Source organism: Eschrichtius robustus, chromosome 7, assembly GCF_028021215.1.
Source record: "Eschrichtius robustus isolate mEscRob2 chromosome 7, mEscRob2.pri, whole genome shotgun sequence".
NCBI classification, from domain to species: domain Eukaryota; kingdom Metazoa; phylum Chordata; class Mammalia; order Artiodactyla; family Eschrichtiidae; genus Eschrichtius; species Eschrichtius robustus.
The window spans coordinates 128514923-128803280 of record NC_090830.1 but is presented as its reverse complement, the minus strand read 5'-3'; the positions used below and the strand labels follow the sequence as shown (position 1 = coordinate 128803280).

The 288358-nt window shown below is 44.1% G+C and overlaps 1 protein-coding gene across 1 annotated transcript; it reads right to left on the bottom strand.

The window, feature by feature from the left end:
- Positions 1–69318: 69318 nt before the first annotated feature.
- Positions 69319–257618, bottom strand: PLPP4 (phospholipid phosphatase 4). The gene is made up of 7 exons (XM_068549071.1): positions 257607–257618; positions 143495–143603; positions 134548–134638; positions 129693–129756; positions 127252–127376; positions 81572–81742; positions 69319–69518 (listed from the first exon to the last, which is right to left on the bottom strand). Exons 2-7 carry the CDS (start codon positions 143498–143500, stop codon positions 69319–69321), a joined length of 657 nt encoding a protein of 218 aa, XP_068405172.1. The 5' UTR covers positions 143501–143603; positions 257607–257618.
- Between the last annotated feature and the right edge of the window lie 30740 nt (positions 257619–288358).

The following is a 288358-nucleotide window of genomic DNA, read 5'->3' as shown; positions in this document are numbered from 1 at the left end:
CAGTCACAATTTACTGCTTCAATTTGTCTCTCATTAGCAAGGAAAACTCATCAATTTTATGATGTGTGTTAGGAGGCCTATAAAGTGGATTGACCATGGTCTCCTGCATTCACTTTCATTTTAACAGAAATGTGAACTCCCAGCCTTGTTCATTGCTCTCTGATACTAAATGGTCACTTCCCTTTTTACTGTCTTTGGCTTTCAGGCTTGGGTGAAGTTGGAAGAGTACCCAGACTTAACTCTTAAACCTTGACAGGTGAGTGCAACTGTGGACCCCACCACCTGATCCCATGTGGTAATTGCACAGACCTTCTGGTAACTTATGGGAACATTTCACTGATGGGCTCCTGGGCCCCAGGGCCTTGAATGTCTGAGCTGCTGGCAATGGGACCGGTCTGCAGACCCCATGCACATCACTCATGCAACAAGATCAGCCTGTTCTTTGCTTTCTGCTGGTGGACATTTGTCATTTCACCCTCGGCTACTGTTGGGTTTTGATGCCATTTCTTTCCCCCTTTTGCAAGTCCCAGGTTTCCAATTTCCTAAGGATAAAAATCTGACCTAACGAATGCTAAATTGCCTAGAGTGTTTCTACCATGGAATCATAAACAAAGTTCTACTTCTTCAAGGACTTTCAAGAGCTGGAAGCTTCCAGATCATGTGGACTTGAGCCGCTTAAGGGTAGGGACAGGGTCTTGCTCAATTATGCATCCTTCACAACCTCCTTGCTTAAGGTTGAGGCTCACAACAAGTTTTCTGAATCAGATTTAGTACCATAATCCCAGCTGATAAAGGAGGATATTGGGGCTCAAAAAATCAACAGACTTTTCAGCAGATCAGTGATGGGAAAGTGCATTCAGGGTCCTCCCTGCTAGGGACGACTTTCATTCCAAGATTCAGCTGAAGTTCCACAGCCTCTGAGAAGTGTCTACAGCTTCTCCCATGAAAGGAACTTTGCAGCTTCTCCTCGGAGGAATGTTTTCAGCTGTAAAACACAGCATTTGCTAAGCTGATGCTTACCAACTCTTTTTTTGCCTTTTGCAATAGTCTTTTCTCCTTCCTGCTAATTCAGCAAGTTCTCATCAAAAGGGAACACTCTCTGCCCCCGTTTCAGATTTCTGACCTCTCACCACCTTCCTTTTCGTGCCACATGCTAAGGATTATGCGCCCAGGCCAAGGAATCCTGTCTCTTCTGGAACAGAGGGTGGGCTGCCTTCTTGCCCACCACAAGCCTCTAGTTCAGATTCGATACTCTGGAGTCGGCATCTCTTTTAAGCAATCTCTGTGTCTCTCATTCCCTGCGGGCTGGCTTATCACACCAGTCAGCTCAAGGCTCTCATTGACCTTCATGTTTGTTTTCCCACAACACAGTTCTTTGCTCTTAACTCTGTCCCAGCACAGCAAGCCAGCTGCTCTCGGGGGAGGTTTGATTCTCCCCTGCTCTGCTTCCTGTGAGGCCAGGGACTGTCTGGGCAGAAAGCTTCCTGTCTTAAAGCAGGAGTTTTCCACCTCAGCACAGGTGGCACATTGAGCAGATCATCCTTTGCTGTGTGGAGGTGTCCTGCGCATCTGCGCATCGTCGGATGTTTAGCTACATCCATGGTCTCTACACACCAGAGGCCAGGAGCACCCGCCCACCAGGAAGGTCTCCAGACATTGCCAACTGTCCCTGGGGGCAAATTTGCCCCTGGTTGAAAACCACTGCTTGAATGGAACGTGTCAGCTGCTCATTAAACGCAAATAAATACAGAAGACAGTGCTCTGTGATTTCCTACCTGTGTGGGAAGGACTGGGAACCAACCACCAGCGTCATGTCAGAAGAATAAGGCTCTGTGTTCAGGAAATCCACACTCACGTGTAACCTCTTTGTGTGGAAACACCAGTGTATTTTCTTGAAAACCAAAAAAAGATCTTTTGTTAGTGTCTTAGCACACACAGAAGCATGCTGAAGAAGAGGGCCTGACTCTTTGGCATAATAATAATAAGCTTTTGCGTGTAAATGGTATTTTAGAGCTTAATACAGCCTTCCACATGTATTAGCTCATTTTGGCATGGATCTTTGAGGTACTAAAGGGAAAATTATGATGACGATGGTGATGATGATGGCGATTACACGGCTTTGTTAAAACCATCCTCTGGAAATTGAACTCAGCCAGTTTTAAAAACTTCTGGGACTTCCCTGGCGATCCAGTGGTTGGGACTCCGTGCTTCCACTGCAGGGGGCACAGGTTTGATCCCTGGCTGGGGAACTAAGATCCCGCCAGCCGTGGGGGTGCAGCCAAAAAAAAACCAAACCAGAAAAAAAAAAAAAAAAACAAAAAACAACTTCTCCACTGGATTTATTTCCTTGCTAGACAAATTAAGAGCACATACATATTTTCTTTAATCATAAACTATGCAAAATAGAAATAACTTCATGAAATATTTGCAGACTCTATGAGGTTAGATCCTAATTGTTTCCCACTCTCTCTCCTCTTCCTATCCCAAATGGAAAGAATAATTTAATTACCTTTTGTTGGTGGAAAAAAATCCCCTTAGCAGAGTTATGAGCAGGAAGTGTGTTTTGCAATTCCAGAAGTTGCTTGGTAAGCATTTTGCATCCTTAAGGCCTCTTGATAATCAGTCTACAAAACAGCAAATGTCCCAACAGCCTGGCACTTCCAGAGCTCTCTTATTATATTCCTAGGCTTCTTGATCTTACAAGCTCATCACTGATGTCCAGTTGTATTTTAATGTGTTCTCTTCCCCACTGCTTTCTACTCCCTTAATTAGACTAAGCGATGGGCTTGATTTGACGCTTCTCACCCAGGAGGGGATGTTGATCACAACCATGGTATTCTGAAATGGCCTTACCTTTGGCCCAGCGGGCCCATCTGCTACCTATAGCCTAGAGCATTGGTGAGATGATGGGTTAGGCCTCCCCAGAGAGCTGTGTGTCATCAAATTCCCTCTGATTTTAGGAGGTGCGCCTTTGGGGAAAATGGCTTGCTCTGTACTCTGAGTTGGTTGAAGTCACAAGCAGAATCATAATGGTGCTCTAATGGACTCAAAGCTATGCTTGGAAGAAAAAATTGTTTTAATTGGCTATGTAATTGTGATGGGTGTAGGCTGAGCATCTGTAATTTGGAACTTGGAAGATCAAATTGGGCTGGCTGGTACAGATACGAGGGCACTCAAGAGAAGATGCTAAATGTGTGTCGGGAGGTTATGTGAAGGATGTGAGAACCTGGAATTTGACACAAATCTGCCCATGATGGGGCCTATCTTCTTGACACTGTGGGCACTGAATGCTTTACCTATAACCAGAGGCAGTGGGACTGTAACGAAAATGTCCACCCTCAATTTATTCCCACATATTCTAGCTGCCCCAGAGGGTCCGGTCAACAACGAGTAGGGCAGAAGGACACATCCCGACCATCTGATGGAACTACAGACACCATGATAATCTAGCATGTACTCTGGGTGGCAGGTAAGGTGGAGTTCACTGTCAGAACCTGCTTTTGGAATCTGCAAAAACTTTCAGCCTTAGACATTCCAGAGATAATTTTTAAATTCCTTGGATGGCTGAGGAATCAGTCATGAATCTACTTCTTTCTTTTCAACAAACTGAATTCCCAGAAACCAGCTGTCCTAACATGGGGTTAATTTTCATTTCCTTTACTGTATTTTCAACCAAGTGGTTGTGAGGAGACTTGGAACAACCATCAATCCAGGAAGCTCCTCCAGATGGTCTTAAAGCTTCAGTGACCCCCAGGCTCCAAGCCATTGCTGATATGCAGTGGACAGTCATATCACATGATGAACAGACAGATATCTACTTGAAATTGACTGTCAGGGAAGCAACAGTGTTTAGGGTGAAAGGAAATCAATTTTGAGAGCTCACAAAAATGCCAAACTACAAAAAAAAAAAACCCCCAAAACAAGAAAACTATAAGTGAGCTGCTGCTTTCTTTGCGCTTTAGTCCAAGCTGGAGGAAGGAGGGGTCCTAGTACTTCTCGAAGAAATTACTTCTCATCAGAGCTTTCCATCAGTCACGCTGCCTGCAGTCAGAAGTCCGGCTGCAGTGGAGGAGCACAAAGTCCGCCTGAAACACAGAGAATCTTACAACTTGGGAATGTGCCCTCGGAGCTATGGATGCCAGTAACAATCATCCTTCACATTTACAAAGCCTGGTTTGGTTTGCAGAGAGCATCCTGGAACACTCCATCATTTAAAATGTAATCTGGGGAGCTGGGTTTGATGGAATCGCTGGTAAATGAATGGACCTCCAAAGAGGGGGACTGTGTGCCTCTGCCTTTCTGAGGGAGAGATGCAGACAGCTGAGGCGTCTGAAATGTGGATGGATTAGACTCATTAGCGGCTTCTGCTCCAAGGCGCAGCGTAAGTGTGAGTTGCCTGTTATTTCCATCACTGTCTGCTGGAGGCCACTTAGCTTTTAGCTGCAAGAGGATTTTCACCAGGTGGGAGCTGGTGCTTCACTGCAGGGCTTTCTGAGGTCACCAGGTAAAGCTGGGAGCAGCTGCATGGCAGGCTTCCTGCTCTGAGTCCCAAGCAATCCCACTGCCCTAAAAGTAAAGCGTGCCCACAGGTGGATACTAAACACACTTGGAGCCAAATGCTGGCTGCCATGTCTGTATTTTTACACTGATTCAGTAGTGGATTCGGCGTGGGTCCTCACCACTGAGGGAGGTTGGCTTCCCATCCCCACCCCACCCAGCCTGCAGAGTGTGTAGTGGGGCGTGAGTTCTTCCTAAAGCAGGCGGGAAGCACAGAACGGCATATTAGACCTGGGTAGTAAGAGAGGCCTGATGTGGCTGCCAGAGACTCAGTGGGTCCTTTCCTTCACCAGCAGAAATGCAGAGTTCCCAAAGCAAAGGACATTAATCCACCGGAAGCAGTCACCCTGCAGGACATTAGCCTAGCTTCCTGAATCCTCTCCTGAAAAGATGTGTGGGAGACACAGAAAAAAAAGAGTAGGTATTATAAGGCTATCTTCTCTTCTTATGGCTAATATATATGTTTATCTGGTCTTATTTCTTCTGTTTTATCTTAGAACTAAAGGAAGCTCACCATGGAAAAGTTTAAAAAAATACAGAAAAGTCAAAAAGGAAGAAGAATCTGCTAGGCTGCTCCCTATAGAAAACACAGCTGGATTTCATTTCTGTCTTTTCTCTGTATATTTATATTTTATATAAACATTATATTTATATCCTGTCTTTTCTCTATGTGCACATGTTTATATATTTCAGAAATGCTCTCATAGGACACATGCTCATTTAACCTTGTTCTTTACAGTTTATAAATCTTGAGTATCTCTCCATGTCATTAACTTTAACGTAATGTACAAAGCTGGATGATATCTTAAGAGATTAATTTCTGTTTCTCCTCCCTACACTTCCCCATCCTTTCCTCCCTACCCTGGTCCCATCCCACCTTAAAGCAGAGAGAAAGCTCTGTGTTTCATCCCAGTAAGAGTCTACAGCCAGAGAGAAAGAAGTTGCCATCAAACATCTCCTGTCCTGGAATTTGTTTCTGAAAATCTCAGCCCACTGAAGGTGATAAGTGAGATGAGTCAGAGGGACACATCAGGTGAAAGGAGAGTCAGGGAGAGAACAACAGAGAGAAGAAGGGGTGGATATTAAGAGGCTTTTGGGACGTGTGGGAGCAGAGCCTGAGGAGGTGGCCAGAGCCGAGAGGGAATGGTCTTATGATGTGTTCAAAAAGACAGAATCTGGAGACAGGCTCCCAGCATCAGCAAAGAGACCTCCTCCCTGGGTGGACCCAGGTCAGTCAGGAGCCTCTCACCTGAGGGGGCCGGTGTTCAGGGTAGAGGATGGTCAGTGGTCACCGGTGTGAAAAGACGATTGTAATTACAGCCGTCACCCTCCCGTCACCTCGCCAGCCATGGCACTGAAGACGAGCCAGAGCTTCACCATGACCAGGGGGCAGAGTGGGTGGAGTCTTCAAAACAACTGAGGGACTTGAATCCAAAATTTAGGTTGAGTTAGAGTCAATAAAGGCAATGAGAATTCCTGTAGAGCTGGACTTTGAAAGCAGAGTCAGGCTCATTCTATGTACTTAACCCACCCATCCCATAATGTTCAGCACAAAGCGTAATTTTAATTTTCCCACCATTTGATCTCCTTAGTCTTAACTTTTATTTTGTTATCTAATTAATTTCTTTATAAAATTTCTGGGATGAAGTGAGAGAGTAGCATTGACATATATACACTACCAAATGTAAAATAGCTAGAGGGAAGCAGCTGCAAAGCGCAGGGAGATCAGCTCGGGGCTTTGTGACCACCTAGAGGGGTGGGATAGGGAGGGTGGGAGGGAGACGCAAGAGGGAGGGGATATGGGGATATATGTATATGTATAGCTGATTCACTTTGTTATACGGCAGAAACTAACACAACATCATAAAGCAATTATACTCCAATAAAGATGTTAAAAAAAATTTCACTTATCATTTTTTTCTTTCTGATTTTTCGGTCTTATTTTATGTGTTTACTCTTAACATTTCGTATCTGTATCCAGCCTGTATATACGGCAAGTGGGAAGTGTCCGCACCGGGCGGCCACCGTGAGGCTGGTCTGTGACCTGAGCAAGCCAGCCAGGGCCTCGTCCTCCCTCCCGCTGACCCTGCAGTGACCATCCCAGCCTCCGGCAGCAGGTCATGCTCTCTGCAGAGAGGAACGGAGAGGAGAGGCTGCCTGAATCACTGGCGAATCAGGCCAGTCCAGGCAAAGCCCAGATCAGAGTTCTCCCTGACAATTAACCCCAGGTCCTTCTTCCATTTCACCAGAAACCTCAGCCAGGAGACAGCGACTCCTCCTGCACCAGTAGCTTGGGACGACCGCAGGCTTGCTGCACAGGCTGTAGAATGACTCTGATGGTGGCGCCTGGGTGAGCGAGGGCCCCAGCAGCTCCCTGGTGGCGGAAGCGTCCTGTAGCAGCTGCCATGTCGCTGAGCGGGACTCCCACTACATCATGCTGGTTGGGTCAAAGGAGCAAAAACAAAACAACAGCAAACAAAGGTCCAGTCGAGTGGCGTTTTTTCACATTTCCAGCTATTTAGACCAGTGGGGAGAATATATATGATCCCCGGTACCCTTGGTATTTTCCCTGTCCGTCCACTGTACCTGGACTTGTGCTGGTCCCTAGCAGTGGATGTTTGGAAATCTCAGTCAGGGACAAGCTCTCCCCTGGGTGGGGGCGGGAGGGGTCACAGGAGCCAACTTTTATTGAGAACCATGTTATGGGAGTAGCAGTCAGACCACCGTGGAGGCTGAAGAAGCAGAGACTTCTCTTTGGGGAAGTTGAGAGAGAGATTGGGCGGTAATTGCAGCAGACGCGCTTCAAGAGAGGATTTACTTGGAATAAGAGTTTCAAAGCATTTCTAGGCTGAGAGGAAGCAACATAGGCAGAGAGAAATGTTGAAGCTACAAGGTCAGGGGAGGTCTGAGCAGCGAGGTGCTGGGGAGAATGTGAGAAAACCGGATCAAGAAACCCATTTTTCAGAGTCACCCTTGAGTCTTTCTTACCTGGTGGCTGCTGGCTACTTGGGTCACTTTCTAATATCTGTCACTTGTTCAGAACATCATAATGAAGAGGGCAAAATAAAATTTAAAAGTCAAGACAGAATAAAAACCTACCTCTCCTCTTGTTTTGGATTGTGGTTATACGGATATATATGATTGTCAAAGCTCATTGAACTGAATACTTATAGTTGGTTCATTTTATGTATCCCAATGTAAAAATAAAAACAAACCTACCAGGCTTCCCTGGTGGCGCAGTCGTTGAGAATCTGCCTGCCAATGCAGGGGACACGGGTTCGAGCCCTGGTCTGGGAAGATCCCAAATAGCGCGGAGCGACTAGGCCCGTGAGCCACAGTTGCTGAGCCTGCGCGTCTGGAGCCTGTGCTCCGCCACAAGAGAGGCCGCGATGGTGAGAGGCCGGCGCACCGCGATGAAGAGTGGCCCCCACTTGCCGCAACTAGAGAAAGCCCTCGCACAGAAACGAAGACCCAACACAGCCATAAATAAATAAATAAATAAATAAATTTTTAAAAAAACCCTACCTCTCCTAGGAGCTATAGAAATATTAATTAGGAGTTCTATTGACAAACACGATTACAATAGTTTAGGGACAGTCAGAATTATAAGGTGTGAAAGCAAGAGTGATACAATGTTTTTATTTCCCAAGTATGATTCTAAAAATGCATATAGAAGCTGGAAAATCACCATTAATTCTGCCCTTATTGGTGTAGATTAGACAGGAATCTCTCAGTGCATGCATTGGGCTGAATCAATGTGTAATTTGCATTTTGTGATCAATAATACTGACAGCTAACATTATAATGCTAGCTAACATTATTTACCATTTCTATAAGCCAGGAGTTTCAGGAGTATTATCTCATTTCATCCTCATTATGAGCCTCTGAAGTAATGGCATTTTTGTAATGGCATTTTCCCAGTGAGGAGCCTGCAGCTCAGAATGGCTATATTATTTGCTTGAGGAAATAACAGATCTAGGGTTCAAGCCCATCTCCGCCTGTGTTCAGAGCTCAAGATTTGAACCACTATGTGGCACTGAAATAAAAACTTCTGAAATTGTATTTTAAATGTAACTGAGGGAGGGAGGGAGACATGATATTCAAAGAAACCAAATGAGTAGTATTTTGGGTAAAATGAAAGACTTTGTAATGTGATGAATCAGATCATCTGTTGCATAAGTTAATATCTTTGCATCTGTCCATTTTCTCATGATGGGGCATATGCTCATGTGGCCAGGGCTAAGGGGAGGAATGGCATCTGTCCTCGCCCCGGGGCCTTTCCTTAATGAGGCAGAGATATGAATACTCAAGAGAGTATTTATTCTTTCAATAAACTTTAGTAATAAATCTACCTACAACTTCTGCTCACATCTCATTGGTTAGAACTGTGGCACATGGCAAGGGAAGTAGGGAAATATCACTTTTTGGAGCATATACTGTCACACCCAATTAAATCAGTTGTTCTTTAAGCAGAAGGATACTGAGAACCTAGCTAGAAGTCCACGCCAGAGAGAAAGAGAAGGCAGGATTACGGGAAACCAGAGCACAGACTTGGGAGAAGGCACAGTGACAAGATGGCAGGCAGAGGGTCTGGGGTGTTAGGGCAGGAAGAACTCCTCGACCATCTGCCCTGGATGCCAGCGCTGAAATGGAAGCTCTTGGCTGGCTCTGCCTGTCCTGGCATCACTTAGCTCAAGATGTGGAGGCTGGGAAAGGAGTCCAAGAAGCCAAGTGTAGATAAGGAGGCTGTTCCACGCTTAGACAGACAGCACCTGATGGGCCCACCAAAGTAGGTCTACATGAGTGTGGAGGGGAAAGCCTTCCTCCTCCAAAACAAATCCATGGCACCATTAGGAAGGAGGAAGATGCCAAGAGGCCAGAAACCACAAATATTCACACCCATTGTACACCTGTTTTGCTGGTGCATCGGGGTTGGAGGGTGTGTGTTCGTGCTCTGACTGTTGCATGGGTGAGTCTATCGGGGGAGCCAAGACCCTTCTTCTTAGGAGGTCAACAGGGTTGTAGCTCCTGCCCTGCGATGCTGCTCTCAGGTGGGTTGAATTGAATGGACTCAAACTGAATTTAATTGAGGACTACTGATTTCAAAAAGAGGCAAAGCAAATACACTGTAGCATCTATCAAAGTGTGGTCAGTGGACAATTGCATCAGAATCACCTGGAAGTCTTGTTTTAAAACATTCATTTATTTATCCATTCATTGAACAAACAGATATTGATTTCATGTATGTGACAGGCATAGTGTGAGGAGCTGAGAACAAAACAGTAAACAAGGCAGACATCATCCCTGACCTACTGGAATATTCAGTTTAGTGAGGAAAACAGTGAAAGTAAAAGCTGTCATAATCAAAAAGTAAATAAAGCAATTACACATTGTGATGTTGCTGTGAAAGAAGCAAATCCTGGTGGTGACCACAAGGGACAGAAATCTACAGGCTGTCTTCTATTTTCCAGGCGCCAAGTCCCCGAGACTCTGTTAAGCCCCGGGGAAGGGAATGATCTTAACACAAACCGAGATCACTTAGCTCACCACCAGGATACCTTAGAGTCAATGTTAATTTGATCTAGAAAACTAAAGGGACTTTTTTTTTTTAAACACGATACATAAACTTCCTGTGTTTATCTCCTCTCACTAAATCCCACTAAACTCACTAAATTGCTGGCAGTAAACCACAAGTTCTGAGAGACTGGGAAAGAGGAAATAGCTTTTGAAAGATTTCAGTGTGTTTTTGGAAGACAGAATGCAGATGAAATAATGATAGCAGAGGGCAGGAAGTTACCACCTGTGTGTGTATGTTTCAGGGAAGACGTACAGAGAGGGAAGGATGCTCATGACAAGAGAGTCAGATCGTCCTACAGAACCTCAAGAAGCTCAAGCTTGGCACCACAGACTATGGGAAGCAGAGGGAGGACGTGGATCCAAAAGAGGGTGGTTGCTTGTCTTTGCACAGTGCAGTTGTCCCCACACCTCCCACCACAAACTCCTCTCTGTCATCCCACACAGCCACAAACTAGCTCCACCTGTCTTCCTTCTATAGAAAATGGACTGCTTAGTATTTGGAGAAATGTATCCAGAAATCTCTAAGCTCAGGCACATCAGGAGGGAAGGAAGGAAGCATAGGGATAAAAATAGGATGGAGTAAGTTAAGTCAAGGTCTGCATTCTGAACATTGGAATTCCCAGCCTGCCTGCCAAATTCTGCTCCCCTGACCCTAAATCAAAATATATACTTTCCTAAGCTGGAGATTGGCATATTAATTTAAGAAAACACTTACTGGTCCCAGAGAAAACACTTTAACATACCACCATTCTGAGTTCCCCCAGGGATAGCGGACTGATCACCCACATTGGAACCTACAAATTAATCAGCCCTCTGCCTCCAATCTAAGGCAAACAGAGATCTAAGTGAGTGTTTTTAGAGCTTATCCCTTAAGAAAAGGTGGGAAAATAGCAATTTGAGAAAGATGAAAGAAAACAATCTGAGAAAAATAAAGGTGGAAGGAAACAGAGACGAAACAGAAACAAGAGAAAAAAAATTTAGTTGAAGTATACTTGATTTAGGAAAGTTGTTTTTTTTTTAAATACAGTTATTACTTTACTGTCCTCAGGGAGATGAAGAAGCTATCCTACCGATAAAACAAGAATAAATTGCTTTTAGAAAATAAGAAATAGAAAATGAGATAAAACTCTTAAAAATACAAATACATTAACCTAAATTTTTTAAAAATCTGAGAAGGGTTTGAAGACAGTTTTAAAGAATAACCCAGAAGTCACCTAGGAAAATAAAACCAAAATATGAATAAAGGAAGAGAGGGGAAATGCAACGAGAGGATATATCTGTGAGGGTCTATGCAATAGGAGTTCTATTAAGAGTGAGGTCAGAGAAAACAGGCAGGAAGAAATCATTAAGGAAATAACACAAGAAAATTTCTCAGAACTAAATTTGGGTCTCCTGACTGCAAAGGTTTGTTGAGTGTCCAGGCCTATGGACAGCACAACCCCCATAACAAGGCTCATCATGATGATATTTCTGAATACTAGAATAAAAAGAAAACCCTAAAAACATCCAGGGAGGAAAAATAACAGTCTGTATGCAAAGAAGCAGGAGTCAGAATGCTATCAGACTTTCCAGTAGCAATACTGGGTGCTAGACAATGGTGAGAAATTCCTTTAAAAGATGATGAGGGAAGATTATTTTCAGCCTATAATTCTACACTGACTCAAGGTTGAATGTAGAATAAAAACTTTTTTTGATGTGTAAGGATTCAAAGATTTACCTAAAGTGCACATTTCTTTAGAAAGCTGCTAGAGAATGTGCTTTCACAAAATGAGAGAGCAAACCAAAGAAAACATTGGAAGCAGAAATTCCAGTCCAGGGGAAGGTGAAGGGCAGTCTAGGAACAACCGGACAGAGTCCTAGAGAACAATCCATGGACACTGGGACAAGAACATAGAGACTTGTGGAAAAAGGTCCCCAGCAAAAACTGGGACTGACAGATTTTTGTTAGGGACTGAATGTTTTTGTCCCCTCCCCCAAATGTCATATGTTGAAGTCCTAGTCTCCAATGCGATGGCGTTAGGAGGTGGGGGCCTTCGGGAGCTGTTTGGGTCATGAGGATGGAGCCCTCATGAATGGGATTAGTGCCCTTATAAAAGGGACCCTAAAGGAGCTCTTTTACCCTCTCTCTGCCATGTGAGGACACCATGAGAAGCCGGCAGTTTGTAACTTGAAAGAAGACCTTCACCAGAACTGGATCATCCTGACACCTGTCCCAGACTTCCAGCCTCCAGAACTATGAGAAATAAATTTCTGTTGTTTATAAGCCACCAGTCTCTGATACTTCGTTATAGCAGCTCAAACTGACTAAGACAATTATCCAATGTGTATGTGTATTTTTTTTTTTAATATGACACACCGTTAGGTGAGTTTAGGAGTGAATTGGCAATAGAATAATAGAAAATTATGCAAATTATCAACTCCAAGGAAGACAGAACTCTATATAAGAGAGTAAACAGTCATCATGTCATTACTTGGTGCAGTAGTAAGCAATGCAGATGATCACAATTTAGGCATTTTAAATTTATGATATTTACCAGGAAGTGTGAAACAATTCTATTGGGACAACTGGAGGTGGTGAATTGCTAGTGATGGTAAAAGAGCTAATAGTCAATTACTACAGTAGAAAGTCAGTAAGTATTGCCTAACACGGATAACTGAGGAAATAGTACTGTAAATAAATTCCTGAATGTCATATCATCTCAATGCATTGCAGGCTTAACTCTCTGGTAAGTGTCATCACCTGAAGAAGATAGCTGATGTTAAATTTGTATTCAATATCTTTAAGCAGTAATTGCAAAATGTCAAATTGTGCTTTATTACTATCCCAACCTTCAAGAGCCAGAGAATATTGACTACCACTACTTTCCTGAGTTGAAGTGGTGAAATCTAATTTTGCTAGTATTATGGAACAATTTGCCAAGTGCGTGATAACTATGAAATGGAGATTTTATATTGTCCCCCAAACCAATTTTGCTTTGCCCTATTTGTGTTTCTGGGTATAATTTAAAAGGTTTTACGTACTGAATCACCCCGTACTATTTTCAGTTCCTATAATATTAAGAAACAGGAGTATATACTTGACTCCCATTTTCCATTTGTTAATTTTTTTTATCGTGAGAAAGTCACACAATCAGAATGAGGATAGACTGAACATTAAGATTCAGTAGACTCATTTTCAAGAGAAAGGTTGTAATAGAAAGAGGAAATAGAATAAAATTCCCCCTGAGATAGCAAATGATCCAGTGCTAACTCTTTCCTCTGGCTGGTTTACTTCTGCAGTCATCATTCTAGATGCTTTGGCCTAAAGGATCTTGTATGTAATTTAAACACATCCTCTGTTCTTGGAACTGAGATAACTAATTTTGTATTTTCCATTTTGCAAGCAAAGTAGAAGAAGCTCCGGATGGAAATGAGGTGAATGTTTAGGCAAATATATAATTGCTCAGTTAGAAACACCTTCATCCAGAAAGATAAATCAACGTAACTCATTTTGGTGGCATCTTCTTGAGCCAAACACATTTCAAAGTAGGGACAGGATAGGATGCAAGCTCTGAAATTGAAATGCAGAGATGTATTTGTATCAAAATCATTTTCTCTCCAGCCCTCTAAAACAGGAAGCTGCTGCCCAGAACAGACCAGAGAGCCCTTTCCCACAGAGCTGATGCAAATAGAAAAATTCAACACTTCACCTTGGTATTCTGCTGCCAACTCTGACAAGAGGAGAAAAATCCACAGTATATCCTAGACCTACCTGTACAGGACTGCTCCAGGTTATCATTTCCTTGTTACATTTTTGGAGATTTAATTATCATTTTAACTTTTTTCTCCCACTGGGGAAAGGACTTTGTTAATTAAATGTTCTAATAAACTAAGTTAAAAGTTTTAATGAAACTAAAATAAGACTCTCTTTATTTAGGACTACTTTATTTAATGAAAATAAAATAAAACTAAAGTTAGGCTAAAAGTTTTAATGAAAATAACAACTGAAAAACATTTGGGGTTGGGGAGGGATATTTGTCAAAGGCAGGGAAGACCTATGGACAAAGAAAATACTTTTGGCAAAGTCTGAATGCCCTCATATGAACTCAGTGAAAAGGAAAATGGTAATTATTTTACTGCCATTATTGTATTTTTTGGTTGAGAAAAAGAGAATTGCTGGATTTTTGTTCCTGTAATTCAGGAGATGGTTGCCAGCTGACAGGTATTAAGTCTGTAGGTAGCAATCTCAGTCTGGCTAAATTTTGTTGGATATTTGCTGCCGAAAATATTGTAGTATAAAAATATACTACATCAAAGTTGAATAAAAACATCCATCAGTGTTTCAGACAGGCATGTTATTGATAGCTTTCCTTCTGGAAAGACCTTGGCCCGAACCCTAGGAGAAACACTGCCTCCCGTGATAAAACAAGGAAGGATTTGACCACATTGCCTCTCAGTGTCCCAAAGAGCCAGGTGCCCAAGCACAAAATACCATGCAGTTGTCTGCCCCGACTTAAGATGGGGAAAGGCGTGGACACGCCCGGGACACCCAGGCACTGAAGTGCTAGGATGAGGAGACAAGTTCCAGAGGGGCCCCAGATACCGGCGGAGAACGACGATTCCAGCATATGCCTGGTGATGGGAACTCCCCTCCTGCCCATTGCGTTCCCAATGGTTACCTCCAACTTGGCTTAAGGAAGAGACTTCCCCTCCCCACCCAACCCTATGGCATTTCCTCCCCACCTGCTCTCTCCACAGCCTGTGGTCAAGAGGACTGGCTTTGTACTCAGGGACCTGGGCTCCACTCTGGTTCTGCCAACTGTAGATGTTGTGCCCCAGCAGGTGACTTCAGCTCTCTTATCCCCTCTTTCCTCATCTGTATAACAGGGAAGATGATTCTAATACCTACTGCCTGGGGTTAACGTGAGAATCAAGGTGGTGATGTGTTTAGCACTGAGCCTGGCACACGGAGTGTGAGGAGTGGCAGTTATTAATTGGTGTTTATCTATTGATGCTTTTAATATTTGTTGGCCTCCTACTAAGTGGTCATGCCAGGGGACACGGAAATGAATCAGACACTAGTTACCATAGTTACCACGTGGCTCCATGCCTAATACAAGCCCTCTGACTGTTCGGTATGGAGACTTCAGGCACCATTTCAGGGCACGCATACGACTCCCCCCCTCAGGCCTCCACCCACCCTGTGTGTCCCACCCCGATGTCACAGCTGCACATCCCTCTCTATAATTGCTATTTGCTCTCCCAGCTTCAGAAAATCTTTTATCCGAGGGCTTTCTCCCCTCTCAGAGTCCTATGGGAATTATGGTAAGTAGCTTCTGGAATTCATATGGTGGGAGAGGGACAGGTTCACAAAGGGAAGGGATGAGAGAGAGACAGAATAGCAGGGATCCACTTCAATAAGCTCTTGGCCAGTGCTCGTTGATTGGATTTAACAAATAGCTCTCAGAGAGGAAGTTTTGTTTCTGACTAATGGCATTCATCCCATGCCAAAAATAATCAGGACCACAGACACAGTCAGCAATCAAATAGCAAGTAAGTACCCAGCCGCCATCTACCCCCCTGTGCTAAAGGCATAAAAGGCCGACACCCGAGCGTGCCTCTGGCCGAATGGAAGTGGACCTCAAGCACACCACTCAGGAATTTTGCTGCCTGGTGACAGACCTTCTGAATCCATCCCAGCTTTCAGAGCTAAAGGTCCTCAGGGTCCTCATTATTTTATGCTGCAAAAGTATAAGTGCCCACAGAATAAGAAATGAGCAAAGGAGGCAGGATGGGAGTGAGGAAGATGTGTGCTTGGAGGTGAATGGGGCTAAATGGTTAACATCATTTAACTCTTGGGAGCCAAATGCATCTGGAAGATGGAGCATTTACGTGTCCTGATCTCTCTTCAGGACGCAGGGGGCAGATGGGCGTGCTGAATCCACAGAAGCATCCTTTAGCCTTTGAGAGGCACTTGGGTCCAGAAGGCAAGAGTGTTTTCCCTACTGATCTCCATCCTCAATGAACCCACCAAGAGCCATCTCACTGAAGGGGGTCATTGAGGGCTTTCAACAAGCCTGCAGGAAGTCAGCTGCACCCTCCCTATTCTGCATGCTGAGATTTGCCTGATTACAATTTCCTTCCTTTCTTTTTTAAGGAACTATAGCCCATACATTAACATCCTAGAGAGAAAATGAGCATATTAAAGGCTAAAAAAGTTATAAAGAAGTCTTCTAACTTTATTTAGTATAGTGTTTTTCAAACTTATTTGAACATTTGAACATAGACACGTGTGTGTGTGTGTGTGTGTGTGTGTGTGTAAAGCACCCATGAACACCCCACCTCTAGAGCACTATGATGTCCTGCCTAGGAGTGACAGCCAGAAAAGAGGGCTGTCCATGGTCCCACCACAACTGGGTTTGAGCTCACTGTTGGTCACTGTTACGTCCACCTCTCTGACCACCACACTGTCTGCTCCCTAAGTACCATCCTGAGCATCACTGAAAATAGTTTGCCGGGCATGGAATCCCACACAACGTACAGTTCTGGCCACGACGTGATACTTACAGTACATCTGATACAACCCAGTAATTGTATAGATGAGGAAACCCCTAGAGAGGGGAAGCTAAGGTATTGGATTCTGCAACCCTTTTTCAGGTATTACTTTGATTGTTCTATTCTTTCTCCCACCTATTACCCGCCTCTTGTCCTCCTTGTCTGGGAGACTGGCAGGCCTGGTCACACAGCTCAGATCATCTGACATCACCAGACTCAATCGAATGCATCGTATATGTGTACCTTGCCATTTCTCCTCCAAACCAGCTCCACTCTCCATTCCAATCCTGGACTCCACTTCCCATTGAACACGACCACCATTCTTTTAATTACTTGTATTTGGAACACAAGAGCCATCTGGGACCCCTCTTATTCCTAAATGCCACATAATCAAAGATACAAAGATGCATCAAAGTAGAAACATGAGGAGGTTTGCACATTAGGAAGACCACTCAGGCTACGGTAAGAAAATGGCTGGGGCTGGGGCTGACCTCTCGACAAGAAAGCCTTTCCCCCAGGTACCCGCATGGTTGAATCTCTCACTTTCTTTGAGTCTCTGCTTAAATGTCAACTTGTCATCTTCTCAGTGAGGCCTTTTCTGACTAGATAAAATAGCCATCTCTCCCCATTCCTCTTACCTGGCTTTATTTTTCTAAATGTCACTTATCAGCACCTCCCGTCACATACATTTCTTTGTTCATTTGTCTTTTCTCTACCTGCCTGCATGACCTTGTAAGTACAGGGCTTTTTCTGTTTTTTATACATTGCCATGTATCTAATGCCTAGAACATACTAGCTGCTCACTAAATTTGTTGAACAATGATCTAAAAAACATTCTTGTACTTAACCTCTTTTTTAGGGACATCAGGGTTTTTCTAAAGAGTTTGTGAAAATTCAACTTCACTCATGATTTCCAAATTGTTTTCCAATGTGGTTGTATTAAGTCACACGCCTACAGACTGTGTTGCCAATTTCCTGCATCTTTACCAACCATTGATATTCTGTCTTTCTAACTTTCAGCAGTAAGGGTAATGATTTTTAGTTATATAGGAAGAATGATTACCAAGTATAGAAAATATATACTATGTAACAATGGAAGGAAATGTATCAAAATGTTAACAAAATAGTAATCTCTGGGAAGTAGTATTATGGGTGATGGCTAGTGGGGCAGAGTTATAGCTCACTGTATAAATTTCCCTGTTTCTATGTGTTTTCCCCATCTCTCTTATCTCCCTGGACCACAAAGGCCATTTTTCCTCACCTCAGGCCATACTGAAGAGGAACAAAGCCTCAAAGGGGCCTCTTAATAAGATATGGAAATAACCCAATGTCCATCAACAAATGAATGGATAAAGAATGTGTGATGTGTACAAAAAAAAAAGATTTGCAGTTCTTTTGAGTTAATATTCACAGTTACTCATTAATGGTAAACACAGTGAGGAATCAAACAGGGCTTAATTTTATTCTGCCTCATGTTTGTTCAGGCTTATTTAGCATCAGACAGATCAAAGCTAATGGCTACAGCTACGCTAACATCCACGCACACGAGTGTACTTAAAATGAACACCACTTCCCTGGTTTGGAAACAGCACAAACCCCAAAGTGTATAACTCCTATGCCTATACAGTTAGCCTTTCAGGGGACTTTACCAAAGCATATATATCATGTTTTCCAGAAGAACTAGTGGTTCTTCATGTTATTTATTCAAATAACATGGCTTGTCTCATAGATAGAGAGAGGAAAGGGCTTGGCACTATGGGAAAACAGAGACTCATAAGACACAGTCCTTCCCCAGGAAACTTACCGTCTAGGTGGAGGGAAAAAAGCCACTCAGAAATAAGGAGTTAAATAATAACTCAGTGGTTAAAAACTGTACATGAGGGCTTCCCTGGTGGCGCAGTGGTTGAGAATCTGCCTGCCAATGCAGGGGACACGGGTTCGAGCCCTGGTCTGGGAAGATCCCACATGCCGCGGAGCAACTAAGCCCGTGAGCCACAACTACTGAGCCTGCGCGCCTGGAGCCTGTGCTCCGCAACAAGAGAGGCCACGATAGTGAGAGGCCCGCGCGCCGCGATGAAGAGTGGCACCCGCTTGCCGCAACTAGAGAAAGCCCTCGCACAGAAACGAAGACCCAACACAGCCATAAATAAATAAAATAAATTTAAAAAAAAATAAAATAAAATAACAAGGTCCCACCCAAGATCTACTGGATCAGAATCTGCATTTAAAAAAAAAAAAAACTGTACATGATGATGGGCATCATAGGCTCCTTTATAATCGTCTCCTCACATACAGACAAGTGTAAGGACAGTCAGCAAAGAGTGCGGTCATGCATGCTGGGTCATCTGGGGAAGTTTCCAGAAGAAATATGGACCCAACCTGCCCCTTGTTCTTTAATCAAGGCGTAAATTTCTTTTGAAGGTGGAAGTCAAAGACACCTGTAGGATAAGAAAGGGGTGCTGGGCTGTGCTGGAGGGACAGACGTCGGGATGCTAATGATCGGTGTGATCTTGGGCAAACCCTCCAACTCCTTCTTCATCTTTGGAAGAGAGACAAGAATCGCGCCTCTCTCTTGAATTTCGATAGAGGTTAAATGAGATAGCGAACACATGGAAACTCAGGAGCTCAATGCCAGCTACACTAACCACTCAATAAACAGTAGTGATGCTGATTAATATTACTTTTCCACACTTAAGCAGAGAGACAGAAGAAAGGAAGATTGTTTTTGTACTCTCAAATTCTTCAATTAAGAATGTTTAATTTTTGAGAAAAATGAATGGGAAAATTCCCTGTAGGTTCCACTTTCTTGCTGAAAAGGAATTATGTTAATTAAGCTTAGAGAACAGATATAAAAGTTAGAATTTCAAATGCTGACTTCAACTCTTTCCAAGGCCAAGAGTACATTTTAAGTACCTTTTTACATATATCATTTAAATATCATTTGTTATAGAAAATAAATGGGTAACTTTTAAAAATCAAAGCTTTGTTCTTGATATGATCATTCTTCTTAGCATTTTTCCTTAGCCACTGAAACGGTTTATTAAAATAAAATACAGAAAGAAACAATTATGTAACAAAAAAGTAGCAAATTTTAAGAGGACTTGTTAGAGACAAATTAGAACATACTCAGTGGAGGGATCTAGAACCCATGGTATGAGAAATAGTTTCTAAGTTCAAGCATCTAGTGTAAAAAGAGGTGGCTTTAGGGCACCATAATCATCTTCCATTACTGACAAGCTGTTCCTTGGAAGAGGAAGGTTTGTTCTGCCTTATCTCGAGAAGCAGAAATTAGACCATTTTTTTTAAGCTTTAAGGAGACAGATTGGACTTAACATTTCTTTCAAAAAAAGGAGAAAAAGAAGAAAGAGAAGGACAAGAACCACCCCCACCCCACCCGCCAAGTTTCTAACAATTACAGACAAATTCCTAGCTGCCCTGATAGAAAGTGAAATGCCCTCAAAGAATCCGCTTAAACAGCTGCCAAGGATACTGCTCTGGCCTCCTCACTGGGGTCCCCTCCTCATCTACCCTGCCCTGCCCATCATCCTCTACACGACAGCCAGACTGATCTTTCAAAATGGAAATCAGATGGTTATATGCACTTAAAACATTTTAATCCAGTGGCGCACAAGATTATCTTCACATGAGAATCACGTGACCACCTTTAAAAATTCTGATTTTCAGGCAGTACCCCAGACCAATTAAAATCAGAAGCTCTGGAAGCAGGGTCTTGGACTCAGCATTCTTAAAGCTTGCCAGGTGACACCAATGTGCACCAAAGTTGAGGCCCAGTGGTTTAATCCAGATGCCCAGATCCTTACATGGTTACAAGACCCTCACGGAATAGCCCCCATTTGCCTTCCAGCTTCCTCTCCCATCCCACTCCCCGACTCTCTCTCCACTGGCTTTCCAGCAACACTAGCTTGCTTTCTGTTTCTCAATTACCAACACCCCTCCCATTACAGGACACTGGTACACGGGGTTTTGTCTGTGGAGATCATCCTTCCCTCCCCATTTGACCAGGCCACATTTCAGCTACAGCCCACTCTTCAGAGTTGATCTTAGGGAGGTCTTTCTATGTCCTCCCACTCTAGACTGGACTACCCTCTTCCCCACCTGTTACATGGCCTCAAAGCTCAGAAAGACGTGACCTCAGAGAACAAGTCGTGGTTATTAATATAAATACTTACCTTATGTGTGTAAGTATTTGATCAGTGATTGAATCTCATATTAAAATATAAGCTCCCAGGAGGGGCAGGAGCAGCTATGCATGTTTTGTTTACCCTCAGTCTCCAGCACCTTGTACAGTGCCTGGCATATGGTAGATTAGATGAATGAAGGAATGAGTCCTGTTATGTAATTTCTGCACAGTTTAGCATAACATAATTTTTATTGAAAAATTCTACATTTACATGTCTTTAGTTCTAACTCATGTGGCAATTCCCCCAGCTCTGTCGTCTCAACACCCCATATACAGTCATCCTTCGGTCTTCACGGGGGATTGGTTCCAGGACACCTGCCAATACCAAACTCTTCAAATGCTCAAGTCCCTTATATTAAATGGCAAAGTATTTTCATATAACCTATGCATACCCTCCTGTATACTTTAAATCATCCTTAGGTTACTTATAATAACTTATACAGTGTAAACGCTATGTAAATAACTGGCTGGTGTGAGGCAAATTCAAATTTTGCTTTATGGAACTTTCTGGAAATTTTTTCCCCAGTATTTTAGATCCATGGTTGGTTGAATCTGTGGATGCAGAACCGGCAGATATGGAGTGCCGACTGTTCTTCAAACTGCCAAAAGGTTTACTCCAAAGGATTCAGCCTTTGGAGTCAGACCCACATGGGTACTAGTCAGGACTAAGCTACTTATTAGTAATTAGTGATTATTAGTAATTTTATAGTGATTATAGTGATTATAGGCCTTCTCTGAATTTATTTCCTCAAATGTAGAAGAAGGAAATTAATATTCATTTCATAGAGTCATTTATTTCACTGAATTCCTTAGTACAGCGCTTAGCGCATGATGGGTGCAGCGTAGATAGTAATAATAACGCTGAGAATAACTATCATTTTCATGTTCTTCCCTTGCTCAGGATTCTTCAAAGCCTCTTCCCTTGAACGCCAGATTGAAACTTACCTCTGACTCAGCTACAGAGCCTTTTCATACGTGATCTTTGCTGCCCCTCACCTTGTAGTTTACAAGGGTTAGATGCTAACCTAACTAACTAACCAGCACTAATCGTTCTATCCCTCCCACTGCTTTCTGACTCCCACCCAAACATCCCTCATTCTTCACACTCAGCTCAAAGTCTAGTTTCTTTGTGAAACCTCCCTGGATCCACCCCTCCCCCCAGGAGGGACATTTCTCCTACATGCTTTCTGAACTAAGGCACATGCCACCACTAAGCAATGATCACGCCGTGTTGTTCTTGTTTCAGTGACTGTCTACTCCCTGGATTGCAAGATCCCTGAGACTAGGGATCATCTCTGTCCACCATGGTACCCATAGATCCTTGTGCAAGCTTACACTCTAGGCTCTTGATAAATATGTGTTGACGTAATTACTGCCCCTGATCTCAGGAACCAGAAAACTGTGATGCAGATGGTTCTGGAGAAAGTCATTTTTCTCCCTGACTTCTTTTATGATCTTTTCTGGAAGGGGCATCCCAGGGTCTGTATGTGCTATGAAGAAGTCACCGGCACCAACCGGAGGGTGTGCTGTGGCTCAGGCTTGGGTTGGAGTTGGGGATCTGTGACTCAGCAGACTCTGGAAAGATCAATGCAAATCTCTCCTTGTCCTGGAGAAATAGCACAAAGCCTGTGCCTTCCTAGAGCGTGGTCAATGGAGAGCATCCACCCCTCACGAGTGAATCACTCCAGAGAACCAAGGCAAGCCGAGGGGGGGATAATGAGATTTTTTTCCCTGACATCACTTTTAAATATAAGTCCCTTTGCAAATAACCAAATGGAACGAAGCTGCCCCATTTTAAAGCCAGATCTTCTAAAAAGTACTTCGAGCGAAAAACAGCAATTTGCAGACTTCTTCACGTACACACTGCTCAGATGAAGACTGTATAAAACCTGCCCCAGCTTTTGCAGGTAAGTAAGCAATGGCTTTCTTGGCCCAGACCTAAGCCCGTGAGGCCTAAGCCTCCGCTGTGCCTACCTCCTAATGGGCTCAGAGCTGGCCACGTTCTAAGAACTCAAAAGAGCACAGATTCACGGTTTGCTGTTGCTGTCGTTTAGTTGTTCTAAGAAGATAATTTCTCCATGTTAAATCTGCATATAGATTTGGGCGATGTTGCCATTAAGATTTATTTAGGTCCAGTAATGGAACCAGCTTAGAGCGGAACATATGCCTGCTCTAAAGCAACAATCTACCATCTCCATATATCACATTATCAGAGCAGAGAGGACCTACCAGATTGCCGTCATTTGAAAAATGGCCAAAACATGCATTTGCATTCCGTCTAGTATTTGTTGTCTTGGGAAGGCAAGCCAGAGCGCCTCTCCACGGATGAATTAGCTCCATCATGGCCACTCCAAGCATTTGCTAGAGCCTTTGGCCTTTTCATCCCAGCAAAGGTGTGGGTCTTTTTGACATGTCGCAGGAAGCTCTGATTGCAATAGCCCAGTGGTTTTCAAACTAGAGCTCGCCTCAGAATCACCAAAGACTTGTTAAAACAACATTGTTGCGACCACCACCAGGGTTTCTGATTTTGTGGGTACAGTAAGGCCTGAGAATTGGCAGTTCTAGTAAGTTCTCAGGTGAGGACAATGTATTTCTTGCAATCTTCCCAGGTGATTCTGAAGCTGCTGGTCCAATACTTGGAGAACCACCGTATGCCTGGTACTGCTCAACCCTGACTATGCTTTAGAATCCCCTGGGGAATCTTTAAGATCTGGCAACCCGGAGCTCCTCCCCCTGCGTCTGATTTAATTAGGGCTAAAGGAGACACAGTAACCTGTCCTGACACAGTACCTAAACTGACCTGCTGAAATAGATGCTCGCACCACCTTTAAAAAATAAAAATAGGGGCTTCCCTGGCGGCGCAGTGGTTGAGAATCTGCCTGCCAAGGCAGAGGACACGGGTTCGAGCCCTGGTCTGGGAGGATCCCACATGCCGCAGAGCAAATGGGCCCGTGAGCCACAATTACTGAGCCTGCGCGTCTGGAGCCTGTGCTCTGCAACAAGAGAGGCCGCGATAGTGAGAGGCCCGCACACCACGATGAAGAGTGGCCCCCGCTTGCCGCAACTAGAGAAAGCCCTCGCACAGAAACGAAGACCCAACACAGCCATAAATAAATGAATAAATGAATAAATGAATAAATAAAATAAAATAAAAAAATAAAAATAGATACAGAGAAGCACACAAAACAAATGTGTAGCTCAGTGAATCATTGAATGGTGAGTATCCTGGTAACCACCAGACAGGTCAAGAAATTGAACTTGGTCAGCCACCCCGCGCCGACCCCTTCCCAGTCACAGCCCCCTCCATCCTGACTTTTACAGTAATCACTTCTTTGGTTTCTTTTTGTTTTGTTTTGTTTTCATACTTATGTATCCCTAGACACTAGTTTCGTCTTGCCATTTCAAAAATTATTTGATACAGTTTCTAAATCTCTTTTAATCTTCAGAATTACCTCCATCCCCTTCTTTTCCCTATGTTTATGTGTTGAAAAACCCAGGCCATTTAACCTGTGGTTGCCAACAGTCTGGATTTTGTTGGTTGTGTGCTTATCTTGCTGTTAGTATGTCCCTCTTTCCTATATGTTTCTTGAAAATTGCAGCCGGATCCAAAGGCTTGAATGGACTCCAGGTTGATCGCATCAGTAAGACTATAGGCGGGCTATGTTCTTTCATCAGGAGGCCATATCTAGTGTCTCTCTTTTTGTGATGTTAGCAGTTATTAACCCATAATGCCTAGGTCTGTTCATTCCCTGGGGATTTCAAAGTAGAGGTATTCTAATTCTATCATTTCTGTTTTGCTTTTAATTGGGATGTTTTTACAACAGAGATGTTTTCCCTCATCAATTATTTGGTTAGCCTGTATGACAGTTCATGCAGGAAAAGAAGAATACATGCATCCTTCTTTCTCTTTATTGACCAGTTTTTAAGATAATGAAAGCCCATGAAGTTAGCCAGTTAGTTTTTGTTAAAACTATTACTGTTAACTCATGGACCTAAAACATATTTGATGGGTTTTAATTCATTTCAATTGTTATCCTTATTAGAGCAAAAATAGTACCATATATGTCAATTGGGAGGCTATTCATGTTGGCTGATGAATGCTTCTGATGCGACATTAGTGGTCTTTGATAACTTTCTTGCCAAGTGGCGTGACAATATATTCCAGGCTTACTGGCCTTTTTTTCTGCCCCAGACTTGGGATCAGTCAAGATCTCTTTTAATAGGGAATGAAGTCTCAAGACTACTTGTGGGTAGGTCATGCTTCTAGGCTTTAGGTGGAAAGAGCTTAAATATATATATATATATATAAATTTATATATATATTTATATAAATACATAAATATATATATATATAGGGTTGGCAAAAATGTTCGTTCAGGTTTTTCCGTAATATGTTATGGAAAACCTGAACGAACGTCTTGGCTAACCCTATATGTATTTAAAAGGTAAAATACTTCAGGAGATGATACAGATATGTCTAATTTAAATGAAGGACTATAGGGTCCTTTTACACGTAGATCTATATCTCTTTTTTTCCACCCTAAGAATCCTGATGAAATCCTCAGAACCAGAGGCTTATTTATTTGCTTCATTTCACAATATACACCCACCAACTTCAGAATACCAATACCAGTACTACAACTCCCAGTATGATTATGAAAAATAATTAAAGAATTTCTTACATATGCTCTTCTCACTCTCTCCCTTTTTAGAATAGTCGTACCATATCTACATTGTCACAGCAGATATATACCTGTAAATACTCTCTCCTTTTTAACCCTCATTTAGTATTCTTTCTACAAATAACTGTATACTCAATGCTCACCACCAGGCTTTATGTAAATGTATCTCTAGTTCCTTTGATGATCTGAAGCTCATTCTCTGGTATATTTTTCAGGAAGGAGCATGTAAACAATATTCCCTGAGTTCTTGCATGTTGATAGTACATTGCTAGCTTTCTATTTATTTTACTCCTAAATCTTTCCTGAGTTTGGTGTTTCCTTTTGATTTTTTCCAATTTTACTGTATATTGTTATTTCATGTCATATATCATTTTCCAAATGTCATTTTGCTCACTTTGAAATAGTGGGGCTTGCCTTTCTGGCATGCATTCATCGTCTTTAAGGATCTTATTCTGCTCCTTACTCTCAGTGTTTCTTCTATTAACTCTGAGTGGACTTGACCTTGAATTGTACTTGTTGCTCATTTTTATATGAATTTATTTTCTCCTGAACCTTTAGCAGGAGGCAAGGTTCAGAACAGCTTTTCTCATTTCTCAGAGTTCCTGCTTCTGTTTGTTTGTTTGCTTGTTTTTAAAAAGTGTGCAAACATCTGATGGCTGGTTTCCTGAATTTTCTTGGTGTTTTCCCCTCTTCTACCTCTATCTGGACTTTCTTTTTCCTTTTTCTCTGTTGTCCATATTCTGCTCAATTTTGATTCCACTCCCAGGTGTTTCTCTTCCTTGTGGGTTTCTGTCCTGGAAGGTAGCCCTGATAAATCAATTTCAAATTCATTCAAACTGCCTCATCTCCTTTCAGAATTTGCCAAGGAACTCCTCCATTTACTCACTAACAGTTTTATCCACTGTTCACAAATTGAAAGAATTTCATTTTCCAGCAAATACCCGCCGGGTATTTGGGGTTCTCCTCGTTCAAGACCTTCAGATGCCCCATTGTCTCCTTTCACTTCCTTCGATCATCACAGAAAGTTCTCTTAGAACATAGGAATACTTTCCTTTCCTCTGCTGCTGCACTCAAGAAAATTCATCATGACAGTGCAAATTCTATAATCTATCCTTCCCTTGGAAAATATTTTAAAATAAGATTAGGAAGATGGTTACACTATAGGATGACAGCTACATTGTGGGATAGTCATTGAATCTACCTGAATGCTCACCAAGAAATACATAAAAGAAACTAGACACTAAACCAAAAACTCATGGACAATATTTACAAAAACATTAAGTGATAAGGCATCCCCACACACCCCATAATACAAGTAGACGGGGACAAACCTGAATTAGTCAATACATGCCCATTATTTTTCCAGGAGAAACTTGTTTGTGCTTCACATTTTAGAAGAACTGAAACATTTTAAGAAGCTTCCTTTTCTCAGGGTATATGCCCAGTAATGGGATTGCTGGGTCGTATGGTAGTTCTATTTTTAGTTTTTTAAGGGACCTCCATACTGTTCTCCATAGTGGCTGTATCAACTTACAGTCCCACCAACAGAGCAAGAGGGTTCCCTTTTCTCCACACCCTCTCCAGCATTTATTGTTTGTAGATTTTTTGATGATGGCCATTCTGGGCATATACCCTGAGAAAACCATAATTCAAAAACAGTTATGTACCAAAATTTTCATTGCAGCTCTATTTACAATAGCCAGGACATGGAAGCAACCTAAATGTCCATCAACAGATGAATGGATAAAGAAGATGTGGCACATATATACAATGGAATATTACTCTGCCATAAAAAGGAACGAAACTGAGTTATTTGTAGTGAGGTGGATGGACCTAGAGACTGTCATACAGAGTGAAGTAAGTCAGAAAGAGAAAAACAATTACCGTATGCTAACACATATATATGGAATCTAAAAAAAAAAAAAAAAAATGGTCAGAAGAACGTAGGGGCAAGACGGGAATAAAGACGCAGACCTACTAGAGAATGGACTTGAGGATACGGGGAGGGGGAAGGGTAAGCTGGGACAAAGTGAGAGAGTGGCATGGACATATATACACTACCAAACGTAAAATAGATAGCTAGTGGGAAGCAGCCACATAGCACAGGGAGATCAGCCCGGTGCTTTGTGACCACCTAGAGGGGTGGGATAGGGAGGGTGGGAGGGAGGGAGATGCAAGAGGGAGGGGATATGGGGATATATGTATATGTATAGCTGATTCACTTTGTTATAAAGCAGAAACTAACACACCATTGTAAAGCAATTATACTCCAATAAAGATGTTAAAAAAAAAAAAAAAGAAGCTTCCTTTTAGCTGTGGCCAGAGAAAATTACATTCCACACCCAAATACACACAGCTGGGTATTGGGGTGTAGGGGGGGTAAGAGCTTTAATGGAGTAATTAAAGCTGCAGCATAAAAAATAAAATTCTCAATAGAAATTCTTTTAAGCTCACGAAATTTGAAGGAAACCAAGAATTTAAGACCCGTTTTATTGTTTGATTTCATTAAAATGCCTGGCGTGAAAGCAATTACCCATTCTTAATGCTTCAGAAAAGAAAATATTCACTTACTCATCTCGGATTTGGTGGGAGGAAGGCAGACAGTAGCCAGTAGCATCGTAAGTCTTTGAGGGATCTGAACAAGCATCTTCTGAACATTTTAAGAGTTTAACGAGTGCTAAACTTCAGCCCTGAAGAAACGAATCAGAGAACAGTTTCATCTTTTGTAAATCTCGGTTTCCATCTGGAGTTTTTTTGCAGGGGGGAAGTAAACATCATCCTTTTTAAGAGCAGACAAAATCTTAATTGCCCGTTTGACCCTTGCACAGTTTTTCCCCAGGAGCAAAATTTAAAGTAGCCTGTTTGGATATTGATAGCTTACTCATGAATATTCTTTGTGATATAAAATCAAGAGAGATCTGTGAACACTTCCGAAAAATTGCAGTGTGTCTTTGGAGAAAGGGAGCAAGCAGTACTACACCAAATACTAGCTGTGTCCCCAAAGTGACACTAAAACTTTTTTTTTTTTTAATTTTATTTATTTATTTATTTATGGCTGTGTTGGGTCTTCGTTTCTGTGCGAGGGCCTTCTCTAGCTGTGGCAAGCGGGGGCCACTCTTCATCGCGGTGCGCGGGCCCCCCACTATCGCGGCCTCTCTTGTTGCGGAGCACAGGCTCCAGACGCGCAGGCTCAGTAGCTGTGGCTCACGGGCTCTAGTTGCTCCGCGGCATGTGGGATCTTCCCAGACCAGGGCTCGAACCCATGTCCCCTGCATTAGCAGGCAGATTCTCAACCACTGCGCCACGAGGGACGCCCGACACTAAAACTTTTAAAGCTATGTTAATAAGGATGATGGCAAATAATCATATAAGGCCATTTACAACAGAAATCAAGATAGCAAAGGAATCTCTGGCATTTGATATATTTTTTTAAAAGATTACAGCTTAGGGAGGACAATATAATCTAGTTTTCTGAGTTGGCTGCACCAGAGAATTGCTTGAAATGGGATCCACTTAGAATCCACATTTCCTGCCACAGATTATTGTCAGGGTGTTGGAGAGCAGTTTCCAGTATGTTCATTCATTTCTGTTTCCTTAGGACCTTGGACAAGGACTATCACATGATTTACAAAATCTTTCTAGAAGCAGAATGATGGTCCAGGGAAAAACAATGCTTAAGGCAGAGGAGCAAGAACTAGAGAAGTCAGTTAAAGCCACTTGTGATAAATTTGTAAATGATCGTCACGGCCAGATGGAGAAAGACAGTTGGCTTATTAGGATTCAACAGCTACATAGAGGAATCATCAGAAAACTGTGAGAGGTGCCACAGCCTGGTGCTTCAAAGCCTGTGCTTTAGAACTAGATGATTGGGGTAGAATTTTTGATCTACCAGTTGTGTGATCCTAGGGAAGTAACTTAACCTCATCCATCGTATTGGGATAATGATAGTATCTATCTCTTAGTGTGTGTGAGAATTAAAAGAGATGCTGTCATAGATGCTTAGCACTGGGCTAATTTCATATAATTTTTACACGTCACTCAATAAACATCAAGGACAACGAGGATAATGCCGACGGCACAAGTTGCCATCACAGGCTAGCACTGGATGCAATTCGGTAGGTGAGCTACGCTTATTTGGAAAGTAGAGAACACCCCAAACCCCTAAAACATTGCAATTGAAGAATTGTGAAAGAAATTAGGAAAATAAATTGTCTTATGTATAACAAAACTGATTTTCAGACAAGGACAAGAGAGTGAGTGGAGAACTTGTCTACTTAGTTTCCTAAGAATCAGGGGTCCATTTGACTTTCCCTACATGAAGCAGACTTGTTTGGGGTGTCCACTAGTTTTTCCTCCTCTTTCTTCGAGGACACACAAAGGTGGTCATCTTTGTGCCACATCTCCCTGCTCCTGCCTGGCACAGTCACTGAGACCAGTGATGGACCCAACCAAGCACGGACTGGGCCAACCTGATCCTCTTTCCAGGACAAACTTGTCTCATGCCTGGATGCCATTTATCTCAAGCCGTTTTGCAAAACTCATCAGCAATTTCCAAATAAAATTAATTTAGATTTATAACTTTAAAAATACATACTTGGGCTTCCCTGGTGGTGCAGGGGTTAAGAACCCACCTGCCAATGCAGGGGACATGGGTTTTAGCCCTGGACTGGGAAGATCCCACATGCCGCGGAGCAACTAAGCCCGTGAGCCGCAACTACTGAGCCTGCACTCTAGACCCTGCGAGGCACAACTACTGAAACCCGCGCGCCTAGAGCCCGAGCTCCGCAACAAGAGAAGCCACCGCGCTGAGAAGGCCGAGCACCGCAACGAAGAGCAGCCCCTGCTCGCCGCAACTAGAGAAAGCCTGCTCGCAGCAACGAAGACCAGACGCAGCCAAAAGTAAATAAAAAAATAAAAAATAAAAATACATACTTGTAGTAGAATATTCCTAGGAATGAGAAAGAGTTTGCAACATTAGATCAGGGATAAAGAGTTCTAAAGCTAGAAAGCCAATAAACTCAGTGCTGTCATAGGCATCCTGGGGGTACAAGAGGTAAGAGAATCTGGCTGGGGAGAGCAGAGGAGGCACGAAGTGATGCGTTGCCAAGAGTTAAACTGACTGGTACAAAGAAGAGGTGAGAAATGGAAGCTTTACAGAGAAGTGTTCTAATTTCCCTGTGCTGAGGTCCTTTGCTTATTGTGATGAGTAGCTGAGAATGGCTCTTGGGAACACCCAATGTCTTCTACTCTTCCTGCAATAAACCCCAAAGGAGATTTGCTTATTTTTGTTCTTGGTTCTCCCTTTTCTAAACCTCCATTGGCTACAGTAGGGAAATATTTTTAACATTTGAAGAAATGAGACATGGAACTTTCACTTTGAGGAATAACAAGCTGTAGAGATTAAATGAAAACTGTAAACACCATTGAAGAGCCAGTCTTCTCCTTTATTGCCTTTTATATTTTTCCTTTCTTCTTGTTAGGCAGCTACAGGACACTCACTTCAGGAGCCAGGGAAGACTGTGGATGCTAAGCAATCTGGCTCCTTTTCTCTCAGACTCACAGAACTGACCCATTGCATCCTGCTCCCTTTATGAAGCAGGCGAGGGCCTTCACCATGGGGGAACAGCACCACTCTGCAATGCAGCAGCAAGCCTGAAGGCTCCTGGCGAGATAAGCCATCCCTGTCTCCTTTCTTTCCTTTTGCTGAGTTATGACTCACATTTCATATTCCTTGCTCACCTTTAGCTATTGCTTGGGGCCGGTGATCTTATTACGTTATTAACATTATGACACAATGTCAAGATTTCGCCCTGGTCCTTGTGTTAGCTTAAGAAAAAAGCTCTGAGCATCCCTTCCTTGGGGAGGTTTGACACACGTAGAATATGAGGGGCAGGAATGAGGACAGGAAAGCGTAGTTATTTACTAAGCTTTATATTACTATGATAATTAGTATTGCATAGAAAGAGCACTCAAAGAGCTAAGGTTGGTTCCTACTTACACAACCTCATAGCATCTGCAGTTTTTCCCTCAATTAAATCATGATTGTGCTCACAATGAGAAACCATGACACACATATTAGAATGGCTAAAATTTTTTAAACTGACCATACCAAGTGTTGACAAGAACATGGAGGAACTGGAACTCTCATATACTCCTGGTGGGACTGTAAAAAGAATACAACTACTTTGAAAAGCAGACAATTTCTTAAAAAGTTAACCATACACCTGCCACGTGATTCAGCCATTCTACTTCTAGGTATTTACCGAAGAGAAATGAAAGCATATTTCTATGTAAAGATTTGTGCATGAATGTTCACAGCAGCTTTAGTTGTAACAGCCAAAACCTGGAAACAATCCAAATGCCTATCAAAGGTGAAAGAATAAACAAATTGTTGTTTGCCCATACAATGGAATTCTACTCAGCAATAAAAGGAATGAATTATTGATACATTCATCAACATTGACGAAGCTCAAAATAATTATCCTGAGTGAAAGAAGCCAGACAAAATAGTGTGCATACCATCCGATTCCATTTATGTAAAGTCCTAGAAAATGCAAACTAATCTACAGTGACAAAAAGCGGATCAGTGGTTGCTTAGGTATGTGGAGGAGAAGAGGGACCGGCAGGAGAGATTACAAAGGGGCAAGGAGAAGCCTTTAGAGGTGATAGATTACCTTGATTACCTTGATTGTGGTGGTGGTGTCACAGGTATACACATGTATAAAATTCTTATCAAACTGAACACTTTAAATGTGTGCAATTTATTGCATGTCAGTTATATCTCAATTATTCTATTTTCTTTTCATTAAAAAATCATGTGATTATGTTCAACATCTGTCTCTCCTAGAGACATAAGCTCTTTGTGGGTCAGGCCTGGGGTGATCTTATTCACTGCTATATCTGCAGCAACTAGTATAGTGCCTGGCGCACAGTAGGCATACGATAATTATTTGTTAAATGAATTAATGGATGAACTAACTCCTACTTTGTCAAGGATTTGATGTTATTATGTCTTCTATTGTCAAGTCAGAGTTAATGGTCCTAATGATTTTTAAAGAACCGAATTGGTTATTCTCAGTTGGGCATTGAAAGATGGGCAACCTTACAGCTCATAACAAATATACGTTTGAAATCAGGGATCCTGATTTTAAAATAATTTTTGCTTCTGTTTCTGATTATAACTTGATTATCATAGAAAGTTTGGGAATATAGAATAATAGAGAAACATTTTAAACTGATGTTGACTTGAAAACAGGATGTAGGACTTTCATTCATACTAGAAAATAAAGTCAAACAAATCACAAAGAATATGACACAGAGGACAGGACCAAGGTAATAGCAAGGGTACCAAACAGAACCTCTCCACATCCAAAAAATCCCCCAAAGAATAGAGAAAAAGATGAAGAATTAAGACCAAACATACAGAAATTACTTAAGTAATTAATTGTAAGTGGTTTAGCTTTACTTTTTAAAAAATAAAAATGCGGAATCTAAATTAAACAAATAAACAAACCAAGCTCATAGGTACAGAGAACAGATCGGTGGTTGCTCAGAGATGGGGGTTGAGGGGTGGGAGAAATGGGTGAATTGGTTTTGGTTTTGAATTTTTAGTTTAAATAAATTGATTTATTTTTAGAAAACTAATTAATTAGTTAAAAATAATTGGATACTAGACTCATACAGAGCTGGGCCATAAGGACAGAGGAGGGACACACACACACACACACACACACACACACACACACACATCTCCACCCTCAATTTATTTTTCTTCTGTATTTTAAAATTTGACTCCCTTCTATGTGAGCCACATTCCAGAAAACTTCCACAGATGCAAGTTAGGGTCCAGGAGCCTAAATTAGAGCTTTTCAGTCAAAGCTGTGTGACCTACATCTGCAAGAAGAGGACTCCAAGTTCCTTTGGACTGAGGTGGGCTTCCTCTACCCCTTGAGCTGCAGGCAAACTTTCGATTCAATAGGTGGTGGTTGAAACCACTTTTTTCTTTCTTTTTTTCTTCCTGCTGAAACTATACAAGGAGAAAAAAAAATAGTGGAAAAGGGATACCCACTTAAAACCTGGCTCTGAAATCAGCTTGTTATACAAACTCACTGTATGTGTGAGAATAGTCTCATGGCCACAGCTGCACAGAAGGAAGGCTGGTCAAAGCAGTCCAGGGCTGGGCATTTGCCTCCCAGGAGTTACTTCATCCTGGGTGGTGTTTGGGGGGAGGGGTGCTTTCTTAATGTTGTCCTGGCCACAGCGCTTAGCTGCTTAGCCCAGGGCAGGGGTCGGGGGCGGTGGGGGGCGGGGACGGTGGCTGGCACACTTTAGGAGCGCAGCAACTGAGCAAGAAGCCTCCCCATTAGCAGGCTTGATCGTCGTAAACAAATTATTTATTTAAAGTGAGGTTTCAAACTGTGTCCTGGTAGGAGCTGCATATTCAAGTATAAGGGGTTTGATTACAAGTGCTTCTTGAATGATTTAAGTATTTAAGCATTTGTATTGGTTGTAAAAATTTATATTTTTGTAAAAAGGAAAAGTAACTGGCTTCTTCTGTAAGCCTGGGCTCCTCTACGGCCCCCAAGGGGAAAAAAGCCCCCCTACAAAGAAGCCACATTGCAGTGGCCAGATGGCCAGTCACCATAAGCATCTCTTGAAGGATGACTTCCAGTGCCTGACCCAGCGAGAACTTCTCTGCTGCCCCCAACCAGCAGGGAGCGATCGGAGTTCTCGTATCTCCAACACCTTCACAGCCTAAAGAAGCCCACCACCCAAGGAGGGACCTTGTTTCCCTGCCTTCCCCTGCCTCCTACCTTCCACGGTGAGTCTAGAGACCCAGGATGACTGGAGTGAGCGTGGGGCTGGGCAGCGTCCCATCACCAGGCATCCCTTTGCTGCAATCGCATCTATTTTTATGGGGAGTCACTTTGGGGAAAGGTAAACCATTGGCTGGGGGCAGGTAGGCTCCAAATCCTCTTGCTACAGAATGGTTCTGGAGCCCACCCCAAACCGTCTGTCTGCCTCAGGGGCTCAAAGACAACTATCCGGAGGGGCCTTCTCTGGGGCATGGTAAGGGGAAGTTTCATATTTATGAGCTGGCGGGGGCGGGGGATGTTTGGGTCACCATCTGGGGGTGGGCTCCAACTGGAAAACACCCCTGTGGTCAAAATGAACCCAGCTGGTCTGGTGGTCAGTGGTGTGTTCTTTACAGACTCAAAACATTTGGCGTTTCACCATGTGTTACTTTTCTATGCTGTGTAACAAAGCAGAGGTAGAGAGTAAAATAGAGGTAGTCCCTGTAAAAGAATGCATAGTAACCGAGGGTCCAAGTTTGATTTCAGGTGCCCAGGATCCCTAAGTTATCCCCAGGGGCTTTGGCCAATAGGGCGAGGATGGGAATGAAACTTTGCTTGGGAGGTAAATTCCTCCGGTAGTGAAAGTATTGAGCCCCATCAGGACCCTTGCAAAGTGCAAAGCCCCACAGTTCTTGAGCACAGGGAGGACTTGGCTTTGTTTTCTTCCTCTCTTCTCCCTCCCAAAAGGAGCTGCCATAGAGCTGGGGCCTTCAAGCAGGGCTGGGTGGAGACGGGCCAGCCCGATCCCCTCTTTTCCCCTTCCTTAAAGGACCAGAACAGAGATTGGCTGGGGCCGTTCTTCCACGCTGCCTGATGAACCCACGTACCAGCCCAGGAGAGAAAGAATACATCCCTGCTAGGATGGCCAGGGACACAGCATACACCAAGTAACTCTCAGCCCCGTGCCTTGCTAGATAGCTTTAAACACAGGTGCCTAAAAACGTCTTGCTGGGATTCAAAAGCAGGTAGAAAATGCAGTGTGGAAAGTTAAGCAAGCTGTGGCTGAAATCATCTTCATCCCACACTGCTGTTTGGGGGAGGGATTTACAATGTGAGACTTTATAATATAGGGTTGTCGGCTGCCCTGCTGTAATTTATAACCCGCGTTTAATTTTATAACACTGCCCTCCGTCCCACGCCTTCCCTCCGCTGTTCCACTCTTTCTCGTCTCTGGCTCTTTGTCACTATTTGTTCATGAAATGACACCTGAGATAATAAAAGAGGATTCCTGCAATCTTCCGGGCAGACCGGTGAAGTGTAAAGGGCTCTGGATGGGTGTCAGGAAACCTGAACTCTGGGCCCTGTGACCTTCAGCAATTCACTTAACCTCTTGGGAATTCAATTAACTCTAATAAGGGAGTGGATTATCTCTAAGATCCCTTGTAGCCCCCAAATCCATAACCCTATGTAGGGGAACAGGAAATGTTTGCAAAGAATAATGGTGGGGAAAACCAAAACTCCATTATTGTGGAAGAATTAAATGAAGGGTTTGGGTATCCAGGATCACTGAGGAGGAAGTATTTCCCCACCGAGGCACTCCTTGAGCTGCATGAATTATATTCTGAGAGTCTCCAAGGGCAAGTTCACACTACCATTCACCACCAGTACAATTAAGTCAAATTAGGAATATGCAAAGGTCCAGGGGTAAACTTAATTTTGATAGAGAACAGGAAGTTAATGCTATATGCCCTCCCCGCCCACCTGGAAAAAGAAACAGATCCTGTTGTGAATGAACCTCTTGTTACTTTTTATGAGCGGGAATGTGAAGAGTCTTGCTTCTGAGATATTACAAGAGCGCCTCATTTTCCTGATGAGGGTGTGTGTGGAAGGCTGATTAGCTCAGATGAATTTCCCCAGGACTGTGTCACGCTCGGCTTCTTCCTGCCTCGGTTACTTTTCTAAGAGACTGAGATAGGCTGTCCTGTCTACAGGTTTATCAGGAAGGATGGCAGTAACCCACGTGCTTACGGACCGTTAGAACAGCAAGACACCGGCTCTTCTCATTGATAAGTGATCAGTTGTAGAGGTTTAAACCAAGTTCATGCAGTGACTGAGTGTTATACTTGGAGAATCAAATGTCCTGATAGATGTCAAAGAACTTTCCACCCTGAAAAGTGGCATTGAGATGTTAGTCATTATTTGGGGCCATTCAGTTCAACCCCCTTCTTACAGATGAAGAAAAGGAAGCCCAGAGAGGGGACTGTCATCCTGAAGTCAGCAGCAGGAAGACGGCAGAGCCACGCCTGGAAGCTGGGGCTCCAGGGAGAGGCCAGAACCCCAGACCAAGCTCTTTCTCTGTGTAACCACATAACGATATTGAGGACATTTTATCTTTTCATCAGCTTAAACATTTTGACTTCAAAGAATCTTAAATGCTTTCTTTGTGGTCCTGTGTGTTTTTGGGGAGGTGCAATTAAATTCTAGGAATTAAAACAAGTTAGAAAAGTAAAGCCTTGATTTGCCAGAAATCCTATGGAATGGGGAGTTTGGTCTAATTGAAGTTTATGGCATTTTTAATTTTACAACTAAAAGCTACCATTTTGGAGTACTTCTTTCATGCTAGGAGCGGTAATAGACATTTCACAGGCACTATCTTCACATAATCTTCACACAAACCCTCTGACGGTTAGCGTTCCCATCGTACAGCGATGTTCATTCCAAAAATCGATGATCTGGGTTTCGTACCTAGGCCTCTAAGATGGTAGTTCTCCACTGGGAGGACAGCCCCTGCCTTGGGCTGGGGCACTGCCAACCACACTGGCCTCTTCCCTGGATGGTATCAGTGACCAAGGGAGGGCCACCTGATCTGAGCTAAACTACTAGCTCTCTGCCCCAACTCTGGGGCAAAATTACACAAGCAGGAAGCCAGCTGGAGTAAGTCATTCTCAGGGCTAGACCCTCAAAAACAGTCCCTGAGTTCCTACCTCTAGACCCCGGGGCTGGGCCATGGGCTTTGTCCTTCTCAGGACTGTTTGTCCCATTGTCCTTCAATTCCTTCTTTCCAATGATATGAACTCCTACCCCCATCCCTACTTTCGTCTTAAATTTTTTAAATTGGCTTCTTTCACTTGTAAGCAAAGAATCCAAAGTATCTATCACTATTACACAGGAATCCTTTGTTTTGCTTTAAAATATCAATCTTTGTAATAACCTTCTAAAATCTATAGCACCCACATCTCTGCCTTATTACATACAATAGTGAATACGTCAACATAGTATACTACTTAGTGGAAAAATTTGGGTCTCCTAAAAATGAACGTAAAAGGCACAGTAAGTGGGGCTGATTCTTCGCTGAGCCCAAGACACAGAGTGGAAGGTATTCTTGGGGAGGGGACATTTGTTTCTGTTTTTCTTTTCTGCGAAATCCCTAACATGAAACTTAGTGCTTTGCCCCAGTCCCCTGGGTCTCCTGGGTAGCCCTGGAGCCCCTGCTATAAAGCCCTGGGCAGACCTTCCCCCAGCCCCGGCCCTGTCCCCTGGTGCCCTCTTTGTGTTCTCCAGCTACTGCCAAGAATGACCCGCTTCCTTCCGTTCACACGGCCTCCGTAGCTATTGCTTCTCACCAGGGTCTTCAGCCTCATTGATCCCGGCCTGGAGTGGGGGTGAAGCACGCAGCTTATACAAGGCTGTTTCAGTGCTCTGGAAGCCAGTAGGGAGTTGGACTAACAAATGAGAGGAAAGCTACAGAGGGTCCTGGAGTCTCCTGCACAACCCCTGGTGCCACCGACCGGCCTGTGCATGATGCGTGGTCCTGATTTACCCAGCAGCCTTCACGCACGGCTGAGCCCATTCCCTTCCCAGATTTTACACCCCTTTCCCAGCAGGAATTTAGAAGCTGAGTTATCCCAGGGCTGCATGGTGTTTGAGATTTTCCTGCACGTGTGCACACTCTCTCACCTATTCCTCTAGGTGGGCTGGAAGGTAACTCTTGAATCTGAAAAGATGAACCTTTTGCTCCAAGCTTCCTTTGGTGGGGTTGGCTACTCGACAGTACCTGTAGCTGCTCCACACGCCTTGCCTCCACCAGGAGAGGCGTCCGGCGGGGCTCACACGTGTTCCAGACATATCCTGAGCACCTGTGCTGAGTGCCAGGTACTGAAGTAAGTACTGAGGATGCCGGGGTTGGTAAAACACAGTCCCTGACCTCAAGAACTCCAAGACCAGGAGGCAAGAGAGGGAAATAAGGATTCATTGCATGACTGTGGACCACGTGTCATGTGAGAGAGGTGTTCGGGGGTTCTGACACACAGGCTGCAGAGAGGTAGAGGGGTCTCCTGGAATTCTGGAGAATTCTTCCTCTGCTGCTGTCCAGTGTGCCCCATGCACCTGCTCAGGGCCAGCTGTGCTAAGGGGAGAGCTGCCATCCATCACTGATTCCTGTCACTGTTACGGATTCATGCAAAATGCAGACGAGGATCTCAGCTCTCTGCCATTATGATTAATCAGTTGATGCCTATGTACCAGTCACATGAACATCACTCGCCCTCCCTCTGAGGGGAACCATGGGACGCGAGGCCTCATTTAGCTGATGGGAACGTGAGCCCAGCTCTCATCAGGAAGCACCCCCGGCTGCCCTGAAGGAATCACTGGACCTCGTGAGGAGTTGACGTGCGGAACACCATTAATTGATTCATTTTCCAGCTGCTTCATCGGTTCCTTTTAAATGCATGAGGCTAATAAAGAGCGCTTGCCATTCGGTGATTTTCCTCGTGGCCCCTTTTCGGCAGCCCACTTGGAGACATCAGTTACACAGCTTCCTCACTTACATCACAATCTAAGGTGGGAACAGATTCTGGAGCGAGGCGGTCTGGAGCTGCCTCTGTGACTGCAGGGCCTCTGCCTGAAAACACATGCGTGTGAGACAATCAGGCAGGGCCCCAGAGAGGCCCCGGGCAGAGGACAGTGAGTTTCCACTTTCTCTGAGTCCTCTGTGGGAAAGTTCAGAATAATCCTGGTTTCCACAATAGTCCTGCTTTGTTTTCCCGCCTCCTAAAAATGGAATGCCCTCTTCCTCCTCTCTCTCTCAGCTTCCTTCCTCCAGATCTTTGTAAAATTGCTGGTTTAAGGTCAGCTTCCTGCAATAAAATACGAGTTCCAAAAGGGAAGTGTCTCCTTTGCCCTCTGCTGTATCCCCAGCACATCTGGAAGTGCCTGGCACCTAATAGATACAGACCAAATAGTTGTTGAATGAATGAGTGACTCTTCTTCACTTTTCAACTTCAGCTCTCACCTCTGTGGGGACGACTCCAGCCTCAAACTTTCTCCTAAACAAAATCCCGCATCTCCAGCTGTTTGTCTGCATTTCTTTCTGCTGCCTGCTCAAAGGCAACATGTTTGCAACAGAGATCGTCTTCTTTCTCTCCAAGCCAGCATCCCCCAATGACCTTCCTCTTTCTGCCAGCAACACCATCATTCACCCAACAACTCCCGTACCAAACTTCAGGGTGGGGCTGCCCCCCTCTCCTTCTGCGGACCCCAGCTTGTCCTAAGCCTGCTTCCTTGTTCACGGCAAGGTCTCCAGCCGCCTTCCCTTTCTTATCAATCCCAGTCGCATGGTCTAACTCAGAACCTCATTCCCTTAGATTTACCCTCTTACAACTGCCTCCTAACTGGTCTCATTGCTTTCCTCATCCATGGGACAATTTTCTCCAGATCGGTATCCCCCAAATTCTTTGTTCATCTGCCACTTCTCTAACCTAATCAAAAGTCATCAGCCACTCTCCGCTGCCTACCGTTTTGAACCTTGTCATTCAGAGTTCTCCATGGTCACCCTTTAAATCAGCTGTCCCCAACCTTTTGGGCACCAGGGACCGGTTTCATGGAAAACAATTTTTCCAAGGACCAGGGTGGCGGGGGGGTGGGGGGTGGTTCAGGCGGTAATGCGAGTGATGGGGAGCGATGGGGAGCGGCAGATGAAGCTTCACTTGCTCGCTCGCTGGCTGCTCACTTCCTGCTGTGCGGCCTGGTTCCTAATGGGCAGTGGACTGGTACCGGGGGTTGGGGACCCCTGCTTTAAATATTTTGTCCAGTCACGTCTCCAGTGATTCCCAAGTTAGGGTCTTCCTTTGATCTAGCTTTATTTCCCAAACATGTTTTACATCTTCCCCCATCTGTACTCATGTCCTCTCCTACCCCTCCCCCAGGAGTCTCTCTCCTCAACTCTGTCCAGGGAAACCTCACCCAGCTTTCAAGGCCAGCTCAGATCACACCTCCTCCAGGAAGCCTTCCCTCACCAGTTGAGCCCATAGCTGTTTCCCCTTCATCTGAATTCCTATAGCTCATGTACTCTGTACCCTCACTTGATCTTAGCACCCAGAGCTATGTGGACATAGTGAATCAGTAGTAATTTTGTCATGTGTTTTAGTCGTATCTCCCCAGCCAGCTTGTAAACTCCTTTTGAACAGGGCTCACGGCTCATGTTCTCTTATATTCCCTACAGCAGTTATCTCCTTGTTTCCCAAATCAGGACCTTGCACAGAGTAGGAACTCAGTGGGTACTGGTTGATTTTAAAGTAAGCTAAGACTGAAATAAATGAACATCAGGATAGGAATCAAACTATGCATATTTAGGAAATGGCTTTCCGGATGGTATTTTTAAAGCATTTTCCCCTCAATAAAATTGGATAGTTTAAACAGTATCAACAACACGTATTAGATGTGAAATACACGAGCTTACCTTGGAATTTATTTCACTGTTACTAATTTACAGACGAAAGAAAATGAGAGAATGTTTTAAATTCCAGTAACAAAGGTAGGTCATCAGGAAATCTATCTTAATTTTCCATACTTAAATCACCTCGTTTCAGCAATCACATGGTACACTTAGTAACGATGAAGGGATCACATGGTAACTCTTTCGTAGTGTTTGTGTTTTAAGTCAACACAAAAGTGTTGCTCATCTTGTTCTGATTCAAATAGGTTAAACTACATCAACTTTGGATTCCAGGAAAAATCTCCAATGTGGTTCTTGACTCTAAAGCCCAGATTTGGCTCTCCCCCTCTTCCTCCCTCCTCTGGGATGAATGTGTGTGTCCCTCCCACATATTCATATGATGAAGCCTAATCCCCAAAGCGATGGAATTAGGAAGTGAGGCATTTGGTTGGTGGTTAGGTCATGAGGGTGGAACCCCTGTAAATGGGATTAGTGCCCTTATAAGAAGAGAGCTCACCCCTCCTCTGCTCTCCACCATGTGTGGATACAAGAAGACAGCTGTCTGCAAGCCAGGAAGCAGGTCCTCACCAGACACAGGATCTGCTAGCACCTCCCTACTTTCATCTTAGACTTCCCAGTCTCCAAAACTGTGAGAAATAAGTGGGTTTTGCTTCAACTACCCAGTCTGTGGTATATTTGTTATAGCAGCCTGAACTAAGACAGTCCCCCTGTCCCCAAGCCTGTCCCCAACCTCTGCCATCTGGGCATCTTCTGACAAATAGTTTCCTGGCTCCGATCCCAGAGCTATAGCTAATAATCTCTTAGATGGGGCCCAGGAACATGCGTGTCAAAATACTCCACTGGTGATTCTGATGAGAAATCAGCTTTGGGAATCCCTGATCTTCAGGCATGAAAAGGCTAAGTGGCCTCTAAGAGTCATGAAGTGGCCTATGAGGCTGTGCTGACCTCTGCTCACCAGGGCAGCCTCATTTTGAACCACTACACTTTCTCTAAGAGTGTGCATGCACATACACATGCCTACCTGTCTACTCACACCCCCATGCCTCTGCTCAGCTCTCCACCTGTCTGGGTTACCCCTCCCACCTTGCCCATCTACCCAGTCCCTTCAGAGGAAACATCACTCCCTTTGTAAAGTTCTGGAACGCCCTCTAGTGGCTCAGAGCCCTTGCTCCTCTGTGTCACCGCTGCCCTTTTGCATCTCTGAGTGGACATCCTTTATTCGTGTATATGTTCAAAAAGCATCAGTGGAGCTCCAGTTGTGTACCAGGCCCTGTATGGGGGCTGGGAATACGGAGTTAAATAGGACGCTGCCTCTGGGATCAAGGAGATTAACCAGAAAACCCAGGATGAGATTTGCAGGCCTTAATTCCCTCACACAGAGAGAACAGGAGAGAGCAACATTTGGTCAGATTTTGGGGTCAGACTTTCCTTTTTGAAAAGTTGGCTCTTCAGCTGAGGTTTTCTATTGTATTGTATTTTTTTGTTTATTTTCATCAAGGGAAACACATAAAGAGTCAAATAGTTTCCAAGATGTGTTATGGAAGGCTTTAGATTCCTGTCCCCCCGCCATTTCTTGTTCATCTGAAGAAGCCACATCCACTCCCTTCAGCTGAGTCTTTTCATTTTTAACCTCCATGTCTTTAGATAACATACTTGAATTGCTATCTTTTGATTTTTCAGCTTTTGGCATTTTTTAGTGACTTCACGCTAGAGAAGATAAGACTTTAGTCCTAATGCCCATGTGTGCCCCTTGTATCTTCCATCCTCCAGGTAGAGTATTATTGTGGATTTGATTTGATCAATATCCATTGCTTACAATATTATGATTTTATAGCATAGTAACTCATGACCTTTTTTCCCCCAGAGTTGGTATTATCCTTTTTCTTCTTTAAAAAGTTGCATAGTACAAAATTGCGTAATAAGTTATCATCACTAATTTAAGATCAAACTCATAAGCAATTGTCTAAATATCTTCCCAAGAAGTCCAGAGGCATTCAGCACTTTTTCAAGTCCATCTTCCTAAGGAAGCTCTCTCCCAGGGCCTTCAGCCAGGCTTGAGGCTGGCCTGGTGGTCCTATGTGCCCAGCACCCAACTGTCGTCTTGGATCTCCTTGTATCAGCAACCTCAGGACTCCCTTCCCCTCTGTCGTGGGTACCAGTACGGTAAGCATACTGCTTTCTGTATCCCATGTCTTCCTCTGCTTTGATTTATGGCCCCATTTTGGAAGAGCACATTCTCTGGGATCTTCCTAAAAAGGGTGCCTAGAAGGTAAACTTTTTGTGGCTTTGCATGTCTGAAAAAGTCTTTCTTCTAACATGACACTTAGTTGATTGCTTAGCAGTTGGGTCTCCAGCTCTACTTTAAATGGCTCCACTCACACCATCTTTCACAATCCAAATGCTCCAGTTCTTGGGAAAATATATGTAGGAACTAATTCATAGTAGAGTGATAACTGCAAAATCTTGGCATAACCCAAATGTCCTTTTAAAAGGCAATTGTTAAAAAATAGTGAAAGACTATTAATCCAGTTAGTCATTTCCCCAGCTAATGCTTACTGAGCATCTACCATATGTCAGGCAAGGTTCTATGTGCTAAAGACATAACATTGAACAAGACAGAAGTTCCTATCAGCAGGTAGCTTACACTATCTGTCTTTTTCTCACTGTTAGGTGTATCTTTCTACATCCTAAGTGGAGTCTGATTCTTGAATCTTTTTCAAGTCAAGGCCAACTGGGAAAAAACAAGAGTCAACCTGATTTCCATCTTACAATTGAAAGTTCTACTTAAGCCACATTTCATTTCCATTTATGTAAACATGTAATTTCAAGAATAAAATACCAAATACTGACATTCTTCACTATCTTTTGGAGGTCAATAACCTTTCAATTACTGTTAAAGCTAAAGACTTAAAGATTTAATACATTTTACCTAGTGCTTTTGTGTAGAGTGAATATTCAAATTGTAGACTCAAATTGGAGGTTAATTTATAGTTGAGTTCACAGCATAAAATCTAAGCATCAATTTCAAAATTTTCTTTGTAATTTTAACCTGCAATTTAGCAAGGGGTTACTATAAGTTTGGAAAGATATAAGAAAGAAAGAACTGAAGGCGTATCCTTAGAGGCCACAGGTGTCAGGCTTTTCTTTGGCTTCCCAAATGAAAATGTAGTCTTCTTGCTAAAGGTGAAAGTCCTGCAGTAGCAGACATACAGCTCAAAGAGGCACAGAGAGAGACAGGGGTTCAAACACACTGTTCAAAAATATCTGCTAAAATTACTCCTGATTTAAACTTATGCTACCACTTCCTGAATAAATACTTATTTTTGTTTATGCAATGCCTAATTATTATTGTGGCTAATATTGTGAACCAGGGTTTCTCAGCGTCAGCACTATTGACATTTGGGGCTGGATAATTCTTTGTTGTGAGGCTGTCCCGTGCATTGCAGGATGTTTAGCAGCCCTGCCTCTACCCAGTAGATACCAGAAGCACCCCTACCACTCTCACCGTGACAACCAAAAATGTCTCCAGGCATTGCCAAATGTCCTCTGGGGGAGGAGGACAAAGATAGTTGAGAAACATTGTTCTAAACGAAGACTTTGACTATCGTCTGCTTGTTCTTTGCAATTGCATGTCCTGCTGGTAGTTAGAAAATAAGACTGCCATGTATGGTTAGACAGGTTACTCACTGCGTAAGGGCAACTGGCCAAAGATGTAAGGAAAAGCCAAAATCCAGCCCTTGCTCTGCTTGCCAAGTCATGAGCCCTAAAATGGGTCTCTGTCCTGGAGGAAGAGACCTCTTTAGAACTCATATATAGGTGCCTGTGGGCTATCTTTTATCAGCAAAATTAAAAAGTAATAGGAAGACTAGAATGTCAGATGCTAAATTCATCTAGCCCAACTCCTTTGGTCTTACAAATTGGAAAACTGAGGCCCAGGGTAATTCTGGAAGGATAACTTTGTGGAATGTATGCAGCCTCTAATTTAGACAGGACCCTTGGGAAGAGAAGGGAGACGCTAATTATACTTTAGGGAGCTTGAATCAAACAGGGAAAAATCTAACGTACATTTTGGAAAAGGGCCCTTGCACGGGTGGGGGAGGAGGCACAATCCAGTTTACATGTAGGTACAAGACAAAGAAAAGCTAACCCTTTGTATGAAAGATGGTGTAGGCAGGAGGAGTGGGATGTAACGGACCACACAGAAAATGTCCCTGGAGAAGAACGTGCTGATGGTCACTGCTGCACTGAGATCAGTTCAAAACCAAGGCCAGGGTCTGATTCATTTTTGTGGCCTTTGGGTTTTCTCCTGGCCCATATTGGCACAGAGCGGAAGCACAGCAAAGCACAATTGTTGACTGTGGAGACTCCTGAGGCAGAAACAGGAAGCCCTCCTGGGGTAAAGGGCAGGCTGTCCAGGAGGAGAGAGAGAGTTCCAAGAAGCCACTGCCTCAGTCTCCCTGACCCTCGGAGAGTTCTCCTGTCTCTATGAGAAAGCACGGCTAAATACAACACCCTCTCTCCTCCAGATGATCCACCCACTGAAGGTGATATTGCAAGTTGTATTCTGCCACCATCTGTCCTGGTGAGCCTGGCTGCACCCACCTGCCCCTGGGCTCACTAGCTGGAACCAGCCCTCCCCAGGACAAGGAGGGCTCTGGGCCTCTGAGCCCACTGATCTCCTGGAACCTCAGCATGTGGGCATCTGGCCCAAGCACATGCCATTCCCCTTGCTCTTGCAGGTAGGTCGACTTTTAACCTTGGCCATGGGCTCATCCCCTCTCACAGTCCCAGCGAGAATCCTGACCAAATGCACGATAGGGGTAATGGAAGCTGTAGTGAACGGCACACACTCTCAGAAGCCGCCATTGACACGTTTCTCCTCTCTGGGCTTCTGGCTGCAACCCCGTGGCGGGTCCCCTCCTTCCCTCCAGTCAGGGAACTCACAACTTCATTGGTTCCTGTCTTTCCTGTTCCTCAGGCGCAATATTCAATATTTAGGAAACAACTATAATGCACCAACTAATCAGGAGCGGTGCCCATGGGACCCTTGCTCAGTCAGGTGTTAATTCACTAGTGGCTGGATTACATGGAGGTGCTGGGTGCTGGGGACCATCCCCATTAGCACAGGAGTATTTCAGGGTTTTACCCCTGGTAGAGTCTTACCAGTAGCTGTCAGTCTCAGATCTCTCCCCCTTTCTTGAAAGTGCAATTTGGCTCTGCTGGGCTCTTGCAAACTCACAGAGGTATCTGTAGCTTTCAACCGGTCCTCTAAAAGCACTTCAAGCTCTAGAGATTCACACTCCTTCGGAGGTGATGGAGTCTACAGATGACCCCACCACAATTTCCCCGTGTAGGAAGTTTCCTTCCTACAGAGCACCTGCTATGGCACTTTTTCAGGAAGAGCCCTATAATACAGCCCAGGCCATTAACTCCTCTTTTCTGCCAAACTTTACAGACGTTTCTGCAGGATCTGACTCTGTAACAATCCATAAGGCACTAACTACAGCTATAATTAAATTGGAAAAATCAATCCAGCCACAGCACACAGCTGGGGAGGGATTCATCTCTTGCAGCGCCCCCAGTGGGCTCTAACCCTCCTCTGGCTGCCATGGCAGGTGGCAGAGGGCACTATGTCGGCAGCACAGAAGCCCAGAGTGCACCTCTGGCTGTTATCTCCACGGTAGAGGTTTGGGAATCCGTCATCTGAGCTGCAGTGACAATGACATGGAAAAGTCGTCCATAGGGTAAGTGCTGCCAAGATGAGAGACGCTAAGGCTGGAGCTCGGAGAACTCGGCAGTGAGGGTGTAAGATCTGGTGCCCGAAAGGGACCAGCCAGGGTTGGGTGTGCGACTGGGCAGAGAGGGTGGGAGACCCGGAACCAGGAGAACGAGGGAAGAAAGTGATCCAGGCCAAAGTGGGGGCAGAACCCCCAGCACTTCAGACTGGGGTTGTCATTGGTAGAGACTGCCAACCAGACTAATTAATTAAATCTGCTTGACATTTAAAGTTTGCTCCATATCTGCTTAAGTTGTGTATGTGTGGATTATTCTACAATGTAAATTTTATTTTCAGTGACTCCATCTGTTATCTTTATAAAATTCTGGAATTAAAAGAAATCTCCTTGGATATTGTCAAGATGAAGTAATAAACTGAATCTGCGTTTGGCACAAGTGCTTGGCAGCCTGGACTGGAAACAGCTGGTGACCACTTGCCTCACGTCCACTTTCTCCGTCACCTGGGTTGAACGGTTCATCATCCCCCAATCCCCCCCAGGATATGTCCATCTGGAACCTATGGTGGGTCCCTATTTGGGAAAAGAGTCTTTCAAAAGTAATTAAGTTAAGGATCTCAAAATGAGGTCATCCTGGATTAGGATGGCTCCTAAATCTGACGACAAATATCTTTAGAAGAGATAAGAAAGGGAGAAGCTACGAGTCTACAAGCCATCAGTTGCCAGCAGCCACCAGAAGCTAGAGGAGAAGCATGGGACAAATTCTCCCTCAGAACCAACCCTGCCAATACCTTGACTTCAGACATCTGGCTTGCAGACTGTGAGAGAATGAATGTGTTGTTTTAAGCCACCCAGTTTATGGAAATTTGTTATGGCAACCACAGGAAACCAATACACATGGTAGCTAGTGACACGGTGACATGGGGAGTGGCATCTAACGCTAGTTTTGGAGTCACAATTACCTGAATTTGGATTTTTATTTGTGTCTCTGCCATTTTCTACGTATATGATTTTAGACAGATGATTTCTCAATGTTCCCTTCTGTGCAGTGGGATAGGAAATAGTATTTATGTTACAAGGTTGTAAAAATGAAATGAGATGCAGCCACATAGCACCTGGCACATAGTAAGTACTGGATAAATATTAGGTTATTATCACAACCTTATTATTAGAAGTTGATTAAACACCCAAGTTAATGACTAGTTAAGGGGAAGACAGGAAAAGATACAAGTTACTTCTCAAGTAGGCATTCCAGAAAGAGGTGATGGCTCCTCTTCTGGGAAGAAGTAGGGAGAGAGGACATTTGGGAGAAAAACTAAAGAAGAGAGTCCATTGGCTGTGCTTGAAAAGAGGAGAGAAAAGAGAAGACAGAGGAGTAGCTGGGAAAGACATGGGGGAAGACTGGTTTTAGAGTAAAACAACTATTGCTATTTTGGAAGATGAATGGAGGGTGTCGCTTTGTGTTTAGGAGGAGGATGGAAATGGAGAAACTATTCTTTTAGAGGACAGAGGGAGAAAGGCTATAATTATGAAGGGGGTACACATATCCTGCATGCTGGGTGATAAAATAAAACATGCTTTATGGAGGGAATGAGTAGGAGAAGACCAAGGAAGGGTGAACTTCCTAATCAGGATGCCACCTGGCAACAGCCCATCTCCTGGGCTAGGGGTGATGACAGGTCACAGACAGATCTCCAGGCAACTGCCCAGCGTGAGGGAAAGAGCACTGCTTAGGAATTTGTGTTGGGCAGAAATTTAGAACACCCCCCCCCCCCATAAAAGGATACAAAGGTGTTCATCAGGTCTCATCAAGATTGAGCTAGTCCTAGAGGTATATTTTTGACAGCAGAGAGGGTGTAGTGTGTTCTGGAAGAAGAGAACAGGCTGGACAAAGATAGTGAATGAATCAAAAATGAAGGGGGTACAGGAGGAGAGTGCAGGCATGCAGGATGTGTACAGGGGAGTAGCAGGAGAGAAAGAGGAGAGAAACTGGGGCACCCATCACTTCTGAGCAAGGAGGTACCATGAACAGTGCTCAGGAAGGTCAACTAGGCAGCTCTGTGTAGAAAGAATGGGAGGGGAAGGAACCCTCATAGTGTTTTCTTAAAAAGTTTATGTTAGTGTCAATTTTTAAGAATCAAAAAGTTTTCCTTAAATAGCCAGATTACTGGCATCAAGAGAAATCAGAAGGTCTGGCAGTTCTGGGTCCATATTGTGGTCTGGTCTAAGGGAGTTTGAGGCAAGGGGCTGTTGATGCTTTGGAAGGCTCATGCTCTCTTTGCCATGGCCCCATCTTACCCACCACTTCACTCATTTACATGACCTGCTTGGGCCCCACTGGCCAGACACAGAAAATGCAGATGGCATAGCACTAGGGGCAAAGCAGATGTTCTCACCCTCTCTCTCTGTAGGCCCTAGTGCTGAAATGCATCTCTGATTGTGGCAGCTGATTGATAGTGTTATGCAAGCCTTCTTTATCCTTAACTATTTTTGGTTTTGTCTACTGGTTCTATGAATTCTTGAGAAAGGAGTGCTAAAATCTCCAATTATGGTTGTGGACCTATTTCTTTAATTAGTTCTGTGAATTTTTGCTTAGTGGATTTTTTTGAAATTTTGTTACTAGGGGCATAGACATTTAAGACTGATGTGTCTTCCTGACAAATCAACCCTCTCATCGTTAGTCTGTTTAATATGGACACTCTAGCTTTCTTATAACTATTATTTGCATTATATATATATATATAGATATATCTATATATATATATATCTTTTATCCTTTACGTTTAGCCTGCCTTTATATTTAAAGAGAATTTCCTGTAGACTGCACATAACTGAGTCTTACTTTTTTTTTTTTGTAAAGTATTTGTTTATTTACTTATTATTATGGCTGCGTTGGGTCTTCGTTTCTGTGCGAGGGCTCTCTCCAGTTGTGGCAAGCGGGGGCCACTCCTCATCGCAGTGCGTGGGCCTCTCACTATCGCGGCCTCTCGTTGCGGAGCACAGGCTCCAGACGCCCAGGCTCAGTAATTGCGGCTCACGGGCCCAGTCGCTCCGCGGCATAAGGGATCCTCCCAGACCAGGGCCCGAACCCGTGTCCCCTGCATTGGCAGGCAGACTCCCAACCACTGCGCCACCAGGGAAGCCCGAGTCTTACTTTTTAAATCCACTCTGACCATCTCTGCTTTTTAGTTGGAGTGTTTAAAACATCCATAATAATGTAAGTATAGATAAGGTTGGGCTTAAATCTCCATCTTCCTTCTGTTTTCTACTTGTCCAATATGGTCTTTGTTCCTTGTTTCTAGTTTTCCTGCCTACTTTTCTATTAATAGAGTATTTTTAGCATTCAATTTTATCTCCTCTATTGGTTTATCAGCTATATCTCTTTTTTCAGTGGTTGCTCTAGGATTTAAAATATGTATCTTTAACTCGTCATAGGCTGCCCAAACAGCATTATACCACTTCATGTATAACCTAAGAACTATGTACTTCTATCCCTCTAACCCCTTTGTGTTGTTTGTGCTATTGTGTCACATGTTTCTCCTACATATGTTATAAAACCCACAATGTATAATAGTTTGCTTTAAACAAAATGTAACTCAAAATGGGTCACAAATTGCAATGTCAAAACTAAACCCAAAACTTCTAGGAGAAAACATGAGAGAAAATTTTTGCCACCTTGGAGAAGGTAAAGATTTCTTAGAATACAAAAGTATGGTAGAGTACCTACCATAAAGGACAAAAATTGATAAATTCACTTTATTAAAATTAAAAACATTTATTCTTTGATAGACACTGTTAAGAAAATGAAAAGGCAAGCCTCAGACTGGAAGAGATTATTTGTAGTATGTGTACATGAAAAAGGACACATAACCAAAATATATAAAGAACTTCAACAACTCAAGCAGACAAATAAAATTAAAACTCAGCAAAATATTGAGAACACAAACACATTTCACACATACAAATACACACACACACACAAACATACAAGAATGGCCAATAAGTAAACAGAAAAATGCTCAGTATCAGTCATGATACTGAAGTACAAATTAACACAATGATATACAAATATGCCCACTAGAATGGCTAAAATTTTAAAGATTGGCAGTACCAAGTGTTGCTGAGGATTCAAAGCAACTGGAATTCTCATACATCAGCAGTAGGGATGCAAAATAGTACAATTTAGAAACCAATTCCAAAGTTTTTTTTAAAATAAAGTCAAACATATACACCTGTGACCCAAAAATTCTACTCAATTTGCTCAAGAGAAATAAAAATGTATGTCAACAAAAAACTTAAACACAAATGTTCAGAGAAGGTTTATTTATAATAGCCTAAAACTGGAAACAACCCAAAAGTCAGGAAACAGGTGAGTGGATAAATGCATTGTGGTACAGTCCTACAATGGAATACAATCAACCATAAAAAGTAGCAGCAATAAAAGAACTGATGACAATCACAACAACATAGATGGCCCTCATAAAAGAATGCATGTTATATGATTCCATTTATATGAATTTCTAAAACTGGCAGCACTTAACTATGGCGATAGAAATTGGATCAGTGGTTGCCTGCAGGATAGGGATTGATTTTGAAGAGACACAAGCGACTTTCTGAATGATGAAAATGTTCTATATCTTTATTGGAGCAGTTAGATCTATGCATTTGTCTAAGCTTACAGAACTATATACTTAAAAACTGTTCATTTTATAAGTGTATATTATACCTTAGAAAAGTTGATTTAATAAATGTCCCTTCCATCAGAAGAGCCTACAGCAAAAGTATAGTTGCCAAAGGAAAGACAGATGCAAATGTGTCATGTTCAAACAGCAGACAGCAGGAAAGGGACTTATCCATCCCCTTCCAGCAAGTAACTAGCATCCTGCAGGGCATGTTACAACAGGCAACAACTTCCAAAGAAATGACGTGATAAAAGCATGGTCATTTAGAGGATGTGCTTCGAGCAACTGCACAGGCAACATCCTGTGGCCCTAAGGAAAGAAGCGAATATTTCTACAGGGGGTGTGTGGATGGGTCGTGATGGTCTGGGGCATAAGGGAGGCTCCATTTCTGGGGAAAAGAAGAGTCCAGGAGATCCAAACTAATTGTTGGTGGTGGTGGTGGTGGTCGTGTGTGTGTGTTAACCAACTTCTTAGGAAGAAAAAACTGCAGTCAGAAATTAGAGCTCAGAGACACAGAAGACCCCGAATAGCCAAAGCAGTCTTGAGGGAAAAAAACGGAGCTGGAGGAATCAGACTCCCTGACTTCAGACTATACTACAAACCTACAGTAATCAAGACAATATGGTACTGGCACAAAAACAGAAACACAGATCAATGGAACAACATAGAAAGCCCAGAGATAAACCCATGCACCTATGGTCAATTAATCTATGACAAAGGAGGCAAGGATATACAATGGAGAAAAGACAGTCTCTTCAACAAGTGGTGCTGGGAAAACTGGACAGCTACATGTAAAAGAATGAAATTAGAACACTCCCCAACACCATAAACAAAAATAAACTCAAAATGGATTAGAGACCTAAACGTAAGACTGGACACTATAAACCTCTTAGAGGAAAACATAGGCAGAACACTCTATGACATAAATCACAGCAAGATCCTTTTTGACCCACCTCCTAGAGAAAGGGAAATAAAAACAAAAATAAACAAATGGGACCTAATGAAACTTCAAAGCTTTTGCACAGCAAAGGAAACCATAGACAAGACGAAAAGACAACCCTCAGAATGGGAGAAAATATTTGCAAATGAGTCAACAGACAAAGGATTAATTTCCAAAATATATAAATAGCTCATGCAGCTCAATATTAAAAGAACAAACAACCCAATCCAAAAATGGGCAGAAGACCTAAATAGACATTTCTCCAAAGAAGACATACAGATGGCCAAGAAGCACATGAAAAGCTGCTCAACATCACTAATTATTAGAGAAATGCAAATCAAAACTACAATGAGGTATCACCTCACACCAGTTAGAATGGGCATCATCAGAAAATCTACAAACAACAAATGCTGGAGAGGGTGTGGAGAAAAGGGAACCCTCTTGCACTGTTGGTGGGAATGTAAATTGATACAGCCACTATGGAGAACAGTATGCAGGTTCCTTAAAAAGCTGAAAATAGAATTACCATATGATCCAGCAATCCCACTACTGGGCATATACCCAGAGAAAACCATAATTCAAAAAGACACATGCACCCCAATGTTCATTGCAGCACTATTTACAATAGCCAGGTCATGGAAGCAACCTAAAGGCCCATCAACAGACGAATGGATAAAGAAGTTGTGGTACGTATATACAATGGAATATTACTCAGCCATAAAAAGGAACGAAATTGAGTCATTTGTTGAGACGTGGATGGATCTAGAGACTGTCATACAGAGTGAAGTAAGTCAGAAAGAGAAAAACAAATATCGTATATTAACGCATGTATGTGGAACCTAGAAAAATGGTACAGATGAGCCAGTTTGCAGGGCAGAGGTTGAGACACAGATGTAGAGAACAAACGTATGGACACCAAGGGGGGAAAGCGGCGGGGGGGTGGGGGTGGTGGTGTGATGAATTGGGCGATTGGGACTGACATGTATACACTGACGTGTATAAAATTGATGACTAATAAGGACCTGCTGTATAAAAAAATAAATAAAATAAAATTCAAAAATTAAAAAAAAAAAAAAAGAAATTAGAGCTCAGACACATAGCCTGGCACATAAGTAGGCTCAATAGAACCTGCACCTAGTTCTCCTTCCAGAGTGCAGGTTCAGATGTTCTCCTGGTACCTCCATGATGTCTTTAGCAAGGACCCAAGTATGTAGATACAGCATCTGGGGGGACCCTATTAGTCTTATTAAATCAAGATTCTGAAAGTCATAGCTGCTTAAACCAGGTAAACTGCTACAAATTCTGTCTTAATAAGGCTTCTTTTTTTCTGAGTGGAATACAGGATATAAAGAAAAAATATGGATCTTTTCTGTTTTTTCCGTGGTTTCAAACTCAGGGCAGACATATCTATAGACCACATTAACTGGGTACAAGACTTTGTTCAATACAGGCATCACCCCCAGGGTGATTTTCCCCAGGGAAAGGCTTTGGAAAGCTTTCTTAATGTGAAGATGCTGTAACACTCTTCAGCCAGCCTTGGGAATTGCAAATGCAGCCCAGAGATGGAATTGGAATTTACCTTCTTTAAAAAGATGGAATCCCAACACTTGTAGCTGAAACTGCAAAGAACTAACAGTCATCACGCAAGTCCATTTGATGGTAATTAATATTTATTATTTTTATTGCTTTGTGGAATTTCCTCAGACTTGTTTTCATCAGTCAAACAGTGACACTCCAGTGGTCTATCCTCTGACTTGACTAGGAATCAGTTCCAGGAGCAAAATACACGCTGGAAAGAAACACTATATCCCAGCAAGGATCCTGGAACATATGTTATAACGAGATTACAGTGGGGATGGGCTGGAGCTGAGCTTGAAGGCTAGAATATAGGTAGGCAGTGAGGACAGATGTGGTCTTCCTGATTGGGGGTGGGGGAAGGAGTATAGCCTAAGAAAAGCCACCTCTAATGACAATCTCTCCCACTGACCGTCCCTGCGGCATAAAGGCACCATCTTTCATGTGCATCTTATTTAGGCTAAGGGCCCAGGACAAAGACAATGCATAGTCCAAATTAGCACCTGTTATCACCCCGTAGAAAACAATGACTAGGAAAAGGGTGGGCCAGTATTAACAATGGGAAAGAGGAAGAATTTTTTAAGCCAGGCTTAGATGGGTATCAGTGTGGGAGTCCTGGACAGAGAAGATCAGGGCACCGTCAGCCTGTGCGTCTCTACTGTTCTCCCCGATGGTGGAGTTATTTATGACTGTCTTCCCACTGAGTTATAATCTCCTCCCACTACAGGGTCCTATTTTCCATTCAGCTGCTTATTTTCTGTTGAACTGTTGGGGCAGAAACAGTGCAAAAATGCACCCAGAGACCAGGAAACTGAGAACATCTATTTCAGGTCATGACAAAGTAACTGGTAGCAGACTTATCTTCCCACCATGAACTACGAGAAAACCAAACAGAATATGTGAAACAACTGTTTTCAGACACTGGATAACAGGCAGCATAAGAATGTGATCCCTAGAGAAGGGAGATAAACAAGGTGAACAAGGTAAGCTCTACAATCACCTTGGTTTTCTGCCTGGAGGCACTTTCCAGATCTCAGTGCAGGGAGACAGATCCCAAGCAGAACACAGCAATCTTGCTGAACTGAAGAGACAGAAATCATAGTTCGGAGAGACTGAGGCAGCTTTTCAGGGTAGAGTACTGGAGAGGAAGGAACTATGGAAAGCAAGAGCTCCAGAAGTCTGTCTAGGTATCCCTTTGAGTCTGACTGGATATTAAGCTGTGTGTTTTTAGAGTGAAACTCCATGGGACTGGGTAAGGAACAGCAACCTGTGAACTGAGGCGAACAATTCCCAGAGCTTACATAGGGCTGGGAGACACTTTAGTTCCACCAGCCAGAGTGGAAAGACCACAGTGAATACCCAGGGTATTTCACAGAGATTTTACAAGGGCCACAACATTCAGTAGGTCTAACTAGCCTTTGAATAAAGGCTACTTTAGGATCATTCTAATAAAACTTAAACACAAAGGATCTTCCAAAGGAACAGTTTGCTCTTCAAATAAGTTGACTGCCTGCCAGAGCAAAGGCCAACTCTCTTTAAAGGAAGGCGACAAAATGTATATATGCTCAACACGGTAAAATTTACAGTGTCCAGCATACAATTAAAAATTACTAAACAAGTCATGAGGCAAGAATGGTGGCCTATAACCAGGAGAAAAAAATTAGTTCATAGAAATAGACAGTAAGAGCCTAAATCCTTTAGGTGTATTTTTGTCTCTTATCCAAATTCTCCTTTTCATAATTAGCAACTGACTTTACTCCTGTCAGACTCTTCAAATACAAAGCCACTCCTGTTTACCTACCATCTGATGTGCTTGACATGTAATTAACTGAAAATTTACAACAAGTCCTCAGAGGCCACCTGATAGCTTCTGCCTTGGAAGAAACAAAGGCTGGGCTTGCATGCGTGAGATAAAGAAAAGTTGCTCACCCCCAGCTCGTGACAATAATAAATACTAGATAAATGCTTTCCAGGGAGGTGATGCGCCAATTTACTTTTCAGCTTCTCTGGGCTTTGTAAAATTGTCTCCCATTCCTACTTCCCCATCTCCATGCCTACAGTGATTTCAAAGCCAGTGAATGAGAACACACATAGCAAATATTGGCAAGATCCCAAAAGATGAAAGTAGGGAAAAGCAAAATGAGACTCTATTTGGATTGTACCTCAGTTTTCTCTATTATTCTTGGGGAACTGTGCCAAATTATTTCTTTTCTTTAAAAAGTACATTGAAAAGCAACCCAACATTCAATCACTATGATTTTACAAATAGCTACCTAGCACAGCCTGCAGAAAGTGGCAGTCACCAAGTACACAGAACATAGAGTGCGAAGAACAGGAGGGAGAAGGACATTTTTTCCATCTCAGCTTCTATGCGGTAGTTTAGGAACTTAGCTTTTGCTTAGCTTCATTTAACCAAGTAATCAGTTCAAATCTAAGCATTTATTTTAAATGTCATCCACCCCTGACCACCACCACTGGCACACACACAAGGCTCTTGATGTGTAGATTTTGAGTGTGAAAGCAAATCTCTAACCCTAAGAAGGATGTTTGTCCACTCTTTGAGTACGCTGGGCACACTGAATTGCAGGGCCATTCAGCAGTTCCAAATGTTATTATACTATACATCCTGGAGTTGAAGTGGGTTCTGCTGTGCCTCTTAGTCATGTCACTGTGTGGGTAGCGGGGTTCTGGCCAACAATGACCACACAGAGTTTGGGACTGAGTGACTTTTACAGCCGTCTCACTGGGTTCTGAGAGCTCTCCAGAGCTGACAGCACAGGGCTAATTAGAAAGGCAACTCAAGTAATTGACTAGATAATGAGGGGAAATGCCTGTGATTTAACTTTTACCTACTATTGTTCCCTGTGGGGGTTTTGAAGGGAAGTAATCACCTCCTCATTATTGCAAAGTGTTAATTGATGTGTGTTTTGTGGTTGCTGCCATTTTGTTTCTTCCTCTGAACTCTCCAGGAGCCTGAGTTACAGGCGTACCTCCTTTTATTGCACCTCACAGCTACTGCGTTTTTCACAGATTGAAGGTTTGTGGCAACCCTGCATCCAACAAGTCTATTGGCACCATTTTTCCAATAGCATTTGCTCACTTCATGTCTCTGTGTCACATGTCAGTAATTCTCATACTATTTCAAACATTTTCATTATTATTTTTGCTATGATGATCTTTGACCTGTGATCTTTGATGTTATTGAAAAAGGTTACAACTCACTGAAGGCTCAGATGATGGTTAGCAGTTTTCAGCAATGATGTACTTTTAAATTAAGGTATGTACCTTGTTTTTTACAGTACACAGTATAGTGTAAACATAATATTTATATGTACTGGGAAACCAAAAAATTTGTGTATTGCAATATTCACTTTATTGCGGGGGTCTGAAACTGAACCCACAGCATATCTGAGGTCTGCCCGTATTTGTTCCCAAAAGGCTTGAGCTTCTCTTAGGTATCCCATTAAGATCACCTCAATTTCCAAGAGTCGAACATGAAACACAGACTCTAAGCAGTAAGCTAGTCTTACATTTTCCCCAGTGAATGAATTCCTTCATAGACACACCCTGCATGTGTCTGGTCTCGGCTTGCATATCTCCAGATAAGGAATGCAGTACCTCACTTGGAAGCCCATTTCTCTACTAAGAAAGTTCTTAAAATGGAACTGAAGTATCTCTCCTACTTACTGGTTCTAATTCTTCCTTCTCATGCAAGAAACAGTCTACTCAGGTTTCCAAATGATGGCTCTTGTGTTATACTCTGCTCCAACCCCTTCAACCACTCCCCAAACCCGGTCACAGCCCAAGTGTCCTCCCCTCGAGACAGTGACACTGCAATAGAATTCTGACCCTCAGTTTCTTTTTCTTTTCCCCTCTTTCTCTGCTTTTTTTGTTTTTCCTCTATTCTTCCTTCCTCTCGTCCTTTTTCCTTCCTTCCATCCCTCCCTCTTTCCTTGCTTTCTTACTAAAAAACATCAGATAGAGAAAGACAAATACTGTTTGATATTACTGAAAAATACAACAAACTAGTGAATATAACAAAAAAGGAGCAGACTCACAGATATAGAGAACAAACTAAGGGTTACCAGTGAAGAGAGGGAAGGGTGGAGGGGCAACATAGGAGTAGGAGATTAAGAGGTGCAAACTATTAGGTATAAAATAAGCTACAAGGATATATTGTACAACACAGGGAATATAGCCAATATTTTATAATAACTACAAGCAGAGTATAACTTTTCAAAATTATGATTCACTATATTGTACACCTGTAACTTCTATAATATTGTACAACTATACTTAAATAAAAATACACACACACATATATATATAAACTTGAAACATTGTTCAGAAACACCAATCACATGCCTCTAGTATTCCCCAAGTCTCTTTGGAAGTACTAGACTCAAATCTGCTAATGTGGTAGCTCTCTTGCTCCATAAAAATAGACTCTTGGATCCTGCTTACTCAAAGAAGCACGGTGGAAATGTTGCTTTGGGATCTTATTTTTTCTAGAATGTCAGCCTCAGGCCCCCACTTTTCATTTCACTACACATCTCCTGAGCACGAAATAGAGCTGAGAGTCAAGAAATCACTTGGTTCAATTCAGATGCCAAATTTTTGGTCCCATATAGCAGCTGATAGAAAAAAAAGAGTTTTATAAACATGAGGCCTTCTGATGAGTGTCCTAAGCCTGCACACCATAGCACAATGTGAAGACACGGCCTCTGAGTGCACACCAAGCTCGGTGACTCCTTCACCCACTAAATGTGGTGCTTCTCTTTTCATAAGCATAAACTGAGACCCTAGAAACTCCCCACCTGCCTGCAGGGGGACATGTCATTCACAAATCAAGGCAACTGTCACAACTCTTCATGGAAAACTAACATCATACTTGTAAAAATAATTCTCAAATAGTATTTAATGTGTTTCATCATTGCTTGTGATATTGATGGTGTATTAACTTACTTTCTTCTTGCTTCTTTGGAAAACAAACTACGAGGACTGCCTTTTCTCTTCATATCACATCAAAGTAAGGGTGGATTTAAATGTGTAGTTATGGATTTATATACACATGTTTGGAGAAATTGGACAGCCGTATCCCTACATTTTCTAAAAGGACATAGCAGGTATCAATAGCAGGGTAAAATTGTGGCTCTGAGCCATCAGACAGAAATGGAAGTCGTAGCCCAGCTGCATGTACACACTCAGGCTGATGAAGGAAGGCCGCGGAATTCTAGCCAGCATGCTGAGGTGCTCTGCATTCAGCCTGCATCACCCAAGACAGAAAACAGCGTGCTGATGAGGGAGAAAGTTGAATGACACAAAGTTCCACTGGACAGGCTCCAGGCATCAGCCAGGAGAATGGAGTGCCATGGCTGGCTTGAGGGCTGAAGCTGAGCCAGAAAAGGGACTAGGAGCAAATGAAACTCATAAAAGAAATGCAAGGCTCAGACAGACTCACACTCAAGAAAAAGGAGACCAGTGGGCAGGTAGGAAGCGGGCACTGTGTTTCAGGGCTTCGCGGTTACTGGCCCTTGCTGAAAGCAGCGTCCATTTTGTTTGGTCACCTGGGATGCAGAATGAAACTAAACCTGGCTAAATAGGAAAAGGGAATTCACTGGTTCAAGTCACTAAAAAGCCGGGGGCAGGTCTGGTTTCTGGAACAGATGGGTCGAGAGGCCCAGACAATGTCATCCGTTTCACTTTCTCTGTCTTTTGGCTCTGATTTCCTCTGTATGGGCTTCACCTACAAGCAGATGCCCTCTTCTGCTGCTAAGATGGCCGTAGCTGTTTGAGGTTCCCATTGCATCCTCACAGCAATCTCAAGCAGAAGAGAACTTCTCTTTTTCAGTGGTTCCCACAGAAATCCTGAAATTGAGTCTCGGCAGCTCTGATTGGTCTGCTTCAGGCCACATGTCCATCCCTTAAAGAGCTGCCCGCTAGCAAATTATTTTCTGGGACTAAGATGAGCCAACTTCTTTGTTTCGATGCCTTCTCTGCTCTTCTTTTTCATTTATTTGTCAAATTAGTTACTCACTCTTTGGGGCAATTTTCATTACCTACTGGAAGGCGCAACGTTCCAAAGAAGGGAAGATGTGTTTATGAACTGCGCTGAGAATGCTACAGTGTACACAACCCAAACCTTGCCTTATCTTCTCCCTGCCCTGACTCAGATTGTTGGCTGGTCTCCTGCAAACCCCAGATCCTCCTCATTAAAGCATGAAGCCCCTGTATTCTTAGTCTAATTTGCAATCATGGCTTTAACCCAGTGTAAGTTGAAGGAAGAGAAGAGACTAAGCCCTATGAGAGACCCATAGTCCTTGGGATTTAGAGAAGGACAGAACTTTAGAAGTTGTCTAGTTCAAAACTTCATGGTGGGTGATCGCTAATGGTCCCTTTCTCCAAGATTAGTCAGTAAGAAGAAGTAAAAATTAGAGTCAGCATTTCTCAGGTGCTTGTCAGCTGCCAAGCACTTTTACCTACATGCTTTACATGCATCGATTTGCTTAATTCTCATGTAATCTCTCAGATGAATACTATCATTATCACCATGTTACGGATGAAGAAACTGAAGGTAAGAGAATCTAGGTAACTTGCCCAAGGCCACATGGTACAGGTGGGATATAAATCTATGGGTATGAATCTGTGTTTGAGCTAAGATCTGAATAATTCTAGAGGTGTCACTCTTACCCACTCAGCTATAGTTTTTCAACCAAAACTGAGTAGGACTGAGTTAACAAATATATAGGGAGTAACGGACAATATTCTGAAAGACAAAAAGTCACATACCTGTACAACGCCACTGAGCACACACCTTCCATTGAAGTCTGGGTAAGACTTGGAAATTATGAACTTAAGTGGGCAATACATGTCAAGTTACTTTATTTTCTTTAACTCAAATTAATTTTGATTCTGAGTCCCCAGCACAATCCTTCTGGCCTGGCAAGGAATCCAGGCTCACTGAATTGGGGGCTGCCCCTACCCAGCTCTGGGTAGGGCTCTGGGGGTCTTACACAGAGGAGAATGCTTAGGGGGGCCCATGGTTTCCAGTCCTTGCCAACCCACTCACTGCTCAAACCCATGTGGTTCCACAGGTATAGAGATTCTGCTGCCTTCTTACAGCCCTGGTATCTGTCAATCTTGGTTGAGGTTGAGGGCTCCAGGATGTGCGGGTCCCCCCTCTCCAGGCAGATCACACAGCCAAGCCTCCACTTCTCTCCCACATTACCCAGGAGGCTCTCTTCTCATCATTGAGACCATCATTCTCAGTCTCCACTGGATGTGAGCTCCACACGTACAGGAACGTTTGTCTGTTTTGTGTACTGATGTCTCCTCAATGCCTAAGTCAGAGCTCAACACGCAGACTTGTGCTGCTTCTGCCCCCCACCCCGCCCGCCCCAGAAAGCCCTTCCTGTCTCCCTGTCCCCCCCAGAACACCCAACACTGTCCCCACAGTAACCTAAGGCCATCAAGAGAAACAGGTTCTCGGGACCTGGGGGAGAAAGATACCCAGAGTACAGAATGATAAAGGCTCTCATTCTTTTTGATTTCCCCTGCAGCAAAGACAGGACCCAAACTAATATCTGAATAAATCACCCTACCCTTCATGGACCAGCCAATGAGATTTCAGCACTGTTTACCTATGCTTTAGCTGTTGGGAAAAAGAAGAAAGACATGAGTGTGCAGACAATTATAAAGATTTCAAAGGTCTTTCTTACTGAAATGACAAAGTTTGAGAAGTTCCTCTCTCCAGCCCCAGGATAATGAGATAGCATTCGTACACTTAAAGGGATTTCTCTCTCTTTGGTGGAACAAAAGAGATCAGCTTTCACTGTGGGGGAGACTGATGAAGTTCTATACAAACTGCCAGGCTCAGCACCGTCAGTGCAGGTGGAGAGAGAGAGAGAGGGAGGCAGAGGTACCTGGCAGAAGGAAAGATAAGTGTAGAAGTCACAGACGTACACCAGTGTACAGAAATGCAGAAAAGATACTCTGAAGTACATAGAGACAGAGGAGGAGGAACCACTAAAAAGAAAATAGCAAGAGTCAGAACACACCAGTGCTGAAGTGCAAATTAAATGCTCTATCATTCCCCAGACTTAACTAATTTCACATTAAAGCAGTAGCTATACCACTTAGGCACCTTGAGAAAAAATGATTTCATTGAATGAGCTGTCTCACTGCAAACCTGCTTCAAGGTTCAGCCACTTAAAGAAATAATATATTTGTTATCCTTTGCCTGCCCTCATTTCCCAGGCACTTCTCCACGTGTACAGGCAGACTTCGGAGATACTGTGGGTTTGGCTCCAGACCACCACAATAAAGCAAATATTGAATAATAAAGCAAATATTGAATACAGTGAGTCACTTGAATTTTTTTGGTTTCCCAGTACGTATAAAAGTTATGTTTACACTGTTCTGTAGTCTAAGTGTGCAATAGCATTATGTCTAAACAAATGTACATATCTTAATTTGAAAATGCTTTATTGCTAAAAAATTGCTAACCATCAATCACAGATCACCATAAAAATATAATAAAATAATAATAATTTGAAATATTGCAAGAATTACTAAATGTGACATAGAGATACAAAGTGAGCAAATGCTGTTGGAAGAATGGTGCCGACAGACGTGCTCGATGCAGGGTTGCCACAGACCTTCAATGGTGGGAAAAAAAAGCAGAGCTCAATAAAACAAGGCATGCCTGTACTTGGTGTTTTGAATTCGCTCTCTCATAGCCCTTCGGGTATCAAATTAAAAACGACTCTGTCCTCTCCTTTTCTTGTCTTTCTGGCAAATGCCCCTTGGTTTTGTACAAAGTTAATGAACAGAAGCCTCAATTAAATAGATTTGGGGGACCAGAAGGGGGAGCTATCACACCCTGTGAGGAGAGCAGAGCCCAACAAGAAGAAGAAAGACTCTTCTTTCCTGGCAAGGACTCAGCCAGTGGAAAGCCACGACCCTTTGTTTACTGTGGCCCTCCCAATTTCCTTTCCCCCTCTATAAAAGTGTTCTCCTTCCTTTGCCATGGGGGGACTTGCCCATGGCCTGCTGTGGTTGCAGACCCTGAATTGCAATTCTCTGCTGATCCTAAATAAACCCATCTTTGCTGGAGAAATACCTGGTGGTCTATTTCTTTCAGGTCAACAGTTTACAGGTACGTTTTAATCCATAGGCTTGCAGCTCTAAGTGTGCAATGGACAGCTTCTCGAAAGATCTTTGTTAATCAAATTGTAATATAGCAGCACTATTTACAATAGCCAAGACATGGAAGCAACCTAAGTGTCCATCGACAGATGAATGGATAAAGAAGATGTGGTATATATACATACAATAGAATATTACTCAGCCATAAAAAAAGAATGAAATACTTCCATTTGCAGCAACATAGATAGACCTAAAGATTATCATACTAAGTAAAGTAAGCCAGACAGAGAAAGACAAATATCATATGATATTGCTTAATACGGAATCTTAAAAAAAGGGACACAAATGAACTTATTTAAAAAACAGAAATAGACTCACAGACATAGAAAACAAACTCATGGCTACCAAAGGGGTGGGGGGGAAGAGGGATAAATTAGGAGGTTGGGATTAAAATATACACAATACTAAACATAAAATAGATAACCAACAAGGACCTACTGTATAGCACATGGAACTATACTCAATATCTTGTAATAACCTATAATGCAAGAGAATGTAAAAAAAGAATATATATATTTATATATATGTATAAGTGAATCACTTTATTGTTCACCTGAAACTAACACATTGTAAATCAACTATATTTCAAAAAATTTTTTTTAAAATCAAATTTTAATAAATTATAAGGATGGGTTGGGGTATTAGTGTGATGATCAATACTTAGGTTAAGAAGGCTTTTGTTAAGTTGATTGGTTTGCTTTGTTTAATGTAAATAACCTCCTTCAAGGTATCTGGGTTTGGTTGCTATGTTGTTTTGTTGTTATATTTACTTCTCTCTCCACAGCTCAAATGTGATAGCTTTGAACCTTCTGAAACACTTTCAGGAGAACAAGCATTCTGTATTCTACAAGAAGGGAAGGCTGGTGGATTTTCTTTTATTCAAGCTGGCTCTCAGGGAACTATGGAGTAATTGGAATGACACGGGACTAGGAATCAAGAATTCTCTCGCTTTTAGCTGTGTCACCTCAAATAGGTAACCTAAATTTGATAAGCCAACCTTAGAGGGATAATGGTGAGAAAAAGTAAGAGGATGTGCCCATTCTTTAATTCAGCAACGTACCAAGGGTCTCCTCTGTGCTGGGCCCTGGGGACAGAACTGTGAATGAGACAGAGGGGTCCCTGCTCCCACCAGAGGTCTCTACACTCTGGTGAGGGCAGAAAGGAAAAAAAAAAATGTATGTTTGCCAGGGCTGCAGTAACAGAGTACCACAAACTGGGTGCCTTAAACAACAGAAATGTATTGTCTCACAGTTCTGGAGCTGGAAGTCCAAGATCAAAGTGTCAGCAGGGTGGGTTCCTCTGAGGGCTGTGAGGGAAAGGGTCTGTCCCAGGCTTCTCTCCCTGGCTTGTGGATGGCCATCTTCACACAGTCTTCCCTCTGTGTAGGTCTATCTCCAAACTTCCCCTTTTTAAAAGGACACAGGTCATACTGGATTCGTACCCACCTTAATGACCTCATTTTAACTTGATTACCTCTGTAAAGAGCCCCTCTCTTTATAAGGTCACATCATAAGGTACTGGGGGTTAGGACTTCAACAGATGAATTTTGAGGGATGCAATTCAACCTACAAGAGTATATGGATAATATAATTGTGACATGAAGGAACTTAACAGGAGAATCTGAGAGAAAAATAATTATGTGTGTGTGTGTGTGTGTGTGTGTGTGTCAAGAGGAGTAGAGGACTGGCGTGGTGAGGGATGCTTGGAGGAGGAGGCATCTGAGACCAGAAGAAAGAGAAAGAGCCAGGCAAGGAGGAGCCCAGGCAGAGCTGCTGGGTGCAGAGGGCACAGGGATGCAGAGGGAATAAACTGCTCAGCTGGTTTATGAACAGAGGCGGGGGAGCCCAGAGCAGACACGCAATGAGGCGGATGGATGTCAGAAACAGACAGAAGTCAGTAACAAAAACCTTGGTTGTATTTATATGACATTCTAGAAAAGGTACAACCTTAACAACAGAGAGCAGATCCATGGTCGCCTGGGGCTAGGGACAGAGGAGGGCGTGGCGAGCAGAGGAGAAAAGGAAACTCCCAGGAGGAGGGAGCAGCTCTGTATCTTGCGGTGGTGGTTACACAACCGTGTACAACGATCAAAACTCAAAAAGCTGGATGTTCAAAATAGGTGAGGTGTATTCTACGTAAGTAATACCCAAATAAAAAAAGAACACACGGTTATGATGTGATTCTTCTGTGTGACACTTACAGGATTTAAGCCATGTTAAGACATGTTAAGTAGCTCAAAATGGAGTCACAGTGGCCAATGTAAACGTCCATGTAGTTGTTTTGAAACGTCTGCCGTAGGACTGTGAGTGTCTTAGAGGGATAAACTAAGAGTGGTACTGAGGTAAGAAGTCTGATGCACCACGGACATCACTGGAACACAAGGAACAACTGGTAGAGCCAAGACCCCTCCCCTGTTGCTCCTTAAAAAGAGACCCCACGCCAAGCGGCTGGAAGGCCCTTCTGCTGGAAGGCCCTGACTCCAGGATGCTGGGAGCTGTTCCAGATGGAGCTGCCCAAGGCCCTGTGACCTGTGCCTGACCCGGGACCTTCGCTTGTGCTGAGACGCCTCCTTCCCGGACTTCTCCTAGGAGGGCTCGTTACCCCCTTTTTCTATTTCCCCTACTCCGTCTGACCTGTGTTGTGTGCTGATTGGGTGCAATAAACCGTGTGAGTTGTGAATTAAATACTGACTGTATTTTGTACATTTCCAGTCCCATGATTCTTACCTGGCCTCAATGCTGGGCCCTCCGACACACACACACATGCAGACACGCACGTGAACACAAACATGCACGTGCACACACATGGATACCTTGGCTCCCGAGTGGATCATGGATTGGGGGGCAGAGGTGGACGTGGTGATGCAGGTAGGAGGCATCACAGCAGTTCGGGTGAGAGAGGGTGACCCCTTGGACTAGGGCGGCAACAGCAAAGGAGGGGAGGAGTGGGCAAGTGAGGAGTGGCAGGTGTGAGGTGTATTTTGAAGGTAAAACCAAGAGGAGTTGCTTATGCATCGGACGAAGGGAATCGGGGAAAAGACACCATCAAGGGAGATGCGTGGGACTGGGGCTTCAGCGAATGAGTTGATAGTGGCCCTACAGGCCACAGTACGCAGCACTGACTGAAATATCAACCAAAAATAAAACGTGATCGTTTCCGAGATCTTTCCCTCCCAGAGTAGAGGACATCCTAAGAACAGCCCCGTAGCACAGTCCCCTTCTCCCCTATCCTGTCCTCAGGGAAAAAGGGAGGCAGGAGCAGGGCTCCCAGCCACAGCGCCTGAGAATTGCTTGTGAGTCTTCACTATGGATTCCGGGTCCCTCCTTCCCCTCTAACTCAGGAGCTACAGGGTGGCACCAGGAAATCAGTAATTAAGAGGACAGGGAGGGCTTCCCTGGTGGCTCAGTGGTTGGGAATCCGCCTGCCAATGCAGGGGACGTGGGCTCAAGCCCTGGTCTGGGAGGATCCCACGTGCTGCGGAGCACCTAAGCCCGAGCGCCACAACTACTGAGCCTGCGCTCTAGAGGCCGCGAGCCACGACTACTGAAGCCCACGCGCCTATAGCCCGTGCTCCGCAACAAGAGAAGCCACCGCAATGGGAAGCCTGCGCACTGCAACGAAGAGTAGCCCCCGCTCACCGCAACTACAGAAGAGCCCGCACGCAGCAACAAAGACACAACACAGCCGGAAATGAAATAATAAAATAAAATAAAATAAAATAGAATGAACAAGGAAACCACCCCGCCCCCGTGTACAGGTAACCTGAGGACCTGGAGAAAGGGGACAGGGGAAAATGCTGCAGACTCTCCCTTCCAAGCCCCCTTACTTCTGGGCTGGCCACAGGACAGAGGACACAGCGCTGGCCAGTGTAGAGGGACTCGGAGCACGTTCTCTCCGGGAGGGAAGAAGAGTCTCGCGGACCACAGCTTTCAAGCTGGGCTCCGTTTGCAACGTCTGCAACTTGCTTTGCCAGAGCCTGAATTAGTAACGCCTCACATCCAAAACAGACCAGGGACTGGGGAACAAATGCCTTCATCCTTGGCCGTTTTATTAGTGCCTTGCGATGCTGCATTTCCTTCACCTTAATGGAGCATGAAAGTAAAATACATGGATCCACAAAAACACCTGCCTTTTGTGAACTGGCTCATACTGTTAATTATGTCTCCTAAGGATCCTGCCATACACTTCAGGTTATTACGTCCTTTGTGATTTTAATTACAATTTAATGAACGCATTTACATGGCCTGTCTTAGGACTTTCAACTGAATAATCATCAGCATTAACAACGCTCTGTTCTTTGTTACTTTTCAGAGTCCTTCATTTATCTTTAAATGTGTTTATATTAAATTTACATCTCATGGTCCAGAATTTTGTCATCATTAACTGAAGTGTAACTCTCTCACTTTCATTCTGCTTGCTATGCAGAGTATGGGGAAAACTGGCATCAAAGAGGTATACGGGCTGCATTGTGTGTTCTTTTTTTAAACAGTAGGTAGCAAAGGCTCCTTTTCCTGCATTTTTATTTTTGACTTTATTTTGAAAATTATGAAATTTTTAGTTAGAATATTGTTTAAAATTTTACATGAATTTTGGCTCTGGATTTAAAATGATGTCTCATGAATTGCTATGACTTAGCTTTTAAAGTATCTCACATGTGTTTTCAAAGTTGCTTGTGAGTGTAACTGCTGCAATTTAAAAACATCTGACTTTGGAAGGATGTCACTTCAAGACTTCCCCTCCCCCAACCCCACAACAGGATGGTGGCTCCCTGGCTCAGTGTAGACACAGGTTTGGAAGGACCACAGCTGGAGGGCTGCACTGGGGCTCATTTGATAAGATCTTCACACGCTCCCAGGCTGAGCCCGCAGCGGACGTGGCTGATCAAAGACATCCTGATGGTTCCAAGTGGCACACCCAGGGCAGAGCTATGCAGGTGACCACTTCTACAGCCACTCGAGTCTTTCCAAATGCAGTCTGTTCCATGGACTGCTGGAAAGTGACAGTCTTCAGACACCAGAAACGCTTCCCATCGCAGCAGGCCCAGGAATCTGGAGAACCACGTGGTGCGCCTGGTCAGAACTGAACGGCGGGACGCCCGCTGCTTTGAAGAGAACCAGCTGGCCGAGGAGCGGCAGGCTCTGTACTCAGACTAAAGACGGTTCTCGACTGGCCGCTTTTAAACAGTTCGAAGAGCTGAGCAAGAGACAGCATGTTGCCGACTGTGCTCTGGCGCCTTCCGCCCGCGTCCCGTCCTGCTGTAACGCCACCTGCCACAGAGGATGGGGACGCGCCGCCACCGCCTGAAGAACCTTTCAAGCACTGGGATCCTACAGGGGAGAAACTCCTACCTGGAGGCTGCTTCTTACTCCATCGTCACCCAGCCGTTCCCTTGGAAGGATACGGTAGCCAGGGCCCTCAGAAAACTGCAGTGACCCCCTCCCCATACTTGGAATCTTTATTTTCATCGTGTTTGGTGGAAGCCTATGCGTGAGCTTATTCATCTCATTTCCTCCTAGAGTCAACGATTCAAAAAGCCCTGGAGATACTAAGGCTGTATCTCCAAGTTGCAACTCCATTTCAGAGACATAAGCTGTGGTTGACTGTTCTGAAAGTTCTCAGCCTTTGCCCCCAGGCTCAGCATCTAGAATGACCACAGCCAGAGCTGGCGTTGGGCTGCCTCCTCACCCTGGCGGCGGATGTGAGACTCACTGCGGCCCCGAGTGACTTGTGCACTGAACGGGCAACGCCACGTCTTCCAGGTGGGACATTTTATTATGCTTTACAACCATGAAATCATAGGACGGTGGCTGTGATAGAAAACATTTCAGATGCAGGAATCGACCAAGCTGCGCCCACCCACCCTTGCAGCCTCCTTCCAAACCCACAGGTCTCTCAGAGAATGTTCCTGGGTCCTTCCCTTGCAAACTCAGGAGAGCTGAAAGTAGACATGTAAAGTAGCAGGAACACCGTCGGCAAAATGGAAGCAGAAGGATAACCTGGAGAAACAACTGATGAGGAACACACTACAGAAAACCTCTTCTACTGTGTTATGATAGGTGGTGGAGCGTGGCCTGGGCTCAGCGTCCCTCCTCCGAGGTCCCAGTCATACGGGGCCCTCGGTGATCCCCTCAGGGGGCAGGCCGGGTGCGCTGTCGGCCGTGGGCCTCTCATCTTGCTTCAGCGACGGCGGGACTCGTAGACTGACGTAGGGTTTGTGACAAGCTGTGTTGGCCAGAGGCGGGTAGTGCTGTCTGTAGCAAATGTAGGCAAAAATGAGGCCAATGACTCCACCAACAAAAGAATCTAGGACAGAAGAGCAAAACCGGGAGGAACGCGTTATGATTCATTCAAATGTGGCCAGTTATGTTTTCCAGAAAGCACTTTTCCTACCGGCTGCAATGACTGGTTTGCTGATTGGACCCCCTGAAAGACTGAAGGAAAGAGAAACCTCACTGGATCTATAGATCTTGCGGCCTCCGCAAACTCTTATCATTTTTAGAACTTAAACATCCCTTTTAAGTGTGTACTTGAGTCTTCTCTTTATATAATATGCAGCTGAACACAGCATGAACTCAGATTTGCATTCTTGATTTTGAAAATCAATTCTAAATTCTGGAAGAATTCCGGCCATCTCCATGGGATCTGGATACCCTCGGGGGCTGTCATTTCTTTTCCTTTAGCAAGTTCCCACTGGACTCCTGCAATGCTGCCGGTGCACCACAGAAACCCAGAGGGCACGCTGGCCTCTGCCTCACAGTCAGCGATTTCCCAGGGATGAAATGAAACTTCTGAGTCACAAAGTGAATGAAACATTTTATGATACACCAGTATTGGCAAACTCGACAGTCCCGGCGGGAGGGGCCCAATGCCTCCAAAAAGCTGCAGATTTTATCAAGTTGGAGGGCGCTGGGGGGGCAGACAAGGCAGGAGAGGGTATCTGCAGGTGAAACAGGCCCCTTCACCACCTCTATGGCGGCCCCTTGCCAAAAAGGGCATTCAGCTGGTTCCCAGTAGAGACCCCATGAAAGTAGCCCGTCCCAACAATCTTCACTGTGTGTGTTTGTGTGTGTGTGTGCATGTGTGTGTCGTGTGCATGCATGCCCTTTAAACTGACTATGGGTTATTCTTGCCAAAAAGATCCTAAAATAATGGAAGACCTCCCCTGACAAGAGAAACTTCGCACTCTCATGAAGGTCGCTGCCAGGCTGAACTGTCATTCTCCATTTGGGGGTTTCCACTTTCACCTTCATTACCTTGTTGAATCGCCCACACCTGCTATGGGCAGGGAGCATCAGCCCCATTTTACAGAAGAAATTCAGGCTCAGAGAGGCCAACAGAACCTTCCGCGGCCCCACCCCTTGTTAATGATGGAACTGGCCTTGAACTCTGGTGTCCCGACTCTGACCTGCACTGCTTCTCGGGGCTGTGCTCGAACCCCGGCAGGTTCATCCCAAGCTTTCTGTTGTCCCAGCTTTCAGAACACAGCAGGCCATGACTGAAGGGCAGTGCACCTGGGTTCAGATGGGGGACAACAGCTTTCCTTTACCAGTGCTGGGGATGTTAAGTCTCCAGACCCTTCCCAGTAAGCAACACACTGTGTACTGACCTCAGTTTAAGTCTCAAGCTGACTCTCCTGTGTCTCCTGCAGGGGAATTTGGGGTGGCTGTCAAAGAAATATGTCTTCCAAGAAAACAAACTGTTCAACGCTTAGATAACTGCACCCCACTTATCAGCCCTTTTGTGATAGGTATTCCGGCTCCATCTAGAATAACTGGGATCATCTTTGAGGAAAAGGACAATATTTTGGTATTTTATTTTGAAGAATTGCTTCCACCTTCAGCATTTTTACTAGACTAAGAGTAAAACGTTTAAAATCACTATAATAAATAGCTTTAAGCTCTTTTAAATAAATATAGTAATTTACTGCATGTAATTTTATTTATAAACAGCATCAAAACAGGTAAGGAACACAGGCATTTCTATGATGGCAGAATGAAGGTCCACTGTGTGCAGAACACGTGCCCAGACCCTGCTCTGGCATCTGAGGGTGGACACAGCTGCTAGTGATGGCTTCCCAAGTGCAAATATTGGGTTGGCCAAAAAGTTTGTTTGGGTTTTTCCAAAACATCTTATTCCGTAACAATAGATGAGGTTATCTGCTTGATTAGACGCCTTCCCACTGCTCTTAGGGACTTGATTAAGCCCCTATGGCCTTCAAAGTCACATACCTGGTCCTGGCTGACCTCCCAGCCATCCCTGTCCCCTCACTCTGCTGCAGTCACCGTCTTCCTTCTGTTTCTCCAATATGTCTGCTTTCTCCCCCTTCTCCCCTTCAATCCTGGGAATCCCTTCCCTTCATCTCACCTATTCACTTTCTACTCATCCTTCCAAGCTCAACTCAACATCCTTGTGCAAGGATTCATCACCTGACCTCCAGACTAGACCCTGTCTCCCAGGGATACACTTTCATTAGCCCCCGGGGGATAAGAATGGCAAATAGTACCGAGCTGTGCAATGATGTAATGCTTAACACTGGACTCTACACTCCACCAGGGCAGGGGCTCTGTCTGGGTCACTGGCTGTTGATTCCTCAGTGCCTGGAACAGCACTTTGCTCACCTTACGCAGAATTAAGTTGGCGGAAGGAAGTGGATGAATGAATACGTGCACAGCAACTGGGGGCTAGATTCTGGTTACTGCCCTGTGGTGTCCTGTGTGGGTCCCGTTCCCCTCTCTGGGCCTCAGTTCCCTCATTAGGAGCAAGTGCGTGGCCGCTGAGAGGCCTTCTCATGTGAGTGTCCCAGGAATTTGGTCCCCAGGGTCAGCCTACTGAGACTGCCTTCAGATCATTTGGAAACTGCCAAGGCATATTCAGAAAGTAGGTCCTATCCTTGATTGGGATAACACATCTCTTACAACACAAACAAAGGTCATTCTAACAGGTCAGAGAATGAATAACTGTAGCTACTTCCTCTCCATAGGAGTGCAAACGCGGTGCGACTGTGGCCACCACCTGGCAGAAAAGCGAGGAAAACAGATTAGCGGCCACTCAGCCCTGGTGAGTAGCCTCCAAGGTAGGAGGGGAGGAGAGGACCATCGGAGAGACATCAGTGAGACCCAGGGGCCCATCCTTGCTCCCAGAGCAGGCATCTGGGGCCATGGTAAGGTATCCAGCATCTACTCTCACCCCCAGCCTAAGAATCCTCCCAGCTGAGGAATCCTCGACAAAGACACTGCAGCCCTGACCAGGGCAAGTCTCTGCACCTCGGAGCCTCAGTCTCCCTAGCTCTCAAACGCAAATCTCAATATCCACATCATTGAGTTGTGACAATGATTTAATGAGAACTGCTTCTGAGCAGTGTATCCCAGAGCACAACACAAAACAAGACCTTAAAATACATTGTCTAAAAAAATAGCGTCTATCGCTGTTACTCTGTTCCTCTCCGGCACTACTGGGGGCTTTCTAGTCCTTCCCCATCCTTCTTCTCACACACCAACTCAGCTGTCTACAGTTGTCATCTCTTTAGCATGGCCAAACTTTCATAGCATTTTAAATAAACACGTGAACTTAAAAAACATTTGTCACCCAAGAAACTGGAAAGTGATATGTACTATGAATTCCTCAGTGGAGTCACGAGGCGTAATTAATGCGATTAAATCAAATTCCTTAAATTGAGAAACTCTTCACACAGCCTGTGGCCAGCAGCCTGTGAAATGTGCCAGGGCTTTTTCCAGTTCAAGGTCTTAGAGTCACACTATTGTTTCGTTTTTCCAATAGCCCCAGAGAACAGCCCCACAGGGTGTTATTTTTATTAGTATCTGAAATGATCCAGGACAACTGCATTTAAGCCATTGACTACTGAACAGACCACACAGCAAAACCTACAAATAATGCCATTTGACTTACTATTTTCTGTGACAAAGCATTTTATTAGGTGCATCACTGACCAAAAGACATCGTATCATTCTGAGTATATGTTCCCCAGGCTGACTGGTGCGGCAGCAAGCCAGAGAATGGTGATTGCTGCCAATGTTGTTTTCCCATTTAATCGGAGTAAAAAGTGGTATCATAGGTGCCACCACAGTTATCAGAAGTAACCAGGGCAATGGAAGGTCTAGTGAAGGCGCCTTCTCAGCAAAGTCATCCGGGGCTTTGTTTATCACAAAGTTGGTGAACAAGATTTACAAAATGACTTACTTTATGAGAGAGAATGTCACCAAGTGCCACTTGATGAAATCACATTCACATTCTGTAGAGCGTGTGCTGACAGAAAAGCAGGCAGGGGACAAGTGGGCCTTTATTAGGGAAAGAAACTACCTGGGATTAACTTCACCCCAAATATGGTAGCATGGGACAGGGTGGGGCTGGGATTCAATGGGGGAACATGTGGAGCTCCGTGTCCCCGGAGTACACATGCTGCAGTCTCCTCACTCAGCCTTCATGTCATTCATCCATCACGTATGTTGCATGGGGATCAGGTGTCAGGCGTGATACCCGGTCCTAGGACACGAGGCTGAACAAAACAGACATGTTCCCAGTCCTACGGGAAGTGACAGTCTTACCAGTGAGCTGCAGCTATAGTGTGCGCCATGAGGGAGAAGGCGGGTCTGTGAGATCAGCCAGCAGAGTGGCCTGGTTTTTCTGGACCAGTGGAGTTTCACTGAGGACAAGACCCACCGGCCAGCCCTGCAGGATAACCAGGTGTGAACCCGGGGGAGGGGGAAGTGGAGGCAGGGAGGACAACACAGTCTTCTAGGCAGAGGAAGGAAGGGGCGTGGCAAGTTTGAGAAACTGAAGAAAGGTCCATCTTCTCTCAGGGGGTGGTGTCATTATAAGTCTATAGGACGTAAGTTGACTAGGCTTCTGGTGTGGGCTGGAAAAGAAGGGTATTCCACGTCCCCTCAGCCTGGACCAGGGTCCCCACTGGCTCTCTGGGCTGCTGTCTGTGCACCTCTCAGCCCACCTCTACCTCTCGGTGTTGACTCTCCCCTTGACTGCTTCACCTTCGTTTCCCCAGAGCCCAGCAAACATTCAGCAAATGTTCGGTGAACTGAGATGCACTGAACAACATTTACAAGATGCACTAAAGAACAGACACCACCAGCCACAAAAGGCCACATACTGTGTGATGCCCGGAATATGCAATGTCCAGAAGAGGGAGATCCAGAGAAAGAAAGTAGATTCATGGCTGCCAGGGGCTGCAGTGGATGGAAGATATGAACATTTTCTGGAATTAGATGGTGGTGATTGTTGCACGACTCTGAAGATACTAAAAACCTTTGAATTGTGCACTTTAAAAGGGAGAATTTATGAATTATGAGTTATGAATTATACCTCAACAAAGCTATTTAAAAGGGGAGGTTAGAATCAACACCTAGTATGCTCCAATGGTAGTAGAAAGAGGGCTAGACTTTGAATCAGGCAACCTGGATTTGAATCCTTACCCATCAAATGGGCATGACCCCAACCCCTTCTCATGAGGTCAAAGGACAGGAAAGGGTCTCATGGAGTCTGGCCTACTGAGGTGCCAGCCCTGCTCACCTGCTCTGACACAAACAAGCAGAAAGGCTTCTGAAGATGTGCTGTCAAGTCCTGGGGAGGAACACATCCCTCTCTGTTGCCACAGCAACATCCAACATCACTCAGCTGGTGTGACTTGGGACCCTGGGTGCCTTGGGCTCTATGACCCAAGACCGACCCTAGGGTAAATACCAGCTCTGGATAACTCAACAACCTCACATGATTGTTTCTGTTCTTTTTATTCTACTCCTAATGAAGCGTCCTGTTTTTGTGACTTTGAGTTTCTATAAAAGAACTTACATAGCACAGAGAATGCACAATCCACCTGGTACACTGTAAGCTGGCAGGGCAGCGCCAAGTCTGTCTACCTCAATACTGTGCCTCCATCAGAGAATGCCTGGCACACAGGCAACATATTGAATGAATAAATGGATGAACTGTAAAGTTCACTTCTTTTGTTCCTTTTTGAAGAGAAAGAACTTGCAAAGAATAATTTTAGTAAAACCAGTGTATAGAAAAAATGATACTAGTAAGAAAGGAATATGATTTAGTCAAAACCATTCATTCATTCATTCCACACATATTTATTGAGCATTGTTATGCATCAAGAATTGTTCCTCCAAAAGATACGCTGAAGTCCTAACCCCCAGTACCTCAGAATATAGCCTTATTTGGATACAGAGTCCGTACAAAGATGAGCAAGTTAAAATCAGATCAGTAGAATGGGCTCTAATCTAATATGACTGATGTCCTTATAAAAAGGAGAAATTTGGACACAGGGACAGACACGCACGGAGGGAAGATGACGTGAAGAAACACAAGGAAAATACCATGTAAAGATGGAGGCAGAGACTGGAATTATGCTTCCATAAGCCAAGAAATATCTGGGGCTAATAAGCTGGAAGAGGCAAGGAAGGCTCTTTCCTGTACAGGTGTCAGAGGGAGTGTGGCCGGCCAACACCTCGATTTTCCGCTTCTAGCCTCCAGGACCATGAGACGATTTCTATTCTTCCAAGCCACTCAGTTTGTGGAACTTTATTACAGCAGCCCTAGGAAACTAACACAAGTACCTACTAAGTGTCATGCCAACAAAAGAGACACAAATCCCTGCACACAGAGAGAGTATATTCTAGTACAGAGCTCAGCAAACTATGTGCACCATTCATTTACATGCTGTCTATAGCTGCTTTCATGACACCATTGCCAACTTGAGTAGCTACAACAGACACTGTATGACCCACATAAAGCCTAAGATATTTACTATCTGACCCTTTACAGGAAAAGTTTGCAGACTCCTACTCAAGTAGATAAGAACGGACAATAATCAATACTAAGAAATGACTTAGTTTATCAGACGGTGGTAATAAATGAGCAAAGGTGATTGTCAGACGGTGGTAATAAATGAGCAAAGGTGATTGTCAGACGGTGGTAATAAATGAGCAAAGGTGATTGTCAGACGGTGGTAATAAATGAGCAAAGGTGACTGTCAGATGGTGGTAATAAATGAGCAAAGGTGAGAGCCACAGGGAGTGTGGTGGACGGGCTGCGATTTCAGCAGAATGGTCACCTAAGACGGCCTCACTCGAGCTAAGATTAGGAGGCGGAAGGGAAGGAGCCACACACACATCTGAGAGAAGAGCATTCCAGGCACGGGAGAGAGCCAGTGCAAAGGTCCTGAGGTGGGAAAGCACCGGCATGAACAAGGAGGGGCAGTGCAGAACACTAACAGGGAGGCAGGAACTGAGGGACCAGATCTTAATGCCACTGCAGGACCTGGGCTTTGACGCTGACAGCAATGGGGGGTCACCAGGGGCTTTGCGCGGAGGTGAGGCACTACATGTGACAGGGCTTTAAAGGCTCGTTCTGGCTGCAGTGTGAGGGGCAAAGGAGGAAGGAGGGAGAAGGGTAGCAGGGCTTCAGCAATAACCCAGGCAACAGGTGAGGGTGGACTACAGTGGGAAGAGGAAGTTGGATTCTGGAGCTATCCTGAACACAGAGCCACCGGAAGAAACCAGAGAAACTCACAGGAAACAGAGGGGAGCATTCCCTGGAATAAATGAAGCCAGGTTGTCAATGAGACTTGGGAGCAGCCAAAACCTATCTTCCCTGGGAACTGAGAAATGAGGGACGCCAGGGCGGAGGGCAGAGGGCAGAGGGCCTGGCTGAGAAAGCCTCTCTTGAGGCCCAAAGCTCCCTGTCCAGTGTGTTCTGATTAAAAGGGAGGGGGCGGCCTGGGGCTGCAGACCGCTCGAGCCCTCCCTCGGGGATGCCCTGGGTATGAAGGCAGAGATGGGCAGACTCATGGGCAGTCAAGGCTCAGAGGTCCCCAGACCCCAGCAGCATTTGGCAGCTGAAGACAAATGTGAATGCAGACCCCACCCCCCGGGACAGCTGACTGCAGAGGGAAGACGAGGGGAGATCAGTTCACTCAGGACGGAGGATCTCGGAGGGAGAATCTCAGCGCTCTTGTTCTATGTAAGGCTGGTGGGTTTTGGTGGGAACAAGGGTTTCGTTCCAAAGTCTCCTTTTCAAGTCACTTCATTTAGAAAATTTAGAGATTGCTTCTGACAGCCCAAGGGAGGGAGGCCTGGTGGACAGTGTGTGCGCGTGTGCGTGCGTGCGTGCGTGTGTGTGTGTGTGTGTGTGTAGGGTGAACGTGGGGCGAGAGGAGGGAGCAGCCTCTACCTGGCTTTTTAGTGTGGCTCATGTACAGTCGGGCGCAGTGTCCCTGTCCCCAAACACCCCATCTGCAGAGACTGGAAACTACACATAAATTCATCTCACATCACAGACCCTTCACAGCCCAGTCAGAGAAACCTGGCAAAGGCAATGGCACCATCCTGAAATTTTCAGCCCAGTCAAGCACGGCATCTGTGACTGACATGGATGCGTTCCAGCCTCAGGCTGGGTGGAAACAAATGACTGCTTCCTCCCTTGAGACATGGTTTTCTGGATTATATTCAGAGGGAGGTGCTCTTTCTTATGACGAAACACTACACAGGCACTCAGGGCTGCTTAAAATGACCTATGATTAGAGAATCAGTGTTGGTTGGAAGGCTACCCGAAAGCTGGAGTCACACAAGGAAAGCCTGGACCCAGATACAGGGATTTGAGGGCAGAGGCAGCTCCTTATTATGTCCATTAATGGAGAAAAACAACACACTCCTGCCACTTCCAGCTATAACTGCCCACTGACTGGAAACCACACACACACAAGACTATGATGAGTTGGGGCAGAAGAGGGTTCAATGAGGTGCTCTGTTCTTTCTGTGCGTTTTCCTCTACAGATGTACTTCCCAGCATGGAAACTCCACAGGTTTTAACTCTGAAAACACACAGTTAATCACAAAGGTAAGCTTCCTTGTGAAGCACCGGCCCTGTGGTCGGCATCACCCATGGACTCTCTAGCTTCTGGCTGACCCGAAAGCCAGCATGTCACAAAGACGTGGAGAATCTTAGCCGGATAAAGATTTATTATCCAGCCAGTGGTTTTATTTCTGAAGAGGTCCTGCTAAGTGTTTCGGTGCCCCTCCAGACCATGGCCTGTGCCCTCCACTTTCCTCACTTAATAAAACAACAGACTTGTGTGTTTGGAGTGGAGCTGGAAAGGCAGAAAAGACCAGCAGGGTGTCGATAACAGAAAACCACTATGAAAATGAACAGAGCAAAGCGTTTGAGATTATGGGCTACTTACTGTATATATGAATATGTAATCGAGTAATTGCATATCCTTCCACATCAGGCGCAGTTGCTTAAATCAAAATTGGAATGGAGTCATAAAAATCTCATAATATTAATGTTGTTAACTAAAGTCTATAATGAGGGGTTCTCAGGTTGTGCTGCTGCCTATGGGTCTCCCCGTGAATTCTCATCATGACAGATGACCCCCGCCCATGGTCACTGGACACCTCAGTCCACCAAAGAACAACAACTTATTAATCTCGGTTGGGCATCCTGCCTCAAACACCCACCTGCACAGCAGTCGAAGGCCTCACTATCCATCCCTTCTCCAAGCTGGAAACCTTGGAAGCCTCTTTGATTACTCCCTTAATTAAGTGAGTGCTGAATGAATAAAATTTTCCACTCACTGAACACTGTGTCTTCTTAACACGTAATAAGGGAAAGAAAGATGGAGCTGAGATGTGGCTACAGGTCAGGCTTTCTCAACCTCAGCAACAGACATTCGGGGCTGTGGGGAAGGTGCTATCTTGTACACTGTAGGATGTTTAATAGCATCCCTGGCCTCTACCTACTAGATGCCAGTAGCAACCACCACAAACACCACCTCTACTTGTGAAGATGTCTCCAGTCATTGCTAAATGTCCCCTGGGAGGTTCAGTTGCCCCCATTGAGACCACTGGTAGGTATAGACAGTGACGGATGGCCTCATAAAGGGGAATTCAGGTGAAATGAGCCTGACTCAGAGCCCATTAGAGGATCCAAGGAAAGGCACACTCCACTCCTGGCTGACTCCAGGGTACAAACTGAACAGACGATGGCACAGCTGAATGGATAGTTGGGCCACATCCATGACCTGTACCAACTGAGGCACATTCAGTTTTGGCTGCAGGAGTCTACCATGATGCAATTTTGGTTTGCCCCCCCCCATCCCAAGTATGGCCCTAAACATCACTGATCACAGATTCCCTTGCTTTGCTTTCCCATCAGCCCACAGAGCATTAATATTCTCCCTCTACTGCTCCAAGTTCCTTTCGGTGCCAGTTGGATAGAATGGGTGTGAAGCCCTGTTGCCAGCAGGCCTCGAGCGCACCAGCTGCATCAGAACTCCAGCGTCTCCCCAAAGCCAAGAGCTGTGATCCTTCATCCTTTCATGACACGCCAGCCGCAGCTCGGTAGTGAGGAACAAAAGAGCATTTAATAGAGACCAACCTCACGTCTTAGGTTTTCAAGACAAGATCACTACACAAAAGCTCTTACTACCTTCCAAGATGAAGCCAAAATCTCTTCAACTCTAAAACCCTTAATCATTTCTCAGATCCTAAGTGGCTGAATAAAAGTGGAAACCAGGGATTCACAGCTTACAAACAGACCATGTTCCAAAAGCATGTCCACCTCGAAATCAGTGGTTTGGGAAACACACACACCCTTCTTTAGAGACGATGCGCTAAGCAACGACAGTACCGATTCACATTTGTGCAATACATTTTCGTTTACAAAGTACACTCAGATCCATTATTTCATTCAGTCTGTGAAACGGCTCTGGGAAATATTGGGGGATTATTGTTCCCATGTTCAGAAGAAGAAACTACAGTTTACAAGGATAAATGAGAAGCAGTCCATGAAATGCCATCTAGCCCATAACAGTTCTCATGGGGAAATGCCCTAATCATATGCGCCACAATGATTCTGTTGGAAAATATTCCTAGTTCCAAGGATGCAACGGTTATGCCCTTGTGCTGCTGGCTCAGCGATCCTCTCCCTGGCCCCCTCTCATTATGTGGCCTCATATATCCAGAACTTCATCCAAGTCACTGATAAAAGCAGAGAACAAGGGAGGGCTCGGGGTCCAGCCTGATGGGCCTCGAGTGACTGCCCCCATCAGCATGGCCTCAAGACCCCGATCAGCGCTTGTTGCCTCCACCTGTCCAGACCGCACATCAGCCTCCCTCTCCCCCTTCACCCCCCAGGCTGCAGCTGGAGGCTCAGGACACCCAGAGCGTGAGTTCCAGGAGGGTGGAGGGTGGAGCTGAGGCCAGAGAAGGAGGAGAAGGCCGCCGGAGAAGGTGGGGCAAAGCACCTCCAACTAGGAGCTCCCCTCACCTCTAGCCTCAACTGCCGCCCACTACTACTGGAACACCTGGGAAGAGGTGAGAAGAGGGCGGTCAGAAAAGGGGGAGGCGGGGAATGGCGCCGGCTGACAGCAGGAAGACAGGAAAGGAAGAGGAGGTGGAGGCCACAGACCAGTCGTGGAGGCCATTCGTCCAGGGAAGCTGGATTAGGCACACTTAATTCAGTGCGTTTGCTGAAAGCTGACACAGCGGAGCTCTCCATGGTAATTCTCAGACTTCATCAGAATTAACAAACTGGCTTGTTAACAATGCAGATTCCTGGCCGCCACTCCAGACCCACCCCCAAAAATCCAGTTCCTAGCTCAGAGTGGCCTGATCCAGGTGATCTGAGGATCGGCCTTTGGGAAACACAGCCCTAGACCCTGCGCTCCTGGAGGCCACACGTCCTGTGGGCACCGCCTCTGCCTCTGCTCCCTTTCTTGCTGTGGCAGATGCTCCTGTGGTCCAGGCAAGCTGAGCGCTGCAGCTGATCTGCAGAGGGGCATGGCACGGTTTAGTTTTATTCCAGGAACAAGCCCCTCACTTGTTCTGTGTTATTTTGACTTCGCACAGATACCCCAGGACTGACACATACAGGAAAGCCTCACTCAGCCCTGCAGTGGCTGCTGGCATCCATCCCTGGGCTGGACACGGTGACAAATACGTCCTTGTGGGATGGATCTGAGATGTGAAAGGAGCCAACAACCACTTGGCATCGAGTCTGGGATGGAGGCAAGGGATCCAGCAGGGAAGTCCACCTGAGTCTGTGACTGAGGGCCTGCCATCCTAGCAGGACTTGAGGGGTCTACTTGAGCATGAAGGAGGGGGAGGAGCTCCGATTCTGTCCCCAGCAAGGACAGTATGAAGGCCAGAACTCACCTGAACAGGTGCATTTTCTTTAAAGCTGTGTCTGCTCTGTCATTTCAGCCTACTCTGGCTTCTCACAGTGGGCACTTACCTCTCCCTAGTAGGTGCACGTCTCCCCGCTTCCCCGCGGGAGAGAGGCAGACGGCACGAGGGCTGCGCGGGCCCCAGGCAGGAACTCACCTTGCCAGTGATGCTTGTAGTCGCACATGCGGGACAGGGCGATCATCATGGCGCAGTACAGGGGCAGGATGGCAGCACAGAGCCGCCAGCTCTTCCCCCGCCCACTCTCGGTGAAGCAGTGCAGCTTGCCAGCCAAGTAAAACGTCGTGAAGCCAAGTCCTGAAAAGGCAACTGCCGAAGAGAAACAGCAGGTGTTACTCTAGTAGTTGGGAAGCAGCAGGGACACAGGGCACCCTGAGCATTCTGTCTGCCATCTTGCACACTCCCAGGGCCAAGGCCATGTTGGCACCAGGCACCATCGAGGCAATCTGTGCTCTTGCTAGAACCACGCTGGTATGAGAATGAGAATAGGTCAACAATGAGAATGACTTTCCAGGCTTGCATGTGATCAAAATCTATTCTATTTCATTCATTCATTCATTCATTCATTCAACAATGACTTAATGGGTGTCTACTGTGTGCTAGACAGGCACTGATCAAGGTGGGGGGAATAAAAAGATGCCTCAGAGTCTATATCTGGTCTCAAGGGGCTCACGGTCTGATTGAAGGTCACGGCCACGCTAATAGAGAGTTTTAATACAATGTGTTGAGTTCTACAAGAAAAAAGAGTGCATGCGAAACAAATGACCGTGATGACAGCATAGCTTTGAAGGGAGAGGGAAAGTAAGGAATTTTTGGCTTGGTGGCACTCGGTAAAGCTGGAACAGCAGGTGCTGTGGAGAAGTGAGTTTGACAGAGAAGCCAATGATGACAAATTCCTTATTTTCTCTTACAAATCATGGTTATTAATTTTTAGAATTGCAAAGACAACTCATAGCTGTGCTGAATCCATTGTCAAAAGTGTAGAGTCCGGGGTAGTATGTGAAGCCCAAGCTTTCCATCCAGTCAGGTTTAAACCACAGTTGAACTCAGTGAGTAAGGTGGGTCTTCTGTGGGCTTAGAACAACGGTCCTCAACCCCGGCTACACACGGAGTCACCTTTAAAACCTGGGAAGCTTTCAAAACTACTGGTAGCCAGGTCTCATTGTCAGACATTCTGTTTGCACTGGTCTGGAGTGGACCTTAGTGGTGTGCGTGCGTGCGTGCCTGTGTGTGGACTCCCCAGGTGATGCTATTTTTTTAAAATATTTATTTATTTATTTATTTATTCTTTTTTTTTTTTTTTTTGGCTGCGTTGGGTCTTTGTTGCTGCATGCAGGCTTTCTCTAGTTGCGGCGAGCGGCGGTTACTCTTCACTGCAGTGCGCGGGCTTCTCATTGCAGTGGCTTTTCTTGTTGCGGAGCATGGGCTCTAGGCGCGCGGGCTTCAGTAGTTGTGGCTTGCGGGCTCTAGAGTGCAGGCTCAGTAGTTGTGGCGCATGGGCTTAGTTGCTCCGCAGCATGTGGGATCTTCCCGGACCAGGGCTCGAAGCCGTGTCCCCTGCGTTAGCAGGCAGATTCTGAACCACTGCACCACCAGGGAAGCCCTCCCCAGGTGAGTCTAATGGCAGCCAGGAGTGAGTTTAGATGCTTTTGTTGAAGGCAGGGGCTACAGCTCCCACCTTCTCTGGACACCAGCCTATTCAAAACTTTCCTCTTGATGAGAAAATACTCCTGAGGCCTGAGGGGCAGAGCTCCTAGGTAACCAGCCCGCACAGTGATTTGGTAGATTTGGTAGAATGGGTCTAATGCCATAACACCAAGGACTTTAAGAGACTGTCTGAAACCTGAGCAGCGGCCTCGGCATCAGTGAGTTTGTCACAAATACAGAATGTCAGACCCACCCCAGACCTACTGAGTTAGAATCTGTATTTCACCAGATCCACAAGCAAGCTGTGTGTGCCCCGAAGTCTGAGAAGGTCTGGCCTACAGCACATTCATCCTCTTTATACAACATCTCTGAGAGTCCATCTTCAGGAAATAATACAAAACTATGGAGAAATCTAGAAGATATTCTGCTCAAAGTTATTTATAATTATGGGAAAATGTAAAGATAAAGAACTGGGATATTTCCATTCAGTGGATTATGATGCAACCATGGAAATTATTTTGATTATGTAGCACTACAGACAATCCTTAGGACACAATGTTAAGAGAAAAAAACAAGAGTCTAAATTGTAGGTTCAAGATAATCATGGTTATGTACATAAAAATGAATAACCTGCAACTTTAACAAATTATCTCTGATAATGATGTGTCTTCTTAAACGGGGTTCCCCAAGTATGAACACAAGCTTATACCAAAGCAGAACTTTTTCAGCAATCAAATTAAACAAGGTAACAGAGTATTTTTTTTTAAAACAGGATATTAAGCCAGGTTTATCTCAGGAATAAAAATGAAGCACTTAAACATTTTTGAATAATGATTTGTACTCAAGCAGGAAAGCAGTGCCAACATATATTGAATATTCTGTTTAAAGTAAAACTTTGCGCAAAACTGCATTGCCCAGGCCTGTTCTAGATTGTTTGCTCTGATGAAGGGTATCAGATGATTTACAGGGTGCCCAAAGCAGCCCCATTTGGCCACCACCCTCCTAGCAAGTGCAACGGGTTCTTAATTGCCCATCCTCACCCACTTTGCTCTGTTTCTCCTCTCCGTTCACACTCTGCCCTGAGGTAACAGAGTCGGGGAGGGCTGGACACTTGGCTCTGGTGGGTACCGGCCTCATTCTGAGCTCTTACAGGAGGAGTAACGGACTTCGTTCAAAGCTGACAGTTTAGCAGTCTACCCACCTAATTACTGCTACTCCATTTATATAAGCGTCTTGAGCATCCATGGATTCTGGTATCTGTGGGGCTCCTGGTACCATTCCCCGAAGGATGCTGAGGGATGACTGTACATTGAATGTGGCGAGCCTAAAAGATGTGCCCTGGGGCATTGTAGGGTTATGGATGAAAGTTTCCAAGATACGAATCAGAGGAGAGGCAGCCCTGGGTGTTGCCAAGTTGTCATCTCTTGGGAAAACATTAAAAAGAAGGTCAATGAGCGTAGGGTGGATGTTAAGCAGGAATTTGTAGGTGTCCCCATGAAAAATGGTTTGGAGACTTTTAAGACATACGAGTCTCGGCTCAGCAGCCAACAGCCCTGAGCCTCTGGGCATATTCACAAGATGGACAAGAGAAGGGGCCGCTGAAAACCCTCCAAGGTCAAGTCCTGGGGCAGGTGGTTTGAGGCCAGACCCTCAGCCTCCACCCGGTCACCTCCTTGCCCCCAGGAACTCAAATTTGGCCAGTTGTGACAGTGGAGGCTGTGGCTCATTCTTTGGAGAGCAGGTAAAGCATATTCTCTCCCGCACAGTGGGACCCGCACTGCAGGTCCTCCAAAATGGAGAAGCATCTACTTCTTTGAAAAGGAGGAGGGATTCAAAGGCATTTTAAAGGCTGAGCTCAACAGCCTAGATCATGTGGGCATCCAGCAGCAGCCGCCAGTCTCACGTCCTATTGGGCCTCCGGGCAGCATGTTTAAAGCAGCACTGTGCACCCTTGTCTAGCTGACGTGATAGACTCTGATTCCAGGCTAAACCTTATGCTTGTCACTTTCTCACTGATATTCCCACAGTTATTGAACCAGCATGATGTCCTTTGGCAAAGGGCTTCTGAGGCACTTCCTTCTGGCCCAGGAGGCACGTCCCAGCTGTGGGCAGCTCAGGTGCTTTGTCAAAATTCCTGCTTTCCCAAATACCAACTGAATAAGAATTAGGCTCTACCAAACCATCCTGAATTCATAGGATCCCACAGTTTTTCTGCCACCTCCTCCTGTGAGGGCGGGGGTTTGGGACCAGGAAGTAACCTCCCATGAGCCTTCCAGCTCTGAGATCCTGGGACTTACCAAGGCTCAGATTCAAGTTCAACTGGGAGAAAAAGAAAACAGAAAGGTTTTTAAAGAAATTCTTTCCAACTCTAGCCAAACAACACCCTCTTCTCTTCTCAAAGAAACGTACATTTGAGACCCTGAGGGGCCGTGGAAGTTTTTATGCTAGTGAGGGGCAGGTGAGATGACATTCGTTCCAAGTGACTGTCTTCCCCCTGAAACATGGTCCTTGCTTCCAGCATGATTAGGAAATAAAACTGAGAATTGAGCAAAGATGCGGGCAGAGCACTGGACATTTTGGAAGATCGGGATTATAAAATAGGATAAATGCATTCATATTTTGCTTAACATTATTAACAACAGAAATATGATTAGAATAGTCCCAAGCCAGTGGTGTGAGAGAAAACTGACAGTCTACCTCTCCAGGGGTAGAACAGAGCTTAGAACACACACACACGCATATAAGCACTCACAGTGATGGTGGGAAGAGCATGTGTCCCTTCCTTTCAGAGCTTGTAGCAGGTTTTCTTGGCTGGAAGCAGCTGATTGTAAATAGTTCTATGTTGATCTGGCTGTGAAAAGTAAAGATGCTCTTGGAGCCTCTAAACTAGGAAGCAGATGAAAGAGGGTGGCTTCCCCACCCTGTTTCTGGCATTTTCAGTGCTCACTTGGCTGTCATCAATGAGAGTCAATAAGCAAAGCATCACAATACAGGTTGCTGGTCCAGGTGGTGATGCCAGGCATGTCGCATTAACAGGTCTATCTGCCTGCCCAGTGATTCTGAAAGGAAATCACTGCTTCTTCTCTCCAGCTGCATAGATGAATTGTCACAGGTTTACAACATTCCCTTTGCAAAGAAAGGTCGATTTACTGAGACAGCTTAGGTGAAAGAATGTTGTTTTGCTTTTTCCTCCCCAGTTGACTTTTCAACCAAGTGGAAGAGATTTGAACCCCAAGGATTGCAAGAAATAAGAAGACCAGCACCAAAGAAAAAAGTTTTAAAAGCAAACGAGATAAGAATCAGGGGGACAGACCCAGCTTTTTGTGTTGTATTTTTCACTTCTGCTAATTATAATGAATTTCCCCAGACAAACTGATTATTCCTGGCACCACAAATGGAATTGTGTTCTAATGACTTTGTACAAATTTTTCATTATATGATGCTCAAAGAGTTAGTATTTTCTTTTCCAAGAGGGAGAAAGGCAATACCAGGTGGTTGAATAACTTTTCATGTTGAAGGGTGTTTTGAGTTTGCCAGTGCATCTCCACAAGACCACCCAAAACCAAGGACGTGGGAACAAGCATGCCTAGTCAGCACCTTGCTGACCCCTGACAAGCAGCAGAGGGCTGTTGCGAGTCAGGGATCCAGGTTCCCACCTTGGCTCTGCCATTAACTGAACGCACGATGTTGGGCAAGTTGCTTTCCCTCTCTGGACTTCAGGTTGCTCTGCAAAGTAAGAGGCTGAACCACAAGCGGCCACCACATCACGCCCGGGGGAGCCAGGCAGATGGGGAGCATGAGTAAAGCAGCTGGATGTTGAGTCAATTTTTTTTGCAACAGAAAACCCTCCTGGGTTCTATTGCTAGACGCTCAGATCCAGGAAATACTTCACTTCCAGAAAAAATTAATGGTTCATTTGTGATTATAAATGGCAACTAATACCTAGCCTCGCTGTTGGGAGACATCTGGGAGTAGTGAGGACTGGGGCAAACTGGGGAACATCCACCTGTTTAAAGGTGCAGCCCCACCTCTGCTCAAGCTGGTGTCTGCCACATGGGCTCAGTGTTCCCAGAAGTTTTGATCTTGTAACAGAAGAAGGAAACCCTGATATTTATGGGAAATGTCTCCATTTTAAATATTAACAACTCATCAAAAATGAATACAGTACAGACCAAATGAACTCATCCATGGGCCAGCAGGGCTGGGGGCTGGGTCTGCAGGCTGCCAATTCGAGAGCTCACCTGCCTTCCGGTGCTAACGGTCCACTGTTTAAATGACCTCCTAAGCTTGCCCTGAACATGATGCACATCAATTCATCCCTTCTCTTCACACTAGAGCAAAGAAGCACTCGATAAGTTTGGGGTGGTTTTGTTTAAACCAGTAACAACAACAAATTAAGTTACACAGGAGATTTGAGGATTGAATAATCCATTCAACAGGAGGGAGTATTGTGCGTTGTTGAAGAAAGCGGGCTTTTCAGGCAAACCGAGCATATGTGGATTCAACTCTGCCACTTTCTCCCATGTGAGCTCATCTCTGGGGGCCTCAGTTTCCTCATTTGTACAACGGGGTCAGTAGCACTCAACCCACAAAGCCATCTTGAGGATGCGTTCACGAGGAGCTGAGACACGCTTAGCGTCCTTACTCGGCGTCGGGTGATCGCTCTCCTAACGCTGCCGGCTGCCGCAGCTGCTGTGCTCCTGCGGTACCCAGCCGGGTCCTGTAAAGTTCCGTCCTCACAGAAAAGCCTTCACAAGCTCCACTCTTGCGATCTGCAGCTCTTCAGTTACATAATTCATGCTTGCTTACAGAGACTTCTGGAACCGGGTTCTCAGCCTCTTACAATTCTGCAGCCCCTGTGGCTCCCAGCAGATGTAAAATGATCTTAGCTGGTCAAATGAACAAACTTAAAGACTCAGTGAGAGGAGCCAGCGGAGATACTGTTCCCACCCCACTCTGCAGACGCCTGAAGCTCTCAGATGAGAGGGTCGGACAACCAGCAGGCCATTCTTATGCTACATGACCCATCACAGAGCTTGTTTCTACGATTCCAAGTTTCACTGTGTTGAAACCTATTTTTATGTCCCTGTGGCCCCAAATCCCTTAAGAGGACTAGTTTCTCATTCATAGTTTCAGTTTCATAGTTTCTCAATGCATAGTTCATTCTAGCTAAGATGCCCGTTCTGTTTTCTTTTTTATGACAAGCTATAATCATTAACATTCTAAGTTATTGATTAAGAGATTTCACTTTCAAAAAAGGATGAAAGAAGATTGCTACAAATCTTAGAATGTGGGTCCACAGTGCATCTGTAGCCTAACTCATTCAACCGAACAGGAAAGCCAGTTATTATTCCTCATGAAATGACTCACAGAAGATCATTAGCATCTGATGTAGCAACTGAACCAGAGTCATAAATTCGAGGGGAAATTCTGATAAAATTACAGAATAGACTCAGTACCCACAGTGATTTTTTTAAAGTCTCTCCTTCTCTCTAATCCAGCAGTAATGAGATTGTTTTGCTCTGATGTAGGAGACAAAAAGTCTATCTTTGCTGGAATGAAGAGAATTCTCAAAATCCAGGAAATCTTCTGAATTTCACGCCAACGATTCCTCTAAAATTTCTTTTAAAAACAAGAGTTCATTGCAATTGATATAATCCAGGGGTGGGGGCTTAAATTTATTCATCCCTGCAGTAGAGCTGCCTGTGATTCCAGGCAGGTCAGAGTGGCCAACAGCCTCAGGTAGAATGACTTACTCTGGTACCATCAGCCTTAAGATTTAACAAGAGTTAAATCTTTCAGCTGGTGAGGAGCTGGGACAAAGGAGAATGGGTGGGTCCTAAGCTCCTTGGAGAAGGCAGGCAGAGTTTGAGGCTGTTGAAGCCAACACCACTTGACCGCCCGATCCAGAGGGATGGAGAGAACCATCTTGGCCCACTGAAGGTAGCCAAGAAGACCTAGTGGATACAACCCCAGAGATGTAAAATGAACTGAGAACCTACAGTGAGGCAGAGGTGGAGTAGGGACTGAGAACAGGTAAGAAGTGCTCTTGTAGCCCAGCTAGATGGACCCAGGTAGGCGACCTGACCCCATCACCTCCTACCTGTGTGACCTAAGAGGAGGAGCTTAACTTCTGAAGCTCAGGCTTGTCATCTATAAGTCAATAGCTGCCCACAGAGCAATTGAGAGAACCAATGATAGAGTGTCCATGGCACACTGGACAAAGCGCCTGGCACGCCTTAGGCCCTAAGTTAAAATCTGATCTCTTTTCCCTTTCATCTGTTTTTTCTACTTATGCTCTTTCTCAAAACCATGCTACCTCCCAACAGTGAATCTGAGAACATGGAAGAGGAAACAAAACTAATGCACATGCAAAGATAACAAGGATGTGAGTTCCACGGACCAGAATGGCTCCATGACCAAGACGCCAAGATGGTGTCTGTTGCCATTATATCCCTCACATCAAGAACCGTGCCAGGCACATCACTGGTGCTCAATAAAGACAAGTGAATGAACAAATGAATGACGTGAAGGGTAATATGAAAACTGGACCAGATGATGTGGACTCTTGGGGGCTCCAAGGAAACACAGTGATGAGCATCCCTTTTCTGCCTAACAAACTCCTACTCACCCTGCAAGTCTCTTTAAATGTCACTTCCTCAGAGGCCTTCCCTGGCCCCACCAGCAGGTGTAACAGGCTCTGACTGCCCTCTGCACCTGTCCTTCATAACACTTAGCACCACTCTTTTCATTTATGTGATTGTCTAGCATCTATCTCCCTTCCACTAGATTCTCAGCTCTGTGAGGGCAGAGGCTGTGCACCCTGTGCCTGCACTCACTAGGTGCTCAATAAATGTACATACTGAATGAATGGCTGAAGACCTGGTACTCAGGGGAGGTTCCACAAAGGAAGAAGACAGGGCTGCATCCAATGGAGGAGAAGGGTTAGAGTCAGGCTTGGAACTGCACTGGCTCAGGATAACGCGCGAGAGGGAGGTGAGCTGGGCCTTCATTGAATTCTTCCTTATCACAGCCCACCCTCCAGACATATGGGGTGTGTGTGTGTGTGTGTTACACACACACACACACACACACACACACTTCCTTGGGCTCATCCTACAAGGATGACCCCAGAATCTTCCTGGAGCCTTCAGAGCAGGAGTCCCTCTGTTCTCCAGAGACTGACAGCCACCTCCCAGATATCTGGGCTAAATACTGGGGAAAAATTTAAGAAGCTATAGAAAGGGAAGCAACACGAGATTCTAAGGGTCTGAAGGAAGGGCAGGTGGAGTGCTGTTTCAATGAACGAGAAAAGAAGGAAAGTGGAAACTGTTTACCAGGTACCAGGAGTGTTCCATCAGAAGAAGGACAACAAAACCATCAGTCATTGAGAGCCTCCATCTGCCAGACTGTGTGCTAGGAAGCTTTCATTACCTGGCTTCACTGCATCCCTAGAACAACACAATGACGTAGATGTTGGGCCTGTTATATGGGTGAGAAATGGAGGCTCAGGTCAAATTACCTACTGAAGGTTAATGCAGTCCTTAAGAAATTGTGAATTATTTCTAAATAGAGAAAAAAATCACAGATTTTCCTAGCATAGTTGTAGTTATAGCAATGCTAACTGCCTATTTGTTTTATAGCCCCTGTAGGCATGTGTCGATCAGGGTCACTGTTGAAGCCTTAGGACCCAGCACACTGCCTGGGAGGAGAAGTCAGCAAAACACGGTGACTGAATGAATATATAAATGGTAGAGACTATTTATTCTTTCACAAACATAACTTCACTCAATTAAGTACTCTGGCAAAAGGCCAAGGTCCTTGGGGACAGAAAGACATTATATGGCCATGAAAGGTCATGTCCTCCATTCCCTGTTTCTAGGCAGGGTGATTCTTCAGCCACCTGAGCCAGACGAGATTTCCATCTCATGATGGAAAGGATCGCTCAGCCTTGTTTAAGGAAGGAGCAATGGGGAAAAGGAGACGGTACCAAAAAGCTCATAATTAGTCTGAAAGCAAATGTCAGAGGCAGGAAATACAAACAGAGTAAAGCAGACTGTAAATTCCTTGCACAACCCCAGTTTGCATCTCCAAAGAGGATTTTGTTCTGAAAAAAAACAAAAAAAAGAACCAACTCAGGCACAATGTGCAAAAAGTGCAGAGGAAGCACGAGTGGTAGGGGAAGAAACTGACTTCGGGAGAAGAAGATGGTGGTCCTTTTGTCAAGCCCCGGAAGCACCAATCCTGGGAAGGAGCAAAGCATCAGCAGAGGAGGATTAAGGGTTTTTAAATGACAGAAGCCACTTTGGCTCCCCCCATCTACCTACACTGATTGATGAAAAATTCTTATTAGGAATCATAAATACTACTCCTTGCCCTAGAGAGAGCTAAGAACAGTCACCAAGATGGGATGTGATTTTGCATATCACAACATCCTAATCTACTGAAGGTCTAAATCCCCAGGACAACTTTTGCTTTTTTCAGTCTTGATTATATGCCACAATGACCTGAAACCTAAGAGTAAGCCTTCAAAAGGGAGAAATTACCTTTTCCCATAACACTGTTAGGGGAGCTGATAAAAGCATGGGCAGGATTCAGATAAAGATAACATTTTAATGGAAAATAATTTTATTTTACCTCCGACCAACGGCCTTAGCAGAACATAAATTTGATGGCGAGATCTGAATAGTAAGGTACACATTTGAGAAACAACTAAAAAGGCAGTAGCCATTAATTTGCCCAATTTGCTCATCTGATGAGCCTCTCCACGGGGTGTACAGTCTTCAGGAGAAACCCTGAAAGTCTTAATGACTGCTACTGCCTAGCTGTCTTCTAAGGAAGTGGCCTCAATGACATCTGCCTTTTGTGAAATATTATATCACCTGCAGCATGATTTGTCAGGGAAAACAACCCTTCTAACTTGCCCCTAGCAGCCTTGATTGGGGATCTCAGCCTGAACAGGAAGGGAATGTGTAAAATAATAGAAAAAAAAAAAAATATATATATATATAATATATATTTTGCTCTCTGCCCCTGGTTCCTGGCACAGAGCTCCTAAAATCCTTGTAAATTCCTAAGTGGTAAGAGCACAGGAGCATCTTTTGTTCTATTGAGGTGACTCTGGGTGGGCTCCTGGAGAGGTGCTTGGACCAGAAAGACCAAGCCATAATTAGAAGCTTGGAATTTTCATCTCCCATTCTCCAGAGAGGGAAGAGAGACTAGAAACAGTTCATGATTGATCAGACCTACATGATGAAGCCACCACAAAAATCCCAAAAGTATGGGATTCAGAGAGCTTTCAGGTTGGTGAACATATCCATATACTGGGAAGGTGAACCCAACTCCATGGGGACACAATGTCCTGTGCTCAGGACCCTCCCAGACCTCACTGTATGTATATTTTTATCTGGATGCTCATCTGCATCCTTTATCAAATCCTTTAATAAAATGGTAAATGTCAGTAAGTGTTTCCCTGAGTTCTGTGAGCTGCTCTAGCAAATTAATCAAACCGGAGGAGGGGGTCATGGGAGCCTCAGATTTGTAGCTGATTGATCAGAAACACAAGTGACAACCTGGACTTGTGACTGGAGCCTGAAATGGGGGCAGTCCGGTGGGACTGAGCCCTTCACCTGTGGGATCTGAGGCTCTCTCCAGATAGAGAGTGTTGGAAATGAGTTAAATTGTAGGACGCCCAGCAGAGAATTGCTTGGTGGGGAAACCCCTGCACATCTGGTGTCAGAAGCACTGTGAGTGTGATGGTAGTGTGATGGAAGAGAGAAGAAACACGGGAGGAAGACTGGGTTTTTGACACAGACTGTAAATGGGCTGAGCATTAAGAAGATCTACCAAAAAGTACATCATCTACTTGAAAAAAAAAAAAAAAAGATCTACCACCTCCAAGGTAGTTGGCTCAAATGCTGACCACCAGGGCAGCCTGTGATGGGTGCTGACCACACAGCCCAATCAAACCTTCCCAATACTGTGTAAATGGAAAAGGGGAAGACAAATGGACTTCACATTTCTGCCCTACGTTAGGCTAGGCCAGTGTTTTGGTTACTAAAGAAAACTGCACCCCCAGGGACTGAAGCCCCAGGTGACATGGTGGCCGATCAGGTGGCTTCCCAACCTTCCCCCACATCCTTGTTTCTCTGACACCAAACTCCCATCACCAAAGACCAACCAGGCTCATCTCTCACTTACACCCCTAAGGAAACTGATCATAAATAGAACAAGAGCTTCGTTTAGTTGATGTACACAAAGGCTGTCTCCCCCTGTTATTACTTCAAAAAAGATTTGTTTTATGTTCATATGAGAATTGTGGATTTTTTTTAAGTTAGAAAGGCCATTTAAATTTTGGAAAGCAAATATATGGCATTTCATCTCCTGTGATCTTGGCAGCAAGGGACTTCATCCAGAAGCCAGCTTTGGACTCAGAAACTCCGTCAAGGCAGTGTCCAAGTAGCAACTTGCCCCACACAACAAGGTGAAATCCACCTTGGTGGCTTTTAAATCATTTCATCCAGGACAGCACAAAATAGAACAAAAAGAGAACTCTTCTAGGTGTTAGAAGATCTGGGTTCCAGGTCAGGCTGGTGTCCCCCACCAAGTGGTCTCATCTGTTCACCAAATGGGGACAACAACATCACCGAACTCTCAAAACACGTGGTATTGGTGAAAGTACTTTGTAGACAGAAATTCAAGATACAAATGGAAGGTGTTAGTAAAGCTGAGGAAACAGGTAACTAGAAATATTGAAGCTGGTCTCAAGCCCAGATCTGACCGTTTCTAAGCCCAAGTTTAATCCTCTTTTCCCATACAGAAATATCCAGAAATTTCCAAACCCAAGACTTTATTCCCAGCGATGTGGCAGACTATATATCCTGATGGAAATAATTAAATGTTGGATGAAATATAAAACAAACAAACAAGCTTTTAAACCCATCACTGAGTTGACATTAAGAGAAGAATTACTGAAAGCAAGGTTTCCCAAAATGAAAGGAAAACAAGGGTCTTAAGACACAAGGAAACAGCAAAGCCAGATTGTGCCCTGAGTGTGTCTGTGGAAACCTGCAGACCTTGAGCTTCACTTTGATGTCTCCCTGAGGCACAGGAGTGAAGAAACAAAGTCTCAGGCCTATCCAAGTGGGAAAATATAACAGAAGACCCCTGAATAAACCTTAGATCCTAAAGGCCTTAGATTAAGTAAGAAAGGAAGCTTGATTTTCAGAAAGAAACAGCAAGGAAATTTGGCTGTCTCCATTTTTCTGCTGTGTGGAGAGATTTCATAAATACGACTCTTGTAGGTTTTTGCTGTCCCGTTCATGCTTCTCATATGGTCCCCAAAAAACCTAAAGTGGAGAATTAATTTTGGATGGCCCTGGAGTAGGTAGTGCTCTCTGGAGGAATTCATCTTCAACCCAGACATCAAAATACTCCCCAAAATAAAGTTCTAGGAAAAATTAAAAGCCCAGCATAAGAAAACTCAAAACACAAAAGATTCCAGGGCATATATAGGAAAAACATATTCACAACAACCTTTATAAGGCACAGAATATAAAGTAATTACTTGAAATATGTTTAAGGAAATTATAGGGAAGCATGAAAATAAGGATGAAGAAGAAGCATTATAAAAAATAATGAAGCAGATTTTTAAAAAGACCAAATAGAATTTCTGTAAATAAAAAAAGAATTTCTGTAAATAAAAAATGAGTATTGAACTTAAAATAGGATTAAATTATAAATAGATTAAATAGTAGGTGAGACAAAGCTGAATAGAGAATTAGTAAATTGGAAGGTAGGTTCAAAATTTTTCCAGAATGCAGTTGAAGAGGAAGAAGAAGAAGGAGGAGAAGGAGGAGAAGGAGAAGAAGGAGAAGACGAGGAGGAGGGGAAGGAGGGGGAGTGGAGAGGGGGGAGGGGGAGGGGGGAGGGAGAGGAGGATTGAGAGAGAGCGAGGTGAAGAATATGAAGAGAGGCTGAGTGACAAGGATAATATGGTGAAAAAGTTGAGAGACAAACTGTCAAATAAGAATTCCATATTTAGTAAAGTTATCTTTTGAGAATGAGGTCAAAGAAAATTTAGAAAAATCAAAAACAGAGCATTTACCACAAAAGATATATCAAAAGAAGGAAATTTAAAGGATATACTTTTGGCAGAAAGTGGAAAGGCTGAGATGGAAAAGAGAATGGTATGTATATGGTTAAACTATGCACAGGTTGGTGGTTTTGTTGGGGGAGAGAGAGGAAGAATCAGGCTAGAATTAAACACCAAAGAAAACTACCAGATATATTAGAATGCATTTATCAGCGCTAAAGCATTTAAAGTCTTTATGTTGCTCAGAAGAAGAAAAACAAAAATATTAATTAATTTGAGACTTTGTTAACTACATGTGTTAACCAAGAGGCCTGGTAGAACTTGCAAACAAAAGGAGGAAAATAATGGAATCAGAAGATGAAAATGGTACAAGGAGGAAGGGGAAACAGTACATAATGAATGATATAAATAAATCCTAATATATGAGTAATAACAGCAACTATAATTGAAAACAGCTCCCCAGGTAAAAGTTAAAAAAATACATAGATTAAAAAAATAGAGTACAAACAGTTACAGGACAGAAAAAGATACAAGAAGCAAACTTTAACCAATAGAAAGTTGGCCTCAATATATATATATATATATATATATATATATATATTTTTTTTTTTTTTTTTCCTGCATTGGGTCTTCGTTGCTGCACGCGGGCTTTTCTCTAGTTGTGGCGAGCAGGGGCTACTCTTCATTGCGGTGCATGGGCTTCTCATTGTGGTGGCTTCTCTTGTTGTGGAGTACGGGCTCTAGGCATGCAGGCTTCAGCAGTTGTAGCACGTGGGCTCAGTAGTTGTGGCACGTGGGCCCTAGAGTGTCGGGACTTCAGTAGTTGCAGTGTGTGGGCTCAGCAGTTGTGGCATGCAGGCTCTAGGGCACGCGGGCTTCAGTAACTGTGGAGTGCAGGCTCAGTAGTTGTGGTTCGCAGGCTGTAGAGCACAGGCTCAGTAGTTGTGGCGTACGGGCTTAGTTGCTCCGTGGCATGTGGGATCTTCCTGGACCAGGGATTGAACCCTTGTCCCCTGCACTGGCAGGCAGATTCTTAACCACTGTGCCATCATGGAAGTCTCTGGCCTCAATATTAAAGTCAAATGTTCTTTATTGTAAAAAACAGCACTAGAAATAAAGATGGTCATGGACTTAATTATGAAAGTAGTAGAAAGTATAATAGGAAGTATGACAATTCTAAACTATGTTTACACATCACTTCAAAATATAGGAATCAAAAATGGGCAAAATTACAAAGACCACAGAACTACAACATCTACTCTAACAGTGGAAAATTTTAATGTGCATTTAAATAAATTAAGCATAAATTAATATTAATACTTTAATTGTATAAACTAAGCATTAATTAATCATAAACAGAAAATTTAGAGAGGATATGTAAAATTTGAACAGCACAATTTACAAGCTTAGTCCAATGGACATATATACAACTTTATTTCCAGCAGTTTAAAAATTTATATTCTTTTTAACCATATGGAATACTTATGAAAACTGACCATATGCTAAAGCCACAAAGCTAGCCTCAAGATCAAAAGAATTTTTGCAGATCACATTATCTGACCACAATGTAATTAAACTATAAATCATTTTAAAAATATAAGAATAGGGGCTTCCCTGGTGGCACAGTGGTTGAGAATCTGCCTGCCAATGCAGGGGACACGGGTTTGAGCCCTGGTCTGGGAAGATCCCACATGCCGCGGAGCAACTGGGCTCCGTGAGCCACAACTACTGAGCCTGCGCGTCTGGAGCCTGTGCTCCACAACAAGAGAGGCCGCGATAGTGAGGCCCGCGCACCACGATGAAGAGTGGCCCCCGCTTGCCACAACTAGAGAAAGCCCTCGCACAGAAACGAAGACCCAACACAGCCATAAATAAATAAATTAATTAAAAAAAAATATATATATATAAGAAGAAAAAATCATGTTTAGGGTTTTTTTTTTTTTTAAAAAAAAAAGCTCTTCTAAACAACTTATGAGTCACAGAAGAAAAATCAAAACTAGAAAGTTTTCAAAAGTAAATTTAATGAAACCAATATTCATTAAAACTTACAGAACATAGCTAAAGAAACATTTATAGGAAAACTTATAGCACAAATTGCTTAAGTTAGAAAAAGAAGAAAGACTAGCATTATTAAGCAATGCATTTAAGTTAACTTAATAAATTCACAAAAGAACAGAATACATTTAAAGTTGATGGAGGGAAATAATAAAGATAACAGCAGAAATAACGAAAAATAAAACTAACACGTGGTAGAGAGGCTCATAGCAAAAGTTGGCTCATTGAAAAGACTAATAGATTAACCTCTGGCAAGATTAGCACGAAAAAAATTTAGGGGAGAGAGAGAGAGACAGTACATATAAGTAATACAGAGATGAATAATGCAGATATAAATTGAAAACAAATGATATTATGAAATACTTTGTGAATACATTTGGAAGTTTATGTGAAAGAACTAAGTTCTAAAAATAAATAGAAATTACCAAAAATTTCTCAAGAAAAAAATTTTAAAACACAAGAATTTTATAACCTTAAGTAAACTGATTCAGTATTTTAAATTCTACGACCAAATATTTTATGGGCGTATCTGCCAGACATCCCAAAAGAAAATAAATCATCTTACACAGACTCTTTACAGAGAATTAAAAATGAGGGAACGTTCATTTTAATGAAGCCTGTTAACGGTGCTGTTCAAGTCTTATATATTTTCCCATTTATGTTTGATTTGTTAGTCACTGAAGTGAATATTTCAAGTTTCCAACCATTTTGGGGAATTCTGTAAGTCTTGTACTTTTTTTTTGTACTTCTGTCTGGTTTGATAACAGTGACTGGCACTAAGTAAAAAGGGGACTACATCTTCATCAAAGTGGGTTAATTACAGAAATTAACACTGGTTTAATATTTTTAAAGTTAATCACCACATTAACACATTAAAGGGAAAAATACCAACTTGTCAGATGCACAAAACTCAAAATTCATTCTTAGCAAACTAGAAATAAAAGGACCTTGATAAAGAATGTCTACCAAAAAAAAGTCATACTTAATGGTAAAATGTTTAACGCATTCCCTTTGTATCAGTAATAAGACATGGACGCTTGCTACCCCCACTTCCAGAACCTTTTACGGGGAGGTCCTAGCTAATGAAGTGATAAGAAAACTAAATAAAAAGCTTAAGAATTGGAAAGGAAAAAATAAATATTTGTAGGTAATATGATTTTCTTTGTAGAAAACCCAAAATCATCTATGAATAAGTAATGAGAATTACTAGGAAAGTTTAGTAAAATTCTGCACCAAAAAATCAATATACCAAAGTCAATTGTATTTCTGGACACTATTAAAAAATCGGATAGAAAAAGTAATTTAAAAAATAATTTAAAAAATAAAATTAACAATACCAATAAGAATATAAAGTACCTAAGAATTAATGTAATAAATAATGGGCAAGTTCTTTAAAGGGAGAAGTATAAAATGACTAAAAGATATTATGATCTAAATAGACAAATATACCATGCACTTAGATAGGAAGATATCATTTCTCCCCAAAGTAAATCTTAGACTCAGTAAAGCAGCAATCAAAATCTCTATAAGGATTTTCATGGAACTTGACCAGCTGATTCTAAAATACCTACAGAAGAGCAAAGGGCTGAGAAGAGTCAAAATACTACTGAAAAAGAACAAAGTTGGAGAGGGCAGACAATCCTCTAGTTCTAGTTCTAGAACAACTATATTCCCGTACACCCTTGAAATTAAGTGTGGTCATGTGACTAGCTCTGCCAATGAAACATGAGGAGAACAGACCTTCTGGGAGGAAGCGTCAAGGGCTGACTCTTCACTCTCTCTTCTCCCCTCTGGAAGCACAGGGCGATATGGCAATGGAGCTTCTGTCTGTCTGGGCCCCGAGTGACTACAATTATACACGTAACATAAGCAAGAAACAACCCTTTTTGGTTTAAGCCACTGAGATTTATATTCAAAGATAGCCCACCTATCCTCGCTAACAGGGAGATTTGCCCTACTAAATTCCAAGTCTTTATAAAGCTATAAGGATAAAAACACTGCAGCATTGGTACAGAAATAAGCAAACTGACCCATGGATCAGAAGAGAGAGAGCCAAGTAAAAGACCCATCCTTGTGTGGACACAAGATGCGGTAGATGTTGTGTTATAGATCAATAAATAGTGCTGGGAAAGATGGGTATCCACAGGGAAAATAAAATTGGACCAGTACTGGGCACTATTCACCATCAACAATTCCAGATGGATTACAGACCTAAAAGAGACAACAAGACTGAAAAGCAATTAGAAGATAACACAGTCTTAGGCTTGGGAAACATGTCCCAAAAGCCACAAAAAGTACTAACCATAAAGGAAAGAACTGATGAAATTGACTACACTTAATACAGAAAACTTGTTTCTTCCAAATACACAATAAATCCTGGATTGGATGTTGGCTTGACCACAGCTGTAAAGGATATTGGTGGTCAATGGGGGAAATCTGATGGTTTGCATATGCCATCAGATGAAAATTTACTCAAATGCAAAGATGGAAATTGTTAACTGCACTTGCATTTTGATCACACACACATGCACACACACACACACACACACACACACACACACAAATGCAACTCAGTAGAACATGAACTAAGATGTTAAGGTTGGTGACCTTTGGGCAGTAGGAATATAAAGTTCTGTTTAAAAAAAAATGTTTGCTTCTTTGTATATCCTAACTTTCTATAGTACGCATGTTGCTTCTGTAATAATAAAAAGTATTAAAATAAATGAATGAATAAATAAACAAAAGAAAGAATGAATATACAAACTGTGGGAGGCAAAAACCAACAAATAAAGATAATGAAAAAGACAAGCACAGAGAGGGAGAAGATGTTTGCCGCTCACATAACCAACAAATAACTACTATCCAGAATTTTTTTACCCCTGTAAGTCAATGATATAAAGGCAGGCAACCTAACTGAAAAATCGGCAAAAACATGAATAGTAATGTCATATAAAGAGGGAAACTAAATTGCATTAAATTTATGAGAAGATGGTCCAGCTCATTAGTCATCAGGAAGATAGATATCACAACCCCCTGGAGCTACTATCAGACCCTCCAGATGGGCAAAAACTAAATTCTGACCATGCCAAGTGCTGACAAGGCTATGGGTGATGAACACTCTCATAACTTGCTGGCGAGAATATAAAAAAAGTATGGCGTTATTTCTTCAAGCTGAAGATGATAAAATGCCCCAGAAATCTCACTGCCAGGAATACATCTGAGAATTATTTTTGCAAAAAGGAGTTCATAGCAACAATGTTCATAATTTTTCCAAACTGGAGATGACCCAAATTTTCATTAACATAGAATGATTTTTAAAAAACTGTGGTACAGTTATGTCTTAGAACGCCACCATACAGCAATGAACATGAATAAACTCCTGTTATGTACATCAATAAATAGAAGAACCTCAAAAACAACAGTGAGCAGAAGTAGCAAATCACAAAAATATATTCCATATGACTCCATTTAAGTTCAAAACCAGGCAAAACTAAGCAATATATTACTTGGGAATGTGTGTGTGTGTGTAAAACCATCTAGAAAAGCAAATAAAATATTTTTAAAATTTCAAGACAATGGCTATCCTGGGAGTAAGAACAGTAAGTAAGCCATGGGGGGGGGTGGTGTGGTTATACAGGATTTCTAAGGGTATAGTTAAATTCTGTATTTTAATCCAAGTGGTGGGTACATGAGGGTCTGTTTTCTATTATTATTTAACATTTATTAATATCATTTAACAGTAATAATAATATTATTGTATAATATTATTACAGATATTAATTATTACAGATTATGTTTTATGTGTGATTTTGTATATATCTTTCACCGTTAACTAATTATCCCTGTAAAACAACAGCAGGATACCAAGAAATGTATATGGTCCAGGAGCAAATGCAGAATTAGAACCAGTCACCAAACTGTAATAGTCTCTGTAACAGAGACTATTCAGCCATTCATTTGGTCATCAAGCAAGTCAGGCCATTAAAAAAGGAACAAGTTCAAGTCCCCCAACCCTGGTCTCCTTTCATTGTCAAACTCAATTGTAAAAGCTCCAGGATCCCAGGCAGGCGCTCTGCATGCCAAGGCTACGTGCGCTGGCTCAAGCAGCTCACTAGTGAACATGAACTACTGGATTTGGTTTTAGGAGATGCTAAGTGTCATGATTATGCAGGCTTTAAATTGCACTTTTATGATGACAGTGATTGTTTAGCCAGAAAACAGAAGCAATGTTCTTCAAGAAAAAACAACAAAGGAAGCCTACCCAAACATCACCTCATTATTCAAGTGCAATGAACTCCACCTAATACTTAATTATAAGAGATGTGTGGAGGCTCTGAGCAGAATAAGACATGGCACTCTCCCGAGGCACTTGATTGATTTCTCAGATTACAAAATTCCAGCCACTGAGAATTCTGAAAAATTGATTTAGCAAGAGTGAGCCCAGGGAGCACTCAAGGCTTGTAATGGGAATAAATACAGAATAAATGAAACTGGCCAGGCTGCCTGTTACAGCTATTACACCATGACGTATTTCAAACTTTGCTGATGTTTTACTTTTCCAATGTAGCTATTTCTTAAAGGTGAAAAGGCAGACCTCAACCCTTTCAGTCCTGTTCAGTGCAACACAGGCCTGCAGCTCTGTGCCATTTGTTATGATGTTTTGCATGATTTGCATGGGCTCAGAAATATGCTAAGCCAGGACTTGGGTTATTTATTTTCTTTGAAAATTATTACCAAGGAAGCATGCCCCACAAACATGAACATAACATAAAATACTTTTGTTACAAAGTTTTCGAGGAAGGAAACAGCTCCTTCCTGCATGAATCATCAGTTGGAGATTTCTTCACTGATGTCTTGAATTAAACATCAGACAGGCAGATAGGCAAAGTAGCATCTAAGTGCCTGGGTTTGAATCCTAGCTTCACTACCTACTAGCTGTGACCTGGGGCAAGACACTTAACCCTCTGGGTCTCGCCTGCAAAATGGGATTAATAAGAATATCTACCTCATGGGTTTTTCCTGAGGATTGAATAGGTTAATGCATGTAGAACATTTGATGCATGCCCAGAATATAGTAAAGGCGCAATAAACATCTGTATAAAGTCAGTAGAAAGACTCTGTGCTTAGTTTAATATGCTCTAAAGGAGACTGAATTTTCTGTGTCCCCACTATTGCAAATGGCAAGCTTAAACTTTATCATGTCCACACCATTTGACATTCTGCCCATGAAATCTGAACACACCTGCATCCACAGATGCTTGGACGAGAAATAGTTTAACTCTTCCCCTCCCACTGTGATTTCCAACATGAGAAAGAGAACAGTTTCTCCCCAGGACAAGAGGACCCTTTCCCATTTGATGAAAAATTATTTCCAGGAATCTTTGCAAAAGCACAGATAACAGGAAAGGTGCCAGAAGCCTGATGACAGGGAAATATCCTGATCTGTCTTTTAAAAAATGCTTAAAGAAGAAATTAGATTCTGGAAGTTAAAGACTGAAATATCTGATATCAGTCTCTGGAAATATTCACAGAAGGGAGTGTTATTTCCTAACAGTGCTCACCACTTTCCTAAGGCAAAGATGGGTGAAAGTGTTAGTCATGCAAGCCACTAGCTTGCAGAAACAACAGATCCGGGGGTTAACTACATCTATAACTTGGTCTCCCAGTACACAGAGCCAGTTACTCTCCTGGAAGAATCCCTCCTTTATTGTCTTTATCACCTTACAAGACCATGAGGACAAATGCTGTCTTATTCACCTTTGTAGCCTCAACACTTAATTTAGTGCCTGGAACCCAGGAGGCAATCAATAAATATCTGCTGCGTGAATAAATGAGAAGTCAATAACCTGCGCAAGGTCACCGCTGGAAACGATAGATATAAGACTCAAAAGTACATCCATCCATCCGTCCATTCATTCATTCATTCATTCATTCAGGCAAACAGGTACTAGGCTAGTCAGACCCCCCAAGTCCCATGCTCTTTCCGCCTGGCACAATGACACTCGCTGGGTCTTAATTTTAGTGAGGCATTTGCCAAAGTCACACGTGAGAGAGAACTTTACTAGGCTGAGCAACAGAGGGCTGTTTTGGAGTTTCAGTAGCTGACCTAAAAACAAAACTAAAAGAGTACTTATGCCAACCTGACCAGGAGCCCTTGGTCTTATTTCTGTCCAAAGTCTTCCTGGATGATTTGGATAAAAGAGATTGAAAAGGGAGGTGCCAAATAAAGTCCCTGTGATGCTGACGAGAAGTCAAAGTTCTTTATACCTAAGCAGTTTCACAAGGCCTGGGTACAATGCAAGGACAAAAGAAAATCTGACTCAGACACTAAGGAAAAAAGCCAATTGGGGCCAGCTCACCATTTGTAAGCTTCTACACTTTTCAGGTCAACCATAGTACAAAGTCAGTTTTTTTCAATCTAACTATGGGAGTAAAAGTTCTTCCATGGAGCTGGGTTTTCCCTTTTCTTCTCTAGCGGCAAAAATAAGTGCTTTGCTATTTGGGTTCTGCTTGGTTTTGGTGTCTCAGGTTTGTTTCTGCCTTACTAGAACTATTCTCCATTCCCTTCCACTCCCACCCCTCAAATTTCACACTCAGTTTAACTACCAGCCTCTGGGAGTTTATCAGCATCCCCAGAACTTCCTGAAGGTAGGGTAGGTTTGAGGGCAGGCAAGGAAGTCATATATGCTGCCCAGAGTGGGCAGGCAGAGTTGTCTGCTACGGATCTAGGGGTGAGTAGGTGCTGGGGACACCGAGGGGAATGGCCAAGTCTGGGTCACAGCTCAGGCCACTGCACTGGTCCTCTCAGACCTCTCTCTCCACCTCTGCGATTCTCCAGGAATCTCAGACACCAACAGGCATCAGGAGGCCCCAGGTACACGGAATCCAGGTTGCTGTCAGGGACGGGTAATCTCCTTGACAGCAAAAAGTTACTTAATGTGAGTTCACTCAAAACAAAGAGCAACCTTTTATATTAAATAGTGTAAAAAAGCTTTTGTTGAGATTCAACTAAAAAAATTCAACTAAAACTTATAAAACTAATTTTATCTTATATTTAATAAAATGTGGGTCATAGTTGCAACTAAGCTAATTTTTAGAACAGAACAAGTCAAGTTTTGGGAGGTTTGACATAATTTAAAAAATAAAAGTGTGCAACCACAAAATACAACGTTTTTCCCTCAAAATCACCAGGAAGATCTTTTTAACAAAAATATTAGTAGTATTCATTATTTTTTTCTCAATTACATCTTGCAATCCTTTGACATTCAAATCAGTCTCTTCGGAAGCAACTCTACTGGCCTCATTCTACTGGATCTGCCCCCTTCCAATTGTTAACTAGTCTGTCTGACCAAGGAGCTCTGCAGCATCACTTTCACTGACTTCATGAAAGCCTGCATCTTTCTCAAGATGTGCAGTTTGACTTTGTCATCAACTTGCAATGTGTCTGCGTTGTACTGTCATATTAAAACACCCAATAATCAGTGAGAACTGAGCAAGGAGGAAGAAGGAGGAGGAACAGGTGTTTGGGAGCAGGTTAATTGGAGAGATGGTTGGTTCATTACTGTGTATTTCCTTTCACGGCATAATGACTTTACCTTCCCCATGCAACCAAGTAATTGCAAAGAATCAGATAATAATTTGAATGTTGAGAATCCCAATGTCCGCACCCTTCTCAAATGCGGTAGAGCTCTGTCTACACTGTATCAGTCATCAGAAGAAGAAAATTTTAGAGGTGGGGTCCCAGCTCCCTTCACTGCAGCATTCAAAGGCTTTTTCCTGCACCAATTCCATCAGCTCCAGCCTTTGTCACTCAGCTCCTTGAAGAGATCTGGAAATCAATGTAGCCGATATGCCTTTCTAATCACTGATACAAGCCCACAGCTTTGGGGAAATGAGGCTCAGAGGTGAAAGCTGGTTGGTGTTTTGCACTGCTGAAGTAGGTCATGGATTCTGTCAGTTGAGTTAAAAAAAAAAAAAAGAAGAAGAAGAAAAAAAAAAGAAGCTGCAGCAGTCACTTGTCAAGACAGTCAAAATGGTCCATCTGGTCCACCAGCCAGACTGCTTTCCTGGGAATGAACACTACAGTATGTGCATTTGAAATGCAGGAAATGATGAAGTTCCTGAGACTTAGCAAGATACTTTTTGATGGCCAATGGTGACAGAATGAAGATAGAAAATATCAAAAACCTACAATCAAACCAGATTCCAACTTTCTACTCAGAGGAGGGATGACGCTGTATTGCCCTGATTTTGGCTTCAGTGTTTCATCCATTAGATAAAGAAGTGAAAGGTCACTTAACTGTAGGTAGCCAGATATCCTAGTTTAGAGAAAGATGACTTTATTCCCTATGATAATGCAAGTCTTTGTCAACGAATAAGAATTTGGACCGCCAGGATTTTGAAAAAATGTGTGGACTTCATGAGACACACACACATACACATACATTTACTCAAAACAACACCACCTAGGGCGATAAGGTTGAGAGAGTTTTATAATGAAGCCATTATGTCAACAAATATTTATTCAGTTCCTTCTATGTGCCTGGCCAAGTATTACGCTCAGGTCTGGGGGATAACGAGACAAATTTGGTTCTTGGCCTTATGGAATCTAGAAATAGAAATAACGACAAACTATGTAAAGTGTTAGGAAAGGAACAAACAGGCTTTTGGAAGAGAGAATGGCCGATACGGCCAGGGAGCGGGGCACCACTTTATATAAATCTGAAAGATGAAAAGGAGCTATACAGAGCGTTAGTGTGTGTCCAAGGTAGGAAACAGCAGTAGAAGAGGGAGAGCTCAGTACAGTTAAGGAACTGTCAAGTCAGTAGGTTGGAGTGGAGCACGGCTGACATGAAGCTAGAGGATGAGGCAGGGCCTAGATTTTTACAGGGCTTTGTGGAACATGAAAAGTCACCCGAATTTTATTCCAAGAGTTGGATTTTTATGCTAAGACTTTTAAAGAGAAGAGTAGCAGAAAATCAATTGGTTGCTGTGTGAATGACTGGGAAGTGAAGTGGAAGACGGAAGACAGAATAAGAGCCCACTGGTCTGGACAACCGTAACAGCAGACAGCAACTGACCTCAGGTCACCCTGCTATCTCATAGTGTCATTTCAAATAGCGCTTAAACATAATCACAATTTACAACCTGCTTATTTTGCAAGTTAAAATAAATGCTATGGGAAAGCCTGCATCAATTACCAAGCTGTTCTTAAATATCCTTGAGAGTCACTAATAAAAATGTAGACAGTATGTTAAAGTGTCTGAAAATGTTTCCTCTTGGTCAAATTTTTTAAAAATTGAGATTAAATTTATACACAGTGAAATGCACAGATCTTAAGTCCTGAAAAACACAGACATTCTTGTAAGCAAACCCCCCCAAAAGATAGTTATAGCCTTTCCACTCAGTCCTCCCCCAGCCTACAACCTCTCCCCCTACTGGGATCAACCACTCTGATTTCTACTCCATGGACTAGTTTTGTTCTTAAACTTCATATAAACAGAACACTACAGTATGTATTCTTTGGTGTCTGGCTTCCTCTTCTCACTATGTGTTTGAGATTCATTTATACTGCTATATATATTAGTAGTTTGTTCCGTTTTATTGTTATCCATTCTCCTATTGATAAACATTTGAATTGATTCTGACTTGGGCCTCTTAGTAATAAAACTGCTATTAACATTTTATAGAAGTCCTTTTATGAACATTTGCTTTTCTCTTGGGCAAACACCTAGGAATGGACTTGCTGAGTCATATGGTAAATATATGGTTGATTTTATAAAAAACTGACCACCAATTTACAAAGTGGTTATACCAATTCCTACTTCCATCAGCAGCACTTCAATCTACATCCATCAACATTCGACGTTGTCAGTCTTTTTCAATTTAGCCATTAGTTAATGGCTGTGAGGTGGTATCTTGTTATGGCTTTAATTTGTATTTCCCTAATGAACAATAATCAAGCACCGTTCATGTGCTCACCAGCCATTCATGTATCTTCCTTTATGCAGTCTCTGTTCAGGTCTTTTGCCTACATTTTTATTGGGTTGTCTTTTTATTGCTTATCTGTAGGAGTTCTTTATATATTCTGAATATGAGTACACAAGTCCTTTGTGAGATACCTGAACTGCAAATATTTTCTTTCAGTCTGTGACTTGCCTTTTTACTTTCCTAATGATATGTTTTTGTTTTTTTAAAATAAATTTATTTATTTATTTATTTTTGGCTGCGTTGGGTCTTCGTTGCCACACGCGGGCTTTCTCTAGTTGCAGCGAGCGGGGGCTACTCTTCATTACGGTGCGCGGGCCTCTCACAGTGGTGGCTTCTCTTGTTGTGGCGCACGGGCTCGAGGCGTGTGGGCTTCAGTAGTTGTGGCTTGCGGGCTCTAGAGCGCAGGCTCAGTAGTTGTGGCGCGTGGGCTTAGTTGCTCCATGGCATGTGGGATCTTCCCAGACCAGGGCTCGAACCCGTGTCCCCTGCATTGGCAGGCAGATTCTCAACCACTGTGCCACCAGGGAAGCCCCCTAATGATATCTTTTGAAGAACAAAACTTTTAAATTTTGGTGAAGTTCAATTTATCATTTTTTTTATTGTTGGTGCTTTTGTGTTCCTTCTAAGAAGTCTCTATCTCAAAGTACCAAAGACATTCTTGTACATCATCTTCTAGATGATTTATAGATTTAACTTTTAGTATATAATTCATTTTGAATTAATTTTTACATATAGTGTGAGGTAAGGGTCAAAGTTAATTTTTTTCATACTTTTTATTCAGGTTTTCTGGTCCATTCATTTTAATCTTTCCTTTTGCCACTGAATTACCTTGGCACCTTTGTCAAAAAATTTATTCCTATGTATTCATAAGTTGATGCTACTGTAAATGGTACTTTTAAAACATTCATTTTCTAATTGCTTCTTGTTATGTAGAAATAAAATTGATTTTTATACTAATCTTGTATCCTATGATCTTCCAAAATTCTATTATTGATTCTAATATATTTTGTAGATTTTTTAGGCTTGTCTAAGCAAATAACCATGCAATCTGCAAATAAAAACAACTTTACTTCTTCCTTGCCTTTTACTTCTTTTTTTGCCTAATTGTACTGACCAGGACTACCATCACAATTTTTAATAGATATAGTTTTATATTTTTATATATATAAAATACTTAAATGAAAAATTATAGTAAATGGACATCGCTTTATGTTGTTCCCAATCAAAAGGGGAAAGCTTTTGACCATTAAGTAAGTAGCAGTAGGTTCTTCACAGATGCCTTTTATCAAACTGAGGAAGTTCCATTTTATTCCTAGCTTAATCAAAGATTTCATCATGAACGGGTGTTGCCTTTTCTACGTCTATTGATAACATGATTTTTTCCTACATTTTGTTAATTTGATCAATTGCAATGACTGATTTTCAATTTTTAAATCAACTTCGCATTCCTAGGATAAATTCCAATTCCTTTTTATATATTACTGGACTTATGTTGATAATTTACTAAAGAAGTTTTGTGTCTATGTTCATGAGAGATATTGGCCTAAAATTTTTCTTCTCTGCAATGTCTTTGTCAGATGCTGTTATCAGAATTATTCTATAACCTTATCTATATAGTCTTACAGAACCAGTTGGGAAGTGTTCCCTCCTCTTCTATTTTTTTTAAAGTTTTGTGTAAGATTGATATTACTTCTTCCTTACATGTTTGATGAAAGATACCAGTGAAACCATCTGAGCTTGGAGATTTCTTTCTACAAAGTTATTTAATTACAAATTCGATTCCTATTTCATCTTTGTATCAGTTTTGGTGAGCCGTGGTCTGCCAGGAATTTGACCATTCTAAATAAATACACTGTTGAATTTATTGGCATAAAACTGTTCACAATATCCCCTTATTGTTCTTTTAATGGATTTAGAATCTATAGGAGTAGCTCGTCTTTCTTGCCTGATATTGGAATTTGTGTGTTCTCTCTATTTTTCCCTTTATCAGTCGTGCTAGGAGTTTATCAATTTTATTAACCTTAAAAATAACAATAAGGGCAAGTCTAATACCAGTTTCTCCCCCCTGGCCAGAACTGGAAATCCTTTACTTACAAACAACTGCTGGCATTCCAAACAACTGCTGACATCTAAATCAATCCCCCAAAACTAACGCCAATAATCTTGGACCGTATGTACTCATTATCCTTAAATTTAATAGAATGAGACTCAAATTTTAAAATTAGCATATTTTGAAAGTTCAGTGATACAATCCTCACAATAATATTATGAAATATTATTGTGTCCATTTCAAAGACCCAAACGTTAGAGAAATTAAGCAATTACCAAAGTCACAAAAGCTATTTTGGATTCACAGTCTTGTCCTTCTGATTCTAACACCCATGAACTTTCAACTCAACCATGAAGTTTCCATGAGCAAGTGATTCAGGATCATATTACCAGCACTTGAGCAGCCTGCCTTTGGAAAGGTATCGTACCTCATGAAACAGGGCTAAACGCAGCTGGAAAAAGGAACATAACAAGAAAAAAATGTCCCTCGGTTTTTTTGTCACATGGCCAAGAAGGGTTACATTGTACTGAATAAAATGCTATTGTTGATGGAAATTACAGAAAGCAACATTTTGGCCAAGTTGAAATGAATGTTGCTTTTTTTTGACTTACTGATGATCGATCATTCTCTTACTGGGTTTCTTCTCCAAATTGCCAATTGTTTATTTTTCTTAAATACAATTTTCAACCTTCACTTCAAAAATTATGATTGATGAGGATGGGAAATGTCACTGGCAAGCTTATGTCATGCTATATTTGATCAAAATCATGCCATTTCTGTGTATCTAATAATAGGTCCTCATAGAGTTATGCTTTCTCCTTTAATTTCTAGACATTTCTTTGAAAGGCATTTATTTCCTCTTAGTCAAGAAATACTAGAGTTTACACAGATATAGAGACCAGACCTGTGGTTGCCAAGGGGGAGAGGGGGTGGGGGAGGGAAGGATTGGGAGTTTGGGATTAGCAGATGCAAACTATTATATATAGGATGGATAAACAACAAGGTCCTACTGTATAGCACAGGGAACTGTATTCAATATCATGTGATAAACCATAATGGAAAATATGAAAAAGAATATATATATGTGTAACTGAGTCACTCTGTCGTACAGCTGAAATTAAACACAACATGGTAAATCAATTACACTTCAATAAAAAGTTTTTTTTTAAAGTGAGACCTAAAAAAAAAAAATACTAGAGTAACTAAATACTAATTTCAGTACTTATTGACTGTCTTACTTTAGAAAATGGAGAAAAATAATTTTCCTATCCATTATCTTTGCCCATAACTTTTAAAGATTAAAAAAAGGCAACAATTTCAGGGACATCCATTATAGGATCCATTATATGCTGTCCAGTCTTCCTGAGCTCCAGTAAAATACTGGACTTACATGTTAGACCTATTTAGTCCTTGTGAATTTCTGTTATTCATTTCACCTGTTATTCAATGCATATAATGAATTATTTAATGCTAAAAACAATGTCAGAACTGTACTTATTCTTCTTTACATTTGAATTTACAATGGGCAAGAGCTTTCTCGTGTATTCTCTAGCATCATCCACTCTGCAAGAGAAACGAAGCAGATGATATGGAGAAGTGAATGTGGATCTTGATAAGCAGAGATGGCTACCAGGAAGAGTTGGGAAAATGAGTCCAACCTTGAAAGATGAGTAGGTAGGATGTACATTCATTTTCTGAACACTATTCTGTGCCAGGCAGGGTGGACTGTCAGAGAAGGGCCAAGGGGACATTTCCCGGAGGCGAAGAAAATGAACCACTGGCTAAAGCAGTGACTATGGGGTCTTGAGGCTGGTTGCTCTGAAGGGTACACGTTGGAAAGGACAGGAACATGCTCTCCCCAAAGAGGGTAGGAGAGTGTGATGGTTAATTTTATGTATCAACCTGACTGGATTACAGAGTGCCCAGATATTTTGCTAAACATTGTTTCTGGGTGTGTCTGTGAGGGTGTTTTCTGGATTAGCCTTTAGAATGGGACTCACATCATCGCTCCCGGTTCTCAGGCCTTCGAACTTGAACTGGAATTTCCACCACCAGCTCTCCTGGGTCCAGCTTGCAGATGGCACATTGTGGGACTTCCCAGCCACCATACTCATGTGAGCCAATTCCTTTTAATAAATCTCATTATATATACACTGTTGGTTCTGTTTCTCTGAAGAACTCACAGTGGTTCAAGCATGGCTTGGGAAAATACCCAGATTAGAATTCCCCAATGAATTATTAAAGAAATTGGTGAGTTGACCGCAGTGATACAGATCCCTACATTCTCAAGGTTGGTGTCGCAGAGGAACATTTAGGGCTGCTGGTGCCACCATGGATGAGAGAACTGAAGAAGACTGTACAGTGAGTTTGGGGACTGAAGAGGTACAGAATCCAGGCCTTCTCAGGAAGGATTTAAATGAAAAACTGTAGGAGAGCCAAGCCTTCATCCCACCCACCTTTAAGCTACACTGCCACTTCCAGGGCAGAGTGAAGGAAAGAGACAGCACCCCAAGGACCCACCTCTGGGTCTCACGGGCCACAGAGGCTCCAGCTCTTTCCAACACCGGAACTGGCAGGGGGCCACCGGCCAACGACACAGGCAGGGCACTCTGTGACAGGCAGCTGTGAGGGTGCCAGGGTCACCTGGGCTCCACCCCTCCTCTGCCTCAGCCATCTACAGGCAAGGACAGTGCTGCTTGATCAGGAAGGACATACAGACTGCCTCTGGAAGAAGAAAAACTCCATCCAAGTGAGTGTTGCACATGCGTGGAAGAATTTTTGAAGACTTTGAGAAATGAAGACATCATTTACCAACAATCAGGGGTCTCTAACTGTTCCAAATGTCGGGGACGAGAACGAAGCATCATGGACAGTCACTTTGCAGTGGGTTTTGTGGTTCTTGTTACCACATGAAAAGCTTTTACCAGTTAATTTCTCAGCAGCAATTGAAGAACGAGAGCACAGGTGGGCTGCATGCATGAAAGGAACTGAATATACTTTTACAAAGTCACGAGGCTTATACAGTTCCTGTGTTGGGCCAAAGGCCTCCAAAAGCACCTCTTTTTTTCCTGGGGGAGGTGGCCAGCTCCTCTGCAAGAACTTGCACTGCGATGCCTGTGCTATTCCCAATCCCAACTCTCATAAACAGACTGAAGGAGGCCCAGTAACCAGTGGTTCCCAGATTGCCTCCAACTTTTTAAAACAACCATCCTAGCTGTACCCAGAGGCTTCCTTTGCCTCCATAAATTGTTATTTGCTTAGAGGACTGACTGGTACTTCTGTTCTTCAGCTTTAGCCACCATCCAACGAGGAAAACAATGGATGAAGCAGCAGGTGATGACTTCCAATCCCACGGTCGAAGGTCAGGCTATGTCTCTGGCAGTTTGTACCTGGGCCCATGCTGGCTGACCTCACTCTGGGTATCCCCGCCTCTGTGACCTTTCTAAGTGTGGTTACAACTGTTAACCAACCTTCTTGGAAATGAATCTCCAGCAGGCCTCCCACTTCTAAGCCTGTTGCTGGCAGGCAAGGGCGCCATGCTGCGGTCATTGATTTGGCCTTGTCCATAAGCCTAGCTTAAGGGAGGCTCTCTGAAACACACACTGGTTTTCAGGAATAATCTAAGTGGCACGCCATAATTCTTAAATACACAGCAGGCCGTGATAAGAGAAAAAATTTTTTCAACTTTTTACTTTTGTTTTGAAAAATTATAAGACAGTGAGTTTCTGAAGTGTACAGATCTGTATGTAGAATCAAATTAATATCATAGGTGTAGACATGAGAACCATCACAAAAAAAATATGTTGACTGAATATATTGCACGACTCTAACAGTAAAACACATACCATGAAGGACATTATTAAGAATCTAATAATCAAACACACACCTTTCGGTAGAGAACTCAACTGGATGCATCTGTAGCCGGCTGTCCTACTGTATTAGAAACAAACGCATTTGCATAGATACATATGGGGCAGACTTTGTTTCACTCTTGCCCTCCTATCTCCTCCAAAGAGAACAGAGACCAGCCTCTTCCGATCTTTCCCAGAGTCAGAGTTCAAGGGGGAATGGGCACTAAATCATCTCATTTAATTTTCCCCACACCTTAAAAGGTAGAGATTAGAACTCCCATTTTACAGATGAGTAAATTGAGGCAGAAAGTCATGAAGCAACTTGCCCAAGATCACATCACTACTAAGTAATGGAGCCAGGCCAAACTCAGGTCTGTCTGAATCTGAAAATAATTATTCTCTATCATAACCAATATAGAAATGTTCTTAAATATCAAAGTATTTATGTAGAGAAATCTAATGACTATAAAAGCAAATTTATCATTTTTTGCCCCAGGATAGGTCTTATAATAGCATTCTTTTGACATTCAGCAATATGTAGTTATGAACATATAGAGAAAGAGAAAATAAATGAATGCTCATGGTGATTAGACTAGAAATCCAAAAGTCTTAAAATTATCTAAGTGTCCTGGCTCTCTTCTCCATAGGCACCAGGCAGGGATGCTTGGGGTTCTCCCCGTGAGAAATGTTCTCAGCCCCTCTTCTCTGGTCTTGCCTCACACTTCCTTCAGAATTAATTGTCCCAGATGCCTCTGATTACGTAAGAGACACCATTTAGTTATTATGTACTTTTCCTACTTGTATATGCAGGCTTGTAATTAGCTATCTGAGTAATGATTTGTTTAATGTCCATTGCTGTCCATCAGGGCTGCCAAGAATGGCTGTTCAGAATACTCACTGCCCAAGGGTGCCCAGCTGATAAGGGATGCCTGCTTTCTGCTGATGACACCCTGTACCTGGGACTGCATCTGCTGGGAGCAAGAGACACCTTTTCCTAATTGGCATAAGGCACCATATGGCTCACAGTGGCCGTGTCCTGTAAATGCTGCTAGGACAGGGATGGCATCTGTCTCCTCTTATACCACAAGCAGACCTGGCACATAGTAGGTCCACTAAACGAGTGTTGAATAAATGACTGAATCACTAAAGAAATGAGTGAATGAATACTTCCTGAAGCACTTAGAGAGTATTGGGAGTTTTACCTAAGATATCGTGACAAAGGCCGGATCGTGAAATACATGGCAGCATCTCACTTGTTCTTATAGCTAAATCCTAATAACAGGAGGAAATGAATCCTCTGACCATAAGACCAAGAAATGGGGAGACACGGGCAGTTCTCCACTGGGCTCCCTGGCTCGAGCCAGTCAGCAAGTGCCAGTCACTTTTCTTCTTTTCCAGAAGGGAACAGTTTTGAAAGAAAATAAATGGAATCTTGTTTTATTTGTAAGATGTGGTAAATAATACCCAGGCCAAAATACTCAAACATTTGACCAAAAGGCCATATTAGTGAAGGACAAAAATATGAGCCATATTTTTTTACAAAGTTACTAATCACCATGGGATCTGGAGTCTGTCAAGTTTCACCTAGCATCTAGTTAGTAAATGAACCATAAAGAAAGCAAGGGTTCTTCCTCCCTTCCTCCCCTTTCTTCCTTCTCTCCTTCCTTCCTTTCTTTTTGATGAAAAATTGTAGAGATCCTCATGGCCTAGAAAACTGAGGGAGAAAATCCTATGAGAGACAACCAACTGAAACTGAATCATTTATTGGTGGAAACAAGTACAAAAAGGCTCCCGAAGAAGTTTTAACTTCTGAAAATGTCTGCTTACAAAAGAAACAAAGACTCTGGAATATCTAAGCTCTGGAGTAAAGAAGCTCGTTGGTCTCTCCTCCCAGGAGTCCCCAGTCCCAAGGTCCCACCCCAGGCTTCCAAGCAGAAAGGACCCTGTCCCACGGTGTCATCTTGGTCTTTGCAGGCATTAGCGGAATCCTCAGCTCTGCTGGAGGGGGCAGAGAGGGGATCCAGTCACAAAGCACCTACTGTGTGCCGGCACAGTACAAGGGGCTTCACAGCCTTTATCCTTTTCAATACTCACAACACCTCTGGGAGGTATTTTTAAACCCTCTTATAAAGCTGATGACAGAGAGGTTGAAAAAGACCCAGAATTCCATCACTCAAAATGAGTTATGAAACCCTATCCCAACTATATCCCTTCATCTTCTAAGAGTAAAAGAGAAGACTGAGCAGTCAAGGGTTTGCCATGAGATTACACTGCTGATTAGCAGGAGAGCTGACCACACTACCCTAACAGCTCAGGTCTCTTTCTTACTCTAGACAAAGGAAGGCAGGGGTGTTCCAAGAACTCAGCGTCGATGGTGAATTTGGGACCCATTTTTTATAGCATAAATGTAGCTTCACTTGAGTCTTTCTTCAATTAAGCTAACAAATCAATTAGTTCAATAAATATTTGGAGGCACCTATAATGAGCCATTCGCTGTGCTAGGTCCTGGGAACACATCAGTGCTGGGGATAATCAAGGTTCCTGCTCTCATGAAGCAGAGGCAGACAAAAAACAGGTAAACAACCAGGATGATGACGGACTCAACTATGTGCTATGACAAAGAATGATGATAGGAGTTTCAGGGTATTCAGGGTGGTTTTCCTAAACAAAGCCACCTTTAGGCTGAAACTCAAGAATAAGCAGGAGCTAGCCATGGTAATGTCTTAGTTTGAGTTCCCTCAGTATGAGACCCTGAGATGGATTCAAGTGCAAGTAGTTTAATAGGAAGATGGTCCCAGGAAACATCAGTGGGGAAGTGAGAGGTATGGGAAGGAAGCCAGCAAAGCGTGTGACATCAAGCAAGTACCACTGTGGGCAGCAAGGGCTCAGTTCTACTGGGGAACTCTGGGAGACAGTGTAAAACACACACCTCAGACCTGCTCCACCTAAGGGGTAAGGTAGCTGGGGTATTTATACATCATCCCCCAGTAATCATTGGCTGTAGGCTACTAGGGCAGGGGTCCCCAACCCCTGGGCCACGGACCAGTATCGGTCCATAGCCTGTTAGGAACCGGGCCGCACAGACGGAGGCGAGCAGTGGGCGAGCGAGCGAAGCTTCATCTGTGTTTACAGCCGCTCCCCATCGCTCGCATTACGGCCTGAGCTCCGCCTCCTGTCAGCATTTTGGTGAGCTGTATAATTATTTCATTATACATTACAAAGTAATTATAATAGAAATAAAGTGCACAGTAAATGTAACACGCTTGAATCATCCTGAAACCATCCCCCCCACCCCAGGTCCTTGGAAAAATTGTCTTCCATGAAACCAGTCCCTGGTGCCAAAGAGGTTGGGGACCACTGCTCTAGGGGACAGGGTAAGCATTCATTCCCTATGTGCCCAGTCTGTCGTAAGCACAGGCAGAGAGGGTTCTGGCAACCACAGAAGCCCTCAGAGAGAGAAGCAGGTGCTGGTAGTTAGAAATTGATGTGTATTACATAGTAAGTGCTAAAGGAATATGAGTGGGTTCTGACAGCTTGAGTGTGTTCAAGCATTGGCTTGAATCATCCAACAACTGCACACACTTGGCTGCAGAATGATCTGTTTCATTTTCCTTCAGCAGACTTAACTTCTTAATTAAGTTGGCTCCAGCTAACACTCAAATGACTTTGCATTTTCCAAGCAGATGCCAACAGAGGCAAGAGAGATGGCCCTCAGGCCCAGTGGGAGGCATAAACGAAGCAAGTCTGGAATGAAATATGTGCTGTAGAGACCCTCATGGGAATAACGTATGTATGTTTATGAGTTCTACCCGAAAGGGAAAAGAAAGCACACTGGTTCTAAGGATATGCACACTAGATATGAATCTGCGAAAACACAAAGAAAGGACCTGGGGTGGTTCTGAACCCAAAAGATAATATTTCTATGGCAGGTGCCCCAGCTGAGCCTGGGCACCCACCTCAGGACTGGAACAATTTCCAGAGAAGGGGATCGTGGAACAGTGTTGTCTCATGATATCTATCTACCTACTTCCCTTCCTTCCTTCCTCCCATCTATCTATATCCCAGAAGGTGTCCATTACAGAAGACATGTGGTCATATGAATTTCTAGTTTTAGAACACACCTAACATCCTAAATGACTTCTCGGCTGAAATTTGGACGATTGAGTTAAAAGCCAATGGCTTGAAACAGTGATAAAAGGAACCCACACAAAACAGCTGCCGATCCAACAATTCCTTTACAATTCAAGTCCATGCTATCACCACAGGCCAAGAACAAGATCTCTGATGGGCCTAGGGGCCTCACATCCACAAGAAGTCATTACATGAAATAGGAGGAGAGAGAATGAAGAGCATAGGACATCTCATAATGATAAAAGGGTCAAGATAACAAGAATATAAAACAATCATAAATGTGTAAGTGCCTATAAAAAGAGCTCCAAAACATCAGAAGCAAAACCAGCAAAACTAAAAAGAGAAACAGACAAAATCTGTAATCATAGTTGAACATTATCAAACTCTACTCTCAACTGACAGAACGAGACAAAAAGAAGAAAAGAAAGAATCAAAAGTCTCTGAATGACACCGTCTTAACTTAATTGACACATATAGAGTGCCACAGCCAACAAATTCAGAATATGTTTTCAGGTGTGAATGAAAGATCCACCAAGATAAAGTATATACTAGGCAATAAAACAAATCTCCATAAATTTCAAAAGACTGAAATTTTGTATAGTATGTTTTCTAGTCACAATAAAACTAAATTAAAAATTCGTAACACTGAAATAGCTGGAAAAGCCTTCAATATTCGGAAAGTGAAAAAATTCACTTCTAAATAACCCATAGCTCAAAGAAGGAACCACAAGGGATGTTAGAAAATATTTTGAACATAAAAACAATAAAAATACAATATAACAAATTTTGTGGGATACAGCTAAAACAGGACTTAAGGGAAATTTATAGCTTTCAATGCTTACATTAGAAAGGAAAAAAGACTTTAAAAACTATTATTTCAATTTCCAACTTAAGACTATGAGCAAATTGAACACAAACTAAAAACAAGGAAGCAATGAAGATAAGAGCCAAAGTCAACAAAGCAGAAAAGACACAAAAATAGAGAAAATAAGACAAAAGTTGATTGTTTGAAAAGTTTAATAAAATTGATAAACCACGCATAAAGTTAATCAATAAAAAAAAGTAGAGAAAATACAAGTTACTATATCAGAAATGGAAGAGGGCCTATCACTACTGTACTTTCTTAACAGACATCAAAAAGTCAATAAAGGAATATTATGAACACTTTTATATACTAACAAATTCAACAATCTAGATGCATGTACAAACTAGTTTAAAAACACAATTTATCAAAACTGACATAAGGGAGTTCCACTTCCAGAAGGGCACATGAGAAGCTCTGTGGACCCCACTCCCAAGCCAAACTGGAGAAAATTACTAAAAAAATAATTAAGTCTCTGGAAGTGGTCCTAAGAGCGTACAGCAAGTGAAGAAACATTAATTTAAGAAGATATACTAAAACTCAGTAAGGACAGTGAGAATCTGTGGCATCTGAACCTTGATCCATTCTTCCTCCTTCCCTCCCAGCCTAGGATGATGCAAAGTCCATTCCAGACCGGTACAGCCCAGAACACAGGGCTCCCTCTCCCTCTTCCCACAGCTCCTAGTCAAGGGCAATGTTCTCTTGCTGGGAGAGACAGGCTGTTATCACCTCCCAAGAAGACCAGAAGCTACTGTGCTCCCCTCCATCCAGTGCCCAAGTCCTAGGCAAGAGCATCACTTAGAAAGAACCTGCCACTGTCCCTGTCTTCAGCCCCAGAGACAAGGTTCGGGGAGAGGCAGACCTTAAAATAGAGAGTTCTGGAGCTCTTCCCAAAGGAACTGACTTTATTGGAACTTGGTAAAGTTCACGCCTAAGGGTACTCTCACAAACATCGTATGTAAGGTTGTGATGAAAAGCAATTAAGAGGAGAACAGCAGCTTCACTGGAGATAGAAACTAAGTGGTAGGCCAGCTAGTTTACCAGCAAGAACCAGGGGAAGAAGAAGGGGATGTTCATCTTGGGGGATGGACAAATCTCAAACATGACCTCAAAAGCTATCCCTGAAAAGGAGCTTGAATTTAATTGGATGAATCTGTGGAGCAATTTATGTCCCAGAGCACTGCTGACAACAACAGAGCCATCAGTCAGTGGAACCTAGCACTGGGGTGTGGTCAGGGAAAAACACAGTCAAAGAGAACCCTACTCAAACCACTGTCATCCCAGCTGAGTGTGCACATGCCCAAGGCTGCAGCCTCTGAAGAGCCACACCACACTGAGGCTTCCCATGGTGGGGTAAACAGACTTCACTAAAATAATCCAACCAGTCACTAAACAAATGAATAAGCAAACAGCAAAAACAAGCCCCAGAATGAGGATTGACCAGTACCCACAACTGCTCCAATATATTACCCAAACTACCCAATTTCCAAAAACAACAACAACAAAATTATGAGACATGCAAAGAAACAAGAAAGTCTCACCCGTCCTCAGGAGGAGAAAGCTTACTGCTCATAAGAGAAACCAAGAACCCCATTCCCCACCAAGACAATGTCGCCCCCAAGGGGACAAAAATTGGTTCTTGGGGAGATGAGAAAATCTTAGCTATTACAATTGCTTGTGGTCCTCCACAGGGCCACAGTACATAAACAGATATACAATCTATCTGTGGAATTAATATTTCACGGTAGAGAAGAGAAACTGGGTGGGGGAGGGGGGGAAGCCTATAAAATGAGGAAGGGTGATAATGAAAAAAGATTGAGGAACATCATCCTACAAAGAGGTCTGATTCTTCTTAAAGCAATCATTGCCTCCAAGGGTTGGGCATCCCCAAAGCAAGTCTTTCCAGCATTCAGGGGAGTCTTCATTTGAATGATGAAAAAGCTGCAAAGTGAGTGCAGTTGCTGCCCAGAACCTCGGAAATTGTCTTGGAAGTTTGAGATAAAGGATAATACAAAACTAGGAAAAAAGCCAGGAGAGGCTCTTGCCAAGTTTGATGCGTCCCTTGATACGACAGTGAATCTGGAAGCTTTCATTTCTCAGTTAGAAGACAAACCACACAAATGGAACTGACCTCAGACAAAACCAGCAATTCGTCCTGGTTGAACCAATGACCCAAAGCAGCCCATGCCATTTTATACCATTTTTAAAAGAAGAAGCAGCTTCCCATCTACCAGCAAAACCCTGGATAGCAATTTCATTTCATTAAATGATGCAAAACAAACAAATCCTGCAATGTCTTCTGCTCTCCTATTTCCTGTTTCTTTATGCAAAAGCCTGCCTAACCACTCCAAAAACCAGCTGGTTTATAATATTAAATATTCATGCTTGATGGAATTAAACCTGGCTGCTTAGCATAGATGATATCTTATGATAATTTCTCAATCCATAGTTACAACCCATTTAGATTTGTTCCACAAAAGCAAACTCCCAGACACTCAGCCTACAAAGACCCTTTGGTGTATGCACTCCACTCTCAAGGACTCCGTCATCATAGTAACGCTGAGGTTGCATGAGACTCTTCTAACATATGGTGCCCCTGCAACTATTAGGTATCAGAGCATTATGATGGTATTTCTGAATTTAAAACGATAGGGGAAGGAAGGAGCAATAGCGTGATGACTAATTTTATGTGTCAACTTGGCTAGGTCATAGTGCCCAGATGTCTGGTCAAACACCAGTCTGGAAGTTGCTTTGAAGATATTTTTTAGATATGATGAGCATTTACAAGCCGTTGACTTTAAGTAAAGGAGCTCACCCTCCACGATGTAGGTGGCTCTCATGCAATCATCTAAAGGCCTTAGGAACAAAGACTGAGGTTTCCCAAGTGAGAAATTCTACCTCAAGACTACAACAGAGAAATCCTACCCAAATTTCCAGCCTGCCGGCCTGCCTTACAAATTTCAGACTTGCCAGCCCTCACAATCTTGTGAGCCATTTCCTTAAAATAACTATTCCTCTCCCTCTCTATATATACATATACCCTATTGGTTCTGTTTCTCTGGAGAACCCTGACTAATGCAAATAGGGAAACAAATTCTATCTTAAATGGAGCTAGAAGCACCTCAACTGCACCCCACAATACCCGAGGATGGGAGGCAGCTGGCAGAGCCGGGGAAAGGCGCACCTCCATGCCTGCGGACAGCGGTGCTCACGAGAAGCGCTAATTCACCAGGCAGGGCCCTGCAAAGCTTTGAACCGGTACTGCAGGAGGCAGGGGTGAGACGTGGGCTGGACAGCAGAGTAGCTGGGAAGTCCCCAGAGAGCAGTTAAACTCTCCAGGTCCCCACCCCATCCTCAAACCAGGACACTGTCACCTCCCCAACTTTTGAAGGAGGTAGAAGGTTTAACCATTCAAGGCTCTGGGCTGGGAAAAAGCAGGCAAGTAGAAAACAGGGCTGAACAATCAGACCGAAAACAGGGGCCTGAGGGAAGGTCCGCAAGGTGACCTGTGAGAAACCAAGCCCCTGGGCTTGGCTTCCAGACATGCCAGGTTCATGTACACCTGGCCAGAGACAGGGAAGGGGGTGCCTCCTCCAGGGAATGGAACGGCCTTTAAGTAAAGGCCAGATGCTAACACTCAGGGTCAACCAGTTCACCCCCCACCCACCCTTCAGTGAAGCCCACTTAAGGGGTTCTGTCCAGTTAGCTTCAGGGCTCCCACGCTAAATAAGAACATCCAGCCGAAGATCTCCAGATATTTAAGGAAAGCCAGATACCAAAAAACATGCAGATAAAGAGAAGGCGAGAGCAGATGATACCTGCAGACAAAGAAGAAAGAGACACTGTACTTATGACAAAAGAACCCGACGTTATTTTTTTTTAAATCAGAGTTCAGGAAAGAGCTTTCGGAAATTAAAAATATAAAAATCATAATAAATTCAGTAGAAGGGCTGGTAAAAAAATTTTTTAAAATCTCCTAGAGAGATGAACAAAAAGACAAAGACAATAGGTAATAAAATTAAAAGATAAAATCAACCCAGGAGATTCAGTATCTGCCTAATACAGGATCCAGAGAAAAGAAATAGGGAATATAAGAGGGAGGTACACAAAGTTACAGAATAAAAGGACCCACTGAGAGACCAGAACAGTAAATACAAAGAAAAAAGCCCCAGGAAGGCACATCATTGTGAAACTTCAGATGACCAGAGCTAAAGGCTCCTAAGAGGTTCCAGAGAGAGAAAGAGAAAAGCAAAACGAAAGCAGGGAATGTCACTGGGTCTCTCTGAAGCACACGGTAAACTAGAATCCTGCACAGAACTGATTTTCAACCTAGAATTCTACATTCAGCTAGAAAATAGAATAAAGACACTTCAAACATAAATGACCCAAAACACCTGGCTCATGCGTACTCTCCTGGGAAATGACAGGAGAACGAGCTTGTCCTCCAGAGGCTTTCCCTGTTCCCCAACTGGAATTCCCAGCCCCCCAATCCCAGAGCACTGTGTTAAAGCACCTTGTATTTGCCCTGGTCCCAAACAGCACATGGCCACGTCTGAGCATCCGGTACCCTCCCCAAGTGCAAGCCTGTACCTATAAAACACTAAGTACTCAACAAGAATCTGTTAAATCACCATCGGCCAGATATGCCTTGAAATTTTGTCTGTCATTTAAAGAATGCATCCCACAAGCACTGATTATCCCATAAATGCCCCCTTTTTATACGATAATGGACTTGTTTTAAAATGAAACATCTATGTGCACAATTCAAGCGCACTGGTCTTGCTTTAGTAAAGCCTTTTTCTTAGACGTTAGTTTATTAGAGCAGTTTTAGGTTCACAGCAAATTTTAAAAGGTACAGAGACTTCCCATAGACCCCCAGCCCCTACACATGCAGAGCCTCCCTCATTAGCAACATCCTCCAGCAGTGGTTACAATTGATGAACCTACACTGACACATCATAATCACCCAACGTCCACAGTTTTTATTAGGCTTCAGCCTTGGGGTTGTACATTCTATGCGTTTCAACAAATGTATCATGGCAGGCATCCACCGTTACAGTGTCACACAGAGTAGTTTCACTGCCCTAAAAATCCTCTGTGCTCTGCCTATTCATCCCTCCCCCACTGGGACCCCTGTGGTAATGCTTTTCAATACTATTTGTTTGGAGTATGGGAAACATGTTTGCAGTTTTGTGGGCCAGGTCTCTCTGCAACTACTCAACTCTGCCATTGTAAAGTGAAAGCCTCCATAAACAATACGTAAATGATGGGCATCTCTGTGTTCCAAGAACACTTTATTTACCAAACAGGCAGCCCACATGCTGTCATTTGCCGACCCCTGGACAACAGTATCACTTTATTCATTCCCACCGTTTTATAGAAAATAAGTTTCTTAATAGATTGACTTGGCAATAGTAAGGTTTTTTGTTTTTGTTTTGTTTTTTTTCAATTTTTCTCTCTGAAATCTATCCTCTTTCTGGAAGTTGAAACAACACCCAATCAAAAGCTGAGATGGTATGATGAAAGACAATCCCCTTTTCAGAATATCCCTGCTTTAAAGCCACATTGCCTTTCTCCACTTTAAACCCCAAGCTTCTCAAAACTCTGAAGGAAATCACTCGCTCTTTGAAACTGTGATCTCTGCTTTTCCAGCAAGCGTGGCTTAGGCTGCCTCACAGAGCAAGTCCCATAGCATGGCTACCACAGGGACGTGCCGTTTGCTGAAAGTCTGGCACATGAGCCCTTCAGGGCAGTGCCGTTGGACTGCTTATGATAAACTGAGAACAAGATCTTTTGTTTCCAAAAGTAATCAATGTTTGTTCTTGTGTTCAAAGAAAACCAACTGTTCTGCAGGATGACATGCGGACATCGACTACCTTCCAGTCCCCAATTACCTGTGACCAGAACAGAAGCAAACCCATGTTTACCTAGAATGGGGAGTTCGTCTCCGGAGATCCCTTGGTCCAGAACCCCTGTGTCCACTCACCCAAATGCAACCCACGAAGTTGATTTTACTGAAGGGAGAAAGAGTGTGTACACAAAATGGGAGTCCACTGAGGTCACCCCCTCTGAGGTCTGCCACCTCTTGGGAGGAGCAAAGAGTCACACCAACCACTAGGCTTCCTATTAGCTACAATAAGAAATCCAGAAAACAGCACTGATGGTTTTTCTAAGTGGATATGGCAGCTCCCTGCAAGGCAGTCTCTGACCTGTCATAAAAAAGAGAAAGAGAACAGATGAAAATACTCCCCAAAGCCTAGAGGCTGGGGAGGATTCTGTGTCTGCCAAGTAGTAAAAATCTGTAACATTATAAGTACATCTTAAGCAAAAGATAGTAATAGCCTCTGTCAAAAAACTTGTCTAGCACAGACGGGACATCAGCCTCGCATTCGACAAGGCAGCTGGTGGCCAGACTTGTCAGGAGACGCATTTGACAGGGAGGGTGAGCCTCTGAAAGAAACACTTTTGTGGGTCCCGGCCTCTACTCTTTGTGGTCCAGCACTCTTCTAGCTTGAGTTATTCACATAAGACCTATTTCCCTCCCAAGTTCAAATGCAACAGTAGCTACAAAACTGTGCTGCAGTCCTCAGTTAACAGTTTGAAAGCCAGGATTAAGGTCTTCCCACAGAGTTTCACTTCTTACTGCTTATAATTTTTGAAACTCAGCGCCAAGTCTTTGGGAGAACAGAACATGTCTTAGAACAACAGAGAACCTGAGTGACCCCACAAGGATACAGATGGAGAGCAGACAGAGGCGGACCCCAGGTGAATACCATCCCAGGTACCTCTAAACAATGCCAGCACAGGAATCCCTGACAGTAAGGAGACAGGAAATCAATACTGCAGGCATTCCTCCAGCTGGCACCTACACTGCCTCCGAAACAGACTCACTTAAAACAAAACATGACTCCAGAGAGGAAGAACAAACTTGGACAGGAAGTGATTCCAAATGGATGCGTGACCTTAAATAACGGGAGTGACTGGAGCCTAGAAGCACTGTGAACCCTACACCGTCATGCAGGCTGTGCCCCTGGCCATACTAACCTCAGAGGGCATTTTAGGAAGCACGCCCAGGAGCGTGCTTTCTCTCAATCTCCCCCGTGACTCCAAAGCCAAACCCTCTCCATGAACCAATGTGTTCAGTCTAAGTCTCCTTTTTCTTTTCTCAGGGCTGCTGTGACAAATTACCACAAACCTGGTGGCTGAAAATGAAAGAAATTTATTCCCTCACAGTTCTGGAAGCCAGAAGTCCAAAATCAAGGTGTTGGCTGGGCCACGGTCCCTGTGAAGTCTCCAGGGGAGGCTCCTTCCCTGCCTCTTCCAGCTTCTGGTGGCTCCAGGTGTTCCTTGGCTTGCGGCTGCATCACTCCAATCACTGCCTCTGCCTTCGCGTGGCCTTCTTCCCTGCATCTCTAAGTCTCAATGTTCTTCTGCCTTTCTCTTATAGGGACATCTGTCATTGGACTTAGGGCCCTAAAGCCAGGATGATCTCATCTTGAGATCCTTAATTACATCTGCAAAGACTTTTTTCCAAATAGGGTCACATTCACAGGTTCTGTGGGCTAGGACTTGGACATACCTTTTTGGGGGCCATTATTCAACCCACTAAAGTCTCCAGTAAACTAGAGGAGAAAATGAGTTATTTAAATGAACGTGGGCTGTGAACACCTTGTTGTATTTAATCACCTAAAGCCCAAGACACTATCGTGTTAGAGGCTGGCATGAAGGTCAGCTAAGTGTCCTTGAACAAGTTGCTGAGTCTGTCTAAGCTTCACTGTCCCTGTACACAAAGTGGGGACAACCAGACCTGGCAGGGCTGTGGCACAGGTTGACGGAGATCCACTTAGAGGGCCGGGCACCTCTATATGGTTGACAGGCCCTAATCTCTAATGACTCTGAGCAAAACGCCCAACAACCACTCTGCAGGAAAGGCCGTCCAGTTATTCCCTGATCCAGCCACTATCAGGGTGTGTATTAGGTACTTAGAAAAAAGAGAAAAGATTAAGGTAACAGGCTCGCCAAAGCTAAACAACGATCAGACCTGTGGGGAATCAAGGACTCCGGATCAGGAGAGCAGGCTGTCCTCTCCCAGGTGGTCACCTGTGGGCCTGGTTCCTCTCCAATGATCCCAGAATCACCAACCTAAATTACAGCCTGCCACTGCCCGTGGACTCCCCAGGACACGAGCTGTGTCTCACTTATCTTTGTGTCCCCAACACCTATCACAGTGCCTGGCACCTCAGCCACTCAGTGAACACTGAGGGAACGAATGAAGACACAAACCAGAACACTCCGGGAACCTCAGCCCTGAGACTAAACAATGCATGGATGACTGGGGTTTATTTGAAGCATGATACCAAGTACCTGACAGATCCTGAATGGACTAAATAAGATAATGTACCTTAACATCTGGGCCTGGCATAGACGCTCCAGAAATGTCAGTGATCCTCATCGCTTATTTTAACCCTCACTCCAACCAACAGCGGAGGCCTTATTCCCACTTTACACAGCAGGCACTGAGGCACAGAGAGGTTAAGTCACAGCGCTAGAACCCGGCAGAGTCAGGATGTGTCACACTTTAAAGACCTGTATGCTTTGCACTATACCACACCGCACCTGATTCATGTTATTTATTCTTTGCTTAAGGCTGGTCCCAGCTCACATACCCATAATCAGACTATATATTGGGGAGGGTGTATGTTCATTTATATACATATACATATATACACTATATGTTGGTACACACACACACACACACACACACACACACACACACACTACCTTCACTGAAGGAGTAAACTACAGAGAACACTGAGCTGAAAGGCATAAGGTCCCAGGGAACATGGTTAATTCCCTTGCACTGTCAAGTTCTGATTGGTACTGCCAAAGGGTAAAGTGTCACATGTTACACTCTGCCGAGTTCACAACAGCAACATATACAATGTTTTGTAAACTCCAGAGCCTTGTCCTCAGGCTTATTATTTCCTATTAAATATCTTGTTTCCAAGCCAACCAGTGAAGAAAAATGAACCGTGCTCGACCTCCGTGTATCAACTCTTTTCTCTCCACCTAAACTCCCAAAGAAAGTGATCAGGAGACATGACCCAGGAATCAGAGTGTCCCAGCCACTGAACTTACAGGAGGAGTGGATGCTGGGGAAGCTTTTGCGGCCCTCGGACACCAGATCGGGGTCACCTGTGCAGTGCATTTCCGAGTTCATCACTCCATCTGGAAAGCAGCGGTAAAAGAAATCGGGGCGAGGTCTACAAAAGACACCATGGACATTTTCAATATAAAACGCTGCCATCACAAACAAACCCCAAGCTAACCCCGCTGTCCCCTGCTGTCCTAGCTCCTTCTTCTGCCATCAACAGCGCAGCCCGCCCCGCCCCAAAGACACTATGGGCTTAGGCAAAGCTCAGGCTTTGGGGTCAGAAAGATCTGGGCTGGAACTCCCACTCTGCCACTTACTAGTTTTATGACCTTGGGAAGGTCATGTAGCCATCCCCCACCCCAGCCTCAGTTTCCACATCTGTAAAAAAGGGAGATCAATACCTACCCAAAGGTGAGGTCCTGCAGGTCAAGTGAGATGACTTCCAGGAGCCACCTAAGCACAGGGCCGGCGGAGTAGAGGGTAGTTCCTGCCTCCAACTATGGGTCCGCTACTCGGAGGCTGCTTCCAGGACCCAAGCCTCCAGCCTCCTCGTGGCCCTGTATCTTGAATTTGGACGGCCAACTGCCTGCCCTTCCTTAAATAGCAGGTCTCACTTAACCTCACTGAGAGGACCTGAAAGCTCAGCTCCAAGATGCAGAGCACACGGTCGCCAGGTCGGCTCCTGGTCCAGGTTGCAGGGCAGGCTCTACAGGGAAGCAGCTACAAGCCGGCCCCGAGGCCGAGCCTCCTGCCACAATCACGGCTAACATGTACTGAGTACGTACTGCATACCAGACCCAGCACTAAGCACCGCCCATGGGTGCATGTTTTATTAAATTTTATTTTCTTTTAAAATTTTTCTTGGAGTATAGTTACTTTACAATGTTGCGTTAGTGTCTGCTGTACTGTAAAGTGAATCAGTTATATGTATACATAGATTCCCCTCTTTTTTAGATTTCCTTCCCAGTTAGGTCACCACAGATCACTGAGTAGAGTTCCCTGTGCTAAACGGCAGGTTCTCGTTAGTTATCTATTTTATACATAGTGGTGTATATAAGTCAATCCCCATCTCCCAATTCCTCCCACCCCTCTTTCCCCCTCGGTAACCGTAAGTTTGTTCTCTACATCTGTGACTCTATGTGTCATACGATTCTTATGACAACCCTGGGGCAGGCCCTCGGACCTCCTTCATTTCACAGGTGTGAAAATGAAGGCTCAGAAAGATTACACTACTGCCCAAGGTCACACACAACCAGTAAGTGGCAAAGACAAGCTCCGAACCCCAGCAATTGGATTCTTGTACCTACACAGCTCACCCCATGCTTGTCCACCTCACTCAAGTGTGGATTCTCACACAGATGTGTGATGGTGAATTACTTCACATTAATTCAGCTAACCTCTGCCGAACGCCTGCCGTGGACAAGGTCTTGCTAGCACTGTCAACACAATCCCCCTTTTCTGTACGAACTGGGTCACAGTTCACACAGACTGACTCACTGGTCCTCCAGCTCTGGGACCTGGGCCCACTAACAATCTATCGGTATCTGTAACATATCAATTATCAGTAATCTATCAGAACTGCTGGCTTACTGTCTCTCCCCTATGTGGCTAGTGTTTCTCCAAGTGTGGCTATTCACCTACTGAACCAGAACCTCAGAGTGGACACGGCCTGGGAATCGGCATTTTATCAGACCCCACAGCAACTCTAAGCCTGGAAAGTTGCAAGGACACTACAGCCCCAAGCCACGCACTGCCCGATCTGTATCCCTCTTCTGCCCCCTCGATGCCTGGCCAGCACCGCGCACCAAGTGTTTACATGATCACCGATGCTGCGGTTCCAAGAGGGGAACCAACCTGCCCAAGGCCAACAGCCAGTCAGGGCCAAGGTCAGGTCCTGAATTTGGGTCTTTTGACGGTTCGTCTCTACAGAGACTAGCTCACTTCCAGAGCAGTTGGGGGAGGAGGCAAGAAAAATGGAGAAGAGAAATCACTTCCCAGGGGAGTAAGAGAAACGTGCCATGAGCCAAAGCTCAAATGCCAATCCATATTTCTTATTCCAAAGAAAACGATAAATAAGAAAGCTTATTTATTTTTTGGAGGCCGAAACTGGCAAGTGAGTGGATGTCTGGTGAGGCGCTGGAACATCAGTGGATGGACCAGAGATGCCAGCTGGGGGCTCTGGTCCACAAGGAAGTGCACTCAGTGGACACTGCTTTACTATGGATGCCCTGCTTTCTGAAATACTGAGTTCGTAATTCAAAGGAGAGGAAAGATCTGTGTTGAGGACAGAAATCTCAGAAGGACAACAACTTAAGGGAAAACCAGAAGAGCTCAAATTTGTCCCATCCAGTGCCCTGTGGCCAAGGCTCCTACATAGACAACCTTGAGAATCAAAGTCGCTATTTGTTTCTTGTTTGGAACTTACCTTCCCACTATTAATTTAATAGTGTTTGTGCAGACTCCATTCAAAGCAAGAGCCAAGGACACGGCTACAAAACAAAACCAACAGACAGAAAAATAACCAGCGGGCTCGCAAATCAAAACCATCATCATCATCATTATCATCATCATCACCATCACCTCTGTTCCGTCACACTACTAGTTAATTTATGACCATAGAAATATGAGCAAATTAAAAAAGGGAGGCAAGTTTGAGCAGCTAAAGGAAAATGTAATTAGAACAGGACTTTGGAGAGTGACTCGTAAAATTCCAAGCCCCTGTGACATGAAATTGATCTCTCCTCCTTGACTGAAATTTTCAATATCACTGAGAAGCCCATCTATCATGTTCTGGCCTGATAGGAACAGATTTAATAGGACAGCATGTAGAATCTCTTTTACAGGTAGCAAGAAACATAACTTTTTTATTTTCTTCTGGCAATCTTCTCAGACACAATTCTAATCAGAGCAGCTGCTGGAATCCTACTGCACGTAGGACGTGCCCACTCAGCCATCACCTCCTTGTTGACCCGTCTCCTGCCGACAGCTGTCCACTTGTTATCAAACAAATCACCGTTTCTGAGAAGGTGAAGTGTCCCCAAAACCTCGTTCGCTTTTGAAAAGATTTGCCCAGGTGGTGCTTCTTGCCACCTAAAACAGTAGGCACTTCTGGATTACATCCTTTAAAAATAGACAGCACGGGGACTTTCTCCCAGCAGCTTGGAAGGACTTTGCTGGATGAAGCACAGATCGTCCAAAGGGTGCAGATGAAATGAGTCATGGAGCTTTCCCTGCAAGGACCCTGCACCTCTCTCCTGTGTTTATCAAGACTGCACAAAAGGCAAGTCAATGCGATGGAAGGCCAAATGTTTTGCATAAGCAATAAAAACCTATCGATGCCCCGTTCCATTGCTTTGTTGAATAATAAAGCATATGAGTTACGATTTCCCTTCGGCAAGTATTAACTGTTCAATACTAGCTGAGATTTATGTAAGAAAATAGCAGTGGAGGGCCATTTTCGGAAAGGAGCTGCCTGGAGCAATTCATGGTCATCAAGGGAGACAAATGTGTTATTCTGCAAACAGAAAGTACTGTGAACAGTCAACAGTCACCAAGGGCACAGGCCACTGAGGTGGAGACAGAACCCACCTGCTTTTTACAAGTCATGGGAAGCAAAGAGAACGGGAGGGACCAGTTCAAATGAACACCTTTGTCAAAGGGAAACTAATCCCCTAAGCGGGGGATGGGCAGCAGTGCCATGTCTGACTGTGGCAGCAAAGGCGGGATGGGCCACCGGTGGGGGGGGGGGGGGAGAGCAGAGCCTGAGCCAGCAGCACGCCACCACCTTTAAAATACCGAGCACGCAACTGGGGTATATAAACTGGAAGCAAGAGTGGGGGGACTTGGAGAGATATGATTACATTCTGCACGCACAGACCCTTCCTTCCTAAAACGCTGGCTTCCCTTCTTTCTCACAAGCTCACAGCACTGCTGAGAGGTCTCCTTTGCAGAGAGGAGGGAAAATGCCCTGGGCCACCTTCACTGCAGAATTCTCCCAGAGCCACGACAATTAACAGGCTGTGAAATAGCCCTGAAATGACAGGGGTCTTTTCTTGTCAGGGCTAGTCTAGCGGGCTCACTGTTGTGTTTTCCCAGAGGGGCCAGGCTCCCTCTTATCCTGGTCCTAGCATGGCCTCTGCACAGAGAAGGTCTCTGGGAACAAGCATCACTAGCTGACCTCCCAATGCCCTTGGGGAACCTCAAAGACTGCTACATCAATCCAGAACACCATACACGTCCTCAGCCTCGGCACCAGCTGGGTTTACTGGAGCACAGAGCAGTTCTCTGAAAAGCTTCAAGTAGCTGAGCTAGAAAATGTGTGGATGTGATATAAGCGCCAACAGCTGGCAGCTTCACTCTCTGATCCAAAAGCCTGAAGGAGACAGAAGAGAGTGGGGATCTGGAGCGACAATATTTAGGGTGGAAGTCATTGCAGCCTTCCGGAAGTAAAATGAACTGATTATTATGTTCATCTGAATAGCACAACCCCCAGGGGGACCAAGATAGGGGCCCTCTCACTGATACCAGAGGGAAGGCTGAGCTGAGATTAGACGCGTGACAGGCTGGCCAAGCAGGAAATGAATGGCGCCAATCATGGGGGCAGGGGGTGGCTTGTTGATTAACAATAACCCAGGGGGTCTGATTCCTAAGGGCTGTGTTTACAACATCCCACAGCACTGCGGGCTGGAGAGAAGAGTCAGAAAGACAAGCCAGACTGTGTCTGATAAAGAAATTCAAAGCAGTGTGTCATGTGAGTTGGCCTGCAAGTGGCCTATATGGAGGGCACTCCTGCTTATAAGCACCCCAGAGGATTAAGAGGGGCTTTTGTTGTTGTTACTTTTGTTGTTGGGAATTCAGCACCACAGTCCTTCCAAAACAGGGTTCTCCGTTTTACAGACCTGGCTGTTCCGCAGCCAAATCCCTTAGAGCCCGATGCTGGGTGGGGCAGGCCTCACTTGTCCAAGAGCAGATGCACAAAGGGGGCTGCTGTGGACAGGCAGATCAGGGGAGCTCTCAGGGTTCGGGTCTGCTGAAGATGCCTGGGTAAAGAAGGGACTAAACCACCCTCACTGAGAAAGTCCTGCATCCCAGGTAACGGTGGAAAAGCTACACACCTAGTTTTCTGTCCTTGGTTTTTAAAGATCACTCTCCCCAACCCCTACTTCCAAGGCTTCCTAAAAGCAGCAATTTAAAACAAACTGTGTACAATGGGAGGTTCTTCATCATTTTTACAAGGCAGGCTCTCATTTATCTAGGCAAACAGAACATCCAATAACTCCGCCTTCTCTGTTAACATATAGGAGGCCGGGTATGGGGTGCAATTTTGAGATGCCATCCTAAGGGAGATTTAGCTGAGAATGAAAGGTCTAGGGAAAGTTACTGTAAGCTACTCACTGCCATAACAACAGCCCAGCTCCAAAAGCGGGCAGTAAATTATAACCATAACCATGAAAGACAGTTCCTACCCACAGTCACATATCTTGGGACTCCGTGTCAAGGGAGCGACTAGAATAACAAGTGAAGCAGAGGGATTTCCAGGTCAACTGAGAGGGCTCCTAAAGGGACATCTGGGGGACCACAGTGATATCTGTCCAGATGCTCGAGCCACATGTGGGAGGGCACCTACGCCCTTCCTGGAAAACCTGACCTTTCCACCACCTCAGCTGAGGAGACAGAGACCATGTGACGACCAAAGCTTCAAATCACAGTTAAGCAGCCGGGGGTACACACCTGACTTCAGGGAAGGCATCCACAGGCGGGCCAGAGACTCGGGACTTTCGTGTCCAGGCTTGAGAAATGAGTCGAGCCCGAGTCTCCACCTGGGAAGTCTAGACCACGAGATGCAGTGAAACTTCCAGGTGGCACTGGAGCTGAACGGTCATACAGGTGTGGGCCAGGGGCACCCACCACTGCGAGCCCAAACCTCACACAGACCAAAGGTGCAGGCAGCAGAAACGACGTCCAGACAGGAGACTGAGGCAGGGAGTGAGAGGAGAGGATGGGCACATCGCAGCGAGGAGGGGTCATAAGGTGACAGGGGCGCCTCCACCCCTCGTGGCCTGGATACCTATTCCGTCCCCATGAGGCTCCTCTGTCCTTTTTTCCCTATTCTTGGATGTCTGTGAGATTGCTTATTATAGCCCTGTAACCAAACCTCTAACTTATTTGATGTAATTTCAGAGGAATTCTGTTCTTTTCAATTAGACAGAGCCTAACCAAAGCCTGATTATGTAAGAATGTTCCCTGTCCCTTTACTGCTCTGCCTTCCCTAGATCTCACCCTCATCTTCCTTCCCTTACAAAGAACAAGGGAGACCATGTTTCGCTACATTTTCATTTCCTCAAAGCCCAGTAATTAACAAACATAACCTTTACTGAAGAATCTCATATTTCCAGATTTACTACCTAACTGAATGGTGAGCCTATACAACACACCAACAAACACAATGTGTGTGATGGGTTGGGTAAATTTAACGTGTCATGTCAAAAAATAAACCTAATTCAGTTTTCCTAACCATCAAAAAGCTAAAAACCTGGCCTCCAGGTAGTTTATTTTGGTTGCTAAACAAGCCAAATAGTTTTGCTTTCTCTTAATGCTGTCATTTCTCAGTCTTTTGATTAATATGCAGATCAGAAAAAAATGGATTTAACCCTAAAAATGTCAGACTCATGTCACATGCAGATATGGCTCAGCTTGGGGAGAACTGATAACGATGGTGTTATAATCAATGGCAAAGATTGGAGCATTCTTTACATAATAACAGTTGATTAACTGCCAACATGTCCCCAAACTGAAGATGAGTTATGGAGTTTGTTTCCAATTTATATTATATTTTACATCTGCTTTTGCACATTTTTGCCTCTAGCCAATGGTGATTGGTCAAGGAGTCTGTGGTTGATTTTTGAATTGTCCTTAAATATGGGCCTATTAGCCACAAATGTGGGGTTGGACAGTCAGTGGTGACAAAGTTTCAGATTCACTTTCCCTTACAGCCAAGAGCTGCCCTTCTGGTGTGCCAGGGAAGCACAGAGCTCTGATGGCGAGTCTGACACTCACTTTCAGCACAAGGGACAGCGGCAATGGGCTGACCCTGAAGATAAGGTACTTACCATCCGTGCACTGGTTCTTCTTAGGGATAAGAGTTTACCTTGTCTTGTGTTTCCAAACTTAATTTGACGAAGAGAAAAATCAGCTGGGTGCAACTGAGACTTTCAAAATCTAGCGACCTACATAATTAAGTTCAGCCCCATCCCTTAAAGCAGGAACTGTGAATACTCTACCTAGGAAGGCTTCCTTAATTTCAGTCTTGTCTGTTCGCCGGATAATTTTCACCACACAAATAACAGCCAGAGGTGTGAGGAAAGAAATTGCCTGGAAGAAATAACAAATGATCCCTTATGAGGATAGCAGTTTGCTATCAGAGGGCTGATTGATAATTAGCTACAGTTAGCTTCGTTTAAGACTCACTAGTTGAATGATCTTACTGAACTCCTGACCTCAAACGAAGAAGGATTTATATCTATACTTAGAGACTCCACAGACTTGAAAAGTCAGAGGTCTGATTATGGGTTATAACTGATTTGTAATTGCTGGGAGCCACGTTTAAAGTGGTGGCTTTTTAAACAGAAAAGAACAGTCCATAATTATAATGACTCATCTTTGCCAGTAACCCTCCTCCCGTCCTCCCCAGCAGAGGCGTGGAAGAACGCTTGGCCTCCCATCCTCAGCACTCTGGCAACATGGGAGCACATGGGACTTCCTTAGAGTTGATTGATTCATTCCCCTTTGATGTTCTTTTGTTGAATATTCATTTCCACTGCAAAGCAGAGGTTAGTCCTTTTCCATGAAGTCTCTCCTCTTCCCTTCCTCCATCTCCTTTCTTCCCCCGGACCAAAGCACTCAGGAGTGCAGTAAGTGCTTAATGAACCAAGCTGGTGGGATTCAGATGCAAGCGACACTCACTACTGAACCTTCTATGAGGCAGGAACTACGTTTGGGTACCGTCAGGTACTGGAGTCTCTTAAATCCTCACGCTGGTTTTGTGACAATTCTTTGCCAGGCTTGGGGACTACAGGATGTGCCCAAGGACACACAGCTGGTGAGTAGCAAGGCCAGGCTTTGGAGGCCAGGTTTTCTGCCTCTCATGTCTAATCTTTACTCAGCATTCTATAATTAGTACATTGTTTTCAACATTCCAACAATCAAGAAAAAGTTATTTATGTTATTTCCTTATGATTATAACGTCTCAGGATAACAATCAAAAGGGATTATATATCTCACAAGTCTACAGTCGGCTCACAGATGGTGGGAGCAGTGAGGTGTGTCACTATTAACCAACAGCGTTCCCACTTCGGGAAATCTCCACCTGGGCTCTAATCGGTGTCACTTTTTGGAGAGGGGCTTTCTAACAGGACTAAGGCATGGCTAGAAGATACTCTCCTTTTTTAAAAAACAGAATTCATCCAAATGCACACAGTCTTTCAAAATAATTTCGGATGCCCTGCACACTTGCTACAGCCAGACTGCCAGAGCTCAAGGCATCTTGGGAACTCCTCTTTGGGAGCTGTCTTCAGAGACAGTTCCTGAGACATGAAAACCGTGCTCCTTACTGACTGGTTTCTTTCTGACCACAAATGGTAGTAACCAGCTTGATGAGCCTCCTTATCGGCAGTGGCCCTGAATGACCTGGCTATTAAAACGCCACATCAGTAAGTCCTACCGTCACGGAGGGTACTCAGAAGACTGTGACACAGGTCTAAGGGCAGCTGTACAAGAGAAGATTCAGAACTGAAGCAGAGGATTTCCCCAGGGGCGACTCAAAAAGGCAGCACTCGCTTGTGAGTTAAGAGTTCCAGCAAGTCTGTGAGTTTCCACGCGTGCCTGGGTGGCTCTCACACCTGAATACCAGCCGGGCTTGTCACAATGCTGCGTCCCTCAAACACTCATACAGGACAGGTCTGGGAATCTACACTGTGTAACAAGCATCTCAAATGATGCCGGGGACTGAGAAACACTGCATCAGTTTTGACTCACACGTTCAGTGTTTAGAGAACAATGGCTGAAGCCCCTGCTTATGGAAGTCCAAAGTTACGGTCGAGGTCAAAGAAGTCCTGAGCTTTCTGTCTCCTCTCACTTTGGGCACCATAGACCAGCCACCACCCCCAAACAGGAGAAAGCAGCTCACTGAACAACAGTGCTGCAATGACCCCACCGACAGTCAAACCTTAAATATGAGAAAGGAGAACTGAAGAAAATACTGTAGGACAATCCCAGCTGGCACAGTCTGAGGTTAGACAGAAACGGAACCCCAGAGAAAATATGATTCGAGAAGACTTTCCCTCCAAGGCTCCAGAGGCCGCCTACAGGAGATGATCCTGAGCAGGACTGTGGTGACCAAACAGGAGATGGGGCACCACATGGGAGACCGCGGCTCCAAGCCCGGGAGTTGGAGCTGGAGAAGGCATCAGAGCTGCCCAGTGGCTCTAAGCTCACAGCTTCAAGGCCAAGGGGGTCTCTCTTAGCACTGCTCGCGGCCTCAGCTCTCCTGCTCCTAATTACATCCCCACCCAGACTCGCCCAACCAGACAGCACTTTAACTCTCCGAGGTAGATGCACATTGGTCTGTCTTCTAGAACCAAGGACAAACTGCTTCCTGGGCCAAGGCTAAGCACCAGGAGGGCCCAGGGCTTCCCATCTCACGAGCTTCGCAGGTGAGGAACTGCAGCCATCAGGCTAGGGTCCCAGCCCCCCGCCCAGGCGGCCGCAACAGAAATGTCTGCACGTGACTGTCAGGGGTCTTTCTCTGCTCCTCTCATCCTAACGGCATCTGGGTTCTGGTCTCGCTCCTTCTTCCTGGAAACGTATCTGCCGTATCTTTGGGCAGTGCAGTCCTCAAATCAGGACAGAGACTTACTTACATTTACCACGTGCTCCCCCCAACTTTTTATAACTATCTTTCAACCAGAAGTTGGAATTAAGAGATGAGCCCCAGAAGCCAACACGTTAGGAAAGCAACTTCCTCCGCGGCAAAAGCACCTCTGAACCGAGTGAAAGAATGAAGAAAAAAGAAGCACCCCACTTTCACTCAGCAAACCGGACTGAGTTAAACCGATGCCCGCCCCTTCCACGTTCTGACAAACGCCTTTAGAAGGCACTGTTCTGCTGCCCAAGCCCATGGAGGAGATGAAGATGGACACAGAGACACAGGGGTGGGAGTGGTTACTTCTACCTCCAAACAGGTGTGGAGATGGAGGACAGAAAGGGACAGGCAAAATTTCCCCTGGGATTGTTTCCCTTAGATTACTGTTTCCATGGCTTAAAAAAAGTTGGAAAATCCTGGGAATGGCCCAGTGGGAAGACAGTGAAATCGTCTGTGCTTATTAAATGGGACCTGAGAGAGACCAGGACAATGAACTCCAGCCACTCACTGCTTCAGGATGCAGGGAACATACTGACCCTTCTCTGTGCTTGAGTTTTCCCCACTAGTTATGAGAACGGGGCTGGTCTTCTGAAAACTCACTAATGACATGGTCTGTTGCAGGCACTTCATGTAAATTAACTCATTCAATCCTCACAGCAACCCTATGAAGCAGGCGCCTTACTTAATGGATAGAAAACTAAGGCACAGAGAGGTTAAGCAACCTGCTAAAAGTCACACAGCTAGTAAGTGGTAAAGTGGGAATTTGCACTCAGTCTGTTTAAATCAAGCTCTGTGCTTCTAACCCGTGCTGTAGCAGTTCTCACCTCATAAGCAAGAAGCATTAATAAAGCATGGTAAACACCTTTACTCTGGAGTTGGAGAAGGAAAGAACGGGGCTTGTTTCCAGGAACATGGATAAGTCATAGAAGTGTTAGTGGCAGCTGTCATGGATTAAAAGCATCTACTATGTATTAGGGCCTTTCCTCACATTGTCTAATCCTCTAGCTACTCCGCTGGGGGAAACATCCTCCTTGTACAGAAAACAAAACTGGAACTCAGGGAGATAAGGGAACACACAAATGCATGCAGCTACTGGGACCATGACGCTCCAACCTGGGCTGCCGTGCTACCTGGGTTGGAGTCCTGAATCAGAGTGATCAGCTTAGCCCAACAGCCTCATCTTACAGATGAGGAAACTGAGCGTGAGATCATCTCGTATCAAAGAACATCTTGAAAACTGCTAATTAAATGTGCTACACAGCACCCACATATCAAGATAACATACAAAAGTCATTAAGCAGAGCCTGGGATGCGGCTGGTTCTGCACGATGCTCTTCCACAGGCAAGGAAGCCAGAGCTCTGTGGAGCAAAATGAACGTGTGGAGCAAAATGAACGTGGGGAACAGACCCAGATCTAGTAGAACCAGGCTCAAGCCCCAGCTCTGACATTTTCAGCTCTGCGACCTTGAGTATGTCACTTAACCTATTCACCTTTGAGTCTCAGTCTCAGTGTCCTCCTCTGTCAAATGGGTATAGTGATGATACACATAGCAAAGCATGGTTGCGAGGATTTAAATTCACTGAGTTGTTGTTGAATGCCTCTTACAGATCACACCCTAAGTGAAGTGTTGTAAGTCTATCACCCTATTTGAAGCTCCCAACACCCTGGGGAGGGAGGAAAGTGTTGTTAAAGCCCCCTTTTACAGATAAGGAAACTGAGGCACTGAGAGGGGAGGTGATTTTCCCAATTCACGAAGCTAGTAATTAGCAAAGCTGGGAGTGGACCGAGGCAGTCCACTCTAGAGCCCCTGCCAACTGCTCACCCATGAGGCCCAGCAGAGAGTTAGTATCTAGGAAATTCTGATTGTTGTTCACCAGGGAAACCTGTGAACAGATGACCAATGCCAGGATCCTGTGACCAGACATATGGGAATAGAGCGCTTTAAGCTCCAGCCCATCTGTGCAGGGAGGCCAGGCACAGCGAAGAGCCCTATTAGCCCAGGAGCCTTGCCCGTGCCCTACAGGACCAGTGTCTCCAGCAAGGGCCCTGCCTTGTGCATCCACCAATGAAACCAACACAGCAAGCGCCGTCCGTCCCGGCCACTGCTACACGCAGACAGTGGGTAAACCTGGGCACTGATACAAGGCACTGTGTGGCCAGCATGCTTCTGGGAATCTGCCAAGCATGGAGCACTGTGTGTGCAGGGAAGGGCATGAATGTGCCAAGCGCTTTTAACCACCGAAGCGGCTGAAGCCAGGGCACCTGATGTTAGGTAGGGTGCTAGCCAGAGAAGAGCTTGTCCCTGGGGTTCATCCACAGCAGACAAAACAGTGGGCCCAAAGTGCCCTAATTCCCAGCACCTGACAGAAAGGTGTGCTGCGCGGTGCTTCTAACAACTCAGGACGAGCAGACACCTGGGAAAGGCCCTGCTGTGGGCAAACAATTATAGCCCGTCACAAAGCCGAGAGTGAAGACTTTTCAAAGGCGTCTAAAAATTAAACTATCACAAGCCAGCTCTGTCTCCTTTCCTCCCCTCCTCCCCCCAAATTGACTTTATTTCCATCGTCCTTAGAAGCATCCTATTCCAGAACAGAAACCCCTGTTATCAAATCAACACAATCTCAGTAATATTCTACAGAAGTAAATCTTCTGGACATATCAGTATCAGGGCCAGAGCAAAAAGAGGGGCAAAGGACAGGTCTTGGGTACATTTTTTTTTAAGCCAAGGAAAGAAAATGGGAAACACTTACCATTCCTTCAGTTCCCTACCTGAGTCCTGCCTGCCCTTCAAGGGCTTTCCTGTGACGCTGAACCATCTGACTCATGTTCATGTCTGTGTCCCCACTAGACCAGAAACCACACCTTATTCAGCTTCGCACCTCCACTACCCGCCGCTGGGCTTGGCTCAAGGAAGGTGCTTCATGACTTTCCGCTGAATGAACTACTACTTAACTTACCTGAAGTTGTCCACAATCTGCCTGGATCCCTGCCACCCTCGGCCCCCTGCAGCACACAGCACTCCAAGCCCACGCCTATTCGTGGGGCCCACACGGCCCTGGCTCTGCTGTGCCTGTGCCTTTACACCTGCTCTTCTGTGTGTGACACGCTGCACTCACCACCTGTCCAGCTCACCCGAGCCCCCAAGGAGGCAGCACAGGCGAGTGGCTCCAAGGCCGTCTGCGCTCTGACTGCTGGCATTCAGATCCTGGTCCAGCCACTGATGGTTGTAAACCCTGGATAAGCTGTTTAACCTCATGACAGTTTCATTTTCTCCACTGAAATGATGGGATAACAAAAGTGCCAACCTCAAAGGATTCTGAGAGAATTCACTAAGATGCTGTTTGTAAAATGATGAGCGCAGTGCCTGCATTCAAGAGATGTTGCCTGTTGTTGTTACTACCGTGCTGATGATGAGGAGGAGGAGGAGGATAATGATGAGGGTGATGACGAACATCCCTAACAGTTCACCTGAGCCTCTCCTCTGGCTCTTTCCAGATTCCACTCTGCTTTAGAGTACCATGTCCCCCAGGAGCCTGCAGGGGTCAAATCTGATTTGACTTCCCATTGCCTGCAGTTCCTATGGCTTTCCTCACCCACATCCAGCTCCCAGAAGTGTTCTCTGGACACACAAAGACACGACTACTACAGACAACAAGGAGGGTACTGAAAAGCAACACCCAACACCAAAGGAGTCTTCCTACACCGAAAAGTAGGCTTTCAAAGATGATCTGATAACCTCCACATGTTCAGAAAGGAAGTATGACCTCTTTTGAATAAGGGAGCAGCTGATGGTTGGGCACAGCCAGGAAATGTTAAGTCAAGACTCAGTGTGTGAGAAAAGAGTTCTCAGCCTGCCTCTCCGGTCCACAGGAGCTCAGAGTCATCAAGGGAAGCAAGCTCCTAGAATCAAATGGTCCAACCACACCCAAGTTTCATGTTGACAGATATAGTCACCTCAGCTGATGGTGCCAAGGACAGAGGAAATGCCAGCCAAGGGCTTCTTGGTGATGTCATTACTCCTCACTTAATTCCCTAACATTCTGATATTATTTTTGTGACATCTGAACAAGTAGCTCCTTTAAAACACACACACACACACACGCGCGCGCGCACGCGCGCGCACATGTGCGTGCGCAAATAGGCACAACTCCAGAGACACTAATTTCCCAAATAAAGAAACATCGGGGTTATAGCAGCTGCCTTTAAAAAACACTTTGGTTATTAGAAAGTTAGCAAGTTTGCCTTTATATTAAAACATTCTAAACAGAAGTAGAGGAGATCCCAGGATTCTGTTTATGCATTAAATAATGAAATTTGAGCCTTCTAAGGAAACCAAGCTATTTTTTAAAAACAGTGAAAATATGTTCTCTTACAAATTCTTCTATAAACACCAGAAGCTTTAAAAGGATCAAAAGCAGACAACTGATGTCTTGTATTAACTCTTAATAAAGCCCAGGAGAACAAACCTAATTTATGTGGTGACAAAGCATTTTTCATCTTGTGTTACACATCTTCTAAATGTATCTACTGCTTTCCTTGTGTTATTATGGAATCGTACTAAATCTTGTGACCAAATGAATGAAATTCATCAACTACTATTAACAAAACAAAAGGTTGAACTTATTTCATTAGGAGACTAGAGGGTATGAATCAGTGTTTGTGGCTGAATACCCCTCTGTTCTCCGAGAATCACAGCACTGAAGAACTCCTTTACTGCCTCCTTCCCTTCACTGCCAGCATGCAAATGTGCTCCATCCTATTTGTGTCTGCAGCCAGAATATTTGTGGCGTTTTTATCTAGACTTCAAAACAATCCACTGTTCACAAATCTAGGACACAGCCACAAATTTCTCACAATATCCCAAATGAACATTCACTCCAAACTGGGTTTTACAGCACACGAAATGTGAAATCTTTGAAAATGGAAACAAGTGATCAACAGAAGCTTTCCCTATTAAAAACCATGGAGTAAACCAGTTAGACACACACTAGTTACTTTATTTCTAGGATTTATGGAAGATTTGAGTTAGAGCAGAAATGGAAAAAAATCTGATTTTAATACTCAAGTGTAAGGTAATACCCTACTCACAAGCACCCTACATTTTTCAATTTCCCCGATATTTACAAAAATCCAGTTTATTTTCCAGCAGAAAAGTAATTATGAAAAAGCAATTAAAATAATACTGTAATGCTCATGTAGTGTTCCGGGCACTTTGGGATGTTTGCAGACACAAAGATCCTTCCAATCATCACCGATGAACAAGATTTCCTCCACAAAATCAGAGGGGTTTCTTTCACAATGCAAAAATATTCCTCATGTTCTCTATAAAAGCTCTGGAACAGTCATTTAAGTTCCCAGAGGCAAGACACACAATGGCTGCTCAATAGGAATAAGCTTCAAGCTACAAGGCTGCCCACCCAGAAGCTGCATTATTGTTCTGTAACACGAGGGAGCTTCAACATCTCCTCTGCTACAGAAAGGCCTGAAGGCAATTCTCCAGGAGCCAGTGAGCTTCAGCCAGGAGTCCTGGACACTCGGCTCCCGATTGCGGGGCAGCCTCCTGGCCGCGAGCAAGGGCTCAGAGCTGGCTGCTCGGATGCGAATCGTGGCTCTGCTGCTCTCTAGCTTGTGTGGCTTTGGGCAAGTTCCCTCATCTCTCTGGGATGCAGGTCTGCACCTGCAAAATTCGGGCAATAATGACATCTTCCTCACTGGGATACTGGGTGGGACTAAATGAGATAATCCTTTCTTACGCTCTCAGCCAAGGGCCCAGCACACAGTAGAGGAAGTGTAAGAGACTGTAATCGACAAGGGGCAGAGCGAAGAGGTAAAAATGTCCCAATATATCCACCAGCTATTTGGGTGCTTGCCCATTTATCCTAGGACCAGAGATGCTGTCAGGGGTGAGTTACACATAGTGATCTCATCACTGGTCAACTGACCAGCAAAACCCAGAAAAGTGGTTACCTGAGTACAGCTACATTGAGGTTTTTTTAAAAATAGATGGAGCAGGAAACTCTGTTCACTAGTTTCTCATCTTATTTTACTCTAAGTATTTGGAAACAGCTCGGGTTTAGCTCAGGTAAGCAGGGCCCTTCTTTTCCAAAGCGTCAGGCAATTGCTTCTCACATGACCAAGCGGCGACCATCCTGATCTGGAATTGAATTTTAATTTGATGGGCAGCTCGCCTCTTTTGTTTTTCAGGCTGCTTGCCATCATCAGCAGGGGTTGGAAATGCAGAAATGAAAGCCCATTTGGTTCATACTTGGGAGAGTGGTCAAATCAGCCATGAAATCATGGTACTTACAAACATGAGGCGGGTAGGTACGTTGTCTGACTGCACCAAAGGATTTTTATAGAGCCAGATCTCCTCCGGCTGGATGACTCTCTGGAATGGATCCAAAAACTCCGTAAAACTGAAACAAAACAAAGAAAGAGGCGTGAGGGCTGAGCACTGGAGAAGGTGGCCCCTGCACACGCTCAGGTGGACGATCCGGCCTCTGGGGGAGCGGGGGGAGGACAGGCTGCCCGGCTGATGGTTCTCGGCCAGTTCCAACTGGGGAAAGATGGAGGTAGTTACCGAGACTGTAGAATCTTCTGTCGCCACCTGCCAGCGAGGACTAATTGTGGGCATAAGAGAACAGCTGTGAGGCTGACATACAAAGACTCTAGAAACTTGGGGATCCAAAGTGAACTGGGAGTTGAAGTCCAGAATGGTGGCTCAGACTGGGGCAAGGCAAGGCCAGCAGCACAGGTTCTGGGAACGAAATGGACTTGAGCTGGAACAAAGGTGAGGGAGCAGCAGGCAGGACTAGAGAAAGAACCGGTGGCGTTCTTCCCTCCACGTCACCCCAGATGGCACCCCGCCACCAGCACCACCACCAGGAGGCAGACTGAGCTTCAAGAGAAGACGGAAGGTAGAGACAGGAGAGAAACACAGAGGAGAGGAAAGGAGGAAGGGAGAGGGGGATGCGGTGCTTCCTGGGGCTGCTTCCAGGAAAGCAGACAGCTCTAGACATCCATCTCCTCAGCTCGCCACCTCCCGACCCCTCACACATCCTGGGAGCCCCAGACACCCAGGCGGATGAAGAGAACTACCACCAAGAGAAAACCTGGGGGGAAGAACAGAGACTGCAGGTCTGCTCTGCAGCTCTTGGCCATCGGGCCGCCTCCCAGCTCTCCAGCTCAGCTCTTGACCTGGTGAGTTCAGTTCAGAATGGCTTGAGATGTGGCGGAGAGAGCACAGGGGCCAGGTGACTCAGGGCTTGAGTGCCAGGCGAAGGAGTTTGGCTTTGGAACCAAGGATGAATTCGGCAGAGAAGTGTAGAATGAAATTTCCAATTCCAGATAGTGGCAAAGGTGGGGAACTGGAGCAGAACAGAGAAGGGAAGGCAGAGAGAGTTAGGAGGTTATGGCAGCTGTCCCAGCAAGAGACGGCTGCAGAGTGAAGAAAAGGGCAGGACAGAATGGAAGAACGTGCACATGGGAGGTGGGGTGGTCAAAGCAGATTCCAAGGGCTCTGGCTTGGGCTTCCAGGAAAAGGTACCATTACCAGGATGAGGAGGAGGGGGATTGGGGATGGGGAGGAGTTGGAGGTCAGCTGTCATCTCTAGGAAACCACGCCCAGGTGACCAACAGTCTGGGTTTGCCCAGGACTCTCCTGGTTTTAGCACTGAAAGTCTTGTGTCCCAGGAAAAGCCCCAGTCTTAGGAAAAACCTAGATGGTGGGTCATCTTAAAGCCATCCCAGTCCTGGGACAGAATCAGGGGTCTCACAGCCTTGGTTTCTACCCTAGACCTGGGCCTTTGTATGATCATGATTTGTTTGTATGTCCAGCTACACCGGGAGGGTGTAGCTCCAGGGCTGTGTCTGTAGAGCCCAGCAGGATGGGACTCTCAGCGACTGCAGAATCTGATGTCTGTTCAGGACTTTGAACAGCTGCCACAGAAAACACCCTCAGTCTGATCAGCCTCACGCTGAATCCTATCATGTACCTACAAGAGACCTAAAATTTGACCTGTCTTTTGTGTCTCTCTATATGTATCCCTCCCTCTTGCTCTGTCTCTCTTCCTCTCCTCCCCTCCCTCTCCCCCCAGTGGAGATTTTAAGTCCTAAAACTCTGTCCCTCTGTCCGCGTATTTATGTAATTTCACGAAGAAAGCGGTGCCGGCCCCTGACTGTTTCATTCAGCACTGTGTCCGGAACATTTCTACTGCAGGATCTTACTGCAAGTGCCCTGAGATCCCGTCATCAATGTGTAAGGTAACTTCTGCTACCGGCCCTCCAAGCCTCCTCCAAAGTGAGACACGGGGGAGCATGCCGTCTGGGCGCTGGGAAACCTGCTCTCTGCCCGAGCTCTGCCATTAAGCTGCTCTGGGCTTCAGAACAAGCCACTTCTCCTCACTGGGCCTCAGTGTCCTCACCTGCAACACAGGAGGTTGGGCTAAGCCAGAGGTGACAAATGGAGATGGGTCAGAACCACTGGAGACACCCTACCCCAGACCTACAGTCTTGGTATGGACTGGGCCTGGTATGTGGATTTTAAAACACTCCCCAGGTGACCATGAAGGGCCCAGCACTGAACGGAATGATCCCTAAGGGTCCTGAGCCCTTGTCCTTAAGGAGAGGAGACTTAGAGATTTAGCTCTCCATGCTAACAATTCTTCCATCTGCTGCAGGACAGGCTATGGAGTCAGGCCCATCCACGTTCAAACTCCAGCTCTAGCTGTGTGGCTCTTAGTGAGTTCCTTAACATCTCTGAGCCTCAGTCATCCCATCTATAAAATGGGCACACCTTAAAGTGTGGGAGTAAAAATAAAATGAAAGAATATAAAGTACCTAACAGAGCATGAACAGAAAGCAGCATTTTATCACCCTTATCATTTTACTCTTGCCTCCATCTGCAAGTTTTTACTAGACAGTTTTCAGGCTTTTTTTGGGGGGGTGGGGGGGTTCATTTTGTAACAACCTACTCACTGCACCCCAGTGTTTTTAAAACATTTTAAATATAACTAAGGAAAAAGAATTTTGTTTTAGAGTTGTTTTTGAGAATATACTTGTAAAAACCAAAGCTTTCAGAATACTCCAGTTACTCTGGCTGCATAGCAAGTTACCCCAAAACTTAATGTCTGAAACCAGTCATTTTGTTTTGCTCATGATTTTGTGGATTAGAAAACTGGGAAGGTCCAGCTAGGCAGAGTTCACTTAGAATCTCTCATGTGGTCACAGCAGTTAGATGTCAGCTGGGGCTGCATCACCTGAAGGCTTGACCAGGCTGGACATCAGGATGGCCTGTCACGTGGCCGCCGTGGGTGCCGGCTGTTGGCCAGGAGCTCAGCTGGGGCTGCCGCCTGGAGCACCTCACATACTTCTCCAGTACCACAGTCTCAGCATAGTCAGAATTCTTCATTCTGCTGGCTTCATCCAGAATGCGGGTTCCAAGAGGACCAGGCAGAAGCTGAATGGCTTTTCTGACCCAGCCTCCAAAGTCTTGCGGCATCACTGGGTTACATAAGGTCAGCCCAGATTCAAGAGAGGGGACCCTACTCTACTTCTTGGCAGGGGTGTAGCAAAGTCCGCATTACAGAAAAGCAGGTAAGATGAGAGATATGGCTGTAGCCACCTTCCAAATACAATCTGCCACCCACAGGCTGTCATCACTGTAATGGTCCTGCAGCTCCCACTCTCAGAGACCCCAGAGCCTTGATTCCTGTGTCCTCCCCACACCGCTGGCCGCAGGGCCAGGGAGCCGGCACACCGCTGAGCACTGTCCTTCCTCACCTCCTTTGTCTCCCCAGGCACACTATCCTCACGGCCATTTTTTAAAGCCTCGTGCACCCAGCCTTCTGCACGATTCCTCACCCTACCCCGAGTGGCTGCAGCCAGAACACATCTGTCAAGCAAATTATATCCTCTGGGAGGAGCAGTACCAAGAAAGACAGATGTCCCTTCTCCAGCCGTGCACCAGCCACAGGCGTCAGCTTCTGAGAATCCAGATAGTGAGGCAGCTACGCAGAGGACATGAGTCTCAAAATGCAAACAGGAGCAGAGGTGGATACGTGGTGGAATGGAAAGCTCTGGAAGGTGTGTTCCTAAGAGAGGGCATGCCAGGCCTGGAAACATCCTTCCATGAGCTCTTTGTAAAGTGATTTGGAAACAAGGAAATGGAAACCCCGCTTCCACGTGAGGAGTTCAGGCATGGGCTCTAACTGCCTGCTCGGCAGGGCTCACTACACACTGAGGACCCCCCAGCAGCCGCATGTACGATCAGAGCTTCCCAAATGTTAATGCGCCCGGGAACCACTTGGGGGTCTGGTGACTGAAGATACAGCAGGTCCAGGGATGGGACTGAGAGCTGGCGTCTCCAACAAGCTTCCCGGTGATACTGATGCTGCTGATCTGTGGATCAAACTTGGAGTCGCCAGAGGCCAGGGCGTCAGCATCACCTAGGAGGGAGCTTGCTAAAAATGCAGAGTCTTGTGCCCCAGCCAGGATCTACTGACTCAGAATCTTCATTTTTAACAAGACTGGTGTGAGCGCTACAGTTGGAGACACAGCTCTCGGGGAAAGCCAGTGCTTCCCAACTTCGGCCATTTAAGAACCAAGTTGGCCGGTTTTGCCTGATCCGCCCTCCACCTGTACTGTGACTTTTCTTCAGACTTTGTAAACTAAAATGAGTTTATTCTAGAAGAAACTTCATGTCACTGCTGAATTATGAAATCAGGATTCCCTCTATAAACAGCTGGTAAACGTCATAATAAATACAATGAAAACAAAAGCGCGCTCTTAAATTCTACCTTGATGCTTTTGCCTCTGGGTGGAGGCCTGCCTTCTCTGTGAGGTTAAACGAGACCTTCCGCGATGGAAGGAGAGGAGGCGGGGCGCATGTGCCCCCTCCGTGGTGTCGAGTCAGGTGGCTCACATCCGTGTGTAATCTAAATCCACCTTGCAAAGCCCCTACAATCCTCTCCAGCACCACTTGTGTCACAGGAAAGGCAGAAAAAAGATGAAAAACAAAGATGACAACTCAAAAGCACAGCAATCTGGGGCCATTCGGTAGAGAAGAAAATAGCCCCACTGGTCTTAGTAATGCCTGCAAGCATCAGCATACCCCAGGCCAGTATAATGGCCAATGTCCTTGAGTTTTCAAGAAAAGGCTGAAGAAAGTGTAGCAACTCTTTGACCACTGCGAGGTGTGTAAAACCACTGTGCTTACTTTCATTTCCAATAAATACAGTGCAGAGAAAAACATCTCAATGCCCAGAAAGGGTCTGACAGATTCACCGATGCAGAGTTCCTCATAGCCTGAGGCTGAGAATCAAAACTGTCCTCACTGTGAACGGCATTTCTGCATCACCGCAGAGACTCATGGAGAAAAGGAGATTTGGTGTGACGATCCTCCAATGACAATGGCTAACTGGCCCCGTTACCCATTTTCACTCCTGATAGGCTGAAGGGCAGAGAAGACTCCTAAGACTTCATCAGACTTGATGACCAAAAGTAAACAGAAAGGAAGGGCTCTATGTGAGAAGGAAATCTAACAGGTCAGAAAGTATCATTTATTAATTGTTCCAAAGAACAGATGCTAGTTAATGAGACCACACAGGTGTGAAAGCAGTGTTTTCTCCATTGTTACTGATAAACTCTGATTCAGCAGCCAGGGCCAGTCCAGCCTCAAAAATAACTGACTTCTTCCCCCATCAAAGGCATTCACTGAATCTTAACTATTGTCAACAATAACCACTGCACTTAACTGAAATTCCAAACTAAAATAAAATGTCTAAACTGTATAGGTCAACATGTTTTGATGTGAAAAGCATGGAGTTACTACTAAAGGAAACAGATAATTTTCTTTTGTGAAAATGATAACTGTCTGAAGTCAGGTAACTTGCTGCTGGATTTTGATCCAAGACACGCTCCTTCCAATTTCTTTGCTGTTTTAATTGGACAGTTATCTTAATCTAACATTATCTTCATTTCAAAGTTGGGACAGTGTTACTCGTTTTCTCCTTCGTTTTCTGATGATACAGTTAGAAGAATTTGGAAAACATACACTGAAAGTTCAGACGTTCTTCTGAGTTGATGCCGAGCAATTCTCTCTTCAATGCATGCATAGTTTATGCATAGTATAGATGCTTTAATCCTCCTTAGACCAGATTCTTATCTACATACCGCATACACACACACACACACACACACACACACACATGCATGTTCACACACACACCAAGCCAGAACTTGAGTGAGCAGAACGCAAGCAAAAGCAAGCAATCTTCTAAGATACAGGGAGACCACACCAAAGTTAACTGAAATAGGAGAGAGGCAGAAGGAGATCTGATGTTGACACAGAGTGAAAAGCAGGCAGAAGGCTGAAGGAGGAGCAAAGCCAACGCCAAGCAGATAAAAACATCCTGGTGTTCCAAGCAGGCAGCCAGTTACTCCTTCTCCCCAAATCACAAACACATGGCCTGTCGCCCTTCTGTGGTCCCCTGAACCTCACCAAGGAGAAGCAGATGCAACTCCAGTGTCACGCACTGCACCATGGGAGGCTCTCCAGGCCCAGCCGGGCATCAAATAAAAACATCACTTTGCCCCTTGGAGGATCCCCAGACCAGGGCCAGCTAGGGTAGCATTTAGAGTGGTGACAGATACACACCACGCTCCCACACGCTCGCAAACACACATACACATGCACGCACACACACTCTCTCCTGGTGGCTAGTCCTGTGTGCATAGCTCACCCTGCCCTTAAGCAGCCTAGGATACATGTCTGCTTATAGAGGAAGGGGTGCAGTAGGGACAGACAGTGGACTTCCATCTTTACCTATTGCTTATTCATTCAACAAACATTTACTGAGTGCCTGTGACGTACCAGGTACCATCCTGTGAACCCTGGTGTAGAAAACACATACAGTCCCACTCTCGTGGAGATTACAGTCAAGGGTTGCTAAGTGCCACCTGATTGAGGAATGAGATGCCAAGGTCTTTAGTTACAGGTATCAGAACTCTGACTACACAGAAGCTCGCCACCCCACTCTACTTTGGGGGGCCTCACTAGTTAGACCCATGAGATGGCCTCCAACCTGGAACTGCATGTGAGGACCCTGGGCCCCTAGGGATGTTCCAGGGTGTGAATCTATTACTGTCCACCTGCTGAATGTAGCAAGGGATTCAGCCCAAATCTGGGAACCCAGAGGAATGGCCACTCTTGACATCACAGTATCAGGAACAGCAAGTCCCTGAACAAGCGACCACGATGCTACTGTCCCCTGTGCCTCTTCTGACTCAAAGTCAAGTTCTCAAAGCCCCAGGGTCTCCTCATTATCTAAAGGATAATGGATTCCATAGATTTGTCAATGACCTTTAACTCATGTACCTTGATAATATGCTTTTTTCAAGATAGGTTAACATTTCTGTCACATACTAGACTCAGATTTCAACACCCTTTCCCCCAACCATAAAAAAACACAAGATGGTATGGGAATATGAACTTAATCAGACCATTAACTTGGTTCAAATCCCTGATTCGGCATTTGCCAGCTGGGTGACTTGAAAAAAGTCACTTAACCTCTCTGAGATTTAAGATCTCCCTCCTCGTATCCCAGGATGGCCGTACCTCCCAGGGCAGTAATAATACTGCTATCGTCAGCAGTAATAAATGTTAGGATCTGGCACAGCGCCTGGGGCACCAAAGGGCTCAGCCAAAGGTGGCCGCTGTTCTTGCAAACATGAACAGGAAGGATGCCGATGACCTGATGACCGGCTGGAAGAAGCTCTCCCCTCCCCCCTTCCGCCCCACCCAGGGCAGTGAGGTTGCACGCTGCAGGAAGGAGACTGGACAGCACAGGTGAATGTCAACAACTACCACATCCTTTAGCCATTCTATGAGGAAACAGTGGCCCAGAAGGTCACTTTTGAACCTTGCGTGATCCGAATGAGGAAAAAACAAGACACGTAATAAAGCTTTCCAGGCGACAGCAAAAAGCAGAGCATGTTTCTTAATTGCACTATTGACTTTTCCTCTCTAGTGGGCCTCTCTCATGCAAGAGGGAAAACACTTACAAACGGTCAGCAGAACAGGCAAGCAGCTCCACCGGCAGGGAGGAGGCATTGGGATTTTCCATTAGTCCTGGGGACAGGCCACTGAAAGAATATACTGATGGATTATCTCTGTGAGCCAGTAAACCGGCGACCAGCCACCAGACAGGACTTACCCTGGGCCGGGGAGCTTGGCCACCCCCAAAGACAAGAGTAACAATTATAATAATAACAATTTAACACATTTATATTATAATAGTAAATACTTATCACATTTGGAGCCATCTTGTGCCAAGTGCTTTACGTGGTGCTTTCCAACATTACTTTGTTTAATCTTCATAAGAACCCCACGAGGTAGAAATTACTGTTACAGTATTCCCATTTTAGAGATGAGGGTACTGAGGCTACAAGACATAGGGTGTCTTACCTAAGTCTGCACAGCTCTATGGGCTATAGAATGTCCACTATTCCATGTCTTCCTCAGCACACAGTCTGGAATTCTAAGGAGGTCAAGGAACACGCACGCACTTGCACATGCACGCATGTGCGCAAGCACACACACACACACACACACACACACACACACACACCCCTCCCACCAATGTAATGGCATCTGCAATTATTTTATTAAGAGATATAATTTTCCACAATTAGAAATACAGCCTCACTCTTGGGAAAATGCAACATGTCGATCTCAATTCTCATGCAGTGTGAACGACTGAGATCAGATTCTTGCAGACAGCAGTTCGCTGTTTGTTGTGAAAGAGAAAAGGAAAGAATAACACGCTGGGAAGGAGGTGGAAAGAGAAATGAAGACCCCCAAGAAGCCGCTCCCACCACCTCCCTCCTCCCTGTCATTCAGAAAAGCAGCTTCCCCGCAGCAGTAGACTTAATCAAAGCAACCTGCCCTTCACCTGGATGGAGGAGAATTGCACCCAGGAGACCAGCCGTGGACCAGACAAGGAACATCTCCCAGAGTCACCAGCACCCTCTTGGGATGGTCCCTCTTGCTCTTGCACAATAAATGAAAAGACTGGGGCTTAGCAAGTGTAACTGCCCACCGAGGCAGAGCCTGGATTCACATCCTCCTCCCCAAACTCTAAATCTAACGTCCTTTTCAATTGTGTGGGCACAGACTCCCGAGGGCAGCCTGGGTGAGCTTTCCAATCATCCCTTCCAGCTGTGGGACCTTGGTCAAGGCACTTCACCTCCTGGGCCTAAGTTTCCTCATCTATGAAGTGGTGCTGATAACAGCACCTACCTCAGACGGTTGGTATGACTAGTAGGTGAATGACTAAGCTGAAGTGCTGAGGGGGTGCCTGCATGGAGAGAGTAACTGTAGGTGCGTTGTTGTACTACAGCAAAAAGCCGAAAATTAAGGCCTGATATGAGGTCCTCCCTTGATATCTGAAACCACAAAGGCTTCGAATGTCCTAACCACAAGTTCCCTCCCACTCAGCTCCCTCAGCCAAACAACCCTCCTTATCAAGGGGACCAGTTACAGCACCTGCTTATCCCCAAGCAGCAGGTTTCAGTCCGCTGCCAGCCCATGGACTTATTCTAACAAGCCAATCACATCCTCCTACAGGAAGCAGGGGGCACCCCACCCCCTTGATACTACAAAGCCTGCCTCCCATTGCCCCCGGCTGTTTAGTGTGCTCCTGTGTGACCCTGTGTGACACGCAGTGGGCTGTGAATCTGTAACTAATAAACTGCTTTCAGCCTCATCTGTCCGGTGTTGGCTGTCATGAACGGTCAGGATCCCTATAACTCAACTCCAGGGCAGGAATCCCTCCCTCGCCAAGGGGGCAAATAAGAGGTGATTAAAATATGTACTCCTCAGCTATGCCCTCCTAAATATGATGGGGTGGGATGGGGTAAGTGGTGGGATAGTGGGAACGCGTGGGCCAAGCCTGGAGATGTCCCCCATCTATCCAGTGCTCAGGAAAGAAGAGAGAGGACCAGGAACAGGCTGCATGGATAATGCAAAGCTACTGACTCAGAGATGCTCTGCTCACACCAACTCTTCTTCAGCTTTTAGAAAAATGGCACTAACCTGCACGCCCTACCTGTGGTCACCAGTGCTGGGATCACAGACCCCTGTGGACCCCTGACACAGGCTATATGGAGCGCACGGCATCCCCATGAAGCATTCTTCCAGACATGTATACTCTGAACCTAACCAGAACTTTGGGCTCAACTGCCAGCTTGTCGGAAATACAGGGGCAAAGGAACAGACAAGCCCAGAAATAAAGTTGTAATGTTCCAGATTACAAGAATTGGAAGAGATAAGACAACCAAGTGTAACCACTGTGCTCTGACTGGATCTTGGGTCAAAAAAAATTTTTTTTCAACTATTTAAAAGAAACTTTGAGGATGACTCGGGAAATTTTGGAACTGGAGAATGAGCTGCATATTAGGTGACAGTAAGGGAATGTTACAATTTCCTTCAATGTGGTCAAAAATGTGGAAGAATATTTTTTGGAGAAGGAGCTGAAACATTTAGGGTATTTAGGATCATGATCGTCAGCAACTTACTTTCAAATAGTTCAGAGAAGTAATATATAGAAACATAAATACAGAGATAAAGCAAATAGGATAAAACGTTAGGTGCTTAATCTAGGTGGGGTATATGGGGAATTGTTTTGCTCTCTCAATTTTTCTGTATATTTGAAACTTTCCAGGATAAAACATTGGCATAGTGAGGTCCTGGAGCAGGACCCTGAGTAGGGGAAACAGCACAGAAGGTAGTGTTGCCGTGAAAGTGCAATGGTAGCATCCAGAGCTGTGGGGTGACAAGCCTACATTTTACCCTTGCCACTTACTAGCTCTGACCTTGGGCTAGTGACATCTCCTCTCTGAGCCCTCGTTGCCTCCTCGGGGAATGGAGATTACCATACCACCTACCTGGAGGGCCATGATGAGGAATGAATGTGAGGACTTAGCATGGACTCAGCATAAGACCGGGCCGCTCTCTGCTCAGTTGTCACCTCCCCCAGGAGTCATCTCCAACAGCAGTGGCATATTCAAAACTACTTCTGCTTCACAGAAAAAGCAGAACACATTCGGACACGCCTGCGATGGAGCACAGGCATAAATGGAAGCTTACTTTGCAGAAGCACAATGTTCAGAAACCATATGCATCACCCCAGAAGTCCAAACATTTAGAGCAATTATTTCCAAACATTTCTACCGAGGGTGCCTTCCCTTTGGAAGGAAGCAACAGTAGACTGAAAATGTTTTAACTGCCTGCACTCAAACAGAAAATCCTGTTCTACATAAACTCAAGCTGCAAAAGCTAACACGTCGGGGCCAGTTGGGGCTTCATGACCTGGGGCAAACTGCTGAATCCCCTTCCACATCTATAAAATGGGCAGAACACCCTGCTGGGATGTAGTGAGAATTTGGTATCATCATCAGGGCCCACAAGAAGCACTCAACAACTGGCACTGACATAGTAATCACTGAAAAATTCCAAATTAAAAAAAATCATTCCTAAAATACTTGCACACCGAGTAACCATGTGTGGACCTTATTTGGATCCTGATTCGAAGAAATCAGTGTTAGTTTTATTGGGTGTTACAAATGGTATTGTGGTTTGGGAGGGGGGCAGGCAATTGAAGGTTTTGCTTATCTTATGTTATTTTTTAGTTCTCACTGGTTAAAGTTACTTTTTGAAGTATTTAGATGTGAAATGATGCCATATTTGGAATTTGCTTTAAAATACTCCACAAAAAGACCAAAAGACAGGGACAGTGGAGGAAAACAAATGAAACAAAAGTGCTGATAACTGGTGGACAGTGTTGTAAAATTCCACAACAAAAAGGATTTTTTTTTTCCAATGGTTTCACTCATTGGCTATAAAGACACTTACAAAATTGTGTCTTACCAGCCAAAGCAACTGATACTCTTGGAAAGTATTATTAGCTTTGAATGGATTTCAGTAAAGTGTGACAATGGGAAGATTAATGCAAAAAATCAGAAAGAAGAAAGGAGAGAAATGGAGCAGCCTTCAAGAAGCCACACACCTGGACATACCCGGAAACCCTCAGGTTAAAGGTGCCCCAGAGCCTGGGGTGCTGAGGAGCCCTCTCCCTGGCTCAGATGCTGCCTTGGAAAGCAGGTGCCTAATAAGTAGGATAATGAGGGGCCTGTGGAAATGAGCCCCGCAGTGGCCGGAGACTAGGGGCAGAGTCAAGCCGCTGCGTTTGGGATTCAGGGAAACCTGGCTGCCAGGACTTCCTGGAGCCCAGATCCCCACCCCAGCACAAGCTCCTCATCTCCCAGCAGGGCCAGCGACACAGAGCCCTCCAGGACTGAATATTCTCTGGGCCAGACACCCTTCCCATCGGAAAATGACGTTTGGTGCAGAGACCACTGTGCTGTATCTGAGCCACAGGCAAACAAAAGCCACTCCAAAGAAAAAACTAGTAAAAGATGCAAGTGGGAGAAAAGTGTGTCATTTCTTTGCTAAGAGACCTCAGTCTCCAATTAATCTTCGACTCTACAATGCCCAGCGAACCGTTCATTCCTGGATTAATTAGGAGTCTTTAGGAATTTAGCCAGAGCGTAAAGCACTCTGGAACATTCTACATACCCATCCCCAGACCAGGTCACAGAAAGATATCCCAGGACACACCACTGAGCAGAGAAGTGGGGCAGAAGAAATGCCCCTCAACACTCAGTGCAAAACACAGTGAAGACAGAACTTAATTTAAGAGGCTTCTGAGCTGTAATTTTAATTAAAATACACCAGCCAGAGAGCACTTGTTTCTAACCAGGAGACTGCGATATGTCTTTGAGATTTCCCCTCCCTTATAACCTCATCTGATTTCCCCTGGTGTCCGTCCGTTACCGACAGCGAAGGGCGGCATCGGGTCTTTCTTACCTGAGTCCTTTGCAGAAAGCAGCCAAGTCTTGACCTGGACTAAGCCCCTGACCTTCTCTCCACGACCAATTTTCCCCGGTGGAGGGATAAGGCCATGTTCTCCTAAAACGGTCTTCAGTGCGGCTGGCAGGCGAGAGGAGGCGGATGCGTGAGATGGAACAGCCGTGAATCAAAAGGCTGCGGGCTGGGGACAGTAGCGATCAGATGAGAGGCTAATGGCAGGGCCCAGGTCAGGGCTGAGAACAGGAACGGCCAGGCCTGTGGTTTTTAAGCAGATAAAGCCTCGTTTCTGCCCCCAAAGTCTGTTGCTGATGGTGAGCATCACTAAGTGTTTTCATAGCCACTTGCCCTGCAAACCCTGAGCTCCTCAGTACAGAGTCACATCGAGCCAGGGGCCTGTGGACATGGGCCTGACCGTGGACAGCTGGAGACACCCCCATGCTGGCATCTGTGGCCCCAACAATGGCCAGCTCCTGAGTCAAGGACCAAGCCATGGCTTCCCCTTGGTATAACCGGGCTCTGTGGCTGGGATGAAGCTGCTCACTCGAAATCTTCCGAAGAAGGGGATGAAGATAACCAGGTCCTCATCACAGCTGAAAAGATACAGCAGCACGAGGCAGAGTAAGAGCCACAGTGGAACATCAGTTCCAAGAGGCACCCTGGATTCTTGTCTACATTTTATCAGAGCTGTATTCTCAGGGCTTAGAACAGCACCTGGTATGTAGTAGGTGCTCAATAAATATTTGTTGAGCACAGGAAACCATCAACAAAACAAAAAGAGAACCTACTGAATGGGACAAAATATTTGTAAACGGTATGAACAATAAGGGGTTAATATCCAAAATATATAAATAGCTCACACAACTCAATATCCAAAAAAAAAAAAAAAAAAAAAAAACAATTAAAAAATAGGCGGAAGACCTGAATAGGTAGTTTTTCCAAAAAAGATATACCAACAGAAGACGGCCAACAGACACATGTAAAGATGCTCAAAATCACTAATCATAGAGAAATGCAAATCAAAACCACAATGAGGTATCACCTCACACCTGTCAGAATGGCTATCATCAAAAAGTCTACAAATAACAAATGCTGGCAAGGATCTGGGGAAAAGGAAGCCCTCGTAGACCGTTGGTAGGATTGTAAATTGGTGCAGCCACTAAGGAAAACAGTACGGAGCTTCCTCAAAAAAGCAGAACTACCATATGACCCAGCAATTTCACTCCTGGATATACATCCAGAGAAAATGAAAGCACTAATTCATAAAGATACATGCACCCCAATGTTCACGGCAGCATTACTTACAATAGCCAAGATGTGGAAGCAACCTAAGTGTTCACCAACAGATGAATGGATAAAGAGGATGTGGTATACATGCAATAGAATATTACTCGACCATCAAAAAGAATGTAATTCTGCCGTTTGCAACAATGTGGATGGACCTAGAGAGTATTATGCTTAGCAAAGTAAGACAGAGAAAGACAAGTATTATCACTTATATGTGGCATCTAAAAAAATAAAACAAACTAATGTATATAACAAAACAGAAACAGACGCACAGGTATAGAGAACAAACTAGTGGTTACCAATGGGAAGAGGGAAGCAGAGAGTAGCAAGATGGGGTAGGGGATTAAGAGGCACAAACTACTATGTATAAAATAAATAAGCTACAAGGATATACTGTACAGCACAGGGAATATAGCCATTATTTTGTAATAACTTTACATGGAGTATAATCTATAAAAATATTGAATCACTCTGTTGTACACCTGAAGCTAATATAATATCATAAATCAATTATACCTCAATTAAAAATAAATAAATAAATATTTGTTGAATCAAGACTAAACAAATAAATCCAGCTGTTTCAATAAAGAGCCAATCCTCTGCCACATGGAATCTTAAGTCAGAGGAAGGGAGAAAGAGAAGAAGGGAGAGAGGGAACTGAAGGAGGGAAACTGATCACTTTCTCAGTGCTTCCTACCTGCCAGCAGCCTGCCAGGCATGTCTTACACCTTCTCTCAATCATGCCTCACAACTGAAAAGGAGGCACTGCTATCCCCATTTTCCAGAGAGAGAAACTGAGACCCAGCGGGTCTTCTTCACCTGCCCAAGGTCATTCAGCCAAACTGGAACCCAAACTCAGATCTTCTAACCATAATCCTGGGCTCTTTCCACTGCCCCCACTTTTGGAAACATGGGCAAAAGCGCTCTGAGGGGGGCGTGTGGCCACGGGTGGGCTGCAGATAATAACTTGGCTCAGTGGAGGGGGCAGTGGGAGGGCCCAGGGCCTGCCCAGGTGGTACAGAGACACAGCCCGGTGCAAGTTAGCAGCTCGTTGAACTAGGAATCAAAACAGCTAACTAGCTCTGACTCTACCACCGATTACTCTGTAATTATAGGAAAGTCACTTGCCCTTCAATGTTGTTACTTCTTTATAGGTAAAATGGAAATGCACTCACTTATTCATCCATTCATTTGCAGTTACAGCAAGGTAGTTAAATGAAAAGCGCAGATTCTGAAAGAACTTCCTTGGGTCTGACCTTGGCGAAATCACTTTACTTCTCTGTGCCTCATCTGCAGAAGGATTATTATAAACGAGATGACTGGCACACAGAAAGCAGGCCCAATACTCATCACCCACTCCTTCTCTCATTCATTCGGCAAGCACTGACATCCCACCCATTGAGTGGGTTTTGTGACCCTGGGCTCCTGGGACACATTCTCTTGTTCTTCCATCCCTCTCCCTGCTCACATTCTCTTTCTCAAGCTCCCTTCCTTCCCTCCAGGCCCTTCATGAATAATGTTGGCCCCGAAAGGCAAAGGCCATCAGGCAGTGGGGACCACATCTGCTCCCACGGCCAAGCTTGCCCGTGACTTCTGGTCTTCCCAAATTGAGCTCTCACTCCCCATCCTGGATTGACTCTCTAGTTGCTTATGAGCTGACAAGCCACGGGTTTCCTTTTGGCTTTGGGAACCAGTCCCAGGCAGGCAGTAGCCACCAACACTGGGAGCCAGAACACCTATTTTTGGCTTAGCTGGTAAATCAACTCGAGTAAGTCTTTTCCTCATTTTTCTCATTAAGGAACTGGACTGGATAACTTCAGAGTTTCTGTCCAAACGCTGCAAATCTCCCCTCCCAAACAATGCAGAATTTAACAATTATGGGAACACCTACATTCCAGCTGTGGAATTATGCACTTAACATATATTATTTCATTCAGATGTTACCACACCCTACAAGGTAATTTTTGCCTACTAAGGAACTGAGTTTAGGGCATGCAAATTAAAACCACAATTAAATATCACCTCACACCTATTAGAATGGCTATCATCAAAAAGACAGGAGATAAGTGTTGGCAAGGATATGGACAAAAGGGAATCCCTGGGCACTGTTGGTGGGAATGTAAATTGGTGCAACTACTGTGGACAACAGTATGGAAGTTCCTCTACATCCGTGACTCTAAGGGGGGAGGGATACATTGGGAGATTGGGACTGACATATACACACTACTATATATAAAATAGATAACTAATAAGAACCTGTTCTATAGCACAGGGAACTCTACTCAATACTCTGTAATGGCCTATATGGGAAAAGAAACTAAAAAAAAAAAGGAGCGGATATATGTATAACAGATTCACTTTGCTGTACACCTGAAACTAACACAACATTTGTAAATCAACTATACTCCAATAAAAATTTTTTAAAAATAAAACTGGTAAGCAAACAAACAAACAGTATGGAAATTCCTCAGAAGAATTAAAAAAAAGGACCACCATGTTAACCTGCAATCTCACTCTGGGTATATAGCCAAAGGAAATGAAAACAGGATATCAAAAAGATATCTGTACTCCCATGTTTCGTACAGGATTATAAAGCCAAGATATGGAAACAAGCCTTGTCTGTCAATGAATGGATAAAGAAGATGTGATCTATATACACAATGGAATATTATTCAACCTTGAGAAAGAAGGACATCCTGCCATTTGCAACAACATGGCTGGACCTTGAGGACATTGAGCTAAGTGAAATAAGTCAGACAGAGAAAGACAAATGCTATATGATTTCACCTATATGTGGAATCTAAAAAAGCCAAACACATAGAAACAGAGACTAGAATGGTGGTTACCAGGGGCCAGGGAGGTGGGTGAAATGGGGAGATGTTGGTCAAAGGGTACGAACTTCCAACTATTAAGATGAATAAGTTCTGGGGCTCTAATGTAGAGCATAGTGATTATAGTTAATAATACTGTATTATATACTTGAAATTTCCTAAGAGAGTAGATCTTAAGTGTTCTCACCACAAAAAAAGAAATATTAATTATGGGATGTGATGCAGGTATTAGCTAATGCTAATCATTTCACAGTATATAAGTGTACCAAATCAACACGCTGTACACCTTAAACTTACACAATGTTATATGGCAATTGTATCTCAACAAAGCTGAAAAAAGGAAAAAACCCTGAGTTTAAAGGTTAAGTAATATTGGTAATAGGAGGCTAATAGTATGCTACTGAATAAATCAACTATTGCTTCTCGCCTTAAATGACCTCCCCAAGTCCTTTATTTATTTTATCAATGGTATCATGTGCCTTCAAATGGATCAGCACCCAGTGCAACTGGTAATATTACCAACCAGAATGATCCCCTTGCAAAATACCAAAGGTGCGTCTACATCACTCCATGCCCAGTCAGCAGAAGAGTGGGTACCTTCCCACCTGTACGTGTAATTGCTTTGCTTAAAAACATTACAATAAAACTCCATAGCTGTCTCTGAAATATAAAAAATCAAAAGCAGAAGAGTTATACTCACCATTCTCAACCGGTTGGTCAACCTGCTAGACGTATGAGAGAGACTTCCCCGGAATCTGCAGTCATTACTGGAAGGTCTTATAATTGGCTTTCAAGATTTTGCACAGCCCTGCAAATTTGTATAATCAAGTTTGGGAAAGTGTGTAATCAAGCTGATTTATCCACAATCATCTCCCCCTATTATCCTCCTTGTTACCCCATTCTGCAATTACTTGCATGGAAAATTTTTATGTAATGGAGACACACAGGAGAAAGCAGCAGGTCCCTTCTGAATCCTACAGTGAGGGAGGGGCTCAGCTCTGTCCAAGGAGATTGGGTCCCTACAGGAGACGGCCCTGGGCAGGCTGACCTCAAGACAGGTAGGTTAAATCGGGATAAATGCCCAACGAGCCCTCGCTCCGAAGTGAGGGCTCCTGTCACCCTACGCTCGCTTAGAAACTCACAACTACTTCCTCCAAGGGAGGACTCACCATGTCCAGTCAAGGAGTGACCACCACCAGACACAGTCCAAAGCAAGCCAAAAAGCAACAGTGAAAAATGATGTGCCCGTCGATACTTGTTACTGGCTCTGACGCTTGAACTCCCATTCTCTTCCCTATATTAATAGTAATGTAAAACAATAATATTATTTATAACATCTGGCATTCATGTACCACACACTGTTCTGGGCACTTTGAATGTACCATATGTCTTTTCAACCTCACAACCCCTATGGAGTATTTCTAGTACTATCCCCATTTTACAGATGGTCAAACTGAGGCTCTCAGAGGCCACACAGTATTAGTGCAGCAAGATCTCAGAGCCTATGCTCATATACTCACCAAGTGGTCCTGCCTGATCAAGAGAAGGGTGGAGACAGAGGGGCCATGTTCATATCAAAGCATTAGCAGATCTTTAAAAGGAATATTTCGGAAGAGGCAAAAAAAAAGTTTGAAAAACTGAAAGAAAGCCACTCACAGATGGAAGTTGGTGCGATCATCCTGATTTTGAGGCTGTTGGCAGCACCAACTGGATCTATGGAGGGCATGAGAAGTCCACAGACGGAGGCCCTGGTCTTAACTGGGCCACCAAGTGCCTTGTGACCTTGGTTTTTCCATTTGTAAAACGCTCGAATGGCCTCTAAGAAATAACATTTAATGACTTTTAGGGTTTGGAGACCTTCTAACAGGAGAACAGAGCAAAGTTAAGAATGCCCTGGGTCAGTGGTTCTCAACCCCTGCTGCATAGTACACTCACTGGAGGAACTTTTAAAAAATATCACTGCCCTTGCCCTGCCCCAGACCAATTAAATCAGACTCTCTGGGCATCCAGGGTGAGGCACCCCTGCTCTGGAGCCTCCTTACAAAGTGAGGCAGGCAGGAGGCAGCTCGGAAGGTCAACGGGACATATCTCTTCATTCTTTTCACTTTTCCTGTTCTTTTTTCTTTTGTTTGGATTCTCTCTTTGGTTTGTCTTTCCCTCATTTATTTCCCTGCTGAATGAATCGATAATGGTCCTTTAAAAAATGTTACAAGGAATCCACAGTAACCAGCATCAAAAAACATGTGCATGTTTTGAGTTCTGCCCATGAATCCTTCTACATTATGAGGACTCCCCTTCTCAAGGAGGCCCCGTTAGTCGGGAGCTAAGCAAGCAGGCAGTGCTCTCTCCATCCGTGCCACCTGTTATGGGCTGAGACTGGTCTGGCCTGGCAGCAGGTCCCTAAGCCTTGGAGGCCTTTCCCAACGGGCAACACCAAGACTAGGGTTTGAGTTTGGGGAAGAGAATCAAAGGGGCCACGACAGCCCTAATTCCGAGGGGCAGCTCCTGAGCAGGTGCGAAGAGGTTAGTCGATGTTTGCTGAGCCCGAAGGCTGTGCCAGGCGCTGGGGTCCAGCGTGAATGAGGCACAGCCCCTGCCCTCGGGGAGCTCACAGTCCAGGGGGAGGCACAGGCGTACAAACCAACTGTATTAGCTTTCTATTGCCGATGTAACAAATGACCACAAACTTAGTAGTTTTAAACAACACATGTTCTGGAGGTCAAAAGTCTGATGCAGATCTCATTGGGCGAAGATCAAAGCACTAGCAGGGCTGCATTCCTTTCGGGAAGCTCTGACAGGAAATGCACTTCCTTGCCTTTTCCAGATGCTGCCTGCCTAGGTGAAAGGAGAATCCTGTGTTCTCCCATTTTGTGTTGCTGTTGGTATTTATACGACATGCAAACACTCAAAGGAGAAAAAGAGGGACAAGAAGAAAATCCCCCAAATGTTAACATAGCTGTATCTTCTCAGTCGCTGTTACATCACACTAAATTTCCACCGCAGCACTTACTACCACGCAAATGTTTGCTTGTTTCTGGTGGCCCCGCCAGGCTGGGAGTACCATGAGAACACAGCCCTTGCCTGTCTCTCCCCCTCCATCCCGGGGGCCAGAGCAGTGTCAGGCCCATGATGGTGACCACGGTGGACGCTGACCAAGGATTCACGCCATGCCCAGCACGTCCTGAGTGCTTCATATGCATTAACTGCCTCAGTGCTCATGAGACCCCTCAGAGCACGCCCTGTTAAGTGCCCCTGTTTGCACAAGAGCAAACCACCCTACCCCGCCTCTCTCAAAGGCACCCTCAGGGCCCTGGAAAGGGTCACTTGGCACTCTCCCCCGCCCCTGCTAACAGAGGCCAGTACTGACTCCGTGTCCCGTCCTCAAACAATAACTTCTCATTTATTCCAACTCTGACCTGGATAAATACTCTTCCCGCAGAACTTCCACAGGGATGAGGCTGAACCCGAGCTGGGGATGGTGCACAGGGAACCAGGAGGATGGCTCTGCAGAGCAGAAGAGTGGAGTTGCCACCAGGCCAGCACGGGGAGGTGCAAGGATGCTGGAACCATGTGGGTCTGGGTTAGAATCCGGGCTCTCCACTCGGAGCTGTGACCCTGGGTATGTCACCTCCCCACCCTGCCTCTTGGTGGAGAACCAGGGCCTCTGGACAGTGGGGATTAGCAGAGACGCACAAGGCAGCCGGCCCCAGGGCCCAGGATCCACTGCCCAGTCGGTCTGTGCCGCCATCGTCCTCATTATTCCCTCACTCCATTCTGACCACACTGGCCTCCCTGAGGTTCCTTGAACCTGCCAAGCAGGCCCGACGTCAGGAATTGCGTCCATGCTGTTCCCTCTACCAGGAATGCTCCTCCCGACACGTGCGCGGCTCACTCCTCACTCCTTCAGCGGCTGCTCAGGGAACATCTCGTCCGCCAGGTTTTCTCAAGCATTTCTCCGTAAATCAGCAACACCCCATCCCAAATCAGTCCTCTCTCTCCTCACGCATATATTTTTTCTACTTTTCATCACCATCCAACAGACCGTATTTTTACTTGTATACTTACTAATCTGGTACCTTCTCACCAGATTAGGATGTAAACTACACGAGGGCAAGGACTCTGTTTTGTTCACTGCTATATCATCGGGGTCTGGAGCTCTGCCTGATGTCTAACAGGTGTTCCGAAGAATTTGTTGAGGAATGAATGATCCTTCTCTATAATTTCAGAGAAAAAAGCCACTCACATATTTACTGATATTTCCTCTAATAAATGGTCTGTAATCATATTTCTGGCTACAGAAGAGAGATATAGAAAACACCTTGAGGAGATACACACACACACACACACACACACACACGACAACTGCGAAGGCCAAGGGCAGTCAGGATGACAAGAGGCAGCAAGGCCTGGACATGGAACCCTCCGGGGCAGCGCGAGGCCAGCCGAGTTCAACAATCTGATTCTCCCCCTTGCCTCTGCCCTGACACCTACTAGGCAGGGAAAGCTCCACGTGCCACATACACGGTGTGGAAATTTTAAGTCAATTTTGTTTTCCTGGACAGGCTCAGCTTATCCGGACAACAGAGTTCTAACCACCTCAACCATGAGCAACACAGCTGAGAACCCGACAGCAGATGAGCCATCTTTTGTCAGGGGGCCTCCTGGGTCAAGTGCTTTACAGAACTGGAGACGAAGTCTACATTTCACAGCTGAGGTTCAGAGAGATTAAGCGATTGGGCCGGGGTCCCACAGCCAGCAAGTGGCAGCGGGGACTCGAACACAGGGCTGTCTGGCTTCCGGGTCTGTGAGGTCTTCCATCACCCCACAATGCCTCGAGGCCCACAGAAGACCAACATCTGCGTGTTAACAATGCAGCCGAACTTGGCTACTTGCCATTCCCGGGGCGGGGGAGGGGGAAGTCCTACCAGAGCGGGTCATACACCGAGCCAGCGAAGGGTCAGCTGCCGACCCAAAGACATGGATGGAGCAGGTGGGGAGGGACCCTACGAGGCAGGCACAACTCCGCGGCCACTGAATTCTACACTTACCAGATCCTGGAGGAGACACTGCTCAACCCCCAGACAGCAGAATCCCAGCATCAGACGCCCTTAGCACAGGAACAGACTTTAGTTATCTGCTACTTACTAGCTGGGTGGCCTGACACAAGGTCCTGGAGTCCTCATCTTCCCAACCGAGAAAAGAGGAGCACCAAACCCCACAGGGAGGCCATGAGGACTCAGTTAAGCAAACTGCCCGATGCCTGGGGAGGGCCCTGGAGAAGTTAGCTGTTGTTATTATCATTAGCTTTCAACTCCTCCACTGTCAATTTAAAAATCCTCTCCCCAATTCAGCATTCACAGTCGATGGGAGACTCCTACCAAGCAAGCGGTCGTATGCACTTGGACAGCTCCAATTGTTTTCACGCTCTTCCATTCAAAGAACCAAGGATTCCCTTCTCCCTGCTGTTCCCTGCACTGCCCTGGAACCTCTGGGATGGTCCACACCCTCCTTTCTTGGCGGTCCACACCCTCCTTTCTTGGCGGTCCACACCTGAGCGTGGTTTGGCTAAGCTGCCACAATTCCATCACCTGTTCCCCACAGGACAAGGTCTGCAAACCTGTCACTACCTGGTGGTAATGGGGGTACGAGATCCAACTGTGTAGAGTCCAAAACCCTAACCCATATTCCAAAAATGGACATACCCCCAACCAGGGCAGCCACTGGGCATCTGTTGTGTGCCGGTCACAGTGTCACTGCTCGGGACGGAGCGTCCAAGAAGGCAGATACAGTCCCTGCCTTCCAGGAGCCCTGGGTCCAAAGAGGAAGATGGACAATCAGAAAGACAATGGCCACGAGGTTTGGGGAGACTGTAATGGGGAAGAAAAGGTGCTATCTGAGCACCCAGGAGAGCATAACTCACTTCATCTTGCCGACTCAGGGAAGGTTCCTCAGAGAAAGTAGGAGCCCAGCTAGCGCCTGAACACCACGTGAGTTGGGTAAGGCTGTGGGGAGAGGGACGGCTGGGAGAAGTGCTCCAGGAAGGAATTGCTATGAGGCAGTTTGCCATCCTTAGATCTGGAGGTCCTACTGCTGTTAATAGTATGTAAGGCATAATTAGCTTTTTAAATTAGCATCTAGGAAACCCGAAGGCCTTACGAGGTCCTCTGCACACAAACTGCCTTCAAGCCAGGCCCCCCCCCCCCCCCCCCATCGCTGGCAGCTGTGGCTGGTTCTGCTGAAGTGAGACGCAGGACTTCACATGTAATCCTGTTAGGGCTTACCTTGTTAGTTTCAGACCCCATCATTCCTGCCAAGATTTTTATGAATCTTGATTCTATTATCCTATGTATTAGCCTTCCATCCTGGTTTTGTTTCATTCGCAAATTTGATAAGCCTGCTTTCTATGTCTTTATCCAAGTTGCTGATAAAAACCTTGGACAGAGGAGGCCAGATTCAGAGTCCAGAGGCATGGCCCTCGACAGCATCGCCCAGCCATGTCCCAGACGCACAGCCACTGCCAGTGTTCTCTGGATACACTACTTGTTCAACATCTAACTACTATATTAGCCATTCTCTCGTTGTACTCAAGGGAGGGACAGACTCAGTAACAAGAATTGCAATACCTCGCTCATAGAACTCAGCTATCAACACCATCCCTCTATAAGAAACAGAAAACAGTCAAAAAAGCCTCTGGGCACACAGAATACCCAAGCACTTAAACACAGCAGAGCTATTCAGTCCTTCAAGCTAAACCTATTCACTCTTGTTTTATACACTGTTTAAGTAAGGTGACTCTCTCCTTTCAAAGCCTTAGCAGATTAGTAGCACCAAATCAGAAGTGGAAACATAACTTGCTTCAAGTAAGAATACTGTCTACAGCCTTTCAAGAACAGAGAAAAAAATTAAGCCAAAAGAAACAAACCACAGTAACTACAAAACCCAGTTACTGTTTGGGAAAGGGGCCTTATACCTTAGTACACCAAAGGATCCCGGGACCACCTGAGGGCCACTGGTCACCAGCAATGGGTTAAGTTACGTTTGGCATCCTTTGTTTTAGAATAAAGATAACAACTTTTTTAATGCATGAGAATACAAGTATCACTGACCTTGTGGGTAAACATATGTTCATTCAGCAAACTTGTCCTGCACACCGAGATACACAAGTGTGGTGGAAACGGGTGAATGGTTGAAAGGCACTGCCAAACAGCACTGACCCCCAACAGGCAAGGTCCCTGCACTCACAGAGTGAGTTGCCAACAAACGGGGATGCCAATAAATAATGGACAACATCATTACAGATTAAAATAATAAGTGCTATTAAAAAATAAAATGGGGTAATATGATAATGTGATAGGATGGGGCATGAGACATTGAACAGAATGTTCAGTGGAGGTTTCTCCAGCAAGAGACATTTGAGCAGGAATGGTGAGGAGAACCAGCAGATCAGGCACTGCAAGGAGCAACATTAATTAGTACAAACTTTCTGGAGGGCAAGCTGATGAAAGTAGAGGGAAAAATGCTTTGACCCAGAAATCCCTCATCCAGGAATTAAGCCTAAGAATCTAATCAGAGATGTGCATGGCAAGGCATGAGCCGGGATGTTCAACACAGGGTTGTCTACATCAACTAAAAACCAAAGACAGACCACTAATGTCCAACTCCAGTCTGCTTATTGTATTAGATTATTTGCCTAATTTAATGGACTGTGTTGCAGCTGTAGGGGAAGAAAAAACAATTTTCCCTCTACCATTCTGAGTTCTTGGCTGGGACCCCTATAACAAAAGACAAAAAAATTAACAAGAGAAAAAGAATCAGAAGTTTATTAACATGGATACCTCATATATACACAGGGGATACCCAGGGAAAAATGAGTAACTCGAAGCAGTGGCTTAGAACTCCAGCTTATATAGCATCCCCAATAAAGAGCAATGAATTAGTGAAGAAATGACAGGACAAATGAAAGAAGTTTTAGGCTTCTAAGGGCAGCAAACTGTGGGAAAGTCAATACATAGACGGAAACTAATGGTGGATAAAGGCTAACTGTGGAGTTTGTTATGTAGACTCCTCTGGTGCTGTCTCCAGTGACCAATCTCTGCCTTTCCTGATAGAGAGGGGAGGAAGGACACCCTTGAAAGTTAATGCCCTGCTTTTAGGAAAATAGGGGGAGGGCAGGGAGCCTTTCCTGCATCTGCCTCCTCTCAACTGCCCTCTTCCCAAAATAATCTTTATGCCAATTCTGGGGCAGCATATTCTGTCACCATTCACAGCTATTACAAAAGCAAGTTGGGGAAGAATATTTATTGGTATAGAAAGATGTTGAGGGTGTAATGTCAAGTGAAAAAGGCAGCCTATAAAATTTTATTTCAGACGAGGCGTACCTTTTGTGCATAAAAAGTATTATGTCTTATGGCATGAGTGGGGGGTTGGGAGAGCAGGAGAAGACTAAAAGAATACAAACCAAAATGTTAACTCTGGTTTTCTCTGGGTTGTAGGATCATAAATAATTCCATTTTCTTTCAATTTTTTTCTCTCTATTAAGTTTCCTGCACTGAGCCTACATTTGTCTCATAATTTTAAACAATCATTTATTTAAAGTAAAAAGAAAGAAGTCTAGCAAGGATAACTTGTTTAAAAGCTGAGGTCCTGGAAGACCTCAGCTCGGAGGTAATGCAACCACGCAAAGCAGCTAACCCCCAAGAAGAGATGGGACGTAACTGAGCGTGGGGTCTGCACATGGGGAAATAGGCATGACTCCACTAAGGAAAGCTTACGGGAAGGCTGTGCAGACAGCGGTGGGCGTGGGCCCTGGATGGGGGGTGGGGGGTTGCCGCAGTGGAGACCTGGCAAAAGCCTAGTGTGTGTCTGGACATTTAATCAAACGCACACAAGGCCACACTACCCCACTGCCACCTTTGCCACCTCCCTGCTTGTTCCTACAAGAGGGACAATGACAGAGCCCAGTGAGGGGTCTGCCATGCATCCCAGGGAGCTGACACAGTTGCAAACCCACAGGGCATCTCAGTGCAGCTCCTGGCCTTTTCTTCATTGTGTTTCTTCCTGGGGATGAAAAGTTGTCTTCCATTTAGTGACCCATGCTCTCCTGCAACTTTTCTTCCGAGCTTCTCTGTACATCTAAAGGACAAGCCTTGGCTTCTGTCTTCCTGTATGCAGGCCCAGGGGGTCCCAGCTGGAAGAGCTCCTTCCTCCAGTAGGTGAAAGTGTGACCTGAAGTCACCTCATCACAGTTACGTCATTCACTCAATTATTATTTCCTGAGCAGCAACTATGTGCCAGGTACATATCAGGGGTGGGAGAGAGACTGGTGAACACAAAACTCAAGGGTTCTCCTCTTGAGAAGCTTGTAGTCAAGTGGGAAAATGCTTTCATAACCCAAGGCCACACGGAGAAATTGCACCTGGACTTATTTATATTTGACATTGATTTGTACTTAGGACTTGACTCTATTCAGTGTTAAATCGAACCCGTCTCAATCCGGAGTGAGCCTTGCTTTCTGATTTCCTGATGTAAGCAAGGACTTGTGATTTCCAGCATAACCAGCAGAGAAACCCAGAGCGATTTTCAAAACACCTTAGAAACAAAAAAAAAAAAATGACAATGGGAGCACTTCTTTCCTGAGCACAATCTTCACAAAGTTCTTTTCCCTTCTTTTTTTCAAACTTGAAATAATTAAACTTAATCCAAAAATTATTCAACATACCTTAAGATTCTCTAAGAAGGAAAAAGAAAACCCTCAGGCAGTAATTGTAAGTGCTGACACAGCAGCGGGGAGATTTTTTTTAAAAACACTGCTCTCCTGGATTAATTCAAAGCAGACGGCTCACATTCTTGAGAAAATGAAAACCACAGTTCACACTTTAGGCATAAAGTACACAGATAATTAATCAAGCTTCTTCCGAGGCTCCCGATGCTTTTTATGTTGCCTATTCCAAGGCAGGCACTATTTTCCAACAATGCCTGCTGACATCGAGGGAGAGGTTCCACTTGGTCAAGAAGGAAACAGTGATTACGGTGAACTGAGACACATAATTCTTACAAACAAACGGCTCTCACAGGCAAGATAAGGTCAGGGTGATAAGAGGGCCATTGCAGAAGAGCACAGAAAAAGACATTTTGCTCTGAAGACGGGGCAAGAAGAAGGGAAGGGAAATTTCTAGATGAGCACTTGCGAATATGACGATAGCGGCTTACATCTGTGTTGTGCTCCCTGCATGCCAGGCACCGCTCTGCGAGTATTTATACCCTGTCAGGTTCTGGCAGGTACTATTTCTAGCCCCACTTTGCAGATCAGTAAACTGAAGGAGGGGTTAAAGTAACCCAAGCCAAGATGGAGGCAGCACTGGACTTCCGGCAGTCTGGGATCCTCAACCCTGGACTCGGGTGCACTACAGGTTTGTTGTGACCAAGATCCACGCCAGGCACGGTGGGCAGAAGGCCGCTGTGTGGGTGGCTTGGGACAAAGTAACCCCCCCCCCCCCACCCAGCTGTAGCAGCAGAGCAATGGGAACAGAGAGCACAGCCCGGCGGGCCTGGCCTCCAATTCCACCTCTGCTACCTATACGCAAATGACCACGGACACATCACTCCTCTCCCTGCATTTCACCCCCCAACCCCTGCAAAGTGAAGAAATGGCAGCACCCACATCATGCTGTACGGATGCGATGAGCCAATTGCCCACAGAGCATAAGAATGTCACCTGGCACAGGGTAAATAAGCACTCAAAAAGAAAGAAGCTGTTGTTTCTCATGGCAAAACAGTTCCGAGGGCAGGCCCTGGGGCTGAAGAGCCGGCGGCAAGGTCTACCGAGAGGAGGGCACGGCTGGCCGCCGGCAAAGCTGCTCCCTGAGGTCCTCCACTCTACTTTGTCACCCTGCTCTGAGCGCTGCCATTCTTCCACCCAAGGCCTCAGCCCCAACTGCACCCCCGAACTCCTGGCAAGTCCTCTTGCGCTGGCAGGTCCCCAGGCCAGAAAGACCAGTCTGGCTGTATCCCAATATCCACGGGCTCTGCTGTCCACTGGCGACATGACCTGGGCTAGTGAGGCATGTGGCATTCTTCATCTCTGCGTCCAGGGCCTGGCACAATGGGACACAGTCAATGTACCTCTGAGGCTCCAGGAGTGAAGGAATGGAGGGGATTTCAACGCTATCTTAAATGAGGGCAGTGGCTCCCTTATATGTCATCCACTCCTGCTCCCAGGACAAGGGAACTGGACCAAAGAAAGCTACGTGTCACCATCTACAGATACTCTGCCCAAGGTACAGATATTCTGAGTGTAACATGTGGTGCCCCCCCAGTTTTTAAAGCTGGACTTTGTAGAGAAAACACCTCCAGAAACACCCACCCCTGACCTTTAGGTTCCGTCCCTTGTCCTGACACTTAGAACAAAGTCCACGGGAAGCCTCAGGACAGGCTGACCACGAGGAGCGGACACCGCCCTCAGGCATGGCTGGCTCGTCACCTCATGTTCTTGCGGCCTGGGGACACCTTTCTCTCGCGCGTCCTGTGGAAGTGTGACAAGTACGTGGGAGGGAGCTGTCAGGACTTTTTTTTCCCAGCGTGATCGAGATATAGTTGACGTCGTGTATGCTTCAGGTGTGCAACGTGCTGGTTTGATAATGCATATACTGCAAAATGCTTACTGCAATAATGCCAATTAACACCTCCATCGTGTCACATAACCACCACTTCCTTTTTGTGAAGAGAACATTTAAGATCTACTCTCTGAGCAACTTTCGAGTATACAGTACAGTATCATTAACTATAATCACCATGCTGTACAGTAGATCCCCAGGATTTATTCATCTTATAACCGGAAGCAGGGGTGGGGTGGGGAGATGTCGGACAAAGATGTTGCTCCTTTTGAGCAATGGTGTGTTTTGATTTAAAAAAAAAAAAAAAAAGCAGCTGCCCCACTAGCTGCCCCACAGAGTCTGTAGAGAAACACAGCTGCATTCAAATGATCCTGACAGGATGGGGAAAAGACGATCCTAGATGCGCAGGACCTGTGCCTTCTTAGGAATAGAGGAAGTCACACGCTGAGCAGTCCCTGGGGCCACGAGTCAAGAGACTGTGGTTCTAGGTTCACCTCTGCCGCTGAACAAGGAGGGTCTGATTAACGCCCTCCGTTTAAAAACAGAAAAGCAGGGGAAGACAGATGAGACAAGGTCTAGAGACTCTGCCAGGTCAGACACAGGGTAGAATATAATTCACTCTGTGGTGCCTTCTGGTAAAATGTCAGAGTTCCATTTGCTCAGTGTACGTCAATCCCCTTCATGTCCATAACTTCACTGAAGTTGTCAGGGTCATTTATAATTACCAGAAAGCCTCACCACCAGTCTCTTCTCTTCTCCTCTCTACCCAAATCTGATGTAAATTGTTCCATCGCATTAAACACTCAATTTCAATGTTTCACTGAAAGCGCTCTCATCCCACTTATTAACAGCGTGACACTGGGTGAGTTCTTTAAACCTCGCTAAGCCTTAGATTTCTCATGCAAAAATATGAAGAATTATAAAATTCCTACCTCATAGTATCGTTTGAAGGTGTAAAGAGTAAATTGCCTTAGCACGCTGCCTGGCATACAGTAAGTGGTCAATAAATACTAGTTACTGCTATCATTATTATCATATCACCTTCATCATCCCTGGAGCCAAACAACCCCAGTTTGCTATTTTTAGGAAACAATAAAAGGATATTTTGCATCAGGAAAAAAATCAAAGCATCTTTGTTTCTTGCGGTTTTTCATAAATAAGGTATTAATATTTTTAAAATCTAATTTAATATGTTCTCATTACATGACTGAAGATATTTTCACTGGTCCACAAGACTGAATTAAAACACCATACATCCGGAAAACCAACTATTTCCATCACTAAAGAAAAAAAAAGATATATGTGGGACTTCTATATGATTCTATCATCAGTATTATATACATTTAGTCAGAGCTAATATATTTAGACAAGATATCACAGAACAGCAAATTCTGAGCCAAGTCTTGGAAAATAGGTAGGATTTTATTATATAGGCAAAGAAGAGGCCACTTACACGATGGCTCAGAAAACCATAAAAATATTCATGTGTGAAAGAATCAATTGGATTTTAATATAATTTTAAATATAAAAATGTAAACACTGTATCAAAGAAAAATTTGAAAAATGTTTTTTAAGGAGACATCTAGTTCAAGATGGCTAATTGAACCCATACATTTTGTCTTTCTTCCCTCTCAAAACCTCCCTAAAAAGAATGAAAAACATAAAATCCATAGCTAGGCTGAAGAGCCTCAAGGGGTGCCAATTAGCAAAGCAGAATATGAAAAAAATTAAGGAAAAGATAAAGCATAAAGCATATGGGAAGAAAATAATGGATGATACAAGAAATGAGATACATCCCTGTTAAGGAGTTTAGACAGAGAGGGGTACACAAAATTGAATGCACAAATTTCCTTCAAATCACTGGCAAACTCAGAAATTGTGACATGCAGGAGAAGACTACAAGGACCCCAATGGAAAGTAACAGTCACAGTCTAAAGAGTGAAGGAGAGACTTCAGCAGCTAGCTAGTGCTAGGAGACAGAGTTTGGAGTTGAAGTTTCCCCAAGATACATTTTCTCCTGAAACCTCAGAGGGGCCAAACCACAGGAGTAAGAAACACATCCTAGGACTAAAGGATGCACCCTAGGATCTAAGGCAAAACCAAGATAGACTTATGCAAACACAGCCTAGAACCAAGGCTCCAAGGATTAAGGTGGCCCAACAGTAAATTAACTGCATGCAAGAATAAAACTCAACACTCTTTAGAGGACAGTAACAATCAAGCATCTCCACAATGTGTGACTCAGTGTCCAACATACAATTAAAAATTACTACACAAGCAAGGAAGCAGGAAAATGTGACCCATAATCAAAAGAAAAAATAAAAAACATAACCATGGATCATCCTAGTGCTGGAAATAGCAGAAAAGGACTTTCTACTATAAATATGTTTAATTCTAGGGAAAGATGAAAAGAATAGGTGGACAGGTGGATAACATCACAAAGAAACTAAAACTCTAAAAAAAGAATCTAAGGGAAACTATATAACTGAAAAAAATGAACATTTGAAACAAAACATTTATGACATGGGCTTACCCATGAGAAAAAACAGACACAGCAGAATAAAGAATTCGTGAATTTGAAGAAAAGTCAATAGGTATTATCTTAAACTAAGTCACAGGGAAGAAAAATTTTTTTTAAAAAATGGAACAGATTATCCAAGGCCTGTGGAACAAAATCAAATTGTCTGATACATGTGTAATAGAAGAACCAGAAGGAGAGGAGAGAGAGAGTGGGGCAAAAGAAATATTTGAAAAACTATGTTTTGAGAATAATTAATTGATGAAGGACATCAAACCGTAGCTCCAAGAATCTCCATGAACCCAAGTAGGAAAAATACAAATGAGACCAACCTAGACACATCATAGCCAAAATACTTAAAACCAAAAACAAAGGGAAAGTCTTAAAATCAGCCAACAGGAAAAACATGTGGCATTTAGGAAAGTGACAAAAACAGGGGCAGCTGACTTCTCATCAGAAATAATAAAATCTACAAGACAATTCAAAGCCAACTCTGAAGTACTGAAAAAAAACTGTCTATCTAGAATTCTATAACCAACAAAAATATTTCAAAAGTAAAGGCAAAATAAAGACAATTCCAACAAAACCAAAGCCAAGATAATTCATTCCTGGCAAACCTACCCTACAAGAAATGCTAAAGGAAGTTATCCAGGCTGAAGGGATATAATCCTAAAGGGAAAACCAAATATGAAAGAAGAAATAAAGAGTACTGGAAATGGTAGATATGTAGGTAAATCTATTTTAAAAATTTAATTTCTGTTAAAGCACATTGATTGCTAAAGACAAATTTTAAATATTTTATGGGACTTATACATAAAAGTGAAATCTATGACAATGTACCAAAGACATGGGGGAAAAATGCTTTTGAAAGATTTTTACATTGTATGTGAAATGGTGTAATATTGACTTCATGGTGACAAGTAAAAAAAAAATGCATATTGTAATGTGTAGAGAACCTACTAAAAATTTTTAAGAGGTAAAACTAAAATACAATAAAGGAGATAAAGTGGAATACAATAAGTCCTCTACATACGAACCTTCAAGGTGCGAACTTTCAAAGATGCGAAGGTGTGTTCCACCAACGTCAGGCGTGAGTGACATTGCATCTTGCCCTCTGTCTCCTATTGCTGACCATCCTTCAGCTATTCCAGCTCCCATCTCCCCTCGCTCCACCAGTCAGTAACTCTTCTTGCCTGTTCACTCGATGCCAGCCCCTATATGCCAGCTGTTGTACTGTACTGCTGTACTTTTCAAGGTACTCTACTGTAAAATTAAAAATGTTTTAATTCTTTGTGTTTGTTTGTTTTTATGTATTATTTGTGTGAAAAGTATTATAAACCTATTACAGTACAGTATTATATAGCCGATTGTGTTAGTTGGGTACCTAGGCTAACTCTGTTGGACTTACGAACAAATTGGACTTAGGAACACGCTATTGGAACGGAACTCATTCGTATGTAGGGGATTTATTGTAGCAGCAAGTGTTTGATTAGCCTAAAAGAAGAAAGAAAAAGAGGAACAAGAACAGATGGAACCAATAAAAATCAAATAGCAAGGTGGTAGGCTTAAACCCCACCATATCAACTGCATTAACTGTAAATGACTTAACCACTCCAATTAAATGGCAGAGACTGGCCAGACTGGGTAAAACTAAAAGATACAACTAAAAGCTGTTTACAAGAGTCATACATTAAACATAAAAATACCGATAGGTTGAAAGTAAAAGGACTGAAAAATACATTCTGTGCAGACATTAATCTCAAGAAAGATAATGCAGCTATATATTAATATTAGATAAAGTAGACTTTAAGATAAGGAATATTAACACAAAGATAGAAACTTCATTATAATAAAACATTCAATTCATCAGAAGGAAATTTAAGAACACTAACTAGAAATGTAGACGTAGCAATTTGACTTCTAAACCACTAAAGGAAAAAATGGGAGGTAGCAAGGAAAACTTAAGCTATTCAGCTAAAGCAAGAAACAAAAGGGTAAAAAACACAGAAATGAAGCACCACTTCAAGAAAACAGAGAATAAGTTGGCAGCAATACGATGAAATATTAGTTATCTCAAAAAATGTGAAAGCTTTAATTACCCCAGTTTGACAGAGGGAGCATATCTTCACATTAAAAAGAACAAATTAAAAAGAACAAATTTAAAAGAGTGAGGATTTGAATATCACAGCTAACTTGCTTTAATATATTTAGAGGTTTGTACCCAACATACAGAAACTATTCATTATGTTCAAACTATGTAAATTTACAAAAATTTACACTGTATGTAAATTTAAAAATTGACTATGTGTGTGGCCATACAGAAAATCATAAATTATAAAACACAGAAATCACGCAAGCCACAGCCTCTGATCTCAATTCAATGAAACTATTTTAGCACTATAATTACCCCCGTATTTAAGACTAGGGAACTGAAGCACAGAGAGATAAAGCAACCTGCCCAAGCTCACGTAACTAGTAAATAGCAGATTAGTGCTTTGAACTCAGGCATCCTGGCTTTGGATCCTGTAGTCTAAACCACCATCCTATGTCCCTTCTCAGGGAGAAGGGGCCATTTCCCCTCAGATATCTCAATAAACTATAAAACTACAATAATTAAAATGTTATATTGAGCAACCAGGCACACAGATAATCAGAATAGAATTCACTTGCAATCCATGGATATATGGAAGCTTGTGTGTGATTAAGATGTCACTGAGAAAACAATGTCTACTTCATAATTGACAAACCACAGGCAAGAAAAAAGTTAAATTCTCTACCTCACTCCATAAATTTTAAAAAATTCTCATACATTAAAGAATTAAAATTAAAGAATAAAAGTATACTAAGCAAAGCAGAAGAATATTTCCGTTTTAGATGAGAAAGGACTTTCTAAATAGAAGAGAAACTCTGAAACCATAAAGGAAAAGACTGATATATTTAACTACATCATTAAAATGTGCACAATAACAGAAATTGCAAAGAAACTTAAAAGTCAACCACAGAGGAAAAGTATTTGCAACTTATGAAATAAAAGGTCAATAACTATAAGGAATAAAGCGCTGCTACACATCAGTAAGATAAATTTGAAGATCCAATAAAAGCATGGATAAAGGCAAATACAAGATATTTCACCTAAAAAAATACAAATTTCCAATACATGAGTGAAAAGATATAAATGTTACATTCTCTCCCATGGTATAAATATAAAACATTAATAATATCCAACATTGGCAAGAATGTCAAAAAACAGACACCTTTGAACTATTGGTAGAATGTAAACCAATAGTTTGGGTGGCAATTTGGCAGTGCCCGTCAAAATTCAAAATACATGTGACCTTTGACTCAGAAATTTCATTTGCACAAGTTTATGACAATAGTACTTTAACAGGTACATTACAATATATGCACAATTGCCATGCCGTTTGTCATAACAAAAGATGAAAACACCCTATAACTCCTTGTACAGGTTAATCAGGTGAACACCACACAGCCAGCAAAAAGAACAAGTAGATCTACGGAGATAGAAAATATCTCCAAGATATCAATACATTAAGTAAAAAAAATAAACTACTACAGATAAAATGGGTTCTCAGTTTTTAAAATATATAAATATGTGTTTAAAAGTTTAACTTTAAAAAGTGAAGGGAATGGAATTAGCAGAGATAAGCGACGGAGTTCAGGAAAACTTACACTTTTTGTACTGTTTTAATACTTAAAACTACTTTATAATCTTAAAATAATGTTCAAGTGAGGAGGAGAAACACACTCATTCCCATCACATTCACTTTTGTGTAATCCTTTCTAATATTTGCCCAAATCAGATATATTTCCAATAGTCTGGAAATAGGATATATTCTGTATAGTGCTTTAACTGTTACATCATAAAATTTTACCCTGATTTTCAAAATGATTATTTTAATAGCTATATAGTATTTCTTTGTATCCATAATCTATGAAACCGTTCTTCAAATGTTGACTATTTGAGTTTTAATTTATTTCTATTTGACAAATATATTTACTTTGCTGTGTATGAAACACAGCAATGAACATCTTTATACATGAGGATTTAGGATTTTGCACTTTTTACATCAGTGTTTCAACATATTTTTTGAGTTCTAAGTCAAAGGACAGGAATAACTTTATGACTGTCTATGCATTGCAATATTGCTCTTCAAAACGCTTATGTCCTTTTACAATTCCACCTGCAGCATCTGATCATATCCATTTCACCTTGCACATCCTGCATGTTAATTCTTACCTTCTGATTTTCCTTTAAATATTTTAGTTGATATGAAATATAGGAGGGTTAATTTTTGACACATTCCCACTTCAGATATTTCTAAAACAATCACAAAACAATCATCCAGTATCCTATCTAGGATATTTCATTAGCTTCTTTTTTTCCCCATAACAGGAAAAAGCTAAATCAATTTTTCTAATTATGTGTGAAAGTAATAAATGTTTACTGTAAAATAATTACACAACAAATGGTATAAAGAAAAAAGCAAATATTATATAATCCCATCAGCCTGAAATAGCCACCATTAAGATTTTGTTGTTTATCTTTATAGCTATTTTCTTACAGACATAGATACAAATTGATTTTATTAATTACCACATTACAGGAGCTTTATGCATACTTATGTAACCTGCTTTTTATCACTTAACAGTTTATGGATATCCTCCAAGCTAACAAATAGTGACCTACATTATCTACAAAACTACTTTCGGTGGCTGCATTCGTTCATTGTAGCCCATAAAAAGCTTGTGCTAATCTATATGCAATGTATTTTATTGTTTTTAGATGCATATTTCGCACTTCTATGGAAATCGAAGATTTAAACAAGATTGGTTATTTGTATTTTTGTTAGTTCCCTGTTCTGTCCACTGTCCTTATTATTATTTTTTTTTGGAAAAGCTCTTTTCTTCTCATACTGATTGGTAAGAGTTCTCTGTGTTTGAGAAGCATTAACTCTAAACTCTGGAAATTAGGACAACAGTATCACTTCTTGGGGTGGCGGACTGCAAAGATTAACTCACCTAGGGTGTGACAAGTGCCTAGTACAAAGCTGGCACCTGTTACTGTTGAAACTTGTTTCCTTTAACCAAGATGGAGAAACAGGTCTATTAAAGGATACCTACACATACACACATACCAACCACTTCTCTTTCTCAATGGCTTCTTGGACAGTTACTCAGAACACTTTCCCCAAACTTCCTGAATCCCAGTTCCAGGTTCATCGCTGCTGTGGCGCTGAAAGCTACACTCATTATTATTATTACATTGTGACATTAGATATCTTTCGACCTGTATCTCGGCCTCCCCATAGGAAGGAAGAGAGACGGAGGAAGGAAAGGAGATTGGCTTAAACAACTACCAGGTGTCACATATTACATACCTTCATCTTTAAGCCTCCTGGGCAGATATCTTGTCCCCACTTTACAGATGAGGAAGCCGAGGCACATCTTTACCATCAGCAGTCAGGACTTAACTCCAAAGCCCATGAGCTGACTTTGGTGCCATGCTGCCCACCCTGCTGCAGAGTAGCGACCCGGCTCTAGGCATCCTCATGTCATTCACCAGGGCCACCACATCATTTACACAAAGCAACTGACCAACGAATGGAGACTAAAGCAGCATACAGACTGCAGCTCTCTTTCAGAATTTGAGACAGACAGAAAGAAGCCAAATCCTCTTTAAAAACCTCAGATGAGTAACCTAGCATTTCCACTCCTCAGGACATACGCCACAGGAATTACAAATATATTCATTAAAAACAAAAGCAGCATTATGCTTAACAGCCAAAACCATAAATAACTCAAATATCCATAAATGGTATCCATAAAATGAGTAAATGACGAGGTACCATCATGCAATGACATGCTCTACGGCAAAGAAAATTAACAAACTGCAGCTATGCACGACATGGATGAGTCTCAAAAGAAGCCGGGCACAAAACCCAAAAAAAGCCACAGAAAAAAGTACACACTGCATGATACCATCTACACGGAGTTCAAAAATGCTGTTAGAAGAAGTCAGAGTGATGGAGACCCTCAGGGTGGCAGAAGGGGGCTCAGAGGGTGGAAGGTATTCTGGGCAGCTGTACAATTATGAATCATACACCTTTCTTTGTGTATATTATTTTTAGGTTGTACTAAAATGAAATTCCCGTTTCTGTAGGTCAAAACAGTCAAATATCAGCAATTTTATATGTTTCAAACTAATATTTCAATAAAAACTCTGGAAAAGGAGAAAGAAATGTCTAGCATTGATCAGCAGCAGACTGCACCCTCTCTGCAAACCAACCTAGAGGCTCCTGCAGCTTCTGACCCTGTTTCTTGCTCCTTTGTTTTTGCTGGAGACATAGTAACAACTTGTGCCTCACCTTGGCGGGACAATTTTTCACAGTCACATATTAAAAGACTGTGATGAAGCCGTCCCCGGGCTCCACAGACCCAGCCCCTCCCAGCTTCCTGCTCACCCATCCCGGGCATCTCCAAGTCCTGTACGAATTCACTTCCTCACTGTGAACCAGAGTTTCTAATTCATCCACAGAACACTAAGATTATATGTTTTAAAGAAGCAATATTACTAAGATGATTTTCATATTTTAAAACACAATCACAGAAAAACAGAGGTACGGAGCTTTTCCAAGCCTTGTGTGGGTCATAAAAGGCATAATCTTTATAACTAATTGAGATAACTTTATCCAAAAGCTATGAAACTAATGATCTCCTTTTATGGTGTTATAAGCATTTATCTCCCTGTGGAAAAACATCAACAATTCTCAGAATTCTGGGTACAGCCGACTCATTTTACAGTGGCAAATAATATTTCAAACAGACGGATGCTCCACTTATCAGATAACAAAGCAGACGCCTTCCCGGGCGGGGGAGAAGTGCTGGGCATACTTGGTCCAGCATGCACCAGCTGGGGGTGGAGGGGGTGTCTGATGGAAGAACTGTCTGCACCGGGCTTCTAGCAGAACTCTGTATGATGAACACAGACTCAGAAGTAAATGATATGAACACAGCATTTCCCTTACACATTATCAAATGCTGTTAGGCTGATAACATTTCTGATTCAATGTCCTAGAATCACTGTTGTAAAAGGCCAGCAACTTGTCACCATTGAGAAGCTACAGGGCTGAGATACCCCCTAACACCTTCCATCAGACAGACAGCAGCCCACGCTGAGAAATGGGGGTACAGCTCACTAAATGAACTCATGGGAAGTTACATACCTCACTTTGGGGGGCTAAAAGGAATCACCTGAAATATATTTAAAGGAGTCTATTATTTTATAGAAATCCTGTAGTAAATCATTTGTAATAAGAGTATCATTAGCTACCTATGGCATTTCTCTTTAGTGTATATTACGGTTTCATCTTAATAAAAGGATAATAATAATCACATCACCATTTGTTGAGACTCTTCTCGTTTAATACTCACAAGGCTTACATCCATGGATGCAGTTAATACTCCTATCGAACAGACTCCTCCTATCCTCCTCCTATCCTGAAGCAGGATAAATACTTTGCTAAAAGGCTCACACACAGCTAAGTGGAAAAACCAGGATTCAAGCCCTGGTAACCGAATGCCAGAGGCCATGACTGTGACCACTACGCTACACTGCCATCCTGAGACACTACGTATAAGTAACAGGAATTCACAAGAGTGGGAAGAAGACACCTAGTTGTTGGTATATGTACCGTAGGCACTCACAGCACCTTATTTAATAAAACCCAATGAAGTAGGAACTATTCCCACTTCCCCCATGAAAAAACTGAGGTTCAGAGATTTTAGGCAACTTGCTAGTTAGTGGCAGAGCCAAAATCCAAACCCAGACCTTCCAGCTCCAAAGCCCAACCAAGGTCTAACATTTACACTTTGCCTCAAACAACTCTCTTTCTAGAGAGGGAGCAAAATTATTACAGGTGTATTAGTTAGATATAATAGAATAGATGTTTGCTACTGGAGCTAATCAGTCCCCAAAGGCAAAAAGTTTCCTTCTGTTCCACAGAGCTTACCTCCAATAGCAGCTGTCCTGCTGTTGGCATCTGGCAGCTCTGCCATCTCAACACAGAGCTCTATGCTCGCCATCAACAGAGAAGGACAATGACAGGCCACTGAACGGGAATGATGTTGCCTCAACCTGGAGGTGACACCTGTCACTCTTCCCATGTTCCCTATGGTCCCACCTAAAGGCAGGGGTTTGGGAACGTTAGTCTTCCGTGTAGCCAGAAAGGAGAAAAGAACTAGAGGCGACCCTTGACCACAAGAGGGTCTCAAGCTACTGTAAACTGCACATCAGTAGTTCCCAAACGTGGTGGAGAGAAGGATCACCTGTTGAAAATGCAGATTCCCGGGACTCCACTCCATAGGTTGATCCAGTTAAGTCTGAACTGAGCCCCAGGTAATCCAGGTGCAGGTGGTCAGCAGACTGCCCTTCAGGACGCCTTGCTCTGGATAGATGCAGAACACTCAGAGGTCTATAAACACAATCATCAGAAACTGAGTGCCCTCTGGGGAGCTCTCCCGAGGTGCCGACCACCCAAGGCCCAGGTGGGAGAGTGCGGAAAGCAAAGAAGACAGACATGCAGACTCCAGACGTGTAACCTGCACGGAAGGCGGAATAAACTGTGGGCTCCCGGAGAGCACAGAGGGGCCCCAGCAGCAGCGCCGGAGCTGTGCACGGTCACTCCCAGAAGGAAACGGGGCCCAGGTGCCCAAGGGAACTGTCGTTTCCCCCCACTGGGCATGTATCTGATCACGGTGCTTTTTTGTTTCAAACTTCCCAGGGCTTCCCCAGTGAGTGCCTACAAGGGAACGTCCACGCTTCCTGACAGGGCACTGAGACCATCTGCGTTCTTGTCCCAGGATCACTTCCTGCCCCTCTTACCACCCACACGTTGTGCTGAGGCCACACGTGGTGACCTGATCCCACCCAAAATGTGCCTCCAGGCTTCTGCTCCAGGACACTCTGTCTGCAGGAAGGTCCTTGGGCCCAGGCGCTCTGCACCTACCATGCACTGCTCAAGACTCAGGTGAGAGAGGTCAGCTCTAAGCAGCCTTCCCTGGCACCTGTCTCCTCCTTGTCATTCCTCCTAGGACTAATTAATTCCTCCAAGTAAAACTCAGCACTCTGCTCCAACTACCATAACCATCCCCCCTCTAGAGTCTTAAACTGGACTCTGAGGGGTAATGAAGAAAGATCTGTTAGCTACAGTCGATATTCCAAAAATCCTCCTGACAGCCAGGGCCCTCGAGCAAGTCACCTGAACCGGCTAAAGTGCCAAGTTTCCTTGTGTCTGTTTGGAATTACACATACTAAAGTTTACTAATGATAGAGAAAGAAAATTACTACTACAACTGCAGGCGCCTAGAAGAGGCCAAATATGCATCTGCCGACTGGATGGGGAGGCAGGGGGATAACAAATAGTGGTGCCTGGTGTGCTGGCTCTGCCAGGCTTCGAGCTCCTTGGAGGCGCCTGGCCTTCAGTCCCCAACCATCCCCGGCACCTGCACAGGCCTCCTGCATAGGAAGAGCTCAAAGAAGGATGCTGGGTGGATCTGAGGTGAGGCAAACGCTGTTCCCTGAGCAGCCTGGCATCCTAAGCAGACCCCCAGCTCCTGGAAGGACATGTCAGACAGGGAGCCTCCAGGAACCACAGGGAGGGAGAGAGAGAAGGAGGGAGGGATGGAGGGACAGAGGGAGAGATTGAAGACCCCAGGTCCTGCCTAGAGGCCCCTTTGCTCTTACTTAGGGACTGCGGGCAAGGCAGAGAGAAGGCACACCCGCGGGCTCCTTCCGTCCTGCTGCCACCCAAGACGCCAGCAGAGGTTCTCTGAGTGTTTCTGCACCTGCTAAAGCCAGCACTGGACCTTTAGGCCCACATGCCTCACAGCACTAAATTCAGCCTCAAAGCTACACATCATAATTTGATTTTTCCTAAACATTGATTCCTTAAACCAATTTATTTCCTTTTAGGTTAAACTTTATGTGCCAGCCCTGATTTTCGTTACTCGTTACTAATTTTCTTCTCAGTGGTTTGAGCTTCTCAGGCAGGACCAAGTACTTCTTGGGTGCTCTATGGAGAGCGTCCCATGGAAAGCCTCCTCTTGAAACCCTGAATCATCAAACCTTGGCACTAAACCTCGTCTACAGACAGAGAACCAGTTCCTTAAGAGAACAAGGGAAAGCAGATATCCCTACTACCTATGGATCCAAAAATGCATTGCATTAGCACTAACCTCACATCTCTGGGAGCACGTGGGCACTGGGTGGAGGAAGTCTACTCTTATGCAGAGCAAATCTGATCAGAGAACAGGTGCATCCACAGATGATGTTCCCCCAGAGGCACAAGTTTGCAAAGACGTAAGGTATCCCCCCCCCCCAAAAGATTATTCTCTTATCCTGAGAAATAAAGTAGCTATACCAAGCAAAACCAGATAGTATCAGCTAAGTTGGACCCCACAGCTGAGCAACTGGATTCGGCTTGCCCAGAGGGACTTTCTAAGCCTACTGGAGTGAAGCCCTGCCACTGAGACCACCACCTTCATGAGCAGAGGGGAGTTCAAGCCTCTGAAGCTTGCCATCAGACCAGCACCGGCAAAAGGAAGAATGAAACTCCCCCCAAAAGTCAGCCTCTGTCATCTCGCCAGAAGCTTATCTGAGAAAACAAAGGGTCATCTGTATCTGTGTGCTCCAAACTGGTTCTTCCGGAAGTCGTTATCTGCCTGATGATAACAGCATCTGAGCTTCCAAGATTCCCAGGGAGTCTTGCATAGATACCAAAGCTGGTCTTTGCAGGTAAAAGAGCCACAGTTGGACTCACTGTTAATATTTCCAATTTGATATGAAACCAGGGAATCATCCAAAAATGCCATCAGTGCCCAAGAGTATCCCTTTGGGTGATAGCAGATCCCCCAGTAAGTAATTAATACAAAGGGGAAGTTTGGAGAAAAGAATATAGACTGCCTGGTTTTTACATAACATCCTTAGAGGAAGCAAGAAGCACATAAAATGATAATCATCAAAAATTCCCAAATCCACTGCATAGACCATTCATTATATATTTGTAAACATCCCGTAAATGTTTGGGGGGATGTTTGAAGGGATATCTCAAAACAATACAAATATTTACATATTATTGGACCCTTTTTTTATCTGACAATTCCCAGCGACAATCAAAAGAGCCTGCCTCACTTTATTTCAGTATTACTCACACAAACATTCACCCAACAAATGGTAAATTCTTCTGTGCACTGAACACTATTTTATCATTTCTATCACACAATAATTTAATGAGGCTTAGCCTATCTGCCAATTGGAAACTGTCCCCAACTGACCACAAGGCAAGTACTAGTTTTAATGTATATTCCAAAGGTAGAAAAATAGATTAAGAGGAGGGAAAAGTGTTTTCTGTTTTCCCAAGTGCATCAGGACCCACCCGAAGTTCTCCTTCCTTCTTCCCACTGAGTAACACTAGTGTTTAGTCAGAAGCTAGGAGAGGAGTCTTCTCTGCATCTGGGGGAGCTCACGGCTTGTTCTGGTGGTGTGAATAAACACTCTAGATAAATTTAGCCCCTCGTAAAGAAAAACATGCAAGAAAGGGCATTTCTTTGTATGCGCATACCCTGGGCTGCACGGAATAGAAGTCATCTCACAGCCTCCCACCTGCCACCAAAGACTCCGTATTCGGAGCAGAAATCCAGAGAGGGGCCTCCTGTTTGGAATAGCTCAGTGGGCTTTAAAAAAAAAAAAAAGTCAAATCCAGAAAGTTCATGCAACTTAAATATGTAAAATGTGTCTGAAAACAGCCATGGGCGCAGGAGGAGAGAGAACCTGACACCCTAATGGAGGGACAAGTGTAGATGTGGGTGCCTAGGTGACAGGAGATGATAGGAGGCTGTGAAGTGGGTCTGAGCTGGTGTTCTGGGCTTGGATCTGAAAGGCAGAGACACGACAGGGGCCGGGAGGCGGGCGGCGGGTCCCCGGGGCGCACTGGGGCTCAGATGTCTCTGAGAGAACCTGCGCTAGCGCCCCCTCCGAGACCGCTCTTTCCGGGCACCCGCTGCTCGGGGCCCCACCGGGTATTCCGCTGCTGCCCTAAGCGGATACGGACTCGGCACAGAGCTCCGGGCGTATGAAGCCCGCACCCCGGGCTGCGGCCCCGGACTTCCGAGCCTCCGCAGCAACAGTTTTCCAGCGGGAGAACTACGGCAAACGCCTCCAGCGAAAACACTCAGCCGGACCCTAGGCGCCAAAGCCAGGGACGCGCACGCGGCGGGCAACAAGCGATGTGGCTAGGAGCGAAGGCTGCAAACGTCGGGCTCGGAAGATCCCACACAAGGAGAAACTTCCCGAGGACGCCAACGAGGGTCGCGTCTGCGTCCAGGGAGGCAGCCAGGATCCCCCGGCAGGTGGTGCGGAGCCGGTGAAAGGCGCAGGCGAGGGGACCCGAGCGGCGGCCGGAGCCGCTCCCCGGCGCGACGCGGGTGTCGGGAACAGGTCTCAGCCTCGCGCACGCGGGTCCCTTCACGCCCAGAGTCCCAGGAGGGAGACCGGGAGGGTCTCTCCTGGTCCCCTAGGACATCCCTAGCGCGGAGAGGGGCCCTCGAATCCAGGCCCCGGCGGGACGCAAACAAACTTGGGGCGCCGAGACGCTCGGTCCGTGGATCCCCGAGTCCATGCGTGCGCCCCCGCCCGCGGCGCGCCACTACTTACACGAAGACCCCGAAAAGCAGGGCTCGGACCCCGATCTCGATGGCCAGTTCTCGCATGGTGCGGCCGGAGCAGCTCCCGCGGCGGCTGCGGCTGGTGCTGTCCGCGGCTCCCCCGCAGCTCGGCCGGCGCCGGCTCTCCAGACCCGGGGCGGCGAGGGAGGCGCGCTCCAGGCCGCGGGCGGGGGCGGGGGGCGGGCGCCCGGAGGGGCGGGCGGGTGGCGGGGAGGGCTCAGCCCAAACCTCCTGCCTGAGGCTCCGGGGCTCAGGGACGCCGCGCTGGCCGCTCCCACGCTCCCGGCCCCGAGCGGAGGACGCCTCGGGGACTCCCCGCTCCCCTGCGCTGGGCACCGCCTCCGCGTCCCGAGCCCTCGCCGTGCGCCCGCGGCCAGGCTAGGGGAAGCCCGGGGAAGCCCGGCCGCCGCCGCCGCCTCCCCTGCGCGCTCCCCGCCAGTGGGCGGCCCCTGGGCTCGGCGCCCGGGCAGCGCGCGCCCTGGGCTCTGCCTGCGGCCCCTCTGCGTCTCCTCGCTCGGCCTCTGACTCTCGCTCTCGGGTGTCTAGCTCCCTGGCACACGCACGCACGTGGGCAGGTAGTAGGAGAGCGCTTTGGGAATTCTCTCCGGCTCCAGAGAGCCCTGGCACTCACTGTTCGTGCCAGCCAGCGCTCCCTCCCATCCGTTTTCTGCCCTTCCTACATCTTTCTAACCTGGAATCATTTCTTTTTTTCTAGGAAGTTCCCCCGAGATTACTCGCAGGCTTTGCTTTGCCCTGAGGAAGAGCCAGCCAGACTCCAGGGTCCTGGCACAGACTGAGCAAAGGCGAGCCTGACTCCTCGCCATGCCACCAGCGCCAGGCCAGGGGACCCCCTCCCGCGCAGCCCCCAGCAGCTTTGGACCGCGCTGTGAAATGTGAAAAAAGAGACTGGCACAGTCCCTACCCTGGCGGTCAGTGTCGCTCATGGCTGACACAGCACTGTCATCAGCACCTGAGGCAGCAGGGGCTGCAAGGAGGACCAGGAGCCTCATCCTCAGGGTTCAGAGTCAAAGGCCAGATCCTCACCGGTGACCTGAGGGTCGGGACCTCAAGCCAGAGCCCAGCGAGGGTTAGGCTTTGCTTTCCCATCACCTGTCAGGACTGTGTATATTTCTCAGAATTTGCACTTGTCTTCATTAATTTAAACCAAATGGACATTCAAGATGCAAAACTCATATTAACCATAACCATTAGTTGTCTCTGGGGAGCCCAGATCTCTTCTGGGTTTTGTGAGCTGGGAAAATGGATTCGAATGTGGTTCCTGGGAATGAGGAGCCATAGCTCAGCCTCAGACAAGAGGGAGAGTAGGAAGAAAGAAGACCTTAGGAGGAGGCCTTAGGCATCAGCAAAGGGCAAAGAGACCCTACCTCCAAAGGGACATATGATGGCTCCAAGATTCCTGAGCCAAGACATCTCAGGGTCTAGGAAAGAGAGGCAGACAGATGAGGAACAATCCTGGCTCTGTGTGGAAGGGACTCCATCCCGGAAGCCCCAGAGGCAGGAACTGTATCTAGTTAGCTTGTCACTGTATACACAATGCCTGGCACACTGTGCTTGTTAAGTATTTGGTGAATGAATGAATGACCATATAAATCAGTCACGTGGGGTGTCAGATGTGGATAGAGTAGGAAGGACTTGGAGGAAGGAGGTGTGGGTCTGTCTCCTCTGTGCCTTGGGCCCTACAACTACCCTGGACACAACTGGACTGGGTTGTGGTGTAGGAGAGCCCATAGTAACTCAGTGAACTCCAATGACCCAGATCCGAGACTGTCAGGTGGCCAGGTTCCAGATTACTAACAAGAGCCCATGATATTAACACATCACTTACCTATAAGCATCAACTGAGCACAGCCTCTGCAAAGCCATGTGTTGGGTGTTAGGATTCATTATCCAAATCTGCCCTCAAGGAGATAGGCAGACAAGGAACCATGAAGAAACATTAAGGAACTATGCAAAGCAGTACCAGTCAGTCCCAAAGGAGTGCTTCAGAAAACTGGATCACTCAGAGATCAGGGTTGGAGTCATTCCTTTGGTCTGGGGTGGCCAGAGCACAAAGCCTTGTCAAGGAGAATTGGTTCTTAAAAGGCAAAGGAAATTCCAAGTGAGGGCAAGAGCACAAGTAGGTGAAGGGGGCAGAAGGCGGAAGGGGTTTGGAGAGCAGAGTGGATTGACCTCGTGGCAGAGCTGAAGGGTGGACCAAGGTTAAATTCATGGTAGAGACCTAACTGTGTTGGTCCTGCCCACCAGGGACTGTTATCAAGATCACAGAATTGGGGACTTCCCTGGTGGCGCAGTGGTTGGGAATCCACCTGCCAATGCAGGGGACACGGGTTCGAGCCCTCGTCTGGGAGGATCCCACATGCTGCGGAGCAACTAAGCCCATGTGCCACGGCTGCTAAGCCTGCACTCTAGAGCCCGTGAGCCACAACTACTGAGCCCGCATGCCACAACTACTGAAGCCTGTGCACCTAGAGCCCATGCTCTGCAACGAGAAGCCACCACAATGAGAGGTCTGCGCACTGCAGCGAAGAGTAGCCCCTGCTCGACACAACTAGAGAAGGCCCATGTGCAGCAATGAAGACCCAATGCAACCAAAAGTAAATAAATAAAATTGATTCTTTAAAAGAAAAAAAAGATCACAGAATTAGAATCTTTGTGCAACATTTTCTTGATCATTTCTTGCTTGTATTAGAGATGCCTAGAGAAGGAGTTTGAAAGGGCATGTGACCTCACTGCTGCCATCATGAAGAAGTGACTTTGAAACACAGATCTAAACAGCTGCCCAGTTCAACTCCCCATCTGATGCTTGAACTGATTCTGTGCTCTCCCCACAACGTGGTCATCCTGTGCATATTGGAAATCCTGCCACTGATAAAGAATTCACCCTTGAGGGAGGCCTGTACCCTCTTCAGACAGCTCTGTTGAGATCTCTTCCTTATACGGAATTACAACAAAACGCTGTCCTGTAACTTACATCAGTGCATTAGTCCTGCTCCACCAGCTCCCACCCGCTGCCTGCCAGCTGCACAGAACTGATACAGTCAGAACTTCTGGGGTGCCAAGGAACAGATGGCTCAACCCAAATTCATTTAAAAAAAAAAAAAAGAAGAAGAAGAAGAGTTTGAAAGTTCAGGGGAAGATCAGGCTTCAGGCACAGCTGGATTCAGGATCTAAGCAATGTCACCAGGACTTGATTCTTTCTACCTCTGCTCTGTCTGCACTGTATTGGCTTCAGTCTTGGGTTCTTGGTAGTTACAAGATGATTGCCAGAAATCCAGCTCACAGGATCAAATTTAACGGGAAAGACCTCTATCTTGATGCCAGCAGTCCCAACAAAAGTGTCACTGAATGTCATTGGCACTGCCCAGCCCTGAAGCGATCACCATGGTCTGGGTATCATGATGGCTTGATTGTCTCAGGCCTGGGTCACATGCTTCATCCCTAAGCTGGGAGTGGAAACTTCACCCAGAGCCCCTGAGCTGAGAATGGGAGAAAGTGGACCCCCAAATACAGGGCTGATGCTTCGGAGGAGGGAAAGTGTTTGAGGTAGAGCAAACTAACATAGGCCAGGATACCCCCTTCCATGCCACAACCGTGCAGATTGCAGAAAACTAGCGTGTTTCCCTGAGTTCTTGTCCTGTCCCTCAGTCTTTAACCAGTAGAAGAGTTATCCACGATAAGGCTGCCCTGTCTTTGCTTTGTCATGCAGACTTACAGAACTACCTTTAAACAAAGCTTCGATGTCACCCAGAGGCTCCTCTTCAGCTGCCCAGTCTCTTCCATCTCCACGCCTTTTGGCAACTCTGTCATCTGCTCTAATAATCCCCTTTCTTGTTTACCAAAGTCAGCTGTCAAGGGAAAGCTCTAGCCTTGTTCATTACATAAACCTGGATCAGGATATTCCGTGGTGCGTCTGTCTGTCCATCTCTCTCTCACAGAGAATTTATTATTTAAGCCAGGTCCCTCTTGAAGGGCAGTCCCCGTGAAAGGGACTAAAGATGCCATCCTCGGTGTCCCAAATCCCACAAAGCGGGAGGCCACTCCCACGGGTGTGGGGTGGCCAGCTCCAGCAGCTGTCTAGCTGTGAACATGTGCCAAAGGGTAGAGACCTTCGAAGTGCCATGGTACTGCAGCAGCACATACATGAGTGGACAAGCGAGTGAAGTAAAGCAGGTTAGATAAAGCAATCCAGCCAGGTGCCCAGCTTGGCAGCCCCTGCTGGGTTTTCAGAAGACTCCCATGGAACGTGATGAGTTCTCTAGAGAAGGAAGCATGGGTCAGAGGCTCTAGCAGTCTCAGAAACATTCTATCATAAGAAATAAACATGCCAATCCCTTACCAAGATAAAGTGAGCACCGTAACTGTAAAATGTGAGATTGATCTTTGAAAAATCACTTCAGAATGTAGACACTCGAATGGGTGCAGCTTCCCTCAATGCCTCTGTGGCTGCACACATTTTCAAAGTGCCACTTGGGGAAAATCTCTCATATTTCTTATTGAGCTTATGGGCATGCCAAGAAAATCACCCTCATCCCTTTGCAGTCATGCCTCTGCTGTTGGATTTTTTCTTTAAATTCCCAAACGGTATTGTCCAGTATGATGATCCCATATTGATCAGATTTTTGGCTATTTCTAAAAAGCAAAGCCACTTTCAGAAAACACAAATTTGCAACAATTTCTTATAATGTCATTTCCAAAAGTTATACTTTGTATCTCAATGATACCCACCTAGCTGCTCTAAGAGTGTGGCCTGGAAACAGGTAGCCAGCATGGTGATCCTTCCCTATGGAGACCCACACATCCAGGCTTTCCACTGTGGTTGCCTGGTATGAACTTGCTGATGTGCCTAAAACACCAGGGATCAAAGAGGAATTTCAGAAGAGGTCATCGAGTTCAACTTGGTTCATGAATATCTTCCACAAGGGTCTCAATAAATATCTGTCTGCTTGAACACCTCAAGGGATGAGGAACTCACTCGCTGCTCATTCCATCTCTGGAGAGACCTACTGTCACTGACGTTTGAGTAGAAACAGACTTGCCTGTAGCCTACATCCATGGCTCCAAATTGTGCTTTGGGGACCACACAGAATATATTCAATGCCTATTCTTCTATGTTATGGCTCTTTAATTATTCTACAACTGGAAAGGAAGAGAGATAGAGATAAGAATGGAGGGAGAGACAGAGAGGAAGAGACAGAGTAGGTCTTCTCTTTTCCCAGTTAAATATTCTCAGTTCTTTCACCTTCTGGTAGTAATATTTATAAGACCTCTGAGGATATAGCACTGCAGACCCAACACTGAAGTGCATTAAGCCAAATTCCACATAATAAAAGGTAATTTTCGTACTTCCTGGAAAGAGATAAAGCACACTGAAAGTGATTTAACCCTTTAATATCTTCAGAGTAGTTGTTAGGCCATCAAAGGAGAAAATAGATGAATTAATGAAGTCTTCAGGGAAAAATGTTACTTCAGTTCTTAGAAAGCTTTAAGTTAGAAACTTTCTTTTTTAGCAGGATTTTGTCTCTTATTTTCAAATTCATCACGTGAAAAGTCAGAGTAACATTACCTTTACTTTGTCCAAAAAGAGATCTTTGTAAGGGAGCCACCAATAGGATTCTCATTGCTATAGATGCTCTGTCACAAATTAGAATCTTGGAATATTAGTGCAAGGGAAAAAAACTGAAGATTAAGAAGTCTTTGTTCTTAGTGCACAGCTAGTTCTGCTCCTTCGCTTGTGGTTGGTCCAGGGCCTTGCCAAGACCCCCCTCAGGGAGTCAAGGGCAGGACCAGGAGCGGGACCAGAACCCAAGTTCCCTCATTGACAGCCCTGTGCTTTTTAATGGCACCTAGCTGCATCTTGGGTGAAATCTGATTGTTATTTTGATTTGTGTTTCCCTGATGGCTAATGATGTTGAGCATCTTTTCATGTGAGTTTTGGCCATTCTTTCATCTTCTTTTGTGAAGTATCTCTGCGTGTTTGTTGCCTATTTTTAAATTGGATTTTTGGTTTTTATTATTGATTTGAAGGAGTTTTTAATATATTCTGAACCCTAATCCTTTCTTAGACATACATATTACAAATATCTCCTACCTGTGCCTTAACTTTTCATTTTCTTTACAGTACCTTTCGAAGAGCACTCATTTTTAATTTTGATGAAGTCCAACTTATCAATTTCCTCTTTTATGGTTGTTCATTTGCCTCCTCCACATCTGTGAAGATTTTCCCCTATGTTCTCTTCTAGAAGCTCTATAATGTTAGCTTTTACATTTAGGTCTATGTTATGTCTCAAATTAATTTTTGCATGTGGTATAAAGTAGGGGCTGAGGTTCTTTTTTTCATAAGGATATCCGGTTACTCAGTATTGCTTGTTAAGAGTACTATCTTTTCAGGTTGAATTACCTTGACAGCTTCGTCAAAAACTGACAATTTGTATTGGTCCCCTCGATTCTTTTCATTTTCTCTACCCATCTCTTTGGGGTCCTGCTCTGTGCTAGCCAACACCAGGGGACTTGTACCAATGTTCATTACAGCTTTATGCATGATAACCAAATATTGGAACCAGCCAAATGCTTATTAACAGGAAATGGATAAATGGTGGCATAGTCATACAATGAAATACCACTAAGTGATAAAAAGGAATGAGCTACTGATACATGCAAACACATGAATAAATCTGAAAAACATATCCTGAGCAAAAGAAACCAGACATAAAAGAGAACATACCATATGATTCTATTTATATGAGCCTCTAGAACAGGCAAACTGGGCTATGGTGATAGAGAGGGAAACGGTGGTTTCCTCTGGGTGGCGACGAGAAAGTGGCACAGGGGAACTTCCTGAGGTATTAGAAATACTCTGTGCTTAATTGGGATGCTGGTTCCATGGGTACATACATTTGTCAGTATTCATCCAACTGTATATTTTAAATCTATGTATTTAATTGTGTGTAAGTTATATCTTAACTTTTTATAAAAAGAGGGAAAACAAAGGAAAAAATTAGGTCACAGGATGCGGAGAAAATTCTCAGTGGGATCCCCCAAGCAAACAATGCCAACTCCTCAGTTCGTCCAAGTGTTCTGACTGCCATGGGGTCAGACACACTCAGCACAACTGCCATGGTTGTCTTTCAGAGACCCAAACGGAAAGGTCTCTTCCAGGGAGTATTTAGAAGCTGCTCAAATGCTCCTTGCAAGGAGGCACTCAGATAACAGTAGAGGTTGTTTCCCTGGCTGCTGACCTGATCTGACTGGTGAGCTCAATACTCCAGCCCATTCTTCTCGGACAACTCTTCGTTTTGAAATTTTTAGCCTTCATTAGCCGGAAATCTTTCTCCCGGGAGCTGCACGCGCTGGTCACCTTCTCACCTCCAGAAGGAGGAAAGGGCAGCTCCACGCAGCTCCCCACCCATGTTCTTGTCCTGTCAGGAAACTAGGCTGCCCGGTCAGTCCTTTCTCTCAACACCACCTCTTGCCTTGTGAGTGCTGCAAAAATATCCACCAAGGAAAAGAGAAATGTTCTCCTTTATGAACCAGATTCCTCCAGGTCATAACTGCTATCCTGGGGATGAAGTCGGCTGCAGGGCCAGGTCGGGGAGCACGTGCCTTCACTGGATAACTGAGATGTGGTCCTTCAAAACATCAACGCTTGCTAAAGGCTGTTATTTCACCATTATAGCTTCATTTGTGTAGCAAGGAAGTCTTTCCTCTTCAAAGATCCCCTTTTAAAGCATAAATTCTCCGAAGCAGAGTCATACATCAGGCTGTTTAACAACGGCATCTTCTTTTTCATATGTCAATTTGCTGTTTACAACACACACTCCCATGCATTACCTCCTTTGATCCTCACCACAAGATCACACGTGGAAGAAAAGTTTTTATTATTATTATTATTATTATTATCTCCACCACTTTTTTTAGAAGATAAAGCTTGTGGTTATGTGGCTCACCCAGACCACCTAGACGGTCAGTTGTAGAGCCGAACTAAAGGGCAAGTCTTCCAGTAACAGGCTCCGTGTCCTTTCCAGCATGCCAAGGCCCCTGGCCCTCACCATCCAAGTGGGGATTGATGGGATGCTGGGAGAGCAGAAATGGAACACAGGACGGGTGCCTGGCAAAGGCAGGAAGGCTGCCTGGGGCAGGATATTGGAGAGCGAGCAGAGGGGTTGATGACAGGAAGGAAGGGGTGACAAGGCCCACCTTCACCTGCTCTGTAGTTTGGCATATATATCCTCGGAGAACCTCAAACACACCAGGAACTCAGAACGTGCCTGTAACTGAAACTACTTCACCAAGTCTTCCAGGCCAGCGGGTGAATCAATTATGATTCCTCTAGTAGCAACCGATAGAAAACCCAACTCAGATTGCCCTGGCCAGTGACCAGAGGGGATGCTGGGTTCAGGCTGTCTTTGCACATCACTCAATAGTACTTCTCTGTTGTCTTCAACTCAGATTTGTTCTCTCCTTGTTGGGCAGCTCCATCTTACAGCCTCCTAGGTTCAAGTTCAGCAAAGAAACAAATATGGGTGTGTGTATTTGTTTTCCAGTAGTTCTTGCCAAAGTCCTGAGACTTGCTCTGATTAGACCAGCTTGGGTCATGGGTCCATGACGGTGGGGGACTATGCTTGGCGACTGCGATTGGGATAACTCTGGGGCATAAACCCATCCCTTAAACCAAGAGGAACAAGAGTGGAAAGCGGGTAGAACCTTGAGCTTAAGTCAGTTACTATGGCCAAAGAAGGGTGAATGGATATCGAGAAGGCAGATTTCAAATGCCCACTACGCAATAAGATGCCCACCACACAGATTTCACTAGAAGGTAATCTCCAATAGGACAGGATCTTTTCCATGCTCACTGCTATGCCCCCTAGAAAAATACTTGGCACATAGTAGGTACTCAGTAAATAGTGATATTTATCAAACAAATGCATAAATGAGCGAAACTCAAGCTTTCAGAGAAGCTGCTAAGTATGGTATCACACGGTTTGGTTTTGCTCATCACTTCCTTGGCCCAAACTAGGATTTCAGGAAAGAGTTGGGTGCAGAGCCACCTCCAGCAGCTATGCCTGTTTGTGTTACGTCCATCTGCCTGAAAGTCCATTTGCCACTTGAGCTTAAAGCAGACAACATGTGTCTTTTCTATCATGGTGCAAGTGACATTGATGAGTTTCACAAGTTAATATACATGTTAAGACTGCATCTTGGAGCCCAACTTCTAAAGAAATCTTTCCACCCTTTGTGTCCTTTGTTCTTCCTCAAAGAGCTTAAGGAGACCCTACTGCAAGGGGATAATGTGTATAGAGCAGCAGTGGACAGATATGCACACATCTTGGCACAGGGGCCCCAAACAGCACTGCCAGTGACCAACAGCACAGGCTTCTGGATTTCCAAAAGCTATTACCCTGTAGGTGTACAGCCTTTGCAGAGACGGAACTGGGAATCAAGTTTGCGTTACCTGACTTGCTACACACCAACTTCTCCAAATATGACTCCCAAGGCCATGGAGTTCTCTAGTCATAATGTATGGGATTTCAAGGATAACATGAAACCCCCATGTTGTTTGTAAAGTTTGGAATATGTGTTTATTTTTCTGAGAAGAGGGTCCATAATTTTCATCTGATTCTCAGAAAGCTTCATAGGAAAAAAATTCAAGAACCTTTGCTTTAGTAATTATCAGATCAAATCACCTATGATCCTGGTAAGCTTTGATCAGCAGCAACTCCAGCCTTGTGCCCCAGAGGCATTAAACAGCTTCTTTTTTAATGATTCCAACTGGATAACAAAGATTTTCTCTCATGGTCAGACTTGGAATCAGGTCCACCTGGGCATCTGATGTACTCAACCTACATTTGGATAGGTTGAGGGCCCCTGAACATGAGGAAAGAGGAGTGAAGTGGCCTGGGGTGGAGCTGTGTGTTCCATCCAGGGTGTCCCTGAAGGCTGACATTTCGAAACTTCTATAACTAGGGCTCTCTTCCCAAAAGGCGTGACCCACCTTCGCAGGACAGGTGTCCTCAGGGCTTTGTCATGCGCCATCCACACTTTCTTGCCTAACCTTCTCCATTAAGACCTTAGAGGCATTTATGCAAGATTCCCAATACTGGGTCAGGATAAGGATAACCAGTCCAAAAGAACTGGCATTTGATGACCAGCTGCCAACGACCACTTTCTGGAAGCCTCCTGACTCAGGGATAGTGGATGTGTGTCGTCTTTCTACCCAGCATCAATCTGTCCTTCTTATGCTAATAGTCCTTCATTTTTTGGGACATCTGGTGAAACCAGGAGGGCTTCAAACGGCCTAATTGCTAATTTCCCTCCCTGCTCTGCTCTTGTGGATAAGGCCCCTAGACAATGACCTCCTTGTCACTCAGGAACCAGGCACAGTTTCTGCTTATCCCAAGTGCCAGGTTTCAGTTCCCTACCAACCTGCAAAATTATTCAAACAGGCCAATCACATCTTCCCATGGAAACTGGGGGTCACTCCACTTGTTCATGCTATTCCTAGGTGCAACCCTCATGTAGCCCTGTGTGCCATGCAGTGTCCTCCTTCCTGGGACTATGAGTGCATGTCACTACTAAACCACTGTCTACCTCACCTATCCAGTGCCTGGGGTCATGTGTCCTATGTTGGCCATCCCTATAACCCCAGGTCAGGAACCCCTCCCTCACCAAAGAGGGGAATAGGAGGTGATTAAGACAATCAGCATCTCCACCCTCACATCTTGTGCTTCCAGTAAAGCTGACCTCACCCTGGCCTCAAAGATGTGCATTTGACTCAGGCCTGGCCAATCAGAGTATACATTCTTTCGGCCACAGTGATTGGTCAGGCATGGACACATGACCTGGTTAGAACCAATGAGATACAATGCAACATCTCCTCCCACTGCTGAGAAAGGCACTTGTCTTCTTGCTTCAACTTAGACCTTGGAGGAGGTGGGACTGGAGCTGGCCCCTTTCACCACAAAGATCCTGAGCATTACGCTAGTATGGAGGAGAAAAGGGATAAGGTTTAGAGAGATCAGGCCCCATTGACATAGTAAGAGGCCCTGGGGGAAGTTAGGCCTAAAGGTACTAATACTTGCACTTCCCACTTCTCTAAGCCACAGCATTCCTGGTTTTGGTTAAGACAGTTTGATTAGGATTTTTTTCTGTCATCGAGACCTGATTGAATCATTAAAATCTCTTATATCAATCACAGAGTGTTTGCCAAATATCCACCATGTGCCAAGCACTGTTGAGGGATATGTGGGGGACAAAGAGGTACAGGGGCTACAAAAGTTTAGTGAGCAAGATCAACTCCCATGGAGCAAAAAGCCAATGACTAAGGGTTACATTCAATGGCACCAGCACTGGCAAGGATAGTTGAGAGTGGCTATTCTGTCCATCCATCAGCCGTAGAATAAAATTCCATTCCAGAATGATTCCCCCCTCTCTCCTTAGCCTCTAGCAATCCACGTGCATGACCAGGAATTGTCAGCAAGGGACAGTAGGAGAGAGTGATGTCACCAGGACAAAGTTGGCCCCTTCCCACTTTATCTGAAGCTCACCTCCTTATTCAATTCACAGGTCTGTTTTATAACTTTCCAGGACACAAGATGTTCTGACACTTGAGTAATAAGTGATATTCACAAGATGTCTTCCCCTTCTCCACGCCAAGGATCCTAATGAGAATGGGTGCCATATCTCCCCTCTTCCCAATCTTTGTCCAAGTAGTAAGGTAACAGCCCTCCCTCCCTTTTAAGTTCATCATCAGTAGATCTAGACAACAACATCCTTAATCTACACAGAGAGAAAGCAAAATAGAGATGCCAACAACCCAGAAGAGTTTCTTTGGTTTTGTCCTGGTGAGTTGAAGCAGAAGGTTAATAATAGGACAAAGTCTCAGTGGTCCCACAAGGCAGAGCAGCCAGATATCCCTTTAATCACTATTAACAATATTAACAAATTAAAGGATAAAAACCATATGATCATCTCAGTAGATGCAGGAAAAGCTTTCAACAAAATTAAACACCCATTTATGATAAAAACTCTCCAGAAAGTAGGCACAGAGGGAACCTACCTCAACATAATGAAGGCCTTATATGACAAACCCACAGCCAACATCATTCTCAATGGTGAAAACTGAAAGCATTTCCTCTAAGATCAGGAACAAGACAAGGTTTCCCACTCTCACTACTATTACTCAACATAGTTTTGGAAGTTTTAGCCATAGCAATCAGAGAAGAAAAAGAAATAAAAGGAATCCAAATCAGAAAAGAAGAAGTAAAACTGTCACTGTATGCAGATGACATGATACTATATGTAGAGAATCCTAAAGATGCTACCAGATAACTACTAGAGCTAATCAGAGAATTTGGTAGAGTAGCAGGATACAAAATTAATGCACAGAAATCTCTTGCATTCCTATACACTAATGATGAAAAATCTGAAAGAGAAATTAAGAAAACACTCCCATTTACCATTGCAACAAAAAGAATAAAATACCTAGGAATAAACCTACCTAAGGAGATGAAAGACCTGTATGCAGAAAACTATAAGACACTGATGAAAGAAATTAAAGATGATACAAACAGATGGAGAGATATACCATGTTCTTGGGTTGGAAGAATCAACATTGTGAAAATGACTCTACTACCCTAAGCAATCTACAGATTCAATGCAATCCCTATCAAACTACCAATGGCATTATTCACAGAAATAGAACAAAAAATTTCAAAAAATTTGTATGGAAACACAAAAGACCCTGAATAGCCAAAGCAACCTTGAGAAAGAAAAATGGAGCTGGAGGAATCAGGCTCCCTGACTTCAGACTGTACTACAAAGCTACAGTAATCAAGACAATATGGTACTGGCACAAAAACAGAAATATAGATCAACAGAACAGTATATAGAACACCCAGAGATAAACCCATGCACCTATGGTCACCTTAACTTTGATAAAGGAGGCAAGAATATACAATGGAGAAAAGACAGCCTCTTCAATAAGTGGTGCTGGGAAAACTGGACAGCTACATGTAAAAGAATGAAATTAGAACACTCTCTAACACCATACACAAAATAAACTCAAAATGGATTAAAGACCTAAACGTAAGGCCAGACACTATAAAACTCTTAGAGAAAAGCATAGGCAGAGCACTCTATGACATAAATCACAGCAAGATCCTTTTTGACCCTCCTCCTACAGAAATCGAAATAAAAACAAAAATAAACAAATGGGACCTAATGAAACTTAAAAGCTTTTTTGCACAGCAAAGGAAACCATAAACAAGACCAAAAGACAACCCTCAGAATGGGAGAAAATATCTGCAAACGAAGCAACTGACAAAGGATTAATCTCCAAAATATACAAGCAGCTTATTCAACTCAATATCAAAAAAACAAACAACCCAATCCAAAAATGGCCAGAAGACCTAAACAGACATTTCTCCAAAAAAGATATACAGATTGCCAACAAACAGATGAAAGGATGCTCAACATCACTAATCATTAGAGAAATGCAAATCAAAACTACAATGAGGTATCATCTCACACCGGTGAGAATGGTCATCATCAAAAAATCTACAAACAACGAATGCTGAAGAGGGTGTGGAGAAAAGGAACCCTCTTGCACTGTTGGTGGGAATGTAAATTGATACAGCCACTACGGAGAACAGTATGCAGGTTCCTTAAAAAACTAAAAATAGAACTACCATATGACCCAGCAATCCCACTACTGGGACTATACCCTGAGAAAACCATAATTCAAAAAGAGTCATGTATCACAATGTTCACTGCAGCTCTATTTACAATAGCCAGAACATGGAAGCAACCTAAGTGTCCATCGACAGATGAATGGATAAAGAAGATGTGGCACATATATACAATGGAATATTACTCAGCCATAAAAATAAACAAAATTGAGTTATTTGTAGTGAGGTGGATGGACCTAGAGTCTGTCCTACAGAGTGAAGTAAGTCAGAAAGAGAAAAACAAATACCATATGCTAACACATATATATGGAATCTAAGGGAAAAAAAAGGTTCTGATGAACATAGGGGCAGGACAGGAATAAAGACGCAGATGTAGAGCATGGACTTGAGGACGGGGGAAGGAGGGTAAGCTGGGACGAAGTGAGAGAGTAGCACTGACGTATATACACTACCAAATGTAAAACAGATAGCTAGTGCGAAGCAGCTGCATAGCACAGGGAGATCAGCTCCTTTGCGACCACCTAGAGGGGTGGGATAAGGAGGGTGGGAGGGAGACGCAAGAGGGAGGGGATATGGGGATACACACATGCATATAGCTGATTCACTTTGTTATACAGCAGAAACTAACACAACATTGTAAAGCAATTATACTCCAATAAAGATGTTAAAAAAAAAAACAGGGCTTCCCTGGTGGCGCAGTGGTTGAGAATCTGCCTGCCGATGCAGGGGACACGGGTTCAAGCCCTGGTCTGGCAAGATCCCACATGCCGCGGAGCAACTGGGCCCGTGAGCCACAACTACTGAGCCTGCGCGTCTGGAGCCTGTGCTCCGCAACAAGAGAAGCCCGTGCACCGCGATGAAGAGTGGCCCCCGCTTGCCACAACTGGAGAAAGCCCTCGCACAGAAACGAAGACCCAACACAGCCAAAAATAAATAAATAAATAAATAAATAAATAATTACTTAAAAATGAGTATCTGCTAAAAACAAAACAAAACAAAACAAAACAGAACCCAAGGATGCTATGTGGTTTCTGAAAGACTTCTAGTAAGAATCATGAGCGTTGTCCAGGTTTGTGCTTCAAAGAGTCTATTTCAGTGATCTGGATTATCCGTGCCCTGGCAGAGCTGGGTTCCCCATTGCAAAAGTTCTAAGCCAGTGCGATGAGTTTGGAAAAGACGGAGAGAAATGGCTGAAGGGCCAAGGGGATCACTTTGGGAGGAAGGTTGTGCAGCCTCTGGGGTGTAAGCGAGGCCACACCCCAGGAGGAGGAGGGCTGCCAGGACAGGTGCAGCAGCATCTTAGCTGACAGCTCCCACCATCGCTGCGGGGTGGGGACAGAAGGCTGGTTTTAGGGAGAGCCTGCAAGACCAGATTAAATTAAGGGGGGAGCAGCATGAAGAGGAGGCACCCCCTTTTATCCTCAAAGCCCTTTTCAAAAACTGAATTTGAAAACGGCCCGACCTCCCGGGAAGTGCCGCAGGGGAGCGCTTCTGCCAGCCAGTTTTAAAGGGAGGAGTGAGGCAGAGGCACCCTGAAGGGGCCAGAACCAAGAAAGCGGCATCCTTTAAAGCAGGTGCTCTCGTGTGACCACCCACCACTGCTCCCAAGAGGTCAAGGACTTTGAAAACTGCCTTCAAAGGAAGTAGGCTGATGACCATTCCCCACATTCTCTTTCTGCGGAAAAAATGTGAGAACTTCTAAACTGTCACACTGCATGAGCAAACTCAGCCTCCAGAGAAATTAGGAAGAGCTTGGCCAGTGATTCCGGGATTTCAGCCATTCACTCAGTGTATCTCAAGTTGAGTGTCACTCAAGCAGCTGCAGCCTTGCCAGTTCTGGAATATCAGACCAGACTCGCCAGGGGGAGGTGGGAAAGGGTCATTGCTTTTTATTATTAAAATCCCCTGCTGGAGGACTTGTACCCCAATGTTTATATCAGCATTATTGGCAATAGCCAAAAGATGGAAACAACTCAAGTGTCCACAGACAGATGAATGGATAAACCAAGTGTGATTATACATAAAATGGAATATTATTCAGCCTTAAGAAGGAAAGAAAGGCTGACACTTGCTACAACATGGATGAATCTTGAGGACATTATGCTAAGTGGAATAAGCCAAAACAAGAAGACAAGTATTACATGATTCCACTTACAATAAGAGGTAACAGGAGTAGTCAAATTCATGGGGAGGAGAGTAGCATTGTCTCGGGGTGGGGAGAAGAATCAAACATTAGGGTTTAATGGGTATGGAGTTTTGGTTTGGGAGGATGAAAACATTCTGGAGATGGATGTTGGTGATGGTTATATAACAATGAGAACGCATTGAATGTCACAAAACTGTACACTTAAAAATGGTTTAAATGGTAAATTTTATGTTATACCTATTTTACCACAGTGAAAAAAAAAAAAATCCCCCACTGGAAGAATTTCCCATCTTGGTGTTTTTCCATCAACCAAAGAAACATGCACAGCAATGATTCACAGCATCCCTCAAAGCTAATACTGTTTACCATTTTGTTCTCATTTCCATTCTCATGTGTGTTTTCAATTCCTCTTTTCTGTGCCTAACAATGTGTTCTTTTTTGGCGACTGATTTTTTCTAAATTGCAAGCGCCACGGAGCACACTTTCCACTGGATGTAAACAAACAAACAAAAAACTGGGTTGTAATATCCTAGCACTCCAGGCTTCCTATTTCAATACTTTGGCACAGAAACTCATATTGGGTTAAACTTTTTTTTTTTTAATTACTTATTTTATTTATTTATTTATTTATTTATTTATTTATTTATGGCTGTGTTGGGTCTTCGTTTCTGCGCGGGGGTTGCGGCGAGCGGGGGCCACTCTTCATCGTGGTGCGCGGGCCTCTCACTATCGCGGCCTCTCTTGTGGCGGAGCACAGGCTCCAGATGCGCAGGCTCAGCAACTGTGGCTCACGGGCCCAGCCGCTCCGCAGCATGTGGGATCTTCCCAGACCAGGGCTCGAACCCGTGTCCCCTGCATTGGCAGGCAGACTCTCAACCACTGCGCCACCAGGGAAGCCCAAACTTTTTAATATAGGATAATAAAAGCATAAAAGCTCTGATTTTTTTTTTTTTTTGGCTAAAGATTTTAGGCACACATAACTTTCTGCTTAATAACCTAAGAGCAATTTACCTAATTTTTCATAATGTGCAAGGAATGAAAAGGTCAAATGGAGAAAGTGACTTAATGTTTTCAAAGCTCTCTGCACTTTGTAAATTCATCCTTCATTTTAATGCCATCACTCATATCTATCTGGCAGCATTTTTTCACTTTCTTCCTTTCAAAAGGGACGTGGTGCCAGCAAAAAAATCACACAGCAAATTCTAAAGCAATAAAGACAAAGGAACATCCCCCTTTAAAAGGAGACAGAAGGGAATTCCCTAGCGGCCCAGTGGTTAGGGCTCCACGCTTTCAATGCCGAGGGCCTGGGTTCGATCCCTGGTTGGGGAACTAAGATCCCGAAAGCCACAGGGTATGGCCAAAAAAAAAACAAAAAAAAAAAACAAAAACAAAAAGAGAGGCAGAAGCAGGCTATCCGGAAGTATGAGAATCACAAATGTGCTGGTTAAAGATGCAGATGCCCTACTGAATGAGAATCTCTGGGAACACTGGCTCTGGATCCACTTTTTATTAAACAAGGTCCCGGGTAACTAAGGGAAGCCTGGATTGAGGCAAGATGGCGGACAAGACGCAGTTGGGTTTTGCTCAGGAGGGCTGCAGGTCAAAAGGCTGGCTAATGAGGAGCAGACACGTGGGCCCAGGGCCTGTCTGGCTCCACAGTACCCCCGTGACCTGGGTGCCCATCCCATGTGCCTCGTGGCCCCAACACCTCTACTTCCGGGATCCTCAGACACTCCCATTGGTTGGCTTTGAGTGGACAGTGGACCACTGCTCCCCCAGGACCCTTAGTTAACGAGGACAAAAAAGTAATGGCCAGTCTGGGCAGGAGCCTCAACTGCCCTCCTTCAGCCTCCCTGACTGTTCTCACCACTGTGGGCATTGCCCTGACCAGAGCTGCTGCCAGGCCACACTTCATTCAGCCTGAGCCCCTTCCGGGCCTGCTGGAGTGGCTGGAGCAGGGTGAGCAAAAGGACCTTTGTCTTAAGTGTTAAGTCTCAACTACTGCTTGTGGCTACCTTGCATTCGCGATGCCTGGCGTGGGCTGAGAGGGGCATGGCAGCTTCCGGTTTCTAGCACACCCTCTCTGCCCTTTGATTGCTTTAAGACAATATTTTTCATACCTCTGTGAATTATTTACTCATGTGTTTATTTACAAGTACTTATATAGCACTGTTCGATATTCCAGACAATCTTCTAAGTGCTTTATAAATATTAACTCATTCAATTCTTATAAAAACGCTGAAGCAGGGACTATTTGTCCTTGTTAAAAACTGGGGCAACTGAAGCACAGAGAGGTTCAGAAATTTGCCCACAGATGGTAACTGGCAGAACCGGTTAAAGCCAAGGCGGCCTGTCTTCACAATCTGTGCCAAGCTGTTTAAATAGGGTATATACGAGTTAAAAATAAAATAAAGCACTTCAGTAAAAACAAACAGTGTACTAAATTCTGGTTACTGTTCCCTGTCTTGAGGCTTTGTTGAAAGAGGAAATTAAAGAGCATTTTTGAGAGGTGTTAAAGGAAAAAGCACAAAACAAAAGCTCTCTCACTGACATCACTGGAGCAGAAAGAGAACTGTAAAACAAGTAACTGTCTCACTTTGTGGGTCAGTGCTATTTAATGCCACCAAGGGCACAATTTATGGCACCTTTTAGGGAAACAACCGGCTGATAAATTATTGGTTTGTACTTAGCCCACCTGTGAATGCCAGAGAGCAGTTTCTTTTCTTATAGTTTAAACCTCTTCTTCATAACTATGCAAGCTGTGGATTCACTGACAAGACCTTATCTTTTTTGTGCAAACTGACATCTTAGCCCTAGTCACGTGATCAGAACCTCTGCAAGCTGGGTCCAAATTGACAATGCTTTTATAGTTGAACATTTCCAATCAAGGCACAGCCACCAGTTGGTCTAGGACAGTGGTTCTCAACACGTGGTCTCTGAATCAGCAGGAACAGCATCGCCTGAGGACCTGTTAGAAGTACAAATTCTCTGGCCCACCCCAGATCTACTGAATCAAAAACTGTGGAATAGAGCCCAATGTTCTGGGTTTTAACTAGTCCTCCAAATTTCAGAAAACTGGTCTAGAAAAATAATTACCAAATATCATGCATACTTTAATAAAAAATTCATGCAATTTCTTACCATGAGTTAGGTTTCTAAGGGCTTATCTGATAGTAAATACTGGCTTTACGTTTTACTGCCTATGTGGTTTTAGGCAAGTCATGTAACCTCTGTAAATCTCAGTTGCCTTTTCTGCAAAATGCGAATAATGAGACGATATTTCCCAGGTGTTACCTGGGAAAAAAATGCATCCAGAATGCTGACAGCACATAGAATATGACAAATGCTCAAGATACGTCTGTGTTGGTATTATTACTGTTAGCATCTTCATGCGTGCCACAGCATTTGTTAAGGAATATTTTAAAAGGAGAAGGATCGTGCTATGGGTGAGAATTCTCAGAGAGTATCCAGGCAAAGGTTGTAGACAGATTCCATCTTGTTCAAAACATGTGGCTGCCTGGCCGAACGCTTCTTCCCACTGGCCTGATATCAGCCTGAAGCATCAGCATCCCTGACTTTGAAGATTCCTAGCACGCAGAGATGGTCCTTTCACTGGACAGTTCTAGCCTGACTCTTCTCCTACCAAGGAAGTATTTGAAAACAGTGGGCGGGGAGGGCCATGGGCTGTGAGCAGAACAGCGTGGACGGGTATGGGGATGCGGAGGAAGATGGGACCGTCCTGGGCCGAGCCTAGCTCTTCCCCTCCCCCACTCCTCCCGGGGCCCCGCACCTCTGTCTTCCTGCAGCCACCATGGCCCGCCTTTAAAATGTGCTACTCTCCTGTCCCTGGACACAAACCTTTCCCTCCAACCCTCCCACACAGGCAGCAATTTTCCAACCAAAACTGCACTAAATCCCAAGGAGAGAGAAGGAGGTGGGGGAAGGAAAATAAACATGAAGATATCAGAGAAACAAATACAAACCCCAGAAGACCAGTGGTGCTCACCAAGGACGGGGGCCTGATCCTACAACAACACCTCCACAAGTACCTGTGAACTGATTTTTCCCATTAAACTGGAATCACGGGCCCGTCCCAAGGGAAGTACCACCAGCCAAGGGGAGCCCATGTTGATTTGCAGGCTTTTGCTATCACATCTGTATTGCTAACCCTAACCTACATCTCTTCATTCTTCCCACTTGCTCCTTTTGGGCTAAGTTCAACCAACAGCAAGGAAGGTCAGGACATTTGCTGACCAACAGCAGATAAGGTCGGCAAGTTAGGTCAGAGGTGAGTTGACCCACAGCTGAAGGATGAGAAATAGTCCATCAGATGAAGGACACTAATAATAACGACAGCTGAGCACCTACGATGTGCCAGGAACTACGCTGAACACGTTACGGCCACCCCGTCAGTGAAGCCTCCTAACAAATAGACGAAGGCAATAATAACAAGAGCTATTGTGATCGATTGAGCACTCACCGTGTACCAAGCACTGGCCTAGGCGCTTTACGTATCTTCATGAATTTAATTCTTATTACAACTGTATAAGCTATAGACCATTACTATGCCCATTCTTCAGATGAGGAATTTGAGACACCAAGAAGTTAAGAACTGGACCCGAAGTCACACAGGAGTAAATAGCAGAGGCTGGAGCTGCACCCAGGGACTGACCAGAAAACCCACCGCCCCAAGCACTGAGTTTCTAGGAAGAGGGCGCAGCAGCCATCCAGGGGGAGCCAGGAGTGGTGCTGGCTGGCAGGTTCGCTAAGTGCTGGGAAAGTGTGGTGGTTTTAGCTTCAGGAAAAGATTTGCGTGAGATGAAGAAAATCTGTGGAACCTGGGCCCACAGCACGTGCAGAAAAAAGAAAACAGTCTCAGATGAAAACAAAAGAATCGAGAGTGAAGAAGACGAGCTGCTCTCTCAGTAGCTACATCGATCGCAAGGGCTTCGGTAAAGAAGAGGAAACCGAAGTTCTTAGCAGCAATTCTTTGAATGGATTTTATAACATCGATAGAAAAGACAAAGAACCAGACTCAAAAAACAAAAATAAGCACAAACAAATGAGATCCAAGCAGCAAGAAATACACGGTGCCCACACACCAAAGAACAATCGGTTAGGACTCTATCCGTGGACCCTCAGCTGCACCCTGTTGGCTCTGAGTCACTTCCCAGGGTCCCTCCATCGGTGTATCATACTCTCAGGTGGGGCATCAGAGTGGCTGAGTCTGGACCAGGGACAAACCCTCGTTCAGCTTCTAGAATCTCTGGCAGAATCTTCTCTGCCACCAAGACGCACACAACGCAGGATGCCCTTCCTTTTCCTCCCAAATCCACACCGTCCACAACAGCTGCCGAGGTCGACTTGTACAGATCCGCCCCATGCCAGGTCGACAGAGATCCTGAAGACCAGCAAGCCCAGAATGAAAACAGCTAGCGAGGGGGTCCAAGATAGAGGCGAACCAACATGCCTCTTCAGGAGATGGTTCAGCTTTAATGATTCAGACTGCTCTTGAAGCCTTCTTCCTTGGCGCCAGTGTCAACAGCCTTGTGAAAAGGTCCCCTCTACTCAGGAGGGCTTAAGACTTGAGGTTCCAATGCCCTCCAGGTGACAAGGTCCTTATCACAAGTGATGGCTGTGCAGTGGCCAAGGACAATGATCAAATGCTTCTGGAGTCAGTGGGCTGGAAACGTCTCCCCCTGATGACTGCCTTGGGCCCACCGCTCTTCTCTGTGACCAATGCTCAGAGGAACTGCAGCGGGAAAGTGCCCTCTAGAGGGGGACGTTCATGGCCATCTGCTGACCTCCTATCAACAGAAGGAGTCACCATGATCGTGGAATTTTTTTTTCCATCTGTGCAAAGGCTGGCACTGCATCCAAATTCCCCTGCCTCTGCTTGTGCCAACCTGAAAACCATGACCTCTACTGCACAGTGATGAGCTTTCCAAACTCTCAGAGCTCCCGTTATTGGAGATTCCTCTTTTTGCTTATTTCCAGCTTGACACTGCAGGGTCAGACAGCGAATCATTAAGCAGGACTCATGCACACGCCACATGCCTAACAGATCTGGCAACGGAAATCAAGGCACAAACATGCATATGGTGGGGAGAGCACTATCACCACCAAGAATGGAACCAAACAGCTGACTGAGGATGACAGCAAAAGAAAACTCTTAATAGGGACATTTAATTTCAAAGGAAAAACTTCCAGAAGATTACAAACGCAATCATTTGATTTAACCATCTGCATTTGAACAGCTATGCATGAGCAATGCATTTAAACATTTATAAAATTAAGATGCTAAAATTAATGTTTAGCTATTATGGAAGTGCTTATAATTGTCTGACGCTCGTTTCAAACGTTCAGTGAAACAAAGAGAGCGAGGAAGATTTATTAGAGGAAAAGTTTGGGAGCTGTGAGCCCTCTTGTGGCCACAAAGCACAATGCAGCCAAGGCCTGCATCCCCACCCAAGCCCTTGGTCCTGGAGGAGGTCGAGTTGGGGGCCAGATCGTTGAGTTTAAGGCCTGACTCCTTCACCAGGCCAGGACCTCTGATTCTAAGGAGACTGCTGGGCAGTAAGCAAATGCCCTTCCTTCTTTCTGGTACCATCAAGGACATTAGGAGAGGGCCCACACCTCCCCACACCTCCCCTGTTACCTGGTAACAGCACCTTATGATTATGGAACTTAGAGTTGCATTGATAGACAGTATCATTTGATCTGTAAAGAAAGCACCATCATTCCCGCAGGCGCTGAAACTGAGGCTCCAGGAGACGATGTGACTTGCCCGAGGTCTTTTATTCTTCCGACCTGATTTTTATTTTTTTTAATTAATTTATTAATTTATTTATTTTTGGCCGTGTTGGGTCTTCATTGTTGCGCACGGGCTTTCTCCAGTTGCAGCGAGCAGGGGCTACTCTTTGTTGCGGTACACGGGCTTCTCATTGCAGTGGCTTCTCTTGTTGCAGAGCACGGGCTCTAGGCGTGTGGGCTCAGTAGCTGTGACTCGCGGGCTCTAGGGCGCAGGCTCAGCAGTTGTGGCGCACGGGCTTTGTAGCTCCGCAGCATGAGGGATCTTCCTGGAGCAGGGCTCGAACCCATGTCCCCTGCATTGGCAGGCGGATTCTTAACCACTGCGCCACCAGGGAAGTCCCCTGACCTGGTTTTAAATGTCACCTCCTCCTGATCTTAAATAGTCACCTGACTTAAATGTCTTCCCTAACTGCCCTGTGTAAAGTCACCCCAGCACCACCCACACCAGCTACTGTCAAACACTCCAACCTCTTTGCCTCCATTTCTCCAAATGGGGGTAAATTAACCCATCCACATCCTGGTCACACGTTGGCTATATGCTGCCCACGCTAGAGTGGAAACTCCAGTGGGTCCAGATCTGTCTCATTCACCTGTGTGCCAGGGGGTATCTGAGGAAACATGAGTGATGTGATTAGTAAGGCATGTGCTGAAAGACAAGCACAGACCAGCTGACTCCAGACTCCCTGGAGAAACACACTCTCCCTCAGGGCTTGTTGGCTCGGTGCCAGCTCCTGGACACCCCACTGGGGGTCAGCCTGCAGACCCCTCAGGTTCCATGTGTACAAGGTTAAACTCTGCCCTTTGTCACGCAAACTCAGTCCTGCTCCTTTACCCCACGTCTCAGGTTGGACGCCTCCACCCTGAGACAGCTGTACAGCTGGGTGGATCACTCTCCACCCAGCTGTACAAACAAAACATCAGGATGTCATCTTGTCTCCTCTGCGTTTGAACAGCTCCTTCATCTCCCACCCATATCTCACCAACGCCAAGTCCTGCTAATTCTACCTCCCAGCGTGCCCACCTGGATACAACCACTGCCCTCCAACATGGGCCATGTTCCCTTGCACAGGTCATCATCATGAATCATTCGCATTAGGGCAGAAGACTGCCGGCTGTCCTTCCCAGCTCCAGGCTGCTGTCCAGGCTGCAGCCAGAGGATGCTTCCCACAAGGCAGAACCGAGCTGGTCCCGTAACTTAGAACCCTCCAGTGCTCCCTATGGTCCAAAACGGCAAATATGCCCCCTTTGGCAGCCTGCTTGATCTAGCTCCTGCTGCTTCCCCATCCTCCTCCCCAACACCCTGCTGCAGCCTTACAGACGTTCCTCCAGAGGCTCCTTACTGCCCGCCACTACACTATACCCTTTCAGGGGCGTTACCTTGGTAAATTCTCACAGTACCTCTGCAAGGGAGATATCACTAGTCCCGCATTTAAAATGAAGCAGCTCAGAGAGGCCAAAGTAACTTGCCTGGGGTCACCAGGCCTCTTTGTTTGAAGTCCGTTGTATTGTACCTTCTTGTTCCCCATCCTCATTACTGTCATTGACAGTGTTTGTCAAGCACCTACTGTATACAGGACACCATGCAAGATAGACTCCAGGGCACTCTCTCCACTGATCAAGTCATAAAGCACCCTTGTTCACACATGGCTAGCAAAGCACTAACTGGAAACCACCCGACTCCTACACCTTGAATCTCCAGCATCTAAAACAGTGTGTAGCACACAGTAGTGCGCAATAAATATTTGTTAAGTGAAAGACTGTCCATTCTCTTTCCCCTTTTAGAGAGCGTAGTTTGTAGTGTTTCTAGAGCCATCTGTCTTGTAAAAAACAAAGCATAAGAAAATACGAGCTTTTCTCCTATTCTTCTCTGGTTCTTCTGGCTCCTATAGGCCTAGGAAAGATTTTTTTCGTCTCTCTAGATAGAACATGAATTCTACCATCACACAAGTCTCTCATCCTATTGGCAAGTCCTATGATGACGTGAATAAAAACTGTGGTGAAGATACTAGAAAACGTAAGCATTCACAGAGTTGGCCCCGAGGCTGCCGTATGGCAGGGACTTCAGGCGTGGCCTGTTTTGGGGTTGGAATATATAGCTGAGCTCTTGCGAAGCCCCAGTAAAGCAATGACTGCAGGGAGGCAGAGGCAGACCCCAGTGGGAGAAATGTTCCAGGCAGCTGCTCATCCCGTTACAGGAGTTGTCCATTTACACTAGTTGCCGTGGCAACCCTGCCCTTTAAATTCAGAAAGTTTCATGAACAAGATCACCCCGGTGTTAAAGATTTCATGAAAAACAAAACAAATAAACCAGTCTGACTCAACCCCGGGGTTGGGGCGGAGGGGTACACTTTCTTCGGAGGACTTCTCCCCTAAAGCGAGCCGCAAGATAAAAGGACTCTGTAGGCTGGTAAATATGAACAGGAAAACAATGCTAACTGCTTTATTTTTCATCCCACTTATTAAGGATTTGTGAAAATCGAAAACCTTTGCTCTGGCATGCAGTTGGTTCAAAAACTACATGTTGAATACATGAATGAAGAAAGGAATATTTTAAAATATTGACTTGATTAAAATAAAATATTATTATTTCAATTTATAAAAATAGAAATATTTTTAATACTGACAATTTAAAATTGACTTCTCTTATTAATAGATATAGGTATAATATAGATATGTTAAAACTGCCTAGAAAAATAAAGTAGCTCTGAAGGTTGGATTTTCTGATGCATTGTAATTTATGATTAGAACATGAACATTGACTGATGGGAAAAGCTTGGGATTTTGGCCTAGGATCATAGTCTAGCAGTAAGCTATTTTTCTCATTTGAGCTGGTCATGATAATAAATAAGACAGTATATGCTTAAAAACAGCTTGGAAAATCTACAGTGCTAAACCAATGCTAATAGTTTTTGTTTAATCCCATCTCACCAGACTCGGGTTCTTGCGTTTCTGCTAATTTGGACCCTACTTCTCTTTCACATGGTTATTAAATATTGCTATTCTGCTGCCTTAGGCAACCACCTCCAACCAGAGGGTTAGACCAGTGTGCAGTCTGCAGAGGGGGTACCTTTGCGGGCACTTGGCTGCACACGTCTGTGCATGGGTGGACACAGCATCGGGACACCAGTCACTGGGCAGAAACCCCAGGCCATCCTGGCACAGGAAGCAAATGCCTGGGGATTGAACTCTGAGCATTCACTGAGTTTGCTTTCGGGCAAACTCAAAATTGGAAATAGGAGGTTTCCGTGAAAACCCTTCCAGGCTTGTCCGGTTGAAATGTCCATTGTCACCTTTTCTGTGCACATGATCCACAAAAATTCCTTCTTCCAGATGCATATCAGTTTCTTGGCAGGTGACCATACCTAGGTGCCATGCATGACCCGAGGGACCTTCAAATCCTATCCAGACTGAAATGTTTACCCCCCGCTCCCACTCTCCAACTGGCCACGCTCACCTGTTTCTTCTCCAGAGGTTGGAGTGAATGAAAATGGGTAGATGGTACCTACGAGCAAAAGAAGGCCTCTAACCCATTCATATCATCCTTTCTTCACTCATTAATCCATTTGTCACTAATACACTTATTCTATGAAGTTGCCAGATACCTACACAGTGATATGCCCCAGAGTAGGCACTGGGATCCTATAGTGAACAAGACCCAGACCTGAACTCTCACCTTTGCTCTCCATTCTCCCATCACATGGGCTATGTTCTTACATAGCATGTTCCTGCCCCAGGACATTTGTACTTGCTATTTCCTCTGCCTAAAATGTTCTTCCCCTAACTCTTTGTAGAGTTCATGCCACCCTTATCCATCTAGCCTCAGTTCACAAGTCACCTTTCCAGAGACACCTCCCCTGATCACACTATGTAAGAGAAATTTCCTTTCCCCACCACCCTGCATTCATTTTCTTTATAATCAATGTGAAATTAGTCTGATTTTTCTTTGACAGTTTTGTCTCCTTCCCTGCTAGATCCCCAGCACCTGACACACTGCCTGGCATATAATAAGATGTAATAGATAAAATTTATTTAGCACTCACTATATACCAGTTGCCCTTTAGAGTATTTTATACACTCTCCCAATTAATCATCCCTACAAGCCTATGCCGTGGGTACTAACAGAGGCATAGGGAAGTTATGTACCTTGGTCATACAGTTAGTAAGAAACGAGGTTGGTTTTTGAACCCAGGAAGTCTGAGTCCAATGGCTGGGCTCCTAACCCCTACACCTGACAGGTACTGAATCTGTCACCCAGTGTTTTGAATGAATAAATGAATAAATATAAGAATGAATGAATGAACCTAAGACAAACATTAAACAAATAATTATTTGCCATACATAAGCACAAAAAGTGTACGCTATAATGTGAGTTTCTGATAGAGAGATCAAACCTAGTTTAGTGCATCAGGGGAGACCAGCCAAGGGAAGTGACACTTAGACAGTGTGGAGTACCGGTGGGAGGTAGAGGAAGAAGAGGGTCATTCATCAGGTGATCTGCTGGTGACACTGGAAACAGAAGGCAGCTGAACACAAGTGTCGGACCTCAGGTTCAGAATAATATCTCTCTGTAATGATGTGGAGAAAACAGGCAAGGCGTATATCAAGGTAGGAGCAAAAATTGGTTAAGTTTTCTGGAAGGCAATTTGCAGAATCCATGCTATCTATAAACAGTTTGCAGACTAAATGATACCCACTTTTCAACCCAGCAATTTCACTTTTAACTAGCTATCCTACCAATATACTTGCCCATCTGTAGAGAGGTGTATGTATAAGGAAGGTAGCCATTTAAATAGCCCAAAACTGAATTATGAAAAACAAATATTTATCAAGAGGAAAATAGATTAAATATTTTTTGGCACCACCATATCATGTGGAATATTCTGGAACAATTTTTCAAATGATTTTTGTCAAGATGCAATGGCACTTTAACATCTACAAGACATAGTGCCAAGTGGAAAAAGTCAAGTAACACTTCACTATGTACAGAAGGATCCTATTTATATATTTTTCTAAATACCTAGGAATAAACCTACCTAAGGAGATGAAAGACCTGTATGCAGAAAACTATAAGACACTGATGAAAGAAATTAAAGATGATACCAACAGATGGAGAGGTATACCATGTTCTTGGATTGGAAGAATCAATATTGTGAAAATGACTATACTACCCAAAGCAATCTACAGATTCAATGCAATCCCTATCAAATTACCAACGGCATTTTTTTACAGAACTAGAACAAAAAAATCTTAAAATTTGTATGGAGACACAAAAGACCCCGAATAGCCAAAGCAGTCTTGAGGGGAAAAAATGGAGCTGGAGGAATCAGACTCCCTGACTTCAGACTATACTACAAAGCTACAGTAATCAAGACAATATGGTACTGGCACAAAAACAGAAACACAGATCAATGGAACAAGATAGAAAGCCCAGAGATAAACCCATGCACCTATGGTCAACTAATCTATGACAAAGGAGGCAAGGACATACAATGGAGAAAAGACAGCCTCTTCAATAAGTGGTGCTGGGAAAACTGGACAGCTACATGTAAAAGAATGAAATTAGAACACTCCCCAACACCACACACAAAAATAAACTCAAAATGGATTAGAGACCTAAATGTAAGACCAGACACTATAAAACTCTTAGAGGAAAACATAGGAAGAACACTCTTTGACATAAATCACAGCAAGATCTTTTTTGATCCACCTCCTAGAGTAATGGAAATAAAAACAAAAATAAACAAATGGGACCTAATGAAACTTCAAAGCTTTTTTGCACAGCAAAGGAAACCATCAACAAGACGAAAAGACAACCCTCAGAATGGGAGAAAATATTTGCAAATGAATCAACGGACAAAGGATTAATCTCCAAAATATACAAACAACTCATGCAGCTCAATATTAAAAGAACAAACAACCCCATCCAAAAATGGGCAGAAGACCTAAATAGACATTTCTCCAAAGAAGACATACAGATGGCCAAGAAGCACATGAAAAGATGCTCAACATCACTAATTATTAGAGAAATGCAAATCAAAACTACAATGAGGTATCACCTCACACCAGTTAGAATGGGCATCACCAGAAAATCTACAAACAACAAATGCTGGAGAGGGTGTGGAGAAAAGGGAACCCTCTTGCACTGTTGGTGGGAATGTAAATTGATACAGCCACTATGGAGAACAGTATGGAGGTTCCTTTAAAAACTAAAAATAGAATTACCATATGATCCAGCAATCCCACTACTAGGCATATACCCAGAGAAAACCATAATTCAAAAAGACACATGCACCCCAATGTTCACTGCAGCACTATTTACAATGGCCAGGTCATGGAAGCAACCTAAAGGCCCATCAACAGACGAATGAATGGATAAAGAAGATGTGGTACATATATACAATGGAATATTACTCAGCCATAAAAAAGAACAAAATTGGGTCATTTGTTGAGACGTGGATGGATCTAGAGACTGTCATACAGAGTGAAGTAAGTCAGAAATAGAAAAACAAATATCGTATATTAACGCATATATGTGGAACCTAGAAAAACGGTACAGGAACCGGTTTGCAGGGCAGAAATTGAGACACAGATGTAGAGAACAAATGTATGGACACCAAGGGGGGAAAGCGGCGGGGGTGGGGGTGGGGTGGTGGTGTGATGAATTGGGAGATTGGGATTGACATGTATACACTGATGTGTATAAAATGGATAACTAATAAGAACCTGCTGTATAAAAAAAAAAAAAAAAAAAAAAGAACCAAAACAGCCAAGACAATTTTGAAGAGGAAGAAGAAGGTGTGGTAGTGATAAGGTGTGGAGACTTATTTATGCAATAACAAGACTTTTAAAATAAAACTAGTGTAATGTTGGCATGGGAGTGGGCAAGTACTGTATGTCACTGTAACAGTTCAGAGTGCTCAAGAAATGACCCACATATAATGAGAACTTGGTGTTTTTATAAATTGGCATTATACTGATTATCAGTATATTGTGCCAGATAATTTTGCATGAAAAAAACCAACTTAATTCTATATCTAGGACTCTTCTTGGAGTTTCAGACTCATACTCAAACAATGTATCTCAAACTGAACTGATTGTAACTTGTCAAACTATACCTTTTGTATTCTGTGTATCACTAGCAAAGAAATTTGAGAGCCAGTATTTATTCTTCTGCCTCCTAAATTTATCTCGCACATCCAAGCAATAAAATATTTTGTAGAGTTTATCTTCTAAACATCTTGTGTTTTCCCCTTCCTCTTCATTCCTACTATTACTGTTTTAGTTCTGACCTGGGCTGCTGCAACAGCTCTGGCTCATACTTTTCTCCCTCAAATACATCTTACACATAGGCTTCAGAGTGAGCTACCTAAGAATTCTAATCAGTCCATGTCATGACTCTACTAAAAATATTCTAAATTACTCCATTACCCCCAGAATAAAGTTCAACCTCTTTAACATAATATTTTACAAAAATGATCTGAATCCTAGCCTCTTCTCCAGTCCTACATCCTGCCTTTCCCTCTGTGTACTGTGGTGTTCTTGATCTACTGCCTTTACTAGCCCTGTCCATCTGCCTTGGAATACCATATCTTCCTTTGCCCAGGTAATTTTTTTTTTTTTTTACAGCTCCTGTTTATTTATTTTTATTTTTTTATTTTTATTTATTTATTTAATTTATGGCTGTGTTGGGTCTTCGTTTCCGCGCGAGGGCTTTCTCTAATTGCGGCAAGCGGGGGCCACTCTTCATCGCGGCGCGCGGGCCCCTCACTATCGCGGCCTCTCTTGTTGCGGAGCACAGGCTCCAGACGCGCAGGCTCAGTAGTTGTGGCTCACGGGCCCAGTTGCTCCGCGGCATGTGGGATCTTCCCAGACCAGGGCTCGAACCCGTGTCCCCTGCATTGGCAGGCAGATTCTCAACCACTGCGCCACCAGGGAAGCCCTGCCCAGGTAATTTTTATTTGTCCTTTAAAACTCTGCTCAGAGTTCTTTCCATATGATAGATGCAGGTTCTTTGTCCAGATATATGATTTGCAAATATTTTCTCAGTGGATAGTTTGCATTTTCGTTCTCTTTAACAGTGTCTTTGGATGAGCCGGAGTTTTTAAAATTTTGATGAAGTTCAATTTATCAACTTGTTCTTTTATGTATCGTGCTTTTGGTGTGGCATTGAAGAAACTGTTACTTCACCCAAGAAGACTTTCTCCTTTGTTTCCTTTTAGAGATTTTAGAATTTTGGGTTTTACATTTAGCTCTATGATCCATTGTGAGTTAATCCTTATATATGGTGTGAAGTATGATCAAAATTAGATATCTGATTGTTCCACACCATTTGTTGAAAACACTATCCTTTCTCCACTTAATTGCCTTTGCACCTTTGTTAAAAATTTATTGATTATGTATGTATAAGTGTATTTCTAAGTTCTTATGCTCTATTGATCTATTTCTTTCTTTTGCCAATTTCACTCTTATTAAGAAAACAAGCATCCAATTAAAAAGTGGCCAAACGATTTGAACGTATATTTAAAATGGTACCAAAAAAAAAAAAATCGAAGCTACGCATGTGTGCACACACTGCACACACACACACACACACACACACAGATATAAATGCATGTTGTGAAACGTTAGGGATGTTTGAAAGAACATTCAGCAAATTCTTATCTGTGATTTACTGGGAGGAAACAGAAAGAAAAAAAAGATTCTGACTTAAAATAATGTAAAGAATCTGAAATGTTTGAATTTTTATAATAAAAATGTAGGCATATATTGCTGTGATTTTTTAAAAATCTCATGTTGAAATAAAAAGATAAAAGCTATTACTATAAACAGAAATTCCCCTGAGAGTATCCCCAGGGGGTTCGATAGAGGTCCCACCCAGCCAAAACCCTCCCAGCCACACAGCTTGATCTGAACCACCTTCCTAGAGTTTCTAGCTTGTCCTGATTTGCTTCCTCATTCACTTGGGTCAGTGGTTCTCGCATTCTGACCACTGGCTTATTCCTGACTCAGCATTTGAGCTTCATCCAGAGTTCAGAACACCTGCCTGTGCATCCACCATACAACTCTGGCCCTGATTTGCACCAGTCAATGTAGTTTCACTTTCCTTGTCCACAGGTTCCTGTACCCTCACCGGGAAGTAAGGTAAATTGTCCTCCTCAGCCCTTTAGCCTCACAGCTGAAGAGAAAAGAAACTCAGCACATCTATAGATGAGATAAGGGCACATTCATAGCATTACCTGGTGACAAGGTTAAGACTAAGTTTTCCACTGGAATTTCCCCTTTCTCTGCTGTAATGCTAAATTGTCCATGTGGTTTCCATTTTCTTTCCAGATTAGCTCAACATACAAGGAAGCAAAATCATTTTTGGTTGGTTGAATTTTTAGTTGCATTAATAAAGTAACATCTTAGTGAACTGGACTGCTTGGGCAAAGTAGCGACTACTTCTCAGAGACCTTGCCTTCTTAGAGTTTCTAGTCCAGTTTAGAAGACTGACGCAGGAACACATACTATTTGGTGGGTGATGAAAATAGTCGTATGCACAAGGAGCTGTGAATACAAACATTAGGGGTCCTTAGCTTAGACAGAAAATTCTGGGAAGGCTTCCTGGAGTAGACAGATGGGTGATGAAGAGTATCTTGGCAGAGAAAGATGAGGAAGCAGAGGGAAAATCATGAGTGAACACCTGGAGATTTGAAATGAACAGATTGACATTGCTCAAACACTGGCAATGACTGATGTGATTGCAGCAGAGATGGCACGGGAGAGGAAGGCAGGGCCCAGGCAACAGAGGCCTAGAATCCAACTCAGACTATTTCCACTGCACCAGAACACGCCAACTGGCATTTCAGTAGTGACCCTCCAAACCCCTCTGATTTTAGCACCTTTACGTTGAGTCCATATTGTATTCAAATGGGTTGGGGGAGGGAGATGTCATAGTTGTTAAATATTGGTTAAACTGTATTTGAAATTCTTGTTGACATTCTTTTCTAAAATAAAATAAAATGGTCCACTTCTAGAAAGTTCTAGATAATGAGCACCAGGATGACTGATTTTCAGGGCCAGCCTCCCACATATTGATATGGCTTACAGTCGTAAGGAGGTAAATGCAGAGCTTGGCGATGGTGCCAGTCCCAGGATGTGCCCTAAAGGATTTCTCTCCATCCTGCTGAATCTTGGGTTTGGAATGTGTTTATGCAGAGGTGATTTGTCTCTCTCTTCAAGTGAGAGAATAAGCACATGTTCCCTGATATTAGGATTCTGAAGTACAGCCTGGATATTGGTACTGTACCATGCTAGAGGATACTGATGCAGTACCAACTTGCCATGGTTAATTCCAAATGCAACACAGCCAGATCTGAAACCCAGATGATTCAGTGCACTACAGTTGTCCCTCGGTATCTGCAGGGGATTGGTTCCCTGACCCCCAGCAGACACCAAAATCCACGGATGCTCAAGTTCCTTATATAAAATGGTGTAGAAGCAATATTTGCATATAACCTACTTCCTCCCATATACTTTAAATCATCTCTAGATTACTTATAATACATAATAATGTAAATAATGTAAATACTATGTAAATAGTTGTAAATACAATGTAAACGCTATGTAAATAGTTGTCTGCATGCAACAAATTCAAGTTTTGCTTTTTTGGAATTTTATGGAATTTTTTTTCAAATATTTTTTATCTATGGTTGGTTGAATCAAGGATGCGGAACCTGCAGATATGGAGGGGCGACTGCACTGGGTTCAAACAGGCATTCTAAATTACATTACATTACATTACATTACATTATATTATATTACATTACATTACTACTGTATTTTTTGATACAAAAAAAAGAACAAGAAAAAAACCCCACTGTTTTATTGCCCATAAATTTACTCTATTATCTAAATTTACTTTTATGTTTTTTTAATTCAGGTTTATTGAGGTATAATTTACATACAGCAAAATTTACCCTTCTGGGTATACAGTTCAGTGAGTTTGGATAAGGCCATGTAACCATCACCACAACTGAGATACAGAACATTTTCATTACCCCTAAACATTTTCATTACCTAAAGGAGATGTAGGTCATCTCCTTTCCCCATTTCTGGTCCCTGGAAATCACTAACCCAATTTCTGCCCCTACATTTTTGCCCCGATTCTTAAGAAATAATATAAGAATCAAGTAAGAAACTGCAAATATTATAGAAAGGTATGAAAGGAGAGATAAAGGGTAATTTAAGAAATACTTTCTTCTTTTTTGTGTAAGTACTGGGGTTGGAAGGAAAAGTGGAACCCTATTGTTTTTGTCAGTTACTTTTGCTTTACCGCATAGTGGTTAGAAAATATAATCTTACACTTTTGACCTAATAGAATTTATTGAGATTTTCTCCATGATTATTATATCATCATTTTTTATAAATATGAAAAGACCACTTGAAAATAAGTGTAGCCTCCATTAGCTGATATGCCAGTGTGTATTAAATTGATCTGATTAATTTTAATTCCCAGGTTTTTTAAATTCTTAAACATATTTTCCTCTATTTTACCTAATTCTTAAACTAGACTACTGTATCAGGAAGACCCCCAAATATACAATGACTCAAATGCACTAGAAGTTTATTTCTCACTCTCATAAAATGTCCTAGTCACAAGGTGGTACTCCTCCAGTCAGTGGTTCAAAAACCCAGCTCTTTCCACCTTGAGACTCCTCCGTCACCCAAGGCCTCATCGTCGCCTTGACGGAAGAGGGAGCAGAGTGAGTTTCTTGAAACTCTTGACCCAGAAATGTCTTACATCACATTGGCTAGAATTCAGTCACATGGCCATATCTAGCTGCAAAGGAATCTGGGAAATGTAGTCCAGTTGTGTACTTGGGAAGAAGAGCACACAGATTCTGACTAGCAGCTAGCAACCTCTGACCCAATTTTGTACGCTAACAGGAGTGAGTTAAAATCTCTTTTACGTTTCTGTGTATTTCTCACTGTATTCCCTGCCCTTTATTCTTTATATAATTTGATGCTTTGTTATTTGGTACATGTATTAGTTTACTAATTTAGTGGCTTGAACAACACAAATGTATTATCTTACAGTTCTGGAGATCTGAAGACTCACTGGGCTAAAATCAAGGTGTTGGCAGGGCCCTTTGCTTTTAACATTATTAAGTCACTTACTTTGAATGTCTTTCATTCAAAAATTGAATTCTTAAAAACCTGAGCCTGAGGTTTTCTTTCTTTAGTGAATGAGTTTGGCTCTTTCATAGTTACTGGTGCTGTTTTGCCTCATTCCATCATCTTCTTCTGTGTGTGTGCTTCTTTTTAAGTTTTCAGTGCTTCCTTTTGCTATATGGGTTATCTTTTCTCAGTCTTATTTAGAGCATTTGCTTTTTCTTCTGATATTTTTAAAGTCTTATTCATCTGCTTTTAGTTCTTCAAGTGGTTATATTTATACATTTATAAGTAAGCTTGAACGTCTCTATTAGTTGACCTACCAATATGTGATACATCTATTTAATCCTCCCCATGAACAAAAACATGTATCTCTCCTTCTTCTCATCTCGCACACAAATACAGCCCTAATTTCCATTTACGATATTACTGTTCTTTTCTCTTCCGGTTTTATTGAGATATAGTTGACACACAATACTGTATGTATTATGTATTATGTATGTACAGCATAATGATTCAACTTACGTACATCATGAAATGATGATCACAGTAAGTTTAGTGAACACCCATCATCTCATATAGATACAAAATTAAATAAATGGAAAAAATTTTTTTCCTTGAGATGAGAACTCTTCTTAACAATTTTCGTATATAACATACAGCAGTGTTAATTATATTTGTCATGTTGTACATTATATCCCAAGTACTTATTTACCTTAAACCGGAAATTTGTACCTTTTGACTGCCTTCATCCAATCCCCCCTCCCCTCATGCCCTGCCTCTGGTAACCACAAATCTATCTCTTTTTCTGTTTGTTTGTTTGTTTGTTTTTGAAGTATAATTGACCTACAATACTGTGTTAGTTCCTGTTAACACAACATGTGATTTGATATTTTTATGCATTTCAATATGACCACCATGATAATTCTAGTTATGGTCTGTCACCATACAAAGGTATTACACTGTTACTGACTATATTCCACACACTGTACATTTCATGCCTGTGACTCATTTATTTTGCAACTGGAAGTTTGTACCTGTTAATCTCCTTCAGCTATTTCTTTGTTATTCTCATTATTGCTGTCACAGTATTGAGCACATTTTAAAGGTTTACGACATTTGCCCTCTACAATTACCATATGCAACTTGCTCTTTTTATATGCAGCCACGAGTTCAATGCTCACCCAGCTCTTTTGCCACGTTGTCCCCATTTATCTATTTTTGCCCAAGCTCCACCTCAAATGTGACCTGCTTTGCCCCTTAGATACCTGAAGAATTCTTTCTTTCCTTTTGCATTTTATTATCTTTATTGGGATATGTCTTAGTATTGATCATTCTGTATTTTTTTATTTTTGGCAGTAAAAAAGGCACAATGATCATTACTGCCTTTTTATCAGGAGAGGCTTCATTTTAGGAAGAAAATGGGGTTTTTTTCCCCAATATATCTTTGAATAATATTTCTGTTCCATTTATTGGATTCTTTGTCAAGGATGCCAATTATTCTGAATTGGATCATTCTGTTTCAATATCTTTGTTTTTATTCTCTGCATTCATTATGATAAGTCAGCTTTTTATTCTAGCTCTTATTTTGTTTTCTTTATTTTGTATTCTTTCTTGTGGGTTCATTATTATTTTAAGTTCAATATCTCCCTTACATATAACCCAATATCTACTACTATGTTTTATCTCTTCTTTAAGCTCTTATTTTATTGAATTTAAGTTCCTCTTTATAGCACAGCATTTGTTAGAAGTATCTTTCATTTCTTTCTCTTCCTTCTTTTGCATGTTTTGTCCTTCCCTCCATTTCCTTCTTCTCTGTAGCGTTATTACATAGTTTTCATGTTGGTTGTTTTTTGGTTGTTGTTGTTCACTCATTATGATTAAGATCTTACATTTCAACACAGTGCAAGTGAATCTTTCTCAAGATCTGCTTATTTTCCCCTTAGAGATTCAGTTTGAAGACCGAAAACTTTATGTCTTTTCCTTATTTTTGATTTACTGAGAAGGAAAAGAATTAAGGAGAGCTTCCCCTGGGGCAGGGGGAGTTGTGGTAGGTTACAGCGCTCTGCTCTTCCTTTGCACATTTATTCAAAGTCCTGCCCTGGGGCTCACTTTCTAAAGTAGTTCCTAACCCCATTGCTGTGGGGAGAACCTCAGAGTTCAGGCACATTCTCTGATTCCAAATGGAGCCTTCAGCTTCCGACAGAGATAATTAGGTCAGGGTCCACTTTCCACACTACTCCTGCCTTACCTCAGGAGCCATGTCCACTTCACTCTCAGGACTCTCAGGGGGTGAGTGAGTGAGAGAGAGAGAGAGAGAGAGAGAGAGAGAGAGAGAGTGTGTGTGTGTGTGTGTGTGTGTGTGTGTGTGGAGGGGGGAACTAGGCCAAAATGGTGAGTTTGGCCATGGCATTGGTCCACCATCCACCAGGCAGGAAAGACAACATCTGCCCTCTTTCTATGGGCCTCCACCATTCTGACCCCAAGGGTTTCTCCCCAGGTTCCCAACGCTGAGAACTGAGGGAAGCGGTTTTCCCTTCACCTCTCCTAGAGCCCCTGGTGTTCCCCAGGACCCCATGGAGGTCGCCCAACCATGGCTCTCTTCCCAGTGGGGGCCTGAAGCACTACAGCAGAGTCTGCCCCGTGGTGACCCCGGGCCTCTGCCCCTTCGTTCTGAGTGTCCTCTGGACTTGGCTTCAGCAGCAGGCACTGCACTCGGCACCCTGCCCAGCTTCTGCCTCTAGCCAGGGGCAGCGGTCCCCCCAAGTACACCCATTGCTCTCTGCTGACTGGCTGACCTCACACTAGCTTCCACACCCTGTCTCCTGAGCTTACTTCCCAAATGGAGGCGAGTGGAGTGAGATGATTATTCTCCCCAAAGACACCAGAGCAAATTTTTAACATGTAAATCAGATTATGTCACTCCCTTGCTTAAACTCCTTCAGTGGTACCTCCTGTCACATCTTGAATAAAATCCAAAGGCCTTACCATGGCCCACAAGCCCTCCACTGCATAGCCTCTGTCCTCTGCCCCCCATCATCTGCGCCTCTTGAAGGGGATCGGGTTAAACCAGGCCAAAATATGCACTTTGGCACGAAGATGACTTTGAACTGAGGGACCTGAGAATCAACAGATGCAGGAAGAGTTCTCTTACCTCACTTTTCTTCATAAAAGAGGATCGTAAATTTCCTTTTGTGAAGGTGCCCTCCCCTCCTATACTTTATTACCGGAGATGGAGAGTCAGCACCAAGATCAATCTCCGTAAACGCACCTCACTAAAATAACCCCTACCTTCTGTTAGCTCCTCCCATACGTTTCCTACTCACCTCTTCACAGTTTATCATCCTTTGAAACGCAAACCCCCTTTCCTTTGTTAAAATGGTATATAAGCCCCTGAGTCTTGGTGTTTTTTTGAGGTTCATTTCTCTTCTGTATACTTCTGTGCAGGTAAAATATTAACCTGTTAATCTGTCTTTTCAGTTAAATTCACAGGCCCCAGGCACTGAACCTAAGAAGGCAGAAGAAAGCCTTTCTTCCCTGACACTCTCCTTGTTGCCTGCTCTAACTCAGGCAGGCCTGCCTTCCCCAGCTCCTGGAATGCACGGGGCTCTTCTGGGCTTCTGCACAAAACCATCCCTCCGCTACAAATGACTCCTCATCTCCACCCAGTTCATCTCCAGGTTTCAGCTTAAGCATCATAAGTAAGCCTCCTCTGCTGATCTCCATCACGACACAGTTTGTTTCCTCAGCACTTCTCAAAGTGTGTTTCCGTGCTCAGTAATTGTCCCATTAGAATGCAGGCTTCCAAAGGGCAGGAACCAGGCCTGGCATGCTGACCACCAAATCGCGCCAGCACCCAGCACCGCGCCAGGCAGGTGCTCAGAAACATTTGTTGATGAACGAATGCATTGCCCTAAGGAAATGATTCAGGGTAACAAGCCCCATCCACTCCCCAGGGTTGCCTTTGATGATTCCGCCATTTAAAGACCCACAATCCCAGAACCAAGTATACAGTTTCACAGACGCAGCATATCTTTACCATTCTGTCACTGGAAGACATTTCTCCCAGAAAACCAGAGTGATAGTGATCTGCTTCCTCTTCCTCCACCTAGCACACCCCACAGGGCCAAGGGTAGCTGCACCGTCCACCGGGACAATTTCCACTTCCCCTAAATGACAGTGCTAAAACGTCTTAGAGATTCCGAACACTGCCACCTAAAAGCCCTTCCTCGTGTAACTTTCCAGAGAAACTCAGAAAGAAATGTTACAACATTTTAAAGACATGGCATTTGCTGCCACAAGAGGATTCATAAAGTGAATTATTTAGCTATTTTCTGTAAAGCAGCCTAGAAATACGTTTGAGGCGTCTGTGTTTAATTCTGCTAAGGATTAGCAGCCTGCCTAATTTCTCCCTTTCGTATTTTACTAACTTTTCCTTCTCTATTTACTCCATTAAAGCCTATAATGACATAAAAGATGAAAGAATGCATTCAATTGTTTTAAAATGCTAATTTCACCAAGCCTGTGGTGGCTGTTCAAGGCGATTTCTCCTTTAATGAGGAGATGAGTTGGTAAATTTCTGACTCCCAATGCAAACTGTTCAGTGTTCAGTTCGCAGCCTTGCTAATCTATGTGTTAATTTGATCAAGAGCAAACCTACAAAACCTGGATTTCCTTCACTGTTGGCGGCAACAAGGAACACACTTGGTGTATGTAAATCAAGCATTTACTCCACTCTGAAAGGCAGAGTGTAGCAATCATAGGTGATGTGAGATAGTAGAAAGTCCATGCGCACGGAAGCTATGAGGATAGAAAGACATTCACAGTAGTAGTAAAAATAGGCAGAAAGTATCATTACCATGAGGGCTGAACTCCAGAAAAGGGAACAGTGAATGGTCACCTTGAGTGGGGGGATTAAGAATGTGACCTTGAGAATGACAGTGGAATCCAAACGGCTTCCTGGTCCCCCTAGGAGGCCCAGCTCTACCACTGATTCATCTTTCTAATTGGGAAGTATACTTATAATCATGCACATTATTGGGTGTAACCTGAATGGTCCTGGAAAGTAAAAGATCCAAGCCAATGTCATGGTCCCATGAGGAGATCAGGTGGTAGGTACAGCTGGCTCAGGGCACACCTACCAATACTGGGAAGAAAAACACTCAAACGAAGGTTCAGCTAAGGGAGGGAGGGTAGCCTGTCTCTGTAGGTAAAGGAGAGCATATTTCAATGGTCATCCTGGAGAACAGTCTTCATCACGCGTTCAACAAGTACCATCAGGCATGGGATTGGCAGGGCCACATGTATGACCCCACACACCGTGCAAAGACACAGCCCCACCTCCACATGCTGCTGGGAGCAGAGCAGTGACAGTGCAGAGTCCCTGCCCTCGTGGAGCTTACATTCTAATGGAGGTCACAGGGAACAAACAAGTAAACAAACAAATAAATCATAAATGTTACTGATCAGATTGTGATCAGTGCTGGGGAGAAGGTAACACAGGATAAAGGTTCATGGCGGGTGTATTTCTTTCCTAGTGCTGTTGTAACAAATTGCTACACACTTAGTGCCTTAAATGCACACAGATTTATTCTCTTACATTTCTGAGGGGCAAAAGCCCTAAATTCAAGATGTTGGCAAAGCTGTATTCCTTCCAGAGGCTCTAGGGAAGAATCCATTTCTTTGCATTTCCAGCTTCTACAGGCTGACTGTACTCCTTGGCTCCTGACCCCATTCTCCATCTCCAAAGCCGGCAGCATAGCACCTCTCTCTCTCTCTCTTTCCCTCTCCCTCTCTATCTCTCTCTTGTTATATTGCCTTTTCTCGCTCTGATCCTCCTGCCTTAAAAGGGTTACATAGTGATTACATTGGCCATCCATTTCAGGATAATATCTCCATGTCAAGATCATTAATTGAATTACAAAAGTCTCTTTTTGCCATATAAGATAAATATTCACAGGTTCTGGGGATTAGGATATGCCATCTTTAATGCACCATTATTCCTTCTATCACAGAGTGGTCACCTTTCTGAGGAGGTAACACTCAGGCAGAGATTTAATTTATGCAAAGGACTCAGCCATAGGCAGGCACGGAGGTGGAGGACTTGAAGCAGAGGGTCTGAGGCAGAAGCAGATTGGCATGTTCAAGAGCAAAGACACGTGTTACTGGAGCTTGGGTGACAGGGAGAGGGCATGAGACAGGGTCAGAGAGGCAGAGGGGACCATGGTGAGATGCTTGGATTTGACAGACAACTATCCAAGGATATTCAGCAAGACAGTCACATTATTTGATTTATGCACTTTAAAGATCAAGACCATCTGGCTGCTCCGCGTAGAACAGACCACATGGGGCACAAACAGCAGAGAGGAGTTGAGAGCCCATCACAGTGTTACAGGCTCAAGATGAAGGTGGCTTAGGCTGGGGCGGTGACCGTGAAGGTGGTAAGAACCAAGTGGGTTTGGGACACAGTTTGAAGACAGAAGACCCTGAGCAAAGATTTAGGTGCAAGTGGTTAACTCGGGAGGTGGATCTTATGAAGCACAGTGAGAGCCTGGGAAAGTAAGACATGGAAGGGATGGAAGTCAACAGAGGCTATGCTGACGGCGGTGGACATGGGGCTCAGTCCAGCCAGGGACTCCTCGAATCAGAACTGCTTCACGGGGTCTTCCCTGGTGGCGCAGTGGTTGAGAATCTGCCTGCCAATGCAGGGGACACGGGTTCGAGCCCTGGTCCGGGAGGATCCCACATGCCGCAGAGCCACTAGGCCCGTGAGCCACAACTACTGAGCCTGCGCGTCTGGAGCCTGCGCTCCGCAACAAGAGAGGCCGCGACAGTGAGAGGCCCGCGCACCGCGATGAAGAGTGGCCCCCACTTGCCACAACTAGAGAAAGCCCTCGCACAGAAACGAAGACCCAACACAGCCAAAAATAAATAAATAAAATTAAAAAAAAAAAAAAAGAACTGCTTCACGGAGGGTGAGGAGCTGGAGCATTTATCCTCTCACTCCTGCCCTCTACTGACCAAGGGCTACTCGGCCCTCCCACATCGTCCCCACACTCATGGCCAAAGAACAGCCTTGGGGACTGTTGGCAGGTTAGAGTGCTGTTCCCCATGGCTTCCAGCCCAGGGTGGGCTGAGGGGAACGGGCGGGACACCCACAGCCCCTGTTACGCTCACAGGTCTTGCACTTTCCAGAAGAGCTGGGCTACCGCCCTGGTGGATTAGCTGCCTTAGACGGTAACATGAGCTCTTCCGTTGTCACCGCCAACGGGAGGGACAACACAGAGGAGTCGGGCTGGCAGATAGGGGAAGACGGGAGGTTTTCGTCTGTATTCTCAGTGACATGAGAACAGCTAAGGGAGTGGACAGGGAAAGGTGTTGGAGGCTTGACGAAAGCACAGGTGTGAAATGGTCATCAAATAGAGTAGGGAGGTGCATCTACCAAGAAACAACGTGGGTCAGGATGGTGCCGAGAGCCATTTTGAGGTCAGAAACTGCCATCCCAGTTATGTGTCTTCTTCCAGCGACACTCAGGTGGCAGTAAACAGGTAGTCTAGTTTAATCAGGGCTGGAACACTGTCAGGTGTGTGTGAAGGGGGGTTGGGGGGCGGGACCAGAGAGTTAAGGGTTAGGCTTTGGCATTAGGAGGAATCCAGGTTTGGGGGGGGGGCCTGAAATGTAGATGTTTTGGGTGCCCTCTTTAAGAGAAAGTTTACGAAATCACAAATATGAAATTAAATACAAAAGTGAATTTTTTTAGAATGAGAAAATAATAAGTTTGAAACTCAATACTTACTACAGACATCACAAAAATCCAGAAAAATAACATGATTTTTTATTAGCTGTCTAATAAAAGCTTGTGTTACTTTTTATTACAACTTTGTATTACTTTCTTTCCTGCCCTCTTTTGCCTATTCATGTGACAATTATCTTAGAGAACAGAAAGATAAGTCAGTCTTTCCTCTAACAAGGTTGATTGATATGTTTTTTTTTTTCTTATGAGGGTTGCAGAAATAAAACATGTGACTTCACACAGATATACTTACTGTGTATAATACTGCTACAGGTTTTATGCTACAAATACAGAAAAAAGTGATAGATTCTATTATATATATATCACGCCCATCAAAAAAATAGTGGATTTATAAGTGGGTTTTTTTTGCCTTAAAGTTTTATTTATTTTTAAGAAATCCTCTTCAATTATGACTATGAAAAATCCCTCAGATGTGTGCACGTGTGTATATATGTAGATACATATGGAAAATAAATTTATTTTAAAATATGCGGCAATGCTAAGAAATTACACCAAGCTATACTCATAAAGACATAATAAAAACATTAGCTCCTGCCTCTGTTTTAAAAAAAAGTCTAAATTTAAAATGCGCTTTCATTTATCGGAGAAAGTCCTCTGCAAGTTTCCTCTTGATGTCTGGAGCATCTGAACAAAGCTGATTCCATGGAACAAACTAAATAACTGAGGCTTTTAGCTTCTTGCATGAATTTGCTTTGGGAAGAGGCCAAATTTGGGGGAAGAATTATATAGTCTTCTCTAGAACTTCACAGAATATTTCCCCCAAATTAAGCATTCACAACTCCCAGGAGTTTCTCCTTTGCCCATACACAGCATTTTCCCCCATGAATTCACCCTTATAAATCCACTATTTTTTATAAATGTTGTGTCATTGAGGATTTTCTTTCCTCCAAGGCATCTACGAGCAATTTCCAGAGACTGCTTTCTGGGTCCACACATTTTGAAGCTTGGTTCTCCCCCACTACCCAGACATTTCCTGCACTGGGCACTGTAAAGCATGTTCATAGCACCATATGACCTCAGGCTCTGACCCCTTGTGTTGTGATGATGGATGGGTCAGCATAGAAGGCAGCAGGAATATTCCAGAAGCCACGTCTACATGAGGACAGCTAGTAATATCATTACTATACACAGATGTTACCCCACTTACCCAAAATAAATGCATCGCCAACTCAACTTCCCCTTAGCCACATCCGAAAACTGCCTCTGGCCAATTCAACCCTACCCAACAAGAAGGGATTTGCAACAGAGGGGAATTTTGAATAGAAAAAGACAGTGATTTTTAACTGACTGTGGTTTAATATCTCACTTTGCAAATTTTGCAATAACGTGTGACCTTTTGACCTTTCTAGGGCCTCTCCCAGGGTCCTGGAAGGATCCCCTGCAAATGAGGACCCCAGGACCTGGATGTCACTAGCTACGCAGTCAAACATCTCTTTAAGGCGTAACTGTAATAATGGGTCATCTTATCTCTAAGCTAGATGAGAAGTCTGGATGTAAGGGGTATTGGGCAGTAAAAACACCCCAGGGTAAATGTTAGAAGGTGTGGATCATGTTGAAAATTGTTGATGTGATGGCACTGGAGACAATGTGCTGGAAATACAGGTGAGGTAGGTCTCAGGTTGAGATGCTTGAATCCAAGATCTTGGATTTAGTGACATTTCAACAGAAACAAGAATTAGAGTAGGACCATGGGAATCCTGGGGCTTACACAGGTTGGAAGCAACGATTGCTGGATACTAACAAGACAAGGAACTAAAAAGCCAGACACTGCATGGATTCCAGAGCCGCACTGTCCCGTACGGCAGCCACTAGCCACATTTGGCTACTCACATTTAAAATAACTCAAATTGAAAATTCATTTTAAGGGTCCACACTACTATATTGGAAGGTGCAGATGTAGAACATTCCCGTGATAGAACATTCTATTGGATAGCACTACTCTAGAAGATGTTGACATCAGTAAGAATTATGACCAAAGCGTTGGGGTATAGAAAAATGAACCAGGCTGCCTGAGTTCAAATCCTGGCTCCATCAAGGACCAGCAGTGTATCACCATGGACACATTACTTAGCCTGTCTGTGCCTCAGTTTCCTCACCTTTAAAATGGCGATAATAATAATACTTACCTTAGAGGGTTGCTGTGAAGATAAGTTAATATAGCAAGCACTTAGAACAGTGCCTGGCACATAGGAAATACTCTTCAAGTGTTAGCTGTGATTACTATGTGCTAAAACCTGCAGTGAAGGAGGGAGTGTAAAAGGAGGGGGACCAGGAGGAGACGAGGATTGCAGCATTGAGTGACAGCAGTGAGACAGCCTGAGGGGGCGTGCTGGAGAGAAGCTGGGATTTTGAAGGGAGGAGGGCAGAGCCAGCAATGGGAGCGAGCAAGGCACCTAACCCTTCTCTGGGCTCCGAGGAACGCGGTACGAAAACAATAGCCCACTCTTGACAGGGCTGTAGGAGAAGCCAGATACTCGGGGCATAGCTTAATTTCTCCTGATAGAAGAAGGTGGAAGAAACATTCAGAGGAGAGGTCGATGTTGTATGGAATTTTGCTGACGGTAATCCCAGTGTCCCAAATGGTCCTGGGGAAAAGCTGGGGAGGCAGGTGAGGTGGAGGACTGGGTCAAATGACAAAGTCCTGCCCGGAGAACCGTCACAGTGGCTATGCTCCCCTGGGAAGCTCACGCTTCCGGTGGTGACTGAGGCCTATCAGAGCATAAGGCACGAAGGCGTGAAGAGGCCTGAGGCCCTCCTGGGGGCAGGTGGGGACCCGCAGTCATCACAGCCTCCTCTGCAGGTCATTCTGGAAATTTACAATGTATATGGGACAGTGTCACAGCCAGAGGTGTGGAGCCCCGGGTGTCTTACTGTCAAAAATCAGGTGACCCTTCTGTATTAATCCACCTCCCCAACTCCCCATCCATCCGTCCCCCACCCATCTGTCCACTCATCCATCTACTCATCCACAAATCCATCCACCCACCTATGCATCCGGCTGTCCACCCATCTGCCGACTCCCAACCCATCTACCCATCCCTTTACACCCTTATTAAGCACCTGATAAATGGAAGACATGAGGCTTAGCGTTCCATTTAGACAACTGAAGCCTTTTCATACTTTTTCATTTCCAATTGCATTTTCTCCATTTCTCTTTATCACGATGGATTTTATGTATGTAAATCCCTTGTCTCATTTATAATTTCATTTTCAAGACCACAGTTCAAGCCATTTTTCTCCCCACAGAGACCTCCTTCTCCTCCACGCTATTTGCATTGCTTGTGCATGACTAATTAACTTCTCTAATCATAATAAGCCTCCTTCCAACACTGTCAGCATTAGGCAAGAATACATCATAAGCATTGTATCGTTTCCTAAAATTTAATAAGGAAACAATAGCTTGGGATTTATAAGTTTTCCAACAGTACAGACATTTGCCCAGGGAGAGATGGATAAATAAAATCCAGTTCAGTAGCTAGAAAAAAAATGCATAAACAGAGGAAAGGATTGTTGAAAATATGTGCTGACTGACTCCAGCATAGTGCTTGGAGAAAAGATAATAGTAGCTGACATTTATGAAGCTCTTACTAAAGACCAGGTTCTTTGTATGCATTATTTTATTTAATTGTCACTGCACTAAAGGATAAATTTAGCAGTTACCCCATTTTTCAGATAGGGAAACTGAGGCATTGCTCAATGTCATAGCCAAGCATAGGCAGTGAAGCAGAGGCAGCTAGGAAGCCTGACTCCAAAGCCCATGCTCTCACCCCACTCTCCTACACGGAGAGTTGAGGCCTAATTGGAGACCAGGTATATAGTGGAAATAGCAATGCCTGGGGGTCAAGGGCTCCTGGCGCAAGTCTCCTTCCTGCCAATACCTCATCGTGTGACCTTGGATGAGTCACTTAACCCTCTGGTTTTCATTAAATGAGAAAGCTGAGCTGATGATCTCCCGTGGCTGTTCCAGCCCCAAATCCTGAAATACCTATATTACTACATCGCTGGCTAAGGAATTCATTTACAGCATTAAGCCAAAGTTGCTGCAAAGTTATCCAAGCAACCAGAGTCAGCCAGAGCAAGGACTGCAGGTAGAAATATCAATGCAACAACCATGAAACACAGTCTGGGCAGTTCTGTGTCTACTGAGGGTACCAGAGACGATCCCAGCCACGGAACCTGTGGCACCACAGCCCGTTGATGCCCAGAGGACCTGCTACCTGCCTTTCCAGGTAGCGGCTTTGAAGGAGGCACACAATCAGTCCCCAGCACACACAGGACACTGAGTTGACTCCTCCGTTCAAAAACCTGCTGCATACCTACCATGCGCCCAGTAGGCGACCAAGAGCTGATGACGCCAGATGACTGGATCACAGAGACAGGTGACAGATTTTCAGACACCAAACCCAGGGAACTGTAACACGCCCTGCATGGGAACATGCGCAAAAGGTTTCAAGACCCAGACAGGGAGCCCCTAATCCACGCTCCCGCCCGTCCCGCTGGCTTCCTCCAGTCCCTCAGACTCTTCGGGCTCCCTCCTTCTCCTTCCCTCCCCTGCTCTAGGGGCAGCAGTCTCCTTCTCATCCTCCGAGGGACAGATCACAAGTCTCCTCCTCGAGGAGGCCTCCTCTCACCTCCTTACCTCTGAGTTCCTTTATCATTCTCTGTCCTAGCATCCAGTTGTCTTTATATGAACTACCACTGTTTAAACCATTTATGATTATTTATCTACTTACTTTTTTGTCTAAAACCCTCACCAACCTCTCAGTTCTAGGAGGGCAGATGCTGGGTCTGCTGTAACCACTGTGCTATTCCAGTGCTCCAGCAAGGGCCTGTTACATCATTTCAAATGTTTTCTGAATGGACAGATATCTGGGGGGAGGCAGAGAAGGCTCCACAGGGGAGACATTGGAAAGAGCAGGTTCCCAGGTGTGCACGGTGAGGACGGGGCTGTTCAGGACACCAGCACATGCAAAGACACAGGGTAACATCAAGAAGGATGATCCCAGGAAACTGCCCGATGGGGAATGAGGGACCTGGCCCCCTTCTTAATACCTGTGGATCTAAACCTTGGAAGGACCTGCTCCTCCTTTTTTCTTCTTTAGGAAAAGGTTGAGTCAGTGAGCAAACAAAACCGCTAAAGTCTAAAATAAAACAAAGTTAATAAAAAACAAGGAAATGATGCAAATTATGGCTTCCGACGCACGAGGAGGGGGGAACGTCACAGTTGATGAAAGTGCACATGACAGTGAATCATGATTTGTCTCCAGAATATTCTACTAAAAAAAGGCTATACTCTGTCTTGGTATAACTCCTAAAAGGACTGGCAGGCAGTCATTACCACATTAGTCTAATTTATACCGGCTAATAGGCCCACTGTGTTCTTCTCGTCTCAGATGAGATCGACTTTCTCGAGCACAGCTCTGACAAGGAAAGCAGCGAGACCTGATTCACAGGAGCATCGGCCGGCCCTCTCCTCAGCCCCTGTTATCCAGTGCCTTCCTCCTGTCTCATCCTGACCGCATTCCTAGGGATGGGATGATGCCGTTTCAAGGCTGCACTGAGGACTTCATCTGAGTCATCAAGCATCACAGAAATGAGGCTTGTGTCACCTTCCTGTCTCCCCACAAATGCCGATGCCAAGTCTGTTCCCTCTGTCTTAGGCATTTGCATAGAAAGTGTACCCAGGAGCTTCTCGTTTTGAGGAGATTAACCCATGCTAATGACAAGGATGCCACATTACATCCAGATTAATTCCAAATATGCTCATCACACAGCTGGTGCCACAGTGCAGACACCAAAGGAATTAGTGATGATTAGACACCCTCTCCTTGTCAAGTGGAACTGGAGAAGTGATCATTACTTGGAGTTTATGCCTCCTCAAATGAAATGCATGAGCACCTCCTTCCGAATAGAAAAAGCTCCCACATCTAAGCATTAGCTGCAATGTGGATTTTTGGCGATGCCAGCTCTGTTATTAACCATCCTAACCGAAATATCTCATGGAACTAAGGCTGGAGCCTCCAGGAGGTCCTTGCTATAACTAACCTTATGGTGAGATTGCTCAAAGAAGCTACAACATGTACCCCAGAGATATACTGTGTGCTTTGAAACACACTTGATTGAGTACAATGAAGAGTTTCTCTTTAAGCAATAAAATGTTTTTCTTCCAGCTTTGAAACCTACTGTTGAAAAACTTGATTCTTTTCCCACTCAGTAGCACTTTAATTTCTAAAATTATCAATCCTCCTCCAAAGGGAAATGAAACTTTTGAATCAATTAGAAACTTCTTATTAATCAGGTATTTCAATAAAATCCCATCCTTGTGGTTTTGGAGTGGTGTCTGTTTGTGTCTCTTGGGGCCATTTGACAGTGTGAAACACTCAAAAAGCTCCAGCTCAAAAAGCTCAGTCTAACAGCTGGCCTACACAAGTGACAGCCAGGTTCTCTGTATTTCTAGGAAAACGTGGGACTGCTTTCCTGTTAGGTTGTGATATACTTTAGCAAACAACTCCTTGAACCAAATAGCTCAGGCCCAAGGAATCTGTTTTCCCCCAAGAAGGCAGTTAGGAGACATCAGGGCCCCACTCCATTGACACAGGTTAGATGGAATGATGACTACACCTCACACTGATGCTAATGTAAACAGTTCCACTGAATCTCTGCGAAGTCCATACACATCTAGGAGCACGGGATGTTTCTTCCAGGAAACTTGACTCTGGTAACATCACTGATTTGCAGGCATTAAACATACAACAGATGATTGTTCAAAGACATAACTAGTTCTCTCTCTCACTCTCTTACTGAGGCAAGGTACCTCAGTAAATGTATGGTGCCCTTTTATCTATTACTGAAACGACTATATAAAACAATGGTGAATACTTCTGTAATTTGGCCTATAAAGTGAAATGGACTGGTCTTCCATAAACTGGAGCCCCAGGCTAATGGGTTTACTTCATTCCAGGATGTAACTGCAGTAGTCAGTCTGCCCCGTGTCATGCGGTCCTGGAGAGGACTAGGGACCCCAGGCCCAGGGAGGCCAGTGGCTCTGCTGGGCTCGTTACCGCCCCCGGGCTCAGGACTGTTCCACAGAGGACTGGCCTGTGAATGTGAGAAAGTGAGTCCAAGGGAACTCCCACCAGCTTCCCTGCTCCTACCTTACATTATCATTATTTTAATAAGATAATTAAGATAATCATGCACAGAAAGGGGAAAGAAGACCTCAAACTAAACAGAGAAATGTTTAAAATAAAAAAGGACCATTTGCTCTCCCCTCCTACTTCCAGTCCTCTGCAAACACAACCACTGTCAACATTTCTTGCACATTCTTCCAGTAAAATAGTAAAGCATGTAACTGTGTATATTTGCATATGCTTTTAAAATATTCAATTAAGGTTATGTTTATATAGAAATATATATATAAATATTTATATAGAAATATATATATGCTGTTCTTGACTTTTCCCTTAATATATGTGTGGAAGATGATTTCATATCACATACATCTCTGTTTTTTTAATTTATGTTTTATTTTACCTTTTTATTGTGGTAAAATATGCATAACATAAAAATTGCCATTTTAAGAGTGCAATTCAGTCACAACGTTGAATGTGTAACCATGTGCAACCATCACCATTATCCATTTCCAAAACTTTTCATCATCCCAAACTGAAACTCCATACCCACAAACAATAACTTCTCCTTCTTCCCTCCCCTAAGGCCCTGGTAACCTGTCTTTATGAATTTGTCTATTTTAGATACCTTACGCAAATGGAATCATACAATTTTTGTCCTTTTGTGTCTGGCTTATGTCACTTAGCATAACATTCCTGAGGTTCATCCACGTTGTAGCATGTGTCAGAATGTCATTCATCTTAATGGCTGAGTAACATTCCATTGTATGGATAGACAATATTTTGTTTATCCATTCACCTGTGATGGGCACTTGGATTGCTTCCACCTTTTGGCTATGTATTGTTGAATCCCTGCTTTTAATTCTTTGGGGCATATAGCTAGAAGAGGAAGTGCTGGATCACATGGTTAAGTCTATGTCTAACTTTCTAAGGAACTACCAAACCATTTTCTACAGCGGCTGCACAATTTTACATTTCCACCAGAAATGTACAAGGGTTCCACCATCCTACATTGTTGGTGGGAATGTAAATTGCTGCAGCCACTATGGAAAACAAAAATAAACTAAAAATAGAAGTTCCTCCAAAAACTAACAATAGAGGTTCCTCAAAAAACTAAAAATAGAGTTACCATATGATCCAGCAATCCCACTCCTGGGCATATATCTGGAGAAAACTATAATTCAAAAAGATACATGCACCCCTATATTCATAGCAGCACTATTAACAGTAGCCGAGACATGGAAACAACCTAAATGCCCATCAACAGATGAATGGATAAAGAAAATGTGGTACACATATATACAATGGAATATTACTCAGCCATAAAAAAGAGTGAAATAATGCCATTTGCAGCAACATGAATGGACCTAGAGATTATCATACCAAGTGAACTAAGTCAGAAAGAGAAAGACAAATACCATATGATATCACTTATATGTGGAATCTAAAATGCGATGCAAATGAACTTATCTACAAAACAGAAACAGACTCACAGACATAGAGAACAGACTTGTGGTTGCCAAGGGCGAGGGGGTGTGGGGAGGGATGGATTTGGAGTTTGGGATTGGTAGATGCAAACTATTATATATAGAATGGATAAACAACAGGTCCTAGTGTATAGCACAGGGAACTATATTCAGTATCCCTGTGATAAACTACAACGGAAAAGAATATGAAAAAGAATATATATACGTATAACTGAAGCACTTTCCTGTACAGCAGAAATTACCACAACATTTTAAATCAACTATACTTCAATAAAATAAATTTTTAAAAAAGAAATGTACAAGGGTTCCATTTTCTCCATATCCTCACCAACAATTGTTATTTTCCATTTTTTGATAATATCCGTGGGTGTGAAGTGGTATCTCACTGTGGTTTTGATTTGCATTTCCCTAATGACTGTGATATTGAGTATCTGTTCATGTGTGTATTGGACATTTGTATCTCTTCTTTGGAGAAATGTCTATTCAAATCCTTGGCCCATTTTTGAATTGGGTTGTTTTAGTTATAGATGATGCCCACCTGCATTGGTGAGGGAGATCTTCTTTACGTAGTCTACCAATTCAAATGCTAATATTTTCCAGAAACGCTCTCAAAGACACACCCAGAAATAACGTTTTACCAGCTATCTGGGCATCCCTTAGTCTAGTCAAGTTGATACATAAAACTAATTATCACAAGCTGTTTCTAGTTATTTTTGTCCATTATAAGCAGTGCTACAATGAGCATCCTTGCACATAGGAATTAGCAAATTTTTGCAAGCATAACCATAGGGTGAATTCATACTCATGTAGGAACTTAACCTGCAATGTACAGGAAAGCGCACATGCATTAAACATTTTGGTAGACATTACCAGATTATCCTCCTAAGAGGCTGCAAACATTTCCACTCCCGCCAGCGTTCTGAGACTGACAGCCACACAGCCTCCTTCCCCTGTCCCCAACAGCACTTCCTTTCATTGTTTTCCAATTTGATGGGTGAACAATGGCATCCCTTAGTTGCTCTGATCTGCATTCTTTAATTATGGAGTGAGGTTCTCACTTTCATTTTTACCCTGTCACTGCAGTCAGTGACACGGGGAGGCAGCAGCTTAAACCCGAAGGTAGGACAACAAGCTTCCTTCTCACCCCACCAGTAACCTCACCATGCGAGGCAAGTGGCAAGTCTGACTCAACTTTAGTTGTCAGAGACCAACCCTCAGGCTGTAAAGCCTCAGAAGCATCCGGAGTATGTCAAAGCTCTTGCATTTCCATTATAGCTCTTAGCACTCCAGGCGTGAGTTGGGGTTTCAGTGGAGCACGTGGCTGTCTCAGTGTGACTGCTCCCTCTCTCCTGAGTGGCTTCATCGAGTCCACTGAGGCAGAAGGTGATCATGGTTCCACTGCCGGTAGCAGCATGGCTCGTGAGGACCTGCCTGCACGACTGAATGCTGTCAGGGCCTCCTCTGACCAATAAAGTTTGAGTTTTGAATTCTCCCTGTGGTTGGACATCCATCTCTGTGAAGATTCTTAGTAGGAGTCCCAGGCTAGCTGGTCTTCGGGAAATACTGAAGGCTGCTATATTAGTTTCCTGTAGCTGCTGTAACAAATTACCACAACCTGGGTGGCTTAAAACCATGGAAATGTATTCTCTCACAGTTCTGAAGGTCAGAAGCCTGAAATCAAGGTGTTGGCAGGAACATGCTCTCTCAAAGGCTTTAGGGGATAATCTGTTCCATGCCTTTCCCTTAGTTTCTCATGTCACTGACAATCTCAGTATTCCTTGCAGCTCCATCACTCCAATCTCCGCCTCCATCACTGTCACATGGTATCCTCCCTGTGTGTGTCTACCTGTGTGTGTCTCTGTGCAAATTTCCCTCTTCTTATAAGGACACCAGTCATATTGGATTAAGATCCTCTCTAAGGCCCTCATCTTAACTTGATGACATCTGCAAAGACCCCATTTCCAAATAAGAGCCCATTCATAGGTACAGGGGGTTAGGGCCTCAACATATGTTTTTGGGGAGACATGATCCAACCCATAACAACTGCCTAAATCTAGAAACGTGTCTCTACAATCTCACCTTTCCAATGTATTCTTCACTTTGTCCCTTGTGTCATTTTTTTCTAAATGATAAGACGGTCCTCCCACTCCCTTTCTCAGAAATCTGTCGCAGCTCCGGCCATCTGCAGGTTCAAATCCAACCTCCTTAGCACAGGAGGGCCTCTACCGTCTGGTCCTTTCAAATTTCTGCCTCTTCTCTCACCACTTCCTTGTCCATGTGCTCTTGCATTCCAGGAGCTCCCAGCCATCTGCCCTTCCCCAGACATACCCTGCACTTTGACTTATTTCTGTGCCCAAAATGTCCTTCCCTCATCCTCTCTACCTCATGAACTCTTACTCATCCCTCAAGTCCCAGAGGTTAAATTGAGTTCCCTGAGGAGTATGAAAAATATAGCAATTTGGTGATGCTAACTGAAGAGAAATCTGAGAGCTTATTCCCTGAGGTGCTGGTGGCATAAAATCCTGGGGCAGCTTCTTCCTTGTGTGGAGAGGAGCTGCAGGGTACGTACAAGCAAGCCCCAGAGAGCACCAAAAGGAAGAACTCATTGTTTTCCAAGAGTTATGACAACTCCCTTGTCTACCTGGTTCTGTTCCAGTGTTCTCCATCTCAGTGAATGGCTCCACTGTCCCGCCTGGTATACAAGTCAAGAACTTAAATGTCGCCCTTCACCCTGAACCTCTCCATCACCTCCATTTCTAAATCCAAAACTGCATCTTGTCACGCTTATCTCCTGAACTGCATTCAAAGGTCGGTATTGCTACTACTCTCTCAGTCCAACTTTCCATCATCTCTCACTGGTTACTTAACTGCTCCTCCATCTCCATTCCTGCCCCCTCCCACACCACAGCTGAGAGCCTTCCAAATGGAAATCAAATCATGTACATTGCACACATCCACACACACACTTGTTCTTGAAACCTTTTAACAGCTTCCCGTTAGTATTAGGATAAAAAAACAGGAATTCCCAGCCATGTCTACCAGGCTCTGCATAACCGATTTAAGTGCCTCCTCTTCAGACCCATCCTGACTTGTTCACCTTCAGTCAATGCCACACTGGCCTCGTCTCAATTCCTGGAACACACATGCTCCCTCATACCTCAGACTCTTTGTACTTGCTGCTTCATCTTTCTGGAATGCTTTTCTCTCACCTTGAACCTGGTTCAAAGCCCATCTTTATCAGATCTCCATTCAAGGATCACTTTCTCAGTACATTTATCCCTCATGAATAGGTCAGATTTCCCTCTACAGCCTCTCCATCACCATGTGCCTCTTATTTTTAGCACATACTATAAACAGTTTCTGTTTTAGTGTTTCATCGTTTGATTATCTGATCCATGGTTCTCACTACACTGTAGGCTCCATAGGGTAGGCACTGAGTTTCTTCCTCATGACGTAGATCAGTGCCTGTAACAGGGGCACAGTAAATGTTTGTTGAATGGATGAATGACTATTATAAATGAATGACTGAACTCACGCCATTGTACTTGCCCTGGTGCCTACTTGATTGAAATTCCAACATCCTGCACCAAAAGCAGGGGAGACCATTTGTCTTAGGCAATGTATAAAGGAAAGTGTTACTGATCACCCAAATTGTCATAAAATAATCTCAGTAGGGCAACCACTGCAGCTACAAGGACGTGAGTGAACAAACCACTTGGGCCTGCCGTCCCAGTTGGCACTAGTTGAAAATGCTTCCCAAGCAACTTAAATGAAACTGTTTAGTGAGGTTATTTGCACTGATCCATTCATTGGAACACTGGGGGAATGTCTTCCAAGAATCATGATTTCCATTTCAGCACAGGTAGTGCCTCTTCTGAGGAAACTGCCAAATAGACTTGGCTGCCTCTCCAGGCACCTGGTTGAAGATACAGAAATGATGTCCACGACATAGAAAAGGACCTCTTTTTCTCCTGAGTCACTCTCCCATCTCTTCCTTTATGACTTCAATTATTCTTTCAGCATTTCTGATTAAAATATAATCACTGTCACATAGGTCCACAGGAGACAGGATTCTGGAAAAGAAACTACTCTTTCTGCATAGAAATAAAAGTTACAGAGTTTTAAAAGACACAGTCCAGAGTTAGATACGTGGTATTAGGGCAGGACCCTCAACATGTGAAATCCTCATACTGTCCGACACACTGCACCCCCAAACGTGCCCTGTGATCAAGAAGGCAGTGCATGTGTCCATTGCAGGAAACTCCATGAGGGCAGGAATCTTGGCCTCCACTGGAGGCTGGCATTTAATAAATGCTCAATAAATATTTACTGAATGACCAAATAAGTGGCAACAACCCCAATATCCACCAATAGGGAATGACGAAATACATTAAGGCAGAGCAAGATGGTGGTACAAAGGTCAACTCTAAAACACGTGCCAAAATGAAAAGAACAAAAGCCCTGGACGTGTGTGTATCTGTGTGTTTCTGTTCATGGGCACGGCTAAGGGTCCAGAAGACTACACATCAAACTGCTAACAATGTTATGCCCGGGGAATTGGACAGAAAACAGGGTTGAGCGAATAAAAGTTTTCCACTATTTATACTCTTCTGTTGGGTGTGAATTTTTAGCAATCAATGTGTATTAAGTTTGTAATTAAAAAGCATATCAACAATACAAAAAATGAAATCTGTTGCCTGTTGACTTATCAAGTGAGATCTCAGCTGTGCAAGTTTCCAAGTTTCCAGTTCTCTGAAACTGCAGCATTCCTTGACATTGATCTTTCTCTCTGGTTCTCCTGCGGTTCCAGGTTTGAATGTCAGCCACGCTTGACTGTTGGCCACAGGACAAGGGTGATGCATCGGTAGGGATGGAGGTTTAATAAACTCAAGGCTGAGCCCTGGCCAATCACTTTGCGTGAAGCATCAGAAATCAATTTATCCACCTGAGGTAACTGGAAAAAATCACAGAGGTCACCTGTCACTGGAATTTTGAGATGAAGCTCTGGGATGAGTGACCCTAACCAACAGTTCCATAGTGAACACAATCTATCCACCAGGGAGGGGTTTCCCATAATAAGTGCTTATTCACTTGGGAGGCCCTGGGCAGCAAACTGTAGCCAGGGTTAGGAAGGACATCAAGGGCAGTAACAGGCGACTGTAGGGTAGCTTACACCTCCTTTCCCTTCTTTTCTCTGTCATAACTCCTCTAAATCCTCCTAAGGGCTTCCTTCCCCCTGCCCCCAGGGTTCACACTGCTCTGCTCTTTCCTCTTCAGTGACCTCCTCCAAATCAATCTTTTGGGTTCTTCTCCCTGTTCCAAGATTGGCCCCGGTATAAAATACTAGTTCGTTACTTCCTGACTATTTAAAATAAGCACTACAATCCCCCTTTTTGTTTATTTGAAGAAGTCTATTGCTAATCATGAGGGACAGATAGGGCACTGTAAAAATATGCACTTAGAAGAATTACAAAACCATTAAGCAGTCTTTCCAACTTTGGTACTTATCGGAAATGCTCTAGAAACTTGCAAATGTCTCCATCCCTAAAGACTCCTAACACTGATATATGTATGGTCACATAAAATTTTTCATGTACACTTAAAATTTTTTCACATGTAATTTAGATTAGTGAAATCACTGGAAGATTTTCTAAATTCAGTAGAAAGCTAAAACAGTACTGACAGTCCAATTAACTGCATTCCAGTAATAACATAAGGAATCTGAAAAGAGCAGGAAATAAGGGGAAGCCACAAAGGAAAAAAAAAAAAAGTATGTACCATTTTATGCCTAAAATTTAGTTTAAATATTTTGGAAAATATTTTAAATATTAATTGTACTGTCCATTAGTGCATATTGGAAATACAGATCACTGGATATCCCTTAGTAACCCATAAATCAGCCTTTAATATTTAGAAATTACAGAAGAAAGGGAGACAATAAAATTCTTCTATTCTGTCCTTCAATAAAACTAAAACACCAAAAATGTGAACACATAGGCCAAACAGTAGCCAAACAGAAAATGGTGTTGATGGCAGATGGAAGAACTTAACATAAAAGCAGCCCGGGGCAGCCTCTAGAGGTCACAGTTGGAGGAAGTATCCCAAGGTCCTCCTGTCCATACTCCCCACAAGCATCTACTACAGCACAGGCTAACAGCAGAGCAGTCCAGGAAGGAAAAGCAGAGTCAGGCTGCAGCCCTAAACCAGACTTGGGGCAGAGGATGCAAGATGGGATGGGGTCATGCAGGGACCATGGTCTTACACCTGGCCAGATTCTAGGGCACCAGAACAGGTAGGACTTAACAAGATCCCAGCTGGGAGAGGGCACCACAGACTTCTGATGGCCTCCTTTCCTGCCTGAACTACCAAAGTTTCTTTGACTTGCAAATGGTAGTCCCACTCTAGCTAGAAAGAAGTGTGCGGGAAGGATAAAAGGGAATTCTTGGAAGGATACTGCAGTATCTCATGAGCTGTGGTATAGCTAAGGAGCCTGAAGTGTTCTCTCTAAATTTCTACATTAATACAACTTGGTTACTGCTGTACTGCCAACTCGATACTGATGTTAACCATCAGGAACTAGCACAGCCTCCACAGGTCAAGGGCTCAGTCCCCAGCAAGACTGCTCTCACTTCAGACACCAGCCATGAGCTCTGGGGTCCCCAGGCCACCTGCACTGCTGAACAACCGGCTACAAATTCAGAAGTTTCTTACGAACCATTCAGGTTGAATAATTCACTGAGTAATTCACAGAACTCAGGAAAGCACTATGCTCACAACTGCAGTTTTATTTTAAAGGACTAACCAAATGAGAAGACATACAGGGCAAGATCAGGGAGGGTCTCAAATGCAGAGCTTTTATGTCCTCCCCCATGAGATCAGGGCACATCGTCCTCCCCGCACATCTGTGCTCACCAACCAGAAAGCTCATCCAAGCCTGGGTGACCAGACTTTTTGTTGGGGTTACATTTGGCAGACATGATTGGTTGAATCATCAGCCAGATGACTGAACTTGATCTCCAGCCCACCTCTCCAGAGGCTGGGATGATATCACCTGGCCCAATGCTCAACCCTCTAATTACATGGTTGAGCTTTCAGGTGTGACCAGCCCCATCTGGAGTCATTTTTGCATAAACTGAGGTGTGGTCCAGTTGGCCACCATGAATAACAAAGACATTCCTGCCACTCAGGATACTCTAGGAGTTTAGAAGCTCCCTCCCAGGAACTAAGGACAGAGGCCAAATTCTCTATTACACAACATCTCTCCATGACCTGCTTCTGGTTCTGCATTTGTTTTCTCAAGAGAACAAATCTAACTGGGCCAGCTTGGGTCTAGAATTCACTCTTAGTTTAATAAACTAGAGAACCAAGGGGCAGAAACCAAGCTGCCAGGGTAAACTGCTGCAAGGGAGATTTCAGAGTGGAAGGGACAGCCCCCTTCCCCTCCCCCACCTCTCCTTATAGGTGTCTACTAGACCCTGATGAATAGCACCAAATCAACAGTCCAGCAGCCTGGAACCTGGGTTCTGACCCCAGTTACTCCCTTGAAAAAAAGGTAATCTATATATTATTAATGAAGAATTGAATATATCCTTAGAACACTGTCAGAGTTGAAATAAGCATTATAAAACCTGTCAGAAATGTGATAGAGAAAACTGTGGAGGCTAGAATTTTGCATGAGACAATGTATTCCATTAAAATTAGGACATTTTCTTCAAGTAATTGAAACCTTCTTCAATCTTGCTACAGCAACAGCAAGAATGTATTGATTGTGTGAAGTTCAGAAATTACATTTGGTCCTCAATTTTATAAAATAATTTAGGAAAATTTATATTAGGGAAACACCCATCACTCTCAAGATTCTGAATTCAGAAACAGCTGAGGATAAAGGAAAAAGATTGTATATGTTTGAACCACTGAAACAAATTTGTGTGAATTTATTAAAAAAGAAAGCTGAAACTATGAAATGGCATTGTCCTGCCTGAACACACAGAGGCAAATTAATATCATACAAGAATGGAGAAATCCCACAAAAGTGCTAATATCTGAAGACAGAAGGTTTTTTATGCTTTGACTCATGTTAATCATTTATCCCACAGAAACTGCTATGCGTGGTCAGTCCATCAAGTGAGTTGATAAGGAAGCAATATTTCCCTTTTAGAAACAAATGGACACAAAACACTTGGATGCTTGAATCTTGTTATGTTTATGACACACTTTCCCTTTTCCAACTTGTCAAGTCCACCTGGAAATAAAGATTGATGCCCATGTGGTACCCCACGAGCTCCTCAGCCTTTGCACTGGTTTATCTAACATTGACTTGTACAACCACCATCAAACTTCGTAAACAAATGGGATTTGGGAGGATTCCTTTCCAATGCTATAGTTATAGAAGACTATCTACATTTTCCCCCTCGTTCTAATTTTGAGGAATAAATATCAGGTTTCTATCCTTACAAGTTCAATGGCTTGTTGGCCGGTCAAGAGATTGCCCAGGTGGGAGAGCTAAGGAGTGAGGACCAGAGCAGATAAGAAACTCCCAGCTATAATAGAGGTGGGAGCAAGGCACTGCTTCTAGTTTGGTCTCAGGTAGCATTACACAGTTGGCGGGATTTATCTTCAAACAGATACAGTCACATCACCTTTTCCTTTTTGCAGACAGGCTGGTTCTAACCTGCGCATACATACAGAAAGTAAAATACATGCAGGGGGAAAGCAAAGCAATTGCAGAAAGCCAGGAGGTTGGTGGGTTGCAGGCCAGTGTCCAAGTGCTGATGCTAATTCTGAAGTAAAGGGGGCAGTCATTCCATCTTCCCAATGCCACCAGCCTTCGTGGGCCAGAACTAGCTGCTTTGCCTGCTCTGAAGCCATGCAGTGCCCCATGCATAGGTGTTGGGAGGGGGGACATCCTCTCTTCCTCATATGTTGTCATGGCTCCCACCCAAAGCTATGCCATGATGTCTCATCACTTCATTCTTTCCCCATAGCCTTTCTCTCTACGACTCAGACAGTCCATGGGTCAGATCAGTCCCATCAATGTCAGAGACTCATCCCAGCCTAATCTTGTGTTCTCCATACAAAACCCTCCCACTCAACTAAACACACTCAGGCAAACGTCCTCCTGGGAGTAGTTTGTTAGGTGAATTATGGAGAAACACCTCCAGGGCCTAAACTCGAGGGAAAGGAGTGGTCTACACCCCACCTCGCCTTTGCTGTTCAGGCAGTCAAACCTTGGTCCTGAGCGAACCTCATTCGATAGGTTTGGGAAGGTGGCTAAGCACTGATACTTATTCATCAGAATGTCCTTAAATGATGTGAATATGCATCTACGGCCAAGAACCAATGCCTACGTGCTCCCTACTGCCAGGAGGAAGTCAGCATATTTTATCACATTAAGCCTTCCAGAAGAGAAAAAAAGATCATGAATACCAAGGATTGTTTTCAAACCAGCTAGCCATCATGTTAAACTACTAAATGTGAGCTCAAGACCCAGCAGAATTTGGGTCCCAGTAACTCCAATCTTCAGATGTTTTTGAACCAGGTACCTAGAGTGAAGAATCTGCAATTCTCCTAGGGTGTTTGTCTCAATTTCTGCATTGCTTCTGCATTGCTTCATCCACAATGAAAAAACTGAAAAAGCTGACTCATCTCAACAGAGTTCAGCAAGGGGGAGTGGGGGGAGCAGTAACAGAACCAACATGATCAAGACCAAACTAAACTGAGAACCCGCAGACTATCAGAGCTTTAATGCACCCTCAGGGCAAAATCCTTCCCCACCCCCACCCCCCCCCACCCCCCGCCGTGCATATTTTAGCAAGCGACCCACTGGTCTTCATACGACACCCCACGCCATTGTTCCCACAGCTTCTGTAGATGCAGTTGTCAGTTTCCACAAAGCATCCATCCATCCCCAGAAGGGCAGAAGAGAGCTTCCTTGGCATGCTTCATTAGGGACTCCCTTCGCACATACATTTCACAGGCTCCTGGACATCTTCACAGCAGAAAAGGAAAAAAATAGCCCCATCTGGCTATTTGGAAAGCTTATATTTTAAAATATTTTACAAGAAATGTTATTTTAAAATAGCACTCAGCAATACTTTTAAAATCTTACAATCTCATTGTTCAAATTTTTACAAATATGCCAACAAAGCATTACCTTGCTCCAAGTGGCTCAAAGAGCCATTAGAAGTGGATCTTGTCTTTTAACCTTCCTGTAAGTATATTTCTATTACGATTAATATCATAATGGTTCTATACCACCAGCTAATGTGATGTATTATGAAGTATGAAGAACTGAGTAATTTCCAGATTATGGGACTCAAATCTATTCTTAATGGGCACCTAAACGTGTATTTATGTATTACCTCACGATAAATCACAGAAATGACCCAGAAGTTTTTAAGCACATATCTGAAAACTCCTAACAGCTCCAGAAACCTCAATAAATCTCACCGTACAGATTAATATGTAATGTTTCATTTGACTTACACATGAAAAATGTGTTTTAAATGCCTTCGGGTGGAAAAAAATCTATGTATGTCACCTTTGAGTTCATTTGTCAAAAGGAGAAAAGGAAAAAAAGAAAGTCGTGCCATATTGTTGAAAAATCTATTGATTTAATTTTACTTCTCATAAATTAGATATTCTGTACAAAAAAAGGGAGACCATGCTTTGAGGAGAAAATTTGAGTTAATTATCCAGATAAATTAGTATCCATTTGAAATATTTAGATTATTAGACTCAATCTAAGGTGCAATGGTTTGAATTACTTATATAATATAATCACATCAGCTGTCCTTTGAGTATCTTTGTCATTCTCTGTTCTAGGAGTGCTCCAACTCTTGGCAAAACCATTTGTGGCCGTAAGATTTTGGTGTTTTCTTAACTCTCTATCCAAAAAGGTCTAGATTGCTTTTTCTTTCATGCAAAGAAAGAAACTGATTCTGCTGATTGAAAACTAGAAACTGTCCTGCAGAAATTGCCTGTAATGAATTGCAGCTCATTAGTTGCAAATGGGTTTTTTCAGTGGCATGGATTTCCGCCCACTCTCTGGGCTTGTTCCTCCTCAGCCCGGGATGCTGGCAAGGCTGCATGGTTTACACTAACCACGGGAGCCATGACAACATATGAGGAAGAGAGGATGTCCCCCCCTCCCAACACCTGTGCATGGGGCACTGCATGGCTTCAGAGCAGGAAAAGCAGCTTGTTCTGGCCCACGAAGGCTGGTGGCACCATGGTTAGATGGTTTACACTAACCACCAATTCCACCCTCCACCTTCCTCTACTCTGCACTGTGTCCTGGAAGCTCCTCAGGGACGGTGCCCACAGGACTTGCATTTGGTTCTACCATGAGAGACACTGCCAGGAAACAGAGGGAGGGAGGAAAGTGAGGTTGGGGTATCCATGCCCCTTGGCCCATTCTTGGTCTCTGCAGTTTGGCCAGGTCCCTCTACCAAAGGCCATGGCTCCTGTTGGGAGGCCCTCTCCTCCAGCTTCAGCTCCTCCTTCTGGGCTCTAGCAATTGCCCTCTCAAGCCAAGGGGTGATAGAAACATACCAGGGTCCTGGACTATCCATCAGTTTTTTCTCTTAACCCTGCTCACAGCTTTATCAACAGCCTCTGTGTTGGTCAATTTTATGTGTCAACTTGATTGGGCCATCGGATGCCCAGATATCTGATTAAACATTATTTCTGCATGTCTGTGACAGTGTTTCCAGAAGAGATTAGCATTTGAATTGGTGGACTGAGTAAAGCAGGTTGACCTCCCCAATGCAGATGGGCATCATTCAATCCACTGAGGGCTTGAGTAGAACAAAAAGACAGAGAAAGGCTGGCTTTGCCCTCCCTCTGCCTGCCTACAGAGCTGGGACATCAATCTTCTCCTGTCCTCCCTGCTCCTGGTTCTCAGGCCTTCAGACCTGGACTGGAATCTACGCCATTGGCCCTATAGCTCTCAGGCCTTGAAACTACATCACTAGCCTTCCTGGGTCTCCAGTTTGAAGGGTAGATTGTGGAACTTAGCCTCCATAATCACATGAGACAATACTTTATAATAATGAGACCTTATCGGGAGATTAGGTCTTTGCAGATATAATGAGTTAAGGCGAGGTCACACTGGATTAGGGTGGGCCCTAAGCTAATGACCGGCATTCTTAGAAGAAAACACATGCACAGATGACCATGTGAAGATGCAGGCAGAAACTGGAGTGTCACAGCTGCCAGCCAAGGAAGGCCAAGATTGCTGGCAACCACCAGAAGCTAGGATGAGACAAGGAAGGATTCTTCCCCAGAGCCCGCTGAGGAAGCATGGCCCTGTCAACACCTTGAATCTGAACTTCTAGACATCAGAACGTGAGAGAATAAATGTCTGTTGTTTTGAGCCACCTGGTTTGTGGTTCTTTGTTCTGGAAGTCCTAGAAAATGAAAACAGGGGTGAGCATTCTCCCACCACAGGAGCTTGCAGGCGTCTCTCAGGACATGAGGCTGTCAGACTGTCAACATTTCAGCCACTTTAACACATGTCCCGGGTTGGTAACTGTTCTGTTTTGACACTTGTGTCTTCTCGCTGACAATCTCTCCGTGCCTATGTTCCCCCAACAGCTTCCATCTTTCTCTTTCTTTGCTCGCAGTCTCTCATGCCTTCCTTCTCTCCACCTGAGGCCCTTTCCCCACTTCCTGGGAGAGGACAAACAGGGATCACAAGAGTCCCATAAAAGAGAGACCGCCATACCTGGGCAGTGCTTGAGGCCACAGACAGCAGCTCTTATCAAGTGGCACCACCCACGTCACATGTGCCTCCAGCCACCACCCTCCCGACGTGTTAGCCAAGCACAGACTGTGACACCTGGAGATGATTTCTATTTTTCTCCTGAATTGTCACCTTTCCCCATTGAAGCAGGTGGCAGGAATGTGCCAGAGCAGAACGCAACCAGCCTGAAACATCTTGGCTTTTGTTTTCCCAAATCCTGGGCCCACCAAGTTGGGCAGAACTTGAGGAAGTGGCAGAGGGGTCCCAGAGAAGCAGGATGATGCAGTGAGTGTCTTCCCGCTGAAGAAGAGATTTCCTGAGGCGAGGAGGAGAGTGGCAGGGATCTGGCGCCCCCCAGAGAGGCAGGCAGACCCGGGGGGCCCTGAAGGAGATGGTCAGAGGTGGCGAGGGTCCCAGCCTCCCCCCAGCTGCACACCCCCAGCACAGCGCAGAACAAGCCTTTGGCCTGAATGGTGACCTGGTCGGCAGAGGGACTGACGGCGGCTAGAGGCCCCTTCCCTTTCCTGGCTCCAGTCACAATCCTGGGAATAAAGGGAATCCCTAAATGACTAGGATGAGATTCCCCCAGCCTGGCAGTGTGAGAACTTAAGAGTTTAGATTTGAGTAAAAAAATAAAGTGATATTTCTTGCACACCTGAGTTTATGGCCTAAGCAGCACTGTCTCCCTCTTCATTTCGATGAGGATTGAGATGGCTGAAGGATAGGTAAACTCTGCAATAAAAAGAACAGGAAGCCAACGTTTCTTCTTCTGAACACGTACATGGCCGGAATGTGGGCACACACTGAACAGAGGACATGTTCTAGAATGTTCCTAGGGACACTCTCCTTAACAGCCCCTAATCAGAAACTTCCCAAGGCCTACTGACAGCAGAATGGATCAATAAACTGTGGTGTATGCACTCAGTGCCACAGTGTCCCCAGTGAGAATGAGCAGCTTGCAACTACGCACAATGTGGACACGGCGCACGAGCAAAATGTCAGTTGAAAAACAGCCATGTGATTTTCCACTCATGTAAAGGGTAGAAACAGGCAAATGTGTCTATGCTGTTAGAAGGTAGGGGTGTGGCTGCCCTTGCAGAGAGGCAGGGACTACAAGGGGACTTCTAAGATGCTGATTAGAGCTTAACGAGAATGCCCTGAGCTGAGTTCTCATGATTTGGGCACTTTTCTGTATGTGTATTATCCTTCAGCATAAAAAAAATTTAAGGTAAGGAGAGGGTTTCCGACAGAGTGAACAGAGACAAGAATGGAGACAGAAAGAGATACACTGGGACAGATGGAGGTAGACAGGGACAGGCAGGGACCAGCACTGACGGACATTCCACCCTCCCCAAAAGCTTGTGCTACTTGGCTATCATTGGGATAGTATTAGATAGATTGGCTTGGGGTGAGAGGCTTGGGGGCAAAAGACATGGCGTTTGAAAACACTTTATCTGGATTGACATTCTATTTGTAGGAAAAGGTTGCCACATAACTGGCAACCCACAAATGTAGCTCCCAGCCTTCCCTTTCCTCTGAACAATGGTGCTAAAAGTTCTGAATTTAACAATGAGCAGAGCAGTGCCAACTCTCATAAATACCCAGCACATGAGAAAAGAACTTATATATCCAGAGACAAACATTTGCATTGGTTCATTCTCAAGTGCGGTAAAATACATAGCTTGCAGTGTTTCTTGGAGGGGAAAATGATGTTCATTCATAAGTCAGAGCAATTTAATGACTGTTATAAATTGCTAAACAATTTTTTTTTCCAAAAACCATAATATTGCTGGAATCGTGTAGAGGCATATAAAACTGTGCTCGGGAGAATTCCATTTTGGAAAGCTGTGCTATCACGTGCCCTGCCTCCCACTGCTGAAGAACTAATCAGCATCCCACCCAACCCTATCCGTGGCACAAACGATCTTCAGACTTCTTAACAAAGACCCTCACCATGGGTTTTTCTGATGGCCAGAGAACTGTTATTTTATCTGGGCACCTACAAACCTCCGGAGGATAGGGCCATGAATTATTCATTGCTGGTGTTAATGTACATCAAAAGAGTATATATTTGGACATGACCTTCATTACTTCTGAAGCATTTTTCCACTTGATTTATTACTCTCCCTTATATGAATACATGTTCGTAATCTACATTACCAGTCCTCTAACGATGCCATGTCAGATCCTAATGTCATCTCATTATTTCTGACACTCACAAAACCCACAACAGTAAAACCCAATTATAGACTAGAGAACTCCCAGAAGACCTCGCTGCTACCACAGCTAATAAGCTTCAGCATCATTATACTCAGAGACAGGCCCACACAATGGACATCTGTGCATACCCATCCTGGGCCCTGGACCCTTCCATTCACAGGAGTAAGGAGATCTAGCGTGGTAGAGCCGGCTGTCGGAAGCCATTCCGATCACCCTGGCAAAAAGCCGTGGGATTCACCAGCAGCTTGATGACCGAAGTGTTGTGTTTTACTCCAGCACAGGAATCTGTTGGAAGCCATCCAGACGCTGCAACACCATGACAAGGTCATGGGGCGCTCCAGTGCGGAACTGCAAGGCGGAACCACACGTGGAAGGTGGACTACACTCCTCGTAAAAGCAATGCTTATAATTTCTATATATATAAATTTAAGTGTGGCAGGATTTGCCCCAAGGAAAAATCTTAGATTTCCTGACTTCCCCTTTGAGTACTGTTTGGCAAGGCCCGGTGCCTAAAGAGGGACATTGGGAAACAGTGACTAAATCTGGACATAGGGAAATGTTTCTTTGGAAAACACCATCCTCCCTAGAGATATGGCCATATGAGGGTGTTTATGATGGTAATAATAATTTGTGGTTCAATATTAATGGTAGTTTAATGATATTTGATCAATTAACTGGTGAACAGATATGTTCTAGATTAGGGACAAATAGAAACGATTTGGAAAGTTATTCTTTAATAGATTATTGGGATCCTAATATTGTTTGTTGCTATATTAAATTGCCTTTGAGCAGCAATATTCAAAATAGAAATTGTAAAATATATTTTAGATATTTTTATGGCATTATAAAAAAGGAATGTCCATGTAGGAAAAGCTATGTGGGGGCTAAGGATATATAGAATATAAGGATATATTTAGACTTAGGTGTTAAGGTTGGTTAACCACCAAGAATAATTCTTAGAACATGTGCTGTATGTAATGGTAACCTTGGAATTTATCTTATGAGAAAATCTAGAAACTAAAAGGTATGGTTTACGTAATCTTTTAAGGAAATCTTTGTGGGTTCAAAATGATTCATTCTTCCGACTCAAAACAATAATATTACAATGTATGTTAATGATTTATGTAATTCTACTGTAATCTATATATGAGTATATGAAATAAAGAAAGCACGAGATGGTGCTATTTTTACTTGGCTGAGTCCACGAGTCTCAGTCTCCTTCCTGTTGACTTGGCTGAGTCCACGAGTCTCAGTCTCCTTCCTGTTGTTCATCGCCGACGCTGTCCATCCTTTTGGGGTATCCTGGATCCTGTTGGAGCTGGACTCCGACAGGAATCCGTTTTAAACAGTGGTTCATTGGCTGAATCAACTTGGCTGAGCTGGGCGCACATTTATGGATCTGGCGGAGAGCTGGCCAGAGGAGAAATTTGGCTATGATCTGCAACGCGGAAGGGAAGCAGCACCATTACTTCTGGAAGGTCGTCATGGCTACGCAAGGGGAAAAGAGATGCTGAAGTGCAGGCGGGTTTCAGCTCCCCTCGTTCTCCCCTCAAAGTGCAGCCAGCTCTTCTTCCCAAATGCCACCCTGCTGACCAACAGCACGTCCAGGCCCACCTCAGACAGAGACAAGAGACTTCTGCCCTGGCCTCGCCTCTGGGTAGCCCCGCTCCAGCAGTGGGACCTAAGTGGCAGTTTCTCAGTTTTACCTGCAAGCTCGGACTTTTCCACCCAGGTTAGTACTTCTGGAGGGCCGGTTAATGACTTTTCTCTGACCTTCCAACTCTCCTTTCTAGATTCTCCTTCCAGCTTGAAGGACTGGCCTGATCTTGAAGGGGTCTTAAAGGACCCCTGGTCAGTGGGTCCCTTAAAGGACCCCTGATCAATGCAGGCAACCAGTGGGAATTCAACCCTTCAACAAATATTTATCTAGAATCTTCCATGAGCCAAGCACTGGGGATACAGCAGGGAAAAGACAGCCAGTCCTTGTCCTCCTGAGCCTGCACACCTAGTAAGAGGATATAAACTGTCATTTACTGGGCGCTTACAATGTCACAGGCACTGGGCTAAGTGCTTTACATAAAGGATTTCAATTAATCCTCACATGCACGAATTTGTAATGTAGGTACCATTACTACTTCCATTTACAGACAAGGAAACTGAGGCTTACTGAGATTAAGAAACCTGGATGCCACCAACTCCAGAATGCAAATTCTGATCCCATTCCACTATTTAGTCTCCTTGAGCAGGAAGACCCGCCAAGAAAAAAACAAAAACCCAGGCTAGGTCCCAGGGCACCAGGCACACACAGCAAGAATAAGCCAGTGCCTGAGTAAACCTCTTGTCCCACGCCCAGCGTGCTTAAGTGACTCCAGTTGAGGAAAACATTAATCCTGGAACAATGCTATTTTGGCAGCTGAAAGAGGCCTGACTGGAGGACAGTGAGGACGGGGGCCAGGCAGCTGCTGACCAGAGACAGCCTGACAGCGAACCAGGCCCAGGCCCAGGCCCAGGCCCATGGAGATTGTTTATTTATTTATTTTTTAATGCACAGAGATATTAAGTTACAAATCAAGCTCAAAATATACTACTTGATCTTTCCTATGTTAATAAATAAATGAGTGGCAGTATGAGCACAAAAATAATTGCAAGAACCATATGATGTAACTTATACGTGGAATGTAAAATATGACACAAATGAACATATCTACAAAACAGAAACAGACTCACAGACATAGAGAACAGACTTGTGATTGTCAAGGGTGAGGGGGGGTCGGGGATTGGGAGCTTGGGATTAGCTGCTGCAAACTAGTATATATAGGATGGATAAACAACAAGGTTCTACCTAAAGCACAGGGAAATATATTCAATATCCTGTGATAAACCATAATGGAAAAGAATATGAAAAAGAATATATATACACAACTGAGTCATTCTGCTGTACAACAGAAACTAACACAACATTGTAAATCAACTATACTTCAATAAAATTAAAAAAAATAATAATTGCAAGAATACCCAACTCATAACGGTGGTTTTCTCTGAGATAGGGAGAGGGGTGGTGAATTCTCGCTTAGCAAGCCAGCTATTTCATAATATGCAAATGTTTAACAGTGAGGATATATACTTCTGTAAGCAGAAAATAACAAATGAAGCAGCTAACAAGGCCAGGAGTTTATGTTGTAGTATCAGTTCAGTTAGAAGACTACGTGCCAGCAAGCCCCATGTGAGCCCAGTTGGAGCCCAATGGCCCAGACCATGCATTCCTCACTCACTGTCCCCTTCCCGCTAGCTCCAGATACGTTCAGAGAACAGCGCTGAATCACCAATTGCTCCACGGTAATGAAGTCCAAGTTCGCCTATAACTGATCTTGCCTTATACCTCTTTCCCAATTCAAATCAAGGCCAAACCATTAATCATTCCAGCAGAGCCCAGAAAACTGCATACACTGATCTTTTGAACTTTATCACCTGCTGCTCAAGGAATATTGAACCCTAAAGACTTGGCAACGATTTCATTACAATTTCAGAATATCATATATAACTTTTTTTGTGGTCCTGTCACAAAACAATCAGCAAATATGTATTATTCAAACCGATGTACTAATGAAACAGACAGGTTTGAGTTTGCCAATATTCTTCTTGGATTGATTTTACCTTTTTATGTCAAAGCAAATAATGCAAAAACTGAACTGAAACTTTGCAAAGAGACAAGTTTTCTTCTTTGGCAGCATCAGTAAGAGCTAGGAGTCTAACCATGCAGTTTGGCCTCATGAGAATTAGCCTTTCTGAAGTCAACAAGAAATTCCAGTTCTCAGGGATTCCCAGTTCCATTGCATAGTTTGGAGTGGCAAGAAAATAAGGACAGACTTCAATAGTAATTTCATCTTTTAGTGAACAGAAGCGCTCAAAAGGCACAAAACTGTGGGTTGAGTCCCATTGGACTCTTTGTGTCTTCCCAGCCACTGGACATTTGTGTCTCCCCTCCTTTGCCCTCTTGTCCTCCAACTCCCCACCCAACAACCCCACTCATCGTCAACCCCCAGGGGGACTATCATTCTGGGGAGCATTATAGCTCCCCTTGGACAGAATCAATCGGCAAATCCTCCCCAGTCCAACAGTTTCCCATAGTTTGTATACTCTGGACTTCTACTGTTGAGAGGTCCTTGTAGTCAGAGTCTATTTCTATCGCCTTTGGCCCCTGTGCCCAGTCTGGCACCCAACCCGGAGCAAACACTCGATACTAGACAGTAACAAACAAAATGTGATGATAACTTGGATTCAATGTCCAGCCTTACCACTACTGGCTGCTTCATGCTGAACAGTCATCAGTTTCTCTGGAGCACTGTTTCCTCATCTGTAACATGGAGAGAAAAAAATAATCATGATCACCGTACTACGTGACTTAGAATTGCAGGACGATCCAAAGCTATAATGAATGAGAAAGCAGTTTGTAAGGCATAAACTAATACAAACATTATGGGACTATTCAGTGCTCAATTCAAAGCAAGTCTGAATTTGATCTAAAGGGAAGAAAAAGCATGGTTTTCCAATCTTAATTCTAAATTGTTTCCAATTTATTCACGCTCAAGTAAAGAATCCACTTCCATTTATTAATACAAAGCTCCTGTAGGTGAATTTGAAATCTTAATAGACTATCTGTAAGATCTTGACCTCCTTAGCCAGCAAAATTTTTCCCAGTTGGTCTCTCAGAGCGTGTGTGCTTGTGTGTGCGCACGCACGCGCGCACACGTGTATGTATTATACGTAGGGTATTACATTGGAAAGCTAAGAATAAATGAAAGGTCAGAAATTATGTTTTCTTCAACAAGAAGATTCTTTTTTCAAATTACTATAATGCGTTCTATTTTTTCTTATTCAGAAGCAGCCTTATTAAGGGACCACAGTTCCCTTACAGGGAACCTGTATCTTAATACCCCTACAGAATTTTTAACAGATCTACTGTGAGCTAATTTTCTAGAACATTTTCATCCCATTTTCCAGTTTTCTCCTCTTTTTACTACTTTCAACCAAAAAGCAACAAACATGCATTTTATAGACTTAATTATCCCTGAAGCTTAAAGTAATCTGAGCACTTTTCCAATGCAAAGGCTAAAATTCCAAAAGCAATGATGGGTAAATAGATGGGCTGCTTATGGGGAAACACGAAACAAAAATTATGTAGCCTTCTTTATACACCTTTTCCAAGCAAAATAACTCCAGGTTCTTTACCACATTATTAAAGTTACAAGTTAATCCACCTTGAGGGCTTGGCAAAGTAGTAACAACCACAGAGAGAGAGGAGAGTGGGGTTAAGGATGAAATGAGAATGAAGAATGGTGAGGTTAGCTGAGGAGCTGATGTGCGGTATGTGGCAGGATTCTCAAGTACAACCTCCTGCCACCTCCAGTGGGAATCACCTCCACTGAGTTTCTCCATTCTTCTTCCTGATGTCTAAGAATGATGGAAAGTAGACAAAGCAGCATTCAGTGTGAGAGCTGGAAGGAATTCCTAATTCCTCAGCCGGCATTAGGAGTGAGAGGTCTCTCTACCAACCTCTGCTTTCTATGCTGGACTTAGCCAGTTCTCCACTTTGGACATGACCCTGAAACCTTTTGGTTAATAGTCATAAGGAATGCAGCTTCCCCATGTGAGTGGGAATAATAGCAAGTGTACACACTGGGGGCTGACAGCACATCAAAATGACGTGGGAGATGAGGGTTCAACAAGGTGATACATGCTCTGTTCTTTGCAAATGCCAGGTACTTGAGTATTTGCAAATTAAACTATCTTGTTCCCCTCTTTTTAGTGAAATAAATGAACCACTAGTTACAACGCTAAATTATAGATAGTGCAGAATCTACTCATTATTTTTAGAATTTAACAGGTTGCCAATGTTTCGACTTAACCACTTAACAATGTTTATTTAGATACTCAGTCCTTTATAATTTTTTATAACATTTAGGAAATTTCCAGGCTATAGGAAAAAATATTATATTCCATATAATTTATATTTTAGCTATTAAAATTTATGCTCCAATTCAAAGATTTCTGGAAAATATTATTAAAAACTAAACATTTACTAAGGCAAGAAAAAAACCTCAGCCTAGAGCCAGGGTACCGGTATTCCCAGACCCAGCTCTGTGCTTTAAGCAAGTCATCTCTCCTCCTCCAGCCTCCATGTCTCCGTAAGTAGAAGCTGAAGTATGGTTAGATCTAGGTCATAAATAAGCATCACCCTAAATAAATCAAACTTGGTATTGTATTGAAAGGACTGTGAGGCTGCATCCAAGCCTGGTGGGAAAAAGTGCAGAGATCAATTAACAATGTCCGAAATCAACAACAACAAAAATGTCAAACGGTGCAGGAGCACTGCCTTGGAGGTGATTGCTAAGATCTCTCCAAGGTCTAAAACCCACGCAGAATATGAGCTCGGGCATGTCCTTTAATGTTATCTTCTCCAGAAACCCAGTCTAGGCACAATCCCTTACGGCAGTGGTCCCTAACCTTTTGGGCACCAGGGACTGGTTTCGTGGAAGACAATTTTTCCACGGACCTGGGTTTTGGGGAAGGGGGGATGTGGTTCAGGCGGTAATGCGAGTGATGGGAAGTGGCAGATGAAGCTTCACTAGCTCGCCCGCCGCTCACCTCCTGCTGCTGGGCCCGGTTCCTGACAGGCCGTGGCCCACTGCACGTCCGCGGCCAGGGGGTTGGGGACCCCTGCCTTACGGAGCACAGAATGAGGGGAGGGACACTCGTCTTAGAAGACACCAGGTTGACTCTGGCCGCAAGGAGTTCTGAGAGAGGAAATCCAGAGATGGGGCCAAGAGTGAGCATGGCCCTTCTAGGGGATCAGACTATGCAACCTCAAAATACACCACTTTGGTGTAAGGAGTTTTTGAGTTGGAGACTACCGAGAAAAAGCTAATGCCAAAAAAAGCTCTCTGCCTGCCCCACATTTGCCCAAAAGCAGACTCAGACTTTTAATCACTGGAGAGAACTTACCAGCCCAGAAATGGCACCCAGAGGAATCTACATAACAAACCTTACCAAAATAACCCTTATTTTCTCTTAGTTCTCCCCACATATCTGCCTTCCCACTCTTTGCTACCCTTGGAAGCCTAAAGCCCTTTTCCTGTTCCTTGTCACTTCTCTACACGTTTATTGTTCTTTGCTCAGATCTTAACTACATAAGCCTAAGTTCTAACCACCCCTCTGAGTTACTCAGCACTGAGTTTCTTCTGTGTGTATGCATATTGCACGTGCTATAAGCTCTGGTTTTCTCTTGTTAATCAGTCAGTTTAATTTCCAGGGCCCTAGCCAGAGAATCTAGGAAGTTGGAGAGAAAAGGGTTTTTTCTTTTCTCCTCTACACCCCCCAAAAGAGGCATCCTATTCAGGATCAAGAGCTTCATAAGAAGTTGCATCTGCACCCGACACCTGGGCCCCGCTGTTTGCCCTGGGCCCTCCCCAGACTTACTGAATCTGAATCTTTGGGAGTGGCGCCCAAGAAACTGCGGTTCAACAAGCCCTCCAAGTGACTCTGATCCACCCTCCAGTCTCAAGTCTGAGGGGCACTATTTTAAGGAACTCCAGGCTTGCTGGCTCCTCCCCTTGACCTGATTGGAGGATCCCAAGATACAGCAAAGTTCAAACCTTTGGTCCCATCACTGCTACAAAATTAGTGAGCAGTGTGGGCTGGGTCCTCCTTTGTCTTTCGGTTCTTTCCTCTCTGTCCGTCCTCATTCCTTGATTCTGAATTGCCTGACTGTGCACCCAGCAAAGCAACTTAGCGAGCCACACATCTCTCAAGTGACCAGAGAGCCTCCTCTTGTATGTTGCTATCCTTGAAAGAGCCAAAGAGCAGCATAGGGAAACTCCAGGGCAGGGCCCTCAAACTTCACCTGGGGAGCTTGATAAATATACAGGTTCCTGGTCCCATTCCCAGAGAGCCTGATTCCGTTTATCTGGGTGCGTCTCTGGAATCTGCAGTTTGAACCAGTTCCTTGGGTTCCTGAGGAGCAGGTGGTAGAGGGACCACTCTCGGGAAAACCCGTCACTTGGTGATAACGTCATGTGGAAACGCTGGAGGCAACATGTCCCCACCCTCCCGGAAATGAGCTGATTCGTATCTGATGAAATCTGTCAAACACGTTAATGTCATGAATTAATGACTTTTAAGCAATCTGTGTAGGTGGCTGCCCATGTCATCGGTCTTAATTCGCAAACACTGCTGAGTGCCCGCACACGGTAACAACGTGCCCAAACTCACACGTAAATCTCTCAAACGGAAGTTAAGGAGGTATGAAAGACTCTGGTGGGGATTATTCAACAACCCAAGGGGTAGCATTAGGTTAACAGGATTGAAGCTGAACAATCAACTGGACCATCAGGAGAGCACCTGTCCTGCCCTGTTTAGAGCCACACCTGATTTCAAAGCCAGTGCAGGGACCTGGGATAGAAACCCCTCTTCTCTCTGAGGCAGGTGTGCAGCTCTTGAGGTCTGAAGTCACTCTGAAAAGGAGGGCAGTGGAACTGAAAGAATTCCCATCCCCCACCTCAGGCAAAGTGCTCACATGCCCACCACCTCAAAGGTCGGGAGTGCCTGTTACTTGGGAAGACAGAACCCAGACATTTCAGAGGTCACAGGTTGTCTATCCAATACACCTTCTTTGGGAGAACGTCCTTTCTTTTCTGAGAAAACGGGATTTGGGAGGTTGCTTTTCTTGCTCCATTTGTCAGTCCCGGGAGCTTGCGGGCAGCATGCTGGCTGCGGTGACGATGAGAGAGAAGATCTGAGAGCAGCTGGCCCAGGGTTTGGTCAGCACAGCTGGCCGCACACTGAACAGTGATCATTTGACAGCCTCTGTTCCAGGTACTGAGCTTCTCAAAGCCCATTCATCTCCACAGTCCAGATGTACAAGCTAAATCCAGTTACAAAAATACAGCCTGACATCTTTTATGCACAGAGGGCTTGCCATGGTTGTCAACCCTCCTGCTCTCCCCACTGTGTCCCATTTGACTTCTGGATGATTTGCTCCCTCTCATCCTCCAGCAATGACACTGCCTCCATAGAGCCTCCCCCCCTCCTCTGTGAAGGAAGCAGTCTGTTCCTCCTCTTAGACTGACTTGATATTTTCTTGCACTCTAATTGGCTGTTTAATAATGTCTCTCTCAATTGGTACACAGCTCCCAGACGGCAGGGACCTCTTTACATTACGTTTGTTATGTTTCCTCCTCTTCCCCCAGGGCCTAGCATGATGCTTGCACATAGTAGGTACATGCATATTACATGGAAATAAATTGAATCTCAAATGAATACTGGAATTATGCACAAACTGCAGGATTTGGGCTTTGGGGTGCTGAGGAGGCTCAAACTAGGCAGCCCCAGGCAAGTAGAGGAAGAAGCTCCCACACAGAAATCAGACCCATACCCGGTACACAGTGGGAATAAAATAAGTGCACACTCTCCATCACAAAGGCACTGAGTTTTCTGCAGAACGCTCATGACTGCAAAGAGCTGCTTGGAGAAGGAGAGAAGTGAGTTTTCCACTTAACTGTTTCTCGCCCACATCCATCTCCAAGGAAAGAATGGGAGGCTGATCTCTAGAAAATTACGTGAACTTGAATTATTCGATTGGCTCTGCGAAATTGGATTCAAAGGGGAAAAAAGTTTAAAGGAAATCATTAAGCATTAATATCCCAGGAAAATTACCCTAAAATAATACATTTCAGCCCAGCCTGAGAGAAATTTGCTGGATGGTGAAACCACAAGATCTTTACTGACTCATGAATGGAAATGATTCTGAAACACCTTGGAAGCTTGTGCAAAGTGCAAGAGTTCTGATTCAGCTCTACCGACAGGCCTGGAAATCTGCACTTTAACAACACTTGGTGATTCTGATGCAGGTGGCCAGGGAAATCAGCTTTGAGAAGCACAGCTGCAGGGCAACATTCCCTGGAACGCCCACAGCTCTGTGGCACGGTTCTTGCTGCACCCAGGGCTTCAAACTAAGCAGGAGACGTGGGGAGGGGTGTCACTCACCTCCCGGTTGACGTGTGTGAATATTCGGTCAGGCAGAAATGTGACTGTGATGCTCTCCTCCTCCTTCAGAGGTGCAGAGGGCGAAGCACAGGGCCGAGTCAGGACTCTTCCCAGGGGCACTGGGAGGATTACGCCTACGTGTCAACTTGGCTAGCTGACAGTTCCCCGTTATTCAATCACACACTAGTCTAGATGTTGCTGTGGGCTATTTGGTAGATGGGGTAAACATCTCCAATCTGTTAACTTTAAGTAAAGGAGATTATCCTTGATAATGTAGGTGGGCCTCATCCAATCAGTGGAAGGGACTTAGCAAAAACTGAGGTTTCCTGAGAAAGAAGAAACTCTTCTCAAGACTGCATCAGCTCCTGCCTGAGAATTTCCAACCTGCCATGCAAATTTTGGACTTGCCAGCCTCCACAATCACATAAGTCAATTCCTTGAAATAACTCTCTCTCCCTTTCTGCATATACAGGTATGTAAATATATACATACATGTATGTCAATATCTACATACGTGTACATGCACCTATTTGCGTACAAGCATTTACACACATGCATATATGTGTGTATATTACATATTTCATATATATGTATAGGGATAGATACACATACAGATATAAGTATAGATATTTATCCTACACCCTACTGGTTCTGTTTTTTCTGGAGAACCTACTGGTTCTGTTTCTCTTTCTCTGCAGAACCCTGACTGATAGAGGCATTTTACCCTTTCCCACACCAAATGTATAATGATGAAGGCTCCAGGCTTCAGAAAGCAGAAAATGAACATGTAAATATGTCCCTAGAAGGGACCGCCTAAGAGAAGTGCAGGCTCAGGAGGCCTTTCCCACATCCAAGGGCTGCGGGAAGTTGGGGAGGCGAGGGCCTCGCTCCACTTCTTGTCTGCATGGAGCACTCCTGCTGACTTCCACAGCTGAATCTCAGCTGCTTCTCAGCCCTGCCAGGCCAGATGCCAGCCTGAACCTCCCCACAGCTGCCTCCCCAGGCCCAGGCCTGGAATCGTTTCCTGAATCCTCACCACTCCAGGGACGGCCACCATCCGTCAGAGGGATGTATCCATCTCTTCTTGACCACAGACTCAGCCATCATTCCCACCATCACAGAGCACGGGTGCCTGGCACACCTGTACCTTACTGGGATTTTGTAGTCAAGTTTCCTTCTCTTCTAGAGTGACCCTGGGGGTCAAAGTCAGGTGCTAACTTGCAATTTGGTTGAGGTCCAAATCTGAACCAGGAGCTGGGGGCAAATGTAGAGCAGTGAGGCAGATCATATGCTCAAGAGAGACCCCAGAGATCCAGCATTCTTCAAGCTATTGTTCTTCATTCATCGTCACATAAGAAGCAATTGCCATTGCAGTGATTTGTAAAATGTCATTTCTTTTCAAATTCAGGTAAGCTCATAAATTATGTTTCTACAGAAATTTTGAAATGTCCGAACAAGAGAAGCAAAGTGCCTGCTCTCCAGGGGATTATATTCTGGTGAGGAGACATGGACCACAGACAAATAAACCTGTCCCAGGTTGAGAGTGGCAAGAAGAAAATAAAATACAGTGGTGTGATCAGAGAGTGACTGGGCAGGCAGGGGCATTAAATTTCAGGAACAGCTTCCATGAAAAGGTGACACTTCAGAAGCCAGCCACACAGAGACCTGGAAAGAGAGCTATTGGGGGGCGGGGGACAGAAAAAACAGTGTAAAATTTGAGACAAGTAGAGAGGTCAGCTCATAGCAAACTTGTATGCCAAAGTTTGCTTTGATAATTTTATAAATGACAGCACCAGGAGAGAAGACAACTTGGCAAATTCCTCAAGCTACCCCACAGAGCATATTGATTTCCCCTAATGCCTAATGTTAGGGGAAATGTCCAGCTAAAAAAGGCAATATGTCCAGCTAAAAAAACCTATATCCCTCAGCATCCCCTGCAGAGAGGAGTAGCCATATTTTTGGCCTATGAACAACCAAGTTCTGGTCTGTGACATACAGCAGAAAGAGAGTATTGAGTAGATGACTGGAGACGGAGATTCTGGGGAAGTTTCCTAGAATGCAGAAGGAGGAGCAGGAAGAGGCTAATCCAACTGATATGCACTTTTTACCCTTCTTATCCTTCTTCCTGCCTGGAACTTACGATGTGACAGCTGAAGATCCAGCAGCCAGTTTGTGCGCAAGAGGCCACCTTAAGATTCAAAGTCATACACTAAGAATGACAGAACAGAAAGGTATAGGAGTCCTGGGTCCCTGATAACTTCCTTTCATACGTGTACTTCCCACCTTATAGATTTCTCTTTAGATGAGAAAAATAAACTCCCATTTTTCTTATGACACCATTTTTTGAGTCTACATTATTCATAGCTAAACTTACTATCTTATAACTTCTCTTTTTGTTTTCAAGCTTGGCTCTGTCCCCAGATTACAGCTGGAAGCATGCTGAGCCATCGTGACCAGCTTTTATGCCCACTCCTGCCACTTGTGCTCTTCTACCTACTTACTCCTCTGACATCTGTGGACAGAGCATCTATTGCACTGATTTTCCTCCTTTGGATGCTGTGGTCAGTGCAGTCACAGAGGGGACCCCCTTCCGGGAGGGGTGATGTCTCAGGTTTCTGGGTGGGGGTCCAGCTAAGCAGAACGAGATGGCCTCCTCAGACAGTAAACCCTGTGATCTGTGCCTGGGATGCCTCCTGGCATCCTCCAGGCTTCACCTGCACTGTACTCAATTCCAAAAGCACAGTGATGAGCAAAGAGGAGGCCAAATCACATGGGAGGCAAATGCAGAATGGGTTTTTTTAAAATTAACACTATCTTATACATCAGGGGAATTAATTAAAGATAACTATTTCCATCTGCTAAGTTTCCAGACATGCTCAAGAGAGTAACTCTTGCAATTTATTGGACATGCAATAAAAGCACAGGGAGAGAAGGCAAGAAGGAGGCAGTTTCAGGGCTTGGGAGGACGCTTTTCATGATGATGAGATTTTTCTGGGGTGGATATGGTTAGGCTTTGATTTACAATTTCTAATATTTTCACCTCCCTGCACTGAATGGCAAGGTCTAGCATCAAGTAAACATTGAAGAGATGACTCAGCAACAGAGAGAACACTTTTAATCCGAAACCAAAAAATATACGCACAGCCTCAGGTTGAAGTTAAGAGATTTTTCTAAACTATCTGGTGAGAAGATGTTCTTGCCAAGTTTAAAAAAAAAAAAGTTGGAAAGCCTTTAGGAGATGAGCCATTTTGGTTTGAGATTGTTTTGCAGACCACCAAGACCAGGAGGCGTTAATCATATAGTAAAGGGTTTCTCTAAATACACCGAATGAAAATTAAGATCACAGCGGCAATTGCTGGTGCAGCTCAGTACTTGTTCTTTGAACTTGGACAGATCTGAGTTTGAAACCACCTTCCACCTTTTTTTAATCCACTTGTTAGCTGTGTGGCCATAGGCAAGGCACATAACCTTTCTAAAGCTCAATGTCTCCATCTGCCAAATGGGCATAATGATAGTAACTGTGAAGTTTAATGTGCAAACCCAGCCCTGGTTAGTGATGTTCCTTGATTTTTCTTCGCTGGTTTATTTTAATGCCCTCCTTTGAGATAAGGACCTCCTGCTACAAAAATTAGCATCAAAGGCTAATCACTCGCTCCCACTGTCCTGGAGGCAGTGGAAGGGTGACTTCAGCTCAGCCATTCAGATGCCCCATCCTAAACCTGTGACTCAGGAGTGAGGGAAGTAGAAAAGGAGAGGGCAGCGTAGACTCCATTCTGTTGGTGACCATGGCTGCATCTCAGGTCCAGGGGCCACAGGCCATGTCCTAGGTCTCAGGGCCAGTGGGCATCCGGGGACGCTAACCAGACTGGAACTGTGGGTGACCATGTGTTCTGGCCGCCCACTGCCCTTGCTCCCGGCCACAACCCAAATGAAGGGGCCCTGTCTTCCCATTCTGCTTCCTGATCTCCTTCCCATACATTCCTTTTCTGCTGAAATTAAGCAGGGGTGGTTTCTGTTTAGTGGAGACCCCATCTGGTACAGCGCTCAAGAACTGCTGGCCTAACACTGTTGGGACTTTAGGAAGTTAACAAATGACATTTCTTTTCTTCTCCTCCGGAGTTAGGAACTCATTGAGCAATAAGACCCAGATAACCGACAGACAGAGATCAAAATGTCACATCTACTCCATTCTCTTACTGTAAACGCTGGGCTGGATGGCATGGCTTTCCAGCGCGACTACAGTGAGGCTCTGAATCCTTTATTCGAGAAATAAACTGACAGCTCAGGCACACACAGAGCTCAGCACCGTGGGGGCCCCTCACCACCCAGGAGAAAGCAGAGGGTGAACACACTCTCCCCGCAAGCAGGCTGATCCCAAGAGGCGTGTGGTCATCCTCCAACTCGCGGCCCACGAGGCTGGGTCGGTCCACGACCTCCTGACCATTGCTCCAGGCAGGCTGGCGTTCTTCACCCAGAAGCCTGCAGCAAGGGAAACGGGTAAATGGCAGACCCTCGCTGACTGATTAGTGCATTTATCTAAAATATCATCTGGTTTTTAGTCATATCACTTCCGGCAAGCTTTTTCTTTTTATTGTAGGGTAGCAAATTTAAAACTATCACTGTGATATTGTGACATAATAAACATATATTTGGTCTTCTTCCCTGGTTCTTGGCACAGAGTTCCTAAAACCCTTGGAATTTTCTTAGTGACGGGGATAATAGGAATGTCTTTTGATAACTTCAGGAAACAGTCTAGTTGCCAGAGGTACCAGCCATGTGATTAGGGGGATGGAATTTTCAGCTTCACCCCCTCACCTCCAGAACAGGGAGAGGGGCTGGAGGTTGAGTCAATAATCACCAGTGGTCAATGACTTAGTCAATCGTGCCTACGTAATGGAATCTCCATAAAAACCCGAAATAAAGGGGTTCAGAGAGTTTCCAGGGTGGTGAATGCAATCATGTCCCTCCCCAAACTGTGCAGACAGGAGCCCTTGCATTGGTACTCCTCTGGACCTTACCCTCTGCACCTCTTCATCTGGCTGTGCATCTGTATCCTTTGTAATATCCTTTATAACAAACTGGTAATAGTAAATAAAATATTTCTCTGAGTTCTGTGAGCTGTTACAGCAAATTAGTGGACCTGAGGAGGGGGTCTTGGGAACTCCGGATGTGTAGCCAAGTCACACAAGGTGTGGGTAACCTGGCGACCCACTACTTGCAATTGGCATCTGAGTCTTGTGGATCTGAGCTCTGAACCTATGGGGTCTGCTCTAATGCCAGGCAGTTAATGTCAGAATTGAATTCAATTGTAGGATACCCCATTGGTGTCCTCAGAGAATTGGAAAATTGCTTGGTGTAGCAAATCCACATGTTTGAGGTCAGAAGCGTTGTGCGCAGAGAAACAGTTTTCATTTAATGCCTCACACCACAGAACTCAAAACCCCTGGCAGAAGTCAAAACTCCTGGCTTTCTATCTATTTCCATTTGAAAGAAAACTGACCACGCCATATTTCTCTTAAATATATGCACAGAAAATCTAAAAGCTGCCTAAATCATATTATCATAGAAATGCCTGCCTTGGATTTCTAGATCAGAACGTAGACCTCAAAGAAAAAAAAAAATTCCCAAATTTGGATCTCTGAAGAAAAAGTACAGTATGGAATTTCATTGTGTTACCTCAGTTACCTTCCTCCCTGATAAAACCCTTCTTCAGAATTCCATCCATATTTTAATATTTGGGTTTAAATTAATGTAAAATAATTTAAATATGATCAAATGAGAATTCAGATTCAAATCAAGAAACGTATCAGGAGGACTGAAACTGTCTGATGTATGGAAGGCTAACTGAGACGGTATCAACCAGAGTTCCCCAGAGAGACCGAACCAGGGAGTAGGATATGTACAAATATACATACATGTATGTATATAGAATATATACAGGGATCTATTTTTTTAAATTGGTTTTTGTGATTGTGATGCTTGGCAAGTTTGAAATTCATAGGACCAGCAGGCTGGAAACTCAGGCAGGATGCTACAGTCTTGAGGCAGAATTTCTTCTCCGGGAAATCTCCGTTTTTGCTCTTAGGACCTTCATCTGATTGGATAAGGCCCACCCCACTCTCTCCTTTACTTAAAGTCAACTGACTGTGGATGTTAACCATGTCTACAAAAATACCTCCACAGCAACACTTAGACTAAGTACTACATCCTAGCCAAGTTGACATGTAAAGTTAACAATCACCACAGGCTTAGCAGAACCCAGCAATTCATTTCAAACATTTTCCCCATGCCATATCCAGCCAAGTGAATTATTTGGCAAGGTACATGGATCATAAAAATTAATATAATTAACCATGTCCTCTATTTCATTCATTTTTGCCAATATACTTATAACTTTACATGTATGCACGTGTGTATATATATATATGTGTGTGTGTGTGTGTGTACATATACACATACACACATACATATATATGACCCAGGCATCCATTTACACACACACGCACACAAAATCTGATACTACATAACTTTCAAATGTGTTTGCTCCATACAGCATGGCAAACGTCGTTAATAACACTGTATTGCGTATTTGAAAGTTGCTAAGAGAGCAGGTCTTAAAATTTCCCATCACAAGAAAAACAATTTTTGTAACTATGAATGGTGATGGATGTTAACTAGACTTGTGATGATCATTTCACATTATATACAAATATCGAATCATTATGTTGTACATCTGAAACTAATATGATGTTATGTGTCAATTATTCCTCAGTAAAAAATGTATTTGCTCCAAAACTCTTCCCCTGCTGATTGCCTCCCCAAACTGGCTGTATTTTTTTTTTTTTAATATTTTATTTTATTTTATTTATTTATTTATTTATTTTTGGCTGTGTTGGGTCTTCGTTTCTGTGCGAGGGCTTTCTCTAGTTGCGGCGAGCGGGGGCCACTCTTCATCGCGGTGCGCGGGCCTCTCACTATCGCGGCCTCTCTTGTTGCGGAGCACACGCTCCAGACACGCAGGCTCAGTAGTTGTGGCTTACGGGCCTGGTTGCTCCGCAGCATGTGGGATCTTCCCAGACCAGGGCTCGAACCCGCGTCCCCTGCATTGGCAGGCAGATTCTCAACCACTGCGCCACGAGGGAAGCCCTGGCTGTATTTTAAGTGAACATTTTAAATTGCTTTCCTATGGATGATGCTTTTGAGTTCATTACATCTCCCTTTTTTTGTTATAATTATGACATTTAACTTGCATTTTCATTTCAAACCATTATGTAGTTATTGTTTAGAGCCTAGAAAACTAATCTGCTCCCCGCCTGTCCCTCAGCCGTCAATGACTTTGCTATATTGAGATGTAGAAAGAGGGACACTGCTATTTCACATCTAAGATGTGACTACAGTGCCCCAGGACATTTATTGTGATTTAACCTCTTATTTAATTACCTTAGCAAATGTGATTTAAAAAAAAAAAACTAGACAAGAAAATCAGTTCCTGCTTCTCCACGATAAACACAGGTCAGACTGCAATTACGCATTACTACTAAGATTCAAAGCACAGTGAGTGAGACTTAATAATTTCTGGTATTTGGGGAGGACTTGTTTTTGAAGTGAAAGAAAAACCAGTGGAACTGCTTGCTTAACCAATCCTCATCTGTTTATTTTCTCCGGACTTTATTATGATCATTCTGCTAGATAATGCCCGGGATAAGCCATAACTCAGGGTGATTTAATTAGCTTTAATAATAACACCTGCCCATGCTTAGTCCTTCTGGAGATTCATTGCAACATCAGGGCATAAACTGGCAAAGGTCTACAATAGGGAATGCCTGGTTATAACTCTCACCTCTGGAACCTCATAAAAATCAAAGAAATATCACCAGCCTCTTCCATCTTCAGTTTCCAATGCATTATTCTCCCTAGACCTCCCACCAGGTGATGAACGACACCCTCTTTGGGTCCAGCTGATACTCAACACACTGACATTGTCTCAGAAACGTACTTCCCTGTTTTTTCCCAAAACATGTTTCTCTCCTTTGAATTGGTATTTACGTAGGTCCTTTTCATCAGTATAAAAACTGTGCTAGTACAGACACCATCTAACTCTGTTTTGCCTGTGAGTTGCCTTGAAGGAAACCAAATAGCTTGCCTGCCTCAGATCTCAAGAATGAACTTGGAACTCTTTTTGCTTCATCAGGGAATGGTCCAGATAATTAGAAGTTTTGTTTTGTTTTGTTTAATAATTTGGGGTTATTTTATTTAATTATTTCCACTTGATCTGGAAAATAACTAATGAAAGTTTTTACGACAAGGCAATATTTAGACATTTACTAGTTTATACAATGTTTGTCTACGGTTTTAAGGAATTAAATAACTGGAGGATGAATTTGAAAACAGAATGGCTCCAGAGACCCTTATAGTAATTATATACCATCCTAACCAGGACAAACTGCTTCCCTTATTTATTAAAATGTGTTACATTTATTACATGTTTAGTCCCTCCATACCAGAGAGACGCATCACTGAATCAATAGTAGCAAAATATCAGACAACTAAGTTTGATGAGACACTCAAAGGACAATATAACTTCCAAATATTTTTTCACAAGATTCTGACACATTTTCAAGTTGGTCAGAGCACACATTTAAAATCTATTTTTTTTTTTAAATTTCACTTTAGTAACTGATGAGTTGTCCACACTCTTGGAAACATGAGAGGGGCATAAAAAGTTCTCCATCTGTAGCTATCAATATATCAGTATGTGAATCGTCTGAGCAATAATCTATATTTTCTAGAATAGTCTCCTCTGTAATTCTTGGGGACAAGACACAGAGATTCTGTTTACAAAGAATTAGCTGCTGATTTTCAACAGTTGAATTGATAAGCACAACTAAACACAAATATTGTGTATGACAACAATTTTTCCTGAAGGATCTCAGCAAAAATAAACATCGCTAGTGGTGGGGAAGCTCCGACAAGGTTGAGTAGCTGGGATTGACCTTTCTTTAGGGGTATGTATAGTGTTGGTAAAAAGTGGGTAGTCAGTATCCCCCTAAGAAAAAACAAAAGAGCAAAAAAATGACAGAAAAAAAGGGGAGAAGGAAGGGAGGTGGGGAGAGAGCAGAGAGGCACAGGATCATCTTTTGCATGATCACTGGAGGAAATCCAATTTACTTTTTGCAATTTTGAAAACAAAATTCGGGATAACATTAAGAAAGGGGAGGGACTTCCCTGGTGGCACAGTGGTTAAGAATCCGCCTGCCAACGCAGGGGACACAGGTTCAAGCCCTAGTCCGGGAAGATTCCACATGCTGCGGAGCAACTAAGCCCGAGCATCACAACTACTGAGCCCACGTGCCGCAACTACTGAGCCCAAGTGCCTAGAGCCCGTGCTCTGCAACAAGAGAAGCCGCTGCAATGAGAAGCCCGCGCACCGCAACAAAGAGTAGCCCCCGCTCGCTGCAACTAGAGAAAGTCCGTGCGCAGCAACGAAGACCCAGCGCAGCCAAAAATAAATAAATAAATACAATTTGAAAAAAAAAAAAAGAAAGGGGAAAACATTTCTTAATAAAGGGAAGTAAAGAATGAAGATCCTATGCCTGCCTCAGGACAAGTAGCTCCTTCTCCAAGTCTCAGGCTTCAAGTACCCCAGCACCAAGCTAGAGCCTTGTTTTCTGTCTCCAGAAGTTAACAGAAGAGAAGAGAAAATAAAAATGAAGATTAAAAAGGCACAAGTAGGGGCTTCCCTGGTGGCGCAGTGGTTGAGAGTCTGCCTGCTAACGCAGGGGACACGGGTTCGAGCCCTGGTCTGGGAAGATCCCACATGCCGCGGAGCAACTAGGCCCGTGAGCCACAACTACTGAGCCTGCGCGTCTGGAGCCTGTGCTCCGCAACAAGAGAGGCCGCGATAGTGAGAGGCCCGCGCACTGCGATGAAGAGTGTCCCCCGCTCGCCGCAACTAGAGAGGGCCCTCGCACAGAAACGAAGACCCAACACAGCCATGGATAAATAAATAAATAAATAAAATTTTAAAAAGGTCATTGGTTTCCCATTTAAAAAAAAAAAAAAAAAAGGCACAAGTAAATGAGGGGCTACCCAACAAGAATCAAATCCAATCAAAGGAAAGCCGAAAGCTTCCAGAACTCCAATTCAAAGCTCTATTTAAAATAAAATAAGATTAGGACTAAAAGCAGATTTCCAATGAGCTTATCTCATACATTTTAAAGAAGTGTCAAAAATTAGTAAAACTGGCTATTTGGTCATGGTAAACAGGGAGAACTGAGGAAAGAGTTGCTTGGTTGAATTAAGTTTTAAAAACTTAAATACTTTAAAAGTATTAGTGTATCAGACCAGTGTATCTGAGATTAGAGGTCTGTCCATTCAATTCACAACCAATTCCCGCCCTCTCCTGCCCCATTATGCCTGGCTTTAATCCAAATGCTTGGTTGTTCTTTCCCCTTGGGTTCATGTCACCCATGGAAAGGACTTGCCTAGATTAAGAGCCAGGTTGTATTTATTTGTTACTCACCTACATATTATGCACTGCCTCGTTCCAAATATGTATCAGAGACATCTTCCAGAAACAGAATATCAAAACCAGCTAAGTCAACCACTGCAAGTAATACAAATACTGTTACTGACCATCAAGTGACCAAGGAGCTTTTCTGGTGGTCAAGGTAAAACATGATGGGAAGGAACAAAATTCTCACTTGATCATTTGTCAGGTTAAAACAGAAACATACATATCATCCTAGATTCCTCAGTATCCTTCGTTCTTCATAACCAGTTAGGCAAAGGGTAACCACGCTGTCTCGCTCTTTCCATCCCTCCTCTCCACTTCCACCACAATCGCTCCAACTCAGCCTCAGCACAGCTCCCCTTCAATCTCCAGTAACCACTTCCCAAGCTTGCCGCCCCAGCGCCTTCCAGATGCCTCCCTCCACCTGCCAATCTGACCAGCTGATCACGTCACTGTCCAGCGGAAATCCTCAGCATCTCAGCATCTCAGCATCCACACCAAGCTTCTAACGCTGGGGTGCGCCTCCCCAGCGCACACTAAGCATCGTGCCAACTCTTAGCTCTACAGGAAGCTAAAGAACAAATACAGCACGTCGTCCTGAAGCTGTGATTTTACTTAAAAACTTGGGAGGGAAAACTCTCTTTTAATGTATATGTAACACGGAGTTACTTTGAAAAAGGTTGTATAAAACTTTGGGATGAAACCGAAGACCTTAAAATAACGTTGTTCCTGGCTGGCTGTATGGACTCAGCCTTCAGAATGTGTTTACTATTCTGTGCTGTGAGGCTGCTTCTGAGAAATGCTGGAAAGGGTTTGAATATGACAAAAAGTCTGAACTCTATTTATGCCCTTTGACACACCAATCTCATTTATGGAAATTTATCCTATGGAAATCAGCAGTCATATGCCAAAGATACAGGCAAAGGGTGATTCATCACAGCATTATTTATAGTAGGTAAAAGTTGGAATAACTTAAATGGCCACCACTCACTTTTATCTGTACATGCAAGGAGATACTTTGTATCATTTTATAAGATACGGCAGAAATATGTAAACCGACATACAAAATAGGTTCAGGATATATTGTTAAATGAAAAGTCTAATTCGAAAATAGCATTTTATTGTTCATACATAGAAGAACAAGTAACAAGACATAAGATTGGTCATCTTTGGGTGGAAGGGATGGTTGGTGATTTTTTTGTTCTTTTTGCTTAACTATATTTTTTGTAATAGACATGTATTGCTTTTATAATAGACATAAATAAAGGGATTTCTCTCTGTGGCGAGTGGGAGGAGGGAAAAAACTCCAACTTTTTGCACGTGATCCACATCACTCGTGATCTATCCCCTGCCTACCTCCCTCGGTTTCCTTTCCTGCTTGCCCACCCTGGTCCTTCACCCACGGATAATACTGGAATAACTGTGGCTTTTCAAACAGGAGACATTCTCTCATACCTCTGTGCTTTCCAGGTGCTTCTGTCCCTGCCTGACATGTCCTTCTTTAACTTTCTAACTTGACAAACAACCTCTCCTGATGCTAACTGGCTTACCATTGTGCCTTCACGTCGAGAGAGAACATTCTGGCCACACAATTCAGTTGCCTGACACCTCTTCACAATAACAGTCCTCGGTGTCAGTTCATCAAGACTCTGCTTTGTGTGCTTGGTCAATGTGAGTCACTCCTGACAGGCAGTCACTCCAGGAGCTTCCCCACACCAGGGATTTTAGTTCGCACAGCTGATGCCCAGGTGCCCCGTCATGGTAAAAGCAGCAAATATCCTGTGAGCCTTGTTGAAACAGCCAACCCAGTAACCTTCATCCCTGGGCAACAAGCCACCCCAATATCATTCTTTTGGCCAGGCTGGAGCCCCAGTTTCCCACGAACGTCATGGATAATCTCAACAACTTAGTTATCTGATAAGCCAGGGAGCTTCAGTTGAAAACCAGTAACAGAGATTTCATCGTACTACAGATCAATGAGAGAACGGCAATGCCCAGAGGTGTCTGTGTACTTTCATTCCTTCACTCAGCATATAGGTTTGAGCACTGTGTGCCAGGCAGTGTTTGTGTGTGTTTAATAAAGAAAACACAATTTACGCCCTCACTGTGGCTTATTCAGTCTAACATTTTGACCTCTCCAATGAAGAACCATATTTCTTAAGACAATCTTTTGTTCACCAAGCTGCCTCCAACTTCAAACACAAACAGGGGAAAAAATACATCAGGAGCAGACTTTGGGCAAGAATCCTGACAATTCTTTGTTTCTGGGAACTGGCAGAAACTGTACCAGCTTCCAAGCCTCCACGCCTCCTTGTCAGAAACATCACTCCTAAAGCTCCATCACTCTAATACATGATGCTGGAGGTACAGTTGTATACAAACAGCCTGCTGTGAGTAATGATCTTCAACCTGACACGTATCTGGCCTTAGTCATCTGCTGCATTTTGCTTTATGAAGCAGCAAAGTGTCTAAGGATTTCCCCTTGCTTTTAGAATGAATTTTTAACACATCTTCAGAAACGAAGCCTTTGTCAGCGCCGTTTCTACTCTTGACCACTTCGGAGAGGAGAGAAATGGCAGCCACAGAAGCACATAACTCAAGCTAAAAAGATCCAAAGGGGGAATATAAAACTCGGGGATGAGACTCTTCTTTCTGCAGGTGATCAGGACAGATTTTGAAGCCTCTGCCCAAACACAGCTATTGCCAAGTGTGACAGTGGACCCAAGCTTGCAACAGAGTTAATAGCCTAAGCTACATATTTTCAGTCCCAACTGAGTAACCAAAAGTAATCAACGGTGATTGTCATAGAGACATTATGCTTATAGCTCAGTCTCTTGTCTACACTGCATCTGCTTCAAGAAGAATGAATATTAAAAAAATTCTCAGTCTCACTAGTAATCACGGAAATGCAAATTAACACCAAGAGGTGTCATTTTTCACCTGTCAAACTAGTACAGATTTTAAAAATGCTATTACCCAGTGTTGACAAGTGTGTAGGGAAGGAAGCGCTCTGACATTCTGTTAAAGGGAGTGTAAATTGGTGCAGCTTTTTGGAAGACAATGTGCCAACACGCATTATAAACATAAAATTTTGTATATTTATGAGTTTGGGGGTTTTTTTACAGCTGAAAAAACAGAAAACCTAATTCCTAATGACTTGACCAATAAGGAAATTTATAATCTCACAAATCAAGTGTAGTCGTAAAGAGCTTCAGGCCTGGTCAATTCGGAAACTCCAGGACATCATCACAGACCCACGTTCTCACCATCTTTCTGCTCTGCCAGCATTAGCCTGCTGGCTTACGGTCCTCACAGTCACAGAAGGGCTCCTGGCAGCCCACTTTCACACACCATCATCCAAGAGCAACAAACAAATGAAACCCTGCCTCTTTTTTGGTCTCTTTAACATGTAGGAAGTCTTCTCCAGGAGCCCCCTAGAAGACTACCCCCTTTACCATTCCACTGGCCTAATTCAGTGGTTCTCAAAAGTGTGGTCCTTTGACCAGCAGCAGCAGTACCTGGGAACGTCTGAGAAATGTCGTTTCTCAGCCCACCCTGGACCTACTGAATCCGAAATCCTGGGGTGAGGCTGATTCTCTTGCTCCAGTTTGAGAACCACTGGCCTAAGCCAACCAATTTGACAAGGGGAATGGAATTACCATGGTTGGCTTTAGACTAATCATGATCCATTCCCTTGGCCTGGGGATAGGATGGGCTCTCCTGAGCACAGGATCTTGCCTCACTGACCTCCATCCGACCTGCCCACTTGCATGATGAGCCCTAACACGCTACATTCTGTAGCATTAGGATGTTTTCGGCTGTGAGGACAGAAAACCTAACCCAAAATGTCTTTAACAATGAGAAGGTTTATTGACTCGTATCGTAACAGGTGTTACACGTAAGGGTTAATTCAGATGTCTACCTCTCTAAACTGTAGGTAAGCTTCTTCCTCTTTTATTCCTCTTTCTCTTTGTGGGGGATGGAGGAAGGAGTGAGATCCTGTGCCGGTTTTTAAATATATCAACAAATTTTCTGATATTCCTCCATTCAAAAAACGAAGCTGAATTCCGCCCTTATTGAGTGTGGGCTGTACTTAATGACTCATCTCTAACAGATAGAATGTGGTGGAAATGATGCTGTGTGACTTTCAATACTAGGTCATAAACGACACTATGGCTTTCTCCTTGCTGCTCTCCTTGGATCTCTTGCCGTGGGGGAAGCCGACCACCATACTGTGACTACCAAAGCATCTGGGGGAGAGGTTCGTGTAGAAGGAACTCGGTCGGGCCCTCCGCTCACAGCCTGGCACCGCCTTGGAGGTGAATCCTCCAGGCCCAGCCAAGCCTTCAGATGACTGTGGCCCTGGCTGACAGCTTGACTGCAGCACACGACTCGTGAGACACCCTGAGCCATACCATCCAGCTAAGCTGCTCAATAACTCTCAACCCACAGAAGCTATGAAATAAGGTTTGGGTGTTTTTAGGACAACAAGTTTTGGGGTGATTGGTTGTATAGCAATACATAACTAACAGAAACCCCTAGTAGAATGACTTGGACTTCGGGGGGCCCACTGACTTCAGTTTCACTTTGCAACCTTCTCTTCTCCCCAGGATGTGTGTGATTCCCCGACAGGCGTGGGTTGCGGGTAACTTAACCCGTTTTCTTTCTGCGCCGAGGCCTTGTTACTGGTTCTGGTCCATCATGTGGCAAACCTCTTCCTTTCTTGTGCTGATGATTTCTCCTTTAGATACCCTGGCGTCTCTTCCTGAATCTAATTTCTTTAGCCTCTTCTTGCCCTTTGCCACTTTTCCACATTCTAGCATAGACCTACTGGAAAGAAACTGCATCTCACCCTACGGCAGTGACTCTAGTGGTAGAAATTTCTAGCCATGTCTCAAGGGTGAAGGAGAAGTTAGAAAGGCTTGTGATTGAGGGCAAGCTTGCGGGTAAACTTCAAATCCCACCTCAGAAGAAGGGTGGGATACCTGCTGGGACAACAGCATTTTCTGGACATTTAAAGCAAACTGACCTGAACTTTCCTGTAGGTGACAGTTCTTCGGACTTAGCTAAGGCTGTGCTTCTGTTCTTCCCAGAGTAGAGGTGGCCAATGACTCCAGGTCTGTGTTACTAAAATGTGCCCATAGAAGCTTCCAGGCCCGGCAGGGTCAGGGGTACCGTGGGGAAAGGATGCAGGCCCACGTGATGCTTACACACTGCACAGGAGCCTGTAAACAACAAGACCCGTGTCTGGGGCGCTCAGACTGAAACCCAGAGCCCAAGTCTGTGTTTCCCAAAGGGTGGAAGAACTACCTGGGAGTGCTTGTTAAAAGCGCAGCTTCCTCGACCCCATCCATGGTCCACAGACTGCATCTCTAGGGTTAAATGTCTGCATTACTTTTTTTTTTTTAAAGTTCCATGATGTATATTTAATATATTCTAAATTAGGGGGCTCATTCTGTCTTGAACACTTCAGATTAAGCACCCTGGACCACGCATTTTCAGAGTATTTCGTTAGTTAAGAGAGATTTTCAACGGGAAAAAAAAAGTAGTTATGTACCTGGCCGATGAACAATGAGATTTTTGATCACTGTGAATTTCACATTTCACATATGCTGGTAGGTTACAACATTAATATTTCTCAGGAGCTTGGAAGAGAAACTAGTTCTCTGCCTCACTTAAATTTCAGATCGACCATCTACTGGTTCATCTCTTTCAGAGTTCATCTCTGGCCTGTGTGTTATAGCCATTTAGGGTTTAATTGTTCATCTCATGCTCTCAGCACTCTTATCTTGCAGTGAAGGCATGCCAAGAGGTCCACGTGTCTGAGACCACAGAGAACAGCGCCGAACTCCACTGGGAGAGGCCCAAGTCCCCCAAATGTCTGCATTATTAAGAAGCCTTTGGGCAATAGTTAGGCACCCTAACTTTTGAGAGCTGTGGCTATTTTTGTATGATTTACAGACAATAAAATGTATGGATCCCAAGTATCCTCTTCAGTGATTTTTGACAGTTGTGTACCCCTGTGAAACCACCACCCAAAACATGGTGTAGGACACTTCCATCACCCCAGAAAACCCTCTCTTGCCCCTTTCCACTTAACCCCCACCCCAGCACACATGACGCTCTGGAGTTTCCACCATCACAGAGAATTTTTTCCAGAACTATCGTTTCTGAAATGGTGAGCCTTAAAAAAATGAAAGAAATCTGTCATTTAAGAGCTCTAAATGAGCCACTTCCGTCTGGCAGGAGGAAGAGATTTCAACAGTCCATCTGAGGAGACTGCCCCATTTTCCTGGGAAAACCAGCCAAATGGACCTTTCAGTGATGCGAACAGAGAGCCTTCTGAATTGGCAGTGTGGTTGGAAATGTGACTCTGAGGAGCTAAACGTACTGGGAGGGACGATGTTGAAGGTCTCTGTGTTGGAGGCAGGGCTGCAGCTCTGAAGTGCTGTAGGAAAAATGCGCCAAGGACAGTGGAGGAGTTCCTATGACATTTGCCCTCCCCCAGCCCTCTGGAAGGGGGTGGTAAGGACTGAGGGCAAAAGGTAGATGGGATGATTTTCATGAGAGACCTTGTGGCACTCTGGGCTCAAACAAGAGAATCCAGCATCCCCAGCAAGGGTGGCTACAGGAATGGCATTTTTTCTTACCATGCGTCCTAAATAATGTATTGCTGACATCTGGGGAAGCCTCTGATATTTGTATATTTATTTCATATCTGACCACCTCACTGAATGAAGTGTCTTGTCAGTTCTAGTAGCTTTCCACAAATTCACCAGGGTTTTCTAGATGCATAATATCTTCTGAAAATAAGGACGCTTTTATTTTTTCCTTTCTAACTGCTATAATGGTTTTTTCCCCCCATGCCTTATCACTTTGGTTATTATTAAATTATTCAAATATTCTTTACAATGAAGATACCGGTGTTGAATTTTTGACCACCCTGAAAATGACAGATTTGGGGATAGAGCAGCTATAATCAGAATAAACAGAATAGAGGCCACATCAGTCTTTCAAGGTGTGATGTGGTAATGACTGCTGGGGAGTAAGAAAACAGAGACAAGGGACATATCTGAGAGAAATTTTAGATGAAAAAATGTTGGATTGTGATAAGAGAAGGCAAAATCAATGTAGACCATGGCTCCTAATGCTGGTGGTTCCGTTGACAGTAACCACGAAGAGAGCTCTATTTTGAATCAACCCTGGTATCCCTTATAACTTATCTTAAAAGAGGTGAGAAGGAAATTAAGTATGTATTTCAGTTCATGGAAGATTTACAACTAAGAATTTGAGACAATTAGCAAATAGCTTTTTTTTTCTACTGTGTATCCTTAGTATAACTCTTTTTTTTTTTTTATTGGAGTATAGTTGCTTTGCAATATTGTGTTAGTTTATACTGTACGGCAAAGTGAAGCAGCTATACGTATGCATATATCCCCTTTTTTGGATTTCCTTCTCATTTAGGTCACCACAGAGCACTGAGTAGAGTTCCCTGTGCTATACAGTAGGTTCTCATGAGTTATCTATTTTATACATAGTATCAATAGTGTATATATGTCAATCCCAATCTCCCAATTCATCCTAAACCCGCCCCCCCTTTCCCCCTTGGTATCCATATGTTTGTTCTCTACATCTGTGTCTCTATTTCTGCTTTGCAAATAAGATCGTCTATGCCAGTTTTTTCAGATTCCACATATACGTGTTAATACACGGTGTTTGTTTTTCTCTTTCTGACTTACTTCACTCTGTATGACAATTTCTAGGTCCATCTCCATGGTATAACTCTTAACCTACCAACAAGCAAAACATGTTATAAGAATTACCACTTTATTTTGACTATTCCAGTTTGAAAAGAAATCTTTCTTTTCCTTTGGGATTTCAAATGCATCATAGAATTAGAGTGATGGTTAATATGCCCATCTCAAGTCAGTTTGTGCCATATTAGCATCAAGAGTTCACAAAGAGCCCCATTTTATCATTAGTATTTCAAAATTTTATTTATTTTGGCTCCTTCACCCAGCTCCTAATTCTATACCCATTCCGCTATATTACACTCTTGCTTATCTAACATATAGCTGTCCTGTATGGCTTCCTTTACACCTAGAGGCATTCTTAACAATACATTACTAGTGTGGATTATTCTTGTTCCACACAATCAGTATTGTGCTGGGTGTATCATCTGGCTTTTTACTTTTTTCATTCAGTATCACATGTTTGAGATTTACTGATGTTAATAAAGAGTATTGAGATTAACAATAAAATGAATACCTGGTGATCCATCACCTGCTGTTAGATCGTCAGTACCATAGAAATAAGGTGCCCCCAATCTGACCAAACTTCCCCACACAATAGGTAACTGAATCCCAAATTTTTGCTTATTATTTCCTTACCTTTCTTTACTGGTTTTTGCCATATATATTATATACTCCAAGATAATGTGTTATCTTGTTTTGCGTGATTTTCAACTTTACATAAATGGAATTATATGTATTCTTTTTTAAATTTTTATTTTACATTGAAGTATAGTTGATTTACAATGTTGTGTTAGTTTCAGGTGTACAGCAAGGTGATTTAGTTATACATATACATATATCTATTCTTTTTCATATTCTTTTCCCATATAGGTTATTACAGAGTACTGAGTAGAGAGAATTATATGTATTCTGATGCAACTTTTTAAAATCAACATTATGTATGTGAGATTCATTCCTGCAGATGGTTGTAACTGTTGTAATAACATTTTCATAGCTGTACATCATTATTTATCCATTTCCCATCCTCAGACGTTTGGGTTCTTTGCAGTTTTTTACCATCACAAAGCTGGTAGGAATACTCTTAAGCATATGTGCAGGGGGGTCTCTATGCCACAAAGTGGAGTTGCTGGGTTAGGAGTACACACATCTTCCACTTCACTAGATACCAAATTATTGTCCAAAGTGGTTGCAGCAGTTGGCACTCCCACCAGCAGAGAATCAGTATTCCAATGGCGCCAAGCTTCTCAAAGTCTCAACAGTGTCAGAGTTAAACTTCTGCCAATGTTGTAAAATATGGCTTTAATTTCAGTTGCTAACCAATGAACTTGACAATCTTTTTATATGTTTATTCAGTGTTTGGTGAAGTGACTGGTCGAGGCTTTTGTCTTTTTTTCTGCTGGGCTTGATTGGTACATAGATGGTTATTTTTAACAGCTGTATGATATTCCTTTTTACATACTACATTTATCAATTCCTCTTATTGCTGCCTATTTAGTTTATTGCCAACACTTTGTTATTACAAACAACGTTGTGATAAACACCCTTGTACAAGTCTCTTTGTGAGGTAAGAAATCTCCCTTGAAGTGGAATGGCTGGGTCTTAGAGTATGTGCGTATTCAGTTTCCCTAAAGGCTGACAAACTGCTCTCCCAAACAGCAGCACCAATTGACCATGCTCCTGCAAGGGGATGAGGTTTCCCATTCATTCTCCTGCACGTTTGCCAGCACTTGGTATTACCCACAAAGCAACTTTAGGTACATACTGTCTCATATAGTTTGTAAATAATCCTGGAAGGTAGAAAATTATTTTTCCAGTACTTTACAATTTGCAAAGCACTTTCATTTGCATAATCTACCCCGTTTTATACTCAAATCCTGTCATTCATTCCCTTGCAAGTCATACGCAAAGAGCAATGTATTTCATCCTCTAAATCCCATGTGCTGCTTCACACTTTCACATAAATACAGGTGTCTTGCCCACCCCAAGTATCCCCCAGAATATTTCCCAAATGCTGTTCAGTCATGAGCTTTTCTTTATCCCATACCCGGGGGAAGCATATGAAACCAGAGATCATTCTCTGTCACTGGGGTCATCAAAAGGAAGGATGTGACTTTGTCACCCTCTCCCAGTGGACCCTGCCTCGTCCCAAGCCACAGAAGGTGGGAGATTCCTCAGACATGAGAAGATGTCTGGATACTGTTCAGCCAAAGAGAAGGACAAGTTGCCCAGCAAATAGGTTATAAATAGGTCAGTTAGCACACAGTGCTCCAGCCTTTTCTCCCTAAACATAATCTTTCTCTTCTTGTTTTCTTCACCCAATGTCTGGTGATGAGTTTGGGATAAAGAATGAGCAATAGTATCATAATCACTCAAGCATTCCTACCAATGGAAGCTCGCTCGTGAGCTGTTTATTTTTCTAGAGCTTTGTGACTGTGTTCCTTATGTTGGCAATATGTCATCCTAATGATTTTATTTTAACAGTAATGAATTATGACTCTGCTCCCTCAGCAAGGCATTTGGCATCCCATTTCAATCCCAAGTGAATCGGTGTTGTAGTAATGAACACCAACTTCATCAATAACATTAGGGAATATAAAATGGTGTTCTCTAAGTCACTGTCATCTCTTTCTGTAATCTTTGCATTCCATCATTTTGACGAATAATCTCTAGATTTAGCTTCCTTTTTATTTACAAAACATCCATGCATGCCTGCCTGAATTATAACTTCCAGATTCCAATTTCACTAATAATTTTTGAGCACCTGGGTGGGGCCTTTTCACACAACAACCCTACTGTCTGTTACTGAGACAACCTGGGCTCGGGAAAGTGAAGTCATTTGGTCAAGGTCCTGGGGATGGAGCCAGGACGTTAATACTGGGTTTAGACCTCAAAATCTAGTGCTTTTTCTACTATGCCACACCCCAACCTTGTAGAGTTCTGCTGTTGTTTTTTAAGTTTCACATATACAATTCCTCAATTTTAATTTAATTTTCTTTACAATCCTGAAGAAATTTGGACGATATCACTTCACCTACGCTATTTTGAGTCCCCACAGAGTGAAATCCAAGCCAACATTCCATATGGCATCTTGTCACATTCCTCAAAGGTGTGGATCGGACGTTGTCAAACTCAACCAGCTTCTGCTCTCTGAAAGGCAGGGTGGAGAGGTTTCCACCACCAATCAGTTGCCTTAACGGACATTTTCATTCCCTTTCCCTGTGAGAATCAATTCCAATAAATCTGAATCTCTGGATTTCTAGCTACACAGCTTTAGATGTATAGATTCACGCTTTCGAATATATTAGGATTCTGTCTGGAGCGGGTGAGAATACCCCATATTTTCAGGTTTCAAGTTTCAATCTTCTGATAGGAATTTGGTTTTCAGAGCAGTATGGCAAACCCAAGGAATTCTGACTCAGATTCAGCTAAACCTACAAGATATCAGAACTTTAAAAGAACATGATGAGTCATTTAAGATAAAGAGTCTGGGGATAGGCAGAGTTAGATGTCATAAAATTGCCATTGGAACAAGTGCACTCTCTTAATTTTCTTTTCCTGGCCCCTGTGCCTTTATGATCGCTATTCCCACTGTCTTGAGAAGCAGCCCAACTCCTCTCTCCTCACCATGGCTCTATCTGCCTGTAAAACTCCCGGTTCAGAAGCCACATCCTCGTGACTGAAACCTTTCGGATATCCACACCAGTCCCTTGTGATAGTTTCTTCCTGTTCCCACAGCAGCATGTGCATGCCTGCCATCACTCATTCACCCAGCAATTATTCGCTGAGGATCTACCATGTATGTGCCAGGCACCACCCTCAGCCCTGGGATACATCCAGGAACCAACAGACAAAAATCCTGCCGTGTGGAGATTACACTTCAGCCGGGGACCACAAACAACAAACATAACCTGTAAATGAAACAGAGTACACTGGACAGTGATGAATGCCATGGGGAAATTTAGAGCAGGGAAAGATGGGTCCAGAGCAGGGGGGTGAGGAAGAGCCTTCCAATTTAAAATAGGGGGTCAGGGTAGACCCCATTGAGTAGATGACATCTGAGCACAAAGCTGAGGGGGGATAGGGAGTTACCCATGTTGGGGAGGAACATTCCAGGCTGAGGACCAGGTAGCAACAAGGGCTTAGGGCAAGAGACCCATTTGGCTGGGGCAAAGTGATGAGCAAGACGGTGCTCACAGAGGCCATGGGGACCAGGTTGCCGCAGCCTGGCTGGCCATTCTGAGGGGTTGGGGTTTTGTGACAAGAGAAATGGGGAGACATGAGAGGATTCTGAGCAGAGGTGATCGGATTCTGAATATCTTTATCAGGATTTCCTACTGGATAGATTATGAAATATGATAAAGGATGGTCCTGGGGGTACATTCCCCCATGACAGCCCTTATCACGCTGGGTCATACGTGTTCATTTATGTGTCTTTCTCCCTTACTGGATTGTGACTTGGTTAGGACAGAAGCTGTCTTTGGATTCCCAATGTCCAGCCTAGGGCAGGACACACAGCAAGAAATGTGTGTTGAGTCTGATGGTTGGAATGAGTGTGTCTCAGCCATGAGTTTTATTAATGGACCGAGATGGGCTTTTTGGCATCACTTGGGAAAACAAGGCAGAGGCGGGGAGAGAATCTCCATCCAGCTCTCAGCTTCTCCTCTCTGGATAGGTTAAGTCACCAGACACCACTAACACTGTTCTTCCAGGGGTGGATGTGAGAAGTGCTAGATACTAATGCCCTCTTTGTTCAAGAATGCGGTGGCAGATGGAATTAACTTTTTATATCTCCTGATACCTAGGGGGAGACATCTGTCTTTTCAGAGTGTTACAGTTGGAATTATTTAGAGCCAAGGAATTTCCCCAAAGTCTAGTTTCAGTTGAGCAGGCTGGCTGCATAGGACCTTATGAGGACTCGAGAAGGCTTTAATGCCGAGTGGGAGTAGCGCCAAGATGCCCACCGGACTGCCAGGAGATGCCCCTCTCTGGCAGCCTCAGCTCTCCCAAAAGCAAAGGTGTCAGGATGAATTACAGTTCCTTCTGGGTGCCAAGCACGTCCTCTGACCCTGTTCTGTTTTGTCCCTTCACTATCTCTGAGGGCAGAGCGAAAAAGCCACTGGGAACAGCATCAAAAAGAGTTTATAGAAAGTATATTTTTCAGAGACTGGAGTTAGAACAGGTGAAGCATGGAGTAAATATGGGCATGGTCCAAGAGTGACAGAAGGTGCTGTTCTTGGTCCCACCCCACCCCCTTGCCTGTCTGAGAGGGAGGTCTGCAGCCAGGACTGGATTATCCAATGAGCAAAGGCACCAGCAAAGAAGGGAGAGTGAGGAGAAATTTTAAAATCCAGCAAGAAGCCATTTAAACGTCAACATGTATATAAGTGTCATGTCATTTTGAAAAATAATGGTTTATGGTTTAATGTCAGTCTTACTCTGAATTCCATATGCCGATGGCATGGTAAGCTTTTCAGTCTATAGAGTTTCTAATCTGTTCCCATCAACAAACCTGGAGGGCTTCTCAAAGCTGCATTTTAGGCATAAGAAATAAAACCCCTTCATCTGATTCTAAAGGGCAAGCTCTTCTATGTGACAAATTCTATGACGCTTCCAAAGACCAAGGAACATCTGGGGCTTGTCAGCGTTGGGAAGAGGGTATATGGTCAGTTACAAGATGACCACAGAGCTATTCTGCCTGGCTCTCAGGACCAACTCTGGAGTCCAGCTGCCATCACATGTGTCTGAACTGCACGGTGATACTTGTCACCTTCCCCAAGGTGTGCATGCAGCCTGTCCACAGTGGGCCATGACAACCACTGGCCCTGAAGAGGGAAGGTATTCCTGCCCTCAGTGGAACTACCACCAAGTATTATTTATATAGTTCTTGCGCTCCTTGACACTTGCTATACTGCATTATGCTATTTATGTGATTTTATGTTATGTTATTTATGCTCTTTGAAGCAGGGATGGAGGTAGCACTCTGCCACCTTCCTCCCCACTCACCCATGATAGATGTTATATTTGATCACAGTGTTTTTCCCACTGAGCCCAGACTAGATCTCAACATTTTCTCAACACACACTCCAGACAGCCACTACCAACTGGCCAACCAAATGGCAGTGGCATGTGACACGAAGCCTGTCTTTCATCCTAATTCTGATGGTCAGCTTTTTGAAGGGCAGGAACCATGCCTTCTGCATCTTTGTATCCCATATAGTACTTACCCCTGTCTCAGATACAGAAAGCAACCGAGACTAATTTTCCACTCCAGAACTTTAATATACATTCATCAAACCTTCCCCAACAATGTGGGAATACAGAACCAAATCGGCCTTGGTCTTCCACCTCCAGAATTTTAAGAGTCATTCAACAAACACTTACTTATGAGACCAACTCTGATGACAGCATGTATTATAGCATTGATTCCAAAGAAATTCTGCGAGGGTCAGTCTGAAAGGCCAAAGAGGTAGCCCCAGAAATTAGGTTAGTTAAGTGCAGATGCTATTTTTAACAAATAACAATTAAAATGTCCTTGCTCCTTGAAGAATTGCCTTCCAGAAGCAATACCGTCAGGCTTTGGGACATCCTGGCACCCTGTGATAAAATGGCTTCAGGATGACATGTATCATCACTAAGCCATTCCTTTCACATTTATTTTCCTCATTACCATTGTTAAGAAATTGAATAGGAAAGCCTTCTGCAACTGAGATAATGACTTTCTCTGAATCCTTTACACCAG

Bases quoted from the DNA above. Each gene is read 5' to 3' on its own strand.
- PLPP4 (XM_068549071.1), bottom strand. The intron at 129,757-134,547 runs GTAGAGTATTCA...TTTGTTTTGTAG, and splicing joins AATTAAGGAAGCCTTCCTAG to CCGTGTCCTTGGCTCTTGCT. The intron at 69,519-81,571 runs GTGAGTTCCTGC...CTTCTGTCCTAG, and splicing joins CTACAAGCATCACTGGCAAG to ATTCTTTTGTTGGTGGAGTC.